Source organism: Amphiprion ocellaris, chromosome 7 (assembly GCF_022539595.1).
Source record: "Amphiprion ocellaris isolate individual 3 ecotype Okinawa chromosome 7, ASM2253959v1, whole genome shotgun sequence".
Lineage (NCBI taxonomy): Eukaryota > Metazoa > Chordata > Actinopteri > Pomacentridae > Amphiprion > Amphiprion ocellaris.
The window spans coordinates 22,746,053-23,006,341 of NC_072772.1; the positions used below are offsets into that span (position 1 = coordinate 22,746,053).

The 260,289-nt window shown below is 39.5% G+C and overlaps 6 protein-coding genes and 1 long non-coding RNA gene across 9 annotated transcripts; 4 read left to right on the top strand and 3 right to left on the bottom strand.

The window, feature by feature from the left end:
• Positions 1-794: 794 nt before the first annotated feature.
• snx19b (sorting nexin 19b) lies at positions 795-58,101 on the bottom strand. The gene is made up of 14 exons (XM_023274651.3): positions 57,920-58,101; positions 54,402-54,680; positions 53,473-53,667; positions 51,638-52,876; positions 50,022-50,220; positions 49,669-49,769; positions 49,448-49,567; positions 48,794-48,918; positions 47,212-47,305; positions 46,862-47,033; positions 41,843-41,972; positions 10,054-10,238; positions 9,785-9,872; positions 795-5,284 (listed from the first exon to the last, which is right to left on the bottom strand). The coding sequence occupies exons 2-14, from the start codon at positions 54,603-54,605 to the stop codon at positions 5,161-5,163; spliced, it is 2,976 nt and encodes a 991-aa protein (XP_023130419.2). The 5' UTR covers positions 54,606-54,680; positions 57,920-58,101; the 3' UTR covers positions 795-5,160.
• A 3,035-nt stretch (positions 58,102-61,136) lies between these two features.
• Positions 61,137-69,204, top strand: il4i1 (interleukin 4 induced 1). 2 transcript variants are annotated; one of them, XM_023274652.3, is made up of 9 exons: positions 61,137-61,222; positions 61,434-61,484; positions 62,171-62,276; positions 62,512-62,729; positions 62,869-62,981; positions 64,547-64,748; positions 64,834-64,902; positions 65,004-65,140; positions 67,918-69,204. In XM_023274652.3, exons 3-9 carry the CDS (start codon positions 62,249-62,251, stop codon positions 68,684-68,686), a joined length of 1,536 nt encoding a protein of 511 aa, XP_023130420.2. In that variant the 5' UTR covers positions 61,137-61,222; positions 61,434-61,484; positions 62,171-62,248; the 3' UTR covers positions 68,687-69,204. The 2 variants fall into 2 exon arrangements, with proteins under 2 accessions (XP_023130420.2, XP_023130421.2); XM_023274653.3 differs by having other exon boundaries at positions 62,515-62,729.
• A 246-nt stretch (positions 69,205-69,450) lies between these two features.
• On the bottom strand, positions 69,451-72,403 carry timm8b (translocase of inner mitochondrial membrane 8 homolog B (yeast)). Its single transcript, XM_023274655.3, has 2 exons — positions 72,151-72,403; positions 69,451-69,933 (listed from the first exon to the last, which is right to left on the bottom strand). The coding sequence occupies exons 1-2, from the start codon at positions 72,250-72,252 to the stop codon at positions 69,766-69,768; spliced, it is 270 nt and encodes an 89-aa protein (XP_023130423.1). The 5' UTR covers positions 72,253-72,403; the 3' UTR covers positions 69,451-69,765.
• Positions 72,404-72,832: 429 nt separating this feature from the next.
• Positions 72,833-80,241, top strand: sdhdb (succinate dehydrogenase complex, subunit D, integral membrane protein b). The gene is made up of 4 exons (XM_023274654.3): positions 72,833-72,962; positions 74,106-74,216; positions 76,546-76,696; positions 79,940-80,241. The coding sequence occupies exons 1-4, from the start codon at positions 72,914-72,916 to the stop codon at positions 80,103-80,105; spliced, it is 477 nt and encodes a 158-aa protein (XP_023130422.1). The 5' UTR covers positions 72,833-72,913; the 3' UTR covers positions 80,106-80,241.
• Positions 80,242-101,889: 21,648 nt separating this feature from the next.
• On the top strand, positions 101,890-108,104 carry LOC111571487 (carotenoid-cleaving dioxygenase, mitochondrial). Its single transcript, XM_023274674.3, has 12 exons — positions 101,890-101,963; positions 102,779-102,962; positions 103,042-103,253; positions 103,392-103,507; positions 103,728-103,830; positions 103,965-104,093; positions 104,711-104,871; positions 104,969-105,136; positions 106,175-106,312; positions 106,715-106,897; positions 107,041-107,151; positions 107,324-108,104. The coding sequence occupies exons 1-12, from the start codon at positions 101,927-101,929 to the stop codon at positions 107,438-107,440; spliced, it is 1,659 nt and encodes a 552-aa protein (XP_023130442.3). The 5' UTR covers positions 101,890-101,926; the 3' UTR covers positions 107,441-108,104.
• A 1,893-nt stretch (positions 108,105-109,997) lies between these two features.
• LOC111571490 (uncharacterized) lies at positions 109,998-111,736 on the bottom strand. The gene is made up of 3 exons (XR_002746380.3): positions 111,600-111,736; positions 111,408-111,484; positions 109,998-110,050 (listed from the first exon to the last, which is right to left on the bottom strand). It is a non-coding gene; the product is annotated as an uncharacterized LOC111571490 (long non-coding RNA).
• A 7,512-nt stretch (positions 111,737-119,248) lies between these two features.
• sorl1 (sortilin-related receptor, L(DLR class) A repeats containing) lies at positions 119,249-240,401 on the top strand. 2 transcript variants are annotated; one of them, XM_055012111.1, is made up of 48 exons: positions 119,249-119,595; positions 143,425-143,541; positions 146,266-146,400; positions 152,886-153,047; positions 154,041-154,108; positions 168,948-169,128; positions 190,175-190,276; positions 193,291-193,460; positions 195,548-195,740; positions 198,206-198,323; positions 202,699-202,772; positions 203,754-203,842; positions 204,509-204,687; positions 206,192-206,378; positions 207,980-208,108; positions 208,607-208,692; positions 210,509-210,681; positions 210,937-211,068; positions 211,590-211,681; positions 213,519-213,765; positions 213,862-214,000; positions 214,124-214,297; positions 214,455-214,568; positions 214,672-214,794; positions 216,299-216,418; positions 217,757-217,882; positions 218,053-218,163; positions 218,923-219,054; positions 219,279-219,410; positions 219,545-219,679; positions 220,445-220,597; positions 220,726-220,905; positions 222,043-222,171; positions 222,388-222,514; positions 222,677-222,846; positions 223,049-223,161; positions 224,319-224,423; positions 224,507-224,573; positions 225,427-225,509; positions 225,614-225,704; positions 227,063-227,253; positions 229,094-229,213; positions 231,463-231,627; positions 232,051-232,225; positions 233,500-233,606; positions 234,025-234,214; positions 234,424-234,636; positions 236,452-240,401. In XM_055012111.1, exons 1-48 carry the CDS (start codon positions 119,275-119,277, stop codon positions 236,517-236,519), a joined length of 6,708 nt encoding a protein of 2,235 aa, XP_054868086.1. In that variant the 5' UTR covers positions 119,249-119,274; the 3' UTR covers positions 236,520-240,401. The 2 variants fall into 2 exon arrangements, with proteins under 2 accessions (XP_054868086.1, XP_054868087.1); XM_055012112.1 differs by having other exon boundaries at positions 220,729-220,905.
• Positions 240,402-260,289: the final 19,888 nt, after the last annotated feature.

Here is a 260,289-nt window from a genome sequence, read left to right on the forward strand (position 1 = left end):
TGAGGTAAAATAACTATTAGCACAAATCACCCTGAACTCCAAACAATCTGTTCAAAGTTAAATCTTAACCAAATAAGTCCAGAAAAAAATCTTTAAAAAGAAAATCTTTAGCCAAGAACTGGAGCCTCAGGACTGAAGAGTTGAGGAGTCTGTCCTGTGTATCAGAGGTCAGACAAGGACCGACATATTATACTTAACCGAAACAAATCCAATTTATTCACAGTGCATTTTCTGAAAGAACAAAAATACTATCAAAAAGCCATCTATGTAAATGCTTAATCACATTTGTTCATCCTTACGCCTCAGTGCTCAACTAATCCTGAGTGTTGCTTACAGTTTGACCTGTAAATCCGATTTAAGAGGATTTCTTGGCAATGCAGAGCCACCCACCCAACACCCCCTGACTCCCCCTCAGCTGTTACAAAAGTGGAGCTTAATAGAAACTATTCCAAGAAATGGCTCTGATCCTTATTATGGGGTATTTAAAGGTCTTCTTCTACACACTTTTTGTTGATGTTGGACTTGAACCACAAGTCTGCAAGCTACAGCAAATTACTGAGGAGCTTATAGGACACAGCGAAAGTGCAATGTCCAGACAGAAGGGATAAGTAAAGATAATATAGAATGCATATTTGACTGTGAAGAGGCTGAGCAGATTTCTGGTGAGCGTCCAGACTGTGAAAACATGCCTGGGATAAATTTAAAGTAAAATCTCATAAAAGATAACGCTCACCAGCCTCTTGTAAAATGTATCACCCACCTCGGGCCAAGAAAATAATGAGTGTGAACAACAGTTGAAGATTTAATAACTTATGTTTGGTAACTTTATTGTTTTTGCAAAAGCAGTGAATGTTTAAAAGACAGTTTTAACATGCACAAAGCAACCACGTGTTCACGAGTCACAGTGCAGAGGAAAACAAGAGGCAGAGGGCAGACAGCAGAACAGGATTATAGCCAGCAGTGGACCTGTGCTCTGTCCCGTCACGTATTACTGAGAAAGAGACACCATAAAGCTTCAGTCTACGCTGTCACCGTTTACAAAAATGTGGCTCTTCTACAGATCATTTAACATAAATATGTAAAGCTCCCAAGACAAACAGCACAGTTCATTTTTACATGAACAACGTCACGTCTAACATCTACTACTGATTAAAGTAGACACATAAAGCAGTGCATTGCTACCACTTGATAATTTTTAAATTTGTTTTTCCAAAATTACTTCAATTTTGTACCATGTTTTCATGCTATTATGACACATACTAGCTCTGGTCCTTAATACAAGCTTTTGCGTGAAATTTTTCATGCTATAACATCATCTTATCATATCAAATCTTTTTCATTATTACACAGTTAATGTGGTTCAATACAATGTTTCTTACTGTAACAAGACACTTTGGTATTATTTTCATAAAACGCCTGTTGATAATGGGTGTGAACTGTTTTTCTAGCTTTTCTATCTATGCTCAGAAAAAGTCCTCAAAATCACATTGGATTTGTAATAATGTAAATGAATAAAACTGCAGTCTTGGATCATGAGTGTGGTTTTCTGTGTTTTATTCCATGTGTCTAGATAAGAAACATTATTTGAAATATGGTATAATGTTGTTTACTTGCTTAACACGAAAAGAACTTTTCTAATTATTCAACTGAAAGTGCAAAGCTGCACTGAAATTATTAATAAACATAGAAATGAACAATATTGAAGATTTTCTAAACATTTAATTTCATGTTTTTAGGGAAACGTGAAATGAATTATTTTACAGTATTTTATACTTCCACCTCAGCTATAGCATTCTAGCAGGGGTAGCTTTGAAAGTTGGGCTTATACTGCATGGATGTTATTAATCTGGTACTACACAGCCTTCTATAGTGGCCAGAATCTCTGACTTTCTGGTCCCATCAGAAAGTGAAGCATCGGTTCTTTTTGTCATAGTGGCAGCATTATGCAGCAGATGGTGAGCAGGTTATTATTGGGCAGCGCCATTTTGTTGAAATTCAACATAAGCAAAGAAATAAAATCTTTTCACATGTAGTAACAGCTTCAACATTCAGCAGAAATCAACAAAGTGAAAAATAACATGTTAAAGTTTCAGTACAGAGCTGGAACTGGGTGCTTGAGTTCTACTAAGGCATGGTCAGCGGCTTCACTGTAGAACCAGCAAACTTCATCAAGTCACATTATAAGGCAGAATCAAGGAAAAAGCACTTCATAAGAGAGGACAGTCCTCTCTGTCAGCACTAGCACATCTCTCATTGTTTTATGGATGGATTTCATTTAGCACTTCTAGCAAATAAATAGGCTAATAAATACACTGAATAACAAGTGAGTACAATGGAAAGGAAAGACGGGACCATGGACCCAGAATGAGTGCAAAACACTGGAATGATGGTAACATTAAAATCTGACTTCATTTTTTAACTTGGAATGTAACATGTGTAACTTTTCTTAGAACTCCACATGGCTCAAGTGAGTATGCAGATTCAGTTGAAGGACATGTATCTGATTAGCTGCTTCAACTGAGGCTAAACAGTATGCGGCAGTCTGTGTTCAGAAATTAAGGTTTGGTAAAGAGATACATAGAATGACGTGTGTTGTAACAGAGTCAGGATATTCTCAGGAACTACAACAGCTTCTGATCAAAGTAGGGAAGACGCGCTGATTGTTGTTTTCCTATCGTAAAGCCTGTAAGATCCTAACGTAGTCTTTCAAAATGCGAAAACCTTCAACAATATGATTAAAGTGGCAAAGTTTGGACTCAGTGACTACTTGGTCTTCATCCAGTCAAGGTGGATGTGTGGGATAGAGGACTATACATTGGCTCAACACAGTTAGGTGAGTTTCCATCCAACTGTCTTTATACCAATTTTGCGATTGCACAATAAATACCCAAGAGTGGGAAGTATGTAAATTATTACATTGCAAATTATCATTGTAAAAAGTTCATAATGGTAGAAGAATAATGATACAGAAAGTCTTACCCTGCAAGTAGACAGGATTGGTTCCTTAGCTTTGTTGCGTATGAAACCCTGGAAGTCTGAATCTGTGTGTTAGAAACCAACATCATATTCTACAGTCTCAAGATGGAAAAGCTCAGACTGTTTATTTTACTCATGGCACGTTGTTACGTCTCTATATAAAAGCACCATATGGACATGAAAACAAATCCAAACATGTAACAAGGTAAAATATTTTTTTTTTACCAGAGGCGGTCTTTCATTTAACGTTTGTTTCGCTGATTTTCTTAAGATTCGGTTTAATTTTCTGTCACACTTGAATGGAAACCCGGCTAATGTGAGAGGCATGATGAGCTTTGTGGATTATTTTACAGGATTTTTTACCACTGTCCTCTGACTGAATATGTATTAAAATATTGCACGTTTACCAAATAAACAAATATGTGTGGGGGTGTGCTATACAGTGTAGGATAAGCAGTCAGCAGACACGAATAAACATTCATAGGTTATAAACTACACATGCTTGAGTGAGGCCAATAACTAGTAACTAAATTAGTAAGCAGAAAAAAGGCATTAGAATGTCTCTGATCAGCTCAGCATGTGACAAGGACTGACTGATGGCAGCTTAGATTTGCTTTGTGGTAACTGAAAGAAAACTGTGTCTTTAAAAGTCCAAAAAAGTTCAAATTAACCCTGGAAAAAGGTGAGAGCGATGCTTCCAATCAGACACCAGGCTGATGTTCCGACTGGGACAAACCTGAAAACAAGCTTACATATATAAAAATTGGACAAACCAGACACAAAGATTATTTTACCTACTTGCAGAGACATTTTCATAAAGACACAAGAGCACATACTAGTGACTGGTCAGTAACCACCAGCTGTAGACAACTCTGCAAATCTCATCAGCTGTCACATGTTCTGGTGCCAAAACAAACAAACGGCAACCTACAGCTTGTGTGGTTTACATTAAGTGACATTTTTGCTGAAAAGGTCACAAAATGAAGACATTTTTGAAAAAATAATCGGTCATCATTGTGCTGGGAGCATCCTGTGTATCATGGTGAAGGCACTGGGAGCTCAAAACTTCATCAGCATAGATGTACAGTTGTAAAAGGGAGAGAGAAAATAGTATATGCTTCTATGTAATTTACCAAGCATAAAGACCGTCATTTAATCAGCCAATTATCAAGCTCTATAACTGATCTTAAGTATGTACAGACTCCAGCAACTCACTGCTTTACAGTTTTTGAATGGATCTATGCCAACACCACTCCTACATCCTTCATGTACCCATTTTTGTGGAGCCCTGTTCTTCTATTATTTAGACATTAACTGTGCAGTTTATTCTCCAAGGGGCCTGTTAAAAGAACGGTGACGTATGACGTGCAAAACTGTAAAATATCTTCTGGCCAGCTCTTCACCACCCTTCACTACAGTATGTACTGTTTCTGCACCTGGACACTTCCAGGTTAAATCACTACCAGAGACATGTGATCCCAAAGGAAGGCTCAGGTTTAGGAAGAATATCTCACATTATGTTAGAATCACATATGTGGCTCTATACAGGGCCAGTGGGAAATTGAAGAATGGGGCAACAGAGAATAGAATAGTCATGCTAAATCCCAGCAGAGTGTTGTGAGATTCAAGTTGAAGGGTAAAAGCAAATCCTACTTCTCCAGATTAGAGCAACAGGTGTGAGTTTTTCTACTCAAAGACTGTAGAAAGAGATGAGGGCAGAGTGTGAGACGCATCTGAAGTGAGTTTAGCCAAAGCTGGGGAGTTTAACAGGCAGGAAGAGGCTGGATACGGAGATCGGAGGAGGCTTTGCTTCGTGTTTACATCTGAACAGCACGTCAGAGATGTTGTGAGATCAAACACAAACCAGGTGCTTTCATGTAATCAAAGCTGCTTAAAATGTAGTGTGTGTTTCAGAGCGAGTGTGTATACAGGACACCATGTTCATGAGCTTCATACGTCACTACAACACATAATAAGAGACAGAGCCTGAGTGAGTTTAAAGTGGGGACACAGGACACTCAGCCTGACCACAAATTTCACTTAAATTCTTACTGCAGAACATTAGTAGAACAGGAGCAGCCTTAGTTTCACGCTGCTTTCCAGCTAATCATCAGTGGAGAAAAATCAATTAGGATGATGGCAAAGTAAAGGTGGATATGAAGGTGCTCCCTGCCTGTTGTCTCCTCATGCCAGCAGCTTCTCTGGGTTCTTAGAGAGGGTCTGCAGCAGGCTTCTCTGGAAGTCCTCCTCAGGTGTTTCAGGAACCAGGAACTCCAGCAGCAGGTCAAACAGACAGTAGACCAGGTGTCTGACGGAACACAGGACCAGCAGTCACCATCTTTTATTTAGTGACCTCATGTGAATGAGACTATGAGCATAAAGTATGTTTATAAACCAATGACACATTGGTGGAATTGATCATCTGGTACCTTACAACCGTTATTATTAGTTACTTAATCCGATGCTCTCTGGTCTTTACAAACTAAAACACTTCATTTTGATGGTTCAGCCAGATTTAGTAAATCATTTGTTAGAATTAGCTAGTAATTATTACATTATTATATTTGGCAAGAACGTCAGATAGTAATGAGTTATGGATTTAAAAATTGCTGCTGCAATCTAACTTCAACATAAAATACTACACATTTTCCTGATTTTGGTTCTTCCAAATCACCAAAATGAGGCAGTCTGACATCAGTTCCAGTCAAACTGCAACGCGATCTTTGGAAATGAAAGCAGCTGCATGTAGATGATTAAAAGATCATACAACTGCTCCACAGAAAAGAACAACAAAAAACACGCAAGGAAACAGAGCAATTAGATCAGTGTTCAAACTCAGATTCAGATTGAAAACTGGCCTTAGCTAAAGCTTAGATGCACCATGTTTGGGCTGATGTGTTTAAATCCAGTCAGATTTTCTGTAGATTATTAATCAGGCCAAATTCAACAACAGGGCCTGAATAGGATTTAAAATGGAAACAAACTTCTTATACAAAGCAAATATGAGAAAAGTGAGGGGTTCTCAGTTTTTACTCCGCCACGGAATGCGGCGGAGTTATGTGACGATTGGTGTTAGTTTGTCTGTCTGTCTGTCGGTCTGTCTGTTAGCGACATTACTCAAAAACGGATTTGGATGAAATTTTCAAGGAAGGTCAGAAATAACACAAGGACCAAGCGATTAGATTTTTGCAGTGATGTGGCTTATAGTCTGGATCCACAGATTTCATAAAGACGTCTGTATCATTTTGAGATAGCGGCATGGCGTCACTGTAACTATGACAACAAGTGAATGTTACCTCAACTGTCTGCTGACAATCACGTGATTGTGATCCTACTACAAATCCACCGCTGAGGACTTATCAGGACTTATCCGTTGGAAATGATACAAGGAACAACTGATTAAATTGTGGGAGTGTTTCTGAGTCCCATTAATTCCCGCTGCCCGCTACATATTTAGGTCACAAGATTCGGTATCCATAAATAACGTACACATGCATAACACACGCCTGTGCTCAGCGCAAGGTCATTTTGTTTGTGGGTACATCTGTATTAAATGGACACATTCTATGTCGACGTGATTTCTGATCATCAATAACTAATAAATAAATGCTGCATTTCTGACAATGCCATATGGGGGAATGGGCAGCCTTGGTGGAGCACTGCGCTCTCTGAGTGCTTTTATAGTTTCTTTGTTCAGTGCTTTGATTAAAAATAAGAAACACTCCATGAAGTGGACCTCACTCAGCCTAACAGTTTGTTTTTACATCTGTAAACCTGTTTGGACCTGCAGTTGTTTAGTCAATAATTTAGTCCACACTGTTTGGTCTCTCCCTGTGTCTGTGTGCAAATGAACACATACGCTCCCTGACCACACATGAGATACATCTGCTTGTTACCTTAAACCAGAACCTACAAACAGCAAACCATGTGCATCCAAGTGTACAAAGCATTCAGGCACATTCAAGAAGATTATCAAGTACTCTTTCAGAATCTGAAGGCTATGACCTTAGAGCTAATTGAATCGTGTGATGTCAGTAAGGCTAAACACTAACATAAGCATACGAATTATAAGTGCTACAGTACAAGGCAACTGGAGTTCTCTTTGTACTTTTGTATACAGCAAAGTTGTATATGCCGTTTAATGCAACAAGGAATGTACAGACCTATATATAGGTGAGACAAAGCAAATAGTCCACAAGCACATTGCACAACACAGGAGAGCCAACTCCTCGGGACAAGATTCACCATCCACCAGCATCTAAAGAATAAGTGATACTATTTCAAGGACAACAATGTGCACATTCGGGACAGAGAAGACAGATGGGTTCAGAGAGGAGTAACAGAAGCCATCTATGTCAAACTAGAACAGCCATCATTAACAGCGGAGGGGGTCTGCAACAATACTCACAAGGTACTTAGAAGACAGTCCACAGATCTCTCCCCAGACTATCCCCAGTTTATCACCTTGACACACGAGAAGCAAGGGCTGTTAACAGGCCATGCGATTTGGGGGTGAGAATAAATACCTGGGATTCCCCACCAATCAGTTACACTGAGCGAGCCTCTTTCATGAGAGGCAAAACAATTTCAAGAACTAAAACAACAACTTCAGCTGCCTTCTACTGAAGTGCTTTGAAATTACCATGACCTGGACGAGTGACAGTCTACACAGACATAAGCATACTAACATAACAATGCTAGCATGGTTATGTTTAGCAGGTACTGTGTTTACTCAGTACATCATCTTATTTTGACATGTCTGCAGCCAATTAGTACAAAACAAAAACTGTCTTTTTAAAGCATCATGCCAATCTGTCCAATGATTGCTAAGATATTTCTGCCTGGAAAAGTGGTGGAAAGACCATCAGAGAGACCAACAGATTGATACTGACATCTCGAGAGTGAGGTATCTTGCTATGTGTAATGGCTGAAAAAGACATTTCTAGAGATTTTGGGGGGATTCTCTTCCTTTATTTGATATGGATATCTGAGAAGAGGCAAGAAGAGAGGAGGACAGAGGGGAGAACGTGCAGCTCAGGCCTAGGCTGGAATCCAACCTGGGTTGCAGAGTTAAAGACTCAGCCTTAGCTCAAGGTGCACATGACCTACCAGGTGAAGTAACAGAAGACCTAAAAAAAACAAACATGTTTTGCTTTTGGTCACTTCTATTGCTTGTCGTTTACTGCTTCTATTGGCAACTACAGATGCCATTATGCATTTTGCGGGCTTTCTTTTCTTTTGGTACAGTTTGTATACAATATATGTAAATTATATTATGACAGCAGCCAAAACACTAAAAAAGTAGTAATTAAAGTATAAAAATACTTTACGTACTTATCCAAAATGGAAAACAATTAGTAACGCTAGCAGGCACTAAGAACTGTGTAATTTATTCAAACTGCAGCAGTGAGTGTCTCCACAGCACACAGGTAGCACAAATCAGGAGTAACATTCACAGGGTAACAGGCACCAAATGCACTGTCTGAGCAATTAAGTGCATGAATCTGGAAAACTACAAGCTCCCGATCAGTGTGTTTGGTATTCTTGGATGCACAAGCTGCAATGCAACATGTGCTAGAAATGCAAAGAGCTGCAAGTCTGTACAAGTGGAGCATTTAGGTTTGTACAGATTTTTACTACTGAATAGTTTCACCTACTACAATACTACACGTGGAGACAGCTTGTGTCAGTATAAGCTCAATTTGTATTAACTATTAAAAACCAGGAGAAAAGATTAACTCAAGAACTTGCAGGCTGTTTTAGGATAGCCCACAACTCTGTGCATGTTATGACTGCAGGAACCACCCCTCTAGGACCTCTTTTAGGGCCAGAGAAAAAAGTTCCTACTCCAGGGTAGGTACTTCTGACTGGCTCCGAGCAACTGCTGTCCAGGTCTAAACATTGATTGTTTAAACTCTGAGAAAACACATACTGACTGGTTTAACTCAGATAGGACAACAAATGGCATTTTTTTTCTGCCGTCTCGTTATCCTCTTCAAGTAGCAGTGTTCTCTCTAACATTCCCATTGCTACACTCCTTGGTGTGTGTTTGTGTGTAGGTAGGGTAGGTTGTGGGGTTTTTTTTCTCTCTTTTTTTACCTCCCTTTTCACAGGTTACACCTGGCGGGAGTGGCTAGATACACCTGTGGCTACTTCACAATTAGTGGGGATTGTTAAAAGCTGAGCCACCCTGATCGTCGTGGGCCAGATCAGCAGCTAGTGCGCTGAGTCGGCGTCGTAGCGTTCTGCCTGACGCCAAGTGTGGTGGTTTGATTTTGGATCGGCTTTATATTTAAGAAGCTCACTTTGTGTTGAATTTTGGTTTAGATTATTTTTTGTAAATAAGTCGTTTTTCTGTTACATGATCAGTTTCCTGCCTCATTACCTGGTTTTTCATTACATTTGTAGCTCCCCTCATCCCTTAGCTCTCAGGAACATAACACCCGTCAACAATGTAAAATTCACCAAATAAGCTAAGATAAGAAAATACTCACTGTTCTGTTTCCTACATGCTCATAGAACTGGAGTTATGTCCAGTAACTACTATTCGTCATTGTTTTGGTGCAACCAAAGGTAACATTGTGCCTGAAGCTGTTGAATCTGACAGCGGAAACAGTAAATGCCAATAAATGCCAAATTATTAAATTACTTTGGATGCTGCAACAACTACACATGATGACCATGAGGAAAATTCTGAACAAATGAGCAACAGCTTTTAAGCTCTGTGCAGTCTGTTGCCTGTGTTGCTGATAAAACAAACTACAAGAGACAGTGAATAAGTGGCTGTTGAAGTGTAGTTTATATTCACCTGTTAATGTAGGGGTCTTGAAAAGAGTCCAATGCAGTCTGCCAGCTGAGTTTGTACTTCTCAGAGCCCAACATGTCTGAAACCAGATCTAGAAACAAAGACATGAAGATGCTGTGTAACTGGCTATTTGCTGTGTGGATCCCTATTTCTTTTCTGTAATCTGACAGACTAATTGACTCAATCAAAGCACAATTTAGGACAAAATTAAAAACATTTTAAGGCTGATATCTATGTTAGAGAGCATAAAATGTGGTTGTGTGTACACATACCTGGAAGAAGTCTCATCAGACAATGCAAGGCTTCTTGCTTGGTGTTGTGCTTCTGCTGTTGACTACGTTCAAGTCGAGGACCAGTAGGCAGAGCTCCACATGGCCACACAGCCTCCTGGATCACCTGCAGGTACACCACCCAGTACCTGGTACATGTCAGATTGGCTACACTTACATCAAGCCATCTGAAATTTACAAACACAACACAATGGTTTCAAGTTAGCACAGTGGATAAGCCTGAAACTAGTTGTCTCACCCGGAAACAAGGGGCATAGCTCACATTTAGTCTGACATTTTCAGTGGTATCCCCTCTGGCCATTCCTCGATTACGCCTAATTGCGGTCATAGGGAGTTAAGTCTGATCCCAGCTGACACTGGGCAAAGACACTAGTCAATCACAGCGCTGACAAAAAGACAGAGTTTTGACGAGGGTACTTCAAAAAGTTCCCGGCTTCACCAGAAAACGTCACAAGAGAAAGACTGTTTTTGCATTATTTCTCAACAGTCTCAACTTGAATGTATTAACTCCATTCATGTTCAAGCTTCTCTGTTAATTCATAGAAGAAAGTCACATCTTAAACCTCTTCGACAGCATGGGTGAGTTCATCAACACTTTGAAAATGGTGACCATTTAAGTGGGATTTCACTTTTGGCTACTTCTGCCACCTGTGCTGTGTGGACAATAAGGCTTTGTAGTATACAGTTATGCCCAAAATGTGAGCTATGCCCCTTGTTTTCGGGTGAGATTGAGAATTTTCTGAAATACCTTTGTACACAGGCAACTTAGAATTGCCAATAACTATAACACAAAAATACCCTAATGCAGATCCCTGAACCCTCTTGCTGAGAGGTGCAGTGCACCACTACGGTGTCCCAAATCCTTCTTACACAGCTTTAAAGATATCTATGCTATGTTTTGGCATTTTGGAGGCACTGAAACAATCCCATTTGTTACATAAAGCTACATTTCATGTCAAGGTAGAGTGACCTTGGCAATAGTCAGCTTAAACTCCTGACTTGGTAAGTCCATGTCATGATCTTGTCTTCATGCCTGACTTGATCACAACTCAATGATCCTGTCCTCCTACCAGCCAATCCTTTAAGATGTAACCCATGCCTAATTGCTTTCCCACGCAGATTCAAATTTCTAAGAGTGCCATTAGGCTGGCCTGGCACAGTCTCCCACTGGAAGTGGACTTTAACTTAGCGAATTTCCCTTAAGTCTTCCACATAACTGCTGAATTTAAGGTCTTGTGATGAGTAAATTCAACTGGCTATGTGTAGCCGGGAGACTCTGACCTCTTTCTTCCCTGGTTGACCTTTTTCACACTAAGATTTACCATCTGAGGGGTGGAAACACAGCCAGTCGCCTCCCAGACTGGACGATGAGGTTATTTAAAGTACAAAGTAAAAGCTAAAAACAACATCTCAATGTAGCTCAGGCATTCAAGCATTGTACGGGTCAAGCTGCTGGATCTGGAAGTGATACTTGAAATTGGCAGTCATCTAAATGACAACAGAGTAGCTATGTATATGCAAAATTATGGCATTCAAGATCATTTAAGGTCTTACAATAATTTCAGATCCTGCATAAGCTTTCCCAAAACTTTCAGACACCCTAAAAATGCTTAACACCATACAGATGCTGTTATGCAACATTGTTCAAAACCTCAGAGCTGTGTTAAAAAGAAACAGGGACCTCCTTCTGGGTATAATGTTCTGCTTCTTTTGCTCACTTCATGTGGCCCCTAATAAAGTTATTTCATTAGCTTGTTCTAGCCAGTTACCACACTGCTGAGCTCTACATAGCAAAACTATGGATTGAAAAGTTGTGCCAACCACCATTTTTGTTTTCCACTGTTGTACATACTTTTTTCCATTCATATTTCATAATAGCACAAGAGAATACCAACAAGAAATACTGATGGTATTTTCAGTTTTTCAAGTGGTACCAGTGCAGAGGAAAAGCAGGCGTGAAAGACATGAGTTAAATTTAAATTCAATTCTTTTTATTCTTTTTTTTTTATTGTGCCAGTTCACAACGCAGGTCATCTCAGGGCACTTTCACAAGTTCAAATGAAGTGAAGTTAAGTTCAAGACCTTAAAGTACTATATTATAGAGAGGAGCCTTAAATGACTGCCTTTGAACAAGCACTTCGACAACACCCTATGGTTATGTAACAAACAAGCCATTTTTATATTCATAAAATACCAAAGAAAAACACAGAAAAAAAATGCTGCATTCTGATAAACTAAATATTTTTCAGGTCTGGATTGTTGAATACAGGTTTGTTGAAAAGGACCTTTCAACCTTCTTCTGACATTTTACAGTCTACTATTAATGTATGAATCAAGACTGAAGAATGAATCAAAACAACCCCAAAGAGACATAAAATGACACAGAGAGCCTCAACAAAAAGAAAAAGGAGACATAAAATGATGCAGATAGGAATGAGAAAAATGAAGCATTAACAGATAAGAAAATGTTTTTTTCTAAAATCAGCACCGTCCATGATGAGCCAATAATCTTCCAAGTAACTGTCTCTCAATAGCCAGAGGTAGGGACTAATGCTACCATCTAAAAAAGTAGTAGAGCAAAAGTGATTTTTTTTTTTTTTTTTAAAGTTTATCTTAAAGCAAATTTAAGACAGATAATGGTAAAAAAAAAAAATAGTTTGGATTAACTGCAAAGCACCATCACTGCTAAAGCTTAGCCTCAGCCCCAGTAACAAGAGTGTATTTCGGGTAAGGCTAGTTAAATCTCAGCAGGTGAACACAGGTGAATGTTTGTCTTTCTACCAGCTCATACCACTCAGAGACAAGCTCACTAAATCAAACTGAGTTATGAACATTAAAGGGAACAAAGTATATGGACTGTAAGAGCTACAGTCCCTGAGAGCTAGACACAATAACACACTGAAGCTGTGTGACATTATTAGCACTAATTTACAGTTTGTCAGAGATTCCACACTCACTTTAGTGCAACCACTATAAATCTTTAGAACAGTTAAATCTCTTGATGGTTACAGGCTGTTGGGTGAGATTTTTTATATTATTCCTTAAAGAGCATTCTGTTCCACTGTGACTGAATCACATTAATTTTGAACTTTGGACTAGGAGACACCACATCAATGCAACCAGCCAAGTAAAGGTTTCAGTCTCCACACAGGTGGTCAGTGTAAATTATAGAGCTACAATTGAGAAAATGCTCCTATCCCAGAAATGTCAAAGTCATGCTCTATGACCAAAAAAGATTCAGTTTCCAAAGTAATCCCCACCCCAGATCAACTTCTTCATTTGTAAGTGTTTAGATGTTTGGGCTTTCTGTGATCCTGAGCTCCTAAGCTTAACTGCTGGTTCTTAACTTTGGAAACAGCAGCTGACAGAACATACCTGTATAGTAAAAGCTCAAATGTGGACCTTAAATCGAAAGTGTTTTGTCATGTCCTCTCTGAGATCAAGAATGACCAGTTTGTGACAACAAACCTTAAGGAAGCGTCTCGCCTGTAGCTTAGTTCTTTTGGTCTAGCACTGGTCTGGTTCATGTTCACGCAGGCTTTTTACAAATTAATCAAGAGTTGAAAACTGACAGCACAGCACAGTTTCTTACGTGTTTATTTATGTTTGCTAGCATCACAAAGAGCTTGATTACAACCAGTGTTAGAGTAATTAGACTGGAAATTGAAGGCATGTTGTCCCAAGCTGTTGAAATTCTGTGGAAATTACATTTATACGCTTTCTGCATAAAAACCAGCAACTGGCCCGTTTGCTTTCAAATCATGAACTATCTGACCAGAGTCTGGTAGGAAGCACACCAAGTCTTTCTTTTCAAGCTGTCATGGTCCAATGGTTTTGTCACACGAACATTTGATTGAAAGTGTTGAAGGAATCTTAATAAACTGCACTAATTGGGCAACACACCAAAGACAGAAAGAAGGCAGAAATGGACAGGAAGAGGGGAAATAAAGTATCAAATGATTCATCTACAATTTAAATCTCTTCATCTAGATAATTAGTTTCCTGATGTCACTTCACAGTGCTTAAAAGTGTGTAAGGACTTCAAATATTTACTGTTGTATTGGGTTGACAGTGTGCGAGATTTTAGAGTACACCTTGAGTGTAAATGGAGATTGATGTGTTTGTCCATTATGCAGTTATCTTTTAGCTAAATTATGGAATAAATGTAACAGTTGTCACTTGGGATGCAAATTTGGAACAATGGATATCAGCAAAATCAATCAACACCCGATTAATTGGCAATACAAATTGTGTGATACATTGCTATAACAGCTTAGCTACATTGTTCGGTGGTATACAGAATGTAGCCCAAACACACTTCAACTTATCTAGAATACAATGACCATTAAATGTTACAGTGTACTTTGCCATGGTGGCCCTTTACCAGCTAAAATTCCACAATATTTTCTGCTGGCCAAACAGAACTGCCCTAGTGACCGCCCCCTTAGGTCACTACAGTAACCACAGCTAATGTACAATCATTTGCTGAAATGTCCTTTGTCCTTATTAGCTAAAATATTTCTAATTTGTTAAATTAATGGCAATTAATTGATTAACTATTATACAATAATCCCTAGTTGTCACTAATGATTGTAAATGACTCCAGAAGATAGAATTAGCGATTTTTGGTTGCATGCCTCTGACATATTTACAGTTTACATCCACGTTTGTGCAGACTTACATGTCGTGAAGAATTTCACGTTTGTAAGTTCATTGAGAGAAACAGAAAAAAAGAATAAAATTCCCAGTATGTGTTCACATGTTTGGCCAAAAAAAAGCTGATTCTGATATAACAAGGTGTTGTAGTTATGAAAGTAGGCAATGTTTCAAATATGGATCTTGCTGCATAGAAGCTACAAATTTGAACACACAAATGCTATACACACATCTTCGACTCAGCAGCACAGAGGATCTATATAATTACCACAGTTTTAATATAGGCACGGAAGATTAGTGTTAACAATTTAGTATTTCACCAAATGTGAAATATGGTCACACTGCCCTCTTCTGTTCCTGAGTTATGGCATTAAATAGTGGCAAGAGAAGTTTTTGCAGAACTTTATGACTCCATAGTAAAGGGGACCTTTTTATTGATAGAAAACTTAACCACGTAATCATTTTATCCTACTTTGCACTGATGTGAAATTTGTCAAAATCTGAGTATGAATTCTTGTGTTGTGGCCAAAAACAGGTTTTGTGAGGACACAGTGACCTTTGGCCTTCAAATTCTTTTCAGCTCAACACTGAGTCTAAGTGAAAGTTTGTGCCAAGCTTAAAGAAATCTCCCTAGGTGTTGAGAATTATTGTGTACATATTATACTGTATAGTGCATCAGGCATAACATCATGATCACCTGCCTAAAATTGTGTTGGTCCACCTTTGGCTTCCAAAACAGCCTTGACCCATTGAGGCATGGACTCCACTAGAACCCCTGAAGGTGTTCTGTGGTATGTGACACCAAGACGTTGGCAGCAGACCCTTTAGGTCCTGGAAGTTGTGAGGTGGGGCCTCCATGGATCTAACTTGTTTGTCCAGCACATCCCACAGATGCTGGATTGGATTGAGATCTGGGGAATTTGGAGGCCAAGTCAACACCTCAAAGTCATTGTTGTGCTCCTCAAACCATTCCTGAACCATTTTTGCTTTGTGGCACGGCACATTACCCTACTGAAAGAGGCCATAGCCATCTGGGACTACCATTTCCATGAAAGGGTGTACATGGTCTGCAACAATGCCCATAGGTGGGTGGTATGTGCTAAAGTAACATCCACATGGATAGCAGGACCCAAGGTTTCCCAGCAGAACATTGTCCAAAGAATCACACTGCCTCTGCCGGCTTGCCTTTTTCCCCATCGTTCATCCTGGTGCCATGTGTTCCCCAGGTAAGTGATGCAGACACGGCCATCCACATGATGTAAAAGAAAGCGTGATTCATCAGACCAGACCTCCTTTTTCCATTGCTCCGTGGTTCAGTTCTGATGCTCACGTGCCCATTGTTGGCGCTTTCGGCGGTGCACAGGCCAACAGAAATGGCTGATTTGAAAATCAAAACCCGACCAGCGGGAGATGGGCCCGCCGGTATAAGTCAGGTTCTGCTCAAGGTTTCTTCCTGTTAAAAGAGAGTATTTTCTTGCCCCTGTCGCCTTAGGGGTTGCTCTGGAGGTTCAGACCATTTAGGTTCTGTAAAGCATTTTGAGACAATCTGAATTGTAATTGGAGCTATACATATAAAACTGAATTGAATCAAATTGCACAGGGATAAGCATGGGCACCCTGCATTGCAATAAACTGTGATGCTCTGTGTATTCTGACACCTTTCTATCAGAACCTGCATTAACTTCTTCAGAAATTTGAGCAACAGTAGCTGGTCTGTTGGATTGGACCACACAGGTCAGCCTTCACTCCCCACATGCATCAGTGAGCCTTTGCTACCCATGACCCTGTCACCAGTTCACCACTGTTACTTCCTTGTACCACTTTTGATCGATACTGACCACTGCAGACCAGGAACACCCCATAAGAGCTGCAGTTCTGGAGATGCTCTGACCCAGTCGTCTAGCCAGCACAATCTGGCCCTTGTCAAACTTGCTCTAATCCTTATGCTTCCAATGTTTTCTTACTTCTAACATATCAACTTTGAGGACAAAATGCTCACTTGCTGCCTAATATATCCAACCCACTAACAGGTGCCATGATGAAGAGATAATCAGTGTTATTCACTTCACCTGTCAGTGGTCATAATGTAATGCCTGATTGGTGTATACAGACAACCAAAAAACATATACTACCTCTTGCAACAGTTTTCCCTGGCATGGAGGCCTAAAAGGTAGCATGTTGACTTTGTGGTGTGTTTTTGTACACCAATTTCTCGAAAGACAAAAACATATGGTAAATTATGTTTAAGGTTAGGCAGAATTCTTTTCTTCATGGTTTGACTGTACAAGTGGTAAGAGACACAAATATCTTATGTGCAGAAATGAAAATTACTAAGGCATTGACTACTAGTACAAACAAAAGTAATGACAGAAAAGCAAAAATATCTTGTAGCTATTATGAATAATGATCTCCAGTTGTGCAAAAGCACGTACACAAGACGTCCAGTTACAGTTTCTAAGAGTACACCTCTCAGACTGAAAACAGACTCTAGGGCGGTGTAGATGCGTGAAGTTACAAAACTAGAGAAGCTGATTTGGTTCATTTCAGCTGCATTCTGTAGCTTTCTCCAGCTGGATTGAGGGGGGTGTTCACATTATAGTTGACACTGTTCTACAGAAAAGGCAAAATATAAACAACATCCTTTACACCATATCCCAGCTGGAAAATGACCTTGCCTAACTGACAGACTGGAAAAAGTAACAGAATCAGAGGGGTTGGGTGGCTCAATGAGTGAAGAGAAGGGAAGCCAATCTTAATTTGGAAAAGTGAGTGAGACAATTAATGAACCATCTGTACATTGGCAGCAGAGGTTGAGGGTTGATGAGCGGCTTCTTTTCAGACTTCAGCACATTGGCTTTGAGCGTTCATTGAAATTATCCAGTGCCATTTAATGAGTGTGTGTTGGCTCTGGCTATGTTAGCATGTTTCATTTGTACAATATTTAACAGCGATTTTCACTTTAGTGACAGGGTTACTGTTTCAAACTCAATAACAAAGCAGATTATGGTGTTAATTTTATGATGTATCATACTGTAACAGCAACAGAGAGTAGCTGGCTTTTCCATTATGTCGACTTCTAATTTTGAGCACAATTATGCAAGTCCATTTTTCAAATAGGTCAAACCACACTGACCTTAAGTGCATCAAAAGAAGAATGACAATTTCTATAGGTTATGAACCTGAATGTGTGTGTATATATATATATATATATATATATATATATATATATATATATACATATGACAAAAAAAATCTGTTATTCATAAGCCATTTTATGTATGTGGTCATCAAGTGCATGTTTAATGCTACTCAGACAAAATTCGCCAGTAGTCTACTTCTGTCACCTACAAACCTGTTGTTTCCAAAATGAGAAAGACTTTCATTTGTACATCTTCCGCAGTCATTATTATAAACTGCAGTGGGAGAACTGAAAGCCTGACAGGCATAGCAACAGTGACTAATGCTCAATAAACACAGATATCTATATGTAATCAAAAATGAATGACAGGCATTCAAGCTAGTAAAGATAAAGATAGTGGAGTTCAGAGTTAGAGTGGCATCCCGGCATGCTAGCAAGAGTGGTAGCTAATCATCCTAGCAGTCAAGGCAGTGCTGGAATGTGAAACATACTTAGCTGGTGTAGGGTGAGACTGAAAGTGACCGAAATTATACATCCAAGTTCCTAATTATGATGAAACACTAGAAGGAATTGTGAACTCTTATAAACGAGGCCACAATACTAATTATCTATTGTGTATATCAGAATGAGAAATGCAAAACTAAATCTTCACAACCTGACAAACTCAAAATAATGACGGTTTGGTTTGGTTATTATTTTATCTCTATTTTATCCATATAATCCAACCCTAACAACACCAAAAGATATTCCAGATGATCTCAACCAGTAACATACTAATTTATTTAGTTGTGTGCATTCCTCATGCCAAGCACATTAAAAAGCAAAGGCTTAAACTAAAACACAAAAAATGAACACCATAAAAATAACAACCGAATGGTTCTGTTTTGCAATTATTCCTTAATAAATGAGGACAGTCATTTTCTATGTACGGCCTGAAAAATAGTTTGAGAACCTTCATAATTAAGTGTGAATAAAAATACTTCGGCAGCAGTGCCTGTAATGTCATTCTGGCAGGCACTGTGTATTATGTTCCGAGAAAAAAACTTCACTCGTTAAGAATTCTGCATCCCAGTTGCAAAATGCTGACACTGTTGACCTGGTCTGCAAACTGATTTTAATTAAAGGCACGCAGCAGACGGACCTTTCAACAAGTCCCAGACTAAATTTCCACTCTGCTTAATCAAAATATGATCAATATAATGTAATATCAACACTTTAAATACTAGGCAAGAATATCTGGCAACAGACTGTCAAGGCCAAGCAGGAGATATTCATTAAAATCATGACTGGAATGTGATTTCCCACTAAAAGGATGCACATGGCCAATTAGGATCAGTTTTGAACACCGAATACCTATAAAACACCAGCTTCCATCCCAGCATGCATTGCAAAGTGAGAGTCAAAGCGCAACTGTTCCAATGTTAAAAAAACACTTAAAAAAAAATTTTATCCGCAAAGAAGTCACATTGTCAACAAATTTTAAGCCCCGTTTACACGACGTTTCACCCGAAATCACAAAATTCCTTCCTTTGCCTTGTTGGGTTTACAGTACAACAGCGTGAAAAAAAATCTGCGTTTCCATTGGAACGATGGAAGGACTAAAAACACTGTAATATGCATGCCAGGCCAGTAGTCAGTGATGTAACTTTGTAGAGGCACATACCATGTGACCGCTACCCGTTCCTCCACAGACCAGAGGAAGTACAGCCGTCAATGTAGAGGCGGGCTGATTTTCTGGCGTATATATTGAATGCGTCTTCGCTGATCGCAGTAATGGCGCAATAAATGCACATTTTGCTGAGGGAGATTGAATAAATTTAGTAGACTCAGCAGCACAAGCCCAACACAGTAGTCAGCCATTGTTACTGTTGTCGCCCGGTTCGCCCCTGCTGACCAGCAGGCTTGAACCAAGAGCGTTCTTGCTATGAGGTGACAAGGTTTTAACCAGTGCCGCCCACACCTGTAGCTTCTAAAATCACACATCACAATGCATCACAGCAAATGGCAGGATGCCAGGTAGAGATGGAAGGAACAATAAACATAGTTGACAGTAAAATATGACCGAATTACCTGCCAACAAATTTAACTGTTGACTGACACAGAATGCTGTGACGTAAACATTATTGCTTACTGGACTGAAGCGTATCGCCACACATTTTCACTGCTTCATGTGATTATAGACGCATGGACCAACTTTTCACAGTATGTGGACTTATGATCTAAGCTCAGCACAGAAGATTTGGAGGAACACAAAAATAGGGATGGTTTCCACCACTGTACTGTAATCACAACTTGACTTAAGGTAACTTCCTTAATAATGGTTGAAAAGCTCCAACGCAACATCCAGCGTTCAGAGCTCCATCATGTAAATAACTTTAGCTCAGTGTTGGGTCAGTTCTATGCCTTCTGTGGGCATAAAAGCTCAGCATGCTCTGATACCAATTTGTCAGTGAAAAGAAACATTTCCGTGTGACACCATTCTACAGCCTTTGGTAAACTAACTTGTAATTTAGGATCATTTTTAGAGTAGCAATTCCTACATAATAATATCTAGGTGTTCACATCACTTTTGTTCCAGGACAATCTCTCTGTTAAACCTTTACGCCTCAAAAATCAGACCTTTGCAATAGTAACTCCAAAGCTTTGGGATAGCCAAAGGTTCCTCCTCCACTGACACTTTCACTGGTTTTAAAGGCTATTGTTCTTTTTGACTTGTTTAATATTTTATATTTATCAATAATAAAGTTCTACTGTTTTCTGTCTTGCTTTTATGCTTTTATTTTTGTTACTGTCCATCTAAATGCATGTACGGCACTTTGGTCAACTCAGTTTTGCTTTTAAACTGTGCTATATTAAAAAAAATGTTTTGATTTGTCTGTTATATCTATATTGTATTTTAGGTCTATTACTTGATTAGTTGTGAATATGAATGTGAATGTACTTTCAGTATTTGGTGTAAGTTGCTCATCAAAGTAGGATGTAGGCTACAGCTGTTATTTCAAATGTGTCAAAAATATTTATACGTTTTTACATTAGCTTCTGCCGTCGACTTCGTTTTTTGCAGTGTAGCTATTGGTTGTGATAGTTATACCTAATTAGATAAAACAAGGAATTAAAAAAAAAAAAAAGATTAAATAATTAGGTTTGATGCTGGCTTCAAAGTCAGCAAAATGTTCTTGGAACCCCAGAGTTAAATGCAATAATATCATAGATCTCCAGTTTGACACTGCTTATTTAACAATCTGCACAAGTATTAATAGCTCATTCCACTGTTACATCTGGCAACAAATACTGAAAATTTATGTGACCACAGAGTGAAGCTGGTGCAAAAATCACAGCTGGTAACAACTTGTTGGCAGATGATAGAAAAGTGGCTCCATGTTGCCTGTGTCATCTCACAGTAATGAGCAGCATCAGTGTTTGCTGGAGCCTATGCCACTTACTCAGACAAGTTTCATCTCAAACCCTGGAGCTTCAGAGACAATATTCATTTCAACAGGAGAGGCTGGTGTACTCAGAACAGACACATGGAGTCAAAAACAGCAAATAAACACATTTTTAATGACTGTGGTCTAAGTTTGTGCATCACATAGACAAGGCTGTCTGTTATCTTAAATTACCTCCATATGGTTTAGCTGCAGGCAGGACTCTCTTGAGTACAGTGCACTCCTGCCCATAAAAACCCAGACTTCTTTTCAGAGCTAAACACTTGGAAAGATGTTGGTACCACTGCTAAAGCTGCATAGCAAATTTCACTGTGCCAGTGGTCTGAAGTTGTATTGTTTAGTAAAGCATCAAATGTGTTGTGAAAACATTTAGTCCCTGGAAAAAGAAGACCTTTCTAAATGATTGATTTACACCACCTGATTTCCAGCTAATTTTTCACAGGTTTCCAGAACTGCATAACAGAGCTTTGAGTCAAAATTGGCACACTTTCCCTTTGTAACTTGATAATTGTCCTCTTACTGTTGGTGAGAATAATAGCCACAGAACTGCACTGTCAACCTTCTAAATGTTGAACTTATTGTATAGCCTTGAATAGCAATTAACTGAAAAGTTGTTCCTAATAAAATGCCCACTTATTGTAGTTCCATATACCTCTCTAACGTTTTCCTCATATCTGAGACTCTCTCTGTCGTAGTGCATCATTCACATGTAGACAGTTATTTTTTACTGCTTTTAACTGACTAAACAAAGAACTAAAATAAAAGGAAAGTAAAAGAAAACATCTTGAAACTAAATCACACTCATCTGTATCATGTGTACTTACTTCATAAGAACTGATATTTTGGTATCAAGTTGATGCCAAAATTCTTAAAATGTGACTGCACTTGTTTTTGTGTTACCCGAGTACTGCCACAGGTACTGGAGATACTGGAGATACTGGACAAAAACAACAACATGTAGAATAGTGGCAGCAAGTGAAGGTGCTGCAGCTAGTGGGGAAAAAAAGTTACAGATGACTAAAAGCCAGAATGCAAACAGTGTTACAGAGGATTTCAAACAAAAGACGGAAACACTTCAAACTTACCTAAACTAACTTATCAAAGGCTTACTGGATCTGTATACAGAATTCAGGGTGGGTGAGCTTCAGCTGTTATATTCATTTGATTGATTTATAGTAGATTTTTTTGTATCAGAGTTTGCATTGAGAATCATGGATATTCAACTGTGTCAGAACAACTTGCCAGAATTCTGCTGTCATGACATCTCTATTCATGAGATCACAACACAACACACTGAACAACTCAAACTGACATTTTGCCGTGTTTTATCATTAAGCGGTGCAGATTTCAATTGGAAATGTACAGATCTTTGCTTCTTTTACTTAAAATATGCACAGTGTTTCATGAGATGTTCATATTTGTAACATGCAGACAGTTTTGATTTAATCTAAACATCACTAGGTCACTAATCAGTACTGAACATGCAGGGCCACATCTGTCTTGCATCTATTAACATAGCTTTTGTGTTAAATCATGTAATAAATCTTGATTTTTGTCTTCATAGAGGTGAAGATTGCAAATTTTCCAGCCAGCTGGTCCTGACACTTTTTTTGTGTGATGGCTGTGAAATCATACTGTTTACCCTGTTTTCCATTAACAGTTCCACTGTCAGTAAATGATCTAACATCTCGGAGAACAACAGGAGAACATGAACATCATGAAAACAGTTTACATGCCCACAGATGAGATCGTTTATCTGTAGCCTGTGAGCAACATGGAGGAAGCAGCAGTCATGATGTGGACAGGGCAGTGAGGGCAGACAGGAGTCATGTGGAGAAGAGCTTTTGAACAAAACCGTGACTAAAGAATTCCTGAAGAAAAGGACACTGATGAGTTTCTTAATATGAACACACCACACCATCTCTTGAGACCAGAAGCAGTGATAGTAGTGGATGTGAGCAGGGCTAAAAATGACACGTGAGCAGGACTAATGGAAAGGCTAAATTTGTCCTGTGGAACCTCGATCTGCTTGAATATCTTGAGTCTTCTGGCAACTACAGCAAATTATGCTTGAAGCTGTCCAGGCGAGTGTTTTGATCACTAATAGCGCATTGCACCATAGTGTTGTTCTGACTGGGTCCAGGTTTTGTTTGCACCCCAGGTTTGTAAATGAACACATGGGTGACATAAAACACAGCCCAGACAACACTTTTCTGCTAGTCTCTTGATTGACTTGACAGTAGTATTATGCTAAATAAGGGAGCTATACTTGGATGTAAACAAGGAAAGGCAGTCACATTGTTATGGATTGGGCGTGGCACTACATCAAATAAATATCGATTCATTCAAATATGCGTTGTAAGATGATGTGTACAACTTTTACATCTTGAAAATCAAGTTGTTCTGTGCACAAAAAGCTAATTTTTAGTCACAATGGATGTAAGGAAAGATATTAGCTAACTATGTTAGTTATCTTTAGTCAATACAATGTGGTAAGCAGTAAAAAGTTCAATATACAGTATGTTAAAAAAATGATATCACATATAGAAGTTTATATACATATATATGTGATTTATAGTAATAGATTGGCATAATATTTCTCATTATTCCAAAACAACAGCAATGGCGACAAATTGGCAGATAGCCTGCAAAAAAAATGCTTAACATTTGTTTGTCATAACAATATTTGATTGTGTCCGGATATTTGTCAATGTAAATAATATGTGGAAAGAAAGAAAATATCATCAACACTAAAATCACTGATCAGCTTATGCATATTTTATAAAGATCCAGTGTACTTTTTAGATGTAAATCCAGCCTAAATGGCTTTAATTTTGCTTCTGGATCACTTCCAAGAGGCCCATTCAAGCAGGAAAAGGTTGTGTGTCTAAATCCTGAAGTGGCTGAGCACTACAACGATTCATCCCAGACATGGCAGCACATTGTCCTTTTCCTCTTAACTGCCTTGATACATATCTCCAATGTCAGATACGGCTTTAAAGATTATACAAGATTTCATTGTTTCTTTTACAAGAAGCTCTGTCGAGGTAAAAATAAAGTCAATGCCAGGTGCTCACCAAAACCAGCTCTGTTCAGACTGAGATGCTGGGGTAAAATTAGCAGTCAGTCAGTATGATGAAGTGTTAATTGTCAACCCTTAACAGTCAGTTCTTACTAAGAACAGTCACGGCTATAGACAGAAGTGAAGGCTAAGATTAACACTGCATCTTTTTATATTATAATCTGTGGATATAACAGCATTATGGTGTTCCCTATGTTTACTAAACCAACATGTTTTGTACAGTATCTTTAGACAACCCACCCAAACAGATTTAGGGAAGAAACACTGCCACATTTCCATGTTAATAAATTGCAGTTTTAATGCTGTGTTGTAGCCCACAAATCTAAATATGCCCAACAAACAGCAAATAAGATGCTCAACAACAAATAAAATCATCACACTGCTAGTCTAACTATTCTTACACTATTTCCTGGATGTGTTTCAGTCGAGTACTTCACTTATTCTGCTCGCATTCTTCAAACGTAAGATATACACCCCACTTGTAAAGAATACAGTTGTTTACATTCATTGTGTAATCATTGAAAAATTGCAATTTATGGACATGCTGACTATGAAAACTTGAAGCCATGCATTTCATAACTGTGAGCCTTGGATATTTAGTCAGGATTTTTTTTATTGTTGAGAGAATCAGTGAAGTCCTCTGAAATTTTGTACTGCTGACAATGCTATTGAGAAAGTTTCCATTTTGGTAGTACACATGCACATATAGGTCATGGGTGACAGGATACTTTCACACTACTCTAGTGATACACAGGCGGTAAAAACAACCTCTAGTATTTCTTACATTGCCTCGAAATGTATTCAAGAGGAGGTGAAGTTTAAAATATTAATCTAAAATCTGTGATTGGTTTTGTGGTCTTTTGTCAAATATTTGTACAGGCCTAACCACACAAAACAACAAATTCATTGTCAGACAATGGTCATACCAACAGCTAAAAAAAAAAGACATTTTAGGTCGCCAGATTTAAAAAAAAAAAAAAAAAACAACGAATAAATCAACAGAACCTATATGCATCCATATCAGAACTTTTGTAGTCACAGCACATGAAGCCTGTAAGCTCCATTCCAGCAGTCATACACACCAGAAGACTGTTTTCACCTAATGTCATGTGTCTGTTCCCAGTGAAGCGCACACCTCAGTCTAGCCCTCTGGCTCAAGGCTTATTACATCAGCACCTTCATTCAGGCCTTGGTGCCGTCTTTCAGCCATCTGCCTGGCAGTCTAGGGCCAGCTCTGCTTCTCTGTGTATGTTTGAGTATGTGCGCATACATGCCGGTCCTGGCTTTATTGGGACTGTCGTGGCGCCTCAACCCCCATGGCTGGTCAAAACACAGACATGTGATGTTATAGCCCTGAGCCTGAATTTAATCACACGTGGCCCACAGTGGTTTTGCACTTTTATATTACCTTAATATCACTGTACAAACTGACACACTTAGCACAAAGGACAGTCATGCTGGAGAGCAGTCAATGCATGCAAACACACACACACAGGTCAAGGTCTCTGTCTAAGCCACAAAAACATCCATTGAGCTTAGTCTCTGCTGTCATCACCACTGCAGTCCTATGGCAATCACCAGAGAGATTACTTTTCCCTTTGGCGCATGCGTGCACACAGATTTAGACCTAGCATACACACACAGAGCAGAGTGCTTTCAACCAATTAGGGTTGACAAATGCCAAGTAATTCTATATGAGAGATTGTGGTCTGGTTTAGACTTAGACTGTACAGCATTATTGCTACCATGAAAACCACCAAAGTTGTTTTCCAGCTCCACTCTGTCACAGAGATATTTTTCAAGCTGGGAAAATGAAGAAGAGAGTGCCCAAGCAATGTTCCCCTCTCTGCCTGTGGGCTTCATGTGGCTTAAATTAAAGAAAACATGTAGTGTAACTATCTCAAAGTCATACTGATGCACAAATGTGAACAACCTCAAGGAGAGAATGCCGTAAAATATGTGCATGCCACCAGTCTATTCTGACAGCTTGATAACTTAAAAAAAAATAGATGTTTGTTCCCTCTTCACTGATATTTTAAAAATATAAAAAAAAGTACAGCACTATTCATAAAGAAACTGATATTACAGTATATTACACCAAGAGTTTTGCAGTGTTGCACACAAGCAGTACATGGCTGTGGCTGACCTGACTGCCTGGGTGAAAAACACACTGCTCACACGAGAGAGTGGAGAGGCCGAGCCAGCTATTCTCTCTGGTAGCGATTATTCCATCTCCTCTAATGAACCTGCCAGGAAAGAGACATTTACAGTGCAGGTGACACACTACAATCCCAGAAGGAAAATCCCCTTGAGCATTTCCCTCAAGTTCCCATAGTTACACAAGCAGCAGGTGTAGAGAGTAGGGAGTGCCAAACCAATATAAGCTCAAAAAAGTTATATCTGCTTTTTATTCATATTGATTGATACTATCCATCCATCCATCCATTATCTATACACCGCTTAATCCTCATTAGGGTCGCGGGGGGTGCTAGAGTCTATCCCAGCTGACTCGGGCGAAGGCAGGGGACACCCTAGACAGGTCACCAGTCTGTTGCAGGGCTACATATATAGACAAACAAGCACTCTCACATTCACACCTACGGGCAATTTAGAGTAATCAATTAACCTCAGCATATTTTTGGACTGTGGGAGGAAGCCGGAGTACCCGGAGAAAACCCACGCATGCACAGGGAGAACATGCAAACTCCATGCAGAAAGATCCCGGGAAAGCCGGGACGCGAACCAAGGATCTTCTCGCTGCAAGGCGAAAGTGCTAACCACTATACCACTGTGCAGCCCTGATTGATACTAAAAGTTTCTAAATCCAAACACATTAAGCATAAATGTCAAACTTCTTTAGACTTACTAGTATCATGAAAAGTGAATTCAACAAAATCAGTGAGATGACCCACCAGGTTCAGTATAACATCATTGCTCAGAGAATTTCTTCTGTATAGGCCGTAATACAGCAGCATTTGTACATACTTTTCCATTTTTCAAATGAGGATAAATGTGGTTAGGGGAATATTAGTGGAAATCGACGCTTGAGCCTCTGGATAAGTGTTTCCCATCGTATTTGACTGACGTTTGAGGGCTGGCATTGCTCGGGGACACACTGTCGACTTCTGGTCTGTGGTCTATTCCTAACTGAAAGACGTCACAGCTATCTCACAAACACTGATAAAAAAAAAAAACAAAACATTTTATTCCATTTTCTGAACAAGTCAACATAAGATTAGCTGTCAAACACTGGTGGTTGCGTCTGTGGGAAGATTCATCTTGTTGTTAAGTTTGTATTACTGTTAAAGCTGGCAGCGTATGCTAGCTAGCTTCCACTCAATAAGTGCTTGCAAACATTCGAATACTAATTCTAACTGCTCTACTTTTCATTTATTAAATTGTTGTCACTGCAGGTCCTGAATACACTGTCGTGTTGGTCGTACATTATGCAAAGGAGGTGATCTAATTAGCATTTTGTTAGGTTTGTTTCACTGTTTTGTTATTATGTCATCCAATGGTGATGACGGCAAATGAACCAACAGTAAAAGACACGCAGAGACAAATTATTGGATGTGAGTCAGTAGTAATGTACAATCACATACACACTACAAAATCACAGACAGGGTTAAGCAATGACTAGCTATGTTAGCCTGCGCCTTTTTAACTTCCTGTGTGACTCTTTTGAAGTGATTTTGAAATATCATGGAAATTGTACCAAACAAATCACAAAACCAGACACTAGTCAAGTTTTCATCCAATTAGAGGAAATCTGTTCAAAAATGTGTTTACATCCACTACTCTTACATGAATATCATAAAATGAGTGCATGCTGATTAATAAGTGGTGGTATTTTTTTCAGTCAGATGTCGTTAGACCTTTTCAGAAGAAGAGGATGCAACTGGATGACATATTGAAAAGTGCACCAGTCACAGTTCAAATGGGAAAAGGCATGAGGAAAACATGATGGAAATAATACATTTATGCTTCATATACACTATCCTCATTAGTCCATGTACATGATGTTTTCATCTCTTGAAGCTTGTTGTCTATTCATACAGTACTTTTTTTACATTTTATAGTACACAAACCTCTCCCTCTTTGGCAAAGTGTACTGGCATTTTTTTAAACTACATTTTCTGTGTTTCTACTCGAGTTTTTATTTTATTTTACTGAAAACGTAGATGTACATGGATACACAGAAACATACTTGCAAAAAAAAAAAACAATATCACGCTTTCTCAAGAACATGATTGTAACGGGTGTTAACACTTTAAAAATAAATACAATTTAAATGTATTACCTTCAGTAATTGTTTTATTTTTATCAAATTTGTACAAAAATGAAACCAAACATTGAGGATTTACACTAATCAGCCATATTATTGAAACCAATGACAGGTAAAGTGAATAAAATTGACCATCTCATTACACTGACACTTGTCCAGGAGTGGGATGTTATCTGAATGTCTATTTTATTGTATGAGTGGTATGTGTTGTCTGTGCAGCAGACCCCTCTGTCTAAGACAAATTTCTCGCAAGGGAGACTAATAAAGACACCTTAACCTTGATATTAGGCAGTAAGTGAAGAGTCAGCTCTTCAAGTGGATGGGCTGGAAGCACAAAAAATGGGCAGCGTATCTGAGAGCTCTAAGAGACCTTGATGAGGCTCAAATTGTGATGCCTAGATGACTGGGTTAGAGCACCTAAAAAAATGGCAGGTCGTCTCGGGTGTTCCTGACATGTAGTGGTTTATAGGTACCAAAGCTGCACAAGAAAGGACAACCTGTGAATTGGCGACAGGGCCATGGATGCCCAAGGCTCATTGATTCTTGTGGAGGACAAACATTAGCCCATGCGGTCTGATCCCTCAGAGAAGTTACTGTAACACAAACTGCTGAAAATCCTCTGCTACCTATGACAGACAGGTGTCAGTATACACAGAGCATCACCACTTGTCAAAGATGGGGCATTGCCGAGGAATAGATTGAGGAACATTACCAAGAGCTCAAGGTGTTGACTAGGTCTCCAAATTCCCCGGATCTCAATCTGATCAAACATCTGTGGGATGTGCTACAAAAAGGAGTCCAATTCATAGAGGCCCCACCTCACAATGTACAGGATTTAATGGATCTGTTCCTAATGTCGTGGTGCCTGACACTTTCACAGGTCCTTCAGAGTCCATGTCTCAACAGGTCAGAGCTGTGTTGGTGGCACAAGTGTGGCCTACACAATCTTAGGCAGGTGGTTTCCAAGTTGAGGCACATTAGTGTATCCACTGACTTACATTTGACTTCAATGTATTCAGTCACCTTCAGCTATCCCATTGTGGCCCCTGAATCCTTTGGGAGATAAACTATGTACTTTAGCCTCCGTAACTATACTTAATGAGCGACCAAGGCCAGTTATACTCACAAGTTCAAGGGTCTAAATCAACTGATTAGCTCAACCAACAACCCACAATAATCAAGATGAAGGCAAGATACTTCAAATACTTGGCAGCTAATCAATCGCGACTGACGCAACAAAATCCAAAAACGCATAAAACATCAGCTCAGCTGTGGAACACCTATGTATGTGTTGGACTGCAGGGGGATTTATTTTACTTACCATTTAAGGTAAATACAGACAAGCATAACCAGGTCCCGTTTGAGCTAAAATAAGCTTAGAGCCAGTTTTCGACAGACAAGATGTCATTGCACAAGTATGTCTCTGGAGACAGAAGATGAACCATGACTTTGGAACCACATCTCAGGCCCCAGGCTCAGGTGAGTGGTGAAAACAGACACCAGAGATGTGAAGAGGCCAAAGGGTCACTGCATGACTTCATCCAGCTACTGTCCTTATTTAAGACAGGCGTTTATCACTTATCAAGTTTATTCTGCAAACATCCCCACAGTGTTCAAGCATGCGCCACTTGTCCTCTATCTAACTTTATCAAGAGTGTGGACAATAATGAGCTACATTATCTTTCATGTCCTGCCAAGGGAGGATTTCTGTGTGGCTACAACTCACAAACACTAAAAAAGGACAAATGGACACAGAAACTGGCAAGGTTTAACTGATGGCACACTGGGGCAGGGGGATAAGTGTGTTTCATAACCTTCAGGGAACTGACCTAGGTACTTGAGCTATAATGTCCCCTTGAGACGATTACATAGGTCAGTAGGATTAGGAAAGCAACTGCTGACTACTATTAGCCAGTAATAGAAGACGATATTTATAGTTAAGAAATGCCTGCAGAAAGTGAATAATGTTCAAGTAAACGTGATAGTGACATGACACAAGGCAAACTGCCTACTGAAATACAGCATGAGATATAAACCACTCAGACAGGCTGATCTCACTATGAGGACTACATCTGAATTCGTCTCATTTCTGGAACAGCCTGTCCAGGGAGGTCACACCTCCTCCATCTCTATGGAGGCTGATAATTAGCCCGCAGCATTATGTAACATGGACCTATTCTGTTCTCCCTCCTCTTCCCACCAATACCAAATCTGTCATGTATAGCCCACCCATCTGACCGCCGACGCTCTCAGGCTGGGAGTGAATTCCTGCTGACAGAAGAAGCTTGGGGCTTCCAAGCAGAGTCTTCTGTTTATACCTCATCCCTGGCCCCTGGACCCATATGTCAAGGAACAGCACCAGAACAGAAAAACAGCAGAGGACTCTGATATCATCTCCTCACTGTAAAAACAACTAGTGGTGTCACAGAGTTGAAGAATGATCTCTGTTACAGGGCAAATCATTTTGAGGAGAAAGGCCTCAAACTGTGGAATCCCCACATCGCTGTCATGAAGAATCATTAGTTGTTCACGCAGTAACAGGGCATAACGCCTTCTGTTATGTTAAAACATGATAAAAAATGAACTCTGTCACTTGTAAAATCAGGCAGGGTTGCCAAATAAAACACTATGTCCAAAGGAATAAATTCTAGGAACAACAGCTACTAAAGTCAAAAATAGAAGATTTAAAATAGTCCTGTCTTAAGATCCAGACACTTGTCTGTTCTCTCACACTGGTAATATCTCAAACTAAATATCTTCAAATACGTATTACGTAGTAATTTTACACCAGAGTGTCTGAACCAGTTAATTTGAACAAATCCTTTACCCTCTCTGGTAGAAACGGCGACGAGCCTGCAGCAGACTAGTAGGCAAATGACCCGTTCAATGGGGATAAACATCACTACATATGGATCTGCTCAACACGACAGCAGTGTGGAGCTAGCTGGAGTAATAATTTGAGCCCAAAATGCACTGCTAGCATTGTGGCTTTTTCAAAGATGAATAACAGGCAAGGGTTTTCTTTTCTTTTCAATTGTAGCAAAAGTTAAAGAATACTGCATTTCAAAAAACTGTGCAGTTTACTTCTTAGTCTGACAACACTTAATGGCTAGAAGCTCAAAATATGTCTGCAATGGTCTAATGCAACTACAAAGTTTGTGCAAAAGTAAAAATAAGGAGTAACTATATGAATTGTGTATCTTTAATCTTTGAATCTTTGAACCTTCTGATACTTTTCTTGGCTGATTGACACTCATGGACAGCACGAGATAGTAAACACAACATTGCCAAAAGCTGTTATAAGTCAGTCCTTTCTTGTGTTCTGCCTTCCTCGATCTGTGACTTTCTGCTCTTTCATTCTGCTTAAGTTGTTTTCACCAAATACTGTGTGTTGTCCCAGGCCAGAGAGTCAAGTCTTTTGAAGCTGATGTGGTCAATTTCACAAGCTAACAAAGTTTGTTTTATTCACTAACTCTCAAGTGGCTTCATATCTTGCCAGTCATCTTTGTGCTGGTTTTTCTGAAATTAACTGGACCTTGAACGGTAGTCTTTAAATATCAATACCTATCCTTAGCACCACTGTGACCTTCCAGATGTTCTGGGAGATTCCTTGAGCGTTTCCAGATTCCACCTGTCAGCTGTACTGCAGCACATCCAGGGTCTACATATCAGTTGAACCTAACTTTCTACATTGTTAAGTTCAATAAATATTGCTATACCTTTATTCTAATCCAGCCTTACTGGTGTATGACATGCATCCAATTAAACTCCTGTCAGTGGGAAACAGCAGCAATGTAATCAACAGTTTTTCCATAAAAGCTTTTGGGGGAAAAATGCAGAAGGTGAATTTGAACAGAAATTAGAAACCACTTACCATAGCGCATGTTTTTGTTTCTTGTTTGCAATTTTTTTGTAATGTCATGAAAGTGTGTGTGAGCGTCAGAAAATATGGACATAGTACCATTGGTTTATAGACTACTGTTCTGAAGCCTCGAATTTGGAATTTGGCAGTCACCATCTTGCTGTTTGGAAACCAAACATAACAAGCAAGGCTGTTTAGTGTTGAATGACTAAGTAGACAGTATATGAAAGATGGAGGCAGCCATTGTTTTGGTTTTTTTTTCCCTAAAACTTTTACAGGCTCTAGCTGCTTTTTGCAGCATTGAGGACTCGTCTCTCATTGGCTTTTAGAAAGAATGCAGGTTTAAGGAATTTAAGCTTTGGTTTTAATTTTTGGGCTCAGAGATTATGTCCATCTTCTGTGTCTAACGCATGTGGTTCAGAGGCCCTGCACACAAGTATGACGGTTAATTCTTGGCCTTGGAAATAGCACACTGAAATTTGTCTTTTATCATTCTCTGCATTTCACGGTTCATGTAAATGAATGGAGTTGGCTTTGATGTCAAGGAGATGACTTAGTTAAAATCTTTTCCTATCCATAACTGAGCCATCCCTCTGACAGCAGACAAAATTCCATCTGCTAATGAAGACTGAGACACTGGTGAGTTAAGGTTGTTTTTGAGAAAGGTTTTGAATGACTTTGAAAACCATTTAGTTATTTGACAGTTATGGTATCTGGTGTTGTTATGATTTTTCATTAAAACCCTGTTTGATGACATGATGTTCACACTTTCAGCTGAAACATCACATTAGGAATGACTATGAAAACTAGATTAACTTTCAAGACTGCTGTTCTTGGATACAGTTTGCCCAAGGCCTCTGAAGTAATCCACCTGCCTGTATTCTGCTCAGGCCTGCAAATTTAAAACAAGCTGCCAACTCATAAAACTGAAAAACACATTATGAAACAGCATGCAAGTGGCCTCCCACTGAATAAAATATACTACTTAGAAAAGCCAGTGTTATACATTTTGTTAGCGTTGGAGTTTTGACCACATCTTTACAGTTCTCTCCAAATGCCACAATGTGGTCACAGGCTAAATAGTGCAGCAGTGAGACAGAAACCACTTTCGCTGAAGCCAAACAACATGTTGTTCACCACCAGTGAAACCCAAGCAGGCCACTGGATGTCAGGCTGAGATCCTTGGGCATTAATTAACAGTGTGGCAGAAGCAGAGCCAGAGTGAGCAAAAGAAAAGGACAGAGTGGGAGCGCTCTCTTTGACAACTGCTGACAGGGTTTAAATCCTCTGCACTACCCTTCATCCTCACCTCCATCATCAAGCTGTCAGCGAGGACTTGTGGTACCATTTGAATTGTTTATGGAAGTATTAATATGCCATTTTAGGGAGTAAAAATAAAGAATCATGTCATTGTGTGACAGGTGCAGTAAAAGACCGGCAGGGCAGCAATGCCACATGGAGTTTGGTGAAATAAGATGTGTTGTGAACCAATAAGGAAGTACTTGCAGTGAACCGACAAATAGAGAAAAGCTGCTGAGCATCGGCATGGCCATCCAGGTGCATTGACAAAGAGCACCTGAGCATTCTCCAGATAGGTGGAGTGGTAAAAATGTCAGTCAGATGTGATGTGTCCTCTGGAGTCTGACGGGGAATGTTCCACAATTACGGCGTGCTACTCCAACAGCAAAACAGCTTGCCGAGAAAATTTGAACCATTTGATGCAATTTGATTAATTACGATCATTATAATGCATCATCATCACCACTGACCCAGTTTCTCCACCACACGACTGCAGCCCATGTTGTCCAGTGAGAATATTTTGGAGTCTCTAAGGGCAAATTTAATTCTCTTGCAGGGTAACCCTACCTCTGCGCTCTTGCATGTATTTATTGAGTTGTCTCCACATTTTAAATGCTGACACAAATCTTATCCAAATGCTTTTCTGAGGGTTTAACTTGCATTTACACTGATGGATATCTGCCTCAAGATCGTCACCAAAAGGATGTCACTGATCACTGTAATGGGTAAATTAAGGATGCATTCTGTTTACAGACACACTCAACCAAACAGAACATGGAGTATGCCTACATAAAGTGGCCGCTACATCTACAGTACATCTAGACACTGACAACAATCTGGCTCCAGCTGGATTTTCCATCCAGACTGCTGTCTAACAGAAAGAGACTATATTCATCTTAAACTGTCCCACTTTCCAGTCCATAAAAATCAGACATCTCCCAAACCAGAGCCTCGCCTTGGACCCCATTTATAGGAGCAGAGAGACAGCTTTTCCAGCCAGGCCTGTCACATACACACAGACCCAGATTTGGCTGTTGGGTCCTGGCTTCATCTCTCACACACACAAACACACACTTTCTCTATCAACTCGCAATTCCGAATTAAATTCTGACAGACATGCATGCACTATGGCTGTACACTGGCATGGATAAGGTTTCTGGTGCCTGCAGCTTCTATTTGTTTGCCACTAAACAGCTGTCAGATCATATAAACCCCCCCACAGCACATGGCATATGCTGTCAGTCCAAGTAAAAAATGCTCCATGTATGATTCATGGACCAGTTTATTAATAACTACAAATGACCAACACTGAGAAAACATAACTCTGTTCTTAACTACATATTACAAAGTAGGGTCCAGTTAATTCAGCACTTGAATGCACTTTCATGGCTATTTGTTCAGACTGCTGTATTGTCATACTGCATTTTTATATCTATCCTGTGTATTAAATGCCATATAAGTGCCGATTTTAGTAAGTAGCAGTAAGTAATTCTGCTTATAAAAAGAAAAAGACCTTGCTCTGCTTTGATTTAGCAATGACCAGTTTTAACTTACAGTTGTTTAGTCTCAGGATCTTTCTGTGTGGAGTTTGCATGTTCTCCCTGTGCCTACCTGGGTTCTCACCGGGTGCTTCCTCCAACCGTCCAAACTTATGCCTGATGGATTAAGCAGTGATTCTAAATTGGCAGTAGACATGAATGTGGATGGTTGTCTGTCTCTGTGTTGAACCTGTACCCTGTCGTTTGTCTAATATCAGCTATGATGGGCTCCAGCTGTTCATTACCCTCTACAGCATAAAGAGGATGTTGCTACTGGATAGAAGGATGAATGGGTAATTTCTGTTGTGAGTCAGTTGGCATCATAGTGTGAAGCGACAGCATCGTTGTGGAGGTTAAATCTCAATAAAAACTTAGAAAGATTTGGTTAAGGATATCTGTGAACCATGTAGAACAATACACTTCTCACAGTAAAAGTATATATATAAATGAAACTAAATCTGAACAGGAATACAATCAGGACAGCACACTGTTATAGCTAATATCTTAGCAGTCAGCAATGACCACAGGCTCACCAAAACATATGCTTGTCTAATAAATGTGTATTGTTGTTCAGGCTGCAGATGGCTGGCTTGGAATTGAGCCACCTACTGTTTTCCAACCGTCCAGGCTGCTGTTGGTGTAATTGCGTGGAGAATGTTTTCTTGGAACGTTTTGGTCCCCGAATCACCAATCAATCCATTGAGAGTGTTTGTCTAAAGCAGTTACATGCTGTCAGAGCATTCTGCCTTTATTGTGTTGCAGCTCTGAGTACTTTGTGTAGAAAATCTCAGAAAAATCTCAGAACTTTTCATATATATATACACACACACACACACACACGCACGCACGCACGCACGCACACACATACATATATACAGATATATATACGTCTGAAACCCCGCAGGATAGCAGCAGTTTTCATCACATCACTCAAATACTAAGAGTACATGAGACCTGTACATGCAGCAGACTGCAGTACCAATGAAAGCTTGACGGCCAAGAAGAATGACATCGCTAATGTTACGTCACTAAAGTCCTGTCCTTGTCCAGTGTCAACTCAGACAGCCTATCACAATCCTATACAGTGTGGCACCATATTGACCAATGTGAAAGTGCCCATTTCTCCACTGATTTACACCGATTTACAGAAGTCTAGTGGAGTCCAGGCCTCAACGGATCAGGGCTGTTTTGGCAGCAAAAGGTGGACCAACATAATTTTAGGCATCATAATCTTATGCCTGATCAGTGTATTATTAGGTATAAAGTTCTTGTTTATGAATTTTATTTATATTGTGCTTCTAAGAGAAGAAATAAAGACCAGTTCCTTAATGATTCAAATGTTTGAACATTTGCAAAAATGTAGCACAACATGGAAGTGAAAGCAGCACTCTGTTTATTTAAATGTGAAAGTGCAAGCCCTAATTTTCAGTGGGATAGTGCACTATGCTACAAAAGACACGTCATCTGAAACTGGTTTCATGAACACGACGAACATGACAGTGCGTTCAGTGGACTTCAGTGGCCATCCCTCAATCCAATACAACAGCTATGGGATGTGGTAGAACAGGAGACTGGCAACATGAATGTTCAGCTGACAAATTCACAGAAATGATGTGATGAATCATGTCAACATGGAGCAGAGATTCAGAAAAAGGATTCCAAGAGGTCATGAAATCCATGACACCAAGAACTGAGACTATCTGAGAACAAAGCAATCCTATACAAGTCTGCTGTTGAGTTTCATGGCAATGCATCCAATCATTGTCTGGGCATTTTGCTTTTTGCCCAAAAATTGTCAACTCGCTGGTGACACTAGAGGAAAAGACAGGCGAACACCAATGTCACTAGGACTCTGAGGAATCCTGACAGCCTCAGAGTCCAAATCTATTGATATTTCAGTCATGACAAATGGTGGAAAAAAGTACTATTATTGCCAGCCCTAGAGTCACGATATTGCAACAACAACAATGATGTTGTTCAGCGGAGCATTAAGGCCCGGCTAGGAATGGCCACTAAAACTGCTTCATCTTTCTCTCTTTCTCTTAGTAAGAGAGAGCGCATCCCAAAATCCCCCAGCATGTCTCTGGTAACCATCAGTAAATCCTGGCGAAATCCCAAAGGTTGTGGCCCAGACGCTTTACAACACCCTGACATACGCTAACAATTTGCACTATTATTCACATCATTCTTTAATCACTTTTTCCTTTTAGTAGAAAGACTTTTATGTAAGGCCTTTATATAATTTGTTGGTTTATTTTTGCATTTTATTTTTATGTAACACTTAAATACATGCCTGGAATCTATTATTTTACTGTTATTAAATGTCATTATAAATAATTTTGCATTTGCTTTTAACTACTGAAGTTGCATATGAACAGAAGAACTATCTGTGTAACACATTTTCATATGTAGCGTTAATATCAACAGCAGTTTACAGGCATAGCATCTTGTCTTTTCTGCACACAGAAACCAGCTGATGAGAGGAATAACTGCCACACTAAGCGCTGTCACTGCATTGCTGACAGACTGCTGCCAAATATAGATGAGGCCGAACAAAAGCACAAGGCCTTTCATACTTGGCTGGTGGAACTTCTTAAAATAGAGGACCCAGTATCAATACGAAGCAACGATATTCTGGTACTGACACCCCAGGGAACGTGAGGTCACAGCACTAGCAGTACAAACACTAGAACCTGAGAACATTGTCTGCATGTTCAGTTTACTGGCAGTGGGAGCTATACCTATCTGCGACAAATGTTTGCAGAGTTAATGTCAAGCATTCTTTTCAAGGCCGAACAGTGCATGCATGCATGTATGCACATAAACTGACACACTACAAATGTAACAGTAAAAAGGCAAGTATTCAAAAAGTGAGAGCAAGTTTCTTGAAATAGAAAGTGAGCATTTCTTTACTGTTAATGGTTCGGTCAGTAATTGATAGTTATTCAGTATGGCAAGTGATGTCGCTGATTTTATTTGCATCACTTGCAAATGCTCACAGTCAACTTTTGTCTCAAATATAAGCTTCTCTTGACTAATGATTGTATAAAAGCAAGAGTCCAGTCTCCTGCCCATAAACAGCCTTCTCTGTGGAATCTTCACTAGGAAACGTGTCTTCATGTCCTCACCTGGCTGAGGTTACAGATTTAGCAGCCTTCTATTATGTAGACATTTCCATCACTTCTTTGCAGATATCTTCATAAAAAAGCCAGGTATACTTGAAGAGATCTGCATTAGCTTGTTTTTAAAGCATTACAAAAAGTAAATAGAATAAAAAAGGAGCAAGGCGGTAATGCACTGATGCTTCAATGGAGTTGATCTGCTGTTAATAATTACATCAGACTGCGATTGCACTGAGTAACTATTAGGTGGAACTGAAGAACTGTGGCTGCACTGAAAAACTCCCATTGCAAGTATAACATGCACCCAATTCTGTTAATCTGACGGCAATGGAACACATCAGCTACATGTCTAAATGCACACCCTGGTCACATTCCTGTAAAAGTTGCATCGGCAATCTGATTAGGTCGGACCTAGTAACAATACCATCATTTTCACCACGGAACAAGTCTGAACTGTGTCATTACGGATAGGCACTGAAAGCAATAGTACTTTGAGTTAATGTGAAGTGATTTAAGGAAGGATTTTTAAACATTTCAGTAACAACAGTCATTAAAAAAGCACCACAGAGACACTGAATACAGTGTTTGTGCACCACAATCACAACACACCTTTCTTACACTCTTTGCTCAACAATTTAAAATCTATTTCTACACAATGAAATGCCCATAAAAACAAAACTACACTACGATGAAAACTGACAGCTTAGAATAATGATATTCACCAAAATGAATGCAGTATTTTCCCCCCACAAGATGTTAAGAGGAGCTGAAGTTTGTTCAGGACTATTCCCTCTAAGTTTTATAAACATCTACAGCGTCTCACAGCAGCAGGATCCATATGTCTGTCTAGAAAGACAGAGAGCATTGTATGCATTTGTGCAAGTGGGACAACAGTGCTGGTAGTCTGATAAAATTCTTAGAATTATAAATTATCCACAAGAGAGAATGGAGAGCAGATCAGTCCAGGCAATCAGGTGAGCTGTCGCATACAGAATAGCAGTTTAATTTCTAGTTGTTTCAGAACATTTCTTCACAGTCTATTGCAAAGCATCATACAGCAGTGGGATCCACAAGTGCCTCCAAAGACAGAGAGCTGCACACATTTTCACAATAGCAGCAACTTCACTAATTAGTTGTAATTATAAATTAACCCTGACACAGAGAAAGGACCAATCAGGATCTACCAGTAAGTCACACTGAACTTTTCTTCAGCACAGATAGGTGAGCTGTCAGACAGTCACTTTATCAGTTGCAGGCAAATATCTTGTTACATTGTGGCTAACCTCAGGTTGTGAACTTTCAGTTTCACTGCTTAAAAGTCTGAAATAAACTGGGCTGTTAGTTATTTGGACACTTCAATAGATCTGCTATAAGATATTATCTAGTTTCTTATTGCATTTTTATGCATTGTACATCCCTTGGTGTTTTGTCTAATCTCACATGAATAACAAATATTGCATGCATACTTCTGCTTTCTTCAACACTGTGGGGAGTATTTCTACATGAAGTCATGAGAAATATTAACAGAAAAGTGACCTGAATGATTAGAATGCTGTCACTTTGATTGATGAATTCAGCATTGCTAATGCAAATGCAAAATAAAATTCCCCATTGAGCCTATCAAACATTTAAAGCATCTAAGTGAGGTTCTGTCTCTGTAATGTCACATAAAAACATCTTTGTAGTTAAGAATAAAAACACGTTCTAATAAAGATGCGTGAACCGCCCAGGTTCAGGTTTGAAGTTAATTGGTACCCCAAGAAAAGGACGGTTCATATTTTGGAGTCTTTATCACAAGTATAAGATATCACGGGATGGGCAGACAGACTGGTTGCAGTAATAACAGCCATAGTCAGGTCCTGCCAGACTTTCCAAGTGAAGTAGTTCCAAACCTCACTTGTGGTCATCAGCCTCTGAAAGCTGTCAGGGCATGTCTAGAGCCAAAACAATGATCTTTGTGGATCCCCGTGAACATATGAGCTGCGTTATTTAAACCTGCTATTATTACAAGCATGTATGTCTCAGAAAGTGGATAAATGGAATAAATATAAAGCCCAACCACTAATACTGGCTAACATTGGTCCACAGATATCGCATCAGTATTGACCTCTATATTGTTCAAGATGCCGTGTCTGTTAACAGAAAAAGATGCTTGGGAAATTTAGAAATGGTGTCATCATGTAGCTTGTCCAGCAGAGAGGCTTGAGATCCACTGAAATGATGACTCAACTACAACATAACATTACTCCAACATATTGTGTACATACAGACACACACAAACATATATATTTAATGGGTATTTTTGCCAGCATCAGCTATACCAAGGCTCAACTGTGTTCTGGGCTAAAAATGATTTCTTGAAGTTACTATGCTACCACTGGCATCATACATTTAGACCATGTTGATGTACTGACATGGTTTGCAGTGTAAGCACAAAGTTGTTATTGTTAAAACAGTTAATAAAAGACAGTCTACACATGGCAGACACCCACTGCAAACAATGAACAGTACAATGATACTCTAAGCACTACACTGCCAGTCTCAGAAAGAACAAAAACTCAATATAAACCACTCAGAGATTAGTGTTAGTTTCAGTGCAATAATGCAATACTACTACTAAGCAGCACTATTGATAGAACCGCTGTAAACACTACGGGTTCATGCACAAGAGTCATGAACCTGCGTGTGTGTTAAAGCATGTCATGGCTGATGGAATAAAGGTCCTCACCCTGCTTCTTTCGAAACTTAGAGCCCGCAGATGGACTGAACCTCACTGAACAACAGAGAGCTTGAGGGTGATTTTGTCAGACAGAAGAGGTTTAGTTGATGTCACAAAGAAGTTCTATTATTTTGCTGGCAATATTAGCAATTCGATGAGCATGTTTTTTGTAGTATTTCAGCATTGCCACAAAAACAGAGGATGTAGAACGCAGGCAAGCTTCATGTTCGTGTTAGCACACTAGTGCAGTCTGAGCATTAAGTGCAGGTAAAGCTGACAGGAATTTAATGGCTAGTATTTTAAGTGTTAATTGTGATCTGCTGGTTGCATTTCTTGAATCTGCTTAGTTGTATTTGTCATGATATTTTTCTCTGGACCAAGGTGTTGACTGACAGCTGGTCAATCATGACAGTGCATCACCTGTAACACACCTTGATTTTGCCAACACTTATTCATGGAATAATTTTCTTTTGATTTGATTCTGTTATCAATCAACAGTTGAAATTTATTCTACTTTAAGCACTTTGTGAAGTCCGCTTCACACAAGTAGTCCAAAATATGTTTTTTTTCTTAATATACTCTGTTTTTGCAGGCGATCAATGTGAAATGAGTAGAGCTGTCACCTGTTGATGAGGGTCCCAAACAGTAGCCTTATGGTCTTCTGAATGTTTTCAGTGCACAGCCAGCTCCACTGCTCCTTCATCAGCACACACAGAATATTCAGAGCCACTTCAGCCAGGGCTGTCTCAGATGCTGTTGTCACCACATGCAAAACACACATAAAAACACCACTCATCAGGACATACAACAACCTAATTACTGCGGTAAATGCAAACATCAGCTATTCAAATTATATGTACATTGATTCAGTACACAAAAAGCAAACGTTATGAACAGTTTAAGGGCAATATATTTCATCTGTTGCATCTGTTGGACATGTGGGCCTGCTGAACACAGAAGGTACTAAACTTCATACATTTACCAACACTGCCCTCATGTGGTTAGACTCAGACATTGCCTGTTGTGCTGGGTATGAGCTACAAAAATCTACCATATTTCTCCGACATCTACATCCTTTTCAGTCAAATCGGTCTTTTTCTTTGCATATTTTCATTCAGTGCTACCTATGGGATACATTTAACCGCTTGTATATTCAGAGTGAAATCAGAATCAGATAATAGAAGCATCCTGGTGGGATCAAAACTTGACAGGCCATCGGACCCTCTGAGATTACTCACACCTCTTCAGTCTTAGATGAATGGTGGCTATTAAAAAATTACTAAATCTACGTTAAATAAGTAAATAATACATGTTAACAGTCTGAATATGTAAGTCAATGTGCTGTCAGAGCTCAGTCACTTAATAAATCAAAAATATGATATTGCAGTGTCATTGGTATTCCTACTACTATTGCAAATACAGGTATCTGGTTACTGCTGTAAACCTAATCACGTGTCTGTAATCAACTTCTCCTCCCTTTACTTGATTTCTCTTAATTTAATTGTGTAGGTGAACATAATCAACACAGCTTTTTTGGGAGGACATCATCTAAAATCAGTTCTTAAACTAAAGAAACCTCGTTATATATATCCCAAAGGTGTATAAATACATTTCCTGTTTGTTTCTTCTCCTGACAACAAATAGTGGTGAAAAAACTGCTTATTTAAATATTAAATTTTAGTGAATTAATCAGTCAATTCAGGCTGCTCAGTAAAGGTTACATAAATGTGTTTGCATTGCATTTGAGGGCTCACATTTCATCCAGCAAGTGTTCTTTTATGCTTTATAGTTCAATGATAGGGATGCAGTTTTAGACTAAATTAAAAAAAAATGCATAAATCTCTGAGTCATTTTGATTTGCAGTTCATGCAGGAGCATATTTCCATGGGCAGCAGTCCAAACTGCAGCTTTAGGTGTAACGAATGTCCACTTGAAGATAATGCATTAAAAATCAGCTGTTTCCAGCTAGAAGAGTCATTTACCACATTAACAATGTCTAGACTGGATTTCTGATAACATTATCCTCATTGAAAAAAAAATGCTTTCTTTTCAAAAATAAGGACATTTCTAAGTGACCCCAAACTTTTGAACAGTAGTGTACATCAGCATCAGACTGCTACATAGAAAAAAATGTATATTTCTCATACTGTATGGAAGATAAGTTGCAACATTTAAAAGGTGCATTATTAGCAACCTAATTGTAAAATTAAGACACCACTAAAGACTTTATATGGCAATTTGAAAATCTCAGAAATTTTAGCGCTGAAATATCGAAATATTAAACTTTGGAAAGAACCTGGATTCATTGGGTTCCACAAGTTTCTTTCTCCCAAAAAATAATTTTTGACTGACTAATTCAATCAGTAATTTCCAGGGGTTTCCAGCTACTCATCTGCACTTCTGTTTTTTTGATCATGTGACTGACAGAACTTGAGCGGACTGTACAGCTTTACTGTTTATCCTTCATGATGCCACGTTCAAGCTTCAATGTTTCATCTTGAAGCCGACATTTGTGAACTTAATTTATTTTTTATATTTACCAACTGAATTTGACTTTCAAGAAAAAAAAACACTTAACTGCTGTATTCAGCAGGAATTGACTCTCACCATGAAGTACTCGAGTTTAACTAGTTGTTAAAAAAGATTCAGTGTACTCTACAAACTATGCATTTATTGAAGTATCAAGGTATTGTGACTTCACCACCTCCTCTGTGAAAGCTGCATATTAGTCCTCCACAGAATGTGAGTTCAGGAACAAGAACTCGTTCACCCTTTGTTCACCCTGACTGTCTGGAAAAAAGGTCTAATCCTTCAAAAAGACAGTGACCAGATGCCTACACAATGAAAGATGCAATTTGGATTCAATTAGACAGGGAATGTCTTATTCCAGTGTCAAGCATGCAGTACGCAGAGATAGTTTCCATATGATGTTAATGAGATCACCCAGTTTTTGCTTTGGTGGTTCCCTGTGATGGAGCAGAGATGATGCAACAAGGTGGATGGTTAGACAAAAAAATGAATACGACTTGGTAGTATGCAATGGAAAGAAAAAAAAACAAGTCAAAGAAACCTCACATTTGAAATCAAGTGAACTGAAAAATATGCTTTCAACAGTTTACCTCAGAGTGGTAACTGTTCCACTGCACACTGGGGCCCTAACAGGTGCAACAAGCAGCAGCCTCATTTACCAGCTTTGGTACATTACTCACTTAAACCGCTTTTAGACTGAGAGAGACTAAAAGGCAACAATCTCAAAAATTAACAATAATGACATGACACCTAATCAAAGTTGGCTTTATGGAGTCAGTGCCAGTCCTCATTACAGATATGGTGTATAAAGCAGTTCTGGAACACACAACATGCCTTAAGCATGAACTCTTTCCTCCTCAAGGTGTGCAAGAGATATCTTGTTCATGAGATTGGCACAGACAGACAACCCAAAAACATAATGTAACCACAGCTGTCACCAGCATGGAGGCAGAACAAATCAATCCCTGTGTGGAAAGCGTTGAACGATTTTGGGGAAGCAAGACACAACAAAGTGCAAAGGAAAGTGTTAAAAACAGGACGAATAGGCGAGACAGTGGGATGCAGCCAAAAGTAGCGTATGACCGCTGTTTTTGCCTCATATTCAAGTTGAGTGTTTGAAAAAAGGTGTTCATAGATTTAGAAGAATAGATCTGGATTTGGAAAACACATTGTAGGACTTGATTCATTTCAATCATATCATTCTGTAAGTCTCAGGAGGTACTACTGCATTTGTGAAAAAACTGTATCAAGCCTTTCAGAGCTCCAGAGGGAGCTGTGTCAACATGGGGGTAAACACTCGGAACTACAATAGCTACCACTAACTTAACACACCTGAATCTCTGACAGCACTGTCAGCAGTCAAGTTACATTATGGGTAAGGAAGAAGGTTTAAAAAAAAAAAAAAAAAAAAGGACAATATCCCTGGTTTGCTGCATCAAACTCCAAAACTGAAAAATACACACAAAACTCTCAGGCAGGTTTGAAAGAAATACACAAAAGAAGCATCAGATTTTTAATTTTCTTACAGTCCTTGGACTAATCATGTGTGACTTACCATCATGGCAATAAACAGAATCAAAATCACTTTTTGTTTTTAATCAGTACATCACATTTAATTATTCTAACTAATGAATTTACCAATAATAAACCCTTTGCACCAGACGCTGTAAAAAAATAAATAAAAAATTCTGTGGTCTTCGGTGCAAACAGACTTTTCAGGTGACCTGCAGGCTGTGTTACACAGAGCAGATAGAAGTACAGAGACAAATGAAAACATGTAAATAGTAAAATATCTATTGTATGTACAGCTACCACTATTCACGATCAGTAACTCCTGTGAGTACTTGGGAAAGTGTTGCATATTTTTGGTGGGGTTTTTTGGTAAAATAATCAAGAAATTCAACTTTTGTTTTTCTTTTTTTATGATTTAAGGAATTATAATACTTTTGTAATACTGCACAGAAGACATTTTTGAGCTCTATTCACTTCATTGCTTTCTTAGAGGTGCAGTGACAGACTGTGATGGGAGCAATAAACGACCTGAAAAGCTTGGGGTTCAGAGGACTAAACTTTCAAAAACTGACAACAATATTATAGGAAAACATTGGCAAGTTGGCAGAGCAACAATAAAACAGGGGGTGTCTAAGGAACATTCCTGTAATGTGATGCCAGTGTCCTGGAAACCCCCTGCAGCAATTCAGTGGCACTGAATGGTAAATAAGAACTCCTGCCCACCAGCCTGGGCAGCCCCCACATGTCCCTCCTAGAGAGACCAAAGGCAGTGCTGGAAGTGGGTTTCTGTTTCTCTAGTCATTAAGGATGAGTGCATTTAGGGCACATTTTACCTACACTCAACTTACCCCGGATGAATGTCTTTTTATATGCTTGTTACAGGCCGTAGTCTACAGCTAGAAGAATTCAGTTAAATAAGTTTCCCTTACAATTCATGCATGGCTCTCTCACTCTCTTCCTTAGTTTTTGTCTTTTCAGTTACAGCAGTACACCAATGTTTGCCAACATATGAATAAAGAATCTGGAGAATGTGATGAGAGAATGTAAGATAGCACAAACAGGTTTCGGTCAGACGTCCCCGATCATCATGGTGAGATACTGAATGGAAAGCGGTAATCAGTTAGTGAGTCAGTCAGTGAGCTTACTAAAGGAAAACGAAAGCAGACAAGCCAGAGTGAGTCAGACAAACAGACCGCAGAGATAATGATGAAAGGCTGGGAGAGTAACACTCAACACTGGATTTTAGCTTTTGCTTTTAAGATTCTTTCATCTAGCTGTAGTACCAGTTCTCTTTTGTAATATAACACTAGTACGATGATTCCAGTGGACTCGACAAAAACTGGTACACAAAATTGTTTAAAGGCCATAGAGAAGTGATATGTTTTAGAATCAGTTGTTTGTTTACGAGCAACTCTCCTGCGTGTGGTGCTGTGTTAGCAGATGGATGTAATGGCAGTTTTATTTCATTTCACATTATTTGAAGTTGTTCCTTGATCTTTTTAAACTTACAAGCAGCTTTGAGAGATGAACCAAGTAAGCAACCTTACTGAACGTGACATCAATCAAAGTGAATACAGTATTGCAGCAGAACCTCTCCTTACCATGTTCCTGACTCTGCTTTCCACTCAAGTCGTCATCCAGACAGCCTAGGGTTAGGCTGGGGAATTCACCTAATACGAGACTGCCTTCCCTCTCCGGCTCGGCTCTGACGGACACTATCTCCTGCTCAGTGATAAACTCTTGCAAACCTCTTAAAGACATCCTTTTAAACACCTGTGGAAGCACAGAGCAGGACAAATAGTTGAGAAAAAAGCATTCCAATATAGTTATATGAATTGTCAAATAAATCAAAGGTGTCTTTTTATAAACAACCTGGTGTTAATTGTGTCACTTGAGAGCAGAATCCAGTTTAAACTACTCAGGAGTGCAAAGTGTGATGCAAGTTACTTACCGTGCTAGTTTGGTCACAGCTCAACAAAACCTGTGGTCTTATGTCTGATCCATTCATAAAGGGGATGTTTTTACTGGAAAACTTCAGACGAGACCTAGAATCATACAAACCATGAACATGCACACATACATAAATCGTTATGCTCAGGAACATTACCCCTAGCATTAGAGACTGGGAGGTTTCATGCTACTCCAGAGAAGGACAGACTTTGTTTGCTGTATACTTTAGATGAAGTTGAGAATGAGGTTCACTTTATGTTTAACTGTCCTGTATATGAAGATATCAAGGAGGTACTTCTTAGTAAAATGTCCTCTGTTTATGTTGATTTCTTTTGGTTAGATGATCATGAAAAACTAGAGTTATGTTTTAGAAGAGTAACCTTTTTCATGACAGAATTTCTTTGCCAGGCCTGGGATAAAAGGCAACACATTTTGTTAGAGAACTGAGCAGCAGAATAATGTGTGTTTTGGATGTACTGCTACAATGCTGGTATATTGGTGTCTTGCAAACCCATGAGGGTTGCACACAAAAATAAAGAAATCAACTCTAGCAATCTGAACTGTGACATAATTACACATAGATTAAGACTGCATGAGCTTGACTTCACGTTGGAACAAGTCCGAGCTTCCTCCATACAAGTTCTGATCCCTCACTGGCATCTCATTCCCAGACAGAAGATCATTGTGGAGCTTTGAAATTACACTGTTAAGTCAACAAAAGTTAGAAGGTTCACTGGGCTCTTAATAACAATGTAGGATAAAGACATGACTCAAACACAAACAGAACAAGCTTCTCCTCCAATCTTTTTAGCAACCAGAGTGATTCCTGCCTGTATGACTAGCTGTCTGAAAAGGAGTGACTGTGACGACATCAGCAACTCTCTAAAAAGGTCAGATTTTTAACTAGAAGCACTCGGAGCAGCCGCATGTTTTTGCTGGGGAGCTGAATGAGGCCACATATATTCTCCAATCTTTTGGTACAACTGAAAAACAACAATGGCACTAAGAAAACAAGAAAGGCACTCAGAGAGCGCAGTACTCTGCTAAAGGCTGTTCAGTCGTTCTACCATTTCGGATGGATTAAATCTTTAAACGATTCGTGGTCTGCAGCAGTCCGTTTGTAGTAGGAACACAATCATGTGATCGTCAGAAGGCAGCTGATGCAGTGTTCACTTGTTGTCATAGTTAGTGGCGCAGTGCTGCTATCTAGCAATGATACAGAAATCTTTAACAAATCCATGGATCCCAACTATAAGCCACATCACTGCCAAAATCTAATCACTTGGTCCTTGTGTCATTTCTGACCTTCCCTGAAAATTTCATCCAAATCCGTTACTCTGTTTTTGAGTAATGTTGCTAACAGACAGACAAACAGACAGACAAACGCCGATCGTCACATAACTCCGCCACGTTCCCTGGTGGAGTAAAAAGCTATATGGACATTCAGCCTAAAGCTAAACATTTATTCTTTACTAGACATAACACATAGTGACAAACGTTTTACAAACTTTTCTTTTTAAAGTATGAGACAGTTAAATACGTAGAACCACAGCAAGAAAAAAAATCCCGGCCACGTGTCATACTTGCTCTTCTTGTCTGCAGGTATTTTTCCTCCATCCACCTCTGCTTCATTATCATCTGTAGGGCTCTGAGGTTCTGAACGAGGAAACGCAGTCTTCAGGGTGTCCACAATGGCATTTACCACAATCTACACATGCAAACACACACATGCACTGCATTACAAACTATGGACCCAAAGATGTATGGACGTACTGTTCTTCAAAATAAACTTAATGGTACAACAAAGAAAAAAAAGTTAGGTCTTGTGCTCACAACGCTGCAATGCAGTCTGACTACACAAGGTGAGTTAGCTGTTTTTGTTGTGTACACATTCAGCAGGTGTGAGCACCAACTAATCACAAGATTTAGTTCACCATGTCTTCTTATCCTTCCCCGAACCCTACTTCAATTAAAGGATCACATTTTGACACAGTAATTGATTATACATTGCAAATGGTGCTTGACATGCCGACACAACAGGAATTCAGGGAGCATGCCAAACATGGGAGGAGCACTGGGTGCAGTGCACAGATGCACAAGGAGCCTGCTTGACTGGCTTTCGATAAATGGAGTCATGGAACTTTTTGATTGCACCTCATGGTAATTATCACACATGCTGCAGTTCATAAAGTCAAATCTAATTCAGTAGCATCGTAATAAGATAATCAGGAGCAAACCTTGTCTATGCGCGACACAATGAAAGGCTTCTTGACAAAAGCGATCCTGGCATCTGTATTGAGAGCGAGAAACTCCTGCATCTCTTCACTGTTGGCTACTTCAGGGATGGCACACAGTTGCTGAAAAGATCAAAACAGAAGAAACCAAAAACAACCTGAAATGTTACACTGGGCCAACAAATCCAAAATTAATGTAATAAAACATGAAACAGTCCACCAACTTTTAGAAAGGTCTCAAGGAGTCCTTTCCTCGCCTCAATCTTGTCACTGTCCATGTTTCCAAAAGGCATGTCTGGGAATACTTTCTTTGGACCTTTCACACCTGAAACACAGTCAGAATAGTCAGGCTTAATTATACATAAAATCAGTATTGATATCCAAGATTTCTACCACAAATCTTGGCCAGTGTGTAGGTAACACATAGATATCTAAAACACAGACTGAAGCTATACAGTCACACATTTTCACACACTAGAAGCTCCAAACAGCTACACAGGATCTAAAATGTTCACTTAAATACTGGCATAACTTAGACAAGAATGTGGCGAGCTGATTAAGACTCCATCTCCTATACCTTTGATAAGTTTCCGTAGGTCCGTTCTTTCTTCTAGCCGTGTTTGCAGGTTGAGGAATTCGCTATATCGTCTGTTGACCATGTGATAGGCTACAGGCTGAACAGATGATGGATTCTCACAACCTGTCTGTAGAGCTTCAGCATCCTCACACCCTGGCTGGATGCTTCCTGGGTTTTCACAACCCATTGCTGTCTCATACTGAAAAACAGCATAACCTGTTAGGACTTACATACTTTACTGATTTCCAAAATAAACGTTTATTATGAGGAACATGCTGCTGTTTGTAAAATGTCTTAGTGAGGATAATGCGAGTGCCTACTGCCACGTAGTATATTGTGAAACCAATTTCTCAGCATTCACAAAACTATTAAATGTATGACATTTCCCCTCTCAATTTAAAATGTTGTTAGAGACAAAAATGGATTTAAAAATGCAACAGAAATTAAAAACAAGATCAGTTGCAATTTTCATATCGTTGCCTCTTATGTCCAGTGGGAAATTAAATGTCTTTGAGCTGAAGTGAAATACATGCAGTTAAGTCAGTCTTAAGACGATGATGTCAAATGTAGCTCTGAAGAACAACAATAAACCTGTAATTTGTAAGGTAATAAATATATTAATCCATGACACATTTCACTGTTGCATCTTCCAAAAACCATTCCATATGGTAAAAATGTGACAGTGCTGTATTAGCTTTGCAGAAAAGTAGACCTAAAGGCTAATTTGTATTTCTAGTCTCAGAAAAGTTCTTTAGCTTTTCAGCAGTTTTGCTCATAAACTCAATTATGAGTAAATTTTTAAGCAAAAATTTTTTTAAAAAAAGGAAAAAGCAATTTCATCACTTTTTACAAGATAAAATATGATGCTTTCCTGTAATTTATGACTGTAAAATGACTAACTTTGGGTATTGAGCTAATGTTTACATTAAAAAGCAAGTAGAACATCTCTCTGTCTCTGCAAATATTCTAGGATAGTTTTTCACAATTTTCCTGCAGTCTTCATCACTGCTTTTGTTGGTGCATTGTTATGTTTGTTGGCGCATCTCCCCCAACGAATGTGAAACCACAGAACAGTTTAAAACCAATGAAAGGATATGAATCACGCCAGCCACATGCTTGTGTGTCCATGTACACATTCACAATGCAATATATGAACCTGATCACAAAAACATGGCTTCATAGCACTAGTAGTCAAAACTTCCATAGTTGAAGAAGGCAGAAATCTGGAAAACGCAACAACCCACCAAAATTTGAATTTATATAGCTGTCCTCCTGAAGCAGATTTAAACTCCGGTCTCCCAGGTAAACGTCTTTCGTTTAACCTATCGTGCCACCCCATCTTGCTCTCACTGCTGATTTTGGCGCTGTTCACATTGTCTCATCTAATCAGTGAAAAGCCTTGTGATTGTCTAAAAACTTTTGTCACTCTCAAACGGAGCCACTTATACCTGTAACTTTTAAAGTGATCTTCGAAAAATCTCTTGGGGTTGTATCTTTGGTTCAAAAATCACCTAAGTCCCACGAAAAGTGCACCCCAACATAAGGCTGCAGAAAACAAATAATGACAACTGAACAGAGAAAAAGAGAAACACGTATAGAATATGTAATCTCCTTACTTTGATGGTGTACAGTGTGTAGGGGTGCGAGCCAGTGCCGCGATGTTCCTTAGCTGTGATGGTGCCAGTGATGCGGAGGTTCTGAATGATAACTGGACCTTCAGGGCTGCTGAGAGGCTCAAAACTGAACGTCCCCATTGGGGAACAGCCCTGCAGTGGACTGACAACAGTGAGCTCATTGGGGTTCCCCATCCCTGTCTGTTCTACACCCAGAAGTAGCTCTCTGTTTGGATTTACTGCAGGGGAACTGCCTTCCCTCTCCAGCTCCAGCAGGTTGCTCATAGTGGGAGTACCCTCTGCTATCCTGGCTGAAGAGGGACCACTGCCATTTGGATGCTCCACTGGTTCTGAATTCACCAGGACTTTAGGGAAAGAGCCATCCACTGGACTGGGGCAAACATTCTCCAAGTCCACGGCACTGTTGTTCTCAACAAATGTGCCGCATTCTTTCTGTCTGTCATACAGACCTTCCTCTTGCCCTACCATGACCAAGGAATCAATGGAACTCCGTTTATAATCAGCCAATGGAGAATCCAGGTCAGAGTCATTTTCCTGGTAGAAAGGATTTGACTTGCTTCCTCTCATGAAACGCCTTAAAAAGGGTTGAGTAGTTTCATCTTCTTCAGTGTTATTGTGTGGAAAGTCCACCTCGTCTGACTCAACCACATCAAATGCAGTGAGCTCAGGCATGGCTGTTTCTGTGTGATTGATCATTTCAGTCTCTGTTCTTTGTAGAGGAGCTTCACTATTTTTCTGAGCTGCATGTGTTTGTTGTAGCGGAGCGAGATCTGATTCAGCAGGTGGTGCTGGTGGCAGTGGGGATAAAGCCGTTGTCTCTGTTGCTATTGTCTCCTGCAGTTTGCTGGAGTTGCTGAATATTGCTATCATGAGGAGGTTTAACCAGTCAGGGTCAGACAGTTTATCAATGAGAGGAAGCAGGACATTGCAGGTTATGAGCTCTCCGACGACAAATCGACCGGTGCGGGTTTCCAAGTGAGGTGACGGCACCAACACATGTAGCAACAAATCCACAACTGCTCTGACATAGTTGACTTCCACCATGTCACTGGTCATGGCAAGGTGAGGTTTGGTAACACTGGAATATGCTTTCCATAGCTGCTGGCTCTCAGTGCTCTGATTAGCTGTCAGGGACATCTGCTGCTTGGTCACCAGCTCTTTGGCTCTGATATAGTCCTGCAGGTGGCAGCCAAACAGGTCTAGGATCCTCTGGGTCAGCTCCTGCAGGAATTCAAAAAGTAACACATCCCATTAAAGAGCATTTGTGGTTTTCAAATTTAAATGTGAGTCTGTCTCTTTATTCATACATCATCTCAAATCATTAAATGTTTTGAACATTGAAATATGTCAGTTCGAAAGATAAAAAATCTTTTTCAGCTGAAATACTTCAAGACCATAAACCTGTGATGAGGGTTCATACCTTGCTTCAGTTTGAGCCAGTAAAGGCCCTGAATGCCTGATGTTTTTGAAACACTTATAAATCATTACAGCTATACATGAAATTAATAACCCATCATTGAGCTTTTGACATTCACTGTAAACATAACAATGCATATGAAAGAAACGTCTGTGTAATTTAAAGAAAGTTCCAAGCAAATAGACTATGAAAGATCACGTGTTAAAGTAACAGTGCTAAGTAATACACTATTAAAACACTAGCTTTCTCCATAAATAAATCCAGCTACACACAATCCACATGAAAAGAAAATCCTTTTCTCCTCAACATGTACATCTTAAAAATTGGTTATACTGTAGAAAGCAGCACACTGTAACACATTTTGAAAGTTCCCTCCTCTGATATCTTATAAACTCAGTACCTTTCTCTCAACATGTCTTGCACGCAGTTTCAGCTCCATTGCCATAGAGATCATGGCCTCCTGAACCTCTGTTTCAAAACCACTCTCAGATGACACAGTGGAGTACCACGAAGTGACAAAGTCCCTGATGATTTTCCTCACTGTGTTGTGAATCTCCTGATCCAAGTGATGCTCATCCTCTACAGATGGTGGAACCTGAAATTTAGCACGTTTCACTTGTCAGTATGCTTTACTGCCATGAGAGTCAGGTTAAAAATGCTGCCAAAGAATTAAGGATGATGTAATTTTTAAAAAAGAAGAAAGCTAGCTCTTTATTAAGTGGAAGAAATACATTTAAAATGAAATCGCATTTTTTAAAGAACAACTGAGTAGCACAAATAACAGTAGAGAAGAGTAATTATGTGTTGTGTGTGTGCTATGTCGAGATACTCATCATGTTCAGTGATGATTTAATAACGTGCCCCTCTGATTGTGCCATACAGCCCAATAAAGTGCAGCTACGTTTGCTACATGAGCCTCTCTTAACACATTCTATTGCTTTTCATTGTTGTCTAGTTCTGTTCTCAGGACCAGCCAACAGAATGGACAGATCCTGGGTTTGTAGGGCCTGAAATCTGAGTTTGTCTGGGGGACTTCCTTTGAGATTTGAGATTCTTTATTTGTTTACAATCAGTGGGTGATGGAATAATTATGCCCTGCATGCATTGGTTGGTGTTTTTATTTGGATGCTTAATATGGATCATAGAAGCTGATCAGTCAGATTACACTGTCCGACATTTAACAAATACAAAATGAGTGGCAATCATACTAGTGCTAGATATGAGCCCCTGCATCTTGAGGCTAAAGTCATCTTTTTTTCTAATCATGTCAACAAATACAAACTGAAACTAACACTGGAGTTGTAAACTATGTTTAATTGTACATTTTACCTGCTCCAGGGTGATAAATCTCTCCAGGTGAATCACACTGTTGGACTCCAGCACAGCCTGCGAGCCGAGCCAGCCACCTAGCACCACCAGCAAGCTGGTGAACATGCACAACAGCCAGATGTTGACCAGCAGGTGAAACAGCACTAGCCATGCCAACACCACACCAAAGCCCAACAAGCTCCTCTGTCCCAACACCTCAGCCATGGCACGGCAGGGGTTAGCGTCTTCACACCCTCAAGGAGAGAAGTGGAGATCACGCTTGCCAGAGTAACATCACACCTTGAAAAGCAAAACCAATGGAGAATGTCAGGGAATTCTGCGATGTCGAGAGATGAATGAGGAGGCAGACTCAGAGACACTGAAGACTCAGATGGCTTGTGCTGAGAATAAGGTGTACTGGTATCAGGAGAAGTGATACAACCAGCAACACAGTAATGTGAGCACTGGCAGCATCAACTCTGAGGATTCTCTTCAACCTTGGGTATATATTGAGATGGGAGGAATGCCAGATTTAGATTCCAGCCCAATATTGCTCAATTTTATTGTTGTTTATTTGATCTCATTACCTCCTGACTGTACTGTATATATCTTGCCTCTTTTGCATATCTTGGAATTCTTAATATAGTTTTGTTTATATGTACATTCGATTTTCTTATTCATTGTTGTTAATTTAGCTCAGTGTTTCTCAAATAGTGGGGCGCGCCCCCCTGGGGGGGCGCAGAGGCATGTCAAGGGGGACGCGGGCGACTGGGAGGAAAAGGTCCTTCAACACGGAACTAATTAGCAGAACTACTGTTTTAACGTCGGCCTGTTTTTCGCGGCGTACAACAATACTGAAATTGTGCTGGCCCCATAGACTGTATATGCCATAGATATAAAAAAATATTAATAATAATGATCTTCTGTATATATCTATGGTATATGCACTGGCCGTTCAGACTCCGAAGTACAGACTCCAGAGAACAGGAGAACGCATCGTTAATGTGCAGTCGGAACACCAGCGTACTCGATCACGTCACATACTCGGCTCATCTCCTCCGATTATTTTTACCAGCAATGTCAAACATACGGCCTGTGGGCCAAAACCGGCTCACCAGACGGTCCATTTCGGCCCGCGGGACGACTTTACAAATGATAAAAATTACAACAACATTAGCTGTAAATTGTAAATTTGTAAAATTGTAAATTTAAAATAATTTCTAGAACTTGACAAGTTGTTCTGATCATAAAGTAAAATACTAGATTGTTCAGTTCCAGATACCTGTGACTGAATGTTTTGTGTTTTTGTAGATAAACTGTGATCTGGCAGTTACAATGCATTTTATGATGAACTGAGACATAATAGGCTACTGTTGAAACAACTTGTTTTCCTTAAGAAATTTCAGGTTCATAATATTTTGTAAAAAGACACTTCATTAAATGTGAACATTTTCAGAATGTACTTTTTTTTTTAAACTAAAACAAAGGGGAAAAGTTGGAGTTGTGGTTATTTATAGGTTATTATGCTGTGATTTTACTGGTGGGGTTATGTGGTCCCTGGACTAAAATGAGTTTGACACCCCTGATCTTTACTGTGAAAAACAACAAAATGGAATCAGAAAAAATAACACAGCCCTGCATATTCATGTTTTCACAGTTTATATATATATATATATATACACACACACACACACACACACACACACACACACACACACACACACACACACACACACACACACACACACACACACATACACACACACACACACACACACACACATATATATATATACACACACACACATATACGCACAAAGTTACTGGGGGGGCACGGAAGTTTTTTGTCCTCCAAAGGGGGGCCCGACAGAAAAAATTAAAAAATTTGAGAACCACTGATTTAGCTGGTTTCAATGCACCGTTCAGTGGCAGGTACTTATATTTTCGTCATGCCCCCATGTATGATGATAATAAATGTATTCTATTCTATTCTATTCTATCCTATATGGAGACAGCTTGTCTACTCCATAACATCAGACTATACAATATCTAAACTTAACCAAGTTCTGTTTTTTCTACAGCAGTTGCCTTTCTCTCATGTATCTTCTTCTGCAGCATCTGCTTTTCTCAGGGTCATATTAGGGACAGAGAGGGCCTGAATGAGCTCCCAACCTCAGTTGGGGAGAAGCAAATAGGAACAGGGGTCAGAGGTGACTTATAGGTTCAACAACTTGATTTAAGGTGACTGTAGTTGACAGATGCGACCTGCATGATATTCTGGAATGTCTTCAGCTAACAGCTGTGAGGAAATACCTCAATTAGGGGAAAGAGAGTATTTTTTTTCTACACAGAGAATATAGCTTTAGTATAACATTCAAACCAGATTGTGAATCCTCACTGAGTGCGAATTTGTCATCTATATGAAGTACAGAGGATGAATATATGCACAGACAAGCCTGCATGAACTCCCAATGAACTCTGCACTAAAAATGTTTTTAGGCTAGAACTAGACTCCATGTTTTGGAAACTGAGCCTTAGAATATAGATCCTGGCTCTACGAACCAACTGCTACTTACTGTGTATTTAGAGATAATATACAAGATAAACATAATATTCACCAAACTGATTTTAAAAGTTGATTTCAAACAGTACTTATACATACAAAACGGGGATATTATCTGCTGCTTGCTTTTACAGTAACTGCAGCAGCTGCCCCCAGAATGACAAGTATCTCATTTGAATCTCGTGGACACCATTTGCAAATCCACAGCATATTTATGCTAGCTGCTAGTTTTCATAATGCTTCACTAGTACACAAACGTTTAAACGCTTGACTAATAAAACCAGCCGGTGTTTACTCACACTGGTAGTAGTTTCTTTGTTTTTATCGGTCCTAATAACCTTCACCAGACAGTAGCATGGCGGACCGCTGTTATCGATGATACATACCGTTTTTTTTCTGGTGAGAAAATGTCACGCCAAACCGCGCACAGAAATTGACAATTTACCGTTTATTTGTTGCTTGACGCGTATACGTCCAACAAACACGGTTTGACATACATACTGGCGACATAAAAAGCAACAATTGAAAATTCGGCATACCAGGTGGTCGACCTGGAGCAATATATTTGACATATTTTGTATTTAATGTTGACGCTGTAACACTTCCTCAGTCACCTCCTTCCACGGTCAGCTAGTCATGGATGAGGAGTAGCTGGATGTGAAAGTCGGAGGGAGTTTTTGGCAAATCATTGTTTCTTGGCGTGTAACAAATAAAGCCGAACTGTAGACAAGATGCTGTTTATTTAACAGAGGTCTGCAATTATATTCTGCGAGATGTGGTCATTTGTAAAAACGCGTACCAACCTTTACCAGCTAAACTGTTTGCTAGGGGTATGTAGTGTTACGCTGAGAGCCACAGAGTGAGGTTTCCGAGGCTTGGACTGAGGCTACAGCTTTAGGAGTGGATTGGCATCGTGCTGTAGTTACATTTTAACCAAAGAAGTAAGCTAATAAAAAGAAAAAAACCACACTGTCACCTGTTCGAGCTGTCACGGCTCTCAGTAGAAGGTCTCGTGAGCGTCTGGACGGCTGTTCCTTTTGCTTTGTTTACTTCCTACGTAATGACGTAAGTTCTGATGACGAAGCCTCCTCATGGCGCCATGCACCATGAGCGCGAAAATGATCTGTCACATAATATTCTGCAATAAAGACATAACATTTTGACAGAGCGCCATGTCGAAAAGACAGAAAAATCTGTATTGTTTGTCTCCAACAACTACATCTCCCATTAGGCTTTGCCAACTGCTAAGGCTCATGGGACATGTTGTTTAAGGCGTGACAGGACCAGCAAAAGCATCTTTTTCAGGCACTGGTCAATTTCGAGATCTGGCTTCTACCGAACTAGTGGAAAGAAAACATCTAAAGTACACATTTAGTAGTTTATTTAAACACACTGTATCTATTAGGCATTTATGCAAATTAGCACATAGTTAATGAGCTATTGCCTCATTTTATATTTAAACAAAAACAATAATAATCTGAAAACTTACGAAAGATAATTGTTTTATTGTAAGTGATCCGCTGAGACGGTTTTATGGTGATATTCATTCTGTAAAATGGTTACCTGTAAATGGTTTCCAGGTTTATTCCAAAGCAATATTCTGAAGCTTTAACAAAGGGGTTTGTGCATATATCTTTTACATGCATAATTTGGAGAACATTTTATTCATTGAAATATGAAATTACAGTATTTTCTGATTTATAGAGTGATTTATATTGATGTAAAGACATATCCGATATCCCCTTTGTAAAATCTATAATATACTATAATATGCCAGCAAAATGAAACAAGAATGTTGAAGCTGGCTTCTTCCTATGTTCAGATTTGTGTCTGGATATTAATGTAAATAATGCCACTTTTAGACATGATGCTTTATTTACATATTTAAACACAGTATTTCAGAAAAGTCAAAATGCAAAAATAATATATTTTTTTACTGTAAGTGAACAACTAGGAAAGTTTTATGGTGATGTTTATTAGGGAAATAGTTTTATCTGTAAATGGTTTTTGAGTGGAAGTTCTCCAGTGGCACTTCCACACACCAGACTTTCCAGTTTGATCTCTATATATATTCTGTAGGTTTATACCGAGGTTTTTTTTTTTTTCACATTTCATTCACTGCCTGATTTGTAGAACATTTTATTAGATATCCACAACAAATCATCAAAATCCCCTGCTGAAACCTTTGGCACCAATAACAAAAGAAAATCTGAAGTGAACAAAGTTAACGAAGAATTCTGAAGCTGGCTTTATTATAAAATATTCTAATTACTTTTCCAGAACTGTATGCAAATCAGGGAATTCTAGACATATAATACCTCATTTGCACATTTAAACAGTTTCTGAAAACATGTAAACAGAAAATCATTGTTTTGTTGTAAGTTAAACTGTAGATCTTTGATTTTAAAAATGTACTGACGTGTGTACGACTTAAGTTTAGCTGTGTTTAATCAAACTTCTTATACAGTATCATAAAGACTGTAAAGATGAAACCTGCTTTGAGATGTTCTGGAAACCAGCTGCTGATTAATGTTAGACTGACCCACAGCCTGCAGCCAAAAGAAGGAAACTAAAGTCAGGATGGACACAGTGTGATGTCTCAACTCGGTGGATGTTCTAAACATAACAAGGAAACTTGGAACAGAAATGTCTTACATATACTTATGTAATTTAAACTGCAATTATCTTCTGAGCTTTGACGACAGTTTATGAGCTCTCTTGGACTTTTACATGGTGGTCTTGCGTGCATAAGCAAATGATAAGAGCGAGTGGTCGAGAAAATGTATACCTGATCGACTGAAACTTACTGAGCTAAAAATCAACAAGACATTATGCCGCCTCAAAATGAGTAATGCTGTCCACAGTGGAGGTGCACTTCAGGAGGAACAAGTCTCCACCCTCTCCTGTATGCATCAGTGGAACTGATCTGGCGATTGTATAGACTTACAACTACCTGGGAGTGAGTCTGGACAACAAGCTGGAGTGGTCCACAAACACAGAGGCTGTCTACTAGAGCGGTCTGAGCCGGATCTACTTCCTCAGAAGGCTCAGGTCCTTTAATGTATGCAGCAGCATGCTCCTGATGTTTTATCAGTTTGTGGTGGTGAGTGCCATCTTTACTGTGCTGTGCTAGGGTGCAGGCATCAAGGTGAAGGACGACAACAGACTGAATAAACTGATAAGGAAAGCCCAGTCTGCTGTTGGCAGTCAGTCGGCCACCCTGGAGGAGGTGGTGGAGCAGAGGATGCTGACCAAGCTGCTGGCCATCATGGACAACACCTCCCACTCCCTCCATAACACTGTGGACAATCTGAGGAGCAGCTTTAGCAACAGACTGAAATAAGCCTGCAGCTCCAAGGAACGGTACAGGAGGTCATTCCTCCCCACTGCAGTGCATCTATGTCTGGCAGATCACAAAAGGACTCTATCACTCTGCCTGCTGATGAAACTACTTTACATTCCACACACTTTACATTCTAACGTTCATTTAATCATTTAATCTGCACCTGCTTATGTCATTTGCACATCTACGCGCATTCTGTTCATTTGCACATTTCTGTATTACTTAGATATTCTTGTATATTTTGTTGATTTTTTTTATTTCTACTATTACTTTATTTTATTTTACCTTTACTTTATACCATAATATTCTGAGTTGTCTTATTGTTTACCCCCTTTGTTGACTATCCATGCTGCTGTTACAACTGAATTTCCCTCTGGAGATGAATAAAGTCAGTCTAAGTCTAGTGCTGTCAGTCTGGCCACTCTTATAAAGCCATCACTGTCTCTACCAGCTCTGAAGGGAAATGTCTTGACATTAAAATTAGCTGATACCGTTCTTGCTGGTTTCATTTCTTTCAGCTCACTCTTCTTCTAGTATGCCCACACAATTTTCCAAACCTACATTCAGCAGATTGAGTGGAGTGACTTTATAGCTAAGCCTTCTGTCTGGTTTCTCAGGGTACTGGGACAGCTTACCTTACACATTATACATTAACATGGCTGACTTAACACCCAAAGCCTCATTAGTTCAATGACCTCCGTGTTTTCCCATATACTGACAAACAATATGTGAAGTAAAACCTAACTCATGACCTTGAACAATGCTGCGTTCAGCTATACATCTCCTGAGTAGTTTTATAACCTGTGAATCTTACCTGAGCTGCAATAAGCTGCTGAAGTAAGTGTCTGTCTTTGTGAGTCTTCTGCTGAGTCCTCATTGAGCGCTGACACCAGACGGCAGTCCGTGAGAAGTACAGACATCTTTTGTTCCTCACAGGTACGATATGATCACTTTATTCAAATTATAACTCACACCTGTCTGATGCCTCCGTTACTGGAAATTTGAATAAAAGATTTCCTCAGTATTTTCCTTTATTCAACAAAGTATTTCCTTTCAACAAAAACAAAAACAAAAAAAATCAATACAGCGACTGTCAAGAAAACGAAACCTTTTTTTTTCTTTTTTCTTTTGGTTTCATTTACTGCAGCATATAAAGGCAGTCTGCCTCCTGTTGAGTGTCAGACACAGAAGGAGTTGGGTGAGTCTATGCAGATCATATATTTTAAGCAGAAAGTAGTTCAAACTGTTGCTATTTCTAATGGAATTTGTAAATGGAGTGTGTTTCTGTTAAGAGTGCACCACAATGCAGCTTTAGGTTTGACTTTTTGGATACCACTGAATGAGCACCTTCAGGTCAGATATTGAAATGAGTGAAGATGGAGGAAATGAGGTATGCTGATGACTAGTATAACCTCACTAATCTGATTTGTTCAGTGTGGTTGACTCTCGAGCCGGTGTGGGAAAATATTTCTGAAAGACCTGAGGGAGCCACACAGTCCCTCATTAAAATTACCTTGTGTGCAATTTCACACATACTATCCGTCCAGGTTTTCCAGGCAGCCTTTCCGTTTGTAAAGTCACAGCACTGGTAGTTTAGCTTTATCAGGGACTCAGGGTCATTTCTCCTCAGTCATGAATAGGCTTATGACAACTTACGAGACATTACCTTTGACAAAGGTGAGTGGAATGTAGCCCTGATCCAGCATTACTTCATTAATTGCAATAATTAAAGGTGTTTACCTCAAGTTTAATGTTTTGTTTTTGTTTTTTTGTTTTTTTTTAGAAAAAGACATTGTTCATATATAGCTTTGAAGTAAACACTTTTCATTCCCTTGTGATCATACTCCCTGAGTCTCTCCCACTTAACTTGTTTGTGTTTGTTAGGTTTCCTTTTCCTCTCATAGTGTTAGTTTCAGCAGCAGAAGGAAGAAGTCCAGACTGTGGAGTTCCATCCTCAAGGTGATGCCTCACATGGCCCTGTGCAAATTCTGTAAGTATTCAATAAGCTGCTATTCTACAATACCTTCATCTCACAGCTACAACATAGCGATATTATTTGTCAGAACTTCTCAGTGTTTAAAGTCAGCACTAAAGTCAGGAAACTGAAAGTTAGTGGTTGCTTGGCAATGCTTTGGGGATTTTTTTTTGTTTGCTTGTTTGGTGTTGAAGTCTGTCTGACTCATGATGTTGGATTCATCATCTGAGTGGATATTTTCTGCCTCCAGCAGTTCCTCTGGTTCTTGTGGGAGTTGTGGTTTTTGCTGTGAGTGGGATCATTGGAGACCCCCTGTATGACTGCCTTCAAGACACAGACTACAGCGAGCTCCTCGACATCGTGGATAAAGGACTTCCTGCCACAAAGACCCCTCGTCATGTTGCCATCATCGGCGGGGGCATCGCTGGACTGACCGCTGCCAAGTTTTTAGAAGACGCAGGACATAAGGTCATTATAGCAAGGGAATAATGACTTGTGCCTGTTCTGTGACAGTAATTGTACATTTTCTGAGTGAATGCTGATGATATCAACCTACACTGCTGTACATATTGAGGTGTGATGATTATGTGTCCCCATGGACAAAAAGGTGACCATAATTGAAGCCAGTGACCGTATTGGAGGACGTGTGGAGACCTTCAGGAACAGAAGAGAAGGCTGGTACGCAGAAGTGGGTGCAATGAGGATCCCCAGCTTCCACAAGTGAGTACAGAAATGTCCAGCAGTGAGTGGACATATTAAATAAAAGTCCTTTGTTTGATTTAAAAAAAAAAAAAAAAAAAAGAAGAAGAAAGAAGAACTAGAGTTAAAGGTCAGAACAACACAACAATACTATGGTATCTGTATGTAGATTTTTGTCAATTTTTCCAGTGCTGGTAAGTTTTCAAAAAGTACAATATCTAAGTGCAATTTTCAGGGACTTGTATAGGAACATTTCAGAGGGAAACGCTGTACTTTTGACCAATTTAAAAATGCTAATGAGTTTTATAGTAAATGGATTCTAGCCTGGACCATCTCCATGCTCAATTTAAACACCCGAATTAAACTGAAAGAAAATAAAATAAGACAAAATGCACCAGCAATATAGGTGCTCCAACATTATTAAAATGAAAATTATCATTAAATTATATTAAAATCCTTCCTGATACATAAAGGTTCATAAATGATTTAGTAACTGTTAAGTTAACTTGAAGTGGTTTTACCTGATCTTTTTAAAAATTCAGTCCCTTGTGTTCTTTTGTCTGCATTTTTGCCAATGTCAGTGTACTCTATAAATAAAGTTGCCTTGAGAGCCATGGGAGTGAACCAAAACAGTTCAATTACAAATTAAACGTCTCTTAAAAATGAAACTTTTCATGATGGCTTCACTTTTTATTCATATTTCAAGATTCTGAATCAATGGCCTGGTGAGAAATAATGGTGAAAATTTCAGGCTTTTACTTTTGATAGTTCTTAGTATGTTGTTGTTGTGTGAAAAAAATATGTGGAAAAAATGTACTGAACATGAGTCAGCATGCAGTTTTAAAAAAATAGAAAATTACACAGATTTTAAATATCCATAGTTCATAATTTTTTGGAAAAAGTTTTAAGGAAATCGAGCAGAAGGTCGAGCAGAAGAACCCTGGTGATCTGAGATGGGTGAACCTCTTTTCATGTGCAAATAATTATTTTTAATCCCAATTCTTCAATTTCTACTTAAAGCTGCTCCAGTAAAGACTTCACGTTAAAAATGAACAAAATGGCTATATGTAATGTAAAATATGACTCACAGAGAACTATAAACCAGCTCTGCAGCTGTAGTTTGTTTGAGCTTCATGAAGAACTTGTAAATCAGCTGTTTTGGTTCAGGCTGGTTGTGCTGATCAGACAAGACAACTGTGTTTATATAACATCAGTAAGTGACACTGGCAATTTACTTTACAAAGAAGCAGATAAAAGCACATATGACAAATATTAGTGCATTAGGCCAGCTTGAAGAATATTGAGTAAAAGTACACAACTACAAATCAGTTGACAAATGCGAAAAAAAAATTGGGTTTCAAGTCTAGATAAATATTAACACTGCTTTGTAGTCACTAGGCAACTGTTTACTAAAATATTAACTATGCCTATTGTTATATGCTGATATTTTGTATGGTCCATGTTGTGTTTATCCCTTGCTGTGTTGCCCTCAAATGTCTAAAGAATGAACTGCAACAAAACTGTAGTTTTAACTAAATAATGGAAATACTGTTGTACTTGTTTAATATGAAGTGCTCATTTCACAGGATTCTGCTTTCCTTTGCCTCCAAATTACAAATTCCACTGAACCACTTCATCCAAGATGATCTCAACACCTACTATTTGGTAAATGGAGAGCTACATAAAACCTACGCTGTGGAGAACAACCCTGGTGTGCTCAACTACAGCCTGAATGACAGAGATAGGGGGAAGTCTGCTGCCCAGCTCTTCAGTCAGGCACTGTGGAAGGTTTGTATAATAAAATGGTTACTTTTGTAGACTTTTTTTTGCTCATGGATCACAATGTCTTTTAATGTTTGTGATCTGTGATCAGGTGAGAGATGACCTGAAGGCAATGGGCTGCAGCGCCATGCTGGACAAGTATGACTCCTACACAGTGAAGGTAAAGATTCAACTATTTTGACACTGATCAGCATAAATCATATTCATATCAGGATGTCAATGTCACAGCATGAATGACGTTTCACATCTGCCTGCTGACAGGAGTATCTGGTGAAGGAGGGCAACCTGAGTCGAGGTGCTCTGAGGATGATTGGAGACATCCTGAATGAAAACAGCCTCTTCTACACGTCACTGATAGAGATGCTGTACATACAGTCAGACATCAATGACAACACTGAGTAAGAAATATTCATTTTATTGGTTTTTGATGCCACAGTGCTGTTTGGAAAACAGGGAGGAGAACCCACATGCCAACCAAAATCAGGCACCACTAAGTAGGATCAGATTTATGGTGGTTTACTGGTGAAAGCAAAAACAGAAACTTACAATTAGTTGTCAACTGGTTGATCAATCAACTGCTATTCTAATAATCAGTTAATTGGTTTTGCCTCTTACTTTTCAGATTTATTTTCTTCTTCAAAGTGTTGTTTGGGTTGTGAACAAAACAAAGCATTAGAGGACGCCGTGTTTCACTTTGGGAAACACTCCTTTGTATTTCCCCATCATTTTGTGGGATTTTAGAGATCAAACAGTTAAACACTAATGAAAACAAGAAAAGCACTCAGAGAGCTCAGTACTCCACCACGGCTGCTCAGTCGTTTTGTAGTAGGATCACCATCATGTGATCGTCAGCAGGCAGCTGACGTAGTGTTCACTTGTTGTCATAGTTACAGTGACGCCGTGCCACTATCTCACAATGATTCAGAAATCTTTAAGAAATCCATGGATCCAGACTATAAGCTGCATCACTGCCAAAATCTAATCACTTGGGCCTCGTGTCATTTCTGATCTTCCCTGAAAATTTCATCCAAATCCGATTTTGAGTAATGTTACTAACAGACAGACAGACAGATAAACCAACGCTGATTGTCACATAACTCCACTATGTTCCTTGGCAGAGTAATAAACATTAATTGCAGCAAGGTCAGCAAATTTAGAACAAGCAGAGAGAAAGTCCACAAAGCAGGCATACAAAGCAACCAGGACAGCACAAAGCTGGACAGAGACTGTGACAAAGAATGGGTCTGGGAAGCTTCTAAATACAGTGGAGGCCTGATGAGGAGAACAGGGGGGCTGAGAGGGGAATTAAGAGGCAGGTGAGGTGGGTGTGGTAGATAGGAGAGTGAGCACAGAGTGAAAGACTGAGGACATCTGGTGGGTGGAAAGGATGATGCATGCAAAACAAATTCCACTCAGAGCAGAACTGTGACAGGAATATGTCCATATGTCCAACACACAGCCTGTGGACCTAACCACAGCCGAGCCACAGCACTGTGGCTCAGCTGTGGTTCTCAGAGACAGAACACCTCTGGAGGCAGAAATCTCAATGAGCAGGAAGAGCTGCCATATTAGGTGCATGACTTTACTAATGACAATGTTGGTCTAGCAACACAGAGCTAGAGCTTTGTTTTGAATTTCATCTCACCATTTAACTCTCTGAACACCAACTTTTCTGTTTTGTTTTGGGTTTTTTTTTGCTACATATGTCTTTTTCTACTTAAATAAAATCTGTGCAATATAGATAATAACCTGTGCAATATTCGTACTTATGTTAGTATTTCTATTCATCAAAAAAAATCTGTGCAATACTACTTGCATGTGCAATAATATTATGTCCATAATTAATACTTCTGTATATCTTTATACAGGTTTATTTTGGATATTTTTTATTTTGTGCTACATTTCCTCTCATCCCCTTATCTTATCTTATCTTATCTTATCTTATCTTATCTTATCTTATCTTATCTTATCTTATCTTATCTTATCTTATCTTATCTTATCTTATCTTGTCTTGTCTTGTCTTATCTTGTCTTATCTTAGTTCACTTTCACTGGTATAATGTTGAGAGACCAATAGACCAAAAATATGCTGATACGAGTTAGATTTGTTGCATTTCTTACACTTTTCTCACAGGTACATAGTCTTTTGCAGGACTTACATAATAGTATTGCTACATTTAACTGCATATAGTGATTAGCCACTTGGAAGCAGCAGAGCTAGCTGGAAACCCTGCAGCATGATCATTGTGTTCAGAAGTTGCTGTGGAGAGTGTTAGTCAACCACTAACATCCATCTGACACAGAGCAACATTAACATAGATCTTTAGTAATTTGTCTGGCCACATGGTAAATGTCCAACGTTCTCTATTATTTTAGCTCTGTTTTGGTCTCCACCACTCTTGTGAAACATATCTGGCTCTTTTGCTGCTAAATATTGAAATATCTTCACTAGCTAGAAGCTAACTTGATGCGTGTGCTGTTTGGTGCTAGGGAGGTGGTGTGTGGTTTATTTAGCACAGCTTGGTTCCTGGAAAGAGGTGTGGCTTTAAATGAGCTAGATGAAACCTAAACTGCGAGTTGTGGGTCATAAAAACCAAACAGTGAGCTAAAACTCTTTATAGAATTGAGCAGACCTACATCGGGTGGTAATTCTCTGTAGGTTTGTCATTATGAACGTCACTTTTCACATTACACCCACTCATTTGGTCCACATTGTAGTATAGAAATACTGATTAGTGCAGCAGTGGCTTGATGGTTAGCACTTTTTCCTTGCAGCTAGAAGATCACTGGTTTGCATCCCGGCCTGGGACTGGGATCTTTCTGCATGGAGTTTGCATGTTGTCCCTGTGCATACATGGGTTTTCAGCAGGTTCTCCAGCTTCCTCCCACAGTCCAAAAATATGCTGAGGTTAATTTGCGATTCTAAATTGTCCGTAGGTGTGAGTGTGATTATTTGTCTCTATATGTAGATAGACTGGTAACCTGTCCAGGGTGACCCCTGCCTTCACCCTAAGTCAGCTGGGATAAACTCCAGCTTAGTCCTCATTAGGGTCTCGGGGGGGCTGGAGCCTATCGCAGCTGAGTTGGGGTGAAAGCAGGGGGCTGGATGGATGAACAGTGCAGCTTTAAGGACATATTGTAAACAAATCATTTTTTCTGGGTGTTTTTTTTTCCAGGTATTTTGAAGTGACAGATGGCTTTGACCACCTCCCCAGAGCTTTCTACCAGCTCTTGAATGGCACCATCCTCCTCAACTCTAAAGTCAAACTAATAAATCAAACAGGGAGTGGCAATGTGACCATAACATACCAAGATTGGCGTAATTCAGGCTCCCTGACTAACCTGACAGTGGACTACACCCTGGTCACGGCCACAGCCAAGGCCACCCTCTTCATAGACTTCCAGCCCCCTCTATCTGGGGACAAAATGGAGGCTCTACGCTCAGTTCATTATGCCAGCTCCACCAAGGTGGTGCTCAGCTTCAGGGAGCGCTTCTGGGAGAAAGAGGGCATCAGAGGAGGAAAGAGCATCACAGATCGGCCCTCTCGCTTCATCTACTACCCCAGCCACAGCTTCCCCGGTACAGCCGCAGGGGCCCTCCTGGCATCCTACACCTGCTCCGACGACTCCACCCTCTTCCAGGGGATGAGCGAGGACGAGCTGATGGCTGTGGTCCTGGAGGACTTGGTGAAGATCCACGGAGAGGCCATCAGGCCTCTGTGCACAGGGGGGCTGGTCAAGAAGTGGGGCTTGGATCCTTACAGTCTCGGAGCCTTCGCTCTGTTCACACCCTACCAGCAGGGACACTACGCCACAGAACTGTTCCAGAGTGAGGGGCGGGTGCACTTTGCAGGCGAACACACAGCCACACCTCATGGATGGATTGAAACGGCCATGAAGTCTGCACTCAGGGCAGCTAAACATATTAACAGCCTTACAATTTAACTTAATGTGCAGAAAATGTTTTTTTACAGGTTCACGCCGATATTTTCACTCGCACTCCATCAGCATCAAGCACTCTGATGTCATGTGTATTTTTTGTCTTATGGACGTATTTATTGATTTAGTACAAATCTATTGATCAGCAGTAGCTACAAAGCTCCTCTGCTGCAGCTCATAAACCCACATTCTGATCAGATTCCACAAAAATGAGCATGAACACAAATTATCCCCATTATCATGACATGCAGGGTTTTTCTGATAAATATTTATTTGTAATGTCAACATAGTTTACTTTCCATTAATCAACCAATCAGCTAGTTTTGTAATCATTTGAGGTGTACACTAAATGTTTGTAAGACAAGACATTGGGATTGGTTCAGAGAATTGTTGAAAAATAATGATTGAACAGAATGTTTACTCTCTTTAAACCAGAAATGCCAGTCATTACTGTATGTTTGATTTCATTTGTTTCTTCATGTGGTAAAGAGAATGAATGAGACAATAAAACATCTTGCTTTAAATTTCCAGTTTGAGACTAAGAATCTAAAAGAAAATCTAAGTATGGATCCAGCTAGAATAGTCATTTACCACATTAACAATATCTAGAATGTATTTATGATTCATGATTCCCTTAATGTCATCTTCATTGAAAAAAAGCTGCTTTTCTTTCAAAAATAAGAACATTTCTAAGTGACCCCAAACTTTTAAACGGTACTGTTGTGAGAGTAATCTTTGAATTGTGGACGAATGGAAGAAGTCAGACAATGTTTATGATTTTTAAAATCTACGCCTAAGATTCTTTAATACATTTTGAGGCTCATTTTTAAAGAAAATTAGATTCAGACTTGCAGAAATCCTGCTCAGGATCGCAGACAGGCTGCACCGGTGAACATGTGTTAGTTTACTAATGTACCATGACACAACAACACAACTTCTCAACTCAAAGAGGTAGAAGCATGCAGAGTTTCCACAGCTATCCCACAAACAGCACCAGTCTGCCAAGTCCTCCTCACATCATCTCCCATCAGCATGTCAGGAATACAAAAAACTTTGTTGTGAAACAGTCCTAATGTAGTCCACGATCAATGAGCGCCCTTCTGCACCATCTGCGTGAAGCGGTTGGTGATGGTCAGGGTGGTGTCGATGAATCGCTCTACGCAGCTCACCAGACATGTCTCCGTCCGGGAGTCCAGCTTGGAGCCTGGACTGTCCACACATTTGTCCCAACAGACATCAGTGAAGCTGTGCACCTGGAATCCATATAAAAAGCTGGTTAACAGCTGAGACATTTAACTCTGGGATGAATAATAATAAAAATAATAAATTTATTTTGTATAGCGCTTTACAAAATACTTAGACACTTTACATAGTTACATTATAAAATCAGCAAACATTAAAACAGAGGAACATCATGAAACAAGTCATGAAACACATCACAAAATAAATTAGTATTATGTATTAAAAGCAGTTCTGAACAGGTGGGTCTTGAGGAGTGATTTTAAGGTAGTCAGGTCGGTGCAGTTACGGATGTGTTGGAGTAGGGAGTTCCAGAGTGTGGGGGCAGATATGGAGAAGGCTCTGTTGCCCCAGGCTCGGTGCTTGGTTCTGGTAGGATTTATTTATCTTTTATTAAATGCGTTGCTGGCTCTATACTGATTTACACATTGCCTAAGTGCTAATAAAAAGAGCTGCGTTGACCTGTGACGATAAGGAAGGTCACGAACATTAACCCACACTATGTGAACTGAGGTGAACCAAAGATGTAAAGGCTTGGTCAACAGAGGGTAAACTCATTACACACCACCACTCATTGCTGACACACATATATACATGCACAAACACTGCACGTTCTCACACATTCACTTAGTACTGAGGGTCACTCCATGTCATGAAGACTTCTTGTTCTGAAGTCTTCATAACATGGAGACTTCAGAACAAGAAGAACTCTTGTTCTGAGAGTTCTGGATATACTGAAGTTTATTGAGGACTTCTGAGGATGAACCATAGAGAATGCTGTTGTAGTCGTTCATTTGGGGAATATCCAGAAACAGATGTCAGCTATTTTTCTCTACTATATATTTTGCTGAAACAAAAAATTCCCAATATGCTAAGAGTCTTCAATCTGGACCGTTAATCCTCTGAACTCCATGCAGCGTCAGTAGCTGGGTGCTACTGTCACATTTCTACTATAATATTAAGTCCTCTGTTTTTTCTCAACACTAACTGCCTTTTTCACACTATCCTTTGTTTATTTGTATTTTTCTGGAATGTCCTTGATACAGACATACAATTTTAATGAGGCACATCGAAATAAGTGATTTTTGATGAAAAATCCCAATTTTAATCTTAGATTTTGATCATTTTGCAACCAGAACAACATGGAGCAGATGAGCACTTCAAGGGGTGACAGAAAGATGATAATCCAATGATTCTTTCCGTTTTTACAGTTTCTGGCTAATAACTGTGACCATTTTGGCATTTCTTAAAAGATGTCTTTCAAACCTGCAAATGTGAGTTCAGAGGGTTTAAGCGGCTGATCAACAAGCGTCATGCCAAAACGTGATCGTCTGCAAAAAAAACTGCTTTAACCTAGTTTCTACACATCTGCCTGTATCAGGATCAAACAGCCAAAACATGCAAACACAAAGACGTGATCATAATATCTGTGTCATGGTCATGTGATCTGTGCTAAAGGACTGTTTTTATGAAACCTGTTACTTAATAAGTGTGTTGCCCTTGTTTAGTTTTAACTGCATGAATAACGATTATGTTTTACAAATAAAACTAATAATCTATTTTACAGTCATCCCAGGGACTATAATTGTATAATATAACCCTGCTAAATGAAATCAAGTCATTTTCTGCCTGCCTGAGTAGATAAGGCTTGCAGAGTCAGTAACTTCTTTAAAATCACTTCTTCAAACACACCTTTATAGACTTGCTTTAATGTGAAGTAGCTTTAGTTAGCTTTAATTAGTTTTAGTGTTTTATTTTGTATCATGTCCTGTTCATTTTACATTTTCTCTCTTGTTTTATTTTAATTTTAGCTGCCTGGTTCCTTGGTGTTTGGTGATTTTAATTTATAACTATTAACCAATCTAATTCTCTAATTTTTAAACTGCCTAATTCCTTTGTTTGATATGCATGCTGATCTATCTAATTATTAATTTATTTTTACTATGTATTTTAATTGACTGCTCTGACTTGTCTCCTTGTGTCGTGCTTGAATGTCTGTGTTGCATGTTTTGACTGTCAAAGCACTTTGTGAACGCTGTTCTTAAGGGTGCTATGTAAATAAAGTTATTATTATTATTATTATTATTATTATTATTATTATTATTTTGATGCCTCAAACATATTGAGGACGGTAATCGGTTTTTGGCAGACGATCCCTTCCTGGCACAACAGCGCATGCGGCCTGCTGTCTGCCGGTTAGCACCGTTAGCACGGTTAGCATAAACACACACCTGGGCCTGGAACTGCGCCTTCTGCTGCTCTATAGCGATCATACGCTGAAGCTCCGTCGCCTCTGCTTTCTCGGACGCACTCAGGTTATCAAAGCTGTCCATGGTCGTCTTCTTCTTCAGCCGCTACAGAGGAGCTGGACGCCGGAGACACACCGCTGCTGCTGCTGCCGCTGCTGCTACCGAGGTGACCTTCCGAGCTGCTGCAGCAAACACCGCAGATCTCCAAACCATCAGAGCCGCACAGCTAAGAGGACCCTGCACTCTGCGACATGCGCAGATCTGCGCCAGACAGACGGCGCAACCAGTGACGCTGACAAAGTCAATGAATGCTTTAACCCTTTGATGCACAACATGGGTCAAAAGCATAATCCAGTGGAAAAAATGGGCATCTCCTGACCCACACTGCGCGTCAAAGGGTTAAAGGAGCTGACTCGGAAGACGTGCGGGCGCAGCTTTTCCCTCACGTGGTTCACCAGGAATGAAACATACATCCTATATCAAAACACATTTACATATTATTGTGGTTTAGTAAAAACATTCTACTAGTGGTTAAAAAAATATAATATAATATAATATAATATAATATAATATAATATAATATAATATAATATAATATAATATAATATAATATAATATAATATAATATAATATAATATAATATATAAAGAGTATTAACTGATCTCCAACATCCGTCCTCTTTGTGACGTTGCCGACTCATCAACTACATCCGGGTAACTGTGGTGACCTTGGTTGGTTGATCATCATGGCGGCTCTCATCAGGTTGAGTTCTGTGTGTCGCAGAGGAATTAAACGTGAGTACTGCTGTCCCTTCTCCGTGTTTCTGTCACCTCTGAAGATACGTGTTTGCTTTAGAGCAGCCGTTTGACAGCAGGCCTGTTTGGAAGAAGGGAAGTCGAGTCTAAACTGTGTCCGAACAAATCACGGCCGTTTCAGGCTGCTGCTTTCAAGTTCACCGCTCCAGTGAAGCTGGTTTCAGCGTGTTCATCAGCTCGTGTTAGTGAGCTGACACCACTACAGTCTGTGGTTAACGTTGGACCTAAAGGGAAGCTGTCACATTCACTGCTGGTGACATCAGTGTCCGACAGTGCCGTGGACGAGAGACACAGAACTCTACTCAGAAGTTTGGGAATTATAACTTAGCATAGATTTTAAAGAGTTACGTAACAGATAGAACTTTGCTGTGAAATTTTTCCAAGACGGTAAAACCTAGCTATTAATTCGGCATGTGTCAGAGAAAGGAAGAAGTCGTTTCAGTAAAAGTTCATGTCAGGTTAAGACTGCTCACGACCGCCCTCCTTTGACTGTTTGGGTGGACCGTATTCAAATATAAAAATGACTGGGTGGTAACTGTTTACTTGAGCCTTTTTTTAGCCGAGTGTTTAGTATTCACAACCAAAGCTGTGTAATATTTAAATTAAATCAAAGTAATTACTACTGAGACGAAATAAAAATGATATATGTATGTGTTATATCTGTTTTTTTGTACAAATAAAATGTACTTTACAGATGAATGCAGTGATCTGGGAGTATCTTAGCTGTGGCCTCTGTCATTTGAGGGTCACAGCACCTAGTCCTAATATTCAATTCTTTACATCCTACTTTATTGCTGCATTTGGACCAAAAAGAAAACAGTTAGAAAAGATATCACTGTTTAGACCATGTTGATTGCTATTCTTTGTAGTGGTGCTACTATTCCTGGTATTGCAGAGGTAAAAAAATATATATAATCCAAGACAGAATAACAAATGTTTAGTTATATTAAAAATATATATACACTGGTGAAAGTCACAGTTTTTACCTTCTTAGTTGAGTCGTGCCATAATGACTCTTTATAGGACTGTATTATTGTTTCATCTGTTGCCCACAGTTCATTCTGGATTGAATTTCATAAATTGTGCAGTTTGACAATATAACTTCTTGTCTTTTCTTCGCAGCTCTGTTCTACCAAAGCGCTTTGCTGGCCAGGCCACTAGTCGTACCAAACAAATACCAGGAGCAGCCCCACCTGCTGACAGCGAGGATTCATTCGTCACAGGCTCTCTATGGTCAGTACTGACATGCGGAAATTTGTAGAAGTACACAGTAACCTACATGAGGCGGGTATACAGAATGTCAAGGAAACCTTAAAACTTAAACACAGGTGTGGCACACCACAGCACTGAATCATCACCTCTGACACACTTTAATCAGTACATAAAAATTCTACACATTTTCCACTTTTGACTGAATTCAGTTATCTGTAAAAGCACACAAACACGCTGTTATCAAATCATATAACGTTAAAAGTATCCCAGCATAATGCAGACTGTAATTCATGGAATAGTTATCAGTTTAAAAGGTTAAAGTCCAGTGTAGTGTACTGTGGTTAAAGAAAATGCACCATTATAATCCCACTTGGCTGGTAAGGGTGTGTATTTAGTGCCCAACAGGATCATTTTGTGATCTTTTTTAATTAGTTTAGTATGGTTTATAATTAGATTTAGTTACTGGTGTGTGGACATACAGTTTGCAGTAGGCGCATTTTTTTTTTTTTTTTTTTTTACTATTAAAGCAGGTGGTTGACACAGTTGGTTGTAAGCAGCTGGTGTTTTGTGGTCTAGATTTAGCACCCCAAACTCTAGAATGGTGTCAGTATTTTGACACCACAGATGTGTAAGGTCCTCTCAGTGTTTGTAGGTCTCACTGGCGGTGGCTCACTCACTATTTAGGTTTGTGGGTCACAAACAGTAGAATGGACGTTTTCTGTGGTGTTTGACAAATTTCAAAAAATGCCACAGCTTTCTCATGTTTGACCTGTTTTCTGATTATTATTATTATTTTCAGATGGAGACTTTGTGAACTTCTTAGTGCATGTTTGGCTTGTTTTGCTAAATACAAGAATGTAGAAAAGTGCTTACACCTGCAGGCCAAAAATGTTATTGTAATATTTTGGAAAAAACAGACACATTTGACAATATTAGCATTTAGTATTGATATTATCAAGCCTCTTCAATGTTAAGCAAGATGTGCTCTGTATTAAGTGTCATGAAAATGTCATGTCAAGTTCTTAGATGGTCAATATTTTGTTTAATTCTAAAAAAATGTTAAAGGATGTTTAAATTGTTTCATAAAGGAATTTAGGTTTTCCAGAACCTGAAAAACAAGGAATAATCTAATCACTGCTGCAGAGATATGATGGCTTGATCATTTTGGTGCACTCACTTAAAAAACCTACATCTTTCAGGTTTTGTAACACAAGTGTGTAACAGAGGTTTACTGCTAAGAACATACAGCGTTAGTACTATGAGTGCAGTATTGGGTCATGATTAGACATTGAAAAAAACTGTATGAAGGTGAAAATACTGCGTTGCTGTGTCAGTCTCCTAGCAGTTCTGTATTACTAGTGCAGTTCAGAAAAAATAGAGCATTGTGAAGTTTAAAATATCAAACTTCAAGGTGTTCTATTTTTTCTGAAATGCATCATTTATTTAAGAAGGTATAAATTTAATATGTTTAAGACTCATTACACGTAGCGTGAAATATTTCAAGGCTTTTTTGGTTTTAATTTAGATTATTATGGCTCATGGGCAATCAAAAAGTTGCACAACTACCCATAATATTTGAGGCTACTTTCAGCAACTCTATCAAGTAATTGTCCAGTGTATAAGCCTCGTAAAACTATTTTGTGTCATTTTCAATCTATGCTAAGCTAACTGTCTGGTGACAGCTTGTGTGTGCGTGTGCTGCACAGTGATCAGTGGGTAGCACTGCTGCCTCCCAGCTAGAAGGTCCCCGGTTCGCATCTCAGCCTGGGATCTTTCTACATGGAGTTTGCATGTTCTCCCTGTGCATGTGTGGGTTTTCTTCAGGTTCTCCGGCTTCCTCCCACAGTCTAAAAACATGCTGAGGTTAACTGGTGATTCTAAAATGTCTGTAGGTGTGAATGTGAGTGTGATTGTTTCTATATGTATGTAGCCCTGTGATAGACTGGTGACCTGTCCAGGTGTCCCCAGCCTTCACCCTAAGTCAGCTGGGATAAACTCCAGTCCCCTCATGACCCTAATTACGATTAAATGGTGTTTAGATAGTGGATGGATGTCTCAAAGAGACTCAAAAGTGACATCAGAGCAATACAAACTGACCATAGAGACCTCACAGAAATATCAAAGACATGCAAAATGACCAGTAAGGTCAAGAAGCGGTGTGGGTCCATTTATGTATTTTCTGTCAGTGCTTCATAACTGTCAATCTGCTAAATAAATATATATATATATGGATTATGTATCACATGTCCAAAGCAGATTAAATATCCTGCTTGCATTTTGAGGGTGCCTCTGTCTTTGCTTTCACCGTGCTGATAACTAAATGTGATTTTTCGGTTGTCTTTCTCCACAGCGGGCTCTGACTCCAAAGCTGCGTCTTTGCATTGGACAGCAGAGCGAGTGCTGAGCATCCTGCTGTTGGCCATGGGCCCTGTAGCTTATTTTTCCCCTGGTCCTGTCATTGACTACTCCCTGGCTGCTGCCCTGACCCTGCACGGACACTGGTAAGGCTCAAAAACACTTTCCTGATCCCTGGTTTCATAAGGTCTGCAGACAGCGTTTTTGTGTACGAGTTCATATTATGGTTTCATGTTATTAGTCCATATTCCAGTTCTGAAATGAATCATTTATGTCTTCAGTGTTGGCTTTGTCTTCTCTTCTGTTCCATGTAACATGCTGAATCACTTCCATGCTCTCCATGTTACCCACAGCTTTAAAATGACACATTTTCACTTCCTTTTTACTTGGCAGTTACACAGCTAAGGTCTGTTTCTGGTCATTTATGGTCAGACTAATTCTTCCTCCAGTGGTAGTTCTTGTTATTGAAAGTATTATCCTGATTCTGGGAAAATGTGGGGGGGTAAACTCCTGCATAGCATGAGGACGGCAGTGAGTTGTACCTCTTTGTGATTGGAGTATTAATTTGAACCATCGGTCTGCTACAAGTCTTTCCACCAGCAGATTGTAATAGCCAGATCAAGAAAGTTGTTTGAACCCTCCTCAGATTCAGGTTCCCAATGTCTTGAGCTACTACATAGATCCACTGACCCTTACAGGACAAAAGGCAAACTTTGTGCCAGAGGTGAGGGTAAGTCTCACTGTAGCTGTCAGCAGCTATTTATTCAGCCTTGGCTAGGTACGGCTCTGTTTGCAGACTTGAGAAGGTGGTTTTAGCTTAGTGTCACAGCGATGTGCTCTTCCATCAGTCAGAGCACAGACAGAACGGCGTGGCAGGTGTACGCCACAAATCCCAGTCATAAGTCTTGCTAAGTAACTGCTTTTGAGGCAGAAAAGTATCTTGGGTCGAGCCACGTCTTCTTCACAACTGAGACGAATGCTCCGATGTCTTATGGCATCAGCATCGCTATCATGAGAAGCATGAGAAGGTTGGCAAGCTTCCTCTTTTCAGTTGAGTTCTTGCCTAATAGGATTTCATAGCTCTAAGGAATGTTGGAAATAAATGCCAACCTAATGAACAGAGCTTCATTAAGGCAGTAAGCTTTTTTAATTGGTGTGGGAGAGCTAATAATATGAATGCTATTAGTAATTTAGTGAATAAAAACTCTGGTTTCTGGTAACATCAGTCAGAAGTTTTAATAGCTATGGCCATCTTCTCAGTTGTAAACAATATCATAATCACCAAAGTAATTGCTGGGAGTTTTGAATGCAGGGGGGTCAATATATAATTGCAGGACTTTTTGTAACACAGTTGACAGGTATCATAGTTGACATTTTTGCTGTTTTCAGGCCTAAAATCAACATGGCTGCCTAAAATTACCACAAACATACTGAAAACTGCCACAAAGGGGTGCAAAACGACCAGAAAAATGCACAAAATGACCACAAGAAGACCTAAAATGCCCAAAAAACTGTCAACCCCTAACAAAATTAGCACAAAGACACACAATATGACAAGCGACATACAAAATAACTACAAAAAATTGTAAAATGACCACAAAAACACCTAAAATTATCATAGACTGAAAACGGCCACAAAAAGGCACAAAATGACCACAGGAAGACCTAAAATGCTCACAAAGTGGACTGAAAATGACCAGAAAGGAAACAAAATAACCACAGAGAAACAAAATGACCAGGTAATGTGATTTGGAATTAACACACTTCCTTGAGAGGTGTTTTTTAATGGGGAACTTAGTTGAAAGTGATTTATCGGACATGGATAACTATGTAAATCTGAATAAATATCGGTCATGATTATCTTAATAAAAAGAACACAATCAAAACCATTTTTTAAGCTCATTTTATTATTGTTTAGCTAATTAGAAGGTGATTGTTATTGAATTTGGACAGTGATTTAGTTGACATTTTAGTTATATCCAGTCATTTGTTATTAATAAATGATTGTTTCCATAATAAATAATTATGGAATTTGTAAAGACATGATCGTAATGAACATAAAAAACATTGTTTTTTTTGTTTTTTTACTTTTAATAAAAATGTATGCAAGATATATCCCATGGACTTCAAAAGTCCCTCAATTATAGATTGACCCAGAGACACTTCAGAGTATGTCTAAAGGGGTAAGAAACAAAAGCCATCAGATGACCGCACAGGTTGTAAACAAATAGTATATTGGTCCAGTTTTAATAAAAGGTGAGATGTTAACTGTGACTTCCAACGTCCATTCACTTACGATTCATGGACAATTTTGCATGAAACAAACAAATCCAGCAGCATTTCATTTCCCACTGCATTAATAAGTGGTTTGGATGTCACAGTTTCTCTGCTCCACAGAACTGACTGACTCCATAAAACTAACAGCAGAGGCACTTAGGTGCTGATAGTGATGTACAGCGTGTTAATACAAGCTAACTGCTTTTTTCTTTTATTATCACATGACAACTTTAATGGTGATAAAAAGAGGTGTCAACAGATTGTCCACAGAACAGATGGCCAAAGCAAAACATTGCCTTGCATTAAGGGTGTCAAAATATTTTCAGTTTTCTTTTTTTTTATTTTGTTAAAAAAAAGAAAGAAAAAAAGTTCTGTCATTCCATTTCTTTTTATATTGTTTCAGTTTTTGTTGTTGTATCATTTTAGGTTTGACCTATCTACAGAGTGTCCCTAAAGTCTGGACACATAGGAAATCTCATTAACTATAATGTTTTTGCCTCCACTGACGAAAGAAGAAAGAGTTGAGCTGGTACTTCTCAGTGGAGTGAAGGATGGACATATGGAACGATAGCAGATGAATTTAATCTGTGGAGGCAAACATAATGATAGTAAATGAGATTTTCTATGTGTCCAGACTTTAGGGACACTCTTTATAGAAAGGTACTGAGTGACAGTCTGGATTTTTGTATCGTGACAACTTTAGCTACTGAAGTCTTTCGAGCTGTGCACCATGCCTTATGTGAACAGAATGTGATTCAAAGCATGAACTATTTAAACTGGTAAGATAAGTTCAAGTTAGATGATCATAACAATATCCAGGAGTCTCCTTTAATGTTAAGCCTGGAGATATTAAGAAATTTAAAATGGTTAAAAAAGGTAGCAAAGACAAATAAGAATATGTCAGTAATTCAGATTCTAAAAAAAGATTGGCCAACTTTGTAAAGTTTCAGAAGTCCCTGTGGTTCTTCTAAACTGCTTGAAACCCTTTAGCTTCAGTTGAACAACACACAGTGCGACTTGGCTCATGTGAAGCTAGTGAGGCTTTGAATGGACAGTCTGCTTCTGTCTGCACTGACTGCTAACCTTGGCTGTGTCTGCATTTTGTCTTGCAGGGGCATAGGGCAGGTGTTGACAGACTATGTTCACGGGGACACAAAAATCAAGATCGCCAATGCAAGTCTCTTCGTCCTGTCCACCGTCACCTTTGCCGGTCTCTGCTACTTTAACTACAACGACGTGGGAATCTGCAAAGCCATCGCCCTTCTCTGGAGCAAATGAACATGACTATGGACTGGGAAGCTCAGGAGAACACACACATTGGGGCAAGAGCAATGTTGTCCTGGCTGACTGTAAAAAATTCAAGGCGTTCTTTGTAAATTCATATAAATATATCATTTTGACAATATTGCATTCATTCATAGATGTGTAATTGTTATTAATGTTGATCACTTCAGGCTTGGTCTTTGTATTACGTTGGTTGGGCCACAGCATCCATTTTCTCTGTGAATGTCTCAGAGTAGCTTCTGTTCATGTTCAGCGTAGACTAAACTCAAGCTACAGGGACGTGGGTGTTTTTAAGTAAACCATAATGGCGTTGACCAGTCTTACAGAGAACTGATTGACATCTTATTTTTTTTCTCGCTTTGATCCTTCTCGTCGCTGATTTCTTAAATGTGTTTTGTTTCAGTGGCAGGATGTACATACTAGCTTTTACTCTGAAACCCATCAGGACTAGCGTTGCAGGCTGCAGTTTTGAGCGGCTGTTACCATGAGATATGTCTGTGTAGATTCACAGTAATTCCAAGTACTTCAGTAGACAGAAACTGGACTTTTTTTTTCATCCAAGGGGCTTCCTCAGTTCTGACTGACTGCTGGGTGATTCCAGGTAGACAGCAATGACCACATTCTGCACGACAGGACAGATGGTTTGAGAGAGGAGGTAAAGTAGAAGAGCCATCTGTAAACAAAGGAGGGGGTCTACCTCCCTCCTCATCAGGTACTTTAATCACTACCCAGGCAGTTTCACCACCTTTAACACCTGGACTGGTGAGTCTTGGATGGCTAACAGGCTGTGAGCCATGTAAATGGAGTTGAGAATGAACATGTGGAACTCCCATCAGTCAGCTAGAATTACAGAAGCCTCTTAGATGAGAGGTGAAAACTCTTCAAGAACCATAAAAAGTCCAGTTGCTTTATACTGTAGCTCTTAGGATCTTTTAAGAGTCGCGTCACCCTTCATACTACTCACTGGTTGCAGTTGTTCATAGGGTCCACTGAATTCTTCTTCTATTGCGTCGTCTTGGCATCCTAGATGTTGGCTGACAGGAGCACATACTGCAGCCAAGATAAAGTCAGGTTGATTTGTGAAACCTCCAACCCTCTTTCATGATGAGCTGCAGCAACCGGGACAAGTGTGTACTTGCTAGTAAGATGGCATGTTTGTTCAGAGGCTCTGCTCTGCCATGTTATGAAAGGCTCAATAAAGGTAAGGGAGGCTAGATCTCAAGCGCATCCTGAATTCAAGCCATGCAGAAATATTTACCCACCACTGCATCTCCAGCTCATGGCGTCTGACAGTAAATGAATTCTTATCTGCTCACGGTGTGTAATCCACAGCAGGGTGTAAAGTGTGCAAAATGCCGTCCTCTAAAAGACAGCAATGGTGGCATGAATGCCTCTGTAAGGTATCACATTGTATTGTACTTCATATATGAATTACAATCTCCTAATGTAGGAGAAAGCTGAAACAAAGAAAAGAAGACATTTAAAAATATAAACATACATTTATTTTGGCCATTTCAAAGTTTGTGACAATTTTTTCAAAGGCTTTAAGGCACTGTTCCTAAATCAGCGTGAGCCTATATGAGAACAAGACTCAGTATGTCTAACCAAAGCTCTACATGTTATGGTGTAATCATGGAACATTTATTTAGAGCACACACACATTCACAGAGTCCTTGCATGCAGTCTTAACAAGCAAGAGGTACACCAGTTAACTGTTGTCACATCTGAGCTCTGGATTTGTTGTCATGATGCTCATGCAGTAAATGTTTATTATAGCTTACAAATGTGGTACTGGTCCGTTCTTTACATCAGTGGTCAAAGTACAACATCAAAACGAGATTAATCACAATACAAAATGCATGCAATAACATAAGAATATAATATAAAAATAACTGCTGCTCTTAAACTGTATATATCTATAAGGCAGAGCTGGGAGGACTTCAAATCACAAATGATGCACATACGGTACATTTCTGAACACCCCTTTGTTTTTAGAAAAAATAAGCTGCTGCAGTTGAGGATAAAGATACTTTGGAACTTCACTTTCAAAATGCAGCATGTAATTGTTTATAGCTGTCACTCCCTTTCAAGGCAGAAATTAGTGGCAACAAGCTGCACAGCTTATCGTTGTAATTCAGTTTATTAACCCTTTATCGGGCACGTGATCATATTTGGTAACTTCCACACACATTAAATATGGCGTTGCGCCTGCCTCTCAGCGAGCCAATCAGCAAAGATCACTCTACATTACAGCACACTACACATCATGGCGTTTGACCAATCAGCAGAGGCCTGGAACCTATCAAACTTTCTCTCTGAAAAAGACAGACTTGCGGCTCAGTCTATATTTGCGGTTGAAAAGTCAAAACTAACCATGGTTAATTGATGAAACTCACACATTTTACAGTTGAGTAGTTGTGCTAAGTGATGATATATACATTTCTTGGAATGTTTTCTTGGAAAAGGTTTGAAATTTTGAATTTCGAAGTATTTCAATGAATGCTCTTTAAAGGGTTAAATCAGGATTGTAGAGGTGTGACGAAAGAAAAGGTCAAAGGTGAGTGAACGGTACACCTAAGTGCTCAATATTAGACAAATAACTACTGGCACAAGATTAAACAGTCACTGGTAAAATCCCTTTATAAAACAAAGTATCTTGTAAGAGAACATTTTAAGTAAAAACACTTGTAATACAATAAAAATGACAAACTAAAATAAGTGAGCATTTTAAGAGCACAGAATTTAACTGAATAATATCCCTTCTTAATAGCAGATTAATTGCAGCTAAAGCATTAAAGTATGAATAATAAAGCTTGCAACTATTTTACTATGCAATGCTTTTTAGTAGCTTCCAGCAGCATGCAATGATCGTACCTAATAATACAGTTGATTAAACTGATGTGACCTGGGAGCAGATCAGCAGAAAGTGGATAGCTGGAGGAACAAATGAAAAATGATTACTTGATTCATCTAAAGTTACCTAACCACACAGATGGTGAGTTTCTGATCTGCAGAGGATTCAACAGTTTCCTGCTGCACAATCCACTATGACATTAGAGGTGTGTAACATCTATAGACAGCCACCACCTTCAGAAAGGTTTTAAACCCGGCATTACTGACTTTTGTACATGAAATATAAGACTTCTTATTAAACAGAGGCACACAGCACTGCAAGCTGTTCATTTAGTAAGATATGCTTAATGAAACAAATAGTGACTCTGCTCTAATGCCCATTTTCCACTCCTAAAATTTTTCCATCTGCATAGGGCAAAAGTTATCCACTTCATTCCTGCCTTGAATCAAGACCAGTTTGTGCCGAGATGCATTGTTGCCATCGTGCTGAAATCCAAGGAACCGACCTGGGTACAGCGTGGACTCAAACTGATAGCTGGAAGGTGCTGACAGTTTCACCATGTAGAACAAGGCCTCGTCACTTGTTTTATGAAGGTCTGTGGGAATTTCCTGATCAATTTTTTGATAGACACAAGTAAGAAAAGCCATTTAATTGTTCTGTCATACTGCTGCACAGTGAACAGGCTGCAATCAAAATGTACAGGATGACCTTTAACATATGGATACCACAGTAAAAGACTGAATTATTGGACAGGGAAATTAAACTGGTAATATATTCTCCAACTTATTCCTAGATTAATTTCATATTAATCATTTGTTTAAATGTATTATAATATAATATAATATAATATAATATAATATAATATAATATAATATAATATAATATAATATAATATAATATAATATAATATAATATAATATAATATAATAAATTCAGTCAATAATGTACAATCTCAAAATAACAAATATATGTCAAAAAGCATTTACCTTTGATGGTTGTAAATTTTACAGCTTAACAGTGACAATATGTTTCTGCTATAATCCTCTTACATAGCAGTATTTCCAAACATGAAAGAATAATTTCAAAACTGGTAGAGTTTTCAACCTGAGTCAACCTTGGTATTGGTAATAAATCATATGTATTTAGTAGTAAATAAATGTGATTTGCTTTTTTACATGCTCCCCTCAGCCAATATTACTAGGAAACACTGCATACAATTCCATTGTTATGCAGATGACACCCAGTTATATTCATTTAGAAAGCCAAATGAAACCAGTTAGTCAAATTCCAGCCATGTCTGAAGGACATAAAGGCCTGGATGACCTGTTATTTTCTTCATTTAAATTCAGACAAAACTAAGGTTATTGTATTTGGGCCTAAACATCTCAGAAAACACTGTCTCATCAGATAGTTACTCTGGATGGCATCGCCCTGACCTCCAGTTCTACTGTAAAGAAACTTGGAGTTATTTTTGATCAGGATGTGTCCTTCAACACACAAATAAAGCAAGTCTGTAGGATGGCATTCTTTCATCTACATGGTATCATAAACATCAGGAACATCCTGTCTCAGAGGGATGCTGAGAAACTAGTCCATGCATTTGTAACTTCTAGGCTGGACTGCTGTAATTCCTTATTGTCAGGTTGTCCTGATAATTCTCTTAAAAACCTCCAGCTGATCCAAAATGCTGCAGCCAGAGTTCTGACAGGAACCGGTAAGGGAGATCACGTTTCTCCCATATAAGCTTCTCTTCATAGGCTCACTTCAAAATAGGGACAGCGGTGGTGCAACGGTTACGTTTCTAGACTACTGATCAGAAGGTCAGAGGATCAAACCCCAATGCGGCCACTGTCAAGCCCTTGAGTAAAGCCCTTAAACCCTTCCTGCTCCAGGATGTGCTCTGACCCCAACTGGTATATGTGAAAACAACATTTCACAGTGCTGTAAAAAAATGCATTGGTGACAAATAAAGGCTTTTTCTTATTCTTAAATTCAGGATAGAATTTAAAATCCTCTCTCTCACATATAAAACTCTTAATAACCAAGCTCCATGTTATCTTAAAGACCTTATTGTACCATATCATCCTAACAGAGCACTTCACTCTCAGACTGCAGGTTTGGTTCCTTCCCACCATCGCTGACTGCTTGCTCATAGGGAATCCAAAGGCAAATCTGTATTTTTGTTCTCTGTTCTTTCTTCAAAATATGTGAAATGGCATGAGATGACATACAGTATGTTGTGAATTGGCACTGTTTAAATAAAACTAAATTGAAATTAATTAGTAGTACTGGTAGTCTAAACAGTACTTCTACATCAAAAACATGGAGTCATGATGCATTTCAAAAGTTCTTTGGAGGAGCTGTACATTTTTTGCACTCTATTGACAAAAGCACCTTGCGAAGCTTAAACAAGTAAATGCATTGTTCACCTAAAAAACAATGTTGGTGCCACTATTTTTGTTGTCATGAAGATAAGATCAGCCACTTAAATCTTCCCTCCTTGGGAGATGTTTGGGTTTATGCTCAGCAAGAAGGCTTGTCTTCTTTTAGGTTTACAGCTATGACATGATCTTATGACGGCAAGATGACTACAAACTTGAGACAAAACTTTACAAAACTTACACACTGTGCATAATGGCACTCTCAGAATGAGTACTGCACCTTTATTTATTTTCATACATATATAATATATATCTTGCATAGTATATTTTTTTGTTTTACATATTTTATCTTATCTGTTGTTACTGTTTTATCCCACGAAGGAGATGCACTCAAATTTTATTGTACACATGTCCAATGACAATAAAAGCATTTGATTTGATAATGTACACATGCATAGCACACGCCTGTGTTCAGCGCAAGGTCATGGAATGAACAGTCTTGGCGGAGTACTGCGCTCTCTGAGTGCTTTTCTTGTGATTTTTGGAATTCGTGGGTTTAATGTTGTATGAATGCCTTCTTTTGGAAGCATAAATGGCGCATTTCTTCTTCATTCATACAAAACCACGAATTTTGGTTACTGTTGTCGCCTATTACATCACAAAAAAACATCCATTTATCTTCTTAGAAAAAATAGAAAAAAGATGGTAAAGAACTTGCCCAAGAATCCTCATGTTTTCAGTTTTTTTCATTTGAATGTCCAAATAATTAATCAAAACCTTTCTGTCCATCCATGGACAGGTACATTGCAAAGAGGCACTGTTAACAGATAATTTAACATAATTTTGATAATGGCAGCTTTCAAAAATAGTAGAAAAAAAACATACACAGGACTCACTGAAAGAACACAACATGAAGGAATAATTCCTGTTCACATCTCTGAACACACATCTCGCTGTCAATTTTCCTTTATAAAATGTGTTTGTCAGAACAGTCACACAGGAGATAAATGAGGTCCTGTCCATGTCAGTGCCACTACACAGACTATAAATTACTTGCTTGTACTCACCACCATTTCTTTAGCACGAATTTCAGAGTTCCCACAGCAGCATGCCACCATCTTCTTCTTATTTTTATAGACATATAGCATGACTGCACGTCCCTTTATTTTCCTTAGATCAGTGCTGTTATAAGTCTGGATGTTGAATTGGTGCCCTAGAAAGGAAACCCAGGACAAGCAGGTGAAATAAAGCATTCTGACATTGATTGCTGGAGGATCACTGTGACAATTAATTAAATACTTTAAAAACAAAAGTCAGTGTAATCACAGCAATCTGTTGTGCTGCATCTGTATTAACGTGTTCCGTGTTTTTTGTCATGAGTTGACCGACACTACCAGTCAAAAGTCTAGACACACCTTCTCATTCAATGGTTTTTCTTTATTTTCATGACTATTTACATTCTCACTGAAACCATCAAAACTATGAATGAACACATATGGAATTATGTAGTACACAAAAAACTGTGAAATAAGTCAAAACATGTTTTATATTTAAGATTCTTCAAAATAGCCACCCTTTGATTACTGATTTACACACTCTTGGCATCCTCTGGTTGAGTTTCATGAGGTAGTCACCTGAAATGGTTTTCACTTCACAGTTCAATTCAATTCAATTTTATTTATATAACGCCAATTACAGGTCAAATTGTCTCAAGACGCTTTACAGAACCCATATGCCTGAACCGCATATGCACACCACAGGTGTGCCTCATCAAGGTTCATTTGTGGAATTTCTTGCCTTCTTAATGGGTTTGGGAGCATCAGTTGTGTTGTGCAGAAGTCAGGTTGGTACACAGCTGACAGTCATATTTGACAACTGTTAGAATCTATATTATGGCAAGAACCAATCAGCTAAGTAAAGAGAAACGACAGTCCATCATTACTTTAGGAAGTGAAGGTCAGTCAGTCCGGAAAATTGAAAAAAAATTTGAATGTGTCCCCAAGTGTAGTCGTAAAAACCGTCAAGCGCTACGACCAAACTGGCTCACATGAGGACCGACCCAGGAAAGGAAGACCAAGAGTCACCTCTGCTGCTGAGGATAAGATCATCTGAGTCACCAGCCTCAGAAATGACAAGTTAACAGCTGCTCAGATTAGAGCCCAGATAAATGCCACACAGAGTTCTAGTAGCAGACACATCTCTACATCAACTCTTCAGAGGAGACTGAACCAATCAGGCCTTTATGGTCAAATAGCTGCTAAGAAATCACTACTAAGGAAAAGCAAGAAGCAGAAGAGATTTGTTTGGGCCAAGAAACACAAGGAATGGACATTAGACCAGTGGAAATCTGTGCTTTGGTCTGATGAGTCCAAATTTGAGATCTTTGGTTCCATCCGCCGTGTCTTTGGCTATTTTGAAGGTCATTTCTTATCTTGGTCATGATAACGGCTAGCCATGCATGTACTATCTTGTTTTAGTTTTTTTTCCAGAACAGTCTTGGCTTTATTGTAATTTTATATAATAATAGTTCCAGCTTTTTTTTTATGTTAGCTGCTATGCCAACAGTAATATTTTTGGGGTATGGTTAAATTGGGGCTTCACAGTAGAATGGTGGTTAGCACTGTCACCTCACAGCTACAAGGTCCTTGGTTTCACTCTGTGTCTGGGATCTTTCTGTGTGGAGTTTACATGTTCTACCTGTGTCTGTGTGGGTTCTTACCAGGTACTCTGACTTCCAATGGTGTGAATGCACTTGGTTGTTAAATTGCATTTGTTTATACATGTATCTCATCATAAAAGGCTGGCAGTGCAGTTATGTTTTCATAATGTAGAATGTTTTTAGAACCATGATGTCGGGATAGTGTATGACTAAAAATTTTTTTTAAAAATGTCTTGCTACCTAATGGAATCCATCCATCCATCCATGCATCCATCCATCATCTATACACATTGTTTAAACCTCATTAGGGTCACGGGGGGCTGGAGTCTATTCCAGGTGACTTAGGGTGAAGGCAGGGGACACCTGGACAGGTCACCAGTCTATCACAGGACTACACACAGAGACAAACAATCACACTCACACCTACGGACAATTTAGAGTTACCAATTAACCTCAGCATGTTTTTGGACTGTGGGAGGAAGCTGGAGTACCTGGAGAAAACCCAAACAAGCATAAGCACAGGCAGAACATGCAAATCCATGCAGAAAGATCCCGGGAAGGCGGGGACACAAAACGGGGAACCAAATGGAATAAATCACATTATTTTAGTCACTAAAGTGGATACAAACAGTAGCCTACGAGCACTGCAATCAGCACCAACTCAGAAGTGGTGGTTTGACTTTTCCTAAAATAACTGCTCCACTTCTCTCAGGTTTCATGCCTTTCCACTAATGGTCAGCTAGATTAGGTTCAAGACTCACAGCAGGCCCCTTCAAAATCTCTTTTCTTCTCTCCTTTCATTTCAACAGGCTCAATGATGATTGTAAGATCAAAGTTATTGCTACAGTTAATTTTATCTTTTGAAGAGATTTTAGCAGAGAAGCAGAATAAGAATTTAGCTCTTTTCACAGCCTCTGCTAATATTTGTAAAGTTTTCATTGTGGTTAATGATTTAAAGGCGTGCATGGTCTCTTTAAATGCTTTCTAGTGGCTGACAGGGCTGAACAATTTATTCACTTCAAATATTATTTGCATTTTAAACAACGCATTTAGCAAATTAGAAAGGCTGCAATTTTTGATATCCGTTTCACAGCTCATCTCACCCAGGATTAAAACTGTGTTGATGGTGTTACAAATTTATAACATCCTCGTGAAAGTCACGCTTTTGACAGTGCCCACTGTGGAAATGCTCACGTTTTACGTCTGCTCCACAGTGAATACTGAACTGAATCAGCACTTTTAAAAATACATCAATACACAATACAAACTGATTTGTTAGAAAATTTCAATTAGATATTTACCTCAAATCATTCAGCCCTAATCACTGAGCAATATTATTTGGCCTGTATAGGTTGAAAGAATCAAGTCTAACCAGTTCTTGCTCTAACCTAAGACATCTGATGTAGTATGTCCACTGTTCTTCTGGTACATGTTTCTGGCAAGCATCTGGAATTCTATGTAGGCTAATGTTACTAATGTCCAATGTAATTTGGTCACTACAGGCAAGGGTTATTTCTACATGACCTTCAATAGCAGAATTTGTGCTATTGGCTAGCATTTCTTAGCGGTTAGCCAGCAGGAGTTGAAAAATGTTGCATTTTGACACACACTACCAGTCAAAAGTTTGGACACACCTTCTCATTCAATGCTTTTTATTTCATTATTTTATACATTGTATATTAATACCGAAGACATCAAAACTATAACAGAATACATATGGAATTATGTTGTAAACAAAAAAATGTTAATCTTCAGTATTAATCTACAATGTAGAAAATAACACAAATAAATAAAAAGCATTGAATGAGAAGGTGTGTCCAAACTTTTCACTGGTTGTGTAAATTATGACACAACTTTACCTCCAAAATATTATTTTACTGACTTCTGGCAAGCTGCTTTATTTAAAAATGCTAGCAATATCAGTGCAGAGAGAAAAAGAAAGGACTAAACACAACTGAATCCCCATAGACTAAGGCTAAGTTAAATTCCAGATTCAGTTACTGTTTGCACAAAGACACTGAGTAAAAAACTACTTTGCTGCTTCTTACCAGTCGAGTTCTCGAATTGAAAATCTTCTTCAGCATTTAATATCAGGGATTTGTTGTCCCTGCTTTTAATCCGGTATGTGGAGACTTTACCAGACTGTCTGAAAGCGTCTGTTTCCCAATCTGTATTTTTGAAAGAATAACATGTCATAATGTCAATAATGCTGTACACTTACTAACACTTCTTATGAGGATTAAAGAAAAGAACTGTGAAACTCAAGCATTGCCTAGGACTGAGTATTTAAAAAACAATAATAATTACCATCTTTCTCCTCTTAAATAAGAAGCAGGGGCGGCAGGTGAGAAGATTTCAGGATTTGTATGCAAATATATGAAGATAAAGAAAGAGACTGTTAAATTTAATGTAGCACATATCAGATTGAGAAGAAAATCATGTTTACCTGTAAAGTAGAAGGAGTTGCAATGGATATCCAAAAATGTAATAGGGACGCCATTGTTAGCCATCAGATAGACTAGGTAAAGAAAAGAAAAACAAATTGTGGGCTGTTGTGGAGCATAGTGTATACTCATAAGGTGTAAACTGCAGCCTGCTACTGTGTCTTAGTTGATGTTTCCAAATACGTGAAGCCAATTTTCCAACTCTAAAACCTGGTTGATGCATTTATGGAATACAGGAAAAGGAAAAAACAACATATATTAAAGCGCTGTTCTACTACTTTCACCAAGAGCAGCTTCAGAATCAGTGGTATTAATTCTGTCAGCGAAGTGAATTCTTCCCTCGGTTTAGCCCATTTAACTTTGTAAGACCCAAATACAGAAAAAAATGAGCAAAAAACCCCCAAAAAACAAAAACAAATTAAAATAATAATTAAAATAATAACAATTTTATATATATATATATATATATATATATATATATATATATATATATATATATATATATATATATATATATACACAAAAAATGAACAATATATATAATAATTAATAACAATAATAATAGCAATTATATATATATGTCTGTGTATATATACATACATACACACACATGTATACATAAACCCAAATACAGAAAAAATGAACAATATATATATATATTAAATAACAATAAAAAACGTATATATATATATATATATATATATATATATATATATATATACATATATACATATATACATACGTGTGTGTGTGTGTATATATATATAATAACAATATTAATATTAATAATAATAATAATAATAACAATTATACATATATATATTTAACTCAAATATAGACAAAAACAGCAAAAAAAATATATATACACACACATATATGTATATAAACTCAAATACAGAAAAAATTAGCAATATATAAAATGTCTGTGTGTATATGTATATATATATATATGTATATATATATATATATATATATATATATATATATATATATATATATATATATATATATATATATATATATAAAGAAATTAAATTGATGTATTTTTGCAACAGTGGGTTTTACAGGGTTAAGCACAGCTCTTGTGTGGGCTGAGATCTGGACCTCCGTTATAATAATAATAATAATGGATTAGATTTATATAGCGCTTTTCAAGGCACTCAAAGCGCTTCACAATGAATCCATTATTCATTCACTCACACATTCTCACTCGGTGGTGGTAGGGTTAGGATTAGGGTTAGACTGACTGATTCATACCCCAGTGAGCAGCACTGGAGGCAAGGTGGGTAAAGTGTCTTGCCCAAGGACACAACAGCACATGACTAGGACAGAGCGGGAATCGAACCGCTGACCCTTCGATCATTGGACGACCCGCTCTACTACCTGAGCCACAGCCGCAAGTTTTACTAGTCAGATCTGTACAGTCCAGCCGGCACCACATAGATGACACATGACATGAGTCAGATCAGTGAAAAGGAGGAAAAACCCCAGATGTGTAGTGGTTTATCCCACCATGCAGGCTGAATTACCACATGTTTTGTTAAAACACATCCTAATATGTATCACTGAACATTTTGCACAGTGAGGCTACAGTCGACCATGTTACTATTTTTCATGTAATATGAGGTGTTTACTGTACACAGACCTTTACTCTCTCAACAAATGTCCCTTCCTTTCTTGTTACATAAACAGCAAGATTTATAGTGCAAACAAATACAGATCGGAAGGGACACATTCAGGGGTTGCTGATATGAGGGTCCAGTTCAGTTTAGTGTATTTATTGTTCCAAGCTTTTCCTAGTTTTCCTCACCGGTAAAACTTCGGCGTTGGTGTGTATATTATTGTGTATCTGGTTCTAACTTTCCTGGCTTGGTGGTACCTAGTTCGGGTTGGTTCCCATTTATTTCTGTTGTTTATTGATTTGAGTCTGGTACTAGATAATCTCTGTGCCCTGAGAGCTCAGCTTACCTTTAGTAGTTGAGTAACTACTTCCTGTTTTGTTACCAGCTCCATGTCCCTTCCTGTTGCAGTTTTTCTTTAACTTGTACTCCTATGCCTGTCTATCGTGTCTTCGTTGTGCTGCGCTTGACTCTCTGATTAGGCATCGTAACATCTTGTACTTCCTCTCCAGTCCCGTCACTTCCCTTCCTTGTCCTGTATTGTCTGTATGTACCCGATTCTACAAAATAAACTACTTTTGTTTGTATCCACGCGTCTGCTGTGTCCTTGCTGTCTGCGCCTCTGAGTCTCTGACACCATCCAACCAATCTAGAGGAGAGGCATCTCAAATATCGACCCTCCATGAATGGTTAAAACATGCATCAAAGAAATGGAAAGATTATTTTACCAGTGTATATAATTTACAAGGGGTGTTACTGTAATTTCCTCTGTAAGGCCAAAATAATACTTAACATAATTTTAACTCCAAGCGCCTCTGGGATAAATTAGTGATTCACTATTAGCACTGCACTTCTAAATAGATAAATCTGCAACCATACAAACGCTCTGTCATAATTTCCACCTTTCTAAAACTTGTTGGAATAATAATAATAATTCTACTTGATGTTTCTTGTTGAGGTTGTAGTGGGTGATTGTAATTACAAGATTTATAGATGTGTTTTATTTCTAAAATAAAGGAATATCTTTTGCAACCATCCTGTGCACTAATATTTAAAATAAAACCCCTTACGAACTGGCAAGTGGGAAAACTCGATTATGATGTGGACTGCTCCTTTAAAGATATTTCACTGTCATTACTCCACATAATAAGTTTGAGGGTTATAATTGTCTCTTTTTGCAGACTCACGATACCGAGTTATACTGTTACGAGGAAATAAGTGAGCATTTAGCCCTGCATTTTCTTCAGAGCAAAGCGACACTGTGGTTTTGAGGACCAAAGCCACAGTCGTCTGGTATGAATGATGACACAGGTCGACTAGCCTGCAGCACCTAGCAGTCAAAAAAAAGGTCTGGCATACCTTCGAGAGACGCCGTGAAGGAGACTCTGCCTCGGCTCTTTGCTCTTCAGTAAGTTACCGCCTCCTGAAAACGACAGGAAAGTTAGAAAGAGTAGTAATTAAACGCATGGCTCCACAGCAGCTCGGTAAACGGCGCCGGTGTTGTGACAAAAAGTTATCGTCTGAAGTCCGCGGGGGCGCGCGCTGCTTCTACCGCCCAGTAGGTGTGGAGATGTGGTCTGTTATCAGCTCTAACAGCCATAAAAATACAAATATAGTAAGTGTTTGCAAGGTAAAGAGCAAAGGTGTGTCTCTGGGAAACTCCCATGTTTCCTGTTGACAAATAATTACGGTTGTGACTGAGAAGGATTTGCTGTTTTTAGCATAGTCTTGCTTGACCTTTACAATGTTTATGTGTTTGGGATGTCTGTTTTCCTTGTTTGTATTTGAAAACCAAACTCTAATAAACATAATGGGTTACATGTACAATAAAGAAAGGACATGTTTTGCATTCATGCTTGCATCTCTGTATCATTTTCTCTCTCTATTCAGTAACTTGTATCAAAATAGTATGTATAACGAGTTATTTATGTATTGGAATGATTTGATTTAGTAAACTGAGTGTCCTATTTCGAAGATATTAGCTCACTCAGACGTTTCTGCCTGTTGAAAAAAACTTACAACCGCTAGAGTGCAGTTTTGCCAAAAGTGACTGTGCCTTCTACACAATGTTTCAGACGCAAGACAGGACACCCCACCCCTTCTCCTCACCTCCACTGAGTCGCTGCTCTCTGGATGCTGCTCCGGAGGGATCACTGCTCGCGCACTGACTGACTGACTGCTCACCGCGCTCGCGCTTATGAGTGGGGCGCGTTTCCGCTCAGACACACGGAAGTGACAACGTAATAATAAGGAAAGACTCCAGACAGTTTCATCTGAACTTTAAAACGTGAAAAAAAGACTAGTCAGAAATGCCAGTTTTACTCTCACTTCCCCCCAATAAGCAGGAAAGATAAATCTCTCCACTGCACTAACGTTGTTAGTAATAAACTGTTTTCGGTGTGACAGCTTTTGGCATATTTCTTACCCTGTCTTGCAGTTTTCATTTCAGCTCTTTTCTTGGATGATAGCAGCCCTTCTTGTTCTTTAAATCGCTCTGAAATGATTTTAATTTTTTTTTATGAAGGAATCAAAAAAGTGGTTTTAATGTGTGTTGTGTGTAATGTATAGACAGTACAAAATAAGAGTATTTTATTTAAATACACAACCTTTTTTAACTGTTAACATGGGTGTTGTCCATTGGTTGAAACAAAGTAACATAGTTTTCTGTAATAAGTTCAAATCTAGGAGGAGGACTTTTGAAGGAAGACGCCCCAAACATGGGGTAAGGAGCGATGATTTTTACTACTTTAGCCCAATTTTTTTTAAAAAGATAATTATGAGTTTGAAAAGGCTGAAGACTTCATGATCAACTAGCAAAGTTATGTTCCATTAGCTTGCTGTAGCAATAGCTAGTTAGCTTAAATTTTTAGCTATGCTAAGCTAAGCATCCCCGCTGATTGGTATTTGACATTATTTTATGTCAGTATTTGAATATCTGAATAGTGGTAATAAAGTTATAGTAAAGTTATAGTGTTTGTCGTTGGCCCATCAATTTTCTATCAATTTTCAATGATCAAAATGTCTTTTTAAAAAAGTCACAAACAAATCCTGTGTGTTATTTTAAAAATGCAGTTTCAGTTTAAGTAACGCAACATCCATCCATCCATCCATTATCTATACACCGCTTAATCCTCATTAGGGTCACGGGGGGGCTGGAGTCTATCCCAGCTGACTAGGGTGAAGGCAGGGGACACCCTAGACAGGTCGCCAGTCTGTCGCAGGGCTACATATATAGACAAACAATCACTCTCACATTCACACCTACGGGCAATTTAGAATGATCAATTAACATCAGCATATTTTTGGACTGTGGGAGGAAGCCGGAGTACCCGGAGAAAACCCACGCATGCACAGGGAGAACATGCAAACTCCATGCAGAAAGATCCCGGGAAAGCCGGGACGCGAACCAGGGACCTTCTCGCTGCAAGGCGAAAGTGCTAACCACTACGCCACTGTGCAGCCCGTAACGCAACATCAACATTTCAAAATATATTTAACACAGTTAATGCATGAACACCAAGTTTGTACTGATCAAAATGATTCAGGAGTCTATTGTGGGGGAAATGCCCTTGTTCGGGGTTTTACATTAATTTCTAATTGGAAAGCTGTGGTCTGTTATGATTTGATTACTCTCTAAATTTGTTACTTTAAGCATACTTCATATGTACAAATCATGTTGATATTCAATATATCTACACTACTGGTCACATGTTTTAGAATGCCCCAATTTTTCCATTTTTTTTAAATTGAAATTAAAGTAGTTCAAGTCCAATGAATAGCTTGAAATGGTACAAAGGTACGTGGTGAACTGCCAGAGGTTCAAAAAATGTAAGGTTACACAAAACTGAAAAATAATGTACATTTTGGAATTATGCAAAAAGGCCTCTTACAGGGAACAAGAAATGGGTTAACAACTTAAAGCTGTTCTGCAGCAATGGAGGTTGATGAAGCCTTGAAAGCTGGTGCTACCAAATCCTACAGGTGTCCCAACTTTTCTACATTACTTACAACCCCCTCTGTCTGCATGAAAGTAGTGTTGGAACACACCGTGGCACCAAACCCTCCAGAGCATTACTTGAACAGTATTGCACTGCAGGAAGTGGTGTGTTGCTACAAACAAGGTGAGGAAACGACAATTAACAGTAGAAGAGAGACAGACCATCATAACACTTAAAAATGTAGGTCTTTCCTACAGAGAAATTGTGAAGAAAGTCATGGTGTCAGTGAGTCCAGTTTTCTTTACCATCAAACGGCTCAGAAACTGCAGGAAACTCTGACAGGAGAGGTCTGGAAGACCCAAAGCCACAACAGAATCAGAAGACAAGTTCCTGAGAGTGAACAGCTTGGTGATAGAAGCTCACAGGACAACAGCTTCAAGCACAGCTTAATAATGGTCGTAGTGAGAAGTCTCAGTTTCAACTGTGAAGAGAAGACTTGGAGTTGCAGGTTTGACAGGTGGAGTTGCAGCAAGAAAGTCATGCTAAGACGTCAGAATAAGAAAAAGAGGCCTGCCTGGGCCATGAAAAACCACCAATGGACTACTGAAGACTGGAAGAAGGTATTATGGACTGATGAATCAAAATTTGTAATCTTTGGTTCATCACGCCAGATTTTTGTATACCATCCAGTAGGAGAAAGGATGGTTCCTCGGTGTGTGACATCAACTGTCAAACATAAAGGAAGTGTGATGGTCTGTGGCTGTTTTACTGGATCCAGGGTCAGTGACTTGTACAGAGTGAGAGGAACCCTGAACCAAAGCGTGTGTTCATCTGTTATATCTGCCAAAGGTGGCTACTTTAATCAGTCAAAAGTTTAGAATAAATTTTGGTTTCAATGTAGATTTGTTTTCACTTCATTTGTTTATTTGTTCTATGCTTTCATTTCAGAGTACAATGAGATATTAACATGCATAATGTCCAATAAAAAAAAAAAAAAAAAAAAAGGAAAATTTGGGGTTTTACAAAACTTTTGACCGGCAGTGTAGCTTTACCCTACTTGCATTTAATAGTGCCCTTTGGCTTCCAATTTATGGGTTAAAAGAGGACATGCTGAGAAAAATAATATTTACAAGATAATGGTTCACTAATGATTCTGTACTGTCTATAAATGAATTCCATTTTCAGAGTCCCTGGTGTGTTGGCCGTACACATGCAGCTGTCTGCCACCAGAGGGTTCAAATGAGCTCAAACACTGGAATCTTAATAAGTAACTGCTTTCTTTTCACTCTGTTGACATTTACCATCCCACAAACTGTAGGTGCAGGTTTTGTTTGAGAACTGGGGTGGGGACACATCAAGCGATGCGTATGAGGTTCCTACCCGAGGAAAATTTTGAGGATCAAATCTTTAATTTCCTGAATTTTAGTGAACTTTTTTTGCATCAGTTTATGATGGAAACATATTAATGCAAAAGAAAACAAATTTGTGGAACCAGGGGGCAGTTCAATATGTAACACAGTAATACTCTTAGGTTTTATGCCTGGCCTTCAAATATTTATTCTCTTGCAGATCCGTTTATTTCTACCGTGCTGAGTCAATGCACAAATACAGGCATGATTTCTTCTTCTTTCCTCTGTGTGTTTTATTTGGAACATAAATCCCTGTAAATGTGCACGTGACACCTTTAAACATCACTGATGAATGATCTGAATGATCTGAATGATATGAACCTGCTAGGTTCAGCCAACATATCAGATCAAAGCTAGAACAAAAGCAATCACTACAGAGGCAGTATAAAAGGATAATTTATGCTTAAGTAATCACTTGGCCACAAACCTATAACATCAAACTTCAACCACAAAAGTAGCAACAGACAGCTTGACCAAAGAAAAAGGTTGAGCATCGACCAAGAGGTGTGTTATACAATCTGAGCCTGGTTAGAGAATTGACAGTGAGGAGGAGTCAGACCTGTGGCTGCTTTCACTGAAGTCATACATGATAAGATATTCACCTAAAGCATTACAAACAGCACATACATTAACTTTGTTTCCTTTAACTAATTGTTTGGACTTTCTGACCTGCAACTGTACAGTTTTAGTTTTGTTCTCATCACTCTTACCAGCCTCGCTCAGCATAAAACAGCAGTATAACTAATGAACATAGTGAGGTATTTTATTTTTGGAACTAGTGGAGACTACAAATATTGCTGCAGGGGGAGTGAATATGGAACCAACATTTGTCTGGTACACAGCGTGATGGCCTCAAATGAGTTCTAGTATGGCTGCTGGACCTGTAAACAAGCAGCCATTTACTAACAATACATACATTTAAAACTGATTTATGACTTTTAGCTGCCCCCAACTTACCAAAACATGAAATGTATCTAACCTCTAATATGAGTCCAGAAATTATATTAACATAAACAACATGGTATGTGATGAACATACAGCTATTAACTGTGGAATCAGAAATAAACATAAGAAACTAGGATCAACTACAACACTGTAAATTCCATATAGTATATGGAGCCAATTACATCATTTCATGGGTGGTGACCTGGACCTAATGAGGCCCTAAGTGTGATAAGACTTCCTTACGGTGAAACATTTTATAGGAATGTTGAACTTTTGGTAACCTCGGTCAGACCTGTCAGAAGAGATATGAATTACCTTAATAACAGCCCACACCGCAATAAGCTGTAAACCAGCTACGTGCATGTCTGTGCATTGGAACCTATCCTTACACACACTGCTGGAACATAAAACATTAGGAATGACTTTCTCTTGCAGGACCTTGATATAAACACACATTGTTGACGAAAAAAGAAGCATGAACATGAATTACACATCAAATCCCTTAGTCACTGTTGCAAACAATGTCCAACTCACAACGCTAGGAACAGCATAATGACTGTGTCCATGTCTTTTAACTGAAGATAATGGTAATCTTGCACACAGATGCCACACTTTAACAATAAAGACAAATGTTCAAACTGGTGTGTCTGGATTCATCAGCCCCTATCCCATTTACAACATGCTAAATGTGGTTTCTTTAGGGTATGCCTATGAGTATAAGCAAGGTCAAGGATGTCAGAATCAACCCTCCAACAGACCTCCCTCCAACCCCCACCCCTTCCCCGGGTGGATCAATGGAGAACTTAGTGTACACAGTCAAGTTCATTCTGCGGGCATGCAGGGGTCGAAGATACCAGCACCTGGTTGACTGGAAGGGTTATCGTCCAGGGAAATGATAAGCAGATGTCCCACTTTTCCTTAGTCCTTTGCCAGATTGTCTTTGTTCAGTTTCTTAAGACTCTATGACAGGGGTGTCAAACACAAGACCCGCGGGCCAAAACCGGCCCTCTAGAGGGTCCAATCCGGCCCACGACGTTGTAAAGTGTAAAAATGACAGAGAAGAAGACATTAACTGCAAATTGTAAATTTCTAAAACTGTAAATTTACAGTAATTTCTACACCATAACAAGTTGTTTTGATCATAGAAGAAAATACTACATTGTTCATTGTTCTTTTGTCGTTTTGTGTCTCATTTTTGTAATACTTTGTCTTGCTTTTGGTCTTTTTTTTGTCTGACTTCTGTCTTGTTTTTGTTTTGTGTTTCCTTTTTGTCTTGCTTGTGCTTTTTGTTTCATTTTTGTAATTTTGCATTTCGCTTTATTTGTTGTTTTGTGAAGTCTTGTTTTTGTTGCTCTTTTGTCTTTCTTGACTTTTGTCATTTTGACTATAAAGTAAAATACTATATCATTCAGTACCAGATACCTGTGACTGAATGTTTTGTTCCTTTGCAGACACTCTGTGATTTGTAAGTTGTAATGTGTAAATGATAAACTAAGGCTTAATATTGTTGAAACCCAACTTCCTTTTCTTAAGAAATTTCAGGTTGTTCATAATGTTTTGTAAAAAGATAACTCCTTAAATGTGAATATTTTCAGATCCTGCCTTTTTGCACTAAAACAATAGAAAAATTTGGAGAGATTTGTAGGATATTATGGTGTGATTTAACTGGTCTGGACCACTTGAGTTCAAATTGGACTGAATGTGGCCCCTGATCTAAAATGAGTTTGACACCCCTGCTCTATGATGTTTTCAATATGTTAGCAAGGAGTCTTGTTTAAGGCAATGCAACCTGCCTCTAAAGGACAATGGAAAATCCAGTATTTCATCTTTGGAAATATTAAAATTTATTCAATAAAATTGAAATTTCATTGTATAAATACAATATAAAAATGATCAAAATGTGATGTGCTATTTGATGATGCTTTGGTTCTTTCGTAAAATATGAAGCTAATCTAACTGAAGACATTGAGTAAATAAACACACTCCTAGTTTCATAAACAGTAAGAAGCTCTCATTGACATCACCTTCCTGAGTCTGATTTTAAGCAAGCAGAACTGGTCTCTTTTACGTGTTACTTTGGTCCCTCAACATCCACAGTTTCCCCTGGTTTCAAAGTATTATACTCCTTCTCATTTCTACACAGTAGAGGTGTACTGTGGGGCAGGGGCAGAGACAAGGGGCAGCCACAGCACCACTGACTGTTATATTGGCCTTGTATGACCAGAGCACAATGGGCCAAGGTGCAGCTCATGAACCTGATGATCCTCCATCCAGCCTCTGCAAAACGCTTAGACTGTGGAGGGTCGTTGCAAGAGTTACATAACAAAAAGGTTACTATGTAAGTTCCAGTTCACCTTACTGGACCAAAAAAATTAGCTTAAGAAAAAAAAAACATTGCTGCTGGATAGCTCAGTGACTAGCAACCCTGACGTTGGTCCAAGAAGTCAATGGTTCAGATATCAGTCAAGGTGCAGTTGTACAGTGAGGACCCTTGGGCAAGGTCCTTAGTGCTGCCCTGCCTACCCACCTTGTATCTACTCTCAGATGTTGCTTTGGATAAAAGCTTCTGCTAAATGAAACTGTAAATTGAACATTTTGCCACCATTTTGAGTAATGGTCTCAGCCTGGCCAGCCCTACAAAATGGTCAGGCTCCACCACTGACTGCAGGGGATGTAAGCAGTAAAGTTTGCTTCCACCGTGGCCCTGTAAAAAGACAAACTGCTCTATTGCTCTCTATGTTCATGCATGCTGATATAGATAACACAAAGTGAGAGCTGATAAATATTTTTCAGGAAAAAATGAAGATAATTGCTGAGCTTCAGCCTTGAAGAGCCCAAACTTGTCAGGATCCCAGCAATTACACAGTCAATGGGTTTATATTAAATACACAGTATAGGGTACAAACAGTGAATTATTTCCCATCTATTAACAGCAGTGCCCATAGACAGCCCTACTTTCACGTCTATGCAATTACTACTTACTGTATATATTGAATTTAGATTCTGCAGTACCCATGACCTGCAACCTTTGTGTGAAAGTACACTGAGCAAACCTTCATCACAGACTCTCTCTGTGCTCCCACAGAAATCACCAAATGAATAGCAAACCCCTGTATGGACAGCATACTTTGTTGAATCATAATGTAAGAGCAAATTTTCAGCGCTTATTTTAGTACCGTTCCAGATAAACTCAAAGGGAAAATCCCAGATAGCAAGAAAACATTCTCAAGTGCTATCATTATTTCAGAAACAGAAGTTTTCAGTAACAAATATTCCATTTAGTTTCAATTGATTTATCTAGTTAATTAGCCACAACAATAAAACTGGAACAAAGAACTACTGGAAAAAAAACAGCTGATTAGACACTCTTTAGTGACTATATCTGTGAAGATGTCACCACATATCCATTGGTCAATGTGTACTTCTGTTGTAAAGGCTTATCATTACCATTGTACACTGACTGTTTCTAGGGGGCGTCACAGTCTGGAGGATAGTATAAAGCTGAGAGTCAGCCTTTGCAAAACAGCACCACAGAGACTTCAGCTGCAGGAGACGGAGCTAACGCCATGGACACCATCACACATCAGAAGAAGGGTGCCTCAGGTAAGTATTTAATTCTAACAGCTTTGCACACTTTAACTCCAGTTATTTTGCTTAATAAATAATAACACCTGCTGTGAGAAAAGGTAGAAAAATAAAGGTGCTAACTGAAACCAGAGGTGGTTCTTCACAGTGATGGCAAAGAAGACCCATTTTTCATTCCAAGAATTCTTTAGCAAAAGGTGCTTTAAAGAAATCCCTAAGTTGCCTCAACTGACCATCAAAAAATGGTTTGTTTAGGCACTATAAATCCCAGACTGCTTAGAGAACTTTTTAACCAAAAAAGGCTCTATAAGAAACCATTTTCAAGACAGTCAGTTGTGAACCCACTTGGCTCTATTTTGATAACACGACTTAAAAATCATTTATGCCATTTTTAGGATAAAAAGTCAAATGTAAGAATTTGCAGCATTTCTGGGTCTTCCTTATACTACATTTGATATTTTGGGTCCAAGACTGTTGTCAGAAAGAACAACATATTACATACTCTGGTAAACTGTGATGAGCTTTTTTCACTGTTTTCTGATATTTTATAGACCTTATGATTAATGGGTAATAAAAATATATATATTTTAGTTGCAGTTCTAATTTGATGCTAATACTTGCCACCAAACCCATTAACTCCAATAAATATGAAGAATCTTCAGTACTTTAAAGAACCACATAAAGTAAGTTAAGAACCATCTACCAAAATAAGGGGTTCTTTAACTGGTGATAGCACTTTGAAGACTAACAGAGCATTCTGAAGAACCACTTGAGAACCATTATTTTTCTGAGAGTACTTTGGATCTACAAAGCTTTCTAACTTTTTTCCATAGCACTCAGAAAGAACATCAGCCACTTCACAGATGTGAGCGGTCTGCCTTGCATTGAGAAGCTTGTGTGCTCGGTGGAGGACACCCCCGAGCCCATCAGCACCAGAATCAGTGGAACAATCCCAGAATGGATCAATGGGAACTTCTTGAGAAACGGGCCGGGGAAGTTTGAGATTGGAGACCAGAAGTGAGTAAGACAATGCAAAGTGTAAAGCATCAACAGCACAAAACTAACGCCTTTTGGCTGGTCCCTCCTTTCCCATAAGGTTCAACCACTGGTTTGATGGTATGGCTCTCCTGCACCAGTTCAAGATATCCAATGGGCAGGTGACCTACAAAAGCCGCTTCCTGTCCAGTGACAGTTACCAATCCAATAAGGAGTACAACCGCATTACTGTGTCTGAGTTTGGGACTACCACCATGCCAGACCCCTGCAAAAACTTCTTCCAGCGCTTTCTGTCAAGATTTGAACTACCAAGTGAGTATTTTGTCACGCTGCATGAAAACAAACAACATTCCTAATGCAGTCATATGTGATTTGAATGTGCAGCAGCTTTGACTGCTGTACTTTGAGGTTAACTTCCACATATGATTGACAACTTCTCCTTTCCTTTAGAGCCAACAGATAATGCCAATGTGAGCTTTGTGACCTACAAAGGTGATTACTATGTCAGCACAGAAACTAATGTTATGCACATGGTGGACCCTGAGACACTGGAGTCAATTAAAAAGGTAACATTTTGATGAATGTATTTATACAATGTGTAGTTGTGGTTTTATTGGCATGTGATAAGGCAAGCCACAGATAAGTGAAATATAACCTGGCTTTATTATCAACTCAAAGGCTACTGCCACACCCTACTGTATCATAAACAGAGGATTAAAACTATAAAATAGACAACAAAGTGTCACAAAAGCCATGGTGTTATTTACACTCATATAATTGTATTAGGTGGACTGGAGCAAATTCATTGCTGTGAATGGAGCGACTGCCCACCCCCACACTGACCCTGATGGAACAACATACAACATGGGGAATTCCTACACCAGTAAAGGTACTCTAGAAACATCAAATCACAGTACTGACAAAGCACAGGAGTCTGTATATTATGAGAGAAGTGTGCAGAACAGCAACACTGCTCCTTGTGTGTCTGATAGCCTTCATGAAGGATTTAAATTATCTCGGCAGGAGCTTTCTACAACATCATCCGAGTGCCCCCAACCAAGGAAACAGAAGGGGAGACCTTGGAGGGAGCCACAGTGCTGTGCTCAATTCCTTCAGTGGACAAAACCAAACCCTCCTACTACCACAGCTTTGGTGAACAGAATTCTCATATCAAAGCCCTCATTGCTGTCATCCTTGTGCCGTGACTGCAGATTAATTTATCATAGATGGATTCATTCTTTGTTTGTAATCTACCAAGAAAATTGAAGATTTACTAACCCTGTTAAGCTGATCGGGTAATGGCCAGACATGACCAATCCACATTAACTACAGTGCCTATAAAAAGCAGTGGAGGTCTCAAAAAAGACTCTTTCATGTCAAAGTGAATACCAGTTTATACAAAGTAATGTCAAGTAATGAACATGATCCAGTATTTAAACGCAGTAACAGGAGGAACATTCAAGCTGCTGAATACTTTTGATAGGCACTGTACACTTCATTCTTGCCACACAAGTCAGTGTTTCAAATGTCAGCCACATCATTAAGTTACAGCTGGCTGCTGACTCAGTTTTAGTAGAAGAATGTTTAAGGCTGCAGAAAATGATTCTACTTAGACCATGTAATGAGATTTTGACAATTTTCTGCTGGAAGCTGGAAATATGACGCTGAAGCATTTTTTCACTATTTTACCCCTGATAAATGACAGAAAGACTTTTTCAATTATCCTCGGTTTTGGTTTTTCATAATAACATTTTCTCAATCCATTATAGCAATGTCTGAGAACTACGTGGTGTTCATTGAACAACCCATCAAGATGAACCTGTTGAAGATTGTCACAGGCAAGCTGACAGGAAAAAGCATCAGGGATGGCTTTTCCTGGGACCCCAACCTCAACACTGTCTTCCACCTGATTCACAAACAAACTGGCAAGGTACAACTTGAATACAGACCTTGAATTCTCTTAAGTGCAGTCTTTTCAGTATGCTTGTAATGAATGTAAAACATTTTCATTCCTGTTCATGTTTCAGGTAAGCAACATCAAGTATCTTGCCAAGCCACTGTCAACCTTCCACCAGATTAACGCATATGAGGAGGACGGCTTCTTGATAATGGATATGTGTGCTTCAGATGACGGCCAGGCAATTGAGGCCTATAACATCCAGAACTTGCGCAAGTCTGGAGAAGCCCTTGATGATGTAAGCATGATAAGTAAAGTTCACTGGCGATGGTAGGCCACTGTAACATTTAATCACGAAGTTAGACTACCAGCAATTAAGATTAGAGGTATGAACATCATTTTGACAAGTCATAAGTACACTGTGAATAGTCTGAATATTTCAGATACCTACAATGTCATTCTGATTGGTCAAAATAACAGTTAGAGATATCCATAACTCAGTTCTGACTATTCAGAATAATAGCTGCGGACATCTCAGACACCATTATGAGTAACTTGAATTGCTGTACAAGACGCTGCTCATGCGAAGCTTCAAAATGGATACTGGTCCAAAAAAGCATTCTGAACACTTAACAAAACCAGAAGCAGCTGTTGTGGTGGATAAGATCTTTATGCGATGCCACGAAAAAGGAAGAGTTCATCAACACGGAATGTGTGGACAACAAGATCTCTGTTCATTTGTTCATTTGAAACTTGTAGTCGAAATTGCCAGAACTTTGGCCTCAGGCTTCTCTAAATCAGTAGCAAAATGAAGAAAAAGCAAGTCATCCTACCGTAACTTCCACTGTAACTACAGACATCTGCAATCTCATCTCCCCTTCAAAACACTAATTCAAGATATCTGCAATTTCATATTGACTGGTTAAAACACAATTTAAGGTATCTGAGAACATAGATATCTTGTAGTAGAACTGAAGATATTCTGAACTACAATTAGAATGAAACTGAAATAAAAACTAATCATACTCAGCTGTAGATACCCACAATTCACACTGTGGATATATGCTGCTCGACTGTGGATCGGTGTAATGACAAACACGATAAAAGTGAAGTCATTTGTCTGTGGAAGACTGACGTCATTATCTGAAATTTTCTTTTTCATTAGGAAGAACAGAATTATGCATATGTACAATACTTATCAGGTGTAGCTACTAAATAACAAAATGGCTTGCTGGAAGTACCATCTACTTTATCTAAACAGAGATGTAATTCAAGTGAAGTGCTTGACTTCCTCTTTGGTTTGTTGACGTTGACATCGTCCTTATCTCCTTATCAGGTGTACAACACCTTGTGTCGAGTGTTCCCTCGCCGCTTCGTGCTGCCTCTCAATGTGGACAGTGATACACTCTATGACCAGAACTTGATTGACCGGCCCAGCAGCACAGCCACGTCTGTAAGAATTGGCAAAAACAAGGTACAAAGCCAACAGGATCTACAAGTATCAACACTCTGGAAACTGTAAAATGCATTTCTGTCAAACAAGTCTTTTGCAGGTGTTCAGTAAAAATGTCAACTCTGACTGATAGCATTAACTAACATTTGACAACTCATAACATTGGTTAACGAAGCTGAACTACTTGCAGGAAAGATACTCTGTCTTGAAAACATACACGTTTATGAGCATAAAACTAGGGCTTATGCAGTCACGGTAAAAAAAAATCTCAGTGGTATTTGAGCAGAAAACTGAAAGACAAATTCTCATGACACAAGACTTTCATTTAGTTTGCTCAAAAGGGGCACAAGACAGTATCTTTAAAGTGTTGTACTCTAACTGCAAAATTTCCCTGACTATCATCCATGTCGCTCCTTTGTGCAGGTGTTCTGTACTCATGAAGATCTCCACAGGGAAGATCTCCATCAATATGGAGGTCTGGAGTTCCCTCAGATCAACTATGGCAAGTACAACACCCATCCCTACCGCTACTTCTATGGCTGCGGCTTCAGACACCTTGTAGGGGACACCCTGATCAAGATGGACCTCCAGGGCAAACACATGAAGGTACGCTGTAACATCATGCCAAAAAAATACAAACAAAAAAACAAAACAGATACAAACATAACTTGCCTATAGTACCTGTTGAAGATCAATATCATATCTTAACATTGTAAGATTTTGAATGTAACTAAATTATTTTCTTGCAGGTGTGGGATCATCCTGGTCTGTATCCCTCTGAACCAGTCTTCGTTCCCTCCCCTAATGCTACAGAGGAGGACGATGGTGTTATCTTGTCTGTGGTCATCACTCCAAATAAGGTGAGTACAGTACAGCACTTTGTTTTAAAAAAAATCACCATCCATCCTGTTGATTCTGAAAACCTACGCAGCAGCAGTTCAGGGGGAAACTGTGGGATATTGGGGCACACTTTGGTGCCTCTCTTTAATCAACACTAAATAATTCTTTGTCCCTGTGTCTATATTTATCCAGGACAAGAGTACATTCCTTCTGGTTTTAGATGCCAAGACGTTTGAGGAGCTGGGCAGGGCTGAGGTACCTGTCAACATTCCCTATGGTTTCCACGGGACATTCAGTTCTGCTGCATAGACTTGTGAGGAGGCAAAGAATGACCTGAGATAAACAGACCTGCATTTTGAGATCACGACAAAAATGTGTTGTACTATTAGAAACACTGGAAACCTCTTGTAAATATTGTTCTAAATCTCTACTTAATACAAAACATTTCCTTTTAAGTATATTTACACTTTAAGGGCTGTGGGTGGGTGAATTTGGGGTTGTGTGGGGGTAAATCAAGGAAACTTCTCTTTTTTGCATCTGCTATGCTATCTGAGTGCATAATAAAAGTTGTTACACAGCAGATTCTGGGCAAGTTCAGCAACGAGTTTTTATGGCATCTTATTCTGGAAGAGTGTGAAACTGATAAGTAAATGCATGCCAGGGCACTTTTTTTTGTTGGAGAAAGCTACGTGTAATTTATTCACAGTAACCTTGTACAAATGTCTATTTGACCTTATTTTCTGAAGAATTTACAAGTTGATGACGTCACTCGAATGTGGCTGCCAATTTTCTTTGCATTGCTTTAATACTTCGTAAATACACTAGTGACCGTGACAAGGAAGACTGTAGTGCAGCAAAGATTTCTCTGAACACATTGTATTTTTCTGTATTCATTGGTTTTGAATAGTGTAGGTAAGTTTCTTCTGTACTTCTCTTCTTTTGGTGTGTGTGTATGAGGAGAGGCCATTTTTTTTTATAAACTTTCTTTTAGTATTTAAAAAAAAAATGGCATTTAGTCAGTTATGTTTAGGTCATATCACAAAATATAAGCCTAGGATGAATAATCATTGGTGAAATTGGGGTTATTTCTGTAGAGAGTTCAAGCAGAATAAATAAAATTCTGTACATATTGTACCTTAAATACAATCAACTTATTACAAAAAACATATGTTTCCTCGTCAATCATTACACAGCACACATTGTAAGAATCTCTGCACTTTTTAGGTATTAATACTAACTGCAGAACGGTTACATGCAGTACACAAACAAGGCTATTCATGAAACTAAAATATATATGTCAGCTACATCACAAAGGTAACGAGCCTTACAGGATACTTAACCCATCAGTTTATCAGAAATTAAAGCCAATGTTTGCCTCAGATGGCTTTTCTTCTCTTTTAGGTAGGAATCCAGGTTTCGAGCTTGGGTCAAAATGCCCTCTAATTCCTTCATCTGGGTGTAATCTGCTGCAGCTCTCTCACTGCAACAAACAATAAAAATTGATGATGAAGCCATGTAGCGATAAAAACATTACACTTAACAAGCAAGCATGTCCCAACGCTTGTGGTGATGAGTTTAAAAGGAGCCTTAATAGGCCACTGTGGCAATTTGACTTTGTGGTGCTCCATAAAAGGCAGACTTTTCTGGATTTACAGTATCTCTGGGGATCTGTAACATCTGCACTCAACTTCTCTTTTTCCAGAAAAGAAGTGAGTCTATATAATTTAAATTATGTGTTTTTAAATGCTTATGTGGCATCAGCTACAGATGTTAAGCTCATTCTTTTTCCAAATAAGCAACTGAAACTGACTATGTAATTACCTTAACACTTCAGCAAATTTTGAAGCCAGCATACTGATCTCTCTACTTGTGCCTGTAACAAGAAAGCAAAATATCAGGAGGGTGCTGCAAATTTCACTTAGTGACAAAAACGTCGTAACTGATAGCCATATCAGTTCCCTTCATTATTTATTCCAGTATCTTATTTACATAAATGTTAGAAAACAGTGAAAAGTGAACAGTAATTCAGAAACATAGAACCAGGCTACATGTCTGAATGAAGCATTAAAAATATATGTACTTCATTTTTCTATGACTGGGATCGTGAAAATTTCAAATAGAGCAGAAGAGAAGCTAACAGCTGTCAACAGTAATAGGGACGCACACAGTTATTGCAATAGAAGAGCAAATTCAAAGAATTTTTGGAAACAGGATGTGGTTCTAAACTGAGCCTTATCTTGTTTAATTCACATCGCATGCCTACACCTTAGGTGCGGGCATTTTCACTTCCTGTGGTCTCATTTTGAAGTACACAAACTTTGATGCAAGCAATATTCTGACAGACATACCTGCAGCTGTATCCTCAAATGAACAAGCAGACTCCAAAGCAGATGTTTCAGATGGAGGTTTTTTCTTTGATGGTGGAGATTTCTCCTGATTTGCAAGTGTGCATTCCATCTAATGCATTAAGAAAAAGACTGAAAAACCCATCTAGTAGACTATCTACCCCAGCACAGATAAAAGTTATGATAACAGTAAAGCAGTAAAATTAATGTATAATTTCCACAAACGTAGCTTTAATCGTCTCTGGGTTTTGTCTGAACTAAACTTAAAACACTGGCATTATTATTTAGACTTCAACCCAGTTTTCTTGTCAGAATCTGTAAGAAAACTGTACTGACTGAGCTGCCACTGACTCAACAGGATCTCATTTATTGTAAACCACAATGATCATTGCACAAAAAGCATAACTTTTGAGACATGGATAGCCATAACTGACTTGGGAGACTATCCGCAGCTATTCCTACCTCTTGGGAGGTTGTCTGTTGTGGCTCTTTGTTGCTGTTCAGTGCCCTCTTGTTTAATGCTGGTGGCATCAGCTTTGCTTCCTCTGGTGCTGCGTCTCTCAGTTTAGTGATGCTGCAGGTGATGGAATTTGGAACTTAAATTAGAGACAGTTTATCTGTCTGTCAGTACCATTACAGAGGGTTCCAGTATAGTTTGTATTAAAATAGGTCTGGACAGCATGTGTCTATTCCTTTCTGGAAATACTGGAACCTGCCACTATTTCCCAAAGTGTGATTATGAACTTAACGGCAGAATATGATGTTTCATATGTTGTTGTTTTTTTTTTAAAATTCCTTGCACTTTGATAATATCCAAATTACAGATACACCACCACGTGGTGGTTAAAAAAATATACAATGGACCCAACTGACAGTAAGAAACACAAACTGTTTTGTATTTTTTAGTGCTATTTTGGCTGGCAATGAGTTGATCTTGTTAATGATACTGTGACTTGACATTTGTACTAATACTGTGTTAAGTACACAGACCTGTGGCCTACATTATTAAGGTAGCTTGCTGCTTAGATTGGTGATGATGGCATCTGACTGAGTTCAATTAACAATGTCTAAACAAAAGTTAAAATTCATCCACATTTCAAATGGTTGAAAAAAAACTGCACCTCAATAGTTGTCAGAAGAAATCTGAGGGTTTTTTGACAGCTCAGACCGTGTGTGGAGGATATTGCATCAATCTCAATAGTGTTTAAGACAACAACAACAAAAAAAACATTGCTTGCTTACTCACTGGGACAAAACTAAAGAATAAAGTGAAAATTACGAATGGGTTAAGTATGTGATTTGACCTGAATCCAATAGAAATCTTTGGGAGATAGGTGTAGCTATACATTCACCTAGCAAAGACCAGCTGAAAAAAAGAATTTTAGTATCCTCTGTGTGTGTGTGTGCGTGTGTCTACGACTGCTCAAAAGTTTGGGGTCACTTAGAAATGTCCTAATTTTTGAAAGAATTTTTTGTTTTTTTTCAATGAAGACAGCATTAAATGAATCAGAAATCCAATCTAGACATTGCTAATGTGGTAAATGACTATTTTAGCTGGAAACAGCTGATTTTTAATGGAATATCTACATAGGGTTACAGAGGAACATTTCCAGCAACCATCACTCCTCTGTTCTAATGCTGTATTGTGTTCGAGTTAGAAAACTCTTGTGCAATTACGTTAGCACATGAATAAAAGAGTGAGTTTTGATGGAAAACATGAAATTGCCTGAGTGACACACACACACACACGTACAAAATCAGTTGACAAGTGATATTGTGTACTCCTTCTGTTTTTTAGTTAACATGCATTACATTTGACGTCCTTGAGTAGCTAGGTATCTCTTTAGTTGTAGTGCTATTCCTTACTGTTAATAATATAGCTACTGTTATAATCATTTGGCTGAGAAAATGCTGTAAAAACCCAACTTTACCTCAACAGTCAGGTCGGCACTAACAACGAGTCTTCGCATAAACCTCAGTGTCGCTGAGCACAAAAGCTAACATGAAGCTAAAACAAAAGTACATGTTAGCAGGTAAGCTAGCAGCTGTCCTCATGGTTAATATGCTAATTAATAACAACTAGCTAAGTATTTTGTAAAGAAGCATAGCTAGCCTGTACTTACAAGAAATATAAGGTATGTATTTAAGGGATAAATATTTCATATATTCATTTAAAAGATGACAGTAAACTGTCGCTTATTTCGTCGCTAATCTGTGCGCTGACAGTTCAGAGGTTTTCATCGGTTTACGAAAGTCAGAATAACTTTCTGGACAATGCTGCATTCACGGCTGCTGGGAAAGTCAGCATAGAGGGATAGCGCAAGTTAGTGCAAGAGATATATTTTCAGTTCTCTTCAAAGATGGAAACACATTGAAGAATAACTACATTTATATTCTATTTATCAGACAATTTCTACTAAAGTATCGAAGAGCTATAAGAGTTACAGTCCCATTCACGGACACTACTTAGGTTGCTATTTATTTATTGCACAAGTCTCATTTTAAATGAGAGTGATCGCCATGGACATGTGAGGTGTCTCCAGATCTCTTCATATTGCCCAGATGGATTAAATCAATAGGATTATACAAGGGAAGATTAGAAGCACACTGTGAGTAAAGTGGATGAAATGGACGGGATGGAGCTGCTAAGGTGGTGGTTTAACTGCAGATCAATGCTGCTACCCGGTGGCAGCAAAGTGGATTACCTGCGTCTCAAATAAAACCATAAATCAGCAACACGGACCAAAGAAAACACATTCAGGACTGGTTGATGATATGTAATCCAAATAGAAACATACAGTCTGCACTGTATAGGACGTGTCACCCTTTTCTTTTTCTCTCTTGTTTGTTCTTATCTGTCCTCTGTGTGTCTGGCTGTGGACACCTTTTCTGCTTCATGGGAATCACCTGACACATCTGAAATCCATCCACTGATCTCCTGCTGCAGTACCTAAACCCGGGCTCCTTACTCCACTACTCTCTAAGTTTTTCTGCCAATTGCTGTGGTAGTATTGTTGGCCAAAGCCTGTTCATTTCATATTCTTCTTTGTGTTTTGTCGTCAGTCTATCCTGCAAATTCCTTGTACCTGAAGTGTTCAGTAAGCACCCATTTCCACACCAGCCACCAACATGCAACAGTGTCCTGATCTCTGGATTTCTTTACCTGGTTTCTCCCTCTATCACAAAGATTGTTTGCAATAAAACCTTTATCCTTGCCAACTAAGATTCACATTTATGTGAAGAAAAAAACATTTGCCATAACATTATGTCAGTTAATCCAAGCAGTTTTCTTCTTCTCCTTATGTCTCCCTCAGTCGTGGTTTCTTTACAGCAGTTCTGCCATGAAAGTCTGATTCACTCAGTCTTCTCCAACAGTTAATGTTGAGATGTTTCTGCAGTTTAAACTCTGGGAAGCATTGATGTGGCCTCTAATCTGAGCTGCTGTCAGCAGTTGATTTCGGAGTCTGTTAACTATAATAAAGTTCTCTTCTGGAGGATAGGAACTCTTGGCTTTCCTGTCGTGGGTAATCTTCCTAAGAGTCGCTTTTATCCCAGAGTTTGATGATTTTTGCACTTGACAAAACTTTTAAAGTTCTCAAAATTTTCTAGGATGGCTGCCCTTCATGACTTAAAGTACTGACAGACTGCTGTTTCTCAGCATCTGTTATGTAGCTGAGCAGCTCTCAATAAGAAATACTGCAGAAATGGAAGAGTGCTATTAGCTGTATATGAACACTACCATGACACGACACAACTGATGGTCTCAAATGCAAGAAATTCCAGTTTCCTTTTCACATGGAATCTAAAATACAAGAAATATTTTTCTTGTGTACACGTTTCACACTGTACATTTACATAATTTGTATTTTCAGTTTTGTTCTACACTGTAGAAAATAATAAAAAAATAATTAAACCCTAAGAATGTCTAAATGTTTGATCGAAAATTTCGTAAAACTTGTGATCTCAAAGTGTGTCTGTGACTACCCAGGGTCTTCTTTTCCTGTGAACTTAGTTGCAGCATGTAGATTAGATAACACTTATTATTGGAATCGCAATGTGAAAAATGTGACATTTTTAATATGAACAGTAAACGTCCCATAATCCTGATCGGTGTTGCAGGAGTGTGCTGTGTTTTTACATTAGAAATACAGTAAGACCTGCTGCATGGATGGCATAAGCAGATGGTTAAGTGGCTTGTGTTTCCAGCTGTTCCAGACCACGTTGCTCTGCTGGGAACTAGTGAAAAAACAGACCATCTGCTCTCACTGCAGGTGTAAACTGTTGACTTCTTTACAGTCCCAAATTCACAGGCCTGCTGTTAGTCAGAATGGCCAAGTGAAATCTCCAGCTTGGTCTGAATCAAACAGAGGGGAATTAGTCAGTCACACTGATAGCTGCTTACTGTTAACAGTTTTTTTCTGGACCAAAGGTAGCACAAAGACTTGTTTGCAAGGTTAAAACAAGCTTTATTGTGGACAGTCTTTGAACCCAGAGATGAGGAGGTTGTGGTGAGTGGATGGAGTGGGGATCCTGGAGTGTGTGACTACTGATGACTGCTAACTGAGTGTGGTGTGTGGCTTTATGAGTATGCATCTGTTTTGAGACAGAGAAGGTGAATGTGGCATCTGACACGGTGAGTTGCAGGCTGGAGCTTGTTGGCAAGGAGACAACCAGAGCAGACTGGAACCTGAGACACAAAGAAGCTGCAGGTCAGAGTGAGCAGAGTTTGGCTGCCAATCCTGCCACAGCAACAGGCAGAACAACGTGGCGACGAGTGGAGCGATGAGCCACGGTTAAAATACTGCAGGTATTAGTGGTATCAGTGGAGTGTTCTCAGATGTGTCAGGTGATTCTTTGTTCAGGTGAACTAGTGTCCACACCCAGGAACAAACACCCACAGAAGACAAACAATGACATAGAGACAGAAGTAAGCGGGACAAACAAACAGAAAACCAAAGAACTGGAAACAAAAATAATGGCACCATGAACCTGCAGATTGCGGTTACATTTAAGCATGTTTTTTTTGTGTTTCACACAGAACATCAATGTTGATGAAAATATTTTGTTTTGTTAAGTGTTTCAGTAAAATGAATAAAATGTACTACATTGTGTGGTCATTGACAAAACAAGAACTTAACTGGAATTTTCTTATATCAAGTATTTTTTTATTATGTTCATAAGTTTAATAAAACTAGGATTTTTAAGTGTATTTGACTTATTAAGTTCTGACTATTGTACATTTAAGTTGACTGTACTTGAACACATTAAGTTTCTCTGCTGTCAATAACTTAAACCATTTGAGGCAATCACTTGACACAAATGATTTAAGTACAATCAACTTATCCTGGTTTACAGTGTTACACTCGTGCTCAGAGAAAGTGAAACAACTAGGAATTTATTTATTAAGACTAAGCTAATATTTGAGATGTGCTCTCAAAATCTTCTAAAATTAGCATTTGCAGTTTTTATACATCATGACATTCTATGTCTGGCATGCTATCAGAAGCTTCAGTTTGTCATCCATCCATCCATCCATATACATATTTAGATAAAATGGTATATTGATGGATGGCTGGATGGCTGGCTGGATGGATGTATGGATGGATGGATTGTCCTCTGTAGGTTCATGGGGGTGGAGTCTATACCAGCTGACTTAAGGTGAAGTAAAGGTTCATCCTGGACAGGTCAGCAGTCTATCACAGGACTACACATAGAGACAAAGAAAAACACTCACATTCACACCTATGGACTATTTAGAATCACCAGTTAACCTCAGGATGTTTTTGAACTGTGTGAGGAAGCTGGAGAACCTGGAGAAAACTCATGCAGGAAGAACATGCAAACTCCATTCAGAAAGATCCCAGGCCAAGAATTGAACCAGGGACCTTCTGGCAACAGTGTTTACCACCTGAACACTGTGCCGCACTGTAGTTTCAAATATCCTTCTTGATTATATAAAAATTATAATAATATATACAGTGGACTCTAGTTGACACAAACCGATCATGTTTTCATGTGAACCTGAAAAAAATCAAAACGTTTGGAGATTTTGAAGCATTTAAAACCACAAGTAATTCTGACATATAAAATGAAGAAGAAATATTTCAGATTCTGCTCTATTCCTAGATGAGCAATCAAATGGAAGTAGATCAGTGACAGTGACCATGTTAGCATCTATGTACTAAGATCGGATTTTCTTGAACTGTGTCCTTTCATTGAAGTAGATTTCAGACAACACATTTGACTGACTCATCACAGGCTTTTTCAATTCAACCTGCAGGTACTCTTCTCCTGTTAGAATCATGGCTTCGCATCAAGTCTTAAGCAGAACATTGCTGACTAAGTACTATTGTCAGCGTAATCATGGCTAAACTGAAGGTTTGTAAAGAGGCAGTGCATCTCCACAACACATAGTAAAGACTGGATCAGCCAAAAGTTAGCACATCCTTAACAGATCAAGACATCAAGCTTTGCACCTTGAGAGATCAAAAATCAGCCTGTTTACAGACAGAGAACTAGCAGAGATTAGATGTGTACCAGTAAGTCACACTGGTTGGAAGCACCTCTCCTACATCCATCAAGTAAAGGCGACAAAAATGCCCCTTAGAAATCTTTATATATTTTCAGCACACAGTCTTGTTTGAAGAAGGCTGTCTAGTAGTGACCTTAGAGGATGATCAGCGTCTCTCAGGAGAAGAAACAAGGCCAAACACGTGTGGTAAGCTAAAACAGAGCAACATTTCACAGTGAATGATAGAAAAAAGTCCTGTTTACTGATGAGTCAACTCAACCACTGAACACTGAGAAAGACAAACATGAATGATGTGATTAGAAGTAATTTGGAACATTGTCACATAATGTTGGGAGCATTTGGGTTCAGGTTTCAACACGGTTTTCTGCTATAATTAAAGTAAAAAAAGGTGAACTTACTACTCGGTTTGTTAAGCTGATATTTTCAATGCTGGTTATCATTTGCCCCCTACCCCACTGTATATATAGCACACATATACTGTACAAATGTACTGTATATGTATTGTGTGTTTTTAAAAATCTGGTTACATATTGGACTACAGAGCAGTTCAAATAGCTGAAATGATTTGTTTTGAATGCTGGGAAGAAGTAGGAGAACACTACACAGTTTGCCCATCACAGTATAAATGATACCACAGAGACTTTATTGTATTCATTATTCTGATAGGACATACTGTAAAATTAAGATAAATGATTTAATATAATAATGACAGGCTGATGCCAATATAAAGACTGTTGTCTGCTTGATTAATTGGAAACAACCAAATAGATCATTAATCAATATGCACATTAAAGCCCACACTGGCCTTGAGAGCAGCATAGTTATGAAGTAAACCAAGCTAGGAGCAAGCCTCGCAGACGTATCTACCATAATGAAATCATACTCCTGGATTCACATTCTACCTGTGGTGTTGTTCTAACACAGACCAACTTTATTTTTCTGTGGCAGTGGGAGTCTAAACAATACCAACTAATTCAAAGGTTTTGCAGGAAAGAATGAAAGTCAGGGAGGATGTTTTTGAAAGCAATCCCAGAAGAAAGCAATCAGTGGAGATAGACTGTATCGACCCACACGTGGAGACGATGGGGAGAAACGTGTCTCTGTGATAATGCTGCAGATCCACAATGACAGTTCGCAGGGTTTGACTGTACTCATAACGTACAACAATGGCTTAGAGACACAGAAAGCATGGATTAATTCCTTATCACAATCGTGATCAGCAGATGGAGAGCTGGTCCAGAGCATGGGAATATATCCATGCAAAGACCTGGAGAAATGAGTTGTAATTCTCTGTGTAGCCTCTATTCAGTCTATCCCCAGAGGAGGCCGTGATTTTAAAATCGGCTGAAGCCATCGCGATAACTCAATCAATACTGTCTGCTGATCATAGTTGCTTTTTATCAGCTTTAAAATATCCAACCCTCATGACATGAGTAAATGACATATTTATGTTAAGATTTTACAACAAATCAAATACTGGCATGTCTAGTATGCATGAATCAGACAAGACTGACTTTATTTTTTAAGGAACTTATAATATGCGTTCTGTAATTAAAAACTGACTGAGAGTGTTTATTTCAAAATGTACTCAGCTTGACTACTTCTTATAGATAATATCTGAATGTGGAACTTTCAGGATTAATTGCTAAACCAAATTATTAGATGGAATGTTGACCTCAAAGCTGAAGTCAGCAAGACTTAAGTCAGACTTAAATGATTCCCTTAGTATTTATTAATCTAATTTTCTTCTCATCTGATCATAGAATTTACTACCAAAAGCTTTTTTTTTTCTTTGTCCACCTCAGCTTTTGTGTCTCTATCTTGGAGAAGTGGAGTTCTGCATTAATAAAGAGCAGCCTTGGTCAGCGTCTGCTGGAGTGTCTGATTGAAACTTTGGTACCAAAACTGCTCTGATCCATCAGGATGGTCTTGGTGGTGATCCTTCCCCTCTCACACTGCCATTCTTGACAGTGCAGGGGTCACTTCTGGCTTGTTGCCACACCCTTTGAGATTTTTCACTTTGTGGAACTCCTTGTACTTTTCACTGTGGTCACTGGCGCTAGAAAACTGTGACTCCTGACTATAAAACCATCAAGTATCAGTGATTGATCCAAACAGCAGCTCACTAAGCTCTTTGGTTTAAACAGTGATTTGCAGTTGACTCTTTCCTGACTAGAGAATTACTGCATCAGCTGCTCTCAGTTTAGAATGTATCACTGTCTTAGAATTAGTAGAGAAAGGAACTCTGAGGATATTCAGTAATCTTTGCCTGCTTGGGGGTTTCCTGGAGGAACCTTTACCAGCTCCATTCAGAGAAAATGTTGCTGGGGGAGTCTCTAATAACTCAAAAGGGGCATCCTTGGGGAGCCTTATTAGATGATAGAGTGCACATTGCAATATTTCAACATATATTTAATAAAATCAGCAGGGTTCATTTTATGGTAAAGGACTAACCTGATAGTAATAAAGCTTTATTTTAGTCCAGTATAAAAGCAATGTAAGACTATTTACATAACAAACAGACTCTGTAGGTTTTGTGATGGAGGAACTCAATGTTGCTGTTGTGGTCATTTTTATTCGCTAATGCATAAAAAAACATACTGAGGAGTTATTATATAGTGCATTTTTTTGGTTTCAAATTATGTTGCACCTTTGAAAGATACTGGAGTTCTCAATTGACTTTTTAAAAAATATATTTGCTCAAATTAGGATCTTGTCTGATTTTGCTGAAGAAATTATGTGCAAGTGACTTCACACTAATGACAAGGTCCCCATTTATCTCTCCATTTTATTTAGGAACATCTACTATATAGTCTGTTGGGGTGAAAACAAACCAACAATGACAATAATACAAAATTGGTCAAATAAAAATTCAGTATAAATCAGACTGGGCATGTGTATGAATATATTTATTGATGAGTAGCTATGAGTATATTTATTGATAAATATACCATCATAGATTTAGTATTAATTTAGTCTGGCTCTGTGTGAGCTTTGCTGCTGTTGAATATTTTCTTCCATGTGTATTTCCAAGGTGTTTTTCTCTGGTACTGGTGCCTCCTATAAAAGCAGACATGGCGTGGAGCCTGCAGGCTTCTTAACCTCCTTTGTGTGTGTGACACTGAGCCAGCACAAGCATATTTTGAACCGAGAAGTCTCCTTGTTCCGGACATTCCCATGGTTTGTGAATGCAGCATCGGGGGCATCACTGCCAGTAGAAGGAGCTCTTCGGTCTTACCTAATCCAAAAGCCAAACATACACAAACATGGCGATATCACAGGCAGGCAAGATGCTGTCCTCTCTTCGGTGTTGGTTATATTTATTAGTCCTCGGGCTTGCAGGAATAAACTCGTCTACCCTTCGTCTTCAGCCGGAGCAGCGCTACATGCTGCCGCAAAACAGAGGCTTTTTCACAATAGAAGCAAATGAGGATTTACCAGACGGAGGTGGAGGAGGCGCCGCGGCTCCAGCGCTGCCTCTGGCCGCTCGTAGCGCAGCTGAAGGCGGGTCGAACTCGGGCGCCCATTCGCAGCATCGAAGCCGCCGGAGCTCTGGTGACTCGGCTATGCCAAAGGTGTACGGCCAGGTAATGTCCCGGTGCTACCGGCCACTTTCATATGAGCGTTGTACATCACCTCAGACTGACCTTAGCTGGCAAGGGTGTCTAGAAGAAATTACGCCAGCCGCACTGTTGTTTTCCAAGTCCCATCATTTCTTGCACCTTATGCTGGAGCAGCCCCGCCGGTGGTCACTGCTGTGCGGGCAGAGAGGCGCAGGGTGCCCGGTCAACCTCAAAGAAACGTCCCCGGTGAACAGACCAGGAAGCGTTTGGTGGCTCAGTCGGTTCACCAGGTGCTTCGGTGTAACGCAGCCAGTGTAACGTTACAGCTCACTAAACATGTATTCAAATAACCCCACAAACCTGCACTCACTTAATGGCAGCCTCTGTGGAAGCTCCACCAGTAGATGCTAAAGTTACACAAAAAGTAACTGTTCATTTGCTACCACGTAGACTGAGTGTGTGCCGAAGTTACCAGAAAACCCTTAATATTCTGAAAACATCTTCGTTGTGCTACCAGGTGTATATATGTATGCAGGAACGACAAAGACAAGGAAAACAAACATTTTGTAGACAGCATTTGCACGAGAATGTTAGAGTGGAACAAGACTCGGAGGCTAATGCAAAGAGAACTGATGGTTGTGGCTGTTTGGCTTTTACCTGCCGTCTCCAGAGGATGTGCTGCTCAATGCAGTTGCAGTGTGTGTGTGTGTGTGTGTGTGTGTGTGTGTGTGTTCAGAACCCAGTTTCCCAGACAAGGACTGCGTACAGACACAAAAGGCAAACTTTATTCAGCAATAATACAATAAATGCTGTGCTCGTCCTCCAAAACTGTCCACATCTGAGAGACAATATCTAAAGACAATTTCTGAGTCTTTAGCAATGTTAGCAGGCTTCTGTTTAGCACACAGTGTAACACCAAATAGAGTTTTAATTTAATAGAGCATCACTGGATAGTTGGCACATAAGAATTGTAGTTAATATTATTGAAGTAAGTGAAAGTTGAATTTGGCAGTTTTTTTTTGGAAAAATACTGCCCAGGTCATTGTCCAAGTATCTGCACAGTGACACTGTTTTCATTTTTTTTCCTTTTGGATTTGAAATTGACATGTAGACTTTAAGCTTTGATTCAAGGGGTTTAACAAAAATATCACATAAACGAGGAAATACACCCTTTAACAATTGTCAGGTATTTCCAGGTGAATCATTTGTATATTACTTGGAATGTGCACATGATTTAAACATCCCTGTATGTTTCTGTACAGTGGTGTCACATAAATAATGCTTTATAATAGCTGTATTTTGCTACACTTGCCTTTTATTGCAGTTGTAATGTTTCTTATTTGTCTTGTAACACTTGGTTTTATAATCTCTTATCTCTCAATTTTTTTTCTAATTATCAGTGTTTACTGTTACGCCCCAAAGCACAGTCAAATTCTTTATATGTGAAAACCTGCTTTGCAATAATACTGATTCTGATGGTTGCATAGTCCCTCTATTGTCACAGGTTCAAAAGCAACAGGACAAAGTAACATAATTATAAATAGTAGGATAATTGTCAATACTTGGATGCAAATCCTTCGTAGTCAATGACTGCCTGAAGTCTGGAACCCACCTTACTTAACAAAGACTGGGTTTCCTCCCATGAGATATTTCGCTAAGCCTTCACTGCAGTTGCCTTCAGGTGCTGCTTGTTGTGATTCTTTCAGTACACAGATTTGACTTCAGTAAGCAAAAATCAGCTCGGTTGTGTTAAGGTCAGGTGACTGACTTGGCCATTTAAGAACATCATGTTATGTTTTGGGTCATTGTTCTTCTGCACTGTGAAGCACTGTCGTCTTAGTCTTGAATCTGAATTCATCTCTCTGCTTCTATCAGCAGTTCTGTTCAGTCAGTAAACACCAGTGACACAGTTCCATTGGCAGTCATACATGTCCATGCCATCACACTGCCTCCACCATGTTTGACAGATGGTGAGGTCTGCTGTGGACCATGAGCCCTTTCTCGCCTTCTCCAGACTCTTCTAAACCATCATTCTGCTACAAGTTCATCTGGTTCTGTCTGTTCAAAGACTCTTTTTACATGTTTGCTACTAATGTCAGGTCAGGTCTTTCTGTTGTGAGTGCTACCAGTGGTTTGCAGCTTGAGGTAAATCCAGTGTATTTACATTCATGAAGGCGTCTCCTGATTGGAGACTTGGCAAGTTATTGTGAAGAGATTTTCTTCACCGGAGAAAGAATTCTGTGAATGTAAAGTTTAATTCTCTTCCAGTCTATTTGGTGTTGCTGAGATTGCCACTGAATTCCTTCTTTTAAGGAATGTACCGTTGTTGATTTGGTCACTCCTAAATGTTCTAAATGATCTCGCTGATGGGTCTATACTCTTGTTTCTGTCTAATGATGCCTCCTTCTCTTGTAGCAACACCTCTTTGCACTGCATATTGAGAGTTCCTATGAGCTACCAAATTTAAATTCAACAATTTGAATCAGACTCTTGATCTCAATTTGTCATGACATAATGAATAAACAGGCCTCACATGGTCATGAAACTGCACATCAGTCAGTTAACAATTGCTTTTGAAACTTGAAAATAAAGAGACATTGTAAAATGGCTTTAATGCTGCTGTTACATTGTAAATTTCCCCGCTGTGGGATCAATAAGGGTTTTATCTATCAATCTATCAATCTATCTATCTATCTATCTATCTATCTATCTATCTATCTATCTATCTATCTATCTATCTATCTATCTATCTATCTATCTATCTATCTATCCATCCAATTAATGCAGTTTTTTCTGGGAAATTCCTTGAATCAAAAGGGAAACTACACATTTCAATCAAATCTCCACTTTGCCATTTCACATCCATTGTGGTGGTATGCCGAGGTAAAATTACCAAAATTGTCTCACTGTACAAGTACCAATGGACCTACCTGTATACATATATTGGTGTTCACTTCAGGTCACTATCATTATTCTAGCTAAATATGAAAGCAAATGTTTTCCTCATGATCTGTACCATTCTACCTATGTGTTTGTCCAGACTTGGTGCTACAAAGCTCTTATTTGAACAAATTGCACTGCAGCACTTGGTTGAATACAACTACCTTGTTTTTTTAAATACCCATGCTTGCTGTCATCCTCATCCCCTGTGTCCCTGTTCAGTGTGATGCAGCACTATTTGCTGAGGAACAGTCAGAGTCCAGTGTTGCTTTACAACACCGGTGTACAATTATTTGTGGTGGTGCAGCCTTTAGTGCTGGTATAGCTTTGCAATTCATTACAAAGACATTCCATCTAGTGGTCTGACATCATGCACTGAGCCGTTAGGCTCTCCTTGCCTCCTGACATTATACAGCTTTTGAGCACAGCCAGACAACAGCATGGTGAAGGAGTGTAATGAAGCATCTCCGAACAAACTGCAGCATTCTCGATGAAACACGATTGCCTGGGAAAACGTTTCACCTCCAAGTGGAACCAGAAAGTGAAAGTTAGGGCTGTGTCATGGTGAAACTTTCAGAGGAAGGCTCAGAATCTGTTAGTTGATGATACTGTACACACAGATGAGCTGGTATTGGGAAGGGAAAATGGATTTGTGCCTCTTAGGTTGAAGCTTTTCTGTGGCTAGATGTGGGGCTAAAATAACATCTGTAATTACTCTGATAATTAATAGATATTTTTAGTAATTAAAAAAATTTAAATAAAAAAATGTGCTTTCAAAATGTACTCCAAAATGAAACTCTGCAGGCAGTCTGAGTATGATGTGATAGTAAACTGAGTACCTTTGGATTTTGGTCTGGATATTTAACAAAACAAGCTTTATTTAAAAGAAATGAGGAAAATTTAAGGTTAGGCTCTTTTCTGTTCTTTCTGGTGTTTTTAGACAAGAAGAGAAGCTAGACTAGCTTTGGGGCAACCAAAGAGTCCAATGAGCAACTACAGGAAAAGAATGATCTGATAGAACATACCCCATCCATCTGGTCATTACTGGTCATTTTGCATGTCTTTGATATTTCTGTGAGGTCTCTGTGGTCAATTTGTATTGCTTTGATGTCATCTTTGAGTCTGTTTGAGATCATGTTCTGTTATATACACACATACATCCATTATCTGTACACTGCTTAATCCTCATTAGGGTCTCTGAGGGGCTGGAGTCTATCCCAGCTGACTTAGGGTGAAGGCAGGGTTCACCTTGGACAGGTCACCAGTCAATCACAGGACTACACATAGAGACAAACAATCACACTCACATTCACACCTACAGACAATTTAGAATCACTAATTAACCTGAGCATGTTTTTGGACTGTGGCATGAAGCTGGAGAACCTGGAGAAAAGCCACACATGCACAGGGAGAAAATGCAAACTCCATGCAGAAAGATCCTGTGAAGGCTGGGACGCAAACCGGGGATCTTCTAGCTGCAAAGTGAAGGTGCTAACCACCAAGCCACTGTGCAGCCCTAATCAATCCTTAGCAGTAAAAAAAAAACCCTTGATTTTAAAAACATCAAAATAAGGCAATTGTTAAGTGACTTCTTCGGAATTTACTTGAGGTTATAAATCATTTAGTGGATATTTGTGCTGGTCGCTGAGGGAAAAGCAGCAACAAAAAGTGGCAGCTAGAGATCAAAATGAGCAAAAGAAGTAACAAAAATTCTAGAGGACTGGTCTGACAAGACACACGGGAGAAATAAAAACACTGAGTGTGTCTGTGGTGAAACAGCCAGAGAGAGCTCCATAGAAGAGAAGTGAGCAAAGGGAAGTGTGTCTCTTCATCATCCGTCGTCATCTTGCTGTCTCACGCTGACCAGCGCTTCCTTGTCTGGTGACACCCGCAGTCCAAACAGCAGAAAAGGACAAATGGCCTCCAGAGAGTCGGATCAGGATCACTCTCACTTGTGAAAGACAGCACCGGAGGAGATTGTTATTAAATGCTTAGCTTGTTGAGTGTTTGTTCCGCTGTCGGTGTCCCTGTTGGCTTGTAGTGGTGTGACTGGATTTGTTAAGAAGCTTGAGCAGGCATTGTAATTGCAGGTAATGGCTCGGTCTGAGCTGGGTACAGTTTACATACTTAATTTTAAATCCATTGACCTAATATGGCTTGACAGTGACTCTGTAAAGGTTAAAATATCACAGGCTGGGATGAAACAGTCATTTTAAAGAACAGGGTAGAACCCTAGAAGGTGATTTGTGGGGGTAGCATTTTGTCATTTTTGTTATACCAAAATGTGAGTGAGGCAATTTCCTTACAAATATCATCTCTCTGGTTGAATGTGTGCAAAGTTCAAGTGTCACTTCAAGTCATATTTATAGCTTTAAAGCACTCTTACAAAGCATGGCCTATAAATGAACTGGTATCAGCCATCACCAAGGCAACCAGTGGACGTCTTGATTGCCTATCTTGTTATCAGTACTTAGTCTTTGTCAGTTTGGTGTTTTTTAAGGTTGCAAAAATTCTCCCACTTGTTAGGCAACCCTTTAGCCTCACCACCATGCAGACTCTTATGAAAGCCACAGAATCATGTTGAAAATGCAATGAAATGAAGGGTTTCCCAATTAGATGTGTTTCTGCTTTCATATAGCTGTAAACTGAGAAATACTTCATATTTGTTGTGCATTGAATAAATTCATCAGAACCAAATGGCTGAAGGTTGATAATTAGTTGATATTAAACTAATCATTTTAATAACACAGTGAAATTTTTGAGCTGCAGATGGGCTACATTTTAGTTGTTATTATTATTGATCAGTTGATTCTTTTTGGATTGATCAGTTGTTTAGTCTATTAAATGCCAGAAAATAGTGAAAAAATGTCTCTTTGTCGAAGTGCCTGTTTTGTTTGACTGACAGTCGCATCAAATCGTCACTTTGAAGAACCTTGAACCAGGAAAACTTTTGGTTGATGAATTACTATGGAGACACTCGACAGTTCAGTAATGTCAAAGTGGAAACATTTTGTATGTACAACAGCTTTGTATTCACACCCTTATTTTGACACTTTCTCGAGGGCACCTTGGCAGCAATTACAGCCCTTTGGATTAGTCTCTACAGGCTTTGCACACCTGGATTTAGGCAGTTTATCTCATTTTTCTTGTCTGTGAACTGCCATCTTAAGATCTCTTCACAGATGCTCTATGAGGTTTCAGTCTGGGCTATGATTGGGTCTAAACCATATCTTGAAGCCTTATCTGAAATGCATGCCTTGGGTTATTGTGGTGCTGAGAGGTTAACTGTGGCCCCAGTCTCTGGAAGCTGTGCTCGGATCCTCAAAGACCTCTATGTATGTGGCTGTTTTCTTCCTTTCCTGAGATCTAAACAGTCTCCCTGTCCCTGTAGCAAAGAAGTACCGACATAACATGATGCTGCCACCGCCATGCTTCACTGTAGCCTGGTGAAGAGCAGTGCTTGCTGTCTTCTCAGATGTGAGAGGAGAGTTCAATTATTGTCCCTGCACACCACAATAATCTTTTCATAAGGCTTTCTGAGTCCCTTAAATGCAGTTTGGCAAACTCAAAGTATGCTGCCATGCTTATTTCTCAGCGTGGATTCCATCTAACTGCTGTACCATTATGGCCTGATTGATGGAGTGCTGCTGATGCGGTCGTTCTTCCTGGAAGTTTTTCTGTCTTTGCAAAGGACTTCTAAAACTCTGCTAAAGTGACCATTCAGGTCTTGGTTACACAGTGTTCCTGGGCTGAGTAGCTTTTATCGTCATAAGGAAATGTATCTCCATCTCTGAATCATTGGATTGCCCTTTTAAAACACTGTCCTTTTTCACAGCAGACATTTTGATTTGTCAGCACTGGTATTGCTAATAGAATTAATGATGACTTTCTTTTGTTAAACATCAATTTTCACCCTTTGACTTTTCCTACTCTATCAAAATTGCACACGTGTGTGCCAAAATGGCTTCATAGCGCCACTTGAAAAAAAACAGGAGCTACAACCAGTACATGTCACCTACAGCTATGAAATTTGGTAGGCATATGTAACTTGTCAAGATGCACAAAAATGTAATTGACACCTATGTCTACAACACAACAGGAAGTCAGCCATTTTGAAATATGTCTTATTTTTGACGATTTTAGCCCAACTTTTGCACCGTTTCAAAAGCTATAAACTCAAACAGGGTAACCCCGACAGAGCTCAAATTTGGCCAGGATTGGATCAAGATCACCCTGGAGTATGGGTGATCTTTTGATCACCCATACTCCAGGTATGGGTGATCAAAAGTTATCTAAATTCTCCACAAAAGTCTGAGGGCGTGGAAATAGTGACTGCCAGAATTTCGACAACTAGCCATTACACAAAAAATGCTGTATAACTGGCCTGTACATGCTCCAGTCTGCCTCAAACATTACATGTGTGATCAGACTCCAGACCTCATCACATCCATAGGTCAATCTACAGCCAGAGTGATAGCAACACCTGGTGGATGGACACGAAGTGCTGCTTATCTAGCCTGTACATGCTTCAATCTGCCTGAAACTTTAAATGTGTGATCAGAGTCTGACCCTCATCACATCCATACGCCAAAATACACTCTTAGGACATGTTTGGACTCGTTGACCAGCAAGGATGTGAGGACCTGTTCAACGCTGCCTGCAAGCTTTAATTTATTGTATTTACATTTGAACACTCAGAGCCTCCATACAAAATGAGTACAGAGTTGGGTCAACACTGTCCTGACACATTCAGGTTTCTGACTGAAAGTACAATTAGCATGAATTAGCATTTTAGTTGAGTCGTTGCATGTCTGTGTCTTTGCAATACAACTAGTTTGGAGGTTCATGAGACGAGCTTCGTTATGACAAGTCACACACTTTAAATCCTCGTACCTGCTGTTCTCTCACCAGCTGCTGTTGCTCTGAGACACTGTTCGTGCTATTTCTGCTCTCTTGATGCTGCAATTACCCCTCTTGATCATCATCTGCTTGCACTAGTGTAAATAAACAGTGAGAAGCCATACAGTGAGTGTGCACATTTTGTAGTGTATTTTGCAGTAGTATGTCTATTTCTACAACCACCATTTTACTTGAAACTTGAAACTTAAGATATTACATAGAGTTATTCAATCTGTGACTTCTTTATTTATGAAGTTTGAAATAGTGGTTGGGATTTGCTTGCTAAAAATCCTCACCCATAAATTCTGTATATAATAAACTGCAGTGCTGATTACTCTCAAGTATGACATAGATAACACATATTCAGACAAGTGTAATTAACTTCAATTAACCAGTGATATCAATTTGCACTTGCTAAAATTTCAGCTTTAGAATTATACAAAATAACACTACTTTTTTTTTGCTCTTTATCCCATCCTGCCGTTGTGTTTGCAAAGGTTTTATTTGAATTGTCAGTGGACAAACTGATCAGGGGTCATGGCCAGTGTGAACTCTACACGATGGCTGATTGATTGACCTGTTCAGTTTGAGCAGAGAAGTCCCAGATTTTGGCTGCAGGGAGGCAGACTAAGATGTGTAGTAGTAGTGCACAGTATCTGCCTGGCTTGAAACACTTGATTTCGCTTCAGATTTTTCACTTTGGAATAGACTTCAGACAATAATTGTTTGGATCACAAGGTATATTAAACCAACAAATGTTGTCCTATACCACGACGGTCACTAGTATTTCTGGAAACACAGTATTATCTTAATGTGATATTTCAGAACCATTAGAGGGAAGAAATGTGATACTTCATTGACTTAGATTTTTCCAGCTTTAGTGCAAATTCATGAAGGGATGTGTTGTGTGTTATGGTTTTTGGAGATATACATATTCCAAAAACATTAGCAGAGACTGTGAACACAGTTTGGAGTTTGGCAGCATTGTCCTATTTCATCATTCTGCTTGTTTACTGTGCTGTTAGCATGAGAAGCTTCAGCCAGCAGAGAGACTAGAGTAAATGTCACAGTACTGGACAGACAGGTCTGCGACAGTGTTTCGCCATACCCAGCTGATAACAACAGCACTATATCCTGTTTTATATCAAGATTGTAAGAATGACTGTGTTGTAGTGGAAACCATGACAAACTTTTTCACCATTGGAGTTTGATGATATACAGTGGTCCCTCGTCTATCGCGAGGCTTTATTTCAATTAAATATTCTTTTAATATATTTTAATTGTTATTTTTTAGATTTTTAAAAAAATTGTTTAAAATTTTTTAGGCTAGAAAATGCTTCTTTTACCACAGAAATAGTTAAAATAATGTAACGATTGCAGAGCCGGTCGCTATGACTGAACTGTCGTGCTGCAATGCACCATGGGAGTTCGGGGTGTTGGTTGGGGGTTTAAATGGCATAATTGTGGTTTATGTTAGTGTTACAGTGTTATTAGTGTTTGTGTTTTTGTGGTTTAGTCAGCCTAATTAGTTTGGTTTAGTGTTACGTTGTCAGGACTGTGAGTGTGAAGTGTGTTTGATGACTTCCTGCCACATTTTTAACAGTGCTACTGTCTGTATGTGTCAAAATAAGAGCATCTGCCAATTGCAGAGTGTGTAAAAGGCAGTTCGCCACAAAAATAAATATAGAAATGCCTATGTACCGCAAAATTCCACAATACAGTGAAAAATCCGCGAAAAGTGAACCGGGATATGGCGAGTGCCCACTGTAGTTCAGGGCAATGACAACCATTTATTATGGCTTTATCTTTTTAGCCAGTTTAGCGATTTCACCAGCATCTCTATATGCAAAGCTCAGTGGTGTGTGGAACTTTTGTCTCCCCTTTCTGCTAGTTATTGTCAATGTCTGCTTTATTTATACAGCACATTTAGAAAGGCCTGTGGCCAGGCAAAGTGCTTTACAGTAACATAATCTTCAACAGTAAGAAATAAAAGCAAAACAATAAAACAGTGAAATAAAACTGATACTAGATCCAATAATCATCAAAAATAAGAAACAATAAAAGCAAAACAATAAAACAGTGAAATAAAACGGATAAAATTATTATTCTCTTAAATTTTTTGGACACCTGCTAAGTTTTCCCCCTGAAGGTCCATCATAATTCTAGTTGTTGTAGCATACTGTGTTTCAGTTGCTACAGTTGCTTCACTCTTCAGCTTTACCTGTGTTTAGGTTTTTGCTGTGGTATGCCATATGGTACTGAATATTTCAGTATCGTTTAAGCCTGGATAAAAAAATGATAGTGATATGTATTGATGACAGACACGCTGTCCATGGCAATGAGCAATTTGCTCAATAGAGGTCTCCCAAGGTGTGCTAGTCTGTGGCTGCCTGGGCCTCTCATCACCAGAGTCTGTGGGCTAAAACACCCACAAGCCTGTCTCACACCACCTACACCTACGAATATCAGAATTTTTGCGTGTTTACATTGATAGATAGGTTCAAGTGGTAAAATTCAGCTTAAAGCTTTTTATTGCTGGTCTTAATTAATAATAGGTCGTTAAAAATTAGCAACAGTTATTGATATGATCTGAAGTGAAACATATTATCATGATAGACTTTTCAGCTATATTGCCCAGCCCTAGTATCGGTACCAAGATATTTAAGCACGTATCGTGTCACAGTCATAAGTTCAGTATTGTGACAACAGTAGTCTGACGGGCATTCAGTGCATTCCAAAACAAAAAAACCCAGATGATCAGACTACACTGGCATGTTAGAGTGATGTGTGCTGCGTTAGAGCCAGTGTAAAATCCACCTAAATGACACTGAATCACTTCGAGTCGGAGAAGTGTTTACAACAGCATCGATCTCTCACAAGTTGCATTCTCAAACCAACAGACACTCTCCTTCTGACATTCTTTCAGATGCCATGCCTCGTTGTGCTCACTCGCGACACTCGCATGTTGATTCTGATTCTCAAATCCCTCTAAAATTCATCTCAAACTGACTCTTAACTCCCTGAGCTCAGGCTGGAGGCACAGCAGCCTGTGTGTGTGTGTGTGTGTGTGTGCGTGCGTGCGTGCGTGCGTGTGTGTTGTAACATGGCACTTAGCTCCAGTATGAAAACATCTTCATTAGTTTGTGTCTGCTTGAGTTTGTGCAGCTGCTGTCAAGACGTTTCAAGCAGAGCTTTCTTGGTGTGGAACAACATTTCCCCACTTCTCATTCAGCTTTAATAATATTCATCATTTTCTGTTGAGAGCATCCATTCCATGCAAAACCATGTTTTAAAATTAGACCTTGTTGACACTCGGTCTCATCCACACAAATGCACAGGACTATTTACCCATGTTTTCACATGCATTTAAGTGTTATTTTGGTCTCCTGATTCTTAAAACACCTCACTTTCTGAACCTGAAAAGAACCCAGACAGGGAGGTTTGCTGTCATTGTGACGGGAACAGTGGCTCAATTGTGCATCCTCCCTGTAGCCATAAATACACTGGTCACTAAGAGCACAGGCTAACTTGCACATGCAAACTGGAGAGCATTCAGAGCTTGGTGAGAGTGCAGCGAGCTTTCATAGCCTGCCAGTCCTGCAGGGATGATGTCATTGTTTGAGACAGGCTCCGCCGCCGATGCTCTCCTGGCCACGGTGCCCCCCCTCACTCCTCACACACTCCCCTCACAGCTGAATAATGGAGAGCTCAGAGCCGAGGAGAGGGGAGGGTGGAGAGAGGAGAATAGGCTAAATGCCCAGGCGTATTGTTGCTGTGTTCCCCTCCTTGGTAGTACCAGACACTGAGCCCAACTCCTCCACGCTACCAAAAGGATATCAAAGCGCCAGAAGGGTGGGAAGGAAGAGGAGGAATGCAGCAGATAGCAATGAAGTAGATGGGGTATATGCTGCTGCAGCAAAATAATCCTCTGAAGTCAAATCAAGTGTCGATTTCCTTGAGAAATCTGCTTTGCTGTAAGAGGATTTTTTAACAGAAAATGGAAACAGGTTGAGCCGAGTTGTCCAGCGTGGTGATGAGGAAATATACAGACTATACATGTACCTGCATTTACTCAGCTTATTGTGATAGACTGGATTAACAGCATAGTTTGGAGTTTGTTTCGCTGTGTTTATTTCACTTGTATTAATTGTCTCCTAATCTGTCTGGCCTGCTCAGGATAACTAAGATCAGAGCCTAGTTTACTGTATTACATCTAGGTCTGATTTATGCTTTTTTGTTAACAGTCTACTATCGCAGTTAACTTGCTTTTGAGTACTACATACTACAAATGATGCCAAATTATCCATACATTTTGATGAGGCTTGCATAAGTGGTGAAGATTCTTAATGCTGTAACTGATGCCAGACAGCTAGTTGAAGCCCCTGCAGCTACCCAAGACCAGAGGATTTTATTTAGGTCCAAGAACAAAGAAGGAATGCAGCTAGTTACATGTAATGACTTGCTAGTAAAGTCTCTTTTGGTTGCGACACAGATGAGCAACATGACTTTTGAAATGACTGAAGTGAGTAAAGACAAAAAAGCATAAACAGAATTGGTCATTTCTTTGATGAAGTGGTGGTTGAGCTAGGCTCTGTGATGGTCCAGGAAATTGACAGTGGGACTTCCAGCACTGAGTGTCTGTGATTGGTTATTATTTTATTATCTATCTGATATACACAGAGAAAGAACATCCATTACTGTCTACAGATAATGTCTTTCCTTAATGAATATAATTTTCCACTTACAATAATAATGGGAAGATCTTAAATCAAAAACACACCAGAAATTAATAAAAACCTGGAGATAACTGTAGCAGTGCTTTAGTGCACATTTTAATCATTTCTGCAACAGTTCAGTTATCATTTATAACTGTTGTTTACAGTATGGAAATGTAACGTTACCAGTGTCAACGCAGTGATTGTTTATGGAGATATTTTCCACATTTGTAACTTAAGATAAAGACAGATTTAACATTATACAGGTGTCACACCTTGTTAAGTCATTTTAAAAACATTTGACTCATGTTTGATGGAATGATCTAGTTATGTTAACCTGTGACCCTTTGAATCCTGCGAACAGGTCGGCAAGTCTGTCTGTTCTTTGCCAAGCTGGACATGTTTTCTTTCCTCGGTCTGTCCAGGTAAAATATCTCTTACAGTTAGCCATTGCGGTATTTCTCTCTGTGATTGTCAGCTGTGAGCACAATAATGTCATGTCTCACTTTGTGCGTCTACTTTGTGGACAATCTGTGGATGCTCAGAAAGTGCACTTGTATTTGCAGCCATACCTTTCATTTTGTCACCATGAAAACTGCAGTGTCCTCTTGAGAGAGGAACATAGTGGTCGTCACACTCATTATGCCTGCAAAGAGTACAACACACACACACTGCTCTGCTGTCGCAAATTTAGGCAACTTACATGAAATATGGCTTGTTTTAACACTGTCATTCTTCAAGTAAAGGTAATAAAATGTAAGGTAATGCTTTTAACCGCAGGCTATTGCAATAGTATTGGTTTATTTTGCAGCTGTTGGTTGGCACCATTACTACTGAAATGTCCTTCTTCTGGCCATCTTATGTTGTCCACTGATGTGAACGCTCGCGGGTCATAGAACATTACAGCATGCACGTTCTGTCCCACATGTTGTAAACCGATAACTAAAGTTCCAGCTAAATAACCACTTATCGCTTAAAGGTGAGTATTTGCTTGTTCAGCTCCAGCAGAATTCCATCAGCTCTGTGTATAATCTGAGTTGGCTGTGTTGACGAAACTCAGATTTACTAATCTAGTGAAGACTGATTTAAGGTGGACGTATAGTCCTATTTAAGGCCCATACAGTGAGAAGGACCCATTTGCAGACCCCAGGAGCTCAGCAAGAGCTGTCTTGTTAATAAGCTGCTTGTTAAATGTGCTTGCTTGATCTGTGCTTTTCATAAATCGCTTTCAAGTCCAACTTAATTAGATATTTTTTGACAAAAGCTCGCCTTGGTTAATGAGATATCTTGTGTTTCTTCTTGTACATTCAGGGTCCTCTGCACGCAATTGTAGAGAAACTAAACTTTATTCATGAAGAACTAGCCCTTTTTCATTTTCCTTCGGGTGAAAAACAAACCCCAACCTTTTGTAACCTACCACCTGCTGTTTCTGGCCAATCAGAGAGGTTCTCTGAAAGTAATAGCACTTTGACTTGGGTGGCGCCAACCTCCTCTCATTTGGAGCTAGATGGAACTCCTTGACAAAATTAAATAAATCAACTAAAGAGGTATGGTGAAAATGTACTGTATTGTTTGCAAGTTCCAAAGAAGGAAATGAGTACTGTCTGTCAACTTGACTAAGATTACAGCTAGAAATGATATGTAAAGTCAATCACCCGTAAATCAGTTTTAAAGAGGAAGTTCTTCTTAAAGGGTCAGGTAAATCCGAAAACCTGTGTGGACAGATAAACCAAACACAAATAAACAAGCATTTCTTAAACATCACAAGTTCATGGCTCATATAAATGTTAATCAGATGAAAGAATGTGTTTTCCTCTTTACATACATACCAACACTAACTGAAACACATTATACACTGAGAGCATAGAAGGTAGGTTCTAAGACACTGAAGAAATTTAGTTTTACATTTTTATCAGTGCATCTACCACTTTACATATTATTGAGTGTCATACACAGATATGGAAAACTTAGGTTGGGTTTACTTGGTCTAAAAAATGGCAGCTACTTCCTGCAGTAACTTGGCAGGTGCAGAGTGGTGTGGCCGTTTAGAAACAGTCCATAACCTGTCCTTACAGCTTTTCTGTTTCCCCTGTGGTGTAGAATTCAAGAGGTCAGACCATGATGCTACCTCTACGTGCAACGAAGCAACAACACATAGTAGTTACTGGATGTAACTCCAGTATGAGTGTGTGAGAAATAGAACAATGAAGGGTTTGTTATGTTAGCATATATGATGAATTTTGCACTGAAGATGGTTTTAGAGAGAAGAACGCTGCTATTTGATGAGGACACTGAGAGGACAGAGAAATGGTGATTATGGTGCTTTCAGAGCTTAACCACTCAGCATTTGTCTTCTCTGAGTTTAACCATGGGCTGCACAGTGGTCGCCTTGCAGCTAGAAAATCCCTGGTTCACGTCCCAGCCTTCCCGGAATCCTTCTGCATGGTATCTGCATGTTCTCCCCTTTTCTCTTGGTACTCCAGCTTCCTCCCACAGTCCAAAAACATGCTGAGGTTAATTGATGATTCTAAATTGACCGTTGGTGTGAATGTGAGTGTGATTGTTTGTCTCTATATGTAGTCCTGTGACAGACTGGTGACCTGTCCAGGGTGAACCCTGCCTTCACTCTAAGTCAGCTGGGATAGGCTCCAGCCCCCAGAGATCCCAATGAGGATTAAGTGGTATACAGATAATGGATGGATGGATGGAGTTTAACCAATCAGCTTTGAGATCCAAGCAGCAATTTTTCAGGGCTGCTACCCTGAGAATAGGTATATTTCTCCTCTGAAATTGGCCTTGAAAGAGGTTGTACAGTGCAGTCAGAACACACTTCAAGGTTCAAGCCACTCTAAAACTACATCTGCTGTGTATTTATATATAATACATGGGATTATGTGGAGACAGAAGTTGTGCACTACAGGCTGATATAGAGGAAGTACAGTTAAACATAGTTTTAGGAGCGCACTTAATGGATTCTAAGAGTCTTTATGGCCTTTTTCCAAATTGCCTTTCAGGCTGTGTTTTCAGTGAACACAAGAACCTGTGCTTCCCATTTCACCTGTACTGACATTAAAACCTGTTTCAAGAGACAAAAGTGTTGTAAAGAATGGTTGCCCTTTTTTAAAGACCCTGCTTTGCTTTGAATGTAGTTTTTTTGTGCAGTTTTTTTCCATATAACTACAACCATTCACTAGAGAACACCTGGCACACGCTGACACTAATGCAGTCTAGTGGAACGGCTCTGCAATAAATCCTGCCTTCAAGGTACGATTTGTTCTTCTGTTGTTTTGTTGCGGTGTTAATGGGCGTTTTGTACTGTAGCACTCTTATATTGTGTTAATGCTGAGAGTTATCTTCAATATGATGTCCATTCCATTTATATCTCTGAGGGCTGGCTGTATGTAATACATTTCTTGTTGCACTCAGCAACTGTTAATGTTTGACTCAAATGTGTTGTGAATACCTTGTAGCTATGGCACACTGTGTTTAAGACCAAACAGAACCATACGTGGCTTCTGATCCCAACCTGTGACCAACCAGAGAAGGTGAACTCTTTTCACATCAGACATTTTGACTAAGATGAATAGCACAGGTGTATTATTAACAATGGCACAGTTCCTTTAAGTGTCCCAGTAAGCCCTGACAGTGAGCCAGCATGTGCAACAGCCATGATTAATACTCCTGTGAGTTTCCTGCTGTGACATGTCAACATGTCTGCTGTGAAAAAAGCTCTATTCAAGGTTTGCTAGACAGTGAGGTCTCTCCTGTTCTAGCCTTGGTTGTGCTGTTTCCATAGAGGTACAGGATTTGTATTGCAGTAAAAAATGAGGACACATTGAGTAAAAATTTGATGGAAACAATAAACACCCAGGGTTCAGAGGATTAAACTATCCATCGTGACTGCACCAGTGTCCTGAATGCATGTGTCAAATCAAACCCTGGAATACAGTTGTGTTAATAATAGCATAGTCTCATTCAGACAGACTGTGACAGAAGTTGAATATGCAGTCTTTTTCAGGACTGACAGAGCTCTAGTATTCGCAACATGATAACAAAGTTACAGAAGGAAGCGTGTTAATAAAACATTGTTTTGGATTTTATTTGTGTTAACACTCGGTTTGTGGTGTAGTTTTTTGTATTGTGTGAAATATTTGAACAGATAATGTCAGTGCAGATATTAATCTGGCTCCGTTCACACCTCAGAGTGAATGGGGAGCTGGTAAAATGACTCACAGTTCCAGTCTGTTGGCTCTCAAGGTCTGACTGTGGAGCAGCGACCCATCATGAAAAGAGAGAAAGCCTTCCCTCCCGCACTTTGTGTTTTTGTGGTATGATGGTTTTGCTGAATCCTGTCTGCTCCGTCAGGTACGAACGCTTTGCACAAGATAGCGTTTGGTGAGACGGAATGCATTATGGATGTGAGAGAGACAGACAGGGATGGTGGCAGTACAGTAGGCTTGTAGGTTGTCTGCAACGCCCTCCCCCGCCCTCCAGCCCTCTCACTCCCCAAGTGACCACAAAGCTGTCACACAGATTGATGGACGGGAGCAGATAAAAAACACCTCTCTGCCACTTATAGAGCCTCCTCTGGTGTGTGAGGGGGATAAAAGAAACAAAAACAGGACAGACTGTGAATTCTTATTGACCTGAAGGTGTGCTTTATTTTCTACATGACCTCAGGGTGCTGACAGAGTGGCTTCATCAGTGACCTAAATTAATGTACACGGATGAGATGTGTCTCTTTTTAGTAATTACTCAGCTACAGCTTCTCCCCTTTGTTTAAACAGGAAAGCAATGCTAACAATGGTTGACATTGTAGTGTTTTTGTGTCCTGTTTCCATGGGTAGAACATACTGGATTTGGAAATTGAGAGATTATCAATCCTGACAATAACAAACTATTTCTTCAAGTCATTTAGAGTGTTAATGAGCTCTATTTTATGTACACTACCATTCAAATAATTTGGGGTCACCCAGACAATTTCATGTTTTCCATGAAAACTCACTTTTTTATTCATGTGCTAACATAATTGCACAAGGGTTTTATAGTTATCAATTAGTCTTTCAACACCATTAGCTAACACAATGTAGCATTAGAACACAGGAGTGATGGTTGCTGGAAATGTTCCTCTGAACCCCTGTGTAGATATTCCATTAAAAATCAGCCGTTTCCAGCTAGAATAGTCATTTACCACATTAACAATGTCTAGACTGGATTTATCATTCATTTAATGGTATCTTCATTGAAAAAAATGCTTTTCTTTCAAAAATAAGAGCATTTCTAAGTGGCCCCAAACTTTTGAATGGTAGTAGTACATATATATATATATATATATATATATATATATATATATATATATATATATATATATATATATATATATATTATCTTTTATATTTAAAATATTATAGTGTAATCTCATGGAAATATTTTAGCATGGTTTTCACTTCATTTAACACTCATCTTTTAGATTTTCACTTTTCCCCTATTTTTGATACAATTTGTTATTTTTGTTTTATTCATTGTTTTGTTTTGATGTAACGGCAGGATTGCATATATTAGCTATTTTCAAATCTGATTACCGACAGCATTATCAGTTAATAACAATGAATTGTTTGAACAAGCCGTGCAATAAATGTACAGTGGACCTGATTCTATATGCTGATAGATGTGTATAACCATGGACATGAGGTTGTTCAAAAACAGCCTGGTTGCATTTGCCCCTCTGCGTTAGAAATGCTGTCTTTGTAGATACTCTTCTTGATGACACAATTTCTAGCCATTATCAAGCCACTCGTTGCCTGAGGAATCTCCTCCTCAGGTCACTACAGTATTTACCACAAACCAACCACAGTCTTCTATCTCAGTGAACAGCAAGAGGGCCACACAACCAGGTGCTACAGCTAATGTGAAATACATTGTTTGATTTACATGTCAGCATATTTCTGATCTCTGGAATCCTTAACAGCAATGAATTGATTAACAATTAACCATAAACATCCATGTAGTTATGTTTAGCAACTAGCTCTCTATGAAGTTCTTTTAATTAATAGTGACATAGTCATTCTTATTCACAAGAATCAATAAATTCATGTATTTTAATATAAATTTAACTCAGTATAGACGCCTCCCTGTTTACCTGCTTCCATCCTACAGCTGTATTAGAGCTGTTATGGTACTGCTAACCCTGCAAACAGAGAGAGGTGTAAACACCAGGGGACTTTTACTGAGTATCAGCTGCAGTAAGTAAAACTGAAAAAATTGTCAAACAGCGACTTTCTTATTAAAACGACATAAGCTGAAAAGTCAGAAGTGAGATCGTAAGGATTGTAATGGCTGGCTTGGAAGTTCATTTCAGAGTGCAGGCTGGCAGAATAGTGTGTTCATGTAGCTACACTGTGCAAACATCACAGCAAATACCAGAAAAATAACTTATCATATGAATAGCCAGCTGGCAGATTCTGAACAATTTTGCAGCCCAGCTTAAAGTGTTGGACTTCCTGTTCCAGAGGCACACTACTGCAGATAAATTGTCAGCTGATGGTGAGCAGTGTAGCTGTAAATGTGGGAGGTATCAGTAACGCTGTACTTACACTGCAATGTGTGTTTCAATTTCAGTCGGACCACAAAAATGTTGTGCAGCGGCGGTCCCTTGGCCTGAAATCTGAGGAAACATGCTGCCGTTGGTTCTGTGTGTGGCTATCTGGGCACCCATGAAAATGCTTGTAATGTCCCCATCTATCCTCTGATGATTTGAAGCTTGTGTTAGGAAGGTCAGGTAAAGGTCAGCTGAGCTTGAAGAAGAGTTGGGAGCCAAACCACAAAGCCAGTCCTCAGCAGGCGTAGTGCAGCAGTTTATGGAGCTTATTAGAAAGATGCTGTGTTGCATAAGAAGATAACTGGGAGCTTTTATGTTCTACAAATGCTTCTCATTATGGTGGCTGTAGCATATGTTTAGTTGTGCTGCTTCCATTTTGTTCCACTACCAGCAGAGCTGTGATCACCCATGGATGGACCCTCACGGCGTTAACTCTCGTGCTGCAATTTGCTGCAACCTGGCAAATAGTTTTTATCTTCGCAGTCATCATCACTCTCTGGATTCAGCTGTGTCAGTGTGGTGCTGCTGGCACCCCTTTGGCCTGCTCGCACAGTGGCCAATGAGGCCTAAAATTCAGAGATTTACTGCTGCAACACCTCGGCCTAAGAGACAGTCCTGGCTTTTACTGAGTAGCCCTGAGGGAGGCAGTCTGAGGAAGATGTAGAGGAGGAGGAGGAGCAGGAGGCTGATGACTAAAGCAAGAGATGGAAAAGCAAGTTGTGTACCAGTGAAGCTGGCTTCATGACAGTGGCTCATAGTCGTCCCTTTGTTGAAAGTTATACCAGGAAAAGGTTAGATTTGTGTCTTTCTGGTGACATACAGTCTAGTTCTGCAGGATGTTGGCTCTGTTGTTTTCTGGAAATGACTTCAACACTATGCTGAAGGACAAATCAACCCTTATATATCATCAGTCTCTCATGGTTGATGCTTGTTTTGTGATCACCACCCCCTTAACCAGAACACAATGCAAGTTGTTGCTGCAGTGGTTTATAGATTTTTGAGGCCACTGTGGGTGGAGATATTAACGTCTCTGCCTTTTCTTCAGTGCATTTCTCCTTGTAATATTACTGTTGAACTTTGGTGCAGATGGTGAATCCAAGCCCTGATGTTAACAATGCAACAAGCCCAACAATGCAGATGACACTGGCAGCAGCTGCTGTTAACTGCTGAAATATTTCATTAAAACTCTGCAAGCTATCACAATGGCATCATTTTGGCATTATCATCCACATCAGTGTTGCCATAGAAGTTACAAAGAAGAACTGGGTGGAGGGTTGTGTCTGATCACAGCTGACAGGGGTAGCAAAGATATTTATTGTTTGTTCCACAGTGTGAGCCACCAAGAAAGTGCAGAAAAAAGCCTTTGAAGCAAAAACGAGCCCTTTTAGAGGCCTGCCCCCTCACAGAATCATCAATAAAAGATAAGGGAAGGAAAGCAGCGTGGAGATGAGATGGTGAGGCAGTGACAATGAAAAAGATGAAATAGCCTATTCCTTTTCATTGATCCATGTGCCTGATGGGAGGTGCAGGGGGTGATGGGGGAATTAGTATGTATTACAACAAGTCATTCCCTTATCCACCCTTTACATAAAAAAACGACATGTGCATGCACTGTTAGAGCTTGATCAGCCAAGTGTTTATATGGTTAAAGGAAAAGTCTGGCTGTGTTCTGTATTTTTCCTGCTGTCAGCTGATTGCATTGCAGCTCCTTCCTCTGTGCCATAAAGCTGCATTGTCGTCCAAAAATTATTCAAACATGCAGTTTCACTGGGTGTTCTTTCATTACCATGAACGCACATACTGCACTTTATTCTGACTCAGTTCCACACACACCAGCCTGCTGCTCAAAATATTCACTAGATGTATTCATCCTCAGCTGCAAATAGGCCCCAACAAATGCACTAGGCCCCCCTGTTTGTGATAAAATGTTTCAAATTAAGCAATACTTTTGTGGCCTGTCTTTAATATTTTCAAGTCAGGAAGGTTGAAACTTTTAGCGAGCTTCACTATTTGTTAGTACTACCAGAGACTTTCTTCTAAGCACAGATGCCTGCTGTTCAGAGCAACATGAGATTTTGTCGGCTGCAAACCCCTCCAAAATAGCAAAAGAAGACTAAAGTGATCTAGTTGTCAGAAAAATTTGCTTAGGCATAGGTAGCATAATGGTGGGGTGCTTCCTGCACTGTAAAACTACAAATTTCATTCTTTTTGGTGTGCTGGACCAGGAAGTCTAACCAAATCTGCTGGTATGCCCAACACTGGATGTGTACCTCTCTTCTGTACTTGGGGTTTGCTTTGCACTCGGTTGAGATGATGAGCATAACAGCTATGGTTCATAGACCACTACAGTCTGAAACGTCCAGTTGCAACTATTGCATGTGGTAAAAATTCAGCAGGAGAAAATTTGCATTATTCAATAAGTATTATTCCAATTGGGTGGAGCTGCACCCAGCTCCACACCCAGCCGAACTTCTGGATATTTCCAGAGGCCATTTGTAGAATTACTGCCTGCTGCAAGGCTGGGCTGTGAAAAAGATGGATGTAAATAAACATAAATAAAGATGTAGATAAACCACAACAGTGTGTGCGAGCAGAAAGTATTGAGACTGTGCTTATAAATAATAAACCATACTTTAAGTTTGGCTACCATCCCTATCTAAGTAGTTTGCTTGTGCAGTAGTACACTTCTCCCTGTGCTTCTGCGATGCTTGTAGCGCTCCATAGAAGTCCCGTCATGTAAACAGGTTAGCCACCATGCCACACCGGCAACTCTTCAACTGCAGTTTTGTTTTGAGTAAGAGGTGGAAGTCACAGAGAGCCAAATCTGATGAGTAGGGTGGGAGGAGGATGACAGTAGGGTTGTTGTGGCCCAAGAAAAACTCTGCATTTTCCAATGTGCCGTGTCAGGGCGCATTGGAACGGCAGCATGCCATTGTGCAACACTTCAGGTCATCGTCCAGTGGCAAATGGGTCCCCCCATATGAGCCACGTTTTTCTTGCCACTGTTGCCTTAGGGCTTCCTATGGGGGTTCAGGCCATTTGGGTTCTGTAAAATGTCTTGAGACTATTTGAATTGTAATTGATGCTATATAAATAAAATTGAATTGAATTTGATTTACACAAAGTGTTCTCTTTCAGGACGTTACAGTAGATCTCTGCCTCAGGAGTCTGATCCTTGGGGATTAATTCTAGGTTCACAACCACCTGAATGTTGAAGAGACCAACGAGCATGCTCCTTCGGCACTCCTGACCTGATTGGTCTTGGCTGCTGTTCGAGTCTGTGGCTTTTGACTGTGAAAATTGCTGTTTCTTCTCTTGGAGGTAGCTGCAGACCCACATCAGTAGTGATGATCCTCTGCATGAAGGCTGAATCATCCCAGCTACTGACTGACAGAATGTGATGTTTGCTCTCTGCTCCAGTTTGCTGTTTATGGGGAAAAATGCAAATAACACCTAAATGATGACAAAAATGTAACGCAGATCCCACTGTTGATAGCGCTGTATGTCTTGTGACATTTGCTGCTGGTACAGGTTGCATGCCTGCAACCTTGCAGTGCTTCCTGGATGTGTTTCCTCGATCATGCCTCGTACAAACCAGTCTCTAATACAGCTAACATGCACTCAAGTGTCTAGTGAGAATTCTGTGTGTTTGTCACTATGAGCAGCACTTTTCACATCATATGGCCAAATTTTAGTGCTGCTTTTCCTTTTTTACTCAATAAACCATTCAGACTGTATGCAGTGTTAGTTGATTTGGTTTTGGAATGTAATTTGTCTTGTTTTTTTGGAGCATGTTCACAGATACAGGCCCGACAGCCTGGGGTTCTCTCAGGTCACAGCCTTGTGTGTTTGCACACATTGAGTTGTCACGAGGCCTTGAAAACTGCTTCAGATCTTTGAGCTCTGTTGATCTTTATCTCTTGCCATTGTTTTAGTTTGACAGTTGCGCCACTGACAGAAGAAAGTTGGTCTTTTGTTTCAGAAATGAAAGAAGGAAGCTTGACGCTGTGCCTGGGTTTAAATCATTACAGATTTCCAGGGTTTATGGTGGTGGTTTAACTGTCACGACACTACCGCTGGCTGTAGCCTCAGATTCAAGCCATATGTCAAGCTGATGAGATGTCTGCATTCATCCTTGGGACTGTCAGCAGATCAGGCTGATCTGTTACTCATCCTTCTTCTACTGTGCAAGGCATATACACAGTAAAAATTTGAATGGGTAGCAGTGTACTGTAATTCATTAGCAACAACCTCCTACCACCAAGTAGTGGATAAAATCTTTTCTCAGGCTGTATATAATTAGTCTCATGCTAGTAATATAAGTCATGGACCATTACATTTCTTATTTTGAATATTACATAATCTGGTACATAAAAACAACAGCCTTGTGCACATATTTAAGCTCATACATCTTCAAAACACTGATATGCAGTTGGATCAGTTTGCCATTATAAAAACTTTTCATTGTGTACAATGAATGTCAGGATCACCTTTATTTGTTTCAAGTTTTACACATTTCTTTATCTCTTAGTTTCATCTTTTATGGTCAAACTGACAATTGAGTTCTTAAAATGACAGAATATTGGTAAATATTTACCATTATCCATAGTCCATTGTGTTTTAAATCAAATATACAATAAATACTGAACTAACTTTATAATTTTTATTTTTTCTTTTGCTCACTGTGTTTTTGTCTTGCAGGCCAACCTGAATGACTCTCACAACCAGATGGTGGTCCACTGGGCTGGAGAGAAGAGCAATGTCATTGTGGCCTTGGCCCGAGACAGTGCAGGAGCCACCGGACCCAAAACCAGCTCTGTAAGTACACCTGAACACATCCACGCGAAAGAGAAACCCCAAAACCAGAATGCCCATGTCTTTCTATTCTATTACAACCTTTACATTTTGTCACGGCTAGAGTCTTAAGTCTCATTTTTAATTGAATGTTAGTCTTGAAATTGTTTCAGTAAAGCAGCAGTGCAGCAGACGGTGGGTGTTCACACTTGTTTAACATGTTTGTCAAGCTTGTGGTGATGTTATGATTGTTGAACTACACATTAATGACTCCATCTGCTACCACACACACACACACACACACACACACACACACACCCACACCCACACGCACACACACACACACACACACACACACACCACACACGCACACACGCACACACGCACACACGCACACACGCACACACGCACACACGCACACACGCACACACGCATACACACACACACACACACACACTGAACATTGAACACAGCAGCCAGGTCTTCCGTTTGTGTTTTCACTTCCCCACCTGGTCTGCTGCACATCTTACCAGCTGCAGTTTGGAAAGTGCACCTACACAGAGTTTTTACCTCCTTAGTTCGGCACTAATGTTGATACCAATACACTGAAGCTGCATTTTGTTTTAGTGGTGGGATGCGATTAATTTTTTTTAAATCAAATTAATTACAGGCTGTGTAATTAATTAATCACAATTAATTGCAGTTCTGTCAAATAGCAATATTTGACACAATAAGTGAAGTTTTTCAATTCAAATAAAATTGTGGTTGACAGTTGAATCAATGAATAGACATATGTGTTTAAAATTTAAAATTTATTTTAAAAAAGGAAAATGGGACATATAGAAAAAGTGATTTTGATGACTTAAAACCTGAATTTAGTTGTTTTTCCACTGTATGGCACATAAAATCAGCATAAGTAGTTCAAGGAGCTTCAGAAAGTTGAAAATCCAGAGATTCATTCTGTTTTCATCTTTTCTGGGTCTGATAAATGGTGTAATTTTGATGGTTCTTTTTATAGGTATCAGATATCAGTTTTTATTTATGTAATTTTTTTATAAACAAAAAGTCTATAATAAAGTTATTAAAAGAGATATTTTTGTTGTTTAGGTTATTCCTCCTCCAAGGAGGCAGAGCCTCGACAGAGTAAAAACTTAAACCACAAAAATGTTTCATTTCTATTTATCTGCATTTTTCATGTCTGCTACATTCACAGATTACTGAAAATCTAAGTGCAATTATGGCGATTTTATTCAACATTTTAAGACTTTCTGTAAACTCAAGCACTGTCTGTCTAGAAAAGGGGTCTATTATGGGATGGCTACACCGTTAGCCGTTAGCATGACTCGTAGCTAACGTTAGCTCTGGTGCTAACAGCAACATGTTTTACATTGAGGTGATACCGTCGGCTTGAAATGCTGCAGTGATCAGAAAACTCTTTGTTGTACAATTTGCACACAACCAGGCTTTTATCCAAGCTGCCATCGGGAAGATTTTTAAAAGGAAAATTTCTGCCCAACAAGCTCAATCTCATCTTCCTTCACTGTTCACCCAGTGCCTGACTTCACTCAGTGCTTCCTGTGCTTCTTCTTCATGGCTACAAACAGACTTCAGGTTCATTACCGCCACCTACTGGGCTGGAGTGTTCATCAGAGTTACCGGTGTGCCAGAAATGAGGGAACTGAGGAGGCTGCAAGTAATTGCATGATCATTTTAACGCGTTATTTTCGCTGTAATTAATTAATCGAAATTAACTCGTTAAAGTCCCAGCCCTAATTTTTTTATAATGAAAATCTGTTTCATTTTTATTATTCTCTCACTAAAATGTTCCAAAAATATCATCATCTAACATGTTGGACAACACAAACCTGACAATATCTAATTTGAAATTTTGGGCCAATAGCTGCCTAAAGTTACACTGAGCCCAGACACTGGTTAATCTGTACCACTCCTCTTCATTACACCTCACAGAATTCTAATTAGGGCATAAAGCCTTAAAAGAAAATGGATATTTTTTAAATTATCTCTTATCTCTTACACCCATAACTGTAGAGAAAATATTTTGAAAGAGTAGACGTTTTTAAATGCTTAATTGTCTCTTGAGGGTTGTGATCAAGGGGATACTTAAGGCTTTTTTGTTAATTACAGATTAAAGGAAGGATTTCATTTTGGAATTGTAGTAGTGTCTCCTGTCTCAGCTTATCCAGAAGAGGCAATGGAGTAAAATCTAGATTAGGGATTGGCGATTACATTTTTTTTTCCATATCAAAAGTGGAAGCTACTCCTTGATACCAGATTCATAGGTGACCAGTTCCAATAATATTTGCCACCAGCTTATAAATCAATTTTAATATTGCTAGATGAAATGGATGATCGTGATTGCTGCGTACGTTGCTATTAGTGCCACTGACTGACAGTCACTGACTGACAGGATGAGCTACTTCACAGCCCCAAATCCTGACAGGTCCACTTCACAATTTTCAAAGTGACAATCTTAGAACAGTTTTACAGAGCACTTAAAGGTTTATTGGATGTTTAACAGCTCTGTCTGTCATTTGTACTCAACAACTACCAGGCTACCACCTTGGCACACGCATATCAATGTCAAATATGAAAACAATTGCGAAGACACTAGCTGAAACCATCCTTTGCTAAACTTTCTAAAGACTCTTTTTAATCCAGAACCATGGGTTTATCAGCCACCACAAGGTGCAGGCATTAATTACTTCCCCCACCCATCTTTGTCCTCAGGTCTATGTGTCCTATGACTATGGAACCACTTTCACGCTCGTCTCAGACAAGTTCCAACTTTCAGGAGCCAAGGTGAAAGAGGGCAACAAGCAGGTCATTTCCCAGTTCTACCACAGCCCTGCAGACAACAGGAGGGTAAGTCACAGTCACATTCTCCTGGAAAGAAATGAACCGCTCCAAGGCTAAGGCACCACTGAAAGTAAGGTTATGAACATGCGCTGCAACACAGCAGGGACTCTGCAGACAGCACTGACCTTCTCAGGTCAGGTGTTTGCACAATGAACGCATGTAACCTTACAGGTATAATTGAAGCTGAAGTGGAAAATGTAATGCACCACATAGAAATAATTTCCATAAATCTTTACAGGTCTGCAAACTCTCACTGGGTTCTTGGGAGCACCTCTGTCAAAGATACCTTTAGGCTTGCTTATTGAGCCAAACCGCTCTGGGAGGTGTTTCAGTGGTTTCACACATTCACTTATTCACTCATCTTCGACACTCATCAAAACATTGTTATTCTTTGTTATAATTTTTATAGGATTTCTTTCTGAATGCAAACTTGCCTTGGAGATCTACCAGACTTAGAGGTCTGTCGAGGTTTTTGAACTTCATGGTTTGGGATTCTTAACTTTTGGTTCCGAGCCATTCTCAAACAATGCTTTGAAGCTGACACATTCTGTCAAGACTCAGTAGAGATATTTAAAGAAGATCAGATGATAAAACTTAGGGATTCCATGGTATGATATTTTTTGTAGCTGGGCTGTGACCAAATAATAATCTTCAAGTCCAGAGCATTCCCTTTAACTTTTAACTACAGTGTTAGTCCCAAACAGGTGAAGACTAAACCGACGTAGGTAAGAACCAGGATTTTTATTTATTTATTTATTTAAATCCGCGAATAGATATTGACAAGCTACTATTCTGTTTGGCACTGAAAATTCTTTAAAACATTTTTTTGTGTTATCCTCTCACAAATGCAAACTTGTGTAGGTTGTGTGAAATCCACAGCTTCATAAAGCTCTGGGGACTTAATAGTTTTGGGTTTTTTTTGGCAGACATACTCTCCAAACTCTAAAGACTGTGCAGCTTTCACAAACAAGCAATTGAAGTTGAAGAGGCAGTCGAGGTTGATCAAAACACATGAAAGTGCTTTGAATTTGAACAGGTATTTTAAAAAACAAGCGTGTTCTTGAAGCAGAGTAGTTTGCAACATGTGTCTTCAAATCCCATTAAGGACAGCAAGGTTTATTTCTCTTCAGAAAGGCCATAAAGGTGTTAGGGTTAGAAGGGGATGAACAAATGCTGTTGATTATACAACAAGAAACCTCTGGCTTTCGTGAGAAAGGGGAAGTGGACATATTAAACCTGAATCTGATATTTCTTGAAAAGGAGCAACCATATTTTTTTTTTTTTTTTTTTTTAATAAAGAAATAGCCGGGACATTGTAATTGCCTGCTGTGTCCTAGATACAGCCTGAAATGACAAAAGAGAAAATATGGATAAAGTCCAAGTTTTTCTAAATGTGCACCAAGCTTTTTGGGAGTGACTGAATGGTGTACATGGTCTAGATCCAGGTTCTGATCTGCTGAATAAGGACTAATGGTAGTCTTAAGGCAAAAAGCAGCCTCACCCTGGCCTCCCTCCAGTGTAAATGGACTGCACTTTTTTAGTGCTTTACCCCAACATGATTTTCAGTGTCTTTGCCAAGGACACATCAACACGTGGATTGAACCCCCGCTCTTGTGATTATTGGATGACCCACTCTACCGCCTGAGCCACAGCCACCCAGTGTACTTTACAGGCAATTAATAATAGTTGTTTCATTACTCTGTTATATCATCATTACTTACAGAACTTCATAATTTACCCTCTCAGTATAGTAGGGAACACAGCAGTAATAAGCTCAGTCCCTGCCTGTGGAGGAACTTTATCATGCTGTCAGTGTGTCAGGGGTCATTTGTCTGACCAGGTGGGCTCAGGACTTGATACGGTACAGCAAATAAAACTGGAGTGCATCAGAGGAAACAGACTGAGTAATTGGCCTGGACAAATAGAGACTAGGCAGAAAGAACAGAAAGCATGGTTTCTCCATGCTGAACAAAAGTTCACTTCGGAAAGAGAGGGACTAAATAAAGGTTTAAAAAATCCAGCGATAACACCACCTTTGCAAACCAAGAAACTGTGTCATCTTCTAGTCACTTTGAAATCAAACATACATTCTTACATGTATGCTTCTTCCCCTGGTCAAAGTCTTATAAAGCTTCTCATGTTAAACCTTTTCAACGTGTTTTCTTTGGAATGTGTTTCCCAAGTAGATGCAAACAGATACCTGTTCTTGTTTTGAGGCCAGCATTGTTCTAACATGCAGGTTCTTTTTATCGGTCAAGTGAATCACTGCCGAGAGATCTGAGACATTTCCAAAGTAATCAGATAGAACTTGTATATCAGAGGTATTGTTCCCTTTGTTCTGAGTTGCCATTGACACTGCAAATAGTTTTATTCCCCAACATACTGAAGCTGGATAAAATCTGGATGGGCTTTGTGTCTTGGAGAGTTGGAGCTCTAGGCCAGTCATTAAGAACGTGTTCTCAGACTGTGTAAGTAGGGCAAATAATGCCAGACATTTATGAGGTCTGTAGCTCTCCAAGTGTAACATGTCACTTATCTATTACAGAGACATTTTCCTCAGTTATAATATCAATCAGTAACATGAGTATTTGGCTGAAACAAGACTTTCGCATGACCCGTTTTAGTGATTTTAAACCTGGGTTGAGAGTTACAGACCTAAATCCATGTAATTATATTTTTTGAGCTGTTGTTTGCCATACTTAAGGGATACTCATTTGAGTATTTCTTAAGAACTAAATATGAAGGTTTTGTCACTGTCACATTTGTACTTTAAGAATGGTGCCAGAAGTAGGAGGGTTTTAGCCTAGCTTAGCATAAAGATATCCAGCAGAGAACCATGGCCTTGGACTTGGAGATGCTGACCTGCACCCCTGCTGCTTCACACTCATTGCAAACCGCTCCAGTGCTGCTGAAGGTCACGACCTGATGAAGCCAACAGAACCACATCATCTGCAAAAAGCAGGGATGCGATCCTGAGGTCCCCAAACTGAACACCCTCCTCACCCCGGCTGCGCCTTGAGATCCCGTCCATGAACACCACGAACAGGATCGGAGACAAGGGACAGCCCTGGCGGAGTCCAACACCCACTGGAAACGTGTTTGACTTTGTGCTGAGTATGCAGACACAGCTCTCACTTTGGTTGTACAGGGACCGAATGGCTCATATCAAGAAGCCTGGCACCCCATGCTCCGGCAGTGCCTCCCACAGAGCCCCTTGGGGGACAAGGTCGTAGGCCTTCTCCAGATCTTGACTAGTCATGCGACTTTTGATTTGTCTGGAAAATCAGCCAAACTTAGCTAAACATTGTGATATTTCTTCACAATCTCTTGATTCTACTTCTCTCATATAGAAGTCAAAAATCTTTTTTTGCAGTAACCAGCAAAACAAAACAAAAAAAACAACAGAAAACAAAACTGTGCTCTTTGTCACAACCAAAAGGCCATGACTGACTCGGCTGCGACCAGCCGTCATATGACAAAAATTCAGGGACTAATCCACCAAGCTTCAGACTGTGTTTCCATTGAAGCAGTAGGATATGGATAGTATATTCTCTCCAGCATTTTTCCAATATTGGTAGCATCTGTAGACACTTGTTGATTGTTGATGTCAATCCCAGGTTTGTTTAAAAAAAATAAATCAGCTTTAACATTTTTCATTTTTGTAAATGATTAATGGCATCATACCTTTGACTCGGTGCACAAAAAATATTTTGAGTTCTCTCTACCTCTAGCCCTGGTTTATGCTGTTTCCATAGATTGTCATGAGGAAAAAAATGTGATGGGAACAAAGAAAAGCTCAGAAACTTCTTGGGATTTAGAGGGTTGAATATAATTCTCAAAGCAGCAAAATTATTAAATTAGTTATATTCGTGTTTTTTTGTTTTGTTTTTTTAATCACAGTTGATCAAACTATCCATTTACAGTCACCTTTTGTGTTGCAAAAATGTACTAATCAGCAATACAAATTCTAATTTTAGAACATGGAAAACAGGTATAGCCAGCACCCAGAACAAAGTGCCCATTTTAAAAATCAATGATGTTAATGAGCAAATGCTCCAGGTTTACTGTGCTTCTTGATACTCAGTTATCATTCAGCACAGCATGCTTTTCTGAGCCTCTGCTCCCCGTGGGACGGAATTAGCAAAGCTCCGCTGTACATTAGTGATCTGGCACCTCATCTTCCACTGCAAGACTGCACTCAGACAGAACTGAAGCACCTGAGGAGCTTTTGTGCTTCAGGGAATAGTTTTTTTTCCATGGCACCCAAACAGTATCTTAAGGAATACAGTAAACAGGTCACCTGTTTTAAGTACCTTGGTGTGCACATTGACAACGACCTCAGCTGGCACGCACAGGTGGCAAGTGTTTGTGCCAGAATCCATCAGCGTCTCCATTTCCTGAGACGACTCAGGCTTTTTGGTGTCTGCAGAGGAATCATGTTGATTTTTTACTGTGCAACCATTGAATCCATACTTAGGTACGGGATCACCTGCTGGTTTGGGGCTCTCACAGTCAAGTCAAAAACACAGATTCATAACGTGGTGAAGATGGCGAGTAAAATCATGGGTATCCCCGTTCCACTAATGCCACAAGACTTATTTGTACAAGCCACCATCAGGCAAGCAAACAATATTCTCGCTGATCCATCCCATGTCCTGTTCACAGAGTATGAGCTGTTGAATTCAGGCAGGAGGTACAGAGTCCTGCTGTGTAGGCTCAGCCATTTTAAAAACTCTTTTATCTCCGTGTCAGTCAGGCTCATTAATGAGCGGCTAGGTGCAGATAGCAAAGGGAGGTAATTGGGGATGTGTGACATGTATGTATGGCAGAATGTGTGTATTTTAGTCTGCTTATTTATTTTATTTTATTTTATTTTATTTATTTATTTATTTATTTATTTTATTTATTTTTTAAACTCATCTTAACTTATTTATTATATGTCATATATTTATGATGTATTTTTTAATATCATGTGTTCTGTTTTATTGTGTTGCAGTGCAGCTCGATGTCTTGCCTTGTCTAAGACAAATTTCTCCCATGGGAGACAAATAAAGTGAACTTTGACTTTGACTTTGTAATGTAAATTCAAGAGCTGATATCTCCACTTGTCATTTTTTGCATTCTCTTTGTGAATTATCACATTTATTGTAAACAGCATAGTAAGACTCAGTCTGTGAAAGCAGGTACAGAGTGACTTCTATTACTCTAGAGGAGAAAATAACCCTGACTATGCTCATCAGGAAGATCTCATTTTGGGCTCAGAGACATATAAACCAGAACAAACATTATTAATTACAAACTGGATATGTAGTGTTTTAACGATGGGGATGTTAACTTGTCTGGTACCATCTTGCAAAAAGATGCTTTCGGTTGCATTATGGGAAATGAAGGATCCATTCTGTTTCGAGGAGAATATGTACTGAGGACTACACATTAGAACATCTCAGCTTGTGCTTCCTGATTGTAATCAGTGCTATTTAAATTTAAATTGTTATTTTTGTGAGTATAAAACTAAATTGCTGTAGCACTCCTTTAAAGACTGCAGCAGTAAGAAGATAGTTTTACTTTACTGTCAGTAATCATTTCTGGATGACAAGCTATGAAATCCCCCTCATGCATATAATCTTCTTGTTGATTTTTCCTGTTAGTCTGTCCTGTGATTCATCCGTGCAGCAACACAATCAGCCTAATGAAGCTGGTCAATACATGTGTTTATTGTGCACTGAATATGGCTATATTTCTGTATGTTCTTGCCAAGAACATTTTTATCTAGGTTTTGCCAAGTAATGCAACGGATTACATCATATTCTTGTTTCATGCAATGCTTTAAATTGCTTCCAGGAGTTTCAAAGATGAGGTTGGCAGTTTTTTTTGGCATCATTGGGCAAAATCTCCATATCAAGCTTTTAGCATATTGTAGTGCAAGCAGATATGAGAGAAAAGTAGACTTCTGCACCTCCTCCTGGCTGCACTTTCTAGTTTCAGTAAATCTTGCCCACAGTGAAATTTTGGCCAGTCACAGAAGTTTTCAGCGGTCCAGTGGAGTAATGTAAATGGCAGTAAAGCCACGTCTTAGACCAGAAAGGCAAAACCACATTATTGTCTTTTTAACACCTTTAGGGACTTGAGGGGGTTCAAATGTTCACTTGGAACGATGATTAGAATTAGAAATTTGGGAAAATTGTAAAACACCTTTCTACCTGTTATCCACCACCATAACTCAAGAACAGGAGATAAGATTGTAACCACTTTTCATATTTGGTCAGATACTGATTTGATGACACTGTATACCTTGCAGCCGGTGATTGTATGGGTCTTCTGTCATGCTAGATTGAAGCAACTTTGTGTTCTACCAGAGTCAGCTTTGTTAGCCAAACATTTAAAGACATAAAAGGAATTTCACATTGTTCTTTGGTTTTTCTGAAATTTACGCTAAATCTGTTAGTCTGGTTGGCTGTAAGGTGGTAATTGCAGTTGTTTTTCTTCTTCAGTACCTTTTTGTAGACTCCACCAACAACTACCTGTGGAACACGTTTGACTTCTGTAAGAGTGTCCAGGGCTTCTCCCTCCCCTTCAAACCAACCGACCTGCTGCTTCACACCAGAAGATCCAACCTGGTGCTCGGCTATGACAGCTCTCACCCTGACAAACCGGTAAAGGCCTGCCTCTAACGCTCATCTTCACTGGGCGTCTTCTCACAGTTTTCGATTAAAATCTTGTGTGAAACCACAGGAATGACACAGGCATGTTTAGTATGAAAGCAGTTTAAGTCTGTGTATCTGACAAAGCTGCAGTTGCACTGCTTATCTGCTTGTTTACTTCCTGTAGATGTGTAGAGGCACATCTTTATACCTCTCTGTTACAGACAGGATTTTAGGTGAGAAGTGAGGAATATTTTTACATTTTACAGACATACACTACTGTTCAAAAGTTTGGGGTCACCCAGGCAATTTCATGTTTTCCATGAAAACTCACACTTTTATTCATGTGCTAACATAACTGCACAAGGGTTTTCTAATCATCAATTAGCCTTTCAACACCATTAGCTAACACAATGTAGCATTAGAACACAGGAGTGATGGTTGCTGGAAATGTTCCTCTGTACCTCTATGTAGATATTCCATTAAAAATCAGCCGTTTCCAGCTAGAATAGTCATTTACCACATTAACAATGTCTAGACTGGATTTATGACTCATTTAATGTTATCTTCATTGAAAAACACTGCTTTTCTTTGAAAAATAAGGACATTTCAAGTGACCCCAAACTTTGGAACACTAGTGTACATAAAATCAAAAATACAATGCTGGAATGCCTTAATTTCATTTCTGATTATATTTTAAGCTTGCATTGAGCCAAGGTCTCTGATTTGCTGTGATAAGTACATTAAATACAGCACTTTGTAACCAGTAGAAGAAGCTGTTGGTTGGTTGTTGTTTGGAAGCTTTTTTAGCTTTCTTGTCCTGAGATCAAGCACAAAAGCACCAAACATCTCTCCAACGTTCTCCTTCTCACATGTGTAAGAGCCAAAACGAAGGAATGAGCTTGACCTACATTTTTACAGTGCACCATCCCCCTCTTCTTCTTCGTCTCTCCCCTTCCTCCTCCTCCCTCTTCTTACACCCTCTCTCCCCTCCTGCCTCCATAGCTGTGGAAATCAGACGACTTTGGGGAGACGTGGGTGTTGATCCAAGAGCACGTGAAGACCTACTTTTGGTAAGACAACCACTGTCTCAGCTCACGACAAGTACACCATGCACTGAAGGCTTTATATATTCTGTAAGTGAGAAATGTCCTGAACTCTCTGCAGTGTTGCAGCATACGAGATAAAGCGTAAATGCAACCTTCCATAAATTACCTTTTAAGTGAGTATCTCCTGAGCTTGCTGCTTGTAGTTGAATAATTGTTGAACATAAATGAAATGCAATAAATGGTAACATAAACAGGTTAGTTAAACTTTTTTTAACCTCTCATGCTTGTTTTATGTTGAAAGATCACAGTTGTCTGCATCAGGAATTTGAACAAGAAGAAGAATAAACAGCAAGTTACCTTTTTATAAAATTGCAAATTTAATAACAAATTAGTGACTTCATTGAAAATTGCAGGGTTCCTATCAATTGCTGTTCGACGTTTGACCCAACGACATCCAAAGTCCATTTACTGAACTCACTGCTCAGTTTCAGTTTTAACTGTTGCATGTCTTTTCTAAATGATGGAGTGACTTATTTACTGTAGTAAATATTAGTCCAGCTGCTGGAAACAGCTGCTCAACTGGAACAGATTTTGCACCAACTTTTTCAGTCCAGGAAATCTGTCAGTATTTACTGCAGCTGATGAAATGTATTTATACATAGAAAGCATGAATTGGCCTCAAGAGTAGCACAGTAAATCGGACTGACAGAATTGTTTTGGTGGAACATTAGCATGCAGAGAGATGAGTACTGTCATTAAACTAGCTAATTCTGGGGTGTCCTGATTGAGCAGGCGACCTATGAACAGAGGCTATAGTCCTCGATGCAATGGCCATGGTTCCAGTCCGACCCACGGACATTTGCTGCAGGTCCTTCCCCACTCTTCTACCCACGTTTAATGTCTCTCTCGTTGCTATCCTCTACAATAAGACCAAAAAATAACTTATTAAAAATATAAAAATAGCTAATTCCCCTATAGCTCACTTGTATTAGTATGTACCTGGTGTATAAAGGCTATGTTTCATGGTGTATCCTGCATTTGATTTCAGCTCGTGGTGATTTGCTGCAAGTCGTCGTCTATCTGTGCTCTCTTCATTCCTGTCTCTCTCTTAAGCTGTCACTGTCAATAAAAACTAAAATGCTTTTAGTTTAAAATGCCCAATTTAACGTACAAACTAGCAAAGCTGCCTTAACTGCACATTCCAAAACCTTGGTTAAACCTATAGTTTTCAGTGTAGGTTGCTGCTATTTTCCATAGTGAAGTCATTTAAAAAAAAAAAAAAAAAAAAAAAAAAAAGGACCAGATAGTGGAAGTGGAAAAGAAAGGAGCATGAAATGTGTCACCAGTAGCTGGCAACCTACCTCCTCTTAGTCAGACTACAGTTGCATTGTCTGGTTCCCTTAACCCTGCATGATCGGCATCATTTCAGTCAAGTACATTATTAACAGCAATTAATGGATTAACAATTAATCATTGCCACCACAGACGGAAGCACTTGGAGATTCATTTTTCTAAATCAGTGAGGCACAGCCTGTTCACATCAGATCTAAGTCCAGCTGTCCTGTGTCCAAAGCCTCTTTTCGTGAAGCTTGTCTTAAATGCAGCGTATAGAATACAGCTCAGAGCATTTGCTTTATTCTTCTCAAATTTTAATGAGGACAGATATGTCAACTATCAAATGGAAGTCTAGTCAAGGCCTTGGATATCTTTAAAAACTTAAATGAGTGAAACAGTTCAGTTTTTCTTTGACCTCCTCAGTTGTCCAGATGTGTCTGCCATAGTTTGATTGTGTTTACAGTGGAGATACACTGTGTTTGTCTGTTACGATGGGGACGTCAGTAAATGCATTGGTGTTACTTAACAGGACCAGACGTGACATGGAATTTAGTTTCAGTTTGTCAGTGTCTTCTGTGATGTGTGTCTGGGTAAACTATTTGTTAACAGCAAAAGTAACAGAATTATTGGACTGACAAATTTCTGGAAACAGTAGTAAGTCACACTGGCTCATGATCTGCAGATTCAAACCTGTAGCTATTTTTTTTTTTAAAATCAACTGAGAGCACTTTCTGTGATCTACTACAAACACACCTGTTGCAACTGAATACATTAATAAACAAATTTTAAAGCAAACTGGTTCTCTGTGAGTGCATCAGCCTATTTACATATCCCCGGAAGTTTGGCACACAGTTTGTCAGTCATTGTGCCAAACACACAAGCCACACTTGACTCTCTAAAGCACTCCCAGGTTCTGGCTTTTTCTGCTCCCGATGTTTTAGCAGCAGTGGGCTATTTTCCAAGCTTGTGATAGGACTGGAAGAGTTTTGCCGACACGAGTCAAACTCAGGAGGAGTGATTTGATGCATCTCATACATTTGCTCAGCCTGCTTTTTTCTTTGAGTATGTGATGTTTACCAGCGTAAGCGACAATGGGATATGGATTGGACACCCATTACTATAATGCATGTCTCAGATCTTGTGGAGATTTTGGCACCGACAACTGTACAGACGGACATCATTTTGGCCTGGCTCAAAAGAAAGCTACATTTAATTTTTTATGTATTCCATTTCTTTTTTATTATTTTACTTTTGCACTTGATTAATGTCTAGTAGTCCTACAGCATGTTAGCCAAGAATAAATTTGCTGGGCTTTGGCAGAAGAGGTCATAGGTGATGCAGATTATCTTGGATCATTGTGAGCTTTCTGTTTATTCTCTGTGCATTGCTTGTACTTCATTGGTACATTAATATGTAAATAAATGTCATCCCTGTAAAGAAAGCATGCATCCAGGTCAACCTGATACTTCTCAAAGAAGATACCTTACAAGAAAACTGGAGATGTACACGGTTGTCATGTTGGCTATAAAAGTTTCAAGGCGATGCAAACCAGCAAAATCTAGTTCCAGTCAGCTTTTCTTCAGAATGCTCTCTGTTTGCATTCCAAGCCTATGACGAAACAGATTCAGAGTATTGAAAGTGGCTGAGAGCAGCCCTCCCCGGGTGTCTTTGTGGTGTGTTTCAGTTGATCTTTGAACAGAACCGTGAGGTCACATGAGGCGACGCATCAGCCAGTCTTTATCAGCAGTAGTTCTTTGAAGTTTGCTCGGTTTGTCAGGACGCTGAAGTGTTAAATGTTTATTGGCCAGTGTCACATCATGTCACTCAAGTGGAAAATCCATTGACAGGGAAAAGATGAACTGACTATCGTGCTCATAATGTAGGATTTTTCTTCTGGTTTTCATTTCTTTGTTGATGTCTGAATAACATCAGTTCAAAAAGGGTAAATGCTATTTATTGCTAGACAGTCATCTAGCATTAACATAAACAAAAATGTGAAAATGCACAAAGGATACAAGTGCATAAACCTTCAACTGTGTCCCCAATCACTAGAATTGGTGGACTAGTGGACTGTGTTTTAATTATTACGTTTCATAAAGCTCAGTCTAATGCTCTCCAAGGGATTGATTTGCAGGACAGTATTAACAGACCACTAGTATTTGCCTCTGAAGGAGAAAAGATGCCTCCTGCTGTGTATCAAAATAGCTGACTCACAGTTGGTTTTCACTAACTTTAAGCCCAAATTATAATTTCATTATCTCTGTGCACTGACTGATGCAAACTATGAATGTGGACAGCAGAGGCGCTGGCTGCGTTATTATATTTATACAACGTAGGTGTACATGGTCTGCTATAAAGATGGCAGTATGTCCCCTAATGTTGAACACTGAAAAAAGAAAAACACACAATCTGTAGATTTTATATTGTCCCACTGTGTTTGGATACTGTTGTTGGAAAGCATATGCTAATGAAAGCACCGCTACAGTCTGGCAGTGACTACTTTAATTGCAAGTCTGTTAATGATGAATCAAAAAGGTTTGAGTGATGGAGAAGCTCCTCTACACTCTCTACAAGAGAGTATGGGGAGACAGACACAGAGAGACACACTGGACACTCAGATGACTTAGGTTGTGAGTAAAATGTACTGACGTCAACAGGGCAGCAGTTCATGCAAGCAAAGCCAGCATCAGGTCTGAGGATTCTGTCAGATTTTCGGGTATATATTGTAGTTAGGAGAGGGCCCAGATTTAGATTAACAACCAATATAGAGACAACTCGTCTGCTTAGTCATGTCAGAATAGACAATATCTAACCCTGACCAGAGCAGAGAGTCCTGGCATGTCTTACTTCTACAGCGTCTGTCTGCTGGAAAATAATTTGGGGGGAAGAATAATTTTTCCTTCACACCTGGTATATTTGCAGTCAGTATGCTTGCAAATTTTCGACTAAATGAGGCGTTCACGGGGCTTTCCACATAAACTTTCATTAACTTCAGTGACTACATTTCGATCAAGACTAGCCTTGTGGACACTTGTCTACCAGGGTGCAGAGAGCATGAGTTGGCCTTAAGTCTTTCTTTTAAAAGCTAAATAATAGCCTTGGTGTAGTATGTAGCCATTCCTTTCCAGCCCCTTGAACTGCTGTGCTACTAACAGCCAGACAACAAAGTTAGTGATTAAATGTGCTGAATACTTTCATCTGAGTTTGCTACTTCACATTTAAATCAGAAGCCACTGAGGTACTTCATGCTCAGGAAGTCCAGGGCTGAGGAAAATGAGAAAGCACTGCTGAATGGCACCATCTCACCTGTCTGATGTCTGCTAGTTGATAAATGACTATTCAGATGAATAAATGCCTCTCGCCTCCTGTCTCTGCATCTCCTCCTGTTTGAGAGGATGCTCAGTGGAAGCTCCTTCAGACAGATCACATGGAGATGCAGGTCGCCCTCACCGCATCTCTCCCAGGAAGCTAAATTACTTTTTGCTCCGTCAACGAGCTTCTGTCACTGATAACAAGATAACACGAACAGTGTACATGCACACACCCACCTACACTCCTCACCTAGATCGTGTTCACTACATTGTAGAATTGAATGACACCTGATTAGAATACAGATATATTTGGACCCAGTTACGACAAGCAGTTGTAAATTTGACAACATTAGTGAGTGTGTTTATATGGCCATGATTACCCTGGATATGAGGATTATTCTCATGTTTAAATTATATTTCAGATATGTTTACATACAGTCAAGTCCATATATATTTGGACATTGACACAATTTTCAGCAATTTGGCTCTGTACACCACCACAGTGAGTTTGAAAACCGAAGCTCTAATTGAGGGTATTTACATCCAAATCAGGTGAAAGGTGTAGGAATTACAATACATTTGTTGTAAGTACAGATGTGCCATCAACTTTTTTAAGGGACCAAAATAAATTGGACAGTTGGCTGTTCAGCTGTTCCAGGGCCAGGTGTGTGTTATTCCCTCTTTATTTCATTGCCAATGAGAAGATGAAAGGTCTGGAGTTCATTTCAAGTGTGGTATTTGCATTTGGAATCTGGTGAGGTCAACTCTCAACATGAAGTCCAAAGAGTTGTCACTGTCAGTGAAACAAGCCGTCATTAGGCTGAAAAATCAAAACAAACTCATCAGAGAGATCACAAAAACATTAGGTGTGGCCGAAGCAACTGTTTGGTACATTCTAAAAAAGGAGGAACACACTGGTCACCAAAAGACCCGCAAGACCACAGAAAACAAGTGTGGTGGATGACAGAAGAAACCTTTTCCTGGTCAAGAAAAACCCCTTCACAATAGTTGGCCAGATCAAGAACACCTCCAGGAGGTAAAAGCCAACTATTAAGAGTAGACTTCACCAGAGTGAATACAGAGCAGCAGAACTCACTCTTTCTGTTGATACCATCAACATAGTGTCAAGCATTTTGACACTATGTTGATAGTATCAGCTGCTGATACTATCAACTTAGTCAAGCACCGTTTCTTTGTGAGGAAAAGACTGAGCCAGGTTTGAAATGACCACAAGGTGTAAACCATTGATGAGCCTCAAAAACAGGAAGGTCAGATTAGAGTTTGCCAAAAAAAAAAAAAAAACATCTAGAAGAGCCTGTGCAGTTGCGGAACAACATCCTATAGACAGATGAGACAAAGATCAACTTGTACTAGAATGATGGCAAGAGAAGAGTCTGGAGAAGAGAAGGAACTGCTCAAGATCCAAAGTATAGCAGCTCATCAGTGAAGCGTGGTGGTAGTATAATGGTGTGGGCTTGTATGGCTGCCAGTGGAGCTGGTTTTCTTATTTTTATTGATGATGTGACTGCAGACAAAAGCATCAGGATGAATTCTGAAATGTTTCAGGCCATATTATCTGCTGATGTTCAGCCAAATTCTTCACAACTCATTGGATGGCGCATCATGTTGCAGATGGACAATGACCTGAAACATAGTGTGAAAGCAACCAAAGAGTTTTTTAAGGTATAGAAGTGGATTGTTCTGCAATGGCCAAGTCAGCCACCTGACCTTAATTTAGCTGAACTGCATTTCACTTGCTGAAAACAAAACTGAAGGGAAAATGCTCTAAGAACAAGCAGGAAGTGAAGACAGCAGCAGTAGAGGCCTGACAGAGCATCACCAGGGACCAAACCCAGCATCTGGTGATGTCTGTGGGTTGAAGACTTCAGACTGGCATTGACTGCAAAGGATTTGCAACCAAATATTAAGTGACAATTTGATTTGATTTATGATTATGTTGGCTTGTCCAAATATTTTTGGTCAAATAAAAAGTTGCGGGGCACAGAAAATGTGTTGTAATTCCTACACTGTTCACCTGATTTCGATGTAAATATCCTCAAATTAAAGCTGAGAGTCTGCGCTTACAGCACATCTTGATTGTTTCATTTCAAATCCATTGTGGTGGTGTACAGAGTTGAAATGCTGAACATTTTGTCAATCTCCAAATATTCATGGACCTGACTGTAGAACATGGAGAAATCTGCTTTTGAATATCCTTGAATACATGATATATACTGGTACCCTTGTTGCTGATTTCTTTAACATGACATCAAAAAATGTTAATATATTAAAACTATACTGTTGTTGCTACAACAGCTGTATCTGTGGTAGCTTCAAGTGAGGGAGAAGTGTGGGTTGGCCTTTTTTCTTTCACCCAAACAGAAACCCTTGACCCAATTATCTTTCCATAAACAAATTCAACATTTCCCTCCACAGTGCCCTCACATTTGTGGACACACTCTCATTCCTCATTACTCATTGATGAGAAGTAGCTCCAGCATCTATAAGGCAGCTGGGTCAACTATTTTCTTTATCTACCCACTATTATCATGGAAACTTATTTATATATTTGTATCTAAGCACCAGATTTTTGTAAACACATTATGGTTCGCCGTTTGTCTGAAGAGATAAAAGTCTTTTCAGAAACCGCATGACTTGACTTTTCGAACAATGCCAGTTGCTTGTCTGTCAGCAAGGAAATAAATAGACAGAAATTAATTTAGATCTAATTTAATCGTCATTATAACTTGCATGCGGCTGTGTATCGTGCACCACAACATTCTGAATCACGCATGGACTCATCACTGCATAGACATGTTAATATCTAAATGTGTTAATAGAAATGTAGCGATATGTTATTATCATATTGCTGTTATTAAAATAGCTGAATAAGCCTGTCATTTCATAATGTAGGTCTACTTTGTATCAAAATAAACAACAAAACTCACCCTTTCTGTTGATTCTATCAACATAGTGTTAAACAATGTTTCTCTGTGAGGCAAAGACTGATCCAGATTTGAAATGGCCACAGATGTGCACATTGTTTTTAACATAATTCTGACATCACATCCTACTTTGGGTGAAAAATCCACACAAAATAATTAGTTTGCTTTTCATTACAATGATTCAAAAGTTCTCATCAAAAGATGAGCTCAGGTCAGTGGCAATCTTAGATTTGGAGGCCTCAAGACAATTTGGCCATTAGGGGCCCCTAGTTTGGTGGTTGGGGCATCAGATACTCACATGATCTGTCACTCTGCAAGTGGGCAACGATTTATGAGCTCTTCACAGTTCACTTATTGCCGCTTGACATTAAGCACATATTTTTTGCCAATCTTTAATTCTGTCATGGAAAGTGGTTTTTGGCCTGAGTGGCATTAGTGTTTTCTGTGTTTTTGTTAAAATAAAATCAATTGGATTATAATCCGCCTGCCGACTGCTCTGTCAAGCTCTCACTTTGGGCTCAAAACCTCCCCGTACCGTGACAAATTCATACAGTATCCCACCTCACAGCCGTGATATTACCAGATTACAGAAAATCTCCCCAACACAAATATAAGATGTTTCTTGCGCCAGCATTTTATAGTCAAATATAAATAAAAAAAAAAAAACTTGGAGAATAACAATTTCATTATACAAAACGTTTTTTCTTGATATGACATTAAAAACATAAGCAATATTGTTTTCAAATGATGGAAGTTCTAGACAGCATAGACTGTTCTAAACAAAACAAGATACATTAGGTGTGGACAGCCCTTATAATAAAGATAAGATCTTTATTGTAAAAATATTGATATTTCCCTGGATAAAGTTCAAAGCTCACAGGGTTGATAGCTGGAGAATTAGAATGATGGCGCTAACTCAGACAGTGTGAGCTCTGAATGCAAAACCCATCAAAATGTGTCCAGTTAGTGGTCTCAGAGGGAGCTGGGACTCTCAAAGAGAGAATCTCATGTAATAATATTAACTGCCTCAAATTTACTGTTGAGCTGCACAGTGAGTCTGTGGTTTGCACTTCTGCCTTGCAGCTAGAAGATCCCCGGTTCGTGTCCCCGCCTTCCCGGGATCTTTCTTCACGGAGTTTGCATGTTCTCCCTGTGCATGTGTGGGTTTTCTCCAGGTTCTCCGGCTTCATCCCACAGTCCAAAAACATGCTGAGGTTAATTGGTGATTCTGAATTGACTGTAGGTGTGAATGTGAGTGTGATTGTTTGTCTCTATATGTAGTCCTGTGATAGACTGGTGACCTGTCCAGGGTGTCCCCTGCCTTCACCCCAAGTCAGCTGGGATGGACTCCAGCCCCCCACGACCCTAATGAGGATTAAGTGATATATAGATAATGGTTGGAAATTTACTGTTCTAAAGGTGTCCTGACCAAAGATCTCAAAGAAGAAGAAGAAAAGAAATGAGGCACTCTGACTTCCAAAAGCTGACCGATACACAAAAAGACAATCAAAACTGTCTCCCTCAGCAGCATATTTTAACAGTTTAACAACAAAACTTTGCTAATTGTGTTCATAACAAGTGTTTGTTATCTACCAAGTACCGGTAATGTAGCTTGACTGCCCTTACCATAGAAAGATTATTAGTTTCCAAATTTCTTTAACTGTTGATGGCATTTAGCTGCCAGCCAATAAGATCTCATGAAGCCTGTTAAAGCTACACCACTGCAGTGATAAACCAGCCAAGAGAAACTGCAAATTATCTGAGGACAAAAGCAGCACAAATAACGTTTGATCTTAAACTCTCCCCCCTGTGGCTCTATCCAATTTGGGTCTAATCCTGTTTGTTCTGGCTTTAGCAGGGGCTGCCACTGTTGTGCTGCACATCAGTCTTAAGGCACCAACAGCCAAAGAAACTCAAGCCCGACTGTCAGTCTGCTGCTGGATGTGTTCTAAACCAGCCCAAACTGATGGCTAGCCCCCACCCATCCCATGCCTAATCCTATGATCTCGCTGCTAGGAGACAGACTGAAAGGCAAAATCCTCTGTGTATATAATGAGAAGTACAATCTCTTCTTCCATATGGATTACAGAAAGTGATCCAAATCCTGCATAAAACGTAATGCGAAATGCATTGAGAGAAACAAAGGGAACAGTGTAAAGAGACGTGGTTGTAAAAGGGGAGATTAACTAGAAAACACATGAGAAAGGAAAGACTAAAGAAAGAATAAGAAAAGTAACAGAAAGAGTTTCTTGGCTCTTAAAACAGACCAGTTGGCTTGATGGCTGTTTAAGCTCTCACTTTTTGTTAAAAATTCAAATTAGTGTTCCAAAAAAATATATCTGTGTGTAGACTGCAGCGGTCTGAAAAAAAAAACTGTCCCTGTATTAGTTCAGCAGAACATAGTTTAATTGGACTAGAACTAAGTTAACAAGAAACCCATGGTGACTTATACATGGAAGCATGTTGGAATAATTATAATCTATGAAACAATCTCAGATTAAAGTATAGTGTTTCCTGAATTTGTAAGGTGCTTTACTCCAATGGTAGCTTACCTAATGGCTGCCATTCAACTGAGGTGTTGATGCTACAATGTGTTTTAGGTTATGGTTTTATTAGTCAACATGGGTTGTTTGAATTATTTATAAACTGACAAAGTAATAATTAGCATTAGAGTTTGACTACCAATCACAGTATTATCAAAAAATGCAACTGTTCTTGATCTATTAGACTTAGATCTTAGGGTTTTGTGTTGTAGCCCTACTCGGTCTGGTATGACTCAAAGCTCATGCTAGCCTAATCTTGCTCACTAATGCTAACAAATATTACCCTGATCAGCCACGACATTGAAACCCACCTGTTTACGATTGTGTAAGTTTCCCTTGTTCTGGCAGAACAGCTCCGAATCGTTGGGTCATGGACTCTGGACCTCTAGGGGTGTCCTGTGGTATCTGGCATCAGGATGTTGGCCTTTGGGTCCTGTGGTTTGTAGTGTGGGGACTCCATGGACTGGGCTTGTTCCTTCTTATGGATGCTCCATTGGCTTGGCCTTTCACAATTTTGGAGTTTGCAGGCCAAGTCTATGCCTTTGTTGTGTTCATCAAGCTGTTCCTGAACAATTTTTGTGATGTGTCAGGGTTCAGTGCCCTGTTAGGGTGAGAAGAATAATGTTTAGGTGGGTAGAGCGTATCAAAGTAACATCCCCATGAATGCCAGGAACCAAGGTTGCTCAAGTAGAACATTGCAATGTAACGAGATGATCAGTGTTATACACCTCAGCTGTCAAGGGTTTTAATGTTGTGGCTGAATGGCGTAGATGGCTAGTTTTGGGACTAATTGACATTTTACAATTCCACAGGTTAGCTTTCAGTGGTTTCATTACAAAAAGAAGTAGACAACAGAAAACATCTTACCAGGAGATATCAAAATATTTGCCTTGTTCAATCTGTGAAGTCAACAGTTTGCTGTAGCTACCAAGAACACCAAGTCTGTTCTTCTGTTTTGCTACAAAGTACTATATTTTTTTCTTGCCAATTAGGATACATTGCTTACATTTGAATTTAATAGCCTTTGTTTGATTTTTTTTTTTTTTACTGACAGATCTACTGACAAAAGGATTATTTAATCCAAATAAATTGGGCCTGAAATAATGGTCAGACATGATCACTGCTTATATTATGCTGTATATGAGAATGCTTTATCTTAAAACAGACTGATTAAAGAGCCCATGTGATGCTTTTTAGGTTTTCCACATTCCTTAATGTGTTATATAGGTGCTTTTCAGGGCATGTAAGAGCCCAAAGCCCACACCAAAGGGAGCTATTCTCTCCACAAGCTCCTTAACTGTCCACGGCTCCTTAACTGTCCAAAACACTTTATTTGAATTGCAGACTTTGCTTCCATCACTTATCTACATCGACATGTAACACATTTGCATATTGTCTGCCTAGAGAGCAGTTCATGCAAAGGATTAGCAGCTGCCTCACACTCCGCTACCTACTGAGGCTGCTTCTTTTAGGGCTACATCCATATACTCGTAGATCTGGGGTTATAGTATGTATCCAACGTTTCCTTGTTTTAATCGGGCCAGATGACCTATCAGAGCCAACTGTTCTTTCTGAGAGGGGAGACTTAAAGAGACAGATACAACAGAAAGTGAGACAAGGTGCTTCAGCAGTGTACAGTATGAAAAATAATTTCTTCTTGGAACATTAAGGCATACTCCAGCAGACCCCAGCAAATATTGTTAGAAACCTACAAATGTGCATAATATATGCTCTTTAAAACACATGGCTGTTAGCAGTCCAGTCTAAAAGAGGTGGTATTTTTCTTCAAAAGCATTTCAGGAAGCCCAAATTGAATGACAAACAGAACTGGCGTAAAAATGAGAAACTGCCACAACAGGGGAGGAAGGGTGTTTAGGAAGTGTTTAGAAGGAGCAGAGATTAATTCAATGGAAGGAACAGAGATGGACTACAAATAGCCCTCCATGCACTCTCAGCCCAGACAGCGTCCATCAGTTGAACAGGGACCTTTGAATGAATGCCACAGAAGCAGAGCCGAGAGGAGACACTACTTTCTCTGTTCAGCTCTCGAGACTCTGGAAGAAAACACAGTGATTTGGAAGGCAGACGATAAGATGCAGTGAACCTCCTTCATTCATTCTGCCTGACTCTCCATGCCACGGTTTCTGAAACACACTTGCTTTAAACTTGTAGCCATAAATAGCTTGACCACGCTGTTTTCAAAGGTTGACACACAAAGACATTTTGGTTTAAACATGCTGATAGTTTGTATTTTGTGCTGACTTTTATGATGTTGAAAATCCGCGTAGTTCATATGAAATAATGAGAAGGATTCCTTGTCAGTGAAAAGCCTTTGAAACAGCTCAGTGAAAGACAGAATCATTCAGTTATTTTAGGTGGTGTGTAGTGTCCTTCCAAGGCAGAATTCAGTACATGCTGTTCAAATATATACTTTTGAATAGTGAAGTTCTCTGGGAACCAGAGCATCTCGAGGAAACCCACAGTAGGTACATGCAAACTCCTCACAGAAGAAGCAGACGTGTAATTCAGACTGCAAACTTTCCTGCTGTGAGTTGACAGTACTAACCACTGGGCTGGCTCATGGTCCTTGGGACACATCAGTAAGCATGAAATGTTTTTTAAAGTGCGACTTTGAACCCAGACAACCGGGCAGTTTCAGCCGTGCTACTGTGAGACAGCAGCAGCTTGGCTGGTCCATTTGTCACTCTGTCAGTAGGCCAGGTCAAACCACTTTAGCACAGAATTGGTCAGAAGAGCTGGATAGGATCCATAGTGTGATTTTTACACCTCCAGCAGCTGCTAAGACAAGTTTGCAATGGTGGAGTGTAAGAGCAAGATTAGCTAAAGAGTTAACCTGTTTGAGTTGCAACGAAATCTACCAGTAATGTGAGCCTCTGTATATTTGATTCACCAATATAGTGTGTTTCTTCATGACAATGCATTGCATTGCAGCAGTAGTTGAGCCACAATCAACCTTTTTCCAGGTAACTGTTTCTTTGTTTCCCACAACTCCATACAGAGAGAGGAGACCAGGAGGAAATATTAACAGAATTTGACAAAAAGTAAAGAGGCCAGAGTGAAACCAGAAAGTTTCTCACGTTGAGTCCAGCTTTGGCTAACTTCCTAAATGAAGGGAGCTACTGCAGCTTTTTAGTTGTTTTGCACCATCCACTTTTATATACCCTCCTCTGCTGTAGCACAAACAACTCTATCGAGTTAAGAAAGTAGTTGAGCGACACAATAATTGTCAACTAATTTAGTCCATTCATTCATTATCTACACCGCTTCATACTCACTGGAGTCGCGGGGGGCTGGAATCTATCCCAGCTGACTTGGACAAGTTGCCAGTCTATTGCAGGGTTACTTATACAGAATTTATACAATCACTGTTTCAACCTCATGTACATAGTCTTCTTAAAAAAAAAAAAAAATCTTCTGTGTATATAATGTTCTCTGCGTTTTTGCACTGTGTGTTTCTATTTATTCTGTACTGCCTTTATACTATTTTTTTTTCTCCTTGGAGCTGCTGTAACGGTGAACTTTCCCCACTGTGAGATCAATAAGGTTTATCTTATCTTATCACACTCGTATTCACACCTACAGACAATGTAGAGTTACCAGTTAACCTCTGTGTTTTTTTAGACTGTGGGAGGAAATCCAAGAACCCAGAGAAAACCCACACATGCACAAGGAGAACATGCAAACTCCATGCAGAAAAATCCCAGGTCGGCCGGGATGCAAACCGGGGATCTTCTAGCTGCAAGGCAGAAGTGCTAACCACCAAGCTACTGTGCAGCCTCAACTATTTTAGTGATTGAAAAGAAATTATTCATGCAAAATAAGTGAAACATTCTCTAATTCTAATCTCTTAAGTGTGAGAATTTCTACTTTTCTTTGTCATCTACGCTACTCTTCAAAAATTTGGGCTCATCCAGACAATTTCATGTTTTCATGAAAACTCACTTTTATTCATGTGCTAACATAACTGCACAAGAGTTTTCTAATCATCAATTAGCCTTTCAACACCATTAGCTAACACAATGTAGCATTAGAACACAGGAGTGATGGTTGCTGGAAATGTTCCTCTGTAACCCTATGTAGATATTCCATTAAAAATCAGCTGTTTCCAGCTAGAATAGTCATTTACCACATTAACAATGTCTAGACTGGATTTATCATTCATTTAATGTTACCTTTATTGGAAAAAAAAAGTGTTTCTTTCAAAAATAATGACATTTCTAAGTGACCCCAAACTTTGGAACAGCAGTGTAATGTTTGTGAAGTGATTGTTGGGGTTTTGGAGTTGTTGGTCGATTAATAATAATAATAATTAATAATTCACTAAAAGAGCATTCCAAAGTTGTATTTTTCTGACAATTCCGACATATTCCATAGATTAAATGAAGTCACAGAGAAACGTACGGTGAAATAACAAATAGGACATAAGTGGGGGTGGTGGGGAACGTGTTGAAATTTTTATGTCTCGTAGGCCGCCTCATACATTACATGACCACTGAAAATACTGTTTCCACAGGATTGCAACATAAATAACCAAAACAGCTAAAATTGTATGCATGTTAGCGTAGATTGAAACTGTATGCATGTTATTTCTGGAAGACCTGACCAAATGAATCTCATGTTCTGTTCATCCTTCCTCCCTCTCCTGCCCTTGTCTTTCCGACTTCTCTAAACCTTGTTCCAATCCACCCCCTTTTCTCTGACCTCTCAGGGGTGTGGAGCCCTACGACCCCCCCACCACAGTGCTGGTCCAGAGACACGAGCCCCAAGGTGTTTCCACCATACTCAGCAGCACAGACTTCTTCCAGAGCGAACAGAACCGCAGAGTGATCCTGGAGCAGGTGGACAGCTTCCAGCTCCGAGACAAGTACATGTTTGCCACCACCACACGGGTAAGAGAGAGGAACGTGAGGAAGTGCAGTTGTCTTCTCTTTGAGAGTGTTGTCAGGCACATGCAAATGTTTGACTCAGTAGTGATAATAGCCTTTGTTATAGGTTGATTCTCCGAAATGATTAGTCAGGGGACAATCTGTGGTAGTCATGATACTTAATGCAGCAAAATATGTGCATTTTTTTCCGCTTTGTGTCATTGTTAATGTAATCAAATTGGATTTTTGGACTGCTGATCACATGATATAGGTAATTTTATAATTTGATTTTGGGATTAGGTAAGGTGTGATTGGGATTTACATTTATATTTTTATATCTTAACACTAACACATATTCTAGACAAAGATTAAATTGATAAACTAGTAAGTTGTACCACCAGAGGAAAAGTTTGTCACGTAAGTTACAAACATGTTAAGCTTGGGTTCTGTTCAAGGTTTCTTCCTGTTAAAAGGGTGTTTTTCTTGCCACTGTCGCCTTAGGGCTGCTCTGGGGGTTCAGGCATATGGGTTCTGTAAAGTGTCTTGAGACAATTTGAACTGTAATTGGCGTTATATAAATAAAATTGAATTGAATTGAATTAAGCTTCAAAGAGGTAGCTCAACTCCTGGGAAAAATGCTTGTTGTCTTTCTTATTGAAATTAAGAAGTGACAATCTAGGCGCCCAGCTGAGCTATAGTCCCCAGCGCAGCAGTCATGGGTTCAAATCCAGCCCGTGGCCATTTACTGCATGTCTTTCCCCTACTCTTCTACCCACATTTCCTGTCTCTCTTCACTGTTCTATACATAATCAAAGGCAAAAAGGCCAAAAAAAAAAAAGATGTGAAGATATATTAGTATAGCTTAGCACAAACTGAGCTTGGATGTGACAGTTTAAAGCGTACATCCTTATTCAGATTTACTTTGCCCCGTTAATTGACTGGACTGGATGTGTGTGTGTGGCCATCAACAACCAGTTTTGTTTTTGCATAATACCTTATTTACACTGTGTGATCTGTATCTGAGTACTATCTGGATAATGATATCCAGATCCAATGTCAGTATACAGATTAATTAACCCTGTGAACCACGGGCAGTTTTTGGGACTTTTTTTGCTCCTATCACATTTTTATTTGCTGATGTTGCTTATTTTTACTGCTATATGAATTTCTACACCTTTAAGAAAACAGTGTAACCATGGCTAAAGTAGAGAGAACTCAAAAATATATTTTGCACAGTACGCAGTTTTTTTTACATAATTGAATTTCCCTCGTGATTAATAAAGTATCTATATCTATCTATCTATCTATCTATCTATCTATCTATCTATCTTTCTCTCTATCTATCTATCTATCTATCTGTCTGTCTGTCTGTCTGTCTGTCTGTCTGTCTGTCTGTCTGTCTGTCTGTCTGTCTGTCTATCTATCTGTCTATCTATCCGTCTGTCTGTCTGTCTGTCTGTCTGTCTGTCTGTCTGTCTGTCTGTCTGTCTGTCTGTCTGTCTGTCTGTCTGTCTCAGTTACATTGCCATGAATTATAACAAAAGAAAAAACAAAAGTGGAATTATTTGTACAAAAGTCAAAGACATGGAATCGACATGTATAACATTTGTCCACAGCTGTTACCAGTTTTGATGAAATACCATAATTTGGAATTCAGGTTAAGTTGATTTTCCAGATATAGCTGCATGCCACACATGACTATGTGAAGGACTGTAGGAAAGTTGAAAATCCAATGATTCTTACTGTTTGTGGCTCTGATGAATGGCTCTTATTTTTTTAAAGATAGCATACCTTTCAAACTCACCGGCAGAGTGGTTCAGAGGGTTAATTAATAGCAAGGGTGGCTGACTTGTGAGCAAACTTGGTGCATCCCATGTCAGATAAGAATAATATGGCTGGGTAAAGTTTTGCGAAGTTCTGTGTGTACAGATTGCTTGTATATACCAAGTATAAATGGGGTGTACAAGTGTTTTGCTTACAGATCTTTGACTGGTAAAACAGTTACACTGCTTGGGCTCTGTAGAAAGTTCCTTGGACATCGCCAGCAATGCGATAAGGCCACATGCAGAGAAATACGCCCACACTATTTTCAATACCTCATTTAGTGTCAGGTCTTGGTATCTAATGGGTTTAAAGGTGTTTTCTGGTGTACTTTTTCAGTGTAAACAGAGCCAGCTAGCTGCTTCCCCCTGCTTTTAGCCTATACTAAGCAAAGGAAACTACAGTCTGACTCTAGCTTTGTGTTTATTACATATCTGAACTGTTGCTTGACCCATACCTTACAGAATAATAAGGTATCGCAACATCAACATTGCAGTACAGCAGTTTACTCAGCAGCATCGTCCGCCTGTTACTGCTAGTAGCTTCTCCTTCGGACACTGAACTAAGCTCTAGTAGCCACACATGTAATTAGCAGCTGAGAGCAGCTTCTGTATTTCCTGCTGTGCACCTGCATGCATTTATTACAGAATAGTTGAGCGATATAGTGAGCTGCCAGTTTCCCACCTCAGCATAATGTGCCGAGCTGAACAGACGTTAAATCAATATTTGGCTGGCAGTACACGTGAAGCCCAGTATGTTTGTCATTGTTAGTCTCCAGTGTTTGTGTAGTGGAAGCCTCAGTTAGGCAGCAGACAAACAGACAGCGGAGCAGATGGTGAATTTGACTTGGATCTCATCTCGTCCCTTGTTTCGCAGGCTGCCTCGGACAGATTTGCTTTCCTCGGTGTCACATGTCGGCTTCAGCGTGGGCTGACGGCAGCCTGTGCAGTGTTTTCGAAACTGTTGATCGTTAAGTGAGGTCGGCTGTGAAGGATTTGTCTGATCTGATAATTGATATCAGATGGTTCATCGCACCAAGTTACATCATCAAACTGTACTTCAGATCAGCAAGGGAAGTTACATGACCTCTCGCTGCTGTGATTACGTGACTATCTGCATATTGCTTACATGTTTTAAAGTCTGAAATTTCACTTCTACTTAACTATGGTTTGGCTGCAGTGTGGGAGTTCTCTACGTTGTAATTTTTACTGGATGCAGTGATGTGAATGAATCCGTTTTCTACAGCGTTGTAGATATGTGCCCTGCTGTTTGGAAATAACATTTGATTGAGAATGAAAGTCATCTATCTGCACAGTCTGTACTTGTGTTGTCATGGGTTAATGCAGATTAATGATACATATGGTGCAAATTACAGGCGGTTGAATCACAACAGGGTAGAGTGGCCCTATTAATTCCCAGTGGCGAATGTGGTCAGAACTAATGAGTAATGCTTACTCCCAATTACTAGTGCGGTCCAATAAGGCACAGAGGTTAACCTCAAACACAGTGAAAGGGTTGGTTTATTTACTCTTCTAAATGTGAAGCAGGATTTTGGAAAAGTGACATGCACATGGTTTCAGACAAGGACCTCCTTAAAGCATAAAATGTCCCAGTTACTCCCATTTATAAAATGTAGCGGCATTTATTGTGTGAGATAATCCAACTACAGAATGCAACTCTTGGATCTTACCTAAAAAGATTTATTTGAGAGAGAAAGGCTGCTTCACAATGTTTTGATATTTGGTCACCATCTAATGTTAGTAGGTAGTAATAACAGCTAGAATCCTCATAACCTTTTTACCAATATGTTAAACATATTGATCAAGGTCTACAGAGCATTCGGTTCTAAGCAACAACTTGTCCCATAAATAAAGACTACAGGCCCTGTCGGATAGCTTATTCATGATGACAGTTTTGCACCTTTATTTTGCCTTATTGTTCTGTTTGAAAGCTGTAAAGATGAAGTAGTGGGGCGTTGCTGTGGCACTTAAAAGCCAACAGTGGAGGTAGTCGTAGAAATGAATTAATGTCTGTCTAAAGGGTTTACAGAAGATCTGTAATTTTTAGTATCTACCAATAGCCTGCATGTAAAGCAGGGATATCTGTAAATTGTAGCTTTAGAGAACAACCTGGTTTACGCTTTCTCCTCTAATCTGTATCTGTATTCATGCTGTGCCACCCACCACACAAGTAAACTCAACCTGTGGGAAACACAAAGATCTGATAAAACAAACAACATTATGCACTGCATTTATTGCTAAAAGTGCAGCCAAAGCAGAGCTAGGAACAAAGCCTTTACTGTCGAAGCATCAACGTTTTGAATTGAAGTGGTTAAAAGCACAGTGCCTTCAAGAAACTGACAGTGCCATGACAGTTGTGTGGCAGTAAGGTGTCAGAACTTAAGACTGCTCATAATATAGTCAAAGAAGAATACAAAACACTTGTCTGGTTTACAGTCATTTACGTGATATGCTAAGGAGTTAGAGAAAACCAAAAAACAGCTTTAATGCTAGAAATTGTATTATACAATGGCAAAAGTCGCAGTTAAAAAAATGCTAATACACCTAAATTAGGCGCTGGTGCATTTAAATGAAAAAGTTATTCACACCAGAGCAACAAGTTAGCCTGGAGTCCTGCTGTTAGATGTGCTCAGATACATGTAGCTTTACACGATCAGATGTAGCTGCTGCAAAATGAAAAGTAAGTGGCAGGGGAAGTATTTTATCTGTAGTGGGTTTTAGCTTGAACAACAATTTCACAACAGGATGCTGTTGCACAGTAAATAATTTTAGTACTGCTATGAAAGCTGGTTTGAACTGACATAGTTTTAGGTTGCTGTTGGACTAAATATTACAGTTGGAGTTTACCACTGTAGCTTCAGAGATGGAGTCCGTGGTTCTGGAGAAAGATGGTTGATATTCAGAATATTCAGATAGCTGACATGTTCCAGATTTACTGCCCCTTTCACTCCCACTGCTCTGGTTTCCCATCTTCTCTAACTCTTCTTTTTCCACTAAATGAATGAATGAATGCACACAGAAAGGCCTACGTATGGACATGGGATTTGTTTTCAGTGCCCATAATGGTCTTTTTTTTGGCCTTTTGCCTTTTATTATGTAACTATGTATGATTGTATGGACAGTGGAGTGAGAGACAGGACACATGGGTTAAAGAGTACGGGAATGACTTGCAGTAAATGGCCATGAGCTGGATTCGAACCCATGACCGCTGCATTGGGAACTATAGCCCCTGTTTATGGACGCTCTCTCAGCCAGGTCCATATTGGATGAAGTCTGGGTCCAGCCTCGGACTGCAGTCCACCATTTAGTGACCTGGGGTCTAGTATGTAGTAGATTAAACAAAGGTACGATTCTGAGAACTTTGCCTCAAGGAATTTTAGTAATCAAATTACTTGAATTTCAGTGCACAGAATGGACAGCTATCAGACAGTGAGGAGATATTCACTGAATCTGACAAAAAGAATGTTTTCACATGGTGACAAGTCACAAAGATCATGTGATCCTAGAGAAAGGTTCATAAAAGGTACTGAGTGGAGCCTAAAGTCACATTATTTAGTTGTGAAATAATTCACTTTTTACATTCAGTACAGATCATAATTTGTACTCATTCTAGCGATGTCTCACCCGCTAACACAACAGATCATATCAAATTCAAAAATGTATGTAGATAGGAGAACAAAATCTTCTCAAATTAGTCTGTGACCTAATACTGATCCATTTGGGGCTTGCTGACATGGAAAAGACAGAGAGGCTTTGAGGACAAGAGGGCCAAATGCTGTTACCATCACTTAGTTCGCTGGTTTGGGTTTTCTTTCAGTAACATGATGCTCATTTGTAGAACAGCGTGCGACAAAGGAAGTCAGGGGGGTATACTAAACATTACTGATTTCCTGATAAGCTTAGGAACAGTTTGTTGACCTAGCAGTGCAGAGAGATGGAATCAGAGGCCTATGGATGAGAGACAGATACTGATGGGCTATAGTTGTGTTTCGATCATTGTGGAAATAGATTTGGCAATTTGAGACTGTTTCTGTTAAGTGACATCATTGCATTAGTAAGACTCAGAAGTCAGTAAATATGTGAAAACAGCTTAAATGTTTTTCTTGACAAGGTTATTCTTTGCCAGTAATTTCTCGCTAGCTGCTGGTTATTAAAACATTAGCATAATTGTGAGTTGCAGTAATAAGATGTGTTTTTTGTCTTATTTGTTTGCTAGAACAGTATTTTTGCAGTTCAGCATGTATCTTTACAATCTACTGTTACACTTCTGTAAAGAGTCTGACTACTTTCAGCCATTTATCTTATTTCCCTCCCAAGTTTCTGCTGTCTTTTGTCTCAGTGTTTTAATGAAGTGCAATTTCTCTCAAAAGGCCATGTTTTTAAGCCGTATTACCATGTTATTTTTACTGCAGTTAGTATTGTCCAGAGTAAATCCACATCTTTTCACACCCCCCTTTCCATGGCCATTTTGTACAGTTGCGCTCCCTCTCAAATCACTCAGTAATTGCTCTATTTTAATTTTAAATCAGTTTGCAGTGTCTTAATCTTTTGAACCACGACAATTACTGGAGAGTTTAAATTGTATAGCTTAAAAAAATGGCCAAAAGCCATCACTAGAGCTATAAACTGGTAAAACAGAAAGAATCATTGGATTTTGAACTTTCAGGCTATCACAAAATAACCACTTCTGATGTGCAGTTCTGTCAGGAAAATGAACCAAATCCAATCCTAAAAATGTGATATTTCATCAAATTACTTTATTTGTTTCATTGCGTTGCACCAGAGTGTGTAAAACAACTAAAAGTGTGATATTTGGTGACAAAAATTAATTGTCTTTTCAGCTAAACGTCCGACTGTGTTTACACAGAGCAGTATGGAAAAAAATGAGAAAGACTGAGTGGAAACTAAAACATATTTAATCGATAAAATAAATGCAGCATGGCTCAAAACAGTACAGAGGGGCAAGTTTTCAGCAAGTTGTTGGAAGATACACTCAGCATTGTGAAACATGTTTTAAAAGTTGATGTGTAGAGTAGCTTTAGAGGCTGTAAAATTGTAGATAATAAAGTATCCATTCTATGTAGAGCCATCATTTCCCTCCTAACACTATAAGTATCACACTGGGGCTTTTTCAAATGCATTCATTAAAATTCATTTTACTTTTTTTATGATTTGTGACATTATACTATTGTTATACTTTGCAAAAAATGTTTCTGAGATCTCCCTGCTTCTAGTCATGGCTCTGCTTTTTCCATAGAGATGCAAATACTTTATATTTCAGTAAAAATTTAGTCTAAAATGAGTAGAAATGTGACAGAAGCAAAAAATGCCCCAGAACACACAGTTCAGAGGGTTAAACAATGAGGATGGTCTCAATTTTGTGTCAAAACATCCCACAGAAAACCCAGTTAATCCACTATTCCTTGTGAGGCTGAAGTCTCTGCCCCATCATAGTCCACAAACTATTAAAGACCCATCAGTTAGCCACAGCGTTCCAGTGAATGACATATTTCCTCATTACTGTGGACGCCAGATTTACTTCCTAACAACTCAATCCCAAACTTGCTAATTTTCATTAGTTAACCGAATGTCTCTCTAGCACGGTCTATGTAATTGTGGGAGTTTTTGTAACATAGTTGACAGGTATCATAGTTGACATTTTTGCAGTTTTCAGGCCTAAAATCAACATGGCCACCTATAACCAAACACATGGCATTTTTAGAGAAAGATTCTTCTAAATGTTATATATACAACTGAGTAAAATTGAAAGTTATTTATAAAGATATTGTAGCAAACCTGTTGTCATGCGATAAATTAACACTTGGCTCACACATTACTTTATATTAAATAACTAAGAAAGAAGAGAAAATACTAACTTTGGAGTCTTGTCAGTCTTTTTTTCAGGAGGAAATGACATCATGTGGAGCAGGTCATGTGATCTGGAATTAACACACTTCCTTGAGAGGTGTTTTTGTAATGGGCAACTTAGTGGAAAGTGATTTCTCCGACACAGATATAATTTGTTATTTTCCATATAAAATTTGATATATTGCCAAAAAAGAAATATCTGTCATGATTATCTCAACTTAACAAAAAGGAACACAATCAAAACAATTTTTGAATGAGCTCATTTTGTTATTGTTTAGCTAATTAGAAGGTGATTATTAAATTTGGGCGGTCATTTAGTTGACATTTTAGTGATATCCAGTCATTTGTTATTAATAAGTGATTGTTTCCATAATAAATAAGTATAGCATTTGTAAAGACATGGTCATAATGAATGTAAAAAACATTAGTTCTTTTACCTTTAGTAAAATTGTATGCAAAATATATCCCATGGACTTCAAAAGTCCCTCAATTATATATTGACCCAGCAGGTGCACTATTTCCTCCTGTTTGAGTAATGTTTGAAAACTGGTCTAACCCATTAAACAGCTAGGTGCTGTCGATTTTGTTTTTGCACAAATTTATGTTAATGTACAGAAAGGGGTTTAGTGCTTTACAAGTCAGAAATCATTGAGAAAAAGTATAACAGAGCTTACTTGTAGACTTCTAAACTGGAGATTTTATCTCTCATTTGTTCCGGTAGCTACTTATTCCTTCCAACTAACATGAGCACAACATCAAGGTGAATAAACAGCGTCAGAAAAGTGACGACTGGCTGAAATATCCTCCAAAATGTACTCATTCTGAGAATCGAAAACTCAAACAATGACTTTCACAACCATAGCTGGACAGATACACAAACACACCCACAGATCTTCTGTTCTGTAGACATCAGGGGCTGCTCCATGTTGTTGTGATTGACCTGTCTGTGACCTCCCTCCCTCCTCCTGGAGCTCTGCATCTGACCTCCACAGTTGATGAGACCAGTCAGACAGACAGCACAGCCTTCAGCACAGACGCTGCCTCTGGGGCTTTACAGGGAGAAAGCTGTGGACGGAGGACCGTGGAACAGACACAGACTGACCTGTCACAAAGCATCAGCTCTATTAGTCACTTACTGCTAGCACGGCTATATTTCTTTCCTGCCTTGCTCATCAGCTATAAAAAGAAGGATTCTTCTAGCCTCAGTTACTTTCTCTCTTCTTCTGTCTTTGGTTTGCATTAATAGGATTAGAATAATGGCATATCACAATTGCTTTTGGCAGTACCACGCTGCTTAGGCTAATTAAATGCCAGAAATGGAGAGTTTTATCTAACAATAGGGATCCGGAGGAATAGTGAGCTAATCAGTCTTTAAAGACCTCAGCTTTTGGTCCCATCGAGGAGACCCGTGGAAGATAACTGGCTTAGCAGATGTAATGGGGATGTCGATAAGGCCCACACTTGTCTGGTCTTCATTGTGCTACTCATTTAGATTACAGATTTTCTGTAAAGACATAGAGAAAAAGTAAAAGTGAAGACTGGAGGAGGAAGGCTTCCATCCTTCAAAGCAGAGCATATTTTCTGGTGGCTTCTGAAGCTTTCTCTTCCTTGCATTTCCTTAAACTAGTTTAGTTCAGTAAATACCTCAGAATACCCTTGTCCTCTAATGTGTTTTACACAGAAATTCTTCGAAGAGATCATCTATTAATGAGAACCACAATTTTCCCACATTGACAGTATTTAGTATCATTGTCTAAATCAATGGGAAGGTTGGGTAGTTGTAAAGCTGTAATTTCCGCCAGTGCTTGTATTGCTCAAGTCCACAGTTTTTATTGCTTTCCTCCACAGATTTTTTGGGGTATTTTGCCTTAAATTTGAGTGGAGAGAGATAGGAATCAAGAACAGTGACAGAAGGCATCCAGTTAAAGTCAACAAAACATATTATTGCTTTTTAAAGTTTATTGGGTGAATGTGTCAGCAGACAGTAGCCTATTTTTACATAAGGCAGATACTGAACAACATTAGAATTACCTTGAAGTTGGAAGTTTGACCAACCTACCAACCTCAGAGAAATTTCAGGATCTTTAGTTGCCAAATGGTCCGTTATGGTCATCAGCCGGATGCTGCCTGTGTGTGTCTGCTGTTTAGTGCTGAGTAGGTAGTGTACTGTAGATTTTTAGAGCTATTTTGCTGAAATTAGCTGCCCATTGCTGCCTGAAATGGTGCTGTATGGAACAGTGAGAGTAAACCAAACACTCATTTTTTGAAAGACAGCTAAACAAAGAGTTTACAAGCAGTTCCTTTCTCATTGTTTACACTGTGCATTAAAGATGCAGTTAAATGTGCAGCTGGATGTACAACATTGATATGTTATGAATTGAATGAATAAGGTCTTATTGCAAACAATTGTGGGTTTTCAGCATCCAGCAGACACTGAGCAATTAGCATAAACATTCATTTGGAGCCTGGAGAAGTTAGCTCTAATATTAATATTTCTTTTAACTTTGCTCTCCATCTTTGCTCTCTTAAAGAAAAAAAAATCTGTATTTTTAGCTCCAAGATGCTCCACGTTCACTGGCTCATAACCATAGCAGAACAGTGAAGCTGAACCAAAGCAGTGAAGTTGTGGGTAAAATGAAATCAATGAGCTAAAACACGACACAAAGCTCAGTAGACATGAGGTGAACTGCAAAGTTAGATGTTATTGTTTAAGGGTTTGCCACTTCAGTGACCCCTTTCACAATCAGTCATTTTGTCCACTTTGAAAAAAACAACTCATCAGGGCACCTTTAAATGTCAGGTCTGTGAATGTCCATCTGTTTTCAGTTTGATTAGTGCATTAACATGACTATGATGAAAACGCTTAATGTGTGTGTTTGCTGCCTTGACAATGCTGTGCTCAAGTACACGAAACAGTGTTCAGACAGACTTGCCTTTAGTTTTTGTTTGGTTGAGAACATTGGCCATGCTGTAGTCAAAATGCCTTGAAACTCCTGAGACCACAAACTCATTAAGAAAACGTTTACTGGGGTAGGACGACTAGGGAGAAGTCTCATAGACATCCATACAATTTGATATCTTTTTGCAACCAGAGGAGTTTCCCCAGATGGCTGTTAGAAAGAATGCAGGTTTAAGGCACCGCTGCATTGGTTTCAACTATTAGACCTGGAGGCTACGTCCATTTTTTATATTCAGTCTGTGGGTGGAGCAGAAATCAAAGTCCAAAGATGACGTATGCTGGTTTCCACATATGCAATTCTAACGCATTAGGTAGAATCTGTCAGATTTTACTTTGATGTTTTGCTTTCGAACTCTGGCAGACTCCTAAAAACTCATCATACTCCAGAAGGTAAAATGTGTCTTGAATCTAAATGTAATTCTTTGGACAGGCATCGAGACTTCGGCTTCAAACCTGAAATATAGGCTGAAAGCAATGCCACTTGTGCACAGAGTTACTTGGACAGAGTAGAGGAGAAAAACAGTCAGTGGGGTCATAAAAGGCACAGCTATTTTTTCTCAAATTTCTAATCATTCACCAGACCTCAGGAGGGACAATGACCCAGACAACTATGGTCTGGCTTTTAAAAGTAGTGCACAAAGAGTATTTGCATAAAAACAATAGAAACACTAACATAAAACTATCAACCTGAGATCCACTTGAACATTAAGGTTACAGATATTAAAGAAGAGACATGTTGGCTTTATGCTGCATTACGAGCCCATCTGAACAACAGCACTGCCTTGGGGGCACTGGCCTCATGGGTCATGAATATGTAACGGATGATCCTTAAGATATAGGCTGTGATAAAGTAGAAAGAGAATATCATTGCCAAAACTGTAAAACACATAAAGGTCCAATAGGATTCAACTGTACAGCAGTTGGTGAAACAAGCAGACGGCGCTCTGCCTCCGAGGTTTGGCTTGTGACATTTCCAGCTTGTTTCGGTGTCAGTGCAGGTACCTTTTATTATAATAAATGCCAGCCTTAAAAAAAAAAAAAAAAAAAAAAAAAAGGCAACAGTGAACATGTGCTCTTCCTCTGGGCAAATCATTAACAAATGTCACCTTGTGGCTGTTTACAGTGTGGGAGTAGAGCTCTCACACAGGAAATAAGAGGCAATCTTAGCAATGTTCTTGAGTCTTAGTGTAGAGAGGTTCATGTAATCCTTTAAAAAATGTGTGGGATTGAGCACAAATGCCAAAGACTGCAGCACGGATGAGAAATTAACCTTGCGTTTGAGCAACTGGCAACTTACAATGGTATTTCCAAAGTGTTAGTTTTGACAGTGGAGAGACTGTAGAGAGACCACTACAACTTGCAGGGTCAGGTCACGTCATATGCGGAGATGGTAGACGACTTTGCAGTGACATTGCAAGCTTGTTTACTTCAAATACGGTTATCAGTGAAGAAGCACATAACACAACTGTTCTTGAAAAATGAGTCTCATTCATTTCTTTTAAACTTCTGTTTCCATTTGACAAGGCACTGCCCCATCACTCTTTGCTGAATTCAGCCATTACAAAATCTTTCAAATGTGAAAATCATAAGCAAAAGAAACAAAACAGAAAAATTGTGGCCTCCAAAATGACATTATACCTTTCATGAATATTAATGTGAACATAACTTCAAGTAACCTAAATTCAGTCTCTATGCTCCAGTTTTGGATGTATTTAACTGTCAATAATGTGTCCATTCAAATGTGTTTTCAGAAATGCATTAATAAAACAAAGCTTTAAAAGCCACAACCACCGTGGGCAATAAGATAAGATATAATAATAATAAATAGTTGTATTAGCCAATAGTGGTTAACTGTTATAACAATTGCAGTTGGCTTACCTTGCTAGCAGCAATACTAGCTTGACCCTTCTAGTCAGTCACGTGATTCTCCTCTCGCAGGTCATACCAGGCCTTTGATCCCTCCTTTGAGTCTGACTTTGAGGTATGGAGAGGGTTATCAGCGATCTGAAGCTAGATGTGAGCTGGAGGTGGAAATATAGCTGTGTAGTTACTGTACAGACATAAATTTTAAGCTACATATGGATGTATGCGCTGATGTCTGCGTGGACTCTTGTGGACTTTGGAACATCATGAAATTTAAGCCACATGGACCGTAGCAGACCTCCAGAACGTAAACGGTGTAATACCAGCCTTAGAGACAGTAAAATTAAGTCAGATAATGGGAGCAAGCTTGACATAGAGCTGTGGCCGCTTCTACCTTAGAAAAAGAACCAATTGAGGTGGTTGGGGCATCTGATCATGATGTCTTCCACTGGATGTTTTATAGGCATGTCCAACTGGTAGTAGCCCACAGGGTGAAGCCGGAACATGCTAGTGAGACTGTATATACCCCATTTACCCTGGGAACGGCTCAGGATCCCCATGCAGGAGCTGGTACAGATTGCTGGAGAGAGGGACGTTTGGACTATCCCAATTAGCTTGCTGCCACCACAACCTGACATTGGATCAGGAACAAGATAATGGTCTGTCCACGAATGGTGGTCACGGTGTTGCATTTTGTGAAGAAGCTTGAAATGCAGAAGAGTCTCTAGAATTACAGAAGAAAGCAGCAGAGTTTTACCCTTGCCTGCTTTGTTACCTCAAAACATTTTGTCAATTGCCGCTAAGAGTGGCTGTGCTTGAGTAATTGTTGGTTACAAAAAATGTTGGATATTGCGTTGTCTGTTCCAGTGTAGGAAGACAATTTTTGATGATCCATTAAGCACTTGGTGTGGGGTGTAGAATGGCAGCATAGCGGTGGTAGGCAGACAAAACCAAGCTGTCTTGTGTTATGTGGAGGAAGTGGCGAGGACCTAGAACTGAGCCCAGTGGAACTGCTGGAACCAAAGTGCATGGTTCAAAAACCCATCTTCACCCATGTTCCACACGGGTGGTAGGAAGTCAGATTTTATTAGCTTTCAACATTTTTTGTGGGTATGTGCTCTTACTGTGAAAAAATAGGGATGAAATAAAAAACCTTGCTTGAATTTAGATGTCACAGACGTTGGATATATTCACCCTCTGTTGGAGAGGTCATGGGCCGTGGTTGTTGCTGGCCGGTTAGCGTCATAGATTGGAAAACGTCTCTGTGGCAACACTGTTCCATGGAACAAAATGATGCACTTTGATTTACATTACTTGTACGCTACAATTTTGCCACAGAAGCATGAAGGTCTCCCATAAGTCACATGCATTCCATAGCATTTTACACTGACTGTACGGGTCATAGTTCAGTCTAACAGTTTGCTGTAGTTTTGTGTGTAGACTACTGTATTCCATTTCAAACTGTTGTCATGTGTCTTTTTGCCACCCCGGCAGAGTTGATCTCAAGCCCAAGAACCACGTCTCATTTCAAGGATTTGAGAGTTTAGAGAGGATCAGTTTGAGGGAACTTGAGCACAGTGTGGAATGTGCAGCTGACTTACAGTTGCCATTGGAGTGTAATCTGTGGTTTCAGTGGAAAAATATATCATCGCCATGCCACTTACATGTGAAACTACATAGTAGACATTCTCTTGTCCAATTTTCCCTCTTGACTCACAAAGTAAACTGACCTGAAAACCTTGATTAAAGTGTGGAGGAGAAGTAGACTCTATTCCAAACCCACAATTAAAACAAAATATTTGAGTTATATTGGGTAGGAGTAGTTTATTATTATTGACCACTGTGGTAGTTGGACACATTCATTTTGTAAATTTTCTTCATTTTAAATTATTGTATACCACATGGACCTTTGTAGTCATTTTCCCTGCTCTTTCAGCATTCTGTATATGATTCTGTCTCTACTTCGATTAGTCTCAGCATTTGTCACTGCTTTGCTTTCACATCACACCACACAGTCAATGTGAACACCAGGCTGGATTAATCAATAGACTGAATGGAAACGGCTGACATGCTCTGCTGGAGACAAGGGATGCACAGGCACTCAGGCAGCACTTGCAAGACACACAAACACACACGCACACACAGACACACACATGCACACACACACACACACACACACACACACACACACACACACACACACAGAGAGAGAGAAAGACCAGAGCTTTAAGGCTTCACCACTGATTTTTGACACTATGCTACAGTTGGTTGCTGATAACTGAGATTGTGGCTTTCAGTAACTTTATATTGTACTTTTTCTGGGGCAAAACTCCAGGAATCTTTTCAGGGTGAACTGATAACTCACTGAAAAAGCATTGATAGATGGAAAATGTAGCAACATAATGGTCAAGATTATTAATACACCACCACTGTTTACAGTCATTCTAATCACAGTGGAAGCTTTTTGATACTGATATTAAATCACTTGTATAGAATCATATGCAGCATCATATCCATCATTTGGCTTTGATAGCTGGTTCTGAGTTGGATTTGTTTTGTAACCAGGACAACACCCAGGTTTGTTCTACTTTGATATTCCCTCATTTCTTATGAAATCATTTATCCTTCTTTACTCTTTGACAAAACAGTGTAGCAGACTTCAAGTTTTTTTGTTGGCTGGAACAGTTGCTTTTCCTAGTTCAAATGACAACCATCTCTGGCAGCAGATTATATAAAACTTGAGCTGATGTTTGAGTGGTTAAGGTGCATGCCACATGAGGTCAGATTTCCTGAGTAGCTGAGTCATTTGTGCTTTTCCTGCATTTTATATGAAATTATTTAAATTCCTTATATTGGTTTTGGATCATAGTTTCATCTTCTTGTGAGAAATATGCAACTCTAGACTTGCCCATGATTGTCATTGTTCTAGTGGTGTCCATGTCACCCCTTTATGTGAACACTCTCATTGCTAGATTCAGAAACACTGTTTTGATTTAACATGTTAACCAGCTTCATGTGACTACTTAGCCTGACTGTGTGTAGTTAGGTTTAGTAAAGCCAGGTAACAAAGGTAACCTGGTTATGTTAAACCTGCTTCATGCTACTGGGCCCAGCCTTCAGCTCAGTGTTTAACTGCCAGGTAACAGAGTGGTCTTGATCCTTTTGTCCAAATATTAAATTGTAAACAAATAAATGCATTTCCCAGATATAGATAATAATACTACTGTGTATGCACATTACTATTTAATTCTACAGTTAAACCCATTGCTTGTGCAGGCTCTTTTTTTTCTTAGCCCAGAAAGGATGGTTACAAATTTAAACTTAATGTTAAGATGTAGTTATTTATTATTTTACTTGCAAATATTTAACACGAGACCTAATTACATCCAATAAGGGATTCAACGGGATTTGGATGTGATAAATAGATTCAATCATGATGAAATTCTATTTAACCTCTACCATATATATCAAAGCCTCTGAGACTGAATAGTTAATATGCGATTATTGCTAAATGTGTAGCACCGACCTTTTATTTTCCTCTAACCAATATATTAAGCTAATTCTGACAGCCCATTTAAAATGAGTAGTGGATGTACAGCTCTGCTCTCTAAATTCCAGTCTGGCTTCTTTGTTCGACTCAGTTTATTGCTTTCTAAAGCTGGCCTCCTGCTCACTCCACTCTCCAGATCTTTCTCTGTTCAACTCTCGGATGGCCTTTTTCTGCCTCCCTCTGTTTCTCACTACTTCTGTGTTCCTCATTTTTCCTCGCTGTCTTTTTTTAAATCTCTCTGGAGGGTGTTGCTGTTAAAGCCTTGAACAGGGTGGTCCAAAGTAATCCAAAGTAAATAAAATACGAAGCTGCTCGGCTCTCTGCGAGTTTGATATGAGCCCAATTGCAAAAGAAATTTACCAATGGGAGAGCAAAAGGTGAGACGTAAATGGAAAGGGTAGAGAGTGTCTAACCTGTGAAGACGATGTAATTAGGGGTGAAGAGTGGAGCCTTAATCGACACAGACGACTGGTTCAATCACAGACAGGAAAGCATTTGCTCTAACCATAGATGATGAGTAAAAGTGGAGGACACACATCTTTGATCATCTAAAATAATAATAGTCTGAGCAGGTAGGTTTTTTACAGTTAGACATACACACAGAAGAGGATTTAGGGGGAAAAGTTCCACTTGGGTAGTGTGTAGTTAAAGTGAGAAATAACCAAAAGAATTATCAAAGTTTGAGCTGTCACGATGTAGAAATCATTAAACTGGGCTGCAGACTAATTTTTTCACTGGTAGCACCGGTGCAACCAACTTTCTCATTTGGTAGCAATTTGGTAGCTCCTCCCACCTTGTCTCAGACAAAACACATCACTTGCTGAACATTTTCTTTTCGAGAGACACTACAATTTACCAATGTTCCCTAAACGCCCCACATTGCAGGCTGTGGTAGCTGCTGCTAGATAGCTGTGGTGCTCAGACAGGTGTGTGACCAAAAGTGACCTTGAAAAGAGTTAAACTAGGTCTTTCAACGAGAAGACCGCATTTGTAAGTGTAAATACTACAGTACACCAAAGTTATATATGTACTACTTTCAACCACTGTGGTTAACACAGTAGCTACCTGTACCAGTTAGAGTGACACAGATACTGCTTAATGATCGTCATGTACTAGCACAATGCGACCACTTGAAATTTTAGCTCTCATTTTGATCGCAGTCAGGAGCACTGTTAAACATGTCAGTGAACTGTACATCTCCTAGACTAAATGTGTTCTCCTTTTAGTGAGTCAAAAAATCTTAAATAATTTAATAATAATTAATATTTAATTGGAGAGTGTCTTGACATGTCTTCCTCAGTTCATGTTGAATATCACTGATACCTATTTTCCAGATTGTACACAGCTAGAATGTATTTTTTTTTTTTTGTTATTACTCCGCCAAGGAACGGCAGAGTTATGTGACAATCAGCCTGTGTCTGTCTGTCTGTCTGTCTGTCTGTCTGTGTGAAACATTACTCAAAAACGGACTAACGGATTTGGATGAAATTTTCGGGGGAGGTCAGAAATGACACAAGGGCCACCTCATTAAATTTTCACAATGATGCGGCTTATAGTCTGGATGCGCGGATTTGTTAAGTATTTCCCATTGCGGGATATAGCTGCCGGCACAGCATTGCTGTAACCATGACGTGAACAGTGTCAGTTACCTGCTGACGATCACATGATTGCTATCCTACTACAAATTGACTGTTTCATTTCCAACTGATTTATCAAGGAACAGTTGATTAAACTGTGGGGTGTTTCTGAGTCCCATCAATTCCTGTTGTCCGCTACACATTTAGGTCACGCAATGTAGCAAACCCCAGCCAGACAATGGTGAAGCTACTGGTGTTTCAGAAAGCCTTTATTTACGTTCAGCCGTCAGCCGTATTTTGAACACAAATTCACCTTTCTGTCCTTCACTCATTTCTTCACCATAAGAGCTTGTCCCCGTTGCAGCTAGGTGCTTCCAAGTTTAGACACATCCTTTGCTAGACAGCAACAGCGTGGAACCGTTTTCTTTCATCTTTATGTGAATTTTTGGACTTTTCAGCAGCGTCTTCATCGTGTCAAGAAATTGCTTCTTAGATAAACACTTCCTGTGCCGCTGGAATAGTGACAATATAAAAGCCCATAACATTGAAAATACGCCTTCAAAATAAAAGCAGCTATTTTTAACGCTAGCAAAACAAAGGCTTGCCAAAAGTGATGAACTGATCAACAGACCTTTGTAAGAGTAAATTACATGCAGTTCGGTATCCATACATAACATGCACATGCATAACACATGCCTGTGCTCAGTGCAAGGTCATTTTTTATTAAATATTTCGTCCGTCGGAAATGATATGTCAACTGAGCAGCCTTGGTGGAGTACTGCACTCTCTGAGTGCTTTTCTAGTTATTTTATCCATTCATTTTTGATATCATTTACAAGGTCATACCCTGCCAAAAATCTTTGGCCAAAAATATACAGACTTTGAAGGTGTCAGTGTATTTAAAATGAACTAGTTTGTGGAATTTTGAAGGATAAACATGTTTATAATGGTTTTAAATTGCCACATTTGAGTGTGACCAGTTGGTTTGCATTGGAGTTCCAGCAAATGACCAGCATGTTTCGTGAGTTTTACAACCAGTAAGTCTTGCAGGCTGTTGCTGGAAACACAATTCACTACTTTGGACCAAAGCGGCCGATTCACACATGGGCCAACATTGGCTGTAGCTGTATAGTGTTAACAGGGCTGGACTGATAATCAAGCACAAACATAGGGGCTTGTTGGTGTCAGTGAAAAGACACTGGATCCTACACTTCCCATAATGCAACTGATATCATCTGTCATTTGACCATCCTTACACTGGTGTCTTTAAACTCCACACTCCTACTTTGTAAAAGAGGCTCTGTGGCTGTAGAGCTGCAATGGATAATCAGTTTTTTAGAATTATAATGCAGAAAATGCCAGCCATTTTCTGTTTGCACTTCTCAAATGCAAGCAATGTGAGTATTTTATGTTTTTGTTTGTTGTACCCAGATAAAATGATATTGTATGTTTAATTTTGATGAAACATTTGGGATTAGATATCATATTCATGCATTTACATATATACCTAAACAAAATAAACCCTCATTACATTGACAGAATACTCCGTTGTGCTTTGGGAAAATATGTATTGAAGGCTTAATCTGAAGCTGAATGACTTCATAAAATGGTTGTTTTTGTCAGGTAGACTGATAAAGTAGTTTGAATTTTGAGGTTGTTGACTTCTGATGAATTTTGTTGTAAGACTGTAGATTCTTGAGCCAGTGATTAGGGGCAGATTGCTGTTATAAACTGATGAATTGGTGTTTTTGTCTTCCTCCTCTGTTTCTGAAAGCCAAACATAAAGCTGAGTACATTTTTATAAACATCTGTACACTTATTTGCCGTGACCATGTCCTTGCACTCTCATCTATACATGACATTTATGTAGACTCTTGCTGTAGTGGTAATTTTGTGCAAATGTGCTTGAGGAGTGGAGATCTAAAATGCAACATAGATAGTGGAAATATACTGTATGTGAAAAACTGCAAAATATGACATGTAAATGTTCTTTATTATATTTTTTCTCTGAACTGTGGATCATCGTGATAATCAATCCATCCATTATCTGCACACTGCTTAATCCTCATTAGGGTTGTGGGGGGCTGGAGTCTATTCCAGATGACTTAGGGTGAAGGCAGGAGACACTCTGGACAGGTCACCAGTCTATCACAGGGCTACATATAGAGACAAACAATCACACTCACATTCACACCTACGGGCAATTTAGAATCACCTATAAACCTAAGCATGTTTTTGGACTGTGGGAGGAAGCCAGAGAACCCAGAGAAAATCCGCATATGTGCAGGGACTACATGTGAACTCCATGCAGAAAGATCCCAGGAAGGCTGGGACACAAACCAGGGATCTTCTAGCTTCAACACGAGCTAACCACCAAGCCACTGTGCAGCCCATGATGATGATAATGAGGACGACTATTGTATCGACTTCTTTTACTTCTTTGAAAGTTTCTCTTCCTCTTTCTTCTTTGATTGTCCCCAACACAAGGCAGAGTCAGTAGCATATAAGTCACAATGAAGAATCGGGACAGCATCACACTAATCAAGTGTATGTCTCTCTATCCAGGTTACTGTGTGCATCTTGCTGTCATCACTGTGCATTTGTACAGGTTGGTTCATTTTAAGTCAGCGTGAGTCACTTCTTAGCAAATCTGGAATATATCCCCAGGACTCTGATCAGAGGACGTCACTGTTTCTCCTTCACTCCCTCTCTGTCACACAAACACACACACACACACACACACATACACACACTCACACAGAGTGAGATATGCTCAAGTCCTCCGCTCTGTCTGGTCTGCATGCTTGTAATTCATAAAAGATCAGAGCTCCTCTCCCTCTAGCAGCCAGCTTCCTAATGTATTTGTAATGACAATGAAGACGTGCCCTTGGAGTTTCTCCCCCTCTCCCTCACACACTCAGATTTTTGTACCCTACTGGGAGTCTTTTAAGTCTGGTCGTTTAATGTTTTCTGGCTCAGCTGTCGAGCTCTGTACCACTGGGATATTAAGACAGAAAAGCCATCATCAGGACAGTCCTGATAAGCAAAGTCTCCTTTCCTTATTCTCAGCCTCACTGCTGTACTGTCCAGTGGCCAGACGTGAACTTCTCACATGACAACACTGCCTTTTGTTTAAAGAAAGAAAAAAAAAAAAGGCCGGGACTTCCAGAGAGCTGCAAAGCCCTCTCTGGTTCATCAATGTTTTTGAAAAGCTATCAAAACTTCTTACATTTGTTCTGGGGAGATTTGATTGTCAGGATCTGTGCTAACTTGGAGATTGTTTTCTTTCGATGACAGATGAAGCCCACATGCAATTCTGAGCTGGAGCTGCTGAGAAACAAAAACGAAGCTGTCTGCCTCTGAACGAGGAGTGAGTGATGAATGAACTGTGCTGTGTCCTTTGTGTCTCCAGAAACTGTTTGGCAGCCATGAACCTTCATCTGTTCAGCTCTGGGTCTCCTACAACCGCCAGCCAATGAAAGCTGCCCAGTTTATGACCCGACATCCAATCACAGTGAGTGTTTTCTACATATACTAAAGCAATACATCTGAGATAAAGACTTTATGAAACAGTTGTCTGAAAGTGATCAACTGGAAAGTAAAACTTTGCATCAAATATCTAAGCGGGTTGATAATCTTACTAGTAATACTCACATGGTTTGGACTGTTTGACTCAGGCCAGGTTTTTGTTTGCGCTGCTTCTGTTAAGGCAACATGTAACATTACGGAATGTATATAAATGTTCACTTCATACAAAGAATTGATTACATTTTGAGAACTGAATATTGAAATCAAAGAAGTGTCTACACAGTAGAGAGTCTTTTAAAGCTTTTCCTTTCCTCAGAAAAGACTTTTGAAGGTATTCAAAATTTTTAAAGGTCTTAAGTCAGGTTTAGCAATAGCCTCTAGAAACTGAAACATTTGTCTTTTAGATTTTTTTTGTTTGTTTGTTTTGCTATTTTTAGTCATGTTAACCCCTGAACCCCAAAACTCAGCAGTGGGTTTGAAAGGCATTTTATCTTAAAAAATTGCCAAATTGGCACCATTGATCAGAAACAGAAATGGTTGTTTTCCAGTATTGGTAACAGCTGTGGGCACTTGGTAACACAATATACACTTATTTGAACACAATTATTATTATTATTTCATAAAAAAATAATCCAAGGAATTTAGCTTCATTTTTTTGGCTTTTTAAAATGATTTTATTCAATAAAGCATTGCTGTACTGCACAATACATTTCTGAGTTCTCTCTCCTAGCCATGGCTGGGCTTTTTCCATAGAGGTGCAGGACTTTATATTGCAGATGAAAATGAACCTACAGTGAGGAAAAAACACCCAGAGACTGCATTCAGACTGTTGATTAATTATGCATATTAGACATACAGATCTAGCTGGGAAGAACAGTTATTCTTTGAGGTATTACACCGCGTTCTGTCTAGCATTAAAAAGTTAAAATGGCTTCTATTTTATCGGTTGAACATAGAACAGAAACCAGGCACAGGCTGTCGTTTCAAAGCAACATGTGAGCAGAACAGCAACTTCAGTTCTCTGTCTGTGTTTGCATGGGATGAGTTAAGGCACAGTCCTTAGTATTGAGTATCGTCAACCTGCAGTTTGGCAACACTCAGAACCCAACACACAGTCAATATAGTAACACATCTAAAAGAGAAGAAATAGGTATGAATACACTTCAGGTTGCAAATACTAGTGTAAAGTTCTTAAAAGCATATCTGATCAGACAGCGCTGTATGCACAAATCATCTTAAAAGTCTTGAAGTAGCTGCTAAATGGATAGGTTTAGAGATCATCCTGAAAAGAAAGGGAACCTCAGTCATTACCTTTTGGTCTAAGAGGTAAACTAGTTCCTAAGTTGTCTTAACACTTAAGACATCCATCCATCCATTATCTGTACGCTGTTTAATCCTCATTAGGGACATGGGGAGCTGGAGTCTATCCCAGCTGACTTAGGGTGAAGGCAGGGGACACCCTGGACACCAGTCTCTCACAGGACTACATATGGAGACAAACAATCATACTCACATTCACACCAACAGACATTTTTATAGTTACCATTAAGCTCAGCATATTGTGGGAGGAAGCTGGAGTACCTGGAGAAAACCTACACATGCATAGGGTTAAGGTTAAGGAAGGCTGGGATGTGAACCAGGGAACTTCTAGCTGCACGACGAAATTGCTAACCACTAAGCCACTGCGCAGCCCCAGACTAAAGACAGTCACAACAATAATAACCTTCAATACTCCAAACCCCAAGCCGCACTTGGGCATTTTTTGCGCCTGTCACATTTTAACTCGTCGTGGGCTCATTTTCCCCTTCCAGATAAAGTCCAGCACCTCTATGGAAACAGTACTTTCATTCCCATAAGAAGAGAGAACTCAACAAAGTCTCCAGTGCAGTATGACAAAGTTATAATGCTGTTCAAAAATAAAAATAAAAGCTGAGTTTCTTTGATTATTGTTTTTTTTTTTTTTAATATAACAATGAAAATCAACATTCAAGCACTCAGAGGTTTTTTTCTCCCCCAAGTGTTCTGTAACAGTTTTCTCTCATCTCTGCTCTGTGTATACACATCCTGCAGTTCAGCTGAATGGTTGCTGAATTTTTGTCACTTGGCTTTGATGCAGCTGTGTCAGTCATGTCTTCTCAGTTGTGTGGAGGAATGCAGAGTTCCTTTTTTTTCTACTAAATCTGTTTAGTGCAAACAATTTTTCAGAACCACATATCTCAGATGATTGGGTCAAGGACTGTCTGAAAATTCTGAATCTGATGAGTACTCTGCTTTTGCAGAAAAGCAGTGTACTTATTGTGATTTTAAAAATATAACCTGTCTTTCAAACCCTGCTGGCAAGCTTTGTAGGATTTAGATAGTTAACAGAGAGCTGTCTTTCATTTGAGCGTAACTACCCAGAAAAAAATCTGAGCTCATTGTACGGCATTGCCCTGTTCAGTGAGTGGATCTTGCTTGGGTGTCATTGTGTTCCTTCCACGACAGAAGGCAGTGGGATCAAAAGGTGCTAAAAGATCTCAATAATATGTGTTGAGTTATGAATATTGTACCATAGATAGAAATGTTGCTAATTTGCTGTTGTTTTATGTTGTTTTTATGAGTGTTCAGTATATCCCTAACTAACCCAGAAAAAGTAGACAGATCTATCAGGTCTTGGAGCTTTTAATAAAAATTGTGGTCTAAAAATGATCATTAAGTGCATGACCCTGTCTTTGCTCTACCTCACTTCTGTCTTTTCTAGTATATGGTGGATTACTTTAAATAGTCGTACTTCATGGGAACAGTGTAGTTTCCCTTTCCAAATATACGACACAACGGACTTCCTTATTTTAGTTGTTGAACCACCTACACTACCCTACACGGTGTACTAGTTCTTGCCGCACTTTGATATGCGGTTTGTTAGCAGTATGTCGGGTCGAATATCATGTCCAGTGTAATCATACAGAAGGTCAGTGAACTATGGATGACCTCCTGCCTCTTTCTCTTTCATTTTCCCAACAGGAGTACTACATTGCAGATGCATCTGAGGATCAAGTGTTTGTGTGTGTCAACCACCTGAACAACGTCACACACCTCTACATCTCAGACACACAGGGCCTCTCCTTCTCTCTGTCACTGGAGAATGTGTTATATTACAGTCCTGAGGGCTCTGGCAGCAACACGCTCATCAGGTACTGCGCACACACATGGACATTATTTTAAATTTACCGTATCCAAACCTGTTAGGCTGATTGGAGACTACAGTTCAGTGAGAACCACTCATTAGTAAAGTGCCCTTCTCGCTAAAAAGATGTCACCCACTTTGAATAAAAGCCTTTGCTTCAGACTCTGGATCAGGCACTGTTGTATCATAAAATGGCCTCAGAAAGTATTCAGACCTTTCACATTTTGTACTTTATCGTGTTTTGTATTTCATTTTACATGAATGAAATTGGCATATACCATGTACCCATAACAGCAAAGTAAAAAAAATCTATCAAACAAAATCAAAATCTAAAATCAATTGGACAGAGTTCAGAAAGGAACACACCTATGTATATAAGGTCCCACAATTCCTGTTGCATGTCAGGACAAAACCAAAGCCATGAAGTCCAGTGAACTGTTTGTAGACCTCCAGGGCAAGAGGATAAAACAATATAAGTGTTCCCAGGAGCACAGTGGTCTCAATTAGTGTGAAATGGAATAACTTTGAAGCTACTAACACTTGTGAGAGTTGACCGTCTGATCAAACTGCACGAATGACATTTGTCAGGGAGGTGACAGAGCTACTATAGCAGAGCATAGCAAGTCCTCTACGTAGAGGGGAGAACCTCCAGAAGGATGGCCATCTCTGTTGCACTTATCAATCAGGCCTTTATGATGGAGCAGCTAGACAAAGGCCAATCTGAGTAAAAGGCAGCCTGTTTGGAGTTTCTCAACCATCATCTAGAAGATTCTCTGATCTGATCAGACAAAAATGAAAATCTAAGCACCGTGCTCATCACCTGCTAATACAATTCCTATGGTGAAGCATGGTGGTGGCAGCATCATGCTGTGAAGCGCTACTCAGCAGCACAGACACGGGAAGAAAGATGAGGACCAAGGGAAGGATGAATGCAGCCAAACAGACACAATTTGACACCTTGAGATGATGTTTAAAGAAGGATGGGCTAAATTGGCCAAATCCAAGTGTCTAAAAGCTCTGAATTCCCCAGGAAAGTTGGAACGGCTGCCAAAGGGGATTCTACAAATCACTGAATTAAGGGTTTGAAGACTTTTTTATGTGAGAGGTTTCATTTGTCGTTATGTTTCATTCAGTGTAGATTGATTGGGGAATGGCAAAGTGAAATCAGTGACAAACAGTGAAAAACACAAAGGGGTCTGAATACTTTCTATAATACCACTGTATTAGGGTTCTGTGATTCTCCCTGGATCAGCACACAGCTGAATATGCCTAGAATACTGTAATCAAGTCAGGAACCTGATCTCATGCCTGAACCATGCCACCTGGCTCCTTTCCTTTTGATGCTTTAGTTCATTTGCTCCATTTGCTTTTGGGTATGTGATTGAATTAATCATGTGATCAAGCAAATTGAACCAGCATATAAAAATAACTCCGATGTGTACCTGCAGTGCAAATTAAACACAATCGGAAGCCTTTTCAGTCGTTAACTTGTTCTCATAGCAACCACAGGAACTGACAAGAAGGCCTCTAGTTCCAATTACAGATGCTTGGTAACATACAAAGGCTTTGCAAAAACCAAATAAGTTTCCAAATAGGACTTCCTTATCTTATGAAAGCAATTTTTTTATCTGACGCAATGGCTCTGCCTGACCTCTGAGCTCAGCATCTATTGTTTTTCTGCTTTGTCTTCTCCATATTCACATCAGCGAGATGCTGGTGTTAGTTTCAGGGGCAGTCACAGTGTTGTCTAAGGTGTGAGCCTGCTGATGATGATTGTTTCTGTTTATCTGGCACGTTGGCTTCTGTTAATGCTATTAGCTGTGCCTTCCGTTTCATAGTTCTCTTTGTTAAACAGAAAGCATCAGGCTGGTTCGTAATCTCTGTGTTGAAAATATACATGCAGTTTACTTGGATCACATGATTTCTGGGTGATGAAGTTTTGTGCTTATCTCTCGGTTGTGTGTAAAGTTGCCTCGTGCAGCTGTAAAATAAAATAATTAAAAAATGCTCCTGATTTGGATGCTATTTCACATTGACAGATATTCTGAGCGTTCCTCATTAATCCTGGCATGATGTTTCCCCTCTGTGTTTCAGGTACTTTGTCAATGAGCCGTTTGCAGACCTGCATCGTGTGGAGGGGCTGCGAGGGGTCTTCATCGCCACACTCATCAACGGCTCTGTTAGCGAGGACAACATGCGATCTGTCATTACTTTTGACAAGGGAGGGACATGGGAGCTGCTTCAGCCACCTGCTGCTGACAGCCTGGGAGGAACTATGGACTGCCAGGTACACCGACCAGCCCGCAGTCGCGAATGAAACTTGATTTATTGTTGTAATCCATTTCTTCAGTGCTGAACACAATCAAGCTTGTACACAGTATCCTGCTTCCTGTTTCCAGCCAGCTGTGCCACAGCAGAGACATCACGACCTTCACTCTGACACTGTGAATTTCTGGTCAAGAAGAATGTGGGTTGTTTTTGTAGGTGTCTGTTGTTGTGTGAGAGGCAGATATTATTGCTCAATTTCTGCATCAGTACAGTACAGATTATTTAATCAGCTAGTTGGTTGACAGAAAATTATTTTCAACCATTCTGGAATCAGATTAATTCGGAGTCATTTCCATTTTATGTTTCTTTTCTGTAGTAAGAATGGCAAAACATATGTGGTCTCAGCTTATTAAACATTAAACTGACTTCATCCAAGCCCTGACTGCTCTTAAAAGTCAGAGATTTATTGTATAATATTTGTTTTTTGTAATTGTTTCAGTTCTATCAGAACATTCACAAACATACACACATGCAGATGCAGTTTGGCAATTTATATTTCCCTGTCCCTGGCAGAACCCACCGCCTGATCCATCAGCTGTCCCCATTCATGATGTAATCCATAGTGGTTGTCCAGATTAAAAAGTAAAAAGGGGGCCCACGTAATTCTGTCCTTTTGAGTGTGTGTTTAATTTTCTCTAATATTAAGAACTACACAGCATCTCCAGTCCATCTGGTGAAGCTTGGTCAGAACTGTCTCTTCCATCAGAAGAGAATAGGCTTTCTAGCTGTTAGAGAGGTAAATACTATGTATACTTCAGTTTCTGGCATAAATCCAAATACAGCACATCTGGGATTATTATCTATTTTCTTCTAAAATATCCTTGTGCAGGCATTAAGTATAGTAGACTTCAATGTGACTAGAATACAAATGCAACACATGTATCTAGTCTGCAGGTTTACCTTTACATCCAGGGCAGGTGGGATCTGCATTGGGATACATTACATGTCAGTTTCACATTGTTAATATGGACTGTGAACACAATCTTAATCTGTCTCAGATGAGCACTTAGTATGGGGCTGTGCTTTAGTCACCATTTAGTTTGTCTGACAGGTCACCAGTCTATCACAGGGCTACGTATAGAGACAGACAGTCACACCACCTATGGGCAATTTAGAATCACCAGTGCTTTTGGACTGTGGGAGGAAGCTGGAGAACTCGAAGAAAACCAACACATGCACAGGGAGAACGTGCAAACTCCATGCAGAAAGATCCCAGGTCCCGGCTAGGGCACGAACCAGGGACCTTCTAGCTGCAGGCCACAGTGCTAACCACCAAGCCACTGTGTAGCCCCCTACCAGACAGTTTATGGAAAATTCATTATCAAAAATGCCAAATGAAACATTTTGATAGTGCTCTCCAGTTTGTCAGTCACATTCTAGTTCCAGATCTTGCCTGTGAAGAACGTCCACTTCAAGGTGTCCACAAGGGTACATGTGATGTACATTTTTTCATCCACCCAAGTCCACATGGATCTGCACAGATGCACCTGCACGTTGGATGTGTAGCCCTAAATTTGGGACTGCACGGACAGTCCACACTGCAAGCCTGCTGACCATGTACTAGGAAAACAAATACAGTACTTGTTATTAGGAGAGACTTTACATGTAGATTCTCAATCATCCACACGCTTAAAATTCATCATTAAAAGAGCTTTAATTGAAGTAGTAACTGCCAGACTTGTTTTGTTTTGTACATGCTTTTCATTGACTGTCCTAAAAAAACACAGTAGGAAATTCTAAATTCTCCACAAATCTGCTTGGCTCACATCAGGAATAATTACTGACACGGTGCTTTAGAGCAGTCTGTAACCAGCTGCTATATCCTTTAAAAAATGCAAAGTCACAGCCTCTCAGAAACAACCACAAGAGCCCCATGTGTTTTTCTGTGTTCAATATGAGGGGCAGTGCAACGACATGTAGACAACACATAACTATTGTAGTAGCAGTAGTGGTAAAACTACATCTGCTATCCACTTTCAAAGTCAAAACCATGAATGGCCTTTTGGACTAACCAAGAGACCAGCTTTTGTATTGAAGCTGCTTGCAGCCATTATTTTGTGCTCATATTTAATACCTTCAAGTTACTTGCAATTTGTAGCATCATATCACATTATCACATTAGCCACTGGAAGTCATTTTTCTGAGCTGATTAAGGCAGGATGAGAATTTACCATATGAATAAAACCTTCGTCATGCTCCCTCGTACTAGAAGTGGATGACCCTGACTATTCTGATCTGTAGAGAATACAGTATGTTATTAAATCTAACTTTATTTCTGTTTTTGTACTGAATGGTCTAAGTGCTGCAAAAGGGAAAAGCATGTAAGAATGGACAGTTAGGGAGGGAAAGCAGACAGAAGTGTAGTGAAACTAATAGCTAAAAAACATCATCTGACTCTGCTGTCCTCTCTCTCTCACCCCTCAGCTCAGTAAAGGTTGCTCTCTCCACCTGGCCCAGCGCTGGAGCCAGCTGTTCAACATCCAGCTGAGGAGGATGCCCATCCTGTCCAAGGACTCTGCACCTGGACTCATCATGGCCACAGGTGGGACAACAGGAAGCAGCAACACAGAGTAGCAGAGGTTCAAAGAACTACACATTCAGAAAAATCCAGCTGACAGTGATGTGCATCAATCAAGGAATGCTGGACAGACAGCATTTTCTTTTATTTTATTTGAATTTCCAGTGTGGATATGATCAGTTTAGTAAAGGCCTCATAAATGTGTACATTTAAATGGTGAAGTAACCCTTTTGTTTGAATTCACAAATTGGGCCTTTGAACTTTTTAACCGTTCAATGTATTTTGTAGCAAATCCTGGAGACATATAATCACATTTTACACTTCTCTAATAATACTATAAATCTCTGGGATCTGTGTGATGAACAGAAAAAAAAAATCTTTTCACAGAAATTCCAGTAAATTTGACACAGTCACAGTCAGTCATAATAATAGCTGTTAGTCAGGACAGATGAAAAGACTTTGGGTGCCATCTGTTGGAGGAGCCTTGTGTTATTTTTCTGCAATTTCCTCTTGTTCTGATAGCACAGATAAATTGGTACAACACAGGAAACACACAATGCAAACCAACAAGTCTCCCTTCGGAAATGTCCTCTTCCTGTATTGCCAAAAACACCGGAAATGTGGTTGCATACTGCAGAGAACGTGCAAGAAACATCTTGCTTGTTATAGTCGCAGGTTTGTTGACTTGGGAGAGCAGTTTGAACATGTTGCAGTCAGATGAATTCATCAGAAAGAAGTCCAATGAGTTTCTCTGCTTTGCTGCTGAAGCATAGTTTGTGCCTCTCCACAGCTGGTAGAGAGCATTGATTTGTTGATACTCTCCAGTGTTTAGGAAACTGCTTCCCCTGCACCCAGCCAGTCTCTCTAATTAAATTCTTATTAGATAATGTGCATGGAAAGAGAGCAAAAGAGTGAGGGAGAGGAGGAGGAGGGAGGACTGGCAAACGCCGCCGTCGTTTGCTTCGTTATCGCTCTCAAACAGATGGGCTAATTACTGCTGCAGCGCCCAGCGGGCACTCGAAGGGTCAAACACACTCATGAATACAGGCATGAGTGTACACACACACACTGCACAGGCATGTTTACATGCACGACGGCTTGAAATAACTGATCAAATACATACTTCTGTACACGTTTCATTCATATGAAATGATTGTTAAAGAATTATTAAATGTTTTAGTATTATTATATGCACACTATGAGTATCTAATATTGCTATGTATGCTGCAGTTCACGGCTAAGTCATTCCAAATGTAATAACAGACAGCTGAGGGCCATTTTTCATTATGTAAAAATAGCCAAATAAATCAGAGAAAGAGCATAAGAACACCAGGACAGTAGAACAGTCTCTAACTGATTTTTGATGTGTGATATAGCTGAAAAACTTATCACAATAATATGTTTCATTTAATATTGATAATTATTGACCAGCAGAAAATAAGGTTTAATTTGAATTTAACCACCTTACTTTGGATTAACCACTTTAGCCTTTTAATCAAGGAACACAGATATTAATTTTAGCAATCACACAATGAAAAACACAGACAAATAAATCATTTTACACACCATCTCACTTTGATACATTTAAAGATAGAAAACAAAATCCCAGAGGGAGAAGAAGTGCAGAGGGCAGGCTGGGTGAAGCCGCTGAGCCACGCTTAGATTAAGGTTCCGACTGGTTGGACTGGACCACGTATCGCCTGACAGGGCGAGACCTCATACCAGCATCCAGTCCATCAGCACTCAGTGCAGACTGCTGAGGGGACACCAGATCGTCTCACAAGATCAGCCCAACCAGCTGTAGCGGTGGTTGCACACAGGTGTGACAAGAGGTCCAGGGACATGGACTAGTGTGCTTCAAAATACCTGCAGGAAAGTCACAAGGACAGCAACAGAGGGTGAAGGGACTCCATTATCAGGGGTTATGATAGACTGTTGTGAGCCAAGGAGGGAGTACGCTAGGTGGATGTTAATGCAAGTGTTTTTTGAGTTTTTTTTTTCTTTGGCCTCTTTAGCCTTTATCATATAGGACAATGGAGAGCGAGACAGGAAACACTGGGAGAAGAGTGTGGGAATGACCTGCAGCACAGGGCCGAGGGCTGGATTCCAACCCATGACCTCTGCGTCTGGGACTAGTCGCATATTTTTATGTGTGGTTTGCATCTAGTGCATCAAAGTGGAACTATCAAACATTCTATCGACACTTTTTTTTACTGCTATTGATCGAGTTATATATTACAAGTGTTTTATTGTCTCTTTTCCTATAGTCATTCTAAGGAATCAATGCTAACTATGTTTTATTTTTTCTTAGTTTTTTCATTAAAGCTACCATCATGGTCCCCTAATATTTACACCTAATGCTCCTCCTCTCATCCATGAAGAAACACTGACTCTCCCTGAATCTTTCTGGCCACAAGTTTAAAGATACTGAACTTTGGAAGAACGTATTGCTATCGACAGCTGTTTTTCAAAAATATCAACATGTGTCTGTAACTAGTAATAGTGATTGAACTCACTAGTAAACACACACACACATGTTTGTGCTTGCCAGTTTCATATCTGCACAGTGGCAGCGGCTTGTTTATTGTCGGGTATCTGACTGCTTATGTGATGATATTTAATGAGAGTCGTTAGCCCGTGTTACGCGGAGTGTAATTCATTTCAGAGGCGTTGTTACAGCCCTCGACGAAGACACGACAGCCATGTTACTCTCATTTTAATCTGCACGTCTTCTAATCATTCACCCTGAAATGATATTTGATAATCAGGATTGATGTGTATAGATGTAACCAGGTGTTTATCTGTTCTCAAGTGTCAAAGGCAGAAAATGCTGGTATTAATCATTCAGAGATGCCATTGTTCCTGATGGATGGATGGAGGGATGCATAGATGGTTGTGTTTTGGAGTGTGTTCCCCAGTTTGTAGTCCAGTACATACAGTCTAACCTGCTGTGCAACTGTAAGAGCACTTTTACATAAAAGCTGCATGAAAGCTTCAGACCTAGAGCGTGCTTTGATGTATACATGTTTTCCATTGGCAAATGTGGTGTAAAGAAACAATACAGTAGGATGATCAAAATTCTCTAGAAATCCTGTGCTATGTCTGCCCACTGTGCTCAGTACACATCAGCAACAATTGTTTTTTGTTTTACCAGATCTGTTTGCAGTTTGTTTTTGGCGTTAGAGAGGCATGTAGAATAAGGTGATTTTATTGAAATATCACAACTTGAATGTTTTGGTTACTTGTCTGATGGAACTGTTTCATCCATGATTAGTTCAAGGACCATTACCCCATACTTTCTCTGCTCTATGTTTCAGTTCTCTAATAAATGATGTAATTTTGTCAGCAGGTTTAGGGGCTCGCTGTGCTCATGAATGAGTGTTATGTTCACAGGTATTTTTTAGTCATGCCTGTAGTGATGGCAGTAATAACTTTCAACAGTTCTTCTGTGGTCTCAGTGTCTTCTGTCTCTTCACGTAATCCCAGACTGACTCCATAATGCTGAGATCATCATCCTCTGGTGACTGAAGTTGGCTCTTTATAGCTGTGACTGGATATCTGGACTCATTGTTCTGCTCCAGAATGATTGTGAGACAATCGCACGCCTCCATAATAGAGAAGAATCTGAATAGAAGAATTGAATAAAAATGTTTAAACAGTCCTGAATATGCTTAAAGTCAGTTTCAAAAGGCACCAGTGAAGTATTGCATCCTCTACTGGGTGGATTTGTCCATCATGTGCCACAGGCTTTCATGTTTCTTACCAAATAAATTTTATTACCTTGAGAGATTTTATATTACTGTCAAACTCAATCCGACAGAAGCTTGACCTTTCTGCATGCACCAGCCTCTCACGCACAAAAAGAAAAAACATCTCGTAACACTTTAGTGCTCCTAGCGTCAAAATCCCTTTAGGGAAAGAGTAACAACTTTACTGACTTGAACACCACCCCCTGGCCAGCTTTTACACTTACATCACCACAACTGCTAGGAATTGAAACACCGTTTTATCATCTCACAGCTTGATTTGCTTTCCATACAGTGAGCAGTTGACTCAGTGCTATTAGTTTGCTGAAAGTAAATGAAAAACCATAATTTCCCTTTCTGTATATTTGGTTTCATTTTGCGTTTTTTCTGAATTGCCTGAGAAGATCATTGCTGGTTATCAGCTTTATTGAATAACAACATACAGTCAGAGGAAAGTATTTGTCAGTGCATACAAAGGCCACGTGAATTACAAAAGATACGGAATGCTCTGGTTTGAGCCTTGGGTTACAGATTTTCCATATGTGAAAGCAAAATGTGGCCACATCAGTTCTGTCATATTCAGGGAAAACCAATATAGTGTGCGTATGTGTGTGTGTATGCATGTAAAATGGCATTTTGTCCTCTGATTGCAGGATCTGTAGGCAGGAACTTGGCCAACAAACCCAATGTGTATGTATCCAGTGGTGCTGGAGCACGGTGGAGAGAGGTCAGTACAAAATCCAAAGCCCAGCATATTAAACTGAAACAAAGACAGAAAATTTAAACATATTTCAGTGCCTGCAAATGCTTTATGGACTTTTCTGCACATTTGCAATGACTGACCTTCATGGTAGTTTTAAAAAGACATCAGTGAAACAGGAAATATGGGCATCAGTTAAGACCTAAGCTTGTCTTTGTCTAATAAACACACGGCACTATTTGTGGATATCATTTTGTTTACATGCACTATCTTTTATGTATTCTTTAAGAATAAATTCTGACTTTGATTTTTCAGGGAGAATGGCTGAAATTTTAATGTGAGCCTTAAGTTGGATTGTGCTCAACTGGTTTCCATGCCTTGCTGTGTATAAATGCTGAATCTTGCTGCATACATCTTCATTAAAAAAATGAAGCAAAAGTTTGATTTCCCAGGCAATGCTTAAGCATTTTGCTCTTTGTGTGACTTTCTTGGTTTTTTGTTTAGACGAAAGCAGATTTTTACCTATAAGATACCATTTCCCTGTTGCTCTGAGCAAAAATTAGTTCAATTAACCATTAGCTATTTAATACTTTTGTAGCATTTCACATCCAGGGACAATACTCTCTTCCCACGTGTTTGTCATTAGCCACTTACTTGCTAAATGTCTGTTGTGGTTTCATGTTATATTGAGTTGGCAAATTAAATAAGTTAAATGAAATCATATTTGGTTGACGGTAATCACCCCTGAGGGCAAGATGGAGACGAGCAAGATGTTTCTGTGTTCTTGGGAAGAAGAAAAGTAGACATTTTTATTGACATTTTGCAAAACTGTATTTTCCATTAACTGATAATCTGATAGTTTACAGTTTAGAGTGAACCATCACAGGAATTGTGTCAGATTAAGGAAATAAAATTGCCATTTCATGACATCATTAGAATGTATTTAGATTTGAGTTCAAAGAAATGATATGGCCTGATAGCTGACTGACCATGCTTCCTCTATTCCAGGCACTGGCAGGCCCTCATTTCTACACATGGGGTGACCATGGTGGTATCCTGATGGCCATCGCACAAGGAGGTGCCACCACGCATCTCAAGTAAGTCCAAACGGCCAGTTTAAATACTCACTCAATAGAGAAAATATATCAGATTTGATCTCACAAACATCAGACCCAGAGAGACTCACCTGAAGCTGGAAGGTTTCCATATGAAATCCCCAAACAACTTGAGGAAATGTGGGAAGTGAGGCACATAAACGGCACCTGCCCTGTGGATGTGCTCATTACTCAGCAGGAGCAGGCTGTGAATGTGATGCAGCATGTTGGAGTTGAAAAGCAAATACACCTTCCCTCAGTAAACAGAAGTGCAATAAAACACCTCTGTGCCAACAGCAACATAGCAGGCAACTCGTTTTAATGTGCAGGTGATACAGTATATTAAAGTGAAAACAGCTGTCCTCATTTACATGGAGAGAGAATTGACCCCCCCATACCCTGGTAACATAGTAACCTCTTTTTCCTTTATAAATACAAATGTCACTATAACTGGGTTAAGCCACCCAATTAAAATGCATGATATACTCCTTTTCCACCTTCATATTGAACTGGTGTTTTTCCAATGATGCTATCTTCCCTATTTTTCTGTTCAGCAAGGAATGAATGGGTAGCCAGCAGATGACCAAAAAGGACAAAGGTTGAATACTGAAAACAATTGTTGGAGTAAAAACCATACAGTCGATTAAATATCGGCCTTGCCCCTGTCAGGTTCAGCACCAATGAAGGCGAGACGTGGACTGACTTTAAGTTCTCAGATAAGGAGGTGTATGTGTACCAGCTGCTGACGGAGCCTGGAGAGAAGAGCACCATCTTCACCATCTTTGGCTCCTACGCTGAGCAGAGACACAGCTGGCTCATCCTGCAGGTCAACACCTCTGACGTCCTGGGTAGGTTGGCGAGTGACAAGGAGGTGTGGACAGCTCCTGTGTTAGAGATCCTCAGCTCTTAGCAACAACAGCTCACACCGGTCATTTTTAAGTTTAGGCTTCAGCTGCCAGAGTCAGAAATGGTGTTAGCTTGTTAGCGAAATGACACCCATAGACGGTACATAAAAGATGTGTTTAACCTCCGTGTCTTAAAAGTTTACTCATTGCAAAAGTGCCTTAAACCTGCGTTCTTTGTAACAGCCAGCAGGGGGACGACTCCACTGGCTGCAATAAAAACTCTGATTGTATTGAAGTCTATGAGTAAATGGCACTGCTTCTCAATGATGTGTTATCTCAGCAAAGATTTTCCTGTTAAGTTTATGGTTCCAGTCGCTAATTTCAAGACTTTTTGAACACAGCATGATGGTCATTTATTAAAGTACTGTCCCATTTAGAGTAAAACAGACAATAAAGCAGGATGCTACCTTGTGATTGACAAGTTATTACTATATTACTGTATGACTGTCTTCAGTTTTTCAGTCAGACCCACCACTCATTCAAAGACCAAGATGGTAAAACACCAAACTTGAGGATTCACAAACAGCCCACCAATCAATGGGTCCGTACATGTTATGTCCATCTTTTATATGCAGTCTATGCTCACATCAAATGCCAAACAGGTAATAATACTGTGGCTAGATTACATTGCATCATAACTCATTTACTTTTATCATGTTGGATAATTAAAGTCATGTTAGCTCATCTTGCTGTATATCCTGTAGCAACTGTAGCTAACATTAGCATCATTCTAGCAGCCTGAAGTTAAGACAAAAAGAAATAAAAATGTTAAAATGTAGAAATTTGCGAATACAAATAGCAAGAACAAAGAGCTCAAACTGAATTTATGAGGAGCTACGCAGTCTTTAGTGACATAGCGTGTCAGTACTATACGGTTTTGCAACATAACACGTTGCAACTTTAGCTAACAAAAACCCATTTTCTGTTTATTACCGTTACTTTGAGCTGACACATCAAGAAAACGCTATAAAGGAGAGACTTGACATATATCTCAACCTTTCCCAAACTAGGAAACATCCATACACCGGCATAGTTGCATTGAAGGCACTGCAGTATATTGAAATTGTGAATATTCACAATGTAGAAATTATAGAAATTAAATATGCAGAGAAGAAATAAAACCACTTGAGAAAAAAAATGCTTGTTAAGCCTTATATTGGAGCACTGTCACCAAATCTTTAAACGTTTCTTTGTTTTTTGTTTTTTTAAGCTGTGAATTGTATTTCAGTTCATTTAGATTATAAATTGGTCTGGTTATCCTGAAATAACTGCCCAGGCTTGTATGATTGTCAAGTGGCAAGACTTGTCTATGAGAGCTATGATGACCTGTAGCAATTTTACATTATCTAAGAGTGTACTGTACATTCCTGCTGTATCGTCTTTAGCAACTATAGCTACCAAATCCACAGTTGACAGAAATTTGTCACAGTGTCATTTTTTTTCCCAGGTGTGCCTTGTTCTGATGCCGACTACAAGCGCTGGTCTCCGTCAGATGAGCATGGTAATGAGTGCCTGTTGGGCAGAGAGATAACATTTAAGAGACGAGCTCCTCACGCTACATGCTTTAACGGAGAGGACTTCGACCGGCCCGTCATCATCTCTAACTGCTCCTGCACACGGCAGGACTATGAATGGTGAGTCAACCATACACAGCATGTTTATACTGCTCTCTGTCCATGTCAGTACCTATGATTAAAGAGAGCACAAGTCTGGGTTCTGTGGATTTTAGAAAGATAGACTAAGCTGTGGATAGGCAATGGATAATATCTTGACAATCTCAAAACACAAGGTATGTAAAAGACCTTTGAATGTGTAAAACTTTGAAAAGAATGTTCCTAGGCTTCCACGGTCTACTACTTTGTTATTACTTTACATATAATTATATTGTAGCTGACTGTGATTTTTGCAAAAACTGAAAAAAACCTCCAGTCCTGTTGTTTTAGACCTCTGTTACGTAGAGTTCATGTGAACCATCATTATTAGAACCTTTCTTTGTTCATCCATTAATTGTCCACTGCTTATTCTGATACAAGTCCTGCAAAATGATTATTAGTGATGTTGTTACTCCGCCAAAGAACGTGGCAGAGTTATGTGACGATCGCTGTACGTTTGTCCATCTGTTAGCAATATTACTCAAAAATGGATTTGGATGAAGTTTTCAGGGAAGGTCAGAAATGACACAAGGACCAGGTGATTAGATTTTGGCAGTGATGCAGCTTATAGTCTGGATCCACAGATTTGTTAAAGATTTCTGTATCATTGCAAGATAGCGGCACGGCGTCACTGTAACTGTGACAACAAATGAACACTACGTCAGCTGCCTGCTGACAATCACATGATTGTGATCCTACTATAAATCCACCGCTGAGGACTTATCAGGACTTATCCATCAGAAATCATACAAGGAACAATTGATTAAATTGTGGGGTGTTTCTGAGTCCCATCAGTTCCCGCCGCCCGCTACATATTTAGGTCATGCAATTCGGTATCTGTACATAATGTACACATGCATAACACACACCTGTGCTCAGCACAAGGTTATTTTGTTTGTGGGTACATCTATATTAAATGGCCACATTCTATGTTGCAGAGATTTCTGATCATTAATAATTAGTAAGTTAACAAATGTTGCATTCCTAAGAACAAAATGCTGCATTTCTGACAATGCCATATGAGAGAATGAACAGCCTTGGTGGAGTACTGCACTCTGAGTGCTTTTCTAGTTAGGATTTGTTACTATATACAGCCATGAAGTACTGAAAAAATTTTACAATATTATATTGCTTTTTTTTTAAAAATATCTTTTAATACTTCAGTTGATATGATGTTTGAAACCCTGTAATAACAAAAAGGTTGAAATCTAAATGTAGAAATATCTCACTTAAGTATAACATGTATCCAGCGCAATTGGTATTCATATCATGAAAACAATATATTATCCTGTTGTGCACTTCTTTAATGATAGAACAGCTCTTTCAGCAAGGCGAAGCAAATTGTCCACACCACACTGAAATGACTTGGCTGCAAAAGAGTTTCAAATGAAAATCTATATTCATTAGCTTCAGTGTGGGTGGGACGTGTGTCATATCAGAAACAGATGGTACTGACTGACTGACTGATATTTGACAGTCAAAACAAAACATTAGCCCAAGTGACAAAATGCCCATCAGATGCTGCCTTTAACCGGAGATCAGAAACTAACAATTTTTCCCTTTCTGTCTCTTCCTCCTTCCAGTGACTACGGGTTCAAGCTGAGTGAAGACTTGTCTCTGCAGGTGTGTGTTCCTGACCCTGAGTTCCTGGGTGACCTCTACGCTCCTCCAGTTCCTTGCCCTGTCGGTACCAGCTACCGCCGCAGCAAAGGGTAAGCTGCTGTTACCTGACTTTACAGTGCAGAAATGTGCAGCCTGAGCTTCTTCGAATGAAATTTGTTAGCAAAACATCACCATATACAGCAATAATGCTTTTTATATGTGGTCACCTTTATCCTTTTAAGTTTTATATTTGCATTTGGGAGAAGGCAAAATCTGGCCTTAACTTTTGTGGCAAAAGGTTAGTTTCTTTTATCATTTTTTTGTCTACTGCAGATACCAAAGTATGAATGAAACCTAAGCTTGAAGTAAAACACCATTCGCTCTTGTTTGTATATTTTTGGCTCATCTGGTCACATTGAGGACGTATCCTGATGTTTAAATCACACCAGCTTTTATGATTTTCAGCACTTCTGATTACCTGAGAATTCCCTTAATTGACCCCTTACCTTCATTCTCTTTGGTTTGTTGCTGCCTGTTTGTATATTTTTGGTGAGAACACCATCAAGCGTTCAACTAAGACTCTCTTTGGTCTTGTGTTGCTGCCACAGCTACAGAAAGGTACCAGGTGATAGCTGTCGTGGAGGAGACGTGGAGTCCAGACTGGATGGAGAGATGCTGCCGTGTCCTGTTGGAGGTAACCTGCATTGGATTAAGTGCTTAAACATGTAGGATGCATTTTTGTCCTGATAAACCATTTGAAAGACTCTTTTAAAAATGATTACATGAATGTTTTCAGCTCTATCTTGCAGTGTTCTTCATCTTCTCCTTTGTCTTTGTTGGCACATTCCTACAGCTGCATTGATTAATCCAATCAATTTTACATTGATTGTTGCTGTGTAGTGCTACTTGTGGCCAGAGACCCTTCTGGGTACCATTAATGCTCCATGTTATGTCACTCAAGTAGAAACTGTACTGTACACTATACCGCACAGTTTTAATGGGATTTGCCAAAATCAAACACTGCACCTGAATGCATCTCAATGGGCTCTTGGGTTGGAATTTATTGTTTTTTTTTCAGTTTATTAGAGTCTGTGCAGCCATAAGCACGTCTCAAATCATTTTACAAGTCATTGAATATATTAAACTTAGACTTTATTGTTCCCGTGGGGAAATTCTTTTCCACAGCACCATTCCGCTTAATTTACATTAACAGGACAGTACAAAAACAGAACAAAAACACATTCTACAAAATCACTGTTCAACATGTGTAGTTTTCACTCTGGCCAAATCACCTTGGCCTTTTGTTAAGGGTTGCTATAACACATGGGATCCAGCTCTTGCCTAGTCGTGCTCTTCTGCATCTCAGTGTTCTGTATCTACGTCCTGAGGGGAGGGGGGTGAGGTATGTGTTCACTGGGTGTGTTATGTCCTGTTCTATTATGTTTGCAGTACGTGTAGTAGCCCTGTTGTTTAGTTCTGTGAGGTTTGGTGTGGGAAGACGGATTATTTTGGAGGCTGTGGTGGTTATGCGTATGAGTTTGGTTTTGTTAGAAACAGAGATGTGGGGGATGTTGACCTGGTGTAACTTCTGGATCATCAGGTGCTTTTGGATAGTACTGAAACGCTGAACTGAAGTCCATGAAGAGGATTCTTGCCCATTGACCTGGAGAGTCCAAATGCTGAAGGGTGATATGCAGCAGACAGGCAACTGCATCCTCTGTGCCCCTTATGGTCATATAAGCAAATTGAAGGTGGTCAAACTGTGGGGAGTGATTTTCAGGATGGTGTTAAGAAGCAGCTTCTCCAGTTGTAAAGTGCTGGAACAAACTCTTGTAGCATGAGACATGGTGGAAACATATATCTAGCATTGACAATGACAAAATTAAGACCTTAATTGTCCTTAAATTAGTATTAGGTCCTTAACTCTGCCTTTTGAAGGCCTTATTGATAACATTTTAAAACCTGATAAATAGCTCTACGGCTGTGAATTAAACAAAACACTTGTCAAAAATGTTTTCACAAGACAAACCTGTAAAAATCTAGGTGGTGACTTAAACAGCATTCTAACAGTCATTTTTCTCTAAATGTGTCTGGTGAAACTTTTGCAAACATTTTATTTCAATCGAAAATTTCTAGTGTGATGATTAAGCAGATGATTATAACCAGCCTGGTCGATTAACAGTAAACCTGTTAATTCATTCACAACTAAAACATGTCTTGTATGTAAAAACATATGTTTGGAAAACGGTAAAATATTATCTGTACGTCTCTGAAATAGAAATAGAAACTTGAAAGTAAGAGCATGGATTTCTGTAGCTGTTAAATATAAAATGTGTACAACGAAACACATCTCACAGCCTCCACACCCTGCAGAGGCTCACAGGTTTTCTGTGCAGCTTAACACTGACACTTTGTACGCCATTGCTTTCCCAGCAAACAGTATCATGTTGTTGTTTGTAGTTCCAGTGTATCTTGTTTTCCACTCAGACGGGTCTCCTGTGTTCTTGCAGAGAGTAACGAGTTTATCCTGTACGCGGTGAGGAACTCCATCCATCGCTACGACCTGGCCACAGGCACCGACCAGGCCCTGCCTCTGGCCGGCCTCAGGGAGGCTGTAGCTCTGGACTTTGACTATGACAGGAACTGCCTCTACTGGGCCGACATCTCTCTGGACACCATACAGGTCAGTGAGGGATTCCTCTGGGAGGAGGCCAGGCCATACATTTTCTTTGACACCGTGTCCAAACGCAAGGGAAGCAGGGCTTGTTAACATCAGTGCAGGGACTCCAGGGGAGCTTACTCACTCATGCCAACCTGGAAATGTTGCCCTCAGCTGAATTAGCTCCAGCAGCTTAGCTTATTTCAGTATTTCTTTCACAGCTGGACAGATAGTGTCACGTTATTAACCTAGACTGGACTGTGCTTCTCTCTCCTGCAGCGTCTGTGTCTGAATGGCAGCACAGGTCAGGAGGTGGTAGTGAGGAAAGACCTGCAGAACGTCGAGGCCCTGACCTTTGACCCCATCAGTAGACTGCTCTACTGGGTTGATGCTGGAGCGCAGAAGATTGAGGTATTGAAGACAATTGTGTGTGTGTGTGTGTGTGTGTGTGTGTGTGTGTGTGTGTGTGTGTGTGTGTGTGTGTGTGTGTGTGTGTGTGTGTGTGTGTGTGTGTGTGTGTGTGTGTGTGTGTGTGTGTGTGTGTGTGTGTGTGTGTGTGTGTATGGTGTGTTTATCTATGGATTAGCACAGTTAAAAGTTAAAAAGTGTACAGGACTCAGCACAGCTCCACTTGAAATGCATTTTCTGAACAGCTATAGACACATCTGAGCTGAGTGTGGCTGCACTAACCGGACTTACATGTAGGTAAAATGATCCTGTTAGTTCTCATCCAGCTAATTTTGTTCTTTGAGGACAAATTTATTATTCATGTTATAAATACTGTTTTGCTTCCACACTTTCATGACACAGATTTTACAAGTGTTTGCTGTTGGACTGTGAGTGACGTTGTGTGCATTATTAAGTAGATTCAATCAGCAATGTAAGAGTTCCTGGTAGACGTTTTGATTTATTCACTGTTGTTGCATTTAAAGGTTTCAAACCCTGATGGAGACCTGCGCCATACTCTGCTCAACTCCTCCATCCTGGAGCACCCCCGAGCTCTAGTTCTGCTGCCTGGAGAGAGGTAAAAACACACACATTTTGTAATTGTATATCTACAATAAGCATAGTCTCACAGTTGTAATGCATTCTATCTCCTCAGCTTTACATTAAAGGCACAAATGCATCCCTTCATCAAAAAAAACAAAGCACACAAGTTGAACCTGTCATTGCTCTAATGCTGTGGTTACTCTAAGTAAACAAAGTATGTGCAGCATTGAAGAAGCAACGGCTACATCGCCATGCTTCCACTATAATTAGTGACAGTGGCTACACTATGTATGTACAGATAAATCATTCTTCTATTGATACATTATTTTTGTGTGAGATGTATATCACGTCTCACACAAAAATGTACATAGAAATGAGCCAGAAAGTGTCTATATATATTTTTAAATAAACTACTACCATACAAGAAATCCATCCATTATCTATACACCGCTTGATTCTCATTAGAGTCGTGGGGGGCTGGAGTCTATCCCAGTTGACTTAGGGTGAAGGCAGGGGACACCCTGGACAGGTCACCAGTCTATCACAGGGCTACATATAGAGACAAACAATCACACTCACATTCACACCTACAGACAATTTAGAATCACCAGTTAACCTCAGCATGTTTTTGGACTGTGGGGGAAGCTGGAGAACCCAGAGAAAACCCACATATGCACAGAGAGAACATGCAAACTCCATGCAGAAAGATCCCTGGAAGGCCTGGACATGAACCCTGGGATCTTCTAGCTGTAAGGCAACAGTGCTACTGTGCAGCCCAATACAAGAAATGACTACTTTTAATCAAACACGGCTTCCACTTTGGCATCATGTCTGCATTTATTTTGCCAGTATCAACTGATGGTTGCTTAGTGACCTTATCCCGTATAGAGTAGTCTGTAGATATTAATTAACCTATTTTACACAACCTCACAATGCTGTGTTGGGTCCAAACACTGAATCTCAAACTGAAAGTTCACTGTCTTGTTTTGTCACAACCCTATAGGTGTAGAACCTAAAAACACATTTTGCAGTACATCCACCCTGCGAATGATCTGCATGTGTTACATGATCAGTGTAGTCACAGAGTACAGATTACAGACAGCTCTATATTGTAAGAAACCAATAAACTATGCTAAAGTTTAATTATTTATAAGGTTTTTCAAGGTTTGCCTCAATATCATTCACACTGTTGCATCTACCTGTAGTACTACTTCCTTCTACCCTTGAACAGGCCTGTGAGGAATCATTTTCCAAACTGACCACACTTTACAAATGTTGCTTCACTTTCTGTGTCTAAAACACAATCTTACATGCACCAAAACACAGAGCTGCTTCCTCAAATATAGTTATGCTTCTATTTGAGATAAGCTCAGCTGGTAATCAGATTACCTCTATGTGATGTTAATATTTTTTTGAGGTTGACTTTGTTTTCCTCTCTTTCCTTTCTTGTTTAGTGAAAAAATGGTTTCATGTTTGACTCACTGAACTCGCTTCCTCTTTCACTCTTGTCTATTTATTCATATGAGGAGCATAAAAGGTTATTTTTGTGCCGGTCATTTTTACATGGCATTTTTATCATAGACTTTTTATATATATAGCCTTATATCTAGCCTTTGATTAAATACTTGATTCATCTCAGGGATAAAAATTAGATAAATCTCAAAATTCTTGTCATCACCTATGAGGAGCGAGAGAGATTTGCTTTTAGAAGTTTTAGATATTATAGTGGAACATTGGCAAAGACAGAAGTGCCTGTGTTATTGCTTAGCTCATAATTACAATAAAACAATACACCACTTTTAAATAAAGTCCAAATTTAGTGTAAGTTTCTGTTAAATTGATCCTGTATCCTCTCCATGGACACCCTGCAGTCTGATGTTCTGGACTGACTGGGGAGACCGAGCACCTGGCGTTTACCGGAGCTACATGGATGGAACCAACGTGTCATGCATCGTGTCCGAGGGCGTCCGCTGGCCCAACGGCATCACAGCTGACGACCACTGGCTGTACTGGACCGAAGCATACAGTGACCGCATCGAGAGAGCCGACTTCGCCGGGGGCCAGAGGAGCGTTCTCATGGAGGGACTGCCCCACCCATACGCCATCGCTGTCTTCAAGGTATGACTGTATATACTGTTGTAAAAACACCTGCCTTTAGAAAATGGCTGGAATAGATTTCGGATCTCACAAGCTTTTGGCGGATGCCGTTTTCAGAATGATCTGTACTGGGACGACTGGTCCAGAATGGGAATCTTTAAAGCTCCAAAGGCTGGTTCTCAGAGCAATGAGCTGATTGTTGGCAGACTAACTGGAGTCATGGACCTGAAGATCTTCTATAAGGGGAAGAACAGAGGTGAGGACCCGAGCAGGAAGTCACGTCTGGTTTGACATTCAGAATCAAATCAGTCAAGTTGCATTTCAGACTTTGTATGTCAGGATTACTTATGACGGTAATCTATATCAACTTGCCCACCAGGCCATAATGCCTGCGCTGACCAGCCGTGCAGCCTGCTGTGTCTGCCTCAGCCAGGCCACCGACACACCTGTGTTTGCCCGGATGGTGCCCCGACTGTAACCATGCCCAACGGAGAGCTGCAGTGCCAGTGTCCCAGCGGCTACCAGCTCCAGAACAACACCTGCATCAAGACGGGTGAGACAAAGCACTTTTGTACATGCAGAGCGTTGCAGAATGGTCCTGTGTGGAAAGGTTTACAATCTTGTCTCTGTTGGAAATTTGGCCTTCGTCTCAGAGGGTTCAGACTGATTAATTAGCGGTTTGCATGTGATCCTTCCTTTACTTTGATCAGAGCACAGCTGTTTGCCCAACCAGTACCACTGCTCCAACGGCCGCTGCATCAGCAGCATCTGGAAGTGTGACAGTGACAACGACTGTGGAGACATGAGTGATGAACGGGAGTGTCGTAAGTATCCAGTCACAACACTTTTCACTTTTTTTCCCCTTACATCAGCTGTGACTATGGACAAAACCACAAATTTGTCCCTGTTTGTTGTGTTGTTTCTTAGCCACTACGACCTGTGACCCGTCCAACCAGTTTCGCTGCATGGCCTCAGGGTCCTGCATTCCACTGGCCTTCAAATGTGACCACGAGGACGACTGTGGAGACAACAGTGACGAGGAACACTGTGGTGAGATGTATTCTTCGCTGTTATTTGCGCTCTGTGTGACTGTCAGTACCCCCAGCAAATACACATTAGAGGTGTTAACTGACTGTTGGCTTTAATTTTATGCATTATCTTAACAGTGAGGCATCATTTGTTTACATAGGTTCTTGCTGTCATTCACAGTTGTGTTTTGTACATAATATGATAATTAGCAGCGAAATGTGAAAGATTATGAACAGAGTTAAAGTCCAGTAAAAACAAAAATCTGTGAATCCACAAAAGAGGGAAAGGAAAACATGAACTAAAGTCTAGGGAAGTGCTTTAGTAAAATCTAAGTGTAAAATTGAAATGTAGATCTAGATTTTAGTTAAAACAAATGACCTAGGAAGTGAGGTAAAATTTTGGGTGTTAAGATTTAGCAGCGTACACAATCTCATGGAAACTATCTCAACAAGAAAAGCACTCAGAGAGCACAGTACACCACCAAGGCTGTTCATTCCCCCATATGTGATTGTCAGACATGCAGCATATTTTTGTAGAAATGCTGCATTTGTTTATTAGTTATTGATGATCAGAAATCACGGAAACATAGAATGTGGCCATTTCTGACCTTCCCTGAAAATTTAATCCAAATCCGTTAGTCCATTTTTGAGTAATGTTGTGCACAGACAGACAGATTAACAGACAAACGTACACTGATCATCACATAAATCTGCCACATTCCTTGGCGGAGTAATAAGCTGTAGTTGCTGTAAGAATTTCTGAGTGCCTCAAAAGTCAAAAGAATTATAGTCTTGGCAAGAGTAAAATTAATAAAAGGAAAGAAAATGACCTTTCTGTCATCAATTTTTTTTTGTTTCACATCTCAGTCCTTTTCATGTTTGCATATCAAGACATCTTAATAAAGTGCAGCTGCCTTGAAGTAGCTGCCGTTTGTACTGGAGAGGTGAAGCAGACTGTTGACATGATTTTGGGTTGTAATGGAATTACAGTGAAAATGCTTTTTACAAGTTGGTTAAAGCAAAGTATTCGAGCTGGAACAGTTTAATGAGAATGAATGTGGGACTCCTCAGGTCATATCTATTTTACCAAGTTGATATTTTGTTTTCACAGTACATATATTTGAAAAACAATATGTTTTAAAACCATATAGAACAATAGTGCTTGCTGCCACATTGCTTTTTTATGTGATTCTCAAACACATTCTGTAACAATCCGTATTAAGTTTAATGTTTTTTGTAAAATTTGTTTTTCTCTTAGTGCTTGTTTATAATATAATTATCTCTATTTAATGAATAAACTTCATCATGTTTTACTATGAAAACTTGTTTTAATCTCTTCCTGTTTGCTTCGTTGATGTTATGGAGCAACTTTGATGTTTCTGTGTCGCCGCATCGATTCAGATTCTGTTCAGTTTACTTTTTTCCCCCTCAACTGATCCTTGCAATTAACTTAATGAACGTGTTACGGTTGGGGTTCCATATCAGTTTTTTGCATTCACTAACAATGTTTTTGACCCATTTCTTAGAGTCTCACCAGTGCGGCCCTGGGGAGTTTACATGTGCACGAGGTGTTTGTATCCGTGAGGTGTGGCGCTGCGATGGAGATAACGACTGCAGAGACTGGTCAGATGAAGTCAATTGCACAGGTGAAGGAGAAAAATTTTCTGACTACAAAATACATTACACTGCCCTACAGGGACGAAACGCACTAGCTACGTATTTGTCAAAGTAGTTATGAGTTATAGCTTGTGCTTGAGTTTCATAGGACTGCTGTGTTCTCTGCCAGAGGCAGACAGCAGTTTACACCACTGAAGTCAGAGCACTATATGTTAAGTGAATGTTAGCTGCTGAGTGAAACTAAAGCTAAGACATTTTTTAAAATTTAGTTTGTCATTTTGTATAATTGAAAAAGAGAAAAACAGCTAAACTTCTGCAAAAGATAGCTATCTCTGCAGATGGCAGTAGCTGCCATCATATTTTCATCTCTTGGGATATTCATGTGATTTAGTGGTTAACCTGCCTGTAAATCACCTGCTTACATTAAATTTCAGATTCATGTATTAAACTGATTTCAGTCGAATCAATAATAAAACCATTAGAGTAGATCAGAAAGACTCTCAGCATTATATGAAGCTTATCCCAAGGCAGAGTGCATAGTCTGCATTTTTAGGCATTGTCAGTTTTATGACACTAATATTTAGTTTAAAACAATAAACATACAAAGACGTAAAATAAAAGCATTACAGCTCTTGTCTGTTTATGCTTTGCTGTTCAGGTTGAAAACACTTTTCTCATCTGCTCTATAGTCACTGCTCTCTGCTTTTATACACTGGAATACAGGGTGTCCCTAAAGTCTGAACACACAGGAAATCTCATTAGCTATCATTTTTTTGGCCTCCACAGATTAAATATGGCTTTGTCAAAAGAAGAAAGAGTTGAACTGGACGACTAAATGTATCAGCCCAAACTAAAGAATTGGTCATGGCTAAAATTCATGCTGGCAGCAAAAAATCACTTCCCTAACTCTAGCTCTGTCTTTCCATATGTCCATCCTTCACGTCCATTGAGAAGTAACAGTTCAACTCTTTCTTCTTTCGACAAAGCCTTATTTAATCTGTGGATGCAAAAAAATATATAGTTGATGAGATTTCCTGTGTCCAGACTTTAGGGACACTCTGAGAAACAGCATGATCTGTTAAAGTGGAAAGAATCTGATCTTGCAAGTCACAAAAAACAAGCAGTCACACAGTAACATCATTATTTTTACTCATCTTAATACAAATCCATTGTCCTTAAAGTATTTACCATGGCAACGACATATAGTTGGTTATGCAGACTTTACATCGCTGCATAATCAAAGTTGCCTCATCATAAAGGATGTGTTGCAGCTAGATTTAAATTAAAATGGTGTAATGCTGTCGTCTGTGAAGCACCGTCTCTTACCAGCTTCTCCAAGCCTTTAATCTCTCTGTATTTGTCCCTAGTGGGCCATCATACATGTGAGCCCAGCAGTTTCCAGTGTCACACAGGCCACTGTATACCACAGCGGTGGAAGTGTGATGGTGATGATGACTGTCAGGATGACTCTGATGAAGATCCTCAATACTGTGGTAAGTTGACGTACTTAACTGGTGTTGGCCATATGTTAAAGTCATGGAAATCAGTCATTAATCATCCTTATGTGCTGATAGCATTAATGTGTTGAATTCATTACGGTCATTGAAGCAACGGCTCTCTGTGAGCAGTAGTGGTTTATTCATATTGTGTGGTGTGTTTTCAGAGGGAACTAGATGTAAAGGCTTCCTGTGCTCCAACGGCACCTGCCTGGCAGCCACCGCACACTGCAATGGCATCCAAGAGTGTCCAGACGGTGCTGATGAGCACAACTGTGGTAAGTGGTCCCAAGACCCCATCCAGTGAAAATCAAGTTTTATACCTTTTATCACATGTCCAGATGGTGCTTTTTAAATCCTAGAAGGCTTATCATGAGTGAAGTGAGCCATCAACATTTTCCAGGGTTTCAGATGTAACAAAGCTGAGGAACCAGTCCTGTCAAGTTGCATTGTGGGACTTTGTGTATAATTGTTCTTCTTCAGAATTGGTTTCCAGTTCAAACATTTATGGCTGAATGACTCCAATATTTCAACTTTCCATTGTGTAGCATTTAGTAGTTTTACAGTGTCTCAGTAGAGTTGTGGGTGAGCTGTAGAGGAAGCTGTAGTGTAGAGTTACATCTCAGACCTTTCAAAGCTGGATGGGATTCTTTTTAGCGAAAAAAAAACCCTTCTAAATGTGTTTTTAGGGGTAAAACCAATAACCAGAGAGCAACGTTAAGTGAAAGCTTTTTAGCAATATGTAAGCAACTTATCTTTGAGCTGTTTTCTAAGACAAAGAGTGGGACTAGAAGAGAGCCTTAAGGGATGCCACAGGTTATGTCTAAATTACTATGTCATTATTTTGTTGTCGCTGTGTGTGTTCAAATTATATTTATATTTTTCATCTAAAAAAGTCTGCAGAATATTTACTGGACAGTCAAACACACTAGAAAGTCTGTGGTGTAAATATGACATTGGATTGGTCAGTGTGTGTCGATGAGTCAGTGTGTGCCGATGAGTCATTGTGCATGTTTTTTGGTTTGTTCCATCCTCAGACCCCCTGTGTACTCGCTACATGGAGTTTGTTTGTAAGAATCGAGCCCAGTGTCTGTTTCAGTCTCTGGTTTGTGACGGGATCAAACACTGTGAAGATGGATCTGATGAGGACGCTGACTATGCTGGATGTGGTGAGCAACAATCACATACATGCACTGTTTCATTCCTTCTTTATGACAATAAACTGAATATCTTTGAGCTGATGCCAAAGCGAGGCATTTGTCATCTTGGGCACCATTTAATGATGTTTTATAGACCAAACAATTGATCGATTAATCAAGCAGTCCTGCTCCAAAGTAAACAAGAGCTTTTGCTCATGAGGTAACACAATATGTCCTTGTGTATTTTCTGTCAGCTGCACCATCTGAATTTGGCAAAGTGTGTGACGCCTACACCTTCCAGTGTGCCAACGGAGTGTGTGTGAGCCTGGAGTGGAAATGCGACGGCATGGATGACTGTGGGGATTACTCTGATGAAGCCAACTGTGGTGAGCAGGAGGAACTTATGGGAAAAATGCCCAGCTCACACACACTACACCTAATGTTTCATATCAAATGAAAAGTAAACAAAATATGCTGAAGCAGCCATACCTGAGGCTGACTGTTGCTCTGCTCATTGCAGCTGCTCCCAGTGAAGTGCCCGGCTGCTCCAGGTATTTCCAGTACGAGTGCAAAAACGGACGCTGTATTCCTACATGGTGGAAGTGTGATGGAGAGAATGACTGTGGGGACTGGTCTGATGAGGCCCCATGTACAGGTACACACTTGTTAGGTTCATTTAGTGTTACAAGCAGCGGAACTTTATGCAACATCATTTCTGATTATTGGCAGTAGCACTCATGTTAAGTGGTTTTTGTGCACAGTTAAACATAAATACCATTTCAGGTATTGTACATGACTTAGCTTAAAGCTAATTATTACTCGCAGTCTCTTGGGATGTCATCGTAAAACCATAGAGACTGAGCACTACTAGACAACACACATAATACAAAGTTACAGGCAAAGTTAGGTACTTTAAATATATTTGTATATATAAACAAGAGTCACATACACTACCGTTCAGAAGTTTGAGTTCACTTACAAATGTCCTTATTTTTAAAAGAAAAGCAGTTTTTTCAATGAAGATAACATTAAATGAATGATAAATCCAGTCTAGACATTGTTAATGTGGTAAATGACTATTCTGGCTGGAAACAGCTGATTTTTAATAGAATATCTCCATAGGGGTACAGAGGAACATTTCCAGCAACCATCACTCCTGTGTTCTAATGCTACATTGTGTTAGCTAATGGCGTTGAAAGGCTAATTGATGATTAGAAAACCCTTGTGCAATTATGTTAGCACATGAATAAAAGTGTGAGTTTTCATGAAAAACATGAAATTGTCTGGGTGACCCCAAACCTTTGAACAATAGTCTATATTTGTTTCTATATATTTGAAACCTTATTGTTTAATTTGCTTTTTGATCGACCAAATTTCCCATTTCTGTCCAGTCATTAAACTTGTGTCTTAACCATTGCAGGTGGTGTTACTCCTCACAGTGTGGACCCTTCTCCCACTACCTGTGCACCTAACCGCTTCCACTGTGGCTCTGGAGCTTGTATCATCAACACCTGGGTGTGCGACGGCTACGCTGACTGCACCGACGGCAGCGATGAGCTCGGATGTCCTACAGGTGCCAACTCTCTCTGCTGATTGGCTGAGGCTTTTCTTTAATATCCTATTGTGACTGACTAAATAAATAATTAAAAAGAGTATATAGTTCAAGTCCGTACCATTCTCCACTTGGTATTTCTCTGACAGCAGCTAATGGCTCTGTGACGCTGGCCCCGGTACCCACCGAGGCCGCCGTACCCCCTCCCTCCCCTGGTCGCTGTAGTCAGGGTCAGTTCATGTGCCGCCGGCCCCCCCACTGTATCCCCGACTGGCAGCACTGTGACGGCCAAGTCCACTGCCAGGACAACTCTGATGAAGCCCACTGCCGTGAGTTTTTGCATACTGCACACATGACAGCAAACTTGTTTTGTCTTTACATTTTTTATTAGTCTAGGCACCATAGACATATACAGATGATACAAATATGAAATCAGGGCTCTCTTTAGGTTTTCAGAGGATTTTTTGCACTGTCAGGGTTCCACAGGGAGACACTGGTTGCAGGGTTTGATGTTATTTTCAGGAATCTTAAGTAATTTTTGTGTATTTGTTTCAACCATTATCCTGGGCATAATTGTGGAAGAGAGCTGGTAACATGCTGCTAACAGAACTAGCCTGTTGTTTATATTAACTCTATATTAGTGGTAACAGAGGATGCTCTCAACTGCATTTTTGAACAGTATTTATTTGTATTTTAATGCACATGAACGCAGCAATTTTTAGCTACCAAGCCACATTACACATTAGATACTAACATAAATTCTTTAATGTCAAATAACTTTACTGGCTGCCTCATTACATGAATGTCTATGTAGCTAGCTGAATCCTTTTTAGTTCAAAAAAGGTGACATTAGTCATATCTTCTCTCTATCTGTTACTGCTGTTGTTTACATCCACAAGAAGTACAAAAACGTATATATTAAAAATACTTCTAACTACCATTGAGAGTAGATGGTATGGAGAAATATCCAATGATCCAATCTGTTGCCAGCTTACCTTTCCAGTTGAAGCTTAGATTACTTTTTACATTCATTCAGCTCAAGGTTCTCTGCAAAAACACTCAAGAACTGCACATAAGCCTTTCTATGGTAGAATAAACAAAGCATTCAAAATTCAGATTCAGCAGCACTCTCATGTTTTAAAAGACCTAACTTTGATCTAAATCATTACATAACATTTTTAACCTGCTTTTCAAGCTTGAATATTAGATCAGAGCAGCACATGAGCTATGATTTGCATCACTTATGTTTCACTGACACATTAATCCGGGATGACAAAAGGTGTCTAAGAATCATATGTAAACGTGTTCCCCTTTTTTGATATTTCTACACGTACACAAAATGTTTCTGGTACTGCAGAAGTAAATATTATTCATTGAAGTCATTCCTTCATATCACTGCTTACAGATCATTCATATGCAGGTATTGCCATACCCAAACAATAAAGATAAAACCTCTCTGTCTCCAGCCACACGAGGGCCTCTGTTCTGTGTTAACGGGACTCGCTGTTCTGACGGTGAAGCCTGTGTGCTGGACAGTGAGAGGTGTGACGGCTTCCTGGACTGCTCTGATCACAGTGACGAGGACAACTGCACCCGTAGGTTCACTATTCGCTCCCCATGGCCTCATTTTTCAAAATTATGCAAGAGAAACTTATGTGTGAGCTGCTCACTGTCAGGTCCATTGTGAAAGCCTGTAGTCTCTGGCAGTACCATGCTGCCACCTGCTGGTGGTTTATATCCATTGAAAATTTTTAAAAATTAAGCAAAACCGATCCACAACATTGGACTCTACTTTCTCCTGTGTCTCCAAGTGGACACCCTGGCTTATAAAGTCCAGAACCTCCAGTGGACACCTGACTTCTTGGGAGCCGTCACTCTGACCTGGTCCCGTCCCAAAAACCTTCCCTTGGACTCCTGCTACTTCCTCATCTACTACAGGTGAGCCTGGACACATGGGGCCATGTGTTGAAGATGGATTAGAACACTGTTCACATTAAATGATGATATGCCAGTACTGCAAGTCACAGTGGTGCTACAACTATTAGAATCAGTGTGACCCGTCCTGCCTTGATGGCCCTTATCTTGTGTTTTTGTGATCAGGCTTGTGGGCACACAGCAGTGGACCACCATGGACACCCACAGCAACAAGACCAGCTACAAACTGACCGTGCTGAAACCAGACACCACCTACCATGTGAAGGTGCTCACTCAGTGCCTCAGCAAGCTGCACAAGACCAACGAGGTGGTCACAGTCAGGACACCAGAGGGACGTGAGTATCACATGACCAACATACACAGAGCTGTTCACATGACACGTGTGCTCCACTGCTAACACTGTCTCTGATTACTGCTCATGTCTAAATGCTAACAGGTGTGCAGGATTTTTAACAAAATCTAGATTTTTAATTATTAGTGGTAAATTTCTGTCTTTGTTTTGGGATGAATATCTGTGTGTGTTTGGATGCGGTGTAGTGCCTGACCCTCCCAGGAACCTGCAGCTGTCTTGTGATAATGGTGAGGACGGGACAGTGGAGGTTTCATGGAACCCTCCTGACAAAGGACACGGCCTCATCAGAGAGTACATTGTGAGTCACTGTCCCTGCAACAAACTGATGTTTATTTTTAGACAGTCTGAATGCCAAAACAAGTGCAAGACTGGCTGATGGCTGAAGCGTCAACCTGTAGACTGTATTATTCATTTTTGCTCTCTGTGTCACATTTGTGGGTAATTATATAAACATCAACAGAGTATGTGACTCTACAAGCTACATACTATAGATATTTACTGTTCACATTTTAATTTTGTTTCCTGTAGTTCAGCTCAGCTTAGATGAAAAGTCCCTTCATTTTGTCATATGACTGTTGCCTACAGTTGAGTCACTAATGGCTACCCAGCTGTGCTGAATTTTTCATTTCTTACACAATTTAGTTAGAGCACTCAATGTATTTTTAGCATGTTTTTAAATGAGACATGTAGAATAAAAATGATTTTGATGAAATATTGTGGTTTCAAACTTAGATTGGTTAAGTTTCCTGACTGAACCACACATCACGAATCATCAGTTCAAGCACTGTTTAAAAGGAGAAAATCTAAACATTCTCTCTGTTTTTACAGTTTCTGGCTGATGAATGGTGTCATTTTGGCAATTTTGTTTATTTTATTTTTAATACTATATTCCTTTCAAACCTGCTAAGCGGTTTATGATTCAGACGGTTCAATTTCCGAATTATATTTGTTATTTTTGCATATGTGTATTCATATTACCGTAATAATGGAATTGATTTTTTAAAATGCCCAGCCCTGATGTGTGTTTGCTTTTTTTTTCAAGAAGTGTTCTGATCCCCTGATTTTACAGGAACACACAATATAGGAGCAGCTTACTTTTCTCAGGTGCAATCTGAGTTTCCGTGCTGTTGATGGCATATGGTATGAAGAAAGGATAACTACATCACGTTAATCTTCTGTCAGTGTGCTGCAAGTTATCGTGGTGTCGTTTGTCTATGTTACACATTTAAATTGACAATGGCACATGCCAATGATACAGCAGTGCAGTCTCACATTTTGTGTGACAGGTTTAGGAATTATAAATTTCCTAAGAGACTTTCCTGTGTCTGACGTAATTTGCCTGAATGTGTGTGTGTGTGTGTGTGTGTGTGTGTGTGTGTGTGTGTGTGTGTGTGTGTGTGTGTGTGTGTGTGTGTGTGTGTGTGTGTGTGTGTGTGTGCGTGTGTGTGTTGACAGGTCGAATACAGTGAGCATGGAGGTCTTGACTGGACATCACAAAGATCGGCCAAAACCAGCACTGAGGTGAAGGAGCTGCAGCCAGACACTCTGTACAGGTTCAGGGTAAGACAGCTACTTCTCTCCACTGTGGTAAAATGCTGGAATTATTATCAGGTGCAGCTTTTATAATCACTGATGTTTCCCAGGTGGCTGCAGTGACCAGCCGAGGTGTCGGAAACTGGACTGAGGTTAAATCCATCACCCCAAAGAAAGGTAAACTGAACTTCCCCACAGCTGTAACACCACTGCAGTGTAAAAAGCTGTCCAACAGCGACATCTGCTGGTATTTAGTGAGTAGTTCAGATTGTACAGGTGTGCTGTGTTTGGAACTACACTGTTTGCAGCTTCACCTGGTATAATGTGATGGTTTGGATTTCGTGTTTTTTGTCATTGGATAGTGCACATGTTCTTGTTTGTGAGAAATGATTTGTGCCAGCTGTCAGACAGGCCTCATATCGTAAATTGAAGACTATATTTTTCACTTATCTCATTTATCAAAATGTTAAAATAGAACTAAAAAAACTAAACTAAATGAATAAGTACATCACATGGTACAGTTATTTAAATGGCACAGAGCTCAGAATAATGCAGCATTAAACCTTAGCTCCTCACTATCAGGAATTTGCAGATTATACATTTATTGAAACAAAGCTGAAAAAAGGAAATGAAATCAAGCTGGAAGAAAACTAAATTACCATTTGATTTTGTGACGAATTCAATATAATGTGCAGTTTATCATCATTGATATGATATTGATTCGTGAATTCAAATCCTACTAAATCAGTTTTTCGGTGTTAAAGTGTTGTTATTAAAACTCGACATTTCACCAAAATGTTCCAGAAAAAAATGCCTGAAAAAAAAGCGATTGAAGATGCATCTTATAAAGCAGATGGAGATAGGGCTGAGTTTGCATTGGCAACAACATTACATTGAAATGTTTAAAGCAAATAAAGTTGGCATCATTTATTCTGCTGCCCCGACAGATACTTCCTCATCAGCCATCTGGAATATAAATTAAAATCACCACTGATACAAGTAAACATTTTTTGACCTTTCTCTGCTGCAGCTCTGCCTCCTCCCTCTGTGATCGCCGACAGCATCACCACCGACTCCATGAGCCTTTCATTCAGCTTAAACTCCCAGTATGATGTAAGAGCTTCTCTGTACAACAACTCCAGAGTTTTTACGTAATGCAGCTGTGTTCTGTCTGTATCTGTGCAAACATGACTGATGATTCCTTGTATGTCTTTCAGGTGAAACAGTACATTGTGATTCTGTCCTGGCAGTTTGACACCCACGTCAAGGAGAGCAAGAACTACTCAGTCACAGCAGGGATCCTCAAAGGTGCTGCTCCAATGTGATGTCTTTGTCTCGTCATGTTTCAGTCACATGTTGTGCACATGCACTACCAGTCAAAAGTTTGGACATACCTTCTCATTTAATGATTTTTCTTTATTTTCATGACTATTTACATTGTAGATTCTCACTGAAACCCTCAAAACTATGAATGAACCCATATGGAATTATGTAGTGAACAAAAAAGTGTGAAATAAGTCAAAACATGTTTCAAATTTCAGATTCTTCAAAATAGTCACCCTTTGCTTTGATTACTGCTTTGCACACTCTTGGTATTCTCTGGATGAGCTTCTTGAGGTAGTCACCTGAAATGGTTTTCACTTCACAAGTGTGCCTTGTCAAGATTCATTTGTGGAATTTCTTGCCTTCTTAATGGGGTTGGGAGCATCAGTTGTGTTGTGCAGAAGTCAGGCTGGGACACAGTTGATAGTTATATTTGACAACTGTTAGAATCCATATTATGGCAAGAACCAATCAGCTAAGTAAAGAGAAATGACAGTCTATCATTACTTTAAGAACTGAAGGTCAGTCAGTCTGGAAAATTGAAAAAACTTTGAATGTATCCCCAAGTGTAGTTGCAAAAACCATCAAGCGCTACGACCAAACTGGCTCACATGAGGACCGCCCCAGGAAAGGAAGACCAAGAGTCACCTCTGCTGCTGAGGATAAGATCATCTGAGTCACCAGCCTCAGAAATGACAAGTTAACAGCAGCTCAGATTAGAGCCCAGATAAATGCCACACAGAGTTCTAGTAGCAGACACATCTCTACATCAACTGTTCAGAGGAGACTGAACCAATCAGGCCTTTATGGTCAAATAGCTGCTAAGAAATCACTACTAAGGAAAAGCAAGAAGCAGAAGAATTTGTTTGGGCCAAGAAACACAAGGAATGGACATTAGACCAGTGGAAATCTGTGCTTTGGTCTGATGAGTCCAAATTTGAGATCTTTGGTTCCACCCACCATGTCTTTGTGAGACCAGAAAAGGTGAACAGATGGTCTCTACATACATGGTTCCCACCGTGAAGCATAGAGGAGGAGGTGTGATGGTGTGGGGGTGCTTCGCTGGTGACACTGTTGGTGCAAAGCAGTAATCAAAGCAAAAGGTGACTACTTTGAGGAATCTACAATATAACACGTCTTGACATATTTCACACTTTTTTGTCTATTACATAATTCCATATGTGTTCATTCATAGTTTTGATGCCTTCAGTGAGAACCTACAATGTAAATAGTCATGAAAATAAAGAAGAGACATTAAATGAGAAGGTGTGTCCAAACTTTTGGCTGGTAGTGTATATTTCCTGGGGCCGTCAGTTAGCTTTTGGCGTGTGTTGTGTTTCCAGCTACAAACCTGACAGCAGGGACAGTGTATGAGGTGGCTGTGTGGGCTCACACCAGTATAGGAGACAGTCCCACCGCCCTGTCCCATCACCAGACCGCCGGCACCCAGCCAGACCGGCCCTCCCTCAAAGCCAGGGCTCTCAACCAGACAGCTGTAGAGTGCAGCTGGACCATCAGTGGACCCCCTGCACAGGTGCATCATGTGCACACCAGACAAAAAACAACACTAAAAACTTAACCTGTACTTGTTTCATGTGTTTTGTGTGTGTTATGTTATGTGGACCGTCACTCTGCACTTTAGGAAGCCAAAGCAAGTTTGAGTTGCTGACAGCATCACACCCACACTGTAGAATAAGTGCATGTGAAATTACACCCTTTATTTAACTCCAATTCAAGCATGTTTTCCAAGTGTTTCCCTCATTTTCGCAGCAGATAAGGAGTGCAGGTGGTAGAGAATTAGTGTGTGGCAGCATGTTCTGTTAGCCTGATGCCCCAGACAATACACTCAACTGTTCACTGAAGTTCATGATAGAAATACATCAGTCAAATCCCACACTGACGCAATCAGACAAATCTGTGGAAGATCTAAAATATATCAATAAAGCATATTAAAGTAGATTTCCTTGTTATGTACACATTTATTGTGCTATAATACAGCAGTACAGTTACTGGATATTGATTCTTAATAAGTACATTGTATTAATGTCACAACAGAAAACAAAATAAAGAAGGAGAAGATGAGCTTTTCTTCATTTGCTAAAATGAAAACAGTCAGCCGTCCAATCACAGCCTATAAGCAGCATCGGGGGTGGAGCAAACTCCTTTTCCTCCTTTGTACTCAAAATTTCAAACATTTCTGAACTTACAGACAGAAGTATGTCTTTAAAACTAAACTAAATTCAGGCATTTTACAATGAAGTTCTTATGATAGGAAAACATACAAAACCTGAACAGTAGAATTATGAATGTAGGTTTTAATGCCAGGATGGTATGTAGGAGTGTATTAGTTTTAGCTAGTTGGAACTAAAAAGCTTACAGACCCACTGTGTCATTCTACTATCTGTGGCTTAATAAATCTGAATGATATGAAGCTAACTAAAAGAATAGACGGGGATTGAAAAGGAAATTGCAACTCATCCAAATCAGGGTGATTTTGTTCTGACTGTTCTGTCATTGTACCGGATTGTTTAGTTTTATCTCTGTACGTCTGAGCGTAAAATCTTTACTAAAAGTTTATGTGTACACAAAAGAGCAAAATGGTGCACGCCAAAAATTATGAGATTTATTACACTGCACATTCACACCTGCCCACAAATATCCCACAGTCCCCTTGAAAATCCACTTGTAGATTAGTCATAAACTGTCAGTATAAAACGCTAATATTATTGTACCTGCAGTTTTGTGTGGAGGAGAGCAGCAGTGATAATAGTAGATCATGTATAAAAGTCATCGTTGGTTTGTGGACGACTGCTTTGAGGCTTGTTGTTTTGAAACCAGACATAAAGACGGGTGAACGATGGGTGAATCTGACTAAGAACTTGAGAACAGTGATAACGGTGATACATTAGCAGTCTGTCAATTACAAGTTAACCCCACCCTGAAACATACCCTACTGTATCATCAACCTCTTTTTTCTTTTCACCATGTTGTCAGAATGTTCATACTCGTTAATCTCTATTGGTTACCACATTCTCCCACCAAGTTTGCTTTTAGAAATCCCAACTTCTCAGTCAACTGTTTTAAAATGAAGCCACCTCAGAGAAATGTTAGTTGCTGAGCCAAAATTGCTGGGCACCTCTGTATTATGCTGTAGTACTGTGCCTTAATAGAACCTTCAAATTGTTGCATGAACGGGTGAAAAGCAGATCATTTTCCATACCAGTAACAGAAACTACATCAATCAACACTTCATTTTGAATGTATGAGTCAGGACTACAACGCTGAATCCTCATTTCACTGAGTAGAAGTCCTCACTGTGTTTTCTTTGTTTTGTGTGTGTGTGTGTGTGTGTGTGTGTGTGTGTGTGTGTGCAGGTGTATGGGGTGTTCTACGCCACCTCCTTCCTGGATCTGTACCGCAGTCCTCGTCGGGTCCACACCTCTTCTCTCAGCCTCACATTGAATGTAGACAGTGATGAACAGTATCTGTTCCTGGTGAGTCCTCCTCTAAACTCTTTCCAAACTCTCCTCACTTAAAACCACTATTTTTGTATGACTTTATTCATAGTTTTGATTGCATGATCAGATCCATTCAGTGTTCAGTCAGGAGAGACATCTGGTAGATGTCTGAACTCCCAGATGTCTGAAGTGAAACTGTCTTTTTGTCAAACCCTTCATGTTTTCACACACACAAAAAAAGCTGTTCTGGCATAAAGCCAAATTAGTCTTAGCACTAAAGTCTTTGTCTGCAACATGTGTGAAGAAAATAGAGGGAGAAATCTCCACCCAGTTTTTCCACCTGAAAAACAAAGTCAGTGCTAAAGAGGAAATTACTTTGTGTTGAATTTGACAAATGCAGATGCAAATAGCACCACCATCTCCTCCACAGCTGCACCATCACCTCTCTGTACTGAGGGCTGGTGGTGGGAGGTGATGCCAGCAGTGAATCAGAGCTTAGTAGTGAACAATGACTGTACATGCAAGGCCTTTAGTATGCATAGCTACACGTACAGTTATAAACTAATGTTAAAAATAGCAAGGGTTGAAGTCAGGCACACAGATGGTGGGTTCACAATTTTGAATCAACAGAAGGAATCCGGGTGGGCTGGGAAACCTGCTGTATACAAACCGGCCTTGTGTCAGCAGTCCAGACTGCTGCTGCTTCTGGTGTGGTGACTGTTTTCTTGGCCCACTTTTCCTTTCCTTCGTACCGTCAGTCTGCTGTCTGAGCATTGCTGCTGACCATGTTCATCCCTTGATATCTACAGTTCATCATCTTCTAATGGCTGCTTCCAGCACGATAATGCAGCATGTTTCAAACTGGTTTCATGAACGTCACAGTAACTTTGGTGATTTCTTCAGTCACCAGATGTAAATTCAACACTTTTAGGACCAGGTAAAACAGGGTGTTGACAACAGAAATGTGCAGCTGACAAAGCTGCACTGAAGCTCCTTTAAGAGGAAAGAGAAGCCTGTATTAGTCTGACATTCCTAATTAAGTGCTTGGTGAGTCTGTGTGTTACTTATTGATGCTGTCGAGGTAAAGTGAAACAGTTCAGGGTTGGTTTCAAAGTAAAAAGAAGAAACTTTGACAGCTGACAAACTATGACAGCTGTATATGAAGACAGGGTTTCTGCGGGGCATTAATAGTCATTAAATTGATTTTGTGAAAATTAAGGCCTTAAATGGCATTAAAAATCATTACATTTGATTCTCAGCATTAAAAATTCTTTCTGCAGTTTTTAAGAAAAATATTTGATAATAATAATATAATAATATGTAATTATAGACTGCGATTCGTCAGATATGTGCATCTGCGTAAACATGCCGAAGCATTGCAATAATTGTTCCGGCCGGTCGGGTACAATTCCCAAAAACTGCATGTTTGGAAAGTGACCAGCCGGCTGGACCAGGTGGAGGAGAGCTGGGAAATGGGGAAACGCAAATTCCAGCAAAAATGGCTAGAAAACGTGGAATTCAGAGAATGACTACAGCCCGTGCTTGGTCAGGGGTGGTGTCAGAAATAGTGAAATGTAGGGACAGTTTTCATATAAAAATCATCTTTTACAAAAAAACAATCCTGTGTAGTTTGTTGAGTTCACGGTCATGGCATTAAATTTTTACAGTATAGCACTAAAATGGCATTAAAAAGCATTAAATTTGACTGGATGATTTCTGCAGAAACCCTGAAAGAATCATTATCCAAGGTACTGCTTATGCACAACTAAATTTTTGCTAAATAATTAAATAAATAATTTAATAAATGCATTGCTAAATAAATGCAACAGTATCCTTTGTAAGAAGTGACAGGTTAGCTCTCCTTTATTTTTCAACTCATCTATTCTTTAAGGTACATTTGTAACTGTAGATTGCCAGGTTTGCATTTTTAATTTTTTTTTGGCTTTCTTAACAAATTGACTTTGTTGGTTATATGACAGATATATTAAGAGAAAATTATGGGGAAATGAAGGACAATAGGAAGGAAATGGTACCACATTCTGGTGATTATTTACATGGTTGTCTGTCAAAAAGTTGTGGACAAAAACCCCATGAAGCCCCAATTCTGATGGTTGATGTGAAAGACATTTTTTATTCTACATGTGTTATTTAAAAATGACCAAAAACAAGACAGTAACACAGTATGGGTAACACTGTACTGGGAGTTTAAGCCGCTGAAAATGTGTGTGAGTCCTGGTGTTCTTTGTCCAGTTGTCGTAATCATAATTTTTGTGGTCTGTGTTCAGGTGCGGACTGTCTCTCCCTTCCTGGGTCCTCCCTCTGACTACGCTGTGGTGAAAATGATTCCCAACGAGAGGCTGCCACCCAGGAACCTCCACCGTGTGCGAGTAGACAAGAGTCAGGCCCTTCTGAAGTGGCAGCCGCCCTACGACGCCCCAAACGCACCTCTGGTACGACACAGAGGAACATTCATGATGATTAGCACCAGGAGGGTGGCCTGGAAGACCTGCTGCAAGCAAAAACTTGTAAAAATGTATACGTTTCTTATACATTTTTACAAGTTATTTTGGCAATGGTTTGTTCACGCCTGATGCTCACACCTATCCTGACAGGAACCTTAATCCTGCAGCAGGAAATGTAATGACTCCATAACGTGGCTCTAGTAACAGCTATGTGTGTTTTCATCTTAGAAGTCTATTTAGTACTTCAAACTGCACACACTCATTTTCCATGGCCTACTTTTCATTTGGCAAATAAAACAAAGAAACACAGTCTAAATATTTTTAACATTGTATCAGTTACCTGTATTTCACAACCTTGAAGGTCTGTATTCTCTTCAGCATTTGTTTTTTTGTGTATCTTACTGTCTTTAGACATATGTGATCCACGTGCGGGACGCGATCCGGAAGGTGGAGCGGGACTACAAGCTCAAAACCCAGAACAACACGGTGGAGTACCAACTAAAAAACCTGGAGCCCGGAGGACGATACAGCATCTCTGTCCGCCTGCGCAACATGAGCAAGGAGGCCAGCTTCACTCTCAGCACAGGTGTGTATAGATGTGGAAACAAAGTCACAGATCATGGGCCAGAGTCTGAGACTTGACCATGTTCAAATGTCTAAAAAGCTTCTTTAAAGATCTTCAAAGAATCACCAGGAGAAGTCAGCATTCAGAGGCAGCAGGATTTATTGTTGACAGAAATCCAGAAGGATTTCTTAGCAGTGATTAACACCCCAAGAAGAACCAGAGATACTGAGCTGTGCATCGTCTTTAATGCTGTGAGAGTTGGTCATTTTCTAGACACCTGTAGTGCATATTTTTAGAGAGACAGTTTTGACACCACTCTTCTTTTCTAACTCTATTGGTCAGATCTTGACATCAGGTCATCATATTTCACCACTAGATCACTCGCTACAGAGGACATTAGGTTATGACTAGCTCATGTTTTACAGAGAACATGTCCAGCTGTGAGCTGTTTGGAGAGCAGTGCTTAATTGTGGTGCCTGTCATTTCACAGATTTTCAGTATGTGAGGAGTTTTGAGTAGAGTTTTATTTATTTTTTTGTCTCCAGAAAGTGAACTTAAGTGAAGATTATTTTACGTCTATTGTGATGCAGATTTGTACATTACTTGGAATGTAGCACAACATAGAAGTTAAAGCAGCATTCTGTTTATTTAAATATCAAAGTGTAATAAAAAAATTAACTCTCCAAAGTCAATGAATAATCACGATCTTATCAGTGATCGAAATAACAGAATTTTAGTTTTGGCGATTCTTGTACAGCCCTAGTTAGTCTCATAAAAATACTTCAGCTACAGAGAGTAGGATGAGCAAAAACAGAGACTTTTTGCCACATGAGACATCATGACTAACCTATCTATTTAAAACTCTTTCACTTTAAATATTTTTTTACATTATTTTATATAGATGCAGTCCCCTACAAAATCATTAAATTATTAAGTCATTTCAGAATAATTCATTCTTACTAGTTACTCAAGCCACCTGGTTGCTCTATTTTTTATTATTGATATATATATTGCAGAAAAAACAGAATATCACAGTGTCAGCTTTTCCAATCTCATACAACCCCACTAGTTACATCTGTTACACTGTCACACGGTCAGAGTTGTTCAAATTATAGTTTGTGTGTGCACAAATACCACAACACAGTCCATGGAACAGAATGTATTTGCAACTGTGCAGCAGGCTGATGTCCTTCAGGGCTGAGAAATACACCTTGCATCATATTAACATTACATAAACTATGCATGTCTTTATAGAGAAATACAGTAATTAAAAAGATTATTTTTCTCTGCTGCAGTTCCTCTTCCTGCTCCAGAAGCCCTGAAAATTCTGACAGAGAAAGACCATGTGTTCCTCATCTGGAAGAGTCTGGCTGTGCGAGAGAAGGGCTTTGATGAGAGCAGGGTGAGATCCTGCTGACCAGCACTGTCTCTGCATTACCTGTTATTTTCACCATTATGAGTTCTCTTTCTGCCTTACTTTCAAATTTTTTAAAGTTCGCCTAGAGATTCATGTATGAGTATCTACGACTGTAATTGATGATAAGATTTGAGAGCTCTTAGAGTCATTGGATGTCGCATTGTACAGAGTGTCCCTAAAGTCTGGACACATAGCAAATCTCAAACTCTTCTTCTTTCAACAAAGCCATATTTAATCTGTGGAGGCAAAAAAATAAAAATGAGATTTCCTACGTGTCCAGACTTTAGGGACACCCTGTATAATTCTGTCAGAAGAATGATCTTTTAAGTGTTGTGATTTTAGTTCTCCATTTGTTGCCTGTGTATTTGTGCTGTTCTTGAGTCTCTGGGTGTGCTGCTTACAGGGGTATGAAGTGCATGTGCTTGACAGTGTGACCAACCAGACGTCATACCTGGGAAACACCACAGAGACCTACTTCCGCATCAGCAGCCTGCTGGTGGGACACAACTACACCTTCTCTGTGCAGGCCCGCTGTCTGCTCAATGGTCAGCTGTGTGGGGAGCCTGCACTGCTGCTCTACAACCAGATGACAGGTACTCATGCACATAGACACACTTTCACACAGCAGTCCCAGTGAGATTGGACCATAACCTCTGTTATTGTCATACAGACCACCAGCTCATCACCATGTCAGTCTGAACAGCTTATTATTTTGAAGTCTGAGCTCTGGTAAAAATCACATGCATTTAAAAAGAGTGGAACTTTCCATTTAGCTGTCAGTGTTGTTCTTCCACCTGTTCAGGGTCCAGAGATGCCTCCCGCAGTGAGGGGAACTCAGGGGACATGGCAGCAGTGGTGGTCCCAGTCCTGTTCCTGCTGCTGCTGGGAGTGTGTGGCGGCTTGGTGGCCCTCTACTTCCGACACCGCCGGCTGCAGAACAGTTTTACCGCCTTTGCCAACTCCCACTACAACTCTCGCCTGGGCTCTGCCATCTTCTCCTCTGGAGATGAACTGGGTAACAAATGTTTATTTACTTTATTTACATTTACAGCCTAAGGCCATCCAGAAAACAGTGACCTGACACTGCAGAGATCAGTAGGGTTCAGTGCCCGGTTGTGTTTTTTTGATTAAATTGCACGCTTCAAGGAGTGCAATTTACATTACAGACTGGAGCGAAGACTGCTGGGTATAATATTTTTGTCCCTGCATTCCAAACTCCCAGCGGTTTGTCAGGTAAAGTGCTGAAGGTGTGGTCTGAGAGATTCAACAAAAAACTCACTGCTTTGTTTACACAGTAACACTGAAAAACCTCATCCATAGCACAAGAAGCAAATGTAGTCCTTTAATCCTTTCCAGCCCTTTTCTTCTGTTTTTCACATATTCAGCTTAATCATAGTTGCTAGGAAAAGCTGTAGTATATAGCCAAGCACTTCAGTCACACTATGTGAAAATGATGAAACTGACACCCCAGTATCTCACAGAGCATCACCGGATAGTTTGTAGTGATAGCAACCAGATGCACTTTGTGACCAGATTAATTCACATCTGATCATGTGAATCAGTATCAAACTGCATTTCAGAATCTCCTCCCTTCTTATTCTCACATCAAAGCAGAAGAGTTACTGTTCACATGTAAGAAAGAGCCTGCAAAATGTGGTTTTGGTTAATACCTTTCATTTTCAGAAAATTTTAGTCCGTAACTTAGATTCAAATGATATATATCATATTGGGGAGAAAGTCACATTAACAAACTAGAAAAGCATTCAGAGAGTGTAGTACTCCTCCAAGGCTGTTCATTCTCTCATGTATCGTCAGAAATTCAGCATTTTTTTTTTTTTTTTTTTTAAGAAATTCAGCATTTGTTTATTAGTTATTGATGATCAGAAATCATAGCAACATAGAATGTGGCCATTTATAGATGTACCCACAAACAAAATGACCTTGTGCTGAGCACAGGCGTGTGTTATGCATGTGTAATTATGTACGGATACCAAATTGCGTGACCTAAATATGTAGCAGGTGGCAGGAATTGATGGGACTCAGAAACACCCCCACAATGTAATCAATTTTTTCTTGTATCATTTCTGAGGGATACGTCCTGATAAGTCCACAGCAGTGGATTTGTAGTAGGATCACAATCATGTGATCATCAGCAAGCAGCTGGCATAGCGTTCACTTGTTGTCATGGTTACAGTGACGCCGTGCTGTTATCTCTCAGTGATACAGCAACCTTTAACAAATCCGTGGATCCAGACTATAAGCTGCATCACTGCCAAAATCTAATCACTTGGTTCTTGTGTCATTTCTGATCTTCCCTGAAAATTTTATCCAAAATTTTGTCCATTTTTGAGTAATGTTGCTAACAGACAGACAGACCAATGCCGATTGTCACATAACTCCACCACGTTCCTTGGTTGAGTAATTAAAAAAAGACACACTCGAATCCCCCATGACCCTCCACAGCACCTTTTTTCTGGCCCTGACAGAAGTTCTGCAGGGATGGTTCTTCTGGACTGAACACCCACAAAAGTTCAGGCCTGAAAGTTCCTGCAGTGGACACCATCTGTTCACACAAGTTGTAGAAATTATACACTGTTGAAAACAAATTTAGGAGCCGATAGCAAATTCTCTGTGATAATGTTGTTTGTTGTGTTAAAATGGCAAAGACAATGCACACTACTCTATCCAGCAGTTAATGTTTCCAGGACAGCAATGTCACTGATAAGGAAATACACCTCTTGAATATAAAACCATGTACATGCAGCTTTAACTGACACATCATCAGCACAGTTTGTAAAGCCTCTTTTTTTTCTCTCCTCATCCTCTCTAGGGGACGATGATGAAGATGCTCCCATGATCAGTGGCTTCTCAGACGATGTGCCCATGGTCATCGCGTAGCAAGATGTCCCTCCATTACCTATGTCTCTCTCTTCCCTTCTCCCCTTCTCTTCTTCTGCCCCTTTAGTCCCCTTCGGCCCCCATCAGTGATGCGGTACGATGGAGCAAATAGCAGACAGGCAAAAACTCGCCGACATCCCAAATCCATCGATGGGAATCCACCCCGATTAGCAGGAAACGTGAAGAAAAATGGAAAAGTGTAAAGAGAGAAAGAGATATTTTTCAAATATACAATGCACTTTTTTTGGATGCGCAATAACTTATTTTTTATAATATTAAATATATATATATATGTATGTATATATATATATATATATATATATATATATATATATATATATATATATATATATATATATATATATATATATATATGGGGTCAAAAAAAGGACTGAGAGGAAGAGGTGGACACTGAAGCAAACTGTGAAGGATTTGAGTTTGTTGAGCGCACCAGGGAAGGAAAAGACCCTATTTGTAATGCAAACTCACTATCCATTGGGGCGGTTCATTGCTTAAAGCCAAAATAAGCATCCAGAGACTGGAATATAGAATGCATAAAACACACACGTACACATATTGGAAAAAAATACAAATATATAGACTTATGCTGTATACAAAATGTACAAATAGAAAATATCAGAGTGGTAATAGTTACATATGTTGGTGATAGTACAGTGTGTACTATAGCATTATATGTAACATTGGTGCCCAGTGTGAGCCAGCTGGAGAAGTTAGCTTTGGGTCATATTTGTTCATTTACAGAATCTGAATGTCTCATCAGAGGATCACCGATCTGGAAACCGTTGATTCTTGTAAATGCATTAATGATCAGCGCAACCAAACTGATCAGTGATTAGGTTGACCAGTGGCACCATGTTAGTGTCTTCATAGATACACTTTCATTTCCCACCACCAGCACACTGCTGTAGGTACGAAGAGGCGACATACACCATCCCATAATATTAGCGGCATTGAGGAGGGAAGACACCCTCCTGTCATTGCCAAGCTCATCCGAACTATTTGTAAATATTGGCTTTTAACATGTCCTCTCCTTGTAATGCTGCACCATATTGTTCTGTAAAATGTGTTTTGTTTTTTCTTTTAATCATTCAGGATTACGAGTTATCGTCCCCAGCATTTTGCCATAGCTGTAGTTGTAGAGGAAGTGTGTTTGGGGTTCTCAGGGAACTGTGTTGGAGCAGACACCAGCGCAGCACCACCATCACCACCATGACTTAGGTAGCACTGTCCATCTACTGTCCAATAGAAACCTTTGAAGAGGTACGGACTCAGCTGTGGGTGGAATGACTGGCAAGCACAGATTATTGTCAGTAGTTGTGATGAAGAGTCAAGTTCAGACTAACTTGTCAGTTTACATGAAGAGTTAAAGAATCAGTTCACTGAGCCTTTGTATTTTACTTCCAGTTGTATCTAGTCATGCGAATATTTTGTTGATATTTGACTCAGTTTTTTAATATGAATAAATCTCCTTTTACTCTGGACAGTCCAAAGAGATCATTGGAACTACTTTCTGCTGCAGAAAGTAAACACTGTGTTCTGTAGATTATCCAGAGTCCTGTGGCCAGCAAAAGTAAAGCAAGGTACAGCAACATAATGTCTTCTACAAGCTTGTTTTGTCTGAGCTAACAACCTAAAACTCTCACAGACATTACACCACCATTCAAAAGTTTAGGGTCGCTTAGAAATGTCCGTATTTTTGAAAGAAAAGCATTTTTTTCATTGAAGATAGCATTAAATGAATCTGAAATCCAGTGTAGAATTGTTAATGTGGTAAATGACTATTCTAGCTGGAAACGGCTGATTTTTAATGGAATATCTCCATAGAGGTACAGAGGAACATTTCCAGCAACCATCACTCCTGTGTTCTAATGCTACATTGTGTTAGCTAATGGTGTTGAAAGGCTCATTGAGGATTAGAAAACCCTTGTGCAGTTATGTTAGCACATGAATAAAAGTGAGTTTTCATGGAAAACAAGAAATTGTCTGGGTGACCACAAACTTTTGAACAGTAGTGTATATTTATGATGATGTAAACAGAAAAAAACAGCTGATCCTCGCATTTGCTATACCACTAAAATTGTTAGATTAATATCATTCTGGCACTAACAACCTGTTTCTTTCTCCTTTTTTAAGTTTTAAAAATTTAACTTGATTAAATATTTAGTATCCTTTTTCAATTTAAGAAACAAAACTTTGTGAAGTAATATTTAAGACAATGATTATTGTTCACTTGCAGGGTTTTTCCAGGCTCAGAATGGAACTTTGAGGGTGACTTCAGACAGTAAGCCTGATCCATCCCCTTACAGTTTAGGCAATTAGTCTGTGTCACCCTGTTTGAGAGAAACCTATGCATTTCTACTTATTCCTGACCATTTGATAAAGATAAATGTCTTCAGAGCTTTAGTAAATGAAACCCCATTTAACAAAACTGTTTTTAGTCTCAACTCTTAGTATTTTGCTTTTGCTGGCTAGAAAGTCTTTGAATCACACAAAAATTTCTCTAAGCAGAAAAATCTTGCCTTGTAGGAAAAATGATGGCCTGTCAGTGATTAATTTGTGGATTACTTTTTCTGTTTCTGCATGTGGACAAATAAAGCAAGGCTGAATGCATGGCTAGATACAGCTAGAGATCCGAGAAGGAAGTTGGTTGGTTCCTTTACGGAGTGTGAGATCAGTGTTGAATCAGCTGATTGGACAGAGATGATACCTGGGAGGATATTCTGTGTCTCAGTTTGTACAGAATCTAACTGCTGCACATCTGTACAGGTGTCAACACACAAAACAAAACCTTTGTTCTGCTCCCACCCCCCCTCACCTGACTCTGTGCTGTTGTCCATTAACTGATGTTGTGTTTGGCCTCTGGGCTCGAGCCATTTGAACCGATGGTGTCCTGCTTTGTATCGTTCTTGTTTTGTTTGTAAAGACGTCTTCATGAATGTATTTTATATCTACTTTTTAAGGTATTGTCCTCGTTCATTATGCTACTGTTACCACCTGTGAAGTCGATGCACGCTCTCTGGTTTTTGCCCCTCACTACAGTGAATTTGTAGATCACCACCCCTTCCACGTGTTGTTACTCTGTAGAACGGATTCTACAGACAAATTCCAGCAGTTTTAACCCTCCAATTCCAATTTACTAACTCAGAGAAGCAGTCCATTTCTGTCAGATAGAGCCCACATGTTTCATTTCATCATCTCATTCTTCCCAGATCATCAAACGGTGTCTGTACTGACATTTAAGGTTTCCTCAAGCTTGATCCCACACAGATCCTCGCCCTGTTCATGAGATACTTTGTTTTTGTTTTCTTGGCCTTAAAAACAGATTTTTCTGGCATTGATGCTGTGTTTTTGCTCTGTGAAGTTTCTGTTGTCTGATTTTCTGTTTCGCCACATAATGCCTTATTAGAACACATTGGGTTTCTATGTAATGTACTGTTTGTAAGATAGAACACAAGTGCACACGCATGCATACACTCGCACACACGTGACCCAGACACAAGACTGAGGAGGAATTTACTGTTAGGGCATTTGGTTAATTTTGTCAGATCACTGCTCTTTTCTGCGCTGGCCGCCGTAGGCCAGCCACTTTGTGTTTTTGGTCAGGTTTTACACATGTACAAAGTATAATTATTGAAAATTATGTGACTGTTTGCTCCCCACCTGTTTTAATGTCAACTCTTGTCAAATAGTTTGCTTCAAAATGTCGTTTGGCACAGAGTTTGATCATGTTGGGCTTGGCCATGTTGAAGATGTTAATGTCTTGCTTGCTTGTATCAGAGATTGTAAGAAAATGAGGTGTTTGGAGAACAGTGTGAGGTGTTTTAAGAACCACTTATACTGAAATAAACTCGCTAAAAATAAGACTGCTGTCTGCCCTTTCTTTTAGTACAGTTTGTAATGTTGGTAAAAAAAAAAAAATGTATAAATAAATTAAACAGATCTGTCTTCTTCAAACTGTCCGACACCTTAGGAAGGGGAGGCAGGGCTTTGCTCAGGCTGCATACAGTCGGGGTGGAGAACTGTTGACCTGTACTGGGGACATTGTCAGGCGGTGGAAAGAGCACTTTGAGGAACTCACTGAACCCGGTAAACATGTCTTCTGTGGTGGAGGCAGAGCCTGAAGACTCGGGGGAATCTTTGTCCATATCCATGGCAGAGTTTGCCGAGGTAGTTAAGAAGCTCCTTGGTGGCAAGGCGCCAGGTGTGGATGAGATTCTCCCTGAGATGCTGACGGCTCAGGACATTATTGGACTGTCTTGGGTGACACGTATCTACAATGTCGCGTGGGCATCGGGTATGGTACCTGTGGAGCGAAAGACCGGGAGACTGTTCCAACTACCGGGGTATCACACTTCTCAGCCTCCCCGGGAACGTTTACTCTAGGGTGCTGGAAGGGAGGCTCCGACCGATTGTCGAACCTCGGATTCAGGAGGAGCAATGCAGAATCCGTCCTGGTCATGGAACAGTGGATCTGCTCTTTACTCTTGTGGAGCTGCTGAGGGGGTCATGGGAGTTCGACCTGCCAGGGCACATGTGTTTTGTGGACCCACACAATTCAAAGGACATCCCCAGATGTCATGTGTCCATGCCCCACTGGGTCAGAGGAGCTTTAGCAGTAAAAAGGAGACCAACACAATATTAGGCAGGTGGTCATAATGTTATACCTGATTGGTGTATATTGTCGATAGATACTTACTGACCTCATTGCAAATGTCTGGTTTTATGGACAGGAATTTCAGTGAGTCTGAACATATAAACATACACAAGCACAAACAGACCAAAAACAGATTTGAAAAATCCCACAAATTTTAAATGGCCAAAAATACCTGCATAAATATAATACAACTGAGAATTTTGTCACTAGTCATATAGACATATGAAGTAGATATTGAGAACCATTGCCAACACTTTCATCAAACAAGCAGCCTTTGCAGCTACTCACTGACCAGCCTGTTATTGCTGCAAAGCTCCAGTGGAGGTTTAGAGCAGTAAAGCTGCAGCTAAACAATCCAAAAGCTGAGCTGAAAGAGGATAAATGCACTGGGTTGGACCATAATTCTCTCTGGGTTCATCACTGCAAGCGACCCCTTTGACATTACACAGTCATTTGCTCCATTGTGTGCATGAAAATATTGATCAGAGCAGGTTTAATGTGTGACTTTAAGGCTGGAAACATGACTAAATGTGGAGCTGAGAGGATTATTGAACCACACAAGTGACTCAGTGATCACTTGGTTAGCTTCTGGTGCTCAAAACTCAACTTTCCAGTCAAGTCTTTGTTTTTGAACAAAGAGGCGTCTGTGTTCATTCCTGTAATTGAATTGACGGGTGCTGCAGAGCATGATGGTCTGGAATATTCACGTGTGACAGGCCTACCACTTGGGACAGATGAGCTTCTTAGTCATCACAGGTGGGCTGAGCGTGCCGTGTTGAACTGCTGACTAAGACAGCTTGATACAAAGAAGCCGTTTTCACTTCACACAGTGTTGGACCTCCTGTTTTTATCATGACATTAAAGAAAAGAGGGATTTTATGAAGTGAGTATTTCTTTCTTCAGGGACTCAGCATGTGCATAGGTTGTATGACTTGTGAGATGCATATTAAAATCTCACCAGATGGCAGAAGCACTGGATCCCACATAATTCAGCCAAAACAGACTGAATAAAAAAGATGGACGTATCCTCAGACTCTGAAAAGTGAAGCCAATTCAAAAGTGACTTAAACTTCCATTCTTTCTAACAGCCAGCAGGGGGTGACTCCTGTCATTACAAAAAGTAGGCTGATTGTATATAAGTCTATGAAAAAATTATTCTATTTCACGCTTGATTTTTTTTTTTTACTTCAGTAAACATTTTCCTAAAGACTTCATGGTTTAAATTGGTAGTTTCAAGATTTTCTAAACTATTGTTCCACTTAGAGTAAAATTTTTAAAAACCAGCATATGTTTTACGGACTGCACAGTGGCTTGGTGGTTAGCACTTTTGTCTTGTCGCTAGAAGATCCCTGGTTCATGTCCCTGCCTTCCTTTCTGTGTAGAGTTTGCATGTTCTCCCTGTTTTCTCTGGGTTCTCCAACTTCCTCCCACAGTCCAAAAACATGCTGAGGTTAGTTTGTGATTCTAAATTGTCTGTAGGTGTGAAGGTGAGTGTGGTTGTTTGTCTCTATATGTAGTCCTGTGATAGACTGGTGACCTGTCCAGGGTGTCCCCTGCCTTCACCCTAAGTCAGATGGGATAGACTCCAGCCCCCCATGACCCTAATGAGGATTAAGTGGTGTATAGATAATGGATGGATGGATATAGTTTGCTCAATAAATGTAACATCTGTTGTGTAACTGGAAACTTTAGCTGACTAAAATGCTGAGTAAAAAAGTAGAAATTTTCACCTAAGAAACAATAAAGATATGCAAGTGGAAATACTGTACTGTAAATGTAAGTAAGTAGATTTGCTATTTTTATTTTTCAGAACTGCCATTTTCCCACTCCTTTCTAAAGAAAATGTATTTTGTTTAAGATGTGAGTCTATATGGAAAAGTCATGCATTTTAACTTCACTGCACATTTGTCATTCATTTTACAGCAAAAAATTATAAAATCATTTGACAATTGTGTTTTGACAGGTGTCCTGAAGAATAACATTTGGTCACGCTCAGCTGAGGGCAGCAGCTTCTCAGCCCCACAGCGTCTGACTGTCTGACTGAGGACTGACTTGTAGTTTGGAGGTGCAGATCAGGGGCTGTTCAGGAAGTGAATGTCACACAGAGGATAAAATGAACTCACCTAAAAACACTTGACTCTTTGGTGGGCCAGTCGAATCAACATGGAGGTCACCAGTGAGCCTCGTGTTAATGCTGCTCGTTGCTGGAGCTGAAGCCGGACTGTGTTCAGCTCGCCAGGCCCCTCAGACGGGCCTCAGGTTGCCGAGGAACAAGGATCCACTTTAGACAACGGCATTCAGAGAGCTCAGAGTCAACACAGCTGTGTCTCTCTGTGTGTGTGTGTGTGTGTGTGTGTGTGTGTGTGTGTGTGTGTGTGTGTGTGTGTGTGTGTGTGTGTGTGTGTGTGTGTGTGTGCGTGCGCGTGCCATGGACAGCCACCAGGGGGCAGGAGTGACTCTGCAGCAGCTCTGTTATATCAGGCAACGTTTCATGAAAGATGCATTTCATTCAGTCTGCTGCATCTGAGTCATTTTACTACAGTCTGCAGCTCAGTGTTCGTGGATCGCAGAAGTCTACGAGAGCAGGTTTCAGATTTCAGCTCACACAATACAGAACACTGGCACCGAAAAACGAGGGAAACCAACATCTGTAGGTCAAAATTATACATGAGGCTTGTGCACGAAGCTCTCATGCGGAGGGTTGTGTTACATCACCAGATGTTGGATGGAGACAAGATGAGACCCTCAGCATTCCAGAGGGGCTGAGTGGGATGTAATAGCATCACTGATGAGATTAAATCTGTCTGGTATCACATAGCTTGCTAACTCAAATGTACAGATACATGCATACATCGCATGGATACATGCCTGCATAAGGCGTAAAACACAGTATTTGTTGATATTATACAGCAGACACAGTAAAGTGTATATTTTGGCTATATTTATATCCATGTAGGAGCTAAAAGTATGCAAAACATGCTCAAATATGGCCACATAAATGTCTTGAGGGGCCCTCAGGCAAAAAAGTAGAGTTGAGCCTCTACTGACACGTACACATCATTTTCATTATATTTTCATACTCACAAACCACCAGCACTACAACTGAAAGGATTCATTGATTCGCAAAATGTAATGTTCTAAATAATTAGTCATGTCATTTTTTAAATGCAAAATGCTACAAATACTTTGCTGACAGCTTGTGAAATATTTTGACTGCTGCTCTTGACGACCCTAACCCAATATATATATATATATATATATATATATATATATATATATATATATATATATATATATATAGATAGATAGATAGATAGATAGATAGATAGATAGATAGATAGATAGATAGATATAGATATAGATATAGATATATAGATATATAGATAGATAGATAGATAGATAGATAGATAGAGATATATATATACATGTGGACAAAATTGTTGGTACCCCTCGGAAACCCACAATGGTCACAGAAATTATTTGAATCTGACAAAAGTAATAATAAATAAAAATTCTAGGAAAATTAACCAATGAAAATCAGACATTGCTTTTGAATCATGATTCAACAGAATTATTATAAAAAATAAATTCAGGAAACAGGCCTGGACAAAAATAATGGTACCCTTAACTTAATATTTTTTTTGCACAACCTTTTGAGGCAATCATTGCAATCAAACGATTTCTGTAACTGTCAGTGAGACTTCTGCACCTCTCAGCAGGTATTCTGGTCCACTCCTCATGAGCAGACTGCTCCAATTGTCTCAGGTTTGAAGGTTCCTTCTTCAGATGGCATGTTTCAGCTCCTTCCACAGATTTTCAGTAGGATTTAGATCAGGGCTCATAGAAGGCCACTTCAGAATAGTCCAATGTTTTCCTCTTTGCCATTCTTGGCTGTTTTTAGCTGTGTGTTTTGGCTCATTATACTGTTGCAAGACCCATGACCTGCGACTGAGACCAAGCTTTCTGACACTGGGCAGCACATTTCTCTCTCTCTGGGATTAAAGTCAGTGGATTACAACAGTCATTGTGAATCTGTTCACCTAGTTTTAGACCAGAGAGGTGGATTCTCTGACAGACACTTGGATCCATAAAAATATCAGCGAGAGTTTTCAACGCACCCAGTAAAACCACTGAGAAACCCAGAATCAACTGAAGGATTTGTACTTTATTAAAACTGACAACAAGATCGGTGTATGTTCAAACACGGGACACACATTCTTAATGCAGTTTATATTGCTGTTCAGCGGGTTTTGGTGTCTTTTACTGTCCTCAGTAAAAAAGAACCTTTATTCTCACTGTGACTGAAATCTTAAACCTGAATTATTCTTGACTGCAGCCTGAACTCTGTATATCAATGCTGTTATTGTGGTTTTACACACAATTATTATTAGTCCGCCAAGGAACGCAGCAGAGTGATGTGATGATCGGCGTATGTTCGTCCGTCTGTCTGTCTGTTAGCAACATTACTCAAAAACGGAATAACGGATTTGGATGAAATTTTCAGGGAAGGTCAAAAATGACACAAGGACCACCTCATTACATTTTTTGCAGTAATGCGGCTTATAGTCTGGATACACGGATTTGGTAAAGATTTCTCTATCATTGCCAGATAGCAGCATGGCGTCACTGTAACCATGACAACAAGTGAACATTACGTCAGCTGCCTGCTGATCATCACATGATTGTGATCCTACTACAAATCCACTGGTGTGGACTTACCTGGACTTATCTGTCGGAAATGTTAAAACGGCTGAGCAGCCTTGGTGGAGTACTGTGCTCTCTGAGTGCTTTTCTTGTTTATCTGTGTCTTTACTAAATCAGTGTTATACATTTTCTGTGTTGTTTTCAGTTTTTTATGTTCTAAGGCTGCTATGTTTTATACTGACAAAAAAGTGTTATTGTCAGTTTTGTGTGTGCACTCACACACACACACATACACGCACAGAAAGTCAGAGAGACGGAGCAAGTAACTTAGATTCATTACAGAGACTGGTTGGTAATGCAGACACTATTCAAAGGTCAGGCAGGGTCAGACTGCAATACAAACACACACACACACACACACACACACACACACACACACACACACACACACACACGCACACACACACACACACCAAACAAACCACTCTTCTCACTCTCCGCAGGTCAAGAGGTGGTCAAGAGGTTCCTGACTGTTTCTGACTCGCTGCAGTCAAAGGTCAACAGACTGGAGGCTGACAGCGTGAGGTCAAGAACAGGTGGGAGGCTGTGTGAGAGAGAAACAAGAACAACAGAGGAGAGTCGCAGCAGAGAAGAACAAAGCAGAGAGTCCCGTCTAAGCCTGACAGTCCTCAGAGCGCTGCTTTACTATCATGCTCCACTGAAGGACAATTGCCATCACAGTAAAGGAGGATTACAGTGGTTTGAACAGAAGCTCAGACAGGGCACATGCTTTTCTACACTCAGCTGATAAGGAGAGCATGTGGAGTGGTAGAAGTAGTACAATATCCTCTCAGTACATAACAGTGTAATAGGAAACTGTGACCGTTTGTCTTTATTGACAAAATTGTTTCATTTGTTTCCATTTCTAGACTCATTTGACGCCCAAATTTGAAGCATTTGACATTAAGGTGCACTTCATTAGAGGTTGACTTTGAATTTGAAGAATATTTATTTATCATTTTCTATTGCCAACAAAACCAATTAAATCACCAAAACCTGTAATGATTGATCATACCGGCAAGTATCCTGTGTGCGGTTAAAGCCTAATATACCTTTATCCTCTGAGCAGTAGACCTCAGAAATCACACACGACAGCCTACCGTCACAAACATTCTCAAAGCAGCGAATGTGTATCAATGCAGTGGTCCCCAGAAATGCACTATGTACATCTGTTCGAATAAAATTGGATTTACAACCACTGTGCCCAGCTGTTTTAGGAAATTACTGAGCCTTTTTCAAAAAATCCTACTGTATATTTACAACCCATTTTCAGAGATTTGTCTTCAGTGTGATTGAATGAGCTTTGGGCTGAGAGCGGCAGACAGACTGGGGAGCTCAAAGTACTGAGAGATGGACTAATGCATTGTTGGCTTTGGTCTTTTCTTTTGTTGACAGAAACAAAAACATAGGATATCCCCAGCTTTATCCTTTAAGATTTGGAAAATCAAAACATATGAAAGCAGAATGTTTTCTGTGCATTTGTAATTACCCTGGACACATGAAATATTTCTGCTGCTCCAATGGAAGTGAAATAAGTGCAACTGAGACAGAATTCTTTGCTGGACAAAATGTTTGGTTGCTGTTGGTATACTAAATGATTTCTTGTGATATTTAAATCACTACAGTGGTTCTTGTTGTAATTTATTTTATTTATTTTCTCTTTGGGCCTTAAACAGTAACTAAAAAGAAGCCAGAGGAGAAGATTAGAATGGAATGCATCTTTAGTGCAGCTGTTAGCAACTGACCTAAGACTTGACCCTGCGATGTCTTCCTATAAAACCATCATGTTTTTATTATTAGATGGAAAACCTTATTCTGAAAAATGACAGAAGCTGTTAAATCAATATAGCTGAGCAAAAACTAAACGTCCCTCTAAAATAGGAGAATGTGAGTAGAAGATACAAATAAACCAATGTATAAGTGGTTTAATTACAGAAGTACTTGGATTGCTGAGTTTTAGTTACCAAGTTATTTTTCTGAGATCTGGGGACACAACAACATTAGTGTTTTTAAAAGGGTTTTTAAACTGACCATTTGAGTATCTAGCATTCAAAATCTACCACCAGCTCCTAGCTCTTGTTTTGGGTAGGATTGCCATCAGGAGCACAGACCAAAGCTACTCTGCAGTAGCTGCTTATAGTCACAAAGATATTTGCACCTGGGTAACTTCTGGGGTTATTCTAAGGTGGCCTGAACCTTTGTGCATGTCCCGACTTCAAGAACCACCCCTGTAGATCCTTTTTCAGGTGCTTCTGAGTGGTCCTGAAAAAGCTACTGTGCTGTACTCGAAGCTGATTGATTGAACTCAGAACATCAAGCTCAATTTTTCTGCCCTCTTGATGTCCTTGTGAAGTGGCAGCTTTCTCCTCTCTAACACAAAGAACTCACCATATAGCTAACATGACAAACCCATGGAAGTGCAGTTGCATCCAGTATTTGTCGCTGTTTTGGCTCAGAGTCGGCGTCATTTGAAGCTGTTGGATCCTGTACTTGAATGGAAAGAGAAAGACTGAAAGCGTAGATTCCTGTGAATGTTTGCCGCCTCGTGCTGCCCTGACTCACCATTATCATCATCCTGCTGCCTCAGTAAAACAGATTCTCAGTGGACATTCTCCAGACTAATATCTCATGTCAAACCTGAATATGCAGCATATAAGCTGGTCTAATTAAGGCTTTCATTAATTCAATCAGTCTTTTATCCAATTAAGTTCCTAAAACTGTATGAATGGATGTTTTACTGCGTTCAACAGATCTCTTGGTGTGTTCCTGCACGACCAGGAGGGAATTGCTTGGCAAGAAAATGAGAGCTGAGATAAAGGTGGTGGTGATGTGGGTGTATGTCACCGTGTTTATTCACTAGATTTTAACCTTTATTTAACAAGGCAGCTGGCACTAACACAAGAATCTCTTTTGATGGAGAGACCTGGCTGAGACTGCAGTGTTACTTCATCCTCTACAAGAAGCTGCAGCTACACCGAGGGGCAGCCAACGAACACACCAGGAATATACAAAGAAAGCGTTTCCTACAGTTACAATAAGCTGCAGATAACTGTGTCTTTATAGGCTTTTAGGTTGAGTGCTAAGATCAGCTTGGTAACACTGATGTTTGTTTGGTATGTAGTTTTTAATGTTCACCGTCTCATTTGACAGCTGATACTAAAAGGAAGGTCTTAAGCTGTGCAGATGTTTTGGCACACAAAACAAAAAAGACATATTGATTTTATGATGGAGCTAGAAGTCAACATGAGGATAATTCATCCTCTGGGAGCCATCGGTACCTAATTCTAAAGTCTATGCATGCTTATACAATGAAGCTGAAAACAGCCTTATTTTATCTCACTTGTAACATCCAAATCACAAATTCACCTGCCACTGAATACATGTGGCTTTGAAAGGCAAAAGCTATTTAGTGGAAAAGCATATAGAACAGAAGCGGAAATGAAGGAGAAGCTCAGTTCATCTGGATCCTCTTCAACCAGCACTTCATCTTTGGGTCCCTCCAGGTTCCATGTTGGGCCCAATCCTGTTTTCATTGTATATTCTGTCCTTTATGTCCAGTTTACATAAGATTCTTCTTTGTTGTTTTGCAATTGAAATGAAATATACAAATATATGAATCTATCTGCCCATAAAAATAAAATGTAATATTTACATTAAGATTGTTGTTCATGGTGGACTGGACCTTTCAGGTGACCCTGATGACGCTCACTCATGCAATCGATCAGCTCTTTCAGACTTGATAGACAGATCAGGGGCTGCACAGTGGACTGGTGGTTAGCACTGTAGCCTTGCAGCTAGAAGGTCCCTGGTTCACACCTGGGCCTGGGATCTTGCTGCATGGAGTTGGCATGTTGTCCCTGTTCGTGTGTGGGTTTTCTCCAGGTTCTCCAGCTTCCTCTCACAGTCCAAAAACATGTTCAGGTTAATTGGTGATTCTAAACTGTTTGTAGGTGTGAATGTGAGTGTGATTGTTTGTCTCTATGTGTAGTCCTGTGATAGACTGGTGACCTGTCCAGGTGTCCCCTGTCTTCACCCTAAGTCAGCTGGAATAGACTCCAGCCCCCCATGACCCTAATGAGGATTAAGCGGTGTATAGATAATGGATGGATGGATGGATGGATGGATGGATAGACAGATCAGCTCTATGGTGAAAACTGTAGTAAAGACTTCAAACCTATATGAAGGCCTAAATCTCTCTCCAAGACTCTGACAAAGTCAAAATGCCAGGTAATATGCTCTCAGTTAGGCTGTTCCCTGGTTAACTGAGGTCGACCAACCAGATGTTCTTGGATGTTCTTACATCTAGACACAAATATAGAGACGATCTCTGCAACAACTTCAGAAATTTTTAGTTGCTACTGAACACACCTCTTTTCACTGGCATTTAAGTAGAGCTGGACACCCGAACTTCATCTTTTATTGTACTGTAATTTTTATTCTTGTGATTTTATTTGACTTTTTTATTCAGATTTGTCTTTCAGTCTTTGTGTTTGTGTTTTGAACAGCACCCAACCTTTGTTGTTTCTGTTTCTCTCATGTCCATTAGCAAGAGAGAAGGCCTGAACGTGCTCACAGCCTTAGTTCAGGAGAAGTAAATAAGAACAGAGTTCCAAGGTGGTGACCTGTAGTATAATTTGAGGTGACTCATAGGATCTATAAGATAATTTAAGGGGACTGCAGTTGACTGTTGCAACTTGTATGATGTCTTCAGCTTCCTCAGTAGAAGGAAAGAGAGCCATTTTTTCTTCACATTAGTTAGATCACCAACATTAAGTCAGGAGAAGGGGGGCTTGATGCCGCACTGATTTTAAAGAATGCAGCTTATGTCGATGAGCCAATACAAGTGTGACCTCAGTCCTCTGACTCAACAAACGCTCTATTTCATTTATGGTTCAGAGGATTCAATAAACAATCTCTATACATTGATATGATGTTTACATGCTGTTTTGATTTGTGCCATATATTGTTGCTGCAGTTAAACTGTGGTGCTCTGTGAGGATGTAAGACACAAACATGAACACCTTTCAAGTCCACGCTGGAAACACTGATCATTTTTGGTGGAAGTGATAGTTTTTATTCAAAAATCTGGGTGCCCCTGGGCAAATTACATATTTTGCTGATGTTATAAGCACAAATATAAAGAAGTAGATGCACTCGCTGCAGAATAAAAAGACATTAAAACGAGTCTTTCTTTTTATTTGTTTAACTAAAAAACTAAATCGACAGTCCTTTGGGTTTGTGTAAAAGTCATTTGCCTTACTGTTTTGTAAGTGTCAAAGCTTCATTAACTCATTATTCCCCAGATGGCTCATTACAGCTGTACGGCAGATCAGGAATTGTCATGAGGAACCGTCAGATAAATTCTCTGAATCTTCAAACTCTGTGGCAACATTCAACAACCCCTGGCTTCTCGAAGGAACAGACTGAGAGCTGAACATGAAGTTAACTGATGCCTACAGAGTAGAAAGTGGCTAAAAAAAAAAAAAAAAGGCTGCAGAAGCACTTTCAGCTTGTAATTTCCACTGTCTGAAATATCAGTAAGAAATGTCAGGTGAAGGGGACTGTGGGGGTCAGAACCATTCTGGAGGAGCTTGAAGTAAACTTTCAGATAAAACTGCACAACTGCTGGGCAGAAAGGCGAAGCTAAACCTTCAACATGGCAGCAAAGGAGCTGCAGGATGGTTCATGTGACACAGGGGTGGTGATGCACCGTTTCACTGGGCAGAGCTGATCCACTAACAGACTCCACAAGGACAAGGACACAGCCTCAAAGTCAGACTGTCTTAACACATTCAGCTAAGGCCGTTTGGAGAGAAACAACTGTTTCTGATGAAAAGAAGAACTAGATGTCAAACATCTGTACAGGCCACAATTACTGTTCATCTATGTTTTTTGTTTATGAAATAAATAGTAATTGTGCATTTAAAAAACATATGTGCTCATATATAGTCATATTTCACATACGATTTTCCCTAACCTTAAATGAGGAAAATTAATGTGTATTTTTATTCTTCTGGCTTAGCAATTAGCTGTCATCATTTGATGGTTTTAATTTCCAGTGCAGCCGCTCATGATTTCGTAAAGCTGTTTTTATACCTCATGATGTCAGTGTTTCTGACAAGGACCTCAATGACTTAAAGTGAATATAAACAGTTCATTGTACGATATCAATGCATTTAAACCTGTGCATTATGAATACATTGCACATTTAAAACACTCTGTACGGTATATATATTTTTTCACATACAGAAACAATCCATTCAATATCAGCATCTTTAACATCAGCATTTTCTACTAATGGAAGAGTCTTGCAATAGCAATGCTTTCTACGTATACAATGACTCTGGAATTGTTATTTTCCACACTAAAAGGAATCTGTTCAATATATGAATTTCTACATGTAGGAAAATCTTGTACTGTATCAACAATACTTCCGCTACCATTCAACAGTTTGGGGTCACACAGACAATTTCATGTTTTCCATGAAAACTCACATTTTTATTAGCTAATACAATGTAGCATTAGAACACAGGAATGATGGTTGCTGGAAATGTTCCTCTGTACCTCTATGTAGATATTCTATTAAAAATCAGCCGTTTCCAGCTAGAATAGTCATTTACCACATTAACAATGTCTAGACTGGATTTATCATTCATTTAATGTTATCTTCATTGAAAAAAAAACTGCTTTTCTTTCAAAAATTAGGACCCCAAACTTTTGACCGGTAGTGTAAACGTCCAGGGACAGAAGATAGGACATATTTTTAGGACATTTCTAAGTGACCCCAAACTATTGAATGGTAGTTTATATATATTTGCCAGAATCAATGATTCCACTGTTTGGCCGCACACAGTACCGGCGCGGTGCTGTCGTCTTCACCTTAAAACACACATTCCTGTCTGTAGGGTATATTTCCTTATCTTTATATTTTGCTGTAACACTGTTATTTTCTCCACTCTGGAAATAATAAAGGATTCTCTTTATTATTTATTTCTGAACTTCTGAAAAAATGCCTAAATGTTAATGTCAGTTCCTTTTCACTTCAAAAATGGACAAAATAAGTGTCCCTTTTGCATACAGCAATAAGAATTATCCCATCAGTGTGAGCATCAGAAATGTAACAATGATTTGGCCACAATCATGTATGTTTTCATTTGCATGCACAAAAAAAAAGTATTTTAGGAATTCATCGATGTGACAGTGTTTCTCTGTTAGGAAGGTAGCTCTGTATATGTACATACAGAACAACTTCACCACAGATGAATAAAGCTTTCATACAGAAGTGTGTTATTTAGACCATGTTTCTTATAATTGCACACTTCAGTTTTGTTTTTCATTCTATATTGTCAGCGTGGTGGTGATACGGTAAAGGCCATTGATATTGTTTAATATTGGTATTATACGTCTCTGACAGCATCACAGCTGGGGTGGTGTGTTGGGCTGGGTTAAGACTCTCCCTGTCTGCTTGAGGAATCACTGCTTTGACCTTGTCAGACACACAGACAGAAGCAATAGGCAGAGAGACACTAAAAGAAATGATTATTTCTTCTTCCTCCAAGCCCCCCAGGGATCTGCGAGTTTGCCTTTTTGCCCTTTGGAAAGATTTAGAAGACTTAAAAGTTTCTAAACTTTGACGGGTATTGCAGCATGGATGTACTGGAGATGAGCAGAAAGCAGCTCAAGCTATTTTTAGATGAGGGAGTTCATTTAATCTTTATAATTTCTTTACCTTTATTTCAAGATGAAATCCCAAGAGCTAAACAGATCAGCACCTTCCACTGACGTTGTTTATTTTAGGTGTAGAAGTTCTTCTGTTTGCAGTGAAGTTCAGATGTTTTCAACTGTTGTCTACAAATACCAGTTTATACTGCTGAGATCTGACACCGTGCCAGGACACCTCCCTGCTACATGTCATCTACAGCAGCTGCTCTATACTTCCCAGCTCACACTGGCTAAAGTTTCACTAATGTTTGCTGACAGTGGCTCACGTGGCGTCATGATGCAAAAGTTTCTGACAAATTTGCCAACACAGTGTTTCCAGCATCATTATCTTTAGTGGCTACTTACTGTCATCGCCTGTACATAAATGATAAGTGTAGTTACAGTGATGTCACCCTGTGGTTTGTGGACAAATACTTTAAAGCCTTGAGTCTGGGATTTAACCGAAAGCATCTTTGTGCTTTGAAAGTGAATGTAACAAATGAACAGTAGATCTGACTGAGGAATCAAGGACATGATGCATGACAAAACAGTAGTGATGTGTGTGTTATATGGTAGCTCAGCCCTGAAACATACACTGCTTTGTTGTATAGTTTATTACTCCACCAAGGGACGCAGCGGAGTTATGTGATGATCAGCGTACGTTTCTCCTTCTGTCTGTCTGTCTGTCTGTTAGCAGCATTACTCAAAAACGGACTTGGATGAAATTTTCAGGGAAGGTCAGAAATGACACAAGGACCAAGTGATTAGATTTTAGCAGTGATGCAGCTCATAGTCTGGATCCATAGATTTGTTAAAGATTTCTGTATCATTGTGAGATAGCAGCACGGCGTCACTGTAACTATGACAAGTGAACACTATGTGAGCTGCCTGATGATCACATGATTGCGATCCTACTACAAATGCACACTGCAGACTCATCCGTCTGAAATCATACAAGGACTGAGCAGCCTTGGCAGAGTACTGCACTCTCCGAATGCTTTTCTTGTTCTAAATGGGAGCATAATTTACAAAATAAACATTTTGCTGCATTCAAAGTCTTTATTTATTTATTTTGTAGTCTTTAAACTATCAACTAAGCCCATAAATTTATCAGAAAATGTTTACGAAGCTAACAGATTAAAGAAGAAGTAGGGTCATTTTCTCATAGACTTCTGTACAGTCTGATTCTTTTTACAGCCAGAGTCGCTCCCTGTGGCTGTTACAAAGAATGCAGGTGAAAGGCACTGAACTGGTTTACCTTTTCAAAACTGAAGGCGTCTTTTATCTCTTATACAGGGTGTCCCTAAAGTTTGGACACATAAAAATGTCATAAACTATAATATTTTGCCTCCACAGATTAAATATGTCTTTGTTGAAAGAAGAAAGAGTTGAACTGGTTCTTCTCAGTGGACGTGAAGGATGGACACATGGAAAGATAGCAGATGAATTTAATGCACATCATCCAAGGAGGATTCCATTTGGCTTTTCCACGGTGGTGAAGGTGGTTAAAAAGTTTAAAGAAATGGGCAGTGTTATGGACAATCCCTGTTCTGGATGACCAAATGTATCAGCCCAAACTAAAGAATTGCATGCACATTTACAACAGTGCACCTATCTGTGTGTGCACGTCTCACTTCTCCTTTCTCCTTCAGCTGACATCTACCAACAATTTGATTGTTGACCTTTCCAACAGGTACTTTCCTGTCCACTTGAACAGCAGTCAGAGGCACCATAATAATTGCGTCTGGATGGCTATCACTGTCCTGCTGCTGTAGGGCTTTTATTGGAGGAACACCCTGGCCAATAGAAGAGATTTGTGTTGTGTTTCTCCTAGCAACGAGGATCACTGGCTGTGTATTGCAATTAGCTAACTGACACCCTAAAGAGAAATCATTCAGAAGCTGCTCTTCAGCATGCCGACGTTCTACTTGGTAGGACAGCGGTAAAGCTTTTGTCATTATCAATACAGAAGAGGAGCGAAAGGGAAACATCCAGCATGACTGATTGTATTTAGATATATTCTGACTCTCATTAGGGCTGCACAGTGGCAGAGTGATTAGCACTTGCGCTTTGCAGCAAGAAGATCCCTGGTTCACGTCCTGGCCTTCTCAGGATCTTTCTGCATGGAGTTTGCATGTTCTCCCTGTGCATGCGTGGGTTCTCTACAGGTACTCTGGCTTCCTCCCACAGTCCAAAAATATGCTGAGGTTAATTGATTACTCTAAATTGTCTGTAGGTGTGAATGTGATTGTTTGTCTCTATATGTAGCCCTGTGACAGACTGGGGATCTGTCCAGGGTGTCTCCTACCTTCACCCTTAGTCAGCTGGGATAGACTCCAACACCCCCACGACTCTAATGAGGATTGAGTGGTGTATAGATACTGGATGGATGGATGGATGATTTCTCATTAGACTCAGTCACAAGGTTATAACAACAGGAGTTACAATAATGAAATCATTTGTAAATAATACTTCCTCTGTTGTCTTTATGTGTATAAATTCTTTAGATACTGAAGAAAGCTTTAACGTGATGATTCTTAAGGAGTTTTTTTTTTTTTTAAAGGGACTTTTTAAAAAAAATTATGAACAGATTCCATTGACTTTCTTTTTGCAATGGACAGATAAGATCATCTTATTCCCTGAAAGTGTAATTCACACTAAATCTCAACATATACGAAGCATGTCTGTATGTTGGTTTGACTGGCTGTAACTGATTTTTGACATCAGTAGTGAAAGATGGGTGCTTTGGGTTTAAAGGAGCCTTCCTTACCTGCTTCCATCAGCTACGTGTTACTACCACCACTCCTGCTTCTACTGCTGTGTTGATGAGTGAGCCAAACCATAATTACTAACTCCTGTTGCTGTAGAACACTTACATGTACCTGTCTCTTTCACCTCACACGGAGTCTTTGCCTCATGTCTCTCCCGCTGCGCCCCTGCTGCAACCTGCATCAACATACAGTTAGAAAATCTTTGCAATATAACCAAACTTTTTGTGGGTGGAATCTGCACTGACGTTATAAAATATAGTGTGAAATAACAACAACCCACCTAAATCAATTTCTACCTGCTGAATTAAGGCAATCATAGCTCAAGTGGGTGAGAAAGACTGTGTTTCTATAGCAAACGATGCCTTTAGGCAGTGGTGGAAGAAATATTCACATCCTTTCCTTCAGTAAGCAACAATATGAAAATGTTAAAATATTGTATTGCACGTTAAAATCTTGCATGAAAAGTTCTACTTAAATAAAAGTGCACTAGGATTAGCAGTAAACAGTAAAGTGTTCTAGTAAAAGTACTGGCTTATATTATGTATATGCCATCAATAGATTATTTACAGTGAAGCATCAGTGGACACACTGATGCTTCACTGATGCAGGATTCTGTTGTAGCTGCTGCATGTCTTCAACTGCTTTATATCCACTTACAATACTGTTCAAAAGTTTGGGGTCACCCGGGCATTTTCATGTTTTCCATGAAAACTCACACTTTTATTCATGTAGTAACATAACTGCACAAGGGTTTTCTAATCATCAGTTAGCCTTTCAACAGCATTAGCTAACACAATGTAGCATTAGAACACAGGAGTCATGGTTGCTGGAAATGTTCCTCTGTACCTCTATGTAGATATTCCATTAAAAATCAGCTGTTTCCAGCTCGAATAGTCATTTACCACATTAACAATGTCTACACTGGATTTATCATTCATTTAATGTCATCTTCATTGAAAAAAACTTAAAAAGGACATTTCTAAGTGACCCCAAACTTTTGACCGGTAGTGTAAACGTCCAGGGACAGAAGATAGATATAAAGGGTTATCAGATGATTAATGGTGTGGAGTTTAGGTGTTTTGATAAACAAAACTGTTTTCATGTTTTTCTCTAACCTTTGGTTTTTGGAGAGATATTGGACTACTGTAATTGTAATTGAAATAAAACCATGTGATGGTGGAGCTGTTAACAACTCCACTAACAGCTCCACTCATCGGCATGTGAAATGTGAACCACACACTGCTTTTTGTAAGAAGCCACTAAGGTTGGAAACCACTGGTTTAATGTTTACCTCAGCAGTAGGCAGTTAACAAAAACACAACAATAAACAGCTGGATTTGAAAGTATGTGCACAGAAATAGTCCAGCTAAAAATCAACATTTACTTGTGACTTCCCACAGGATTCAAAATCCGCTCTTCAAATGGTGTCCTCAGTTTATCCTGTTGTACTACCGTATCCTATTTCCATTTTCTGATTGAAAATCCCTATGAGTAGAAGTCTACCATCATAGATTTTGTAGAAGCTGAAAATGAAGACAGGAGGTGGAACACCAGTTTATTTCCCTCTTAGACCAGATGACCCTGAGAGGGTCAGCTGGAGTCCACGTGTCCGAGGCACAACTGACTTCCCCTCTTGACGTCCCTTTAGTCTGCCCCTAGTTATGCTGCTATAGGCCTAGGCTGCTGGGGGACCTCTCTTGATGCACTGAGCCCTTCTCTATCTACCTTTGTGTTTAATATATATACTGTTATTGCATTACACTCACTCTGTTTCCCCCTGTGTCCTTTCTCTGAGTGTCCCTGGTCCCAGAGCTGGATGCTTCAGATGTGTGGTTGTTCTCCCACCAACTAGCTTAGTCTCCATCATGTCCACTGTGGGATGCTGCTGCTGCTGACCTTCCTCCAGCCCACTGCTTCCAGCTGCCCATTTCCACCAATCTACTCTGCATTATCCTCACTATACTTGATATGCTCATCTACATACTGTTTGAATTTTACTACCAGTTATATATGTAGTATATTTAATGCCAGAGCCTAACACCATAACAGTAAACTATGAATCAGTTTCAATGGTTGCTTCTACTTGTATGTATCATCTATATTACTCTGATAATGCATGTATCCAATCGTGTGTTATATGTTCCTTGTTCCCCACCCCCTGCTTCTCCTGTGTTGTGGAGCAGAAAGTACAACTTTTCCCTCTGAAATGTAGTGGAGTAGAAAGTAAAAAGTGTCATGACATGGAAATGTACCTCAAAATTGTACTTAGGTGTAGTATTTTAGTAAATATACTTATAATATACACAGCAGCTGTTAGGTGACACTGAAAAGTCAATTTAACATCTTTCAGAGGTAATAATTCAGAAGCATGGATGAGATTTTTAATATCATGAATGAACTTCTGACCATAGATGTCCACAATGACTAATAAATATTAAGAAATAATGGAGTATAAAAAGGCTGCACAGTGGTGTAGTGGTTAGCACTTTCGCCTTGCAGCAAGAAGGTCCCTGGTTCGCATCCCGGCTTTCCCGGGATCTTTCTGCATGGAGTTTGCATGTTCTCCCTGTGCATGCGTGGGTTCTCTCCAGGTACTCCGGCTTCCTCCCACAGTCCAAAAATATGCTGAGGTTAATTGATCATTCTAAATTGCCCGTAGGTGTGAGATGTGCTTGTTTGTCTTTGTATGTGGCCCTGCGACAGACTGGCGATCTGTCCAGGTGTCCCCTGCCTTCGCCCGAGTCAGCTGGGATAGACTCCAGCCCCCCCCCGCGACCCTAGTGAGGATTAAGCGGTGTATAGATAATGGATGGATGGATGGATGGAGTATAAAAAGCAAATTACACATAACATTATTTAGATATGTCTCTCAGACTGTATATAAAAGTCGCACACAGCTATCTTTCATATACAGTTTGTTTTCTGCCTTGTTTTTTGCAGACAGCAGTATATCTGATTGGGAATGAAATGGGGACACAGTAGAAACCTGTCAGTCACAATATATATATATATATATATATATATATATATATATATATATATATATATATATATATATATATATATATATATATATATGTATATATACACATGAGAAAACATGTATTCAGGTAACAAATCAAAGGTTTTCTAAGCGTTACATTAATGTGAACCAGTGTCTCCACTGATCGTTTTATTTACTAAATGTACCACATTACAGTAACACAACACACTTCAGCTGTTTACATGAAACTCAACACAAACATCATTAGCTTAATGCTACATTAGCTTTAATCAGGCTACGACTGAGCAGCTAGCTTGGTTAGCATCGCCGATTCACATTAAAGCTAATATTTACTGGATGCTAACTTTCTTCTCTGGTCAACACACACAGAAATAAACTCCATCGACATCTGGAGTGTATGGTACACATTATATCTGACACTAAAGGTGTTTATAAAGTGCATTAAAACTGGCACCAATAAGAAAATAAACATTAACTTACCAAACTGTCAGAGTCCTTTCAGTGCTGGTAGAATCAGCTGAAGCACCACGGTGACAGCACTTCATTTTAGCTGTGCTAGGAGCTGGCGTCAGGCAGGAATCCTGTGATCAGGTATTGACTACTCACCTGGACAGAAAGACCCACCCAGAGCCATTTGATTGACAGCTCAGACCATAAAGTAAAAACAAAGGCAAAAAGGAAAAGGCAATGACAAAATGGAAAAGGCCATGACAAAATGGAAAAATAAAAGGAAAAAAGAGAAAAGGGAAAAGCAAAGACAAAATTTACCTTTTTATTTATTTATATATATATTTATTTATTATTTTATTTATTTCTCTTTATATTTACACATTTATTTCCTTTGTTTAAAAAACAAATTTATATTTTACTGTGCCACTCCTGTGACTCCATAAATATGTGACTGCTTCTGTCTTG

Bases quoted from the DNA above. Each gene is read 5' to 3' on its own strand.
- snx19b (XM_023274651.3), bottom strand. From the start codon at position 54,605: ATGGCTGAGGTGTTGGGACAGAGGAGCTTGTTGGGCTTTGGTGTGGTG. The intron at 47,306-48,793 runs GTATGACACGTG...GTATGATTCTAG, and splicing joins CCTGCAGACAAGAAGAGCAA to GTCTCGTCTGAAGTTTTCCA. The intron at 10,239-41,842 runs GTGACAGCTCTA...TGTAAATTTCAG, and splicing joins TTTGGGACCCTCATCAACAG to ATGGCTTGATGTAAGTGTAG.
- sorl1 (XM_055012111.1), top strand. From the start codon at position 119,275: ATGGCGATATCACAGGCAGGCAAGATGCTGTCCTCTCTTCGGTGTTGG. The intron at 211,682-213,518 runs GTAAAAACACAC...GACACCCTGCAG, and splicing joins GTTCTGCTGCCTGGAGAGAG to TCTGATGTTCTGGACTGACT. The intron at 224,574-225,426 runs GTAAACTGAACT...TCTCTGCTGCAG, and splicing joins ATCCATCACCCCAAAGAAAG to CTCTGCCTCCTCCCTCTGTG.
- il4i1 (XM_023274652.3), top strand. From the start codon at position 62,249: ATGCCTCACATGGCCCTGTGCAAATTCT. The intron at 64,749-64,833 runs GTTTGTATAATA...ATCTGTGATCAG, and splicing joins TCAGTCAGGCACTGTGGAAG to GTGAGAGATGACCTGAAGGC. The intron at 65,141-67,917 runs GTAAGAAATATT...TTTTTTTTCCAG, and splicing joins GACATCAATGACAACACTGA to GTATTTTGAAGTGACAGATG.
- sdhdb (XM_023274654.3), top strand. From the start codon at position 72,914: ATGGCGGCTCTCATCAGGTTGAGTTCTGTGTGTCGCAGAGGAATTAAA. The intron at 74,217-76,545 runs GTCAGTACTGAC...CTTTCTCCACAG, and splicing joins TTCGTCACAGGCTCTCTATG to CGGGCTCTGACTCCAAAGCT. The intron at 76,697-79,939 runs GTAAGGCTCAAA...TTTGTCTTGCAG, and splicing joins CTGACCCTGCACGGACACTG to GGGCATAGGGCAGGTGTTGA.
- LOC111571487 (XM_023274674.3), top strand. From the start codon at position 101,927: ATGGACACCATCACACATCAGAAGAAGGGTGCCTCAG. The intron at 106,898-107,040 runs GTACGCTGTAAC...ATTTTCTTGCAG, and splicing joins TCCAGGGCAAACACATGAAG to GTGTGGGATCATCCTGGTCT. The intron at 107,152-107,323 runs GTGAGTACAGTA...ATATTTATCCAG, and splicing joins TGGTCATCACTCCAAATAAG to GACAAGAGTACATTCCTTCT.
- timm8b (XM_023274655.3), bottom strand. From the start codon at position 72,252: ATGGACAGCTTTGATAACCTGAGTGCGTCCGAGAAAGCAGAGGCGACG. The intron at 69,934-72,150 runs GTGTGTGTTTAT...TATGGATTCCAG, and splicing joins AGGCGCAGTTCCAGGCCCAG to GTGCACAGCTTCACTGATGT.